Source organism: Falco punctatus, assembly GCF_963210335.1.
Source record: "Falco punctatus genome assembly, chromosome: 5".
NCBI classification, from domain to species: domain Eukaryota; kingdom Metazoa; phylum Chordata; class Aves; order Falconiformes; family Falconidae; genus Falco; species Falco punctatus.
The window spans coordinates 64,571,984-64,832,249 of NC_137584.1; the positions used below are offsets into that span (position 1 = coordinate 64,571,984).

The window sequence follows — 260,266 nt, forward strand, 5'->3', positions numbered from 1 at the left end:
TATGCCAGCCTGAGAAATGGCATTGCATCACAGACTATTTAAAAATTACTGCATGAGCATTATCTATCTGTCAATCTACCTTTTCGTTCCCTTGGGGATTTCTTATTCATTTATGGACCGTAAAACCCTGCACAATGGATGGAAATACAGACTCTCAAGTCCAAGCCTACAAAACATCTCAGAAGATGCCATTGGTTCCTGGAGTACTGTAGCCACATCAACGCAGCTCTGCTCTGAATCAATTTTCTCCACACAAAACCAGAGCTTGTTAACTAAGGCACAGTGGCAGGCAGAAACAACTATTTTGTATTTTGGATTGAGGCAACATTTCTCTGTATTGCACTGGATGGCAGTACACATGGCTTATGTTATGCGTGTATTTTGCTTTATTGTAATATGTAGATTTTTCCTTTGAAAGCCAGGGTTTCCTTAGGAGAAAAAAAAAAAAATAACAAAAAAAAACAAAAAAACCAAAACCAACAACAACAAACGAGGACTTCAGGCCAAGCACTGCCATATTTAAAGTCCTGCATCTCTACATACACATTCTTCACTAGGAATACAGTTATAAAAATAATGAAATTGTGAAGAAGGGAACAGAGTAACTTTTGTAGCTCCATAGCAAACACTTTCTAGCTTTAGTCATCTTACTGTGCTTAAACATGTGCTTTAATTTTTAACAAATTATGCAAAACTAAATGCAAATTCACAGCAGGAAAACCAGATTAATGTTGCTACAGGAGGGCAGGGAGGCAAAGGAGAGGTCAGGAAAGCAATGCATGATGGCAGACTGAGACACCATGAAGTCACTGCTGTGTTAGCTAGCTGCCGAACGTTGTAGGGGAAAAACAAGGGGGGGAGGCTGCTTCTCACCCATCGAGCCCCCAGGAAAGAACACACTTGTGTAACACGAGTGCAAAAAAAGTCTGATATAATAGGCAAGTTGCTAAATGGTTATTAACTATTATGGCAACTGTTGGGTCCACCTAGTCTGAAAAGGAGAATGAAAGCTCTGTTTTGTCTCCTGTGAAGATAATTACTGACAACTACAGAATTAATTGCTCCCCTTTTTCAGCCCCATCCCAAGCAGCACTGGATACGTTGCTGTGACTGAGCAGATGCAAGGTCAGTAAAGAATAAATACAGTCAGTGGGTGTAGTCTTTGAATAATCGGCACTTCAGGAGTTGACATTTGGATTTGGAGCCTGTGTTTATATGTAACAGTCTTGTGACAGTAGTGTCTATAGTTTAACTCAAAGGACTCAGCCCAGATCTCCCAGATCTCTGCAAGCATCTAAACCCTCCTATTATGCAACTTCCAGTTTCTGCCCTCTAGCTACAAACCAAACATCATCCTACATGGACCTCTTATTACAGGAGAGCAGAGACTAACACTCCCTTTGCATAACATTCATGGAACAGTTCGTGAGAGCACAAGATTTGAGAAATACTAGAGAAAAGCTTCATGTAGTCATTTGGCTCACAGAGTAAATCTATCTGGCTTCTGGACTCCCTGTTTCACAAACTTCTCAGGCTGTCTCCTAGATGTGAAAACACAGCCCTTGACTTTATAAGCTCCTACTGGTACTTGCACAAATGTTGGAGTAGCTTTTCAAAATGTTGAGCATCATATAGCCAAAAGAACAGTTTCTAAATGACCTTGTCTGCTTTCACTAAATCTGCTTCACTAGAATAAACATGGTTATTTCATGGATGGTACCTACTTACTGATCTACTGAAGCAGGTCTTCCTGTCTGAGACTGAAGTAGAAGGTAGTACATCTGTACACATGTTGCACTTTCATTAGCTGAAGATTGCCACATAAATGGCAGCATAAAAAATGTGCATAAGTTATGAATATTAGTAATTAATAAAAATAATGGTAAGATATAGAAAAATAATAGTAAGTCATGATATCAGGACATATTTGAACCTTACAGAGCTACCTTAGCCCTTGGTACACGAATTTTAAATCCATAATGAGATCCCACAGAACATCCTACATGGTGTTGGTGCGTGAAGACCTAACAGATGTTAAGTTAAGCTATTAAACAGTTGATATGATTAGTTACATGGCACAAAACTCATAATTATTGCTTGTTCTGCCAGTGAAGTACAAGGGAGAGAAAATGACAAATTCAAATTAAAAAATCAGCAGACGTGCATTATGCATGTCTGGGAAGGAGACAGAGTGAATTCCCCTTCAGGCAGTGCTAATGCTGCTCAGGTTCCGTTATTCAGATTGTGTTGTCTCTTAATGTTAGCAGCACAATCCTTCTGTGTCAGATTACAATATTTTTAACTTCTTTTGACTCTTTACCCTCCTATTCACCTTCACTTCCATCTGTTGTTAAACAGGCACATCTGAGTTAGAATTGCCCTGGAGATGTTAGAGTGAGGAACACAGCAGACTGGAGAGATGCTTCCCTGGTGGGAGCAGAGCTGTGCTAGCCATGAGGCTGTCGTGCACAGCTCTGGCACTGGCTCTGGCTGGCAGGCCTGACATGCCCACGGCTGCATAGGCATTACACAGACACCGTTTTGGTGTCCAATATTACAGGCTAAAATAAAGTAAAAAACATTGAACCACCAATATTCCAAGTGCGAAGAAGATTTGCTCCTGGTGTGTTGTGAAATGTTGAGAGAATTGAAATTCCAGTAGACAGAGTAGAATCATAAATGAAGTAAAAAATGACGGTGATGAAGTCATTCATCGCACCAAGAATATGCATGAAACATCTCACGTTATTTTACAGGGAGAAAGAGGATTAAGCTCAGCTGGCTTTGAGCGAACGCTTTGCATTTTTCAGTGCATTTCTGTTTTACATTAGTTAAAAGGTTCAAGGAGTTATTCATTAAGCTAGCTTCAAACTTACTTTTGTTCATCTACCCTGGACTTCACCAGGATGCAAGAGCTTTGATTTCCTGGTTGTTTCTAAAGCCTACAAGGTGCTGAAATGGGAGAACTGAAATCAAATCACAGCAAAAAGGCAAAGGTGTGTGTACCACGTTGGCAAATACAGGGGATAGCCCTGCTGCCCTTAGCCAGTCCAAGGAAAATCAAAGTTCACGGTCTGTGAAAACTGAAATAACCAAGGTGGCAAAGGAGGCAGGAATGATTCCCTTACATTGCAACACTGTCCTTCTAGTGACCAAAACCCCCAAATTCAGATACACAAGTTGTTCAACTATCTAAAGCCCACGTGAACAATTAGAGGTCTAAATAACTTTAAAGGTTAATTTTTTATCTTCTCTAACTTTTATTGGCCTTTGTGCATTTTGATTGAGGATAGCATATATGTAGTTACTAGTCTTTCTACAGAGCTTTCCAGCGCAAAAGACTATGTGTGTATCCATATCTCTAGGAAATGCTACTACACTACTGCTCCCTGTGACTGTTTTCTTAGAAGTTAGTTTAGCTGTGGATTCTTCACTGTCTTCAAGTTTCCTCAGTCATTAATTTGCAATACTTACAAAAATACACAAAAAGGTTTCTTGCATGAACTATAGCAATCTTATGCCTTCTGAAAAACCAAAGATAATTTTGCATGGTAGGTTTGCAGATAAATTTTCTCCTTTCTGAACTCATGCTTATGTCCTTCATGCTATTTTGATCATCATTTAAATATGATAAATTTCCCTTTGTTGTCGTTATATGATCGGAGTGGAAAAATGCCCTTGAAATAGGTATAATTCCTGAAGCATTTAAACTGCACTCCTAAGCAGCTAGGAATGCATGTACACACATCCTGTTATTATAAACTAGAAATGATACATGAGTTATTTTTTACCAAAAATACAACCTAAATTCAAGAAGAAATGCATTAACTTTATGTCTAAAAATACACCATATTTATATCCACAACATCTGGAAAAATGTATGTTCCCTCCCTGGATATCAGTGCTACAGAAGTAATGAAGGATTCTTACATGGACTGCAGAGTGCAGAACCTGAGTAAATCTTACTTTTTTCCTACAAGGAATACATCTAGAATTGGCTATGAACAGGTGTCTTTCACAGCTGCTCTGAAAAAAAGTCCACACAGTGCAAAATTAACAATTCATTTCTTAGCTAGAATTGCAGTGACATTTTTAGAAACTCACAGAAGGTCAGCTTGGGCCTTTCTTCAGAGTTCAGCAGCCTCTAGGTTTTCTACCAAGCCCATACCAGAACCCAGAACACTTTTTACTTCATCTTTGTCACCACATCTTAGGAGGAGCTGTGAATCTTGGCTCCCAGACACCTTTCTTTGAACTTTCTGGTGAAAGCATGCAGGACTACACAGTTTGGGGTAGAATTATTCTATTGTTCCTGTTGTAGAATATAGATAGTTATAGAATATAGAATATAGTTATCCTGTGAAGCCATCATGTCTTTTCAAATGTACCTTACTTCTGTTCTTCAGGGTGTAGAAAGTTCTCAGCTGCCTTAAGGTGGACAAGAGGTGCAACCGGGTATTTCTAGAGGGTATTTGTGAAGGCACTTTAGAGTAAGCAGCAAGACAAGGAAGAGTTCAGAGGGGTTGCAGGGGATTTCTGTGGGCACTAGCAACATGCAAGTAGGCATGACTCTATTTTGCATGCAGTAGTTCCTCCTCACTTTGTTACGAATTTCAAACTGCAATATCGTGAAGAAGAGGATTGCACTAGAGAAGGCGGAGCTGGTAAACCTCTTGACTGAAAGAAACTCCCTTTAAACAGCCCTGGACCTGCACAATTGTGAGTTGGATGGTGGTGCTTGTTCATGTTTACTTTCTTTGACGTCACACTGTAAATTACAAAGAGCTGATGGGCAGCTCAGTCAAGAAGAAATGAAACACCATCAAAAATGATAATAAATTTGCAAGCAATGAGCACAGACCTTTCCAAGTCTGTATGTTAGTCGTATTTCTCAGGTTCATATTATACAGAATATATTGTACAAACCTATGTAAATTACCTTTTCATAGTGGTAATAGGAGAAAGATTGAATGAGTTTTGAATTAATGTCTCTGAGTACTAATTGCCAAATGTGTCAGGCTTCTAGCTTTTCCTAGCTATAAAATGTTTTATGGTTCAGAGAGTACAGACTGATTATTTTTCTTTTTGTTGTTTAACTGACTAAAACAGAGTGGGAACGTGGCATTTTTTTTTCTTTTAATTTTTATAAAATTATAAAGAAACAGTGATGCTTCTTTTGGCACATTCGTTTATTTTAAATGATTTAAATTCTATTCAGAGATAAATTCTGTGACCTCATATTGTGTTTGAAGTACCTTCCCTCTGCTAATTGATACAGCTCATGATGAAAGAAAAGCCCATTACTAGTCATATCTATTGTTATCAAGGAAAAAAGAGGGCGAACAATGACAAGTTAAATATCAGATGTTATCAGTCAGAGACTTTATTTTCCATCGATAGAGCTGAATGCATCGGTCTACATGATCCTATGAGTTTCTCCCCCACCATTCTTTATTGCCATTGCTGGAAAACAGGGATTCACAACCCAAATCACAGATCCTGATTCAACAAAGCAAGTAAACATGTTAGCAAACTGGAGTAAGTCTTTCTTAAAGATCGTCCTTTGCCAGAAGGTATGGGCTTAAGTCATATGGTTAGCAGCAGGGCTGCATTCTCAAAATCAGGTATTTGTAATAAAGTACAACCAAACTGATAAAAAGATTAGTGCCCTTATTATTTTTTCCCAGGTGTCTGTGGCACATGAAATTCAGTGTCCTAAATTACAGGGAAAGAGTAAGGGTCACCTCACAACCGAACAGTTGCTCTGATCCACTTACAAAATATGTTTAAATGTTGGTGCCATTTTTCAAACACAACTTGTATTCATGTTCTCCAATGAATGTAACATGGAAATAATTTAGGAGAGAGCTAAGATGTTACCTAACACATTTCTCTTTCTTCCACTCCCAGAATATTTGCTATGAAAAACAAACAGCAGGAGAGAAAAAGAAACTACTACTCTTCTGAAAACATTCAGTCTCAACAACTTTCGCAGGCACAGGTACAAGTGTTGTTACAAGATGTTTTGTCCTCTGAAGTCCTATTCCTGAACTTGCTTTTCAAACTTAAAGATGTCACACGTCTTATAAAATGTTAGGGTGGTTGGAAGGCATTACCAAGGGGAATGGGGCTTATAAATATTGCACTGCTTTTGTATTATAAAAGTATTGTCATATGTGTTTCGACCTGCTAGATGAATCACTCCAGGTCATAGATGTGCTAAATATTATTGATATACTAAAAGAGCATGTGTGATTTTTATTTTAGGATATATAAATTGGAAATGGGATACATATGTTAGGCTAAAATTGCAAAGCTTCAAAATATTAATAAAAGCAAGTGTGATACCAACACTGGGAGAAATTAAAAGCCACTGGACTGAGATTCTTCCCAGCTCATGAATCATTCACAGATTATTTCTAACTGCAGCACGTGGAGCCATGCACTAGGAAGTTACCTATTCACCGAGTAGCTTGGGTGGGTGTTTGTCAGCCAGCAGCACAGCAGGGATGGTGGTGCTTATTTGGTCATGGGACATGCTCTCTCTTCTTCCACTGGAAAACTGATGCTGTAATGGGAGTGAGGATTGGCAAAGAAAAAGGAAGCACTCATAAATTTTGCCATCATGCTTCAGTGGATCAAATAGGGACCCCTTATAGGGTTCAGTGCTGGGCCCTGCTCATTTTTGACCTTTCCAGTCTCACCTCCCTCGAGCATCTGTCATTCAGCCTGTTCTGATCTCATCAAATTATCCAAGGTAGGAAAATTAGCACAGGGAGAAAAATAATTTCTCATACTGGATTCCACGAGAGTAACACACTGCAGATGAAAAACAGGCATATCTCACTCTCATCCTAGGAAAACTTCTTTGTCAGTAAAGTTGTTGGAACATTTTAACTAATGATGTAGTTATGGCACAGGCACTCAGTAGCTTTAGGGAAAGGTCAGATACGCACAATGAACCAAGTACCACAGAGTCCTCCCCTCCTCTATGCAAGGGGCTGGATCCAAGTAGTGCCTTCATCCTTTCATTCTCATCATCTGTGATTTATCATTACAAAGACTTCCTCCCAGAAAGCTGAGAGAACAGAAGTCCAGTTTTGTATGCAGGGGGAGCTGCAGGGACCAAGCTGTTATTGTTCTGTTATTGTCTAAGAAGCCTCTGTGTGCCAGTAGATATTTGTAATCTGGTATGTTTTAGAATAAGTGTGTTATCTCCCAGAAAACAGCATGTTTGATATAATGCTAGTGGGATATATGAAACACAAGTTTCAAGCGAATGGCGGAGCTGCCAGGGGAGGTACGTGACAAGCAATGTTTGCTACTCTCATTCTGCTCAGGAACACACTAGAGAAAATAACTAAACTGCCCCCTTGATTGGATCTTTCCCTGCTAACAAACTAAACAAACAAAAATGAGAACATTAAATAAAGCTTTCTGGATGCCATGAACTGTGAGAGCACTAATGTGCGTGCACATGCACATGAGTGTTTGCAGTAGCAAAATCAAAGCGATTTAGTCAGAGCAGTGCCAGTTGCCCTATAGAAATTTAATTTGGTCAGGATCGCATAACACATTGAGCTACCAAGAGGGCATAAAAAGATCCCTTTGAGGTCATTTTCCTACAACACAAGATTTGCTTTGGCTTTGTACACCCAATGCCACAATCTCACTAGATGTAAAATGTCACACAATACACAGGAGAAAATTATCAGACTGTTTACAACACAATCCAAGGAACTATAAACCTTGTGAAAAGGGAATCTTTCTCTTTTTCTTTCTCACTCCTTCCCCCAAATCCCTTGCTTTTTTGTGCCATAATATATATGTAAAGCTTCTGCTGTGAAAGCCATATTTATATTTCCTCCAATAAACAAATGTGAGATCATGCTGTGCTGCTGGAAACATGTTAATTAGCTTTGCTGCAATATGAGAGCCTGAGGTGATGTAGTGATAGATTAGGGCACACTCACCACCTCTCTGAGCATTTTTCAGCAATCAGATGAGGAAATTATGAGATTTACGACTGGATCAGCTACAGAAATAAAATACCTCTTCATAGCTCTCTCATTACAACTAAAGCTCTATGTGTTTTACTGTACAGTGATGCTACATTTCCTTGTTTCTGCTGCTGAAAGGAGTAGCTCATTGATGCTGCATTTGGAGATTCTTGAAATGTTCTGTTTCAGTTAAAAGCACATAAGCATTTTCAGATAAAGAGGGCTAGACACAGCAGTGAGCAACAGCCAAATGTTCATTGGATATTTGAGGTGGATGTCGAAGAAACAGATCTAAATCAGTATCAGCTTTCTTGCAGGTCAACAAAAGAGCCAAAGACAAAGACAGCACTGAATTGAAACATATAGTTCAGACCAGCTGGAAGCTCAGAAAAATGAAACACAGAAATCAATGGGCCATTTCTCCATTTAGCTTTGGTAGTGAAACAAAGTATATTCTCTACCATAGTTCATTAGCTTCTGCAGAGCTAGTTTAGTAAAGCACACGACAATGAAGAGGTATGGGGTGGCATTTTCTCTTCTTTAAAGTTCTTGTTAGAGCCCTATTAAGATATAACTGAACATTATATCCACCAGGGACCCTCCAAGCCTTTTCAAAGAGAAGGTGGATGTGGGTCAAATTGTGACTAACAAAACCAATGACATTGTACTATAGTCCAGAGGTTGGGGCAGTAAATTGCATAGGTCCATGTCCTGGTTTCAGCTGGGATAGAGTTTATTTTCTTCTTAGTATCTGGGGCAGTGCTGTGCTTTGGATTTGGTGTGTGAACAATCTTGACAGCACACTGATGGGTTTGGTTGTTGCTGGGTGATGTTTATACTAAGTCAAGGACCTTTCAGTTCCTTGGGCCCTGCCAGCGAGAGGGCTGGAGGGGCACAAGAATTCGGGAGGGGACACAGCCAGGAGAGCTGACCTGAACTAGCCAAAGGGATATTCCATATCATAGAACATCATGCTGAGTATATAAACTGGGGGAAGAAGAAGGAAGCAGTGGGATATTCAACATTACAGCATTTGTCTTCCCAAGCAACCATGATGTGTAATGGAGCCCTGCGCTCCTGGGGATGGCTCAGCACCTGCCTGCCGATGGGAAGTAGCAAATTAATTTCTTCCTTTGCTTTGCTTGTGTGCATGGGTTTTGCTTTACCTATTAAACTGTCTATATCTCAAGCCACGGGTCTTCTTATTTTTACTTTTACTTTTTCAACTCTCTCTCCCACCCCACTGGGAGGAGGGGTGGGGGGGTGGGTGTTGTAGCTAGCAGCTGCGTGGTGCTTCGTCAACAGAAAGGGTTAATCCACAACAATCTGAGATGATAATTTCATTACCAAATATCAGTATTTCCTAGTAACCCTAGAAGAACATGCACAAAATCGCCTTCAGTGAATACTGAGCCTCATGATACTTTCTCATCAGGTACTCAGGTAACAGCAGACATAACAGTGTGAAACTTTGAAGGAGATATAGAAATCATTGGCTAATACAAGAGAGTTAAGGATTTCAGAGCACATTCACAGGACATATAATTCAACTTCTAAGAACAAGTCTTGACCCTTCACTGAAGCAGTGCTTGCACAGTAACACTTCAGTAAAATATAAACTGACTCAGATAAAACCAGAGGTATAGTCACCATTACTCACTGGCTTCTTAAAATGAAACAGCGTACCAGATGGCCCTCATGCCTTCTGTGGAAGTGTTTCCTTATTCAAGAGAAGAAAATTCAAGGAAGTCAAGAATGACTAACTGCATTTTTCTGTGTGCTTCATGGAGCTCTCATGGATTGAGTCTAGTCAATTTTGAAAACCAACTAAGCTTTGTCATTTTATTGGATGGGGAGTAGATGTGCTTTGACATCAGTGGTGGGCTTCCAAGTGCTGCCCTTGTGCCCTTCAGAATGGTTAGATTATAGGTCCATGAAAAACAATTTAAAAAACATAAGCCAGTTTTGAATGTAATCTATTTGGTCAGCGTCTCCAGTGAAAATATTTTTTAATATTTTTAAATATTTGTAAATCAAAGATAGAAAAAGAACACGCAACACATATGCCTGAAATAAAATATATCTTGGAAGTGTGCAGGGAAGAAACTTGTTTTTAACTTGTTGCAAGAAACAACTTCTTTTCACCAGACTTCAGGTATCTCTGATCACGTCTCGCAGGTGTATCCTTTCCAGCACGTACATATTGTTTGTCCAGTATGTATCCAGTATAATTTCAGAATATTTGTTGATCCCAGTGAATACATAGATGAGATTCAGCTGTCTTTCTGCATTATATTTTCTCTTATACTTACTTCTCAATGCTTTCAGGATTTTTGAGAGTTAAGATGAGGGCAGAGAAAAAGGTGGAAATTTATACCTTGGTTTAAAATTATCTTGTGAAATCTTGTTTCTTGAAGTTTTTATATCCTTTAAAATTTTATCATCCTGAACATGAGGGTGTGAAATAAATGCAGACCTACCCCAAGGCAACATTCATGTGGGAGTTCCACCCACCATCAAGTCTCTCTCTCCCACTTAGTCTCTCTTTGTGTTGGTCTGTCCTAGAACTGAGCACCCTTTGCAACAAAAGTTTTTAAGATAATAGGCTGCTGCAGATGATCCAGTTTGCATATAGTGATATTCCTCAGCAAGAATAAATTAAATAAATAAATGTTGCAAACTTTTTGAGCATGCCTACATCTCTTGATCTTCTCTGCTGACAAAATATTGCCATGCCATTGTGGGTAAGAAGTTAGTTTCTTTCTTAGAGAAAGCTGCAAAAATGCAGTTTCACTTGTACATGCAGAAATTTTTCTGGAGATGATAGCTTTAATTTCTTCTTTTAGCCCAGGAGTTGTATTCACACCACCATTAATGCGTGATGTGGCAGGTGCACACTGAGGTAACCCTCCCATGCTCACCTCTGCCTGTGTAAGCTGAAGGATTTTTGCATAACCAAAAGCCTTGGATTTTTCTGCAAAAATTAGTTTCTGAAATTATTTAATATCTTCTGGTATGGGCTTTCCTGTATTTTCTGGGTTGAATGACAGCCCAGTGCAGGCCAATAGGACTCCCATGGTGAGTACTTTAAAACTATTTCCCTTTATTACTATTCAGATCTGTTTCCCTGAATCTTTCAAGCTGACAGGGAGCGATATGGTTGCAGCCCATCTGTCAGGAGCGCTACATGTCCCTACAACAGAAGTCATTAATTTTGACTCAGATCTTTGCAAACCTGAATACTTCTTTCTAGCACTGTCATACAGCCCTGCAAGTGGTTTGATCCCAAAAAGTTTGTTCAGACATCTCCACTTGCTAGTGATCCCAAATGTGGCTAGAAAAAAAAAATTCTTCGTGCAGCAGCGCTTGCCAAGATCCATCTTCAGTATAGGATACTACTTTTGCCAAATCAAATGACCACAAACATTGGGCAAGAAGCTTTCTTCAGTCTTTGCTTAAGTTGCTTGGGACCATGCAAATGAATAGTTACTTTCTCATGCTCTTCCCTCGTGTGCTCAGAGACACCATTCTGTATTGTGTTGGTTTCTTCTCCTTTGTTGTTTTGCATTTGGTTTTGCAGTGCTGATGTTGGGGTGTCTGTGCTCTCATTATCACCAATGGTTTATCTCTTAAGACTGCTCTCCTGCTCTGCATTTAGATATGAACTTTCAATTTGCTTTATCCAGCAACTTTTAACAGAGTTAGCATGGGATGTCTAAGTATTTCTCATTCCAACACCTGCATTTCACATTCCATTTACTAACCTATCATGAATCAGTTTCAAAATGTGTTAACTGCATGATTCAGGTCACCAAAACATGGATCCATTGTTTCTCTAGTTCTTTATTAGACTCACTAAACAGACACCTCTCTGACTGCAAGCTGAAAATACTTTTAGCACTTCATATATACCACCCACCCTTATCTGCTCCACACTTGGCCAAACTGTTGAAATGGGGAACATATTGAACTGAGAAAGAATCTGTCTGGGGTCTTTTTAATTTCTTTTTTCCCCTTTTGTTTCCCCCTTTTTTTCTTCTTTTTTTGCTCCACACCACCACCACCACCACCACCACCACCATACTTTGTTTTAGTTTACTAACCACATGACAGTAGCATCATTTTCCCAGAGTTACCTAAAGGAAGGCCAACCCACAGGCAATTTCAGCTCTGCCTCCTTATATTCCCTTAGGAGATGTGGGCATCAGGATCTGCCTAACCAACCACCCAACAGGAGTCTCCTCTCTCCAGTGGGGTAGCTTCTGCCACCGCTGTGGCCTGGGGGAGGAGAGAGGTGCCAGTGAGCAGCCAGGCAGAGCCTTCTTCTCTGGGATGGGGAGACACAGGAGGACAGAAGGGCAAGGACAGCTGTGAAGCAAACTGCAACCTCTACTACCTCTGCACATAGTGGTGGAAATGGGCAAGAAATACACCTCCTCTGTACCCAGCCACCACCACAAAGAGTGACAGGGACACTGGCATCCAGCTCCCATTGCTGCTGACTTCTCCCTACCGTGAGCTAGAGTGCATCCACTCACTGAATGCATCATCGCCATCTGCTCAGGGACAGGAATGTGACATGTTGTTCAAACAATCTGCTTTGATGAGGTGATTTTTGTTTTCCTGATTGTTTTGTTCTTAAATAGGCTTTTTGGTGGGGAGGGTTGGAGGAGATTGGAGATACTTATCATTTATGATTTCACAAACATGCAGGACCCAACTGACGTCTGATCCCAGTTGGTGTTTGAGACATAGAGCAAGAAGGCACCAAGACAACACAATGTCCCAAGACAACATCTTCATAGCCCTTTCTCCATGTGTAATATTCTTTCCCATCAAACCCTGCCCATTGCTTTCCCAGTCAAAGGCCCCAGGGAAAGCTTTCTGTGCCAGTCACCTGGAAGGTGGGTTTGAAAGCATTCTTCTTTCCTGCAGAGAAAGCACGGTGGGCATGGGATTGGAGGGGGGAAATGGAGTTGTCAGACCAAGGATCCAGGCCTGGGCTGTGTGGAAGAAGGATAGCCATATCCCCCAGAGGACACTCAGAGAAAAGACTGGGAGCTGTACATCTGCTCCGTACAGGCTATAAACATTGCTAATGCAGTTAGTGCTTAACTGCCAAGCTCTGCATCACATGTAGCATATGGCCGAAAGAACTGCCTATATACACAAAAAGTGTTCCTCAACTTCAGTCATAAAAGGTAAAAATACTTACGTGCAGCATATGTAAAAAAAGCAACAAAAATACAGCATCAGTAAAATTCTGGCAAATGCCTGGGAACTCCGGGCACAAGCAGCCAGCCAGAAGGAAGCTGCTAAAGCACTGGTATAGGAAATAGGTGACAATGGCTTGGATTGAAGCTCGGTCACTGTCACCTTCCTCGGCCTGCAGCTTCAGCTGAACTGTATTTGGCCTGGGTCTCTGAAGAGCTGAGAAAATAAGGGCAATGTTTATAAGTTCCTAAACATGAAAAAATAAGAGGTTGCTAGGGCATATATTTTTTGAGGTTTTCTAATCCATTTGGAAAGTGTATTTTTCCTCTTTAATAAAGGGAATATTATTCGATTCCTATTAAATACAGTATATATACCTTATTTAAAATAAGTCATGCAAAGTTGGACAGAAGCAATTCTATTACAGAAAATAAACATAACCCAAAAGAGAACTTTTGTCCTCCTTTTCTATTTCAGCTTTCTGGCAAAAACATTCCATTGCATTCCTTATTTTACACTCCTAAAAGCTAAGGAGGGGTGACAAAGCTAGAGTCTGGAAGACACAAGGACAAGCACAGCCCACTCCACAGAGGTTTACCCAGCCTGGCTGCTCCTGGCTTCAGTCCTGTCTCAGCTGTGCAGGGCAGCCAAAGCATCAGTTGTGCCCTGGCAATCATGCTGCCACATCCCAGTCCCCCATACCAAGGGACTGGCCCCTCGTCCCTACTTTGACTGAAGGCACACAACTCCTCTTTCATTTCTTCCTCCTATTATAATTACTCCAGGACAGGACAGGTATCCATCCCAACCACCAGCGCACCGAGGAGACCTATTACCAGAAGGAGAAAAACCAAGAAGTGTGTTTTCCCATCTCCATCAGGAGCCCATCTCCTGGCCCATGTCTCTTCCCCAACCCTTCCTCATCCACACATTTGCACCTAGTTCCTTCCCGTTCCATCCCCAACTGGAAAAATGCTGATCTCTCTTTCTCAAAGTGGATCGTATAAATCCCTCTGGCAATGGCACCAACTGAGTGTGAAGGAAAGTAATATTAGGAAAATATTAACGGAGGGAGTTTAACTTCTTCTAGTGTAATTTAGAACTGGAAAAAATGAGGCAACCCTGAAGGAAACTCACTTCCAGCTCCCTGTGAACCAGTGGCCAGCACTCCCAGGAGCCCTGTTCAGGAATTGGTGTCCCAAGGACAGGAGGGAGACAGAGAGGGCTTTGGAAAAGATTACAGCATGCACAGGAACTGACTTTCCAGCCTGAGAGCAGCCTTAACTGGTGCCAAAGGAAGAAGTAACGAAAGGGATTTGTACCAACACAAAAGGAAGGAGCCGACAAAACGACATTCTGAGTCTAACCCTGAGGAAAAAGTTTAATGAAAAGAACAAAAATATGCACTGAGGGGCCAAAAGGCCAGGGAGGCAAACTGGGAATGCTGAATGCATCTATCATGTTCAAATCCCCAGCACTCCCAGAAACTTCAGTAATGTTACTTACAGAAGCAGGAGACATTAGTAACTCACATAAGATCTCTATGAACATAAATGACATGCGTTTGGCTCTATACATTGATGAGTATACAGCTGGAATTCAGCTTCATAAAACATGTCAGGTCAGAAATACCTTTATAAATACCACCACAGTTAGCACTTAGAAGGAGGTACATAAGGAAAGAGGGACAGTGCCCAGGATTTGGTACCAAATAGGACAGAATACCCATCAATGATAATGAAAAAGCTAAGTGAGTCTGGACTTGGTCATGGAAATACCCTCAGGTGAAGCAAGACAGGCATGAGGACTTGACATTGAAAAGGGTGCTATTTTTAAGTGCCTTTTCTTCAAGGTGTCAGAAAAGAATGAGGAGAATGTGTTGATCCACAGGAAAAAATACTTCGGAAAATCCTTTTTTTTTCAGTTTCTGTTGCCATCAGAAGTTACGGCCATGTTTCCTCAGAAGATCTTTAGGAAAAGACTTCTCTGTACTGTCAGTGTATGCCTGTGATCAGCAACTAAAAGCACCTGTAAAATCACGTCATTTCCTCCTACAATATTTTAATATCAGCTGGCTAGTGAGAGGTCATAGCTATAAATGCAGCATCACTTGTAATTGCCATAGCCCTGACAAAAGTGATGGATCATCTATACCAGACAATCCTTTTCTTTTGCAAGATGTTGCAAAGGTAAAGTGTGGAGTTATTTCCCATGAAACATCACTGCTTTCTGCGATAGATCATCTACATTTCATAGCCAAGACTTGCACTTCCAACACTGACTTGAAACATTAGAAGTAAAAGTTTGGAAAAATAGTTGAAATACATTTGAGGTTGGACTTAATGATCTTAAAGGTCTTTTCCAACCTAAATGATCCTATGATTCTACTATTTTTGCTGGTTTTTTGCTTTTTTTCCTTTTTTTTTTTTTCTTTTTTCTGAGCGGGAGAGGAGCTGGAGATGTTTTCTACCCCTAAACATGTAACCGAGATACACAAAAAAGCTAACCCCTGAGCTCTTACTGATACAAATGAAGTTATATTTATTGTGGCAAATTTTGAATGGGAAAAGCTGAGACAGGGCTACAAGTTAATCAATATTTGTGGGTTTTGTCTTTTCAAAGTTGGACAAAAAGATGGGTTTTCCCCTCTACTCAGGCTTCTTTCACAGTACATTTAAATTCAGTAGAAAACAGTTGGTCATCTCCAGTGCAAACAGCCAGACCATGCACTCTCACTACCCCAAAAACAGACTCACCCTTTTAGGTATCTCCAGCATCCTCCCCTCAGCCCCGCTCCCATACATGCACTTCCTCACCAAGTGGTTATTGGAGGCCACGCTGCTGCAGGAGGCATGGCACGCAGTGACAAGAATGTGAGCATCGCAAGGTATTTCTTGGTAGAAAATCCTGCTTCCTTTGCCTTCCTTGCCACTGCCTGCAGACAGCTGTCCCAAGGCCTGTCCACTAAAAGGAGAGGAGGGGGATGATTACAGAAGAAACCTGTGTGGTTTATTGACAAAGTTTTTGTTCAACATTCATCTTTTTTTTTTTTTTTTTTTTTTTTTTTTAAGGATTCCAGTCTTTTGCTCACATTTTTCTGTAAATGCACTGATAAGTGATATTAACCCTGATGACCTTTTTGGGCAGGGAATTCAGCAATAGGTATATGCCGATACAGCTCAGGAGCCACCCCAAGAGGCTGCAGATATTTTTCCTTTTCCAATACCTTTTCAAAATCAAATAAAATCACTTAACACCTCTTTGTCATTATTTCAAGCCTAATGCAACTCAGTTCCACAAATTCCTTGCAGTAGGAACAACAATTTTTTTACATTCATGAATATAATTGCGAACATACACTGAACATCCATTTATCATACTGAAGTAGTACAAATGTATGACTGGAAGCAGGATGAGCTGTAATAACTTCTGAATATGTCCCATATTTTCACACTCCGTGTAGTCCGTGTTTGTCAATTTATATTTGCTATGCTGGAACTGGAATTTATTAAGGTAAATCAGGAGCAAGATTCATATTTCAGATTTTCATGCCATTCTCCCACATGAAATCAGAATATAAGTGTATGATTGAGGCTGATTATTCCCACCACTGCTTTCTGCAGTTTCACTGATTTCCCATACAGCTGAGAAAATATTTTGCTGTGAAACATCTGGCTAAGGAATGCTGGGAGATCTGAAATGGCTGGTGCATCCTCTGAAGTAGACAGCTTTGAAGCAAAGTAGCATAGTTTTAAACCATTCCAGTAGACTGAAAACAAAATATTTAACAAAAACCCACCAAAGACTATCCAAGATCCTGTAGCTGTTGTCATAGTCTTCTCTGAGTATGTTGCCCTGGCACATGCAGTTGTAACTGAGACTGCAAAGATATTATGGGCATAAAAGTACAACCCCAGCAGAAAAGCTGTGAGGGGATGCACACTGGAGCAAAGAAGGAACTGTAAAAATAGAGGGATGTGGAAAATCATAAGCCAAGAAAATCTGTTTTGTCCAGCTTGCAGTTTTTCTCTCATGAATGTTTCTCAGAGGTGAGAGCTACTCAGCTCTACTGCAATTATGCCAAAAATAAAATTGCCAGAGAAGCCGAAAATAGTGACCTTTTTACCACTTTTGTGCTCAAGTAAAAAATAAATAACTGAAAACAGAAGATAAGTTATTGAAGGTAGAATAAATTCAGTATTTATTTCATTCATAATAGTCTTGGGCCAAAGGTTAGGGCAGAATTCAGTCCAGTGCTTGACCACACATGTGATTGCAACACCATCAAGCAGGGGTGCCTGCTAAACTTCAGGCACCTAAGCAGCCCCTTCCAACACTGTGCATAGTCAGTCAGGCCTGGCTGAAAGAGAGCATTCATACTTTCTTGAACTCAAGATTGTTATTCTGACTGTTATTCAGAAAAAAAATAAGTTCTTCTACCATTGTTCTAACCAGCTCCCATTAATAGGAAGGACCAATCGCTGTAGCAGCTGATCACATAGAAGCACTTGTGGTGCAGTGGAATGATCATAGACAAACTCCAAAGTCAACAAAGAAAGTCATAAAACTGTCACATTACGTCTCGTGAAAGAACAGGTTATGAAAGAAATGAAAAGCAGGGGGGAATCCTGGAAAAAAAGGCATATTTCATTTTATTTCCTCTAGTTCTTATGTTGGAAAAGATAAAATAAATGTTTTTACCTTTTCTACTGTACTTTTGATATGACAGACCTCTACTGCATGCCCACTCAGCTACTTTTACCCTATCGGAAGTTTTCTAATGGGATTAGTTGATTTTCATACGGAAGCTACTTTTGATGTCCTCTCAGACTTCTCCAGTTGTGATGTATCTTCATTTTGATGGGAGATTAAATCTTCTCTTGGTGCATAGAAATACTATCAGAATATGTGCTGTTCTGAAAAGGATTTTTGCCATTGTTAATCAGAAACTGAGCATGAGTCAAAAAGGCCCTGCTACTGCAGAAAAAGCAAACCCATACCAGTATGTATAAACAGAGATGTAGCCTGCAAATCATGTGAGTGTCTATCCATTCTGCTCTGTGCTGGTCAGGATACAGCTGCAATACTCCACACAGCACTAGTCAATGATAACAGTGATGGAGAAAAACAGGAAGAAAACATCAACCGATTGAACAAGATCGAGAAGAACTCAGTAAGAATAATCAGGGTCTACACAAGTAAGCTGAGAAGAGCGACTAGAGAAGTGGACTTGTTTATACCACTAAACATAATCCAGAAGGTAGGCTGGACAAAAAGTCTTCAAATACATGAGAAAGCAAGGAACGATTCTTGTGTTCATTTCTGTGGCAGGCAGGACAAGAGGTAACCCCCTTGCCTCCTGGGTTACTTGCAGGGATACTCCAGGAAAAGCCGGTGAGCTGTGAGGAGAATGAAGCACTGGTGCCTGTGGGGGGCTGTGGGACTCCATGAAGGCAGACCATAAAGATGAGGTTAGGCAGATATCTGGGAATAAGAACACCTGATCTTGCCCTGGGACAACCGGATGGAGAAGGCAACCTCTCCAAATTCTTCCCATCTCTGGAGTTTTCTGAAGCCCTGAAAAGTAGGGAATTAAGAGAACAGCTAATGCTTGAAAGTCCTTTTCTTTAAAGCATTGCTAAATTACCTCGATATAAAATTTGTCTGTCTTATTTAACTTATGTCTTGAGGGTTTGTGTATATCACAGCAAAGATCACTGAAGAACTCATTGACCTAACTAGACACTTCCCATATTCTGGACAGCAAAGCCAAATATAACCTTTTAAGATAAGTAGTATCACTCCACTTACCATTTTCTCTCTTTGCAGTCATTATTCTGGGTTAGATTGTGTACCTTGTTCAGCACTATTTATGGGACTTCGTGTGACTCGTGGTTTCTGCATATAATGATTGGGAGTGATCCCACATTGATATGATCACGGCTAGCAAAGCCATTGAGTTTTGGGGAGAAGGGTCAAAAGCTCATTCTTATATTTTCAGCTCCTATCTGTCTCTATTAATGCAAATTTTGTTGTTGTTGTTGTTTAGCCACCAAAGAGATAAAACTATTTAGAGATGTTTAGTAAAAGTGTTCATATTTTTATTTCTAGCTTCCTCTCCTGAATCTAGTTTTCCCTAAGGAAATCTGGTACAGGATATGCTTATGATTTCTTTTAATTTTTCAGACTGCTCAGCAAATGAATGTTCTTTTCTCTTCTACAGGATTTCCCACCCAGCGTATAACTCATTAATAAAACTTTTCAAGCAACAGGAAAAAATCAACAACTCATCACACTTAAATCCAGCAGTTTCTACAGAGCAAGGGTTAATAACACAGCCTGGCTTAACATCTCCTTTTTGCCATTTGCAAGTCCTTGACTGGAGAATATTACAGCTCCATCCAGCAAATAAACATCTTTTGTGATTATATAATATTTTAAATATTCCAGTGCTATTCGTGGAATTCATGGAGCGGTATTAAAAGGAAGCACTAGCTGAGGGCACAAAGGGGTTAATGGCTTTTCTTGGGGGAAGTGTTGCTTTGGACTTTTCCCACAGCATTTGCCAGCAGTGACAAACCTGGAGGAAAGAGCCTTCCCCCAGGATGAAGTTGGGGGTAGAGCAGGGAAAAGACCAGGAGGCAGAAGTGTTGGAAAGGAGTCAAGAGATTTTTGTGATTTAAGCAGCTCCACAAAAAACAGCGGGAGCATAAGCAAACCTGCTGGTGTGCCCACATAGCCCTATCTCTGGCGGACAATAACAGTGACACTGTGCCCCATCACACCTGCCAGGTTAACTGACAGATAGGAAATCTCTGGGTTTTACATCCCTTATCTGGTTCAGCCTTTACTTCTAAGGATTTGGAAAACTAGTCACAGTCCCTCTGGGCATATTTTCCTCTTCTGAAAAAGCAGCAGTGGGGAGACATTTAACCTCCTCCTTGGGTTTATCATCCTGACAGGCACATGTCGGTAAGGCCCTTGAGTCTGCACCAGCCTACGTAGTGCTTGTAGCTGCTGCTGCTCTGGCTGAGATCCTCAAAATGGCTCACTGTGCTTTCCTCCTCAGGGCCCTTGTGCAGCATGGAACTCGAGGTCAGCAGAGATAAACACTGTCTACTCCTTTTTCTTTTTTTTTTTCTTTTTTTTTTTTTTTTTCATGTAGGAAGGAAAGCATCTGCCCTTTTCTCAGCAGCTGATTTGCCCATACTGATACATACCCCTACACCTGCCACTAGCTGCAGGTAGGGCCAAATTTAACGCTTGTGCAGATTTTCCAAAGACCTTTTCATGACATGCCTGTTGTGCTTTGTGAAACAGGCTTAACAAGGTCCACGCCTCAGGTGAGGTCTTGAGGAGGTATGTGTCTACAGCTTTCACCCAGGAGTGAGGAAGCTAAATGAGGAATTACCTGCCCATTATTCAATTATACCGCATTATTGTTAAACTCATCCATTACACAGGATCCATTCAAAGTATCTTAAATTTTCATCAGATATGTACTGAACTTCATAAATGTTTAGCAATCAAACAGTCCTTAATGGGAGGTGGGGGAGCCTGTAAAAATAATACCCGGACTTTAAAAACAGCTTGCTATAGAGTGTTTTTGCAAGTACTAAAGGAAATTAGAGTCTTTCTGTACTAGGAGATTATATTTCTGCTTTTCATGGTTAAATTTGAAATGACTGGCTCCAAGTAAACATCTGAACTTCATCTGGGTTTGTACTGAAAAAAATAAGGTTGAGATATGGATTCATTTAGGCAATAAAGCACAAGTAAATTGTGCTCTTGCTAAAGGTTACAGGTTTGGATTAATGTCTGAATTTGAAATGATCAGCTTTCACACTGCAAATAATCTCTTTTGAAAAATTAGGGGTATTTTTCTTTTGATTCTTTCAAGTCAATTTAGTTCTGGTGAAAGCTGCTTGATTGACAGCCCTGGAAACCAGCACTGTGCTCATAAGCAGTCTGGGCAGAGGAATGTAACATGCATAGCAGCAGCACAAATTTTCACAAATTGCTTGTACATCTCAAAATAGATTCAGGCATCCAGCTCCATGGGACGCAGCCAAACTGTCCAGGCAGATGTTGGCTTTTCAGGCCTGAAAACAATGGTGTGCATCAAGCAACTTCCATTTTGAAGGATTTCTGTGAGAAGTCAGTTGGAAATACTGCTGAGAGATTTGTCCTTCCAGGGATCAGAGAAGAAAAAGAAGCAAAACCAACTCTGAACTTTTTCACAAGCTCTCCAAATTCCACCTTATGCAAGCTATGACAACTTTCAATTCTGTCCACCCACCAGTAATTCCTGTTTTGCAGAAGAGTGGAGGGACGGGTAAGAGAGGCAAGGTTTATTTACCATTTGCATCCCTAGTGAAAAACTATTCCTGCAGCTTTTATTATTATCATCCTTGCATGTTGTACAACTCAAAGGCAGATTCACTTCTTTCAAACAAATTTAATTTACGAAGCTGTACTATGTCAACACACAAATAGAAGTAGGAGTGGGTGGTCAACAGCTCCCACTCTAAAGTATTATGTGTAGTTACCAGACCTTCTTGAAGTCATTTCCCTGCGGCAGTGTCCCAGAGCAGTGTTGTGCTGACCAAAGCAGTACAGGGAGGAGATTCTTTACATGTCCAAACACCTATTACTGTCCCAAAGGTGGAATCACCTGCACCAGGGTTACTGCCAGTGGATTAGTCTATGGCAACCATGAGCTGGTCCTTATGACCATGCAGAGCCTTGCAAATAATGCCAGACATGACTGTAGGCAAGGTCATGTGAGGGAAGCAAAAGATCTGAAAGTGACCCTCTCCTACCATGAGGGCAGTTGTAACATACTCACCCTATCAAACATCCACTGGTCACAATCAGGATGGGTTGTTACAGTGCAGTCCAAACTTTTTAAATGTTTCATGCTTGAAACATTGCTCAGAGAGCAGGCAAACCCATTCTGCACAACACAGCTTGTAAGGCGAGAGCAAAAGCTAGGGCAGAGGCACACTGTATTCTCCCTTATCTCCTGCAGACATCCAGGTGTGCTCTCTCCATAAGTGATGTTATGATGTGAGCAACTCTTGTAATGCCCTGAGCCCTATGGCTCAAGCCTGTGAGCATGTGATTATAATAATAATAATGAAAATAAGTATTTATCTTCCAATATTCTCTCTGCGTGTATACATAAATACCTATATATGTTGTGGCATTGCAGCCAAATTCTCTGTACTTCTCAGCTCAGCTTGCTACTCTTGATGAAGCAATCAAATCACTGCACTGTGAATCAGGCTGTTGTTACTGGGTGTTAAAATTAGAACAGTGTCTCCCACTCTCCAGTTTGTTACACCTGCTCATATGCTTTTGTACACCACAAAATTCTATTATGTCTCTCTTCCTGCAACCCACCAGTGATGTTCTGAAATGTATGAAAAAAATAACTCTTTTCAGTGCGGTAGGCCACCTAGCAAAATAGAAAAGATAATCATTTCAATGCAAATGAGATGTTTTGTTGCCCATAGAGCTACATATACCATTATGTTCTCATATTATTTCACATTTAAAAACAATAAACAGGAGGAAATTTTCAAAACAGGATTACTGTTTCAAATTTTTTTTCTTTGAAACATTTTGAAACCAATCCTTTCAATCACCTTTTTTCTTCCAAATTAATCACCAAGTTCAAGCCAAATGGACAGATATTTTGAGAAATCTTCTGAGTTCCATTGCCAGTTTTTTCCCATTCTTATGAGTACTATCTTACATATTTTCTACGTTACCCTTGATAGACAAAGCACATTCTTCAAAAAGATCTGACTGGCCCCATCAATATCCACTTTTATAGTTATGCTTTTAAGAAACTGCCAGTCAGAAATAACAAGATTCTCTGGTAAGCAAAGCGGAGACTGCTGAAATTCTGTCCTAATCAAGTCAGTGCCAATGCTTTCATTAACTTCAACAGACTTAGAATTTCACCCATGACATTCATTTCTGATGCATCAGTATATGCTTTTATCATTGGCTCCCTTCTCATATGTTTTGTTTTTTAGTCATTCACTGCACTTATTTTTCTGCTTTTTGCTTAGAAATGGGTTGTGTGCCAGTAGTGTCTTTAGAGCCCTGTTTGAACCCAAAAGACATCAGGAGGGATGCATTTGCAGGATGAGTCTTTGGCTTGAAAGCAATTCAGAATGGGAAACTCTTTTTGTCTGTTCCTGTGTAGCACTCAGCATTAAGGTTGCCAGACATCATCAGGACATGATTACCACACAAGAAATCATTTATAGTAACTACTCTGAAAAGAGTAGTGCTACACAGAATGCATAGCACATAGAACCTCAGTAAGCCGTCCAACGGGTAGCAGTGATCGGCGGTGTATACAAAAAGCAAGAACTTAAAGCAAGTCTCTGCCCCACACTTGGTGGGAATTCTTCATTCATGGGGAATAATTGCAAACTCCAATCTCCATCACAAATGAATGTGATGTGTAATGCATGACACATAGTGTTCCATTTTATCCAAATAACCTACAAATTAAGACTCCTTGGAGTATAGTATCTAACTTGTTGCCACAAATGGCCTGAATGCTTTTCAATGATGTCTGTTGTCACTAGAATTTTCCTCGTTAAAACTGTTCTATGATGCAATTAACCACTTTGTCAGATCAAACAAGCAAGAGGAAAGCAGAGTTCTAGATCATCTAATGCTTACACATCTTGTTATTACTTTACTTGCTTCTCCTTGCAATACTTTGTAACTGTCAGCTCTCATTTTTCACTAGGAACCTATTTAATAGATTTTTCCTCTGCAATATTGAGCTTCAGTGTAAAATATCTTCCTATTCGCTTCTGCTCCCCACCTGACACCTCAGCCCTGGCTGCCAGCAAGGCTCGGGTGCCAGCCTTGGCACCAGTATATATTCCCCTGGAGGCAGATGTGAGCGCAAGGGATCATCACGTCTGATTTCAGAAATTATCCTCTGTTGCTTTTAAAGCAAACTAAATCAATAGGTTCAGCCATCATTGCCCATCTGAGACTTGAGCGGCTCTCCATGGAACAGGGTGTATTTACTATTCCGCAAGAAGACAGTTTCACGTCTGCCGAACTCTGCTGAGGTTCAGTAGAGAGAATTTTAATTAGTAGCAGTAGCAGATCACTTTAATTTGATTGAGATCAAATCTTACAGAAATTCTTCACCAGTTTCAGTGGGATAACTTGCTCCAATGAGGTGAAAAGGATTTGGCCCTGGAATTGTAAAATAGACTTAGATTGACAGCCACTTCTGTATTTGCTTTCTGCCTTAATGAAAGCTAAATGACAGTGTAATGAGATCACAACGGGGCAGGTCCAGGGGGACTGGCATGTAGACAGCACAGTTTATTCACAAGGTTACTTGCCTTCACATATCTAAGTATCCACCTTATGTTATGCAAACAGCAGTGAGTCTTGGCTCCACATGCCTTTCCCTAAAAGATACTCCCAGTTTTCAAAATCCAGGAGGGAAAACACATATCTTCCACCAGCAACTATCCATCCTATGCCCACCTTGTTCTAAAAGGACTACTGTAATAACTTAATCTGAGATGCTTATTTTCTGGGGCCAAAACATAATGCAACAGGCAAACCTAAGCTGTTGCATAGGAAGAAGGTCAGGCCATTTTCAGTGAAACCTGAAACAAGCAGAGACGTGCCCAAGGTCAGGGAAGACTGTGAAAACTTGAAGTGGTGCACGGAAACTAAAATGCAGCTGGATTCTGCACTGATCATGCACCGACACAGGGCAATTTGCTAAAGATCTCTTCTGGAGCATCTCCTAACAGGTAACATGCCTGGAAATCAGACAGTGCCAGAAACAAGGCATTTGGAAGCCATCTGTCTCAGCATAGTTATGATGCAGCATCAAAAGCTGTGCTACTGCAAATTAAGCTGCTTCTTACTGAACTTGTCACTGGTATGTGCTGTTCTTCAGTTCCTGCCGTGGAAAAGCGGATTTGCTATCTCAGCATCGCACCTTCTCTGACAAGATGATACCAGCCTGAAATGTGTCAGGAAGGCGAATCCCACCTGTATTCCACCTCTGCCCTGAACCGTATGCTTCCAGGGTTCATTTTCTCACTCTTGCAAGTGAATTGACAAGATAGGTCCTGTGAATCAGCAGGAAAAAAAAGGTATAAAAAATCAATAACTAACTAGATTTGAAGCCAAGGGTTGGCACAGCATATTAGTTTGGGGTTAACCGATGCCTCTTTCCACTATAGTCCCTTTCTCCTCTATGAAGTCATGCCAGTGCAAGTTCTCACAAGTTCTCTCTATCTCAAATGGCAAATATTTCTTAGAGTCACCCACCTTGGGATACGGAAACCTCTTCAGTTCTGTCTGGCATCTATCAATGAGTATTAATTTCCTCTGCCTTTGTATTGGAATATTTTCTTTAGAACTTCCATTCCACATCAAACACAATGCTCAGATCCTCCTGAAAACACCACTTTTTCCAGTCCTTTAAAAATATCGAGTTCACCACAGTTGGTTACTTTCAATACCTCACAAAGAAAGCCCTTTCTTCTGCCTACTCATTTTCCCATTAGCTGCTTCTTCCTTTCCACTATGCTGCTGGCTTCAAACCTGTAATTGCCTCCATGCATTTCTTATTGGTTGGTGCTTTCCGACACAAATGTGTCAGCTACAATAATACTTATTTCTCTTCCTACTGAATCTTTTTCAGCCCTTCCAGTCTAAAAGAGAAATTGCTTTCTCACTTTAGCAGATTTTTTTCATTGGTCAAAGAAGAATTTTGAAGTGAAAAATGTCCATTTAAAAACTGTTGCAGGTCAGTAGAAAAATCTAGCTCACATTATTTTATGTTTTAAAAAAATAATAAAAAAGAGAGATAAAGTGAAGGGAAAAAAGGGGGGGTTCCTCTTTTTTTCTTTTTTTTTCTTTTTTTTTTTTTTGTGATGGAAAAAGACTTTTTAAATTAGTGTATCTCAGTAAAAAAGAAGTAACATTTCTGAAACTACCTTGGATGTTCCAAGAAATTAAACTTCTCATTTTGTGGAGTTTCAGGCTTGATAATAGTCCATACCTTTTAATATAAGCAAAAAGCATCTGAGATTGCCAAGATGCAGCCATCCCACCACTCCACTTAGATTTTCTGTGGTAGTCACCATACTTGTGCATTCAAGTGCTGTTCAGCTCCTCACAGCCATCAGTGGGAGATGCCACATGATTGCACAGACCTTTCTACTCACCTGTATATTTTGCTTTTCCATCCTGAAGCACCAAAGCTCTTTGCAGCAGAGGTTGTGCTTTTTCTGTGCATTTGAACAGTGTTTAATACACCAATAAAACACAGTTTGTTACATTTTAGCAGATGATACGTTGACATGACATTTTTTGCTCTAGAAATTTCAGTCTCAAGATCCCAACAAACACTTCTGTCATTGCAAAGATTGCTTTCATCCAAATCCCATGCCACTTGAAGTAAGCACAGACAAATGGTGAAGATTTGCTCACATTTCACTCCCTTTCCTATTCATATCACATTGAAATACTAATGCAATTTTCCCTGCTGGGTAGCCTCTCAAATTTGTACCTTTCTTACAAATAGAGGGCAAAAGTTCACAAAACAACCCTCCCAAGCTTTACAGAGATCAGAAATTATACTGATTGGGCTCAGGAAATGTTTCACTGTCTGGCAATGAGTAGAGTTACCTGTGGACCACTGCATACACCAGCTTTGAATTTACATCTCCATTTCAGCACAGAGCTCATCAACCACATTGCTGAAACTGCAACTTGCTGAAAAGATGGGTTTAGGAAGTTTGGCTGCTGTATCTGTGAACCTTACAGTCCCTTTGTCCCACTACCCAAACCTCAGTTGAATTTTCCCATCTTCCTCTGGGAAAACAATGGCACCAAAAAAAAAAAAAAAAAAAAAAAAAAAAAAAAAGAAGGCTACTAATCAATTCAGAAAATCTGAATCCAACCTGAGCTCCAGCAATAAGATTTATGGGCTGTTCTGTCTTAACATTATGCTGTGCACTAACCAACTCTCAAGTAAGCACATGAAGCTACAGTACCTTTGGCTAATTTGCAAGGTAGAGCCTGCTTTGTATAAATCTATAATATTCAATTTTTGGCTCTTTTCATTTGAGCATGAATTGTTCTTCTTTCAGATCCAGGGTCAGCTTTGAGGAGAGGAAAAAGAAGCATCATTGGTCACATCAAAGGGTATTTGCCCACAACGGGATTATAGATACTGTTCTCGTGGCTTTTAAGCAGGGAGCCTGAGTTCTTTGTCATCTCTCTCTTAGCTTGAACTTGTTGTTTCACATGCTTCTGCCCAACTTCTATCTGGCTTTGGACTAAAATGAGACCAAGACCATGCATTTCTGGGTAGGGCCCTGGAACAGTCTCTTTGGTAAACCACACCCCAAAACAGTGAGGTTTTCTTTTTCTCTTCCATTATAACCCACAGAGTTATCCACTTCCCAAGCCAAACATCAATGTCAGTCTCCTTGTAGTCTGAGGTATTTCCCTCTTCGTGGCAATGAATAAGCACTAAAGCATGCGCCCACCCCCTCTCTCTTCCAAAACCCTGGAGACACATTTTGTCCCCCAAGATAATACAGAGTGATCCCAGGCAGAATATTCCACCAAGAACCACTCATTCCAGCTCTTGCATATTGGAGGTCTGTGGCCACAGGGTCTGGTGGGACACAGGCAACTTGAATGTATACACCTCCCAGAACTGGCAGAATTCACATTAACCTACCCCTAAATCTGTTCACAAACCTACACAGCTAAAACTATACCTGATATAACCTCTTTGGGTTTTTTACTCCCTAAAAAGCCTGGGAGCTCCAGGTCTGTGGTATGACTACAGTATCTTTCTACACACTTTCCAGCAGATGTCTTGGTTTTGCCTACATAACCAAACAAAACTATTGAGGGGAACAGTGACTCCTTCCGTTACTTCTAGATGAGATTCATAGAAAATGTCTGCTAATAGAATCCAAGCTCTTAAACTAGTTCAAAAAGCAGGTCCTCTCATGAGCCTTGCCTCATTCAGTGTCATGTGCTGCTCGTGACCCAGGTGTCTTCCCATGAAGCGGCAGAAATTAGCATCTCAGAAGATGAAGAGCAGGCTCCTGTGTCATCCCTCACTTGTTTCACATCTCCCAGCACTGGTCTCTGGTGCTCCATTACTCATTTCAGTACATCCTGTGTATTTCCTGCCAGGGCAGAAGCAGCACAGTCCTATACATACGCATGTGGCACTCCCAGCCAGCTCTGAGCAGAATATACAGATTCATTCTTCTCCATATGTCTCATCGTCATATTTGTTTTCACTGTGAAAGCAAGTAATAACGAACTGTAAGTCAAAGTGTCGACCAAAACATGGAGGTTCCTGCCATTCCTCTAAAAACACCATATTGTTCCAACGCTACTTCCAGCTGAAAAGAGACGCTTGAGTGTGTACTGTATCCTAGAGGTGGTAGGACACAAAAATGGAGGAAGAAAAAGTAACAAGATTTCCATGGAGTATTTAAGCATATTCCTTCTGAAACAGGAGAAAAATACAGCCGCAATGAGTTTCTATCAGTAGATGGGGCCAGAACTAGACAACGTACCTCTAATTGACCACAGCTCTCAACCAAAAAACTAATTCAGGAGAAACTTTATCTTTCCAAGTCTGTAGCGCTATTTTCACATAAACAAGCTTTTAATAAGCTGAGTTAGCATTTGAGATTTATGCGTGCTGAATAGCAGGAACATTTGTATGATCACAGCCAGATACAGCTGCAGTGTGGTCAGAGATGGGCCATGGTTAGTCATCCTGTGCCCACTGCACATCGCTTTGTACAAAGTGAAAATATCTGGGGTTTGCTTATGCACTCACTGTTGACAGAGATACTGCCAAATGACCAACCTGCATATATTTAAGATACTGTGTTGTGACCATTATTAATAAACTAAACAACCTCATGCTCTTTATAACCCACAACTGCACAAAATATTGATGTGCAGGTTACAAAGTCTGGCTGGTTCAAAAATATCAAACCCTTTTTGCCGCCTTCTTTCTGTCTGTACTTTATTTTGATTGCGTTTGCTCTGACATACTCCAGCTAATCATGCTTGCACCTGAATGAAATATAAAGTTACAAATACCATTAGAGGATTTTTACAAATATCACATGACACACACTGTATTTTTGGTTTTAGCAACTATTTCAGAGAATTCTGCATCTACCTAATACATTACTAGTGATATCACTCCAAAATCAACTTAAAAAAAATTAAAAAATGAAAGCACTCTAAAATTGCATACAAATTACAGCCACAATTGACAAAACATATATTTCAGAGACAGACTGCATCTCTGTTTAAAATATACTCATAACTGTCATGGTGATGTTAGTAAATCCAGTTCACAAATGTGTGTGCTAAGATTTGAAACGCTTCCATGAGTAAATCTATATTCTGCCTGTCTCCAGTTTAGCTGCCTCTAAAAAAAATACTTCAGTGAGCTGAATCTATGTCCTTAGGACCAATTTGCTGAGGGGGTAAAGGCCTTGGTCACTGCCTTGCAGCCACTGAAACAAGCCAGTACATCCCACACATTCATGAGCAGTGAATGGGTGCAGGGAGGTGCCTACTGAAAACAAGCACTTGGGAACTTTTCTTTACATGTGATGCCATTGTGACCCAGTCCCATCTAGACAGCACAGGAGGTCTGGGAGACAAGAGCTGATGGAAATGTCAAGATGCAGGTTGCTGCTTTGTTGCCTTGTAAAGTTACTCGCAGTCAAGTGTTTAGCTTGGTAGACAAACTTTCGCTAAGGTCAGAAGTTTCTTCATGACAGATTTTGAGTTTGACAAACGTAAGCTTTTTGTCTTAAGCTTTACTTAATTCTCACTAGTAACATACAGATATGAGTGCCTTGGAAATCATATACGATAAGTGCCTGCTGGCATGTTGAGAAAAATGATGGCTAATGGACTGACACTTCAACTGGATCACAAGCGTAGATTTCCCAATAAAGGTGCGATTTTGCTAAAATCAAAGCAGGAAGGGAGTTGATCTAGTCCTACAAGCAGAGAAAATGCTTCTCTAGGGGCTGGGCCAAGTCTGGGCATGTAGCAGACTGATAGGGGCAGCGAAACAGTGGCTGCTTATCTCTGCCATGGCCCTGGGGAGCCAGGCTGACTGTGTCCGTCCCTGCCCTGCCCTGCTCCACAAGGAATAAGGCAGTGTGGAGCAAGCGGGACAGACAAGAAATCTGTAGCAGTTCTCTATGGCAGGCATCCAGCCTCCATCTCAGGAAAAGTCAGTTGTCTTTGAGGTTTCATACCCCATCAGGCACAAAGGTTTCATCTCTGATCAGACACACTTAATAGCAGCAGGGTGACAACAATCAGAATAGCTCAGTTAATTAAACAGATTTGGAGAAGGACTATCCAGCAGTTGACTCTTAACAGAGCTGCGGTATTTCTTCAAGGGTGAAAGAGATTATTTTGAGTACGGTTCTGTAAATAGATAGAGTACTGCCCTGTTTGCAGGTAAACAGACTCAGTGTACTCTTAAGCAGTGGTGAAAGATTTAGGAATTGGTTTTGTGCTGTCTTATGTTAGTAACACTTCATGATTCAGGTACTCTGAGGGCCAGATAGAGTCCTGGCTGCCACGGTTTCTGGGGATGTACTTACACAGGGGTGCTCGCTGCATATGCATTCGGTGTGGCCTTAAACACAAAGCTGTGTAATCTCAGTTTTCAGGCGTGAATACACAAGAGGTGCTTGAGTTATTTGAAGAGTCTCTCCCTGTGTACTGTCTCCAGTGAAAGCCTACCGAGTCATAGTCGTCTGGGGAAATGGCGTCTCCTGGACCTCTGATGGATCCTTGAGCAAAAGCCCAAGGAACGAGGGCATGTGTAAACAGCTGGCTTAGACAAATGAGCATTAAGGAAAACCTCTTAATGAGGCATCATCATTCACTTTAAATTCTGTAATGGTAAGGCATTTAGAAACTCAGCACCACGGCTCAGAGAGGTTCACAGTGAATCATGTTTGAGAAATTTTATTTCTCTTTTCACATAACTTCTCCACACAGATCCCCATTTTCTCCAGTATATTTCTTGAAAGGTTTATTTTATGCCTTATACCTGATCCTATAGAGAAGAATTCTCTGCTTCATTGTCTTTCTATGATTTTCTCTGCTCTCTAGTTCAAAGAAAAACACATTTATTCTTAGGTTTTGGGAAACACTGCATTTAATAAGTAAGCTCATTTTCCTTAAGTCACATAAGTCACATTTTCTCTATGATCCCTTGCTTTCTATGATCATTCATGCTCAAAATATGGCGTCAGAAAATTCTTGAAAGCAGCAAATACTAAATGCATGGAGACAAAGTCCCTACAAACTCTTTCTTTACTATCAAACAAATATTGGCAGAAATGCTTTGTGCTACAACTTCCATCATAGTATGAATATAAATTACTAGAATTGAACATATTTTAATTGAATTTTCTTTTGACCATGACTGTGTCTTGTTTATTATGTTTCCCTGAATCTGCAAAATGAGAGTTTGTGTGAGCACGTACAGGCCCTGTGAGTACAAACTTCTCCTCTGTGTGTTGCAAAAACTGAACAAAAACATTAACATATGTGGAAACAAACATAAGTAAAAAATTCCAGGTCTTGTTTTTACTGCTCTTTTTGACTACTGAATCCCCATAGAGATACCAAGATGTTATGCTGTAATCAAACTGTCACTCATTAACTTGGAAAACTTTGGGCTCCAGAACCTTCTTTTGGGAGTTGAAACAATATGATATTTGACTGTGAGATAAACTGCTAATTCTTAAATATATATGTCAGAAATTCACTGCTGTTCCGCACTTGTTAATTCAGTTCCTACTGAGAAAACAAGAAATCTGCCTTTCCAGCAAATCACTGCAAGGAAAAATCAAATACTTGGCTTATAAAACAGTACCACTTATTGATTCCTCTCTGACTTGGCTTGATCTTGTTTACTGTTCTGTATTCCAGTCTAACAGCCTTCACACATTAAATAAACTTATGAAAAAGGAAGGCTACAAATTTGTCTTATCATTTGAGGAAGGCTACAAATTTGTCTTATCATTTGATTGCATTAACTGCACATTAATAGATAAAGAGCAAAATATCCCCCACCCTGTGTGCATGTGAGGCCAAACCGATTGTGAGCTGCCTCTGGCTCAGTGACCTAGAAACTAGGAATAAGGCTCATAAAAATCAGATGCTGAAGAACAGCATCAGGGACAGCATCAGAAAGGGGATGATAAATCATTTGACAAGGCCATAAGATGTAAGTGCTTCTGAAATAAAATAAAAAAGATAACTCTTTAAAAATATTTTCCAGCTTTATTTTTTTTCTGTCATTTTTGGCTCTTTGAACATTCTCAGAGACCCCATCCTGTGCACAACAGCACACTGAATGTCACATTTTTCATTACAGAATTAGGCATTTTATACCACTTCTCCCAACTCATCTTCTTTCATTCAAACTACCAGGAATGGCAGTTGTTAATGCACAAAATCCATGAGAGAACCAAGGCTGCGGAAGTACACAAGAAGAAAGGCACTTAGCTGTTTTGATTCAAGACACCATAAGTGGTTCACAAGGCAGTTTTCAATCAGTAAGAGTTTCAAGTATGGAAAGAGGCATACTCCTATCAAAACCCCTGGAAAACAGAGAAAGAAAGTCACTTGAATATGAGCAACTGGATTTAAGCTTTCACATAAAATCCTGCTGCTCTTAACAAGTTCCATGCTCTGAGCTGGGTCAATTAGCAACACAGTGTCCATAGCATGTGATGTATAGCAGCCAAACAGTCATGAACCTCAACTAAACTGAAACAGGAAAATTATATCATTTTTGTTCATAATTCAGGAAGAGGCATTTCTGCAAACACAAGAAACCTGAGGAGATTGATTTGGGTTTGTGGCATGGTTAAAACTCTGACAAAGCCTTATTTCTAGGCTGGTTTGGCATTTTTGCAGGCGGGAGGTGTTTTTGTGATTCCAAAATTTTACACAATTTTAGATGACAGGCCAAGAAAGAATGATGTAGAGCATTACATCAATACATTGTGTGGGTACTTGCTACTAATGGATTATCTCTTTACTGTAAATTGCTTAGACCTATTATGCACGGATCACTGTTAGTACTGTTGAAATCTAAGAAATCATAGCTAACGACCGGGATACAGAAATGATGGTAATGACAACAGTATTACTTCCCAAAGAAAAAAAGCTAAGCAACCATTCTTCATAATGTTTTAGATGTTTCACACACGGTGGTAGTGATGGTGCTCGTTACCAGAAACCCCAGGCACAACTCAGGACCCACTGCACTGAGTGCTGCACAAGCACAGAATAATAAAAAAAAAAATCAGTCATTCTCACACAGGAGGTGAAATATAGCAAAACTAGGTTTAGATCAGATTTTAGCTGTGCACATGTGTCTTTTTCAAGCCTGTGTATGAAAAAAATACAGGCAAGAGATATCCAAGGATTTGGTGCTTTCAGTTTTAACAGCTTAATAAGCCAATTAGGCAGGAGCAAACCTCGGGCTTCTGGCACTTTCTCAGTGTGATTCGCATTTCTCACCAGCATGTGCTGCACTTAGCCTGAAAGAGTCAAGTACATTAGGCCATCTTTTAAATGCCTTCTTTCATGTTTTTGTTTTTTTTTTTTTTTTCCTGTGTGCTTTGTTTCTGTCCTACCCAGAACAACCTTCACACCCCAGGAGGTAAGTAGATAAAGGGTACGGCAATGCACTGGATAAAGGCTCCAGCTGTCCCGGGAGATTTGTTTTCCTCCTCCCACACCACCTTCATCTGGGAAGGTCTCAACAATAGAAACACAACCAGCACTTGCCACCATCCCCTGCCATCTTTGTGATTCACACTTTCATTTGCTTAATAGTTAAATATACATTTTCTTGAATTTTTTAACGTAGACACTACTGTCTGTGAATAGGATGGAGTGGCAAGACATTCCACAAGCTGCACGTAAATCGTCTTGTCTTGGCTACCTCAAATTTAAAATAAAATTGCAAACACGAGGAAACAGGTGACAAGTGTAACTACACTCTCTTGTTTACAGTAATTATTTTAGTAACTGTTCTGTGACCGAGCCTATCTGCCATCAGGTCCGTGCCAGTGGGTGAGAAGGATACTGAAAAAGTTCAGGTCTGGCTTTCCCACCCAGTGCAGACAAGAAGCAGGTCTTTGGAAAGAAACCCAGCATTTCTCAGCTGACATATTGGCTTTGTAACCGGTAAGGACATAGGTGAAAGAAGGAAAGCAAGAGGGAGAACTGGAATGGAGGGCCCCTTCGCTTCCTTCGGCATCTCCTGGCTTCTGTAACATCACATACAGAAGCGTTTGCATTCCATGGTTGGGTTCGCCATGTGTTACTTCTGTCTTGATCAATATCAGCAAGTGTTCCATTTTCAGGACCAGATTGTTTCAGATATTTCAGCTTGTTTTGCAGACAAAAGAATCAAAACCATTTGAAAAGAGGTCAATAGGATTTAAGTATATAAACCATTTAGGATTTAGTAAATCCTACACAGACCTTTTTGCATATCTAGGCACCTAACTACCTCTCTAAACTGAACCCTGTAGAAATTTCTGAAGTTTGGATGTTGAAGAGAATCAAACCACTGACTCATCCAAGTTTGTTTCATCACTCCTGCCACTGCAGAAAACATCCCACCAGACCGGGGTGTTTGGTGGGGTGTGCAGAAAAGTCAGGGAGACAGAAAGAGTGCAGAGACTAGGCTGTCTTTATTGAAGAAGCTGAAGTGCCTGTTTCATTCTACACATGTAGGCTATACCAGAGTATCATAATGTAAATGAAAGAAGGATTTTGTAAGACATGCTTGAAGTGGTTGAGTCACCAGCCCTGGAGGCATTTAAAAGACAAATATATGTGGCACTTAGGGACACAGTTTAGTGGTAGACTTAGCAATGCTGGTTAACAGTCAGACTCAATCTTAAAGGTCTTTTCCAACCTAAATGATTTTATGTTGCCATCAGTTTTACTGATCTCAGTGACTTCAGATCTTTTATAAGACATTGGACATGGTCAATATATTTGAAGAAAATAAACATCTGGTCAAAACAATAGCAGTTTTCTACATAAGAATTATGAAGGCACACTGCTGACAGCTGTTAAATACAGATGGCACTATCGTAATAGCTATGACAGCATGACAGTAAGTTATGACAGTAGCTTAGTAGTTATGACAGCACAACTAGGCAAGCATTTAATCACATTAAAGGACATACAGGGTGACAAAAGTAGTGATTCCAGGCCAAAATGAAAACATTTCCACATGTTTTCTAAAAATTAAAGACAGTTGTACCAAGAAGTTAGTTAGCACAGATTATTCTAGTTGTGAAACAGCAGCGCTTCCCAAGAGCTCTGATGAAATCACACCCCCTAAACTGATGTGCAGGCTACTGCAGAGGGCTGCTGGGATCTGCTCTTTAAGCAGTCAACATTTCTTTCATTTGGGTCAAAGATTAGCATCAAGGCCTTCATTCTGGGTACCCTTAGCCCAGATTTCAAGGAGTAAAAGGTGCCCATTTTTTCATAGCTCAGGTGAATAGATGGGTTTAGAGCAAGCCCTTTCTCTTCTCTTAGGGCCATATCCATGCAGATACTGAGCAGCCCCAAGCTGCTCCAAAACAAGAGGAGCCCTTCCAGTAAATTAGAGGTGCAGCAGAGGAGGAAAAGAGCTGTAGTTACTCCTGGCCTTCCAATCCTCCCACTGGCCGAGCACCCTATCTTTAAGCTTGACAAATACCTACAGACCTCCCACAAAGGCCCATGTTTTATCACAATATAGTGAAAACCTCTGTAAAGTTTTTTTAGGACAGAAGCTGAGCAGAGCCACAGGTCCAAGGCTTGGGCTGGTGAGACACTGCAGCCTGGTGAAGGCACACCAGTTCAAGACTGTAGCCTGACTGCAGTCCTTGTCTCTGAGGAGTAACATACAAGCAAAATGAGTCATCTGGTACCTTCAGCTGCAGGTTACAAAATTATAGTCTGTGGCGTTTTTTTTCTCGGGTGAGATTAAAATGCGTAAATTCTGCTGGTTCTCACACACGCACAGAATGGAATGTCAATCAGAAGATGAAAATATAGTTAAAAATGGGTATTTCCACTGTACACTGAAATTACCTTGAATGGTGATTTATATTTTATTTCATCCTTCTCCCCGCCCCCCAAAAATAATATCAAGTTTCTGTTATTTAAAACTACTTTTAATGTTGTGTATTTAATGTATGCATAAAAAGTTTGCTCTGTTTGTTGCTTGGACACTGATAAAGACATATAATTCAACATACAGTTGACATTTTTGAATGATGAAAGACAACCCAGACAGCTGAAATGGGTCAGAGAGGAATCACAATTATTTTGAGCAGCCCTCCAAGGTGTCTGACTGAATGAGCATGGCTACCTTTAACAATATATCTTGCTTTGCAGTACTCTGCCCAGAAAAGCAATCTCAGCTTTTAGCTGGTCCCATAATGTTCTGTAATTGACCTGAGCAGTGCTTGGGTCAAAGAGCAAAGATTAGGGCAAATGTAATATGAACAAAAGCCTGTAATGGGATTGGTTCATTTTTTCTTTTTGTGTGCTAACACTGAATAGAACCCTGTAGCCTGTCAGACTTCCCTTGTTTTCTAGGGATCTGCTGTCATCTATTCTTAATTATTGCTCTGAAGTGAGAACAGGAGCCACAGTGGGAGCATGTATAAATGACCACTACATGCCAAGGAAAACATCTCAAATGTCTTGGAAATGCCAGGGGCTCCAGGCTTTGCTATGAGCTTCATTAATTGCCAGTTAAGAGAACAGGATTTTGTCTTTGATAACAATTCTGTTGGGTTTGTGTGGCAAGGTTTTGGTAGCGGGGGGCCACAGGGGTGGCTTCTGTGAGAAGGTGCCGGAAGCTTCACCTATGTTCAATAGAGCCAATGCCAGCCGGCTCTGAGATGGACCCGCTGCTGGCCAAGGCCAAGCGCATCAATGACAGTGGTAGCACCTCCGGGATAACATATTTAAGAAGGGGGGAAAAAACCCTGCTGCCCAACAGCAGCTGGGAGAGAGGAGTGAGAATATGTGAGAGCAACACCTCTGCAGACACCAAGGTCAGTGCAGAAGGAGGACGAGGAGATGCTCCAGGCCCCAGAGCAGAGATTACCCTGCAGCCCATGGATGACCCCATGCCAGATCAGGCGGAGGTACCCAAGGAGGCTGTGACCCTGTGGAGAGAGGAGCCCAGGCTGGAGCAGGTTTGCTGGCAGGATCTGTGATCCCACAGGGGACCCACACTGGAGCAGCCTGTGCCTGAAGGACTGTGCCCCACAGAAGAGACCCACGCTGGAGAAGTTCATGAAGTTCATGCAGCCTGTGGGAAGGACTCACATTGGAGAAGTTCGTGGAGAACTGACTCCCGCGGGAGGGACCCCATGCTGGAGCAGGGGCAGAGTGTGAGGAGCCCTGTCCCTGAGGGGGCAGGAGCAGCAGAGACAGTGTGTGATGGACTGACCACAGCCCCCATTCCCTGTCCCCTGTGCCACTGGTGGAGAGGAGGCAGAGAACTTGGTAGTAAAGTTGAGCCTGGGAAGTATGGAGGAGTGGCAGGAAGGTGTTTTAAGATTTAGGTTTTATTTCTCATGATCCTACTCTGATATGATTGGTAAATTAATTAATGACCCTAAGTCAAGTCTGTTTTGCCCATGACGGTAATTGGTGAGTGATCTCCCCCTGCCCCTTATCTCGACCCAGGAGCCTTTTGTTGTATTTTCTCTCCCCTGCCCAGCTGAGGAGGGGAGGGATGGAGCAGCTTTGGTGGGCACGTGGCATCCAGCCAGGGTCAACCAACCACAACAATCAACTCCTAATTTAGCCCCAACTTTTTCTGCTTCTCAGACCTTCTCAGAGGCTTGTGGTGAGCTGCTGATAACCAGGTCCAGTGGCCTAGAGATCCAAATTTCTACAGCGTCAATGTAGCAATTTGACTTCAGCATGCAGCTGATTTGGTCTTGGTTGACTATCAGCAAAACAGCATCTGCTTATGCTTCGGAATTGACATCCCTTGAAAAAAACACTATAAATGGGTAAAGGAGATATGCACCCCAATGCTGGTGACATTTCTTTTTTCCCATGTATATTGTATTTACAGCCTAATCAAAAAGACTACTTTCAGGCCATGCTTGGTGAATACCCACTCCTTCAGAAATAAGGCCACCACAATAATAGTTACAGCTCACATGCAACCCAGGGAGAGGTCCCAGTAAAGCGGAAGGATTTTATCTTCAACAAAGGAAATAGAGACACAAACATTTCTCTTGCTGCCAGCAACTAATCAGATAATGTTTCTAGTAACAAGTTTTGAAAGGAAAGACTCTAATTTGTCAGAAAGCACGGGCAAGCAGAGCAGCTAAATTAACTATTCACCTGCATCTTTGCACAAAATTTCTGCTGAATTTGCACATTATTAGCCATTCATGTCATGGTTAGCTTCCACATGGTATGTTTGGTTTTTTTCCTACCAATATATGCATAAAATTCTCTAATTAATGCTTATATAAATGTTTAATATGGGGAGAGACTGTTTACACTGTATTTCTAATTCAGCTAAACCTAATCCCAGACATCTTCAAAAATAATAAAAAAACCCCAAACATTTTAGTCCCCAGAACTTTAGAAATGCTTTGAGTAAACACATTGTGTGACCTTGAGCATTACAGTTACAGGGCTACCTGAAAGTTGTTTGACATCTTTGCAAAACTTTATCCTTTTGACATAGAAATCAACAAATAAATTTGGTCAATATTACAAACACTTGCCAATGTTAAACCAATTATATTAAGGTTGAAATAGTATGAACAGGAGGGAACCTTTCTAGGACCTTGAAGAGTTCTATATATTCTTCTTCTTTGAAAATAATAGTAAAAGCATATTCTATGTACTTAGATCCCTAATACTGAAAAATATCTTGGTTTTATATAGTATTAAAGTTTTTAAAACAGTTATGTGGCATAGGAACCCATACTCAGATTGCAAAAGTGAAATGGAGAATTTCTGTCTTTTTACAATTTTTATCTGAAATTCTAATTTATAAGTAAGCTACTTTGACTTGAAAATATATAAAGATATTATTACATACTAACTGCTAGCTGTTTTCCTTCTGCATCCTGCCAACAGAGTGCTTCCCCTATAAGTGACTCTGTGTAGCTCACACTGTGACATGAATTCAAAAGGCAATGTTGCTGTCTGTAATGAAAAATTTATTAAAGTTTTAATAAAAGTTAGAAGTAATACTTTATAAAATCTCTTAAGAAACATTTGTATCATATCTGAAAGAAATAAATTCGTTGCTGGTTTAATGGAAAGGAAAATATCTCATTTTAATTTATTCACTAAGAAGGTATTCAACAAGCTTAAATTATAAAAATATTAATTTTAAACTAAATATTAAGTTAATGTCCCCAGCATCTGGAACATATTTCAAGGCTGCAGTAAGGCTAACCAAGTGAGCAATCAAATTCTTTCTGATAGATTCAATTTGATTATGGGTTTTAGAGGCAAGAAATACATAGTTCATATTATCTCCATAAAACCATTCTTTTCAGCTAAAGAAGAAAGCAATAAAGTTCAGAGTTATTCAGTTTAACACTATGGAATAAACATTTATGCCCCTACAAGGGGACAGATGATAAGGAAAAAAAAGGAAATATTCCTTTCATTATTCCCTAAAATGGACATGATGAGCACTTTAAAACATGTCTAGTTTTACCTGATATACATCTATTGGCTGGGAGAGCACATATATTAGTTGCAAACATCATTAGATCTATTCACTGTTTTCAGAGAGCCTATTAGATTAAGTTATTCTGTTTTTCCTCTATCATGACAGAAAAAATACGGGGTTTTTTTCCCCCATGTATTTCTAGAGGAGTCTTTTTAGATAAAGGTTGTTAAGGTAATGGTATAGAGTGCTATGCATTAACACACCTCACACATTTCTAGGCAACATTTGGAGACAGTTTAATATAAGCTTTAAACCTGCCCTTGTGTCTTATCCCACTTTGTCATCCAACGGCAAATACTGCAGGAACAACACCAAATCCAAAACCACAGTAGGGAAGATGGTGTGGAGCGGACTGGGTGAGCCTGCACCCCAGGGTGGCTGCAGCTGGATGTAGGGTCCCCTCTGTGTGCCAGAGCAGAGCCAGAGCTGGAGCCCTTGCCCAGCTCTGCTCTGAAACTGTCACAGCACTCAGCTGCAGCATCACATCAGTTTAATTACTTTTCCATAACTTTGGTGCTTTCATATATAGGTATGGTCTTATAGGTATATGGCCCAAATGCACAATTTGGGTGCTCTCTGTCACCAAAAGCAAAAGATAAGGGCATGATGGAGCAAATCAGAGCTATGATGTCAAACAGCTGCTTTAAGCCGGATGAGCAACATTCTCAAGCATCCTGACCCTGTACAGGGTGCAGAGCCTTGTTTTAGACTGCTGAAGCCACCAGCAGCATTTGATGGGGCTGTTCCTCACTCTCGCCCAGCTGCCAGCTCCTGCCTAAAAGGGCCAGTGGGGTAACCATCTCATGTACAGGTCAATATTGTTAACCTAATTCTACATAAAGCAGCATATATCTGCTCCTCTTACTTGCTGTCTGGCAGGTTTATTTGCTGCTCTCCAAATGAGTGTGACTGAAAGGAGATAAGGCAATGTCTTGGTATTTTATGATTTTGAAATGGATCACTACACCACTGGTAAAAATAGTAACATACTGTCACTTCTAGTCATGTCAGCCCTGTTAGTTCACCATGTGTGGCCATCCCACAGTTCTCTCATCTAACCAAAGCTTCTTGCTCTGCCAAAACCAGGCTGCTGGGCCAGAGAATCTGCTGTGGAGTCCCTCCTATTCTACTGATTTCTCAGGAGTTGTTAACCAGCTCCCATCCTGCCTGCGGACTTCAAAATACCTAGGTGCAGACAGATGAATATTAAAATACAGACCAATAAATGGGGTTCTGTAAGTAAGCACTTCTGCACTACATGTTAACCAGTATATATCCAAGAAAACTGTTTACAGCCCAGCCAACTATAGAATCATAGAATGGGTTGGGTTGGAAGGGACCTTCAAAGCTCATTTAGTTCCTGCCACAGGCAGAGACACCTCCCACTAGACCAGGTTGCTCACAGCCCCATCCAGCCTGGCCTGGAACACTTCCAGGGATGGGGCATCCACAGCTTCTTTGGGCAACCTGTTCCAGTGCCTCACCACCCTCACAGTGAAGGATTTCTTCCTAATATCTAACCTAAATCTGCCATCTCTCAGTTTAAAACCATTCCCCCTTATCCTATCACTACATGCCCCTTGTAAAAAGTCCCTCTCTGCCTTTCTTTTAGGCCCTCTTTAGATACTGGAAGGCTACTATGAGGTCTCCCTGGAGCCTTCTCCAGGCTGAACAACTCCAACTCTCTCAACTTGTCTTCATAAAGGAGTTGCTCCAACCCTCTGATCGTCTTTGTGGCCTCCTCTGGCCTCAGTCCGATGGGTCCATATTTTTCCTATGCTGGCACCCCTAGTTGTCCCTCCAACAGATATCAGGGTGGTTGAACCCCTGTGATGACCAGGACTTGTGAACATGAGGTTGTTCCTACCTCTCTAAAGAGGGCCTCATCCACTCATTCTTCCTGGCCAGGCAGCCTGTAGCAGACCCCCACCCTAATGTCACCTGTCCCTGACCTCCCTTTAACCTTGACCCATAAGTTCTTGGTTGGCTTCTCCTTCATCCCCAGGCAGAGCTCCATGCACTCCAGCTGGTCATTGACATAGTGGGTGACACCCCGTCTTCGTCTCTTCTGCCTGTCCTTTCTAAAGAGCCTGTATCCTTCCATTCCAGCCATAGAATCCATCCCAGCATGTTTCCATGATGCCAATAACCTATGGTTCTGCACTCCTCTTTCTTATTCCCCATGCTACATTGCATTTGCATAGAGATGTATCTAGAAAAACATCCTCTGATGCTGTAACAACACCTGCAGACTGAAGAGTGGATCCAGACTGAGGTGCACGCCCCAGCCACATGCTGACCATATGCATGGGAATGACTCAGGCAGAAAGCAGTCCTCTTGCCTCTTGTGCTATCCCCACTAAATCGCTTCCATAGCAGGAACTTGGACACCTGGATCAGAAAGGAGCTATGGCATACCCCAGCCATACCCCCAGTTCAGAGCAGCAGGACAGCAGGGTGAGCTGAAGCATGCTATTGCCGCACTGTCTAGATGCCATCTCCTGGGCCACCTCTGGAGTACCAAAAGAAGACTATTTATCTCTCAGATGTGCCAGATAAATGAGCCATCACTCCTGTCCGCAAAATGAAAGTCAGTAAGGCAGTAGCTTGCACACTGGGAACACTAACAGTAAAACCAAACTTTGAAATACCTTGAAGAGAATGTGATAAATTTTTCAGCCCTTCAACTCCTTAACTCGGGAACATGTGTCCTCCTGAAGGGGCAGCTCTTGTCCTCGTTTCACAACCTTCTTCCTAGGTAACATTTTGAGGGGAAATCTATGAGCCACACACTGCAAAAAGTCAGGTCCTACATTTATAAACAAATACATGGTTCTCAGCGTTAATATTCATCCTGAGGAGAGAGTGCAGATTTTAAAAGATAAAATAACATTTTAAAGGTGTTGGGTTTTTTTAACTGCTGTTTCCTTTCCTTTTCACTTCCTTAGGTATCCCAGAGAGCTACATATGGTTCAAGCAGATGACACATTTCATCAGGAGAGGTGACAGAAATGAAAAACACACCTAGACACTTCAGAGCTGAAAAAAAAAAGAAATCAACCTCATTCCATAAATTTCCCTTCTAGAAGACACCTCTATTAAAATGTAGAAGTGAACCTGTGAAATATTGAGGAAAAGGCAATGAAATGTGGAAGTTATCATAAATTGAGAGACATAAAAGTCTTGGAAATACATAGTAAGAACAAAGTTCAAGCCTTTTTAATGCTTCTATTAGGGTTTACTGTACATTACTAAGTCTGATTTGCAACATGTACAACTCCAAAGCTAATTCCGTGAAGGTCTTGAAAACTGTCCTGGTAAATAAGATTCTCAGCTATTATGCAAAATGGCTTGCATAGTAACAAATAAAATCTTGCAAGTATTTAGTCAAACCCTGGTTTAGTTGTAAAGATTCTAACAGTCACGTAACCATTTCTTTGGCTGGATATATGGAAGTAAACAAGTATTTGAATGGAACTACTATTCTTTTGATTAATGCAAAATAATTCTTCCTTTTTAATACTTCAGCAAATGATAACTATGTAACTGATGAGAGAAGTCAATGCTTCAGAAAACACAGGTACTGATGGAAACGCTTGTTATTTTCTCTAGATTCTTAGATATTACCACAAAAGGCAAAACCCAAACAGACTGTATTTTTACAGCTTGTGTTCAGGCCATTCCCTCATCACAATTACCTCTCTCCAGGTTGCCACAAAGGCTGGTTGCATGGGAACCATCCCTGCAAGACTCATCTTTGCATGACAGTAAAGCACAGGGAAACTTCAGGGGCTAAAATAGCCAGTGGGGGCCCCACCGCTTTTGTTGTCAGGTCTGTGTGCTCCCCCACTGATGTTCTCATGTAGCAATTAAACAGATTGATACCAGGCACTATCACCAGTATGGCAGGTAACCTGTCCTTTAATAATGACCTTCCATTTGCTTTTTGCATTACATCTTCCCTTACATGATCTTACATTATTTGCCTGATAAAAACATAACAAGTCATTGTTCTGAATTAGCCATTGTGCTATAAATCACAGATTGTATCATTTATGATATTTTGACTACTGAGCCCTCCCTAAAAAACATCTAAGACTTCTCATCTCCTGGTAACACATGCCTCTGAAATGTCAGCGTTTTCAGCATTTGATTACGTTGTGAGAGGGGTTGTCTTGATAAACATTGGAACTCATCAGTCACCGAAGGTGTCAGCTAATGTCTCTCAGCATCATTTTTTCTATTTCATCTGAAATTCCATGGTAACAAGTCTTTAAACACTGGCAGCAGGGAGGTGGAATAATGTAATTTTTAATTTTAAAACCATGTCAAATGGGACAAGTTGTAGAATATTTGAGGGGATATTCTCATCTCAGTGCACCGGGCTAAAGCAAGTCTTTTGTTAGTGCAGGGGAACGCAGAATGCATGGGGCTGAAAATGCAGTATTTGCATAATGCAGCCATTCTCAGCTGAAAGCCGAAGGGCACCAGCAAGAATTGAAAGCAGATGACAAGGCATCCTCACTGGTGGCACTACTTCATGTTATGGTGGTGCCAGCATGTCCTGCCACACAGAGACCCCAAAGAGCAAGTGCTGGTGGCTGGTGGGCTGGGCTCTCCGTTTGCTCACCTCCAAGCTTATCCCATTGCACTCCGCCTCTGGAGGTGTTAAGTGAGGGTAAACTGCAAATTTGAAGCAATTTTAGGTACATCCCACTGGCCAGCTTCAACAATAGTAAAACCTGAGCCCAGCACAAACCCACTGTTTCTAAACTGTGAAAGTATTTGCTGTCTGATTTCATGTTCAACAGCTTGCCAGCTGAGATGGTCAAAATATTCATCATTCATTTGACACCAAATTAGTGAGGGGAGAAATGTAATAAGAAAAAAGTTGTGTTCTTGATAAAAATGTCAAAACTGAAAAATGGTAGTTAATTAATATTAGACATTTCCATGACAAAGCCACAGTTTCCAGCTCCAGCTGGTAGTGATTGTATGCAGGCAGCCTAAGTTGTTGAATCGTCTTCAATTAAAATAAACAAATAAATAAAAAAAGTTCTAATTAGCCTTAAATGTATTCCACAGATGTCCATTTAGGAATAATCGTAGTGATGAGGTTATTAAACAATCTCTCATGAAATCCTTGATTCAAGATATATTAAATACATTGGCAAAACATCTTTGTAAACTGAAATGCACTTTTCTGCAGTGCCATTTTGTCTGTTTGTTGTGAATATTAGAGGAAAAAATACATGTGAAATCTTCACCTAAGACTATGCAGCTAAGGAAATATTTAATTATGTGATGTTTTAGTTTGGACTTGCCTTATTGTATCATTGTTTAAAGCACCATACAACTTACTATTCATTAACATTCACGCATCGTTATCTCTTAAGGCTTATGAATATTTCAGCAATACTCTCTGAATGCCTGTTATGAACAAAGGTGATTGTGGGGGAAACATCTGTTCAGTTTTGGATACCCTTGCTCAAGAAAGATATAGTGAAGATTTAAAAACTCCAGAGACACACAACTAAAACAGTAATTTAAGTTGCAATTATGTAGCCCAAAGGAAAAAAAAAAAAAAGACAAATCTGGTCTATGAATGGGTGAATAGCTGACACCCCTCTCCTCTGACCGGACCCTCAAAACTCAACAAAACCAAAGGCAAAAGCGGGGTAAAAGCATGAAATAAAAAAAGGTAGAGTGTTTGAATATAGGTCAGTGTAAGAAGGAATTGTACAGAATAGTGAGCCAAACCTACCAATTCAGTCCATTTGGTGCAAAATTACCCCCTCCCTTACTTTTATTAAACCTATTCATGTGCTAGGCAGTAGGACCAGGCAAGACTTTCTTGAAGAGGTAACATACACGGGCCAGCAGAACTACTCTTCTGGCTTTAGAGTAAATCAATAGAGATAGGAGCTTCACTTTTTCCTTCTTCTTTTGCTCATCACCAGAGTGATTATTTGTCATCATAATTAATCAGTGCCCACAGTCCAGAAGCAAAGCGTTAGTAGAAAAATAGCAACTAGTAACAGCATGTTGCACAAAAACCTGGGGAATTTCTCATGTTCCTTGGCTCATTTGGAAGGAAAATCACAGCTTTCTGTGAAGGCTGCAGTGGAAAACCAGGACTCTGAAGGAACTTATCTGGCTTGAAGGTCAGAAAGCAGCAAACTCAGATCCGACTGAATTGGAAGAAAAGAGAGGCAGGGCCGGAAAGAAAAAACAGCAGCTCAGCTAAGTGGGAGAAAATTTTGGTTTTCCTACTGTTCCTCAGCTGCACTGCAAGGTTTCACGCTTGCAGGAGTTCAATTTCTCTCACCCTAAGATACCCTGTTTCATAGAACTATCAGTCCAGGTCTTTTCTTCTGGTTACCCTCTTTCCAAATGACCTTAAGGAAGCAACCTCTCTCAACAGCAAAGGAATCACAACCCATTTCAAAGCTTGCAGAAGTGATGTCAGGGGCACTAAACTGTGTCAGCCAAAGTCAGGCCTTGTTAAAAGTTAAAAACCTTGTGTGGGACACTTCTGTGGCTTTGCAGAGATTTCTCACTGATATTGTTTTGTTTCTTAAGCGTGAGAACTCATGATTTTCTGTTCTGGAAATTCACACAGGTGGTGACTATTAGTGATATGAGGACTGCTGAAAGTTAGCTGTGTTGTTTAATAGCTGCTCTTCTTCCAAACCAAGCAGTAGAAAGATTACAGTCAAAAATTGTTCCTACTTTCTTAAAAAAGATAAGGGTCCCTGAAGTGTTAATGTTATACATTATAAAATCCTAAGCTAACCCTATAAAGAGAATTTGAAATAGGCATTAGCTGCAGTATTCTTGTTTCCCAAATCAACTACTACTCTGATGAGCTTCTTCACCAGTTGACAGATGTGCAAACGTCCCCAAGGTGCTTTTGACATTTCCAACCATTCAAACCTCTTCTGGACAAATGGCATTCAAGGAAAAAGAAAGATGTAGTCTTTTTACTTGTTAATCTTTTGACCTTTCCAAGGTGAAAGTCAAAGCCACTTTCTAAGTGTATGGTCATGAGATGGACATCTGTCCCCCAAGAACATTGTCTCAACAACACCTTGAGGAGCACAGGGTAAGCTTTTGCTGCATGCACCACTTCCTGGAGGAATTCCTGACTTACTTCCCAACCAGCACTCCCTGCAGAGATATGTCTGAAAACCGGCTTTTCCTCCTATTTAGTTATTCCTGACAGAGAGCATACACTTTAAGAAGCAGATCCTAAATGAATCTTCTTGTCCTTTAATAGAAAGATCCTAAAGCAACCTTCTGTCTTGTAATAGAAAGAATCAAAATCTTTTTCTAGACCTTCTGGTCCAATATGATCCAAGCTGGAGGGTAAACAGTCCATGCTGAATAAGACCACTGACAAAAATAATTGCTTTTACTACATGGTTACACACACACAAGTTCCTACATGTCAGTTATATTTTTGCTTAAAAAAAAAAACCAAAACAAAACAAAAAAAAAAAAGCTACTCTTTCAAGAGGTTTAATAAGACACTTTCAGACTATTTTCATTTTCATTAAAAGATTCTGTCAGTATCTCAGTTTATGGCAAACAATTGCTATTTTCTTTCCAGATTGTTATTCTGAGTAACGCTTTTTGTAGTTAGATTTTTCCCCATATTTTAGGATTTGCCGGTTTTGGCAGTTAGAATATTCGTCATATTAAGAGAAAGAAATATCTGTGTCTTTTGTTTGAAGAGAAAGAAAATCCAATCAAAACAAAGAGAACAAGATCTTTCCTTCATTTGATTCCAGGTGATGTGAGCGTGATGTTACTTGACTGCTACTTGCCCAAGTGCAAAATTGGTAATAAACAGAAGAAACAAGCTCCTGTACTACCCTAGTGGTTCTGTCACTTCATGATCCATTTGAAAAATGTAATTTTGAAAAAAATAACACTTGACATATTTGCTGTAGGTCTTTTGGAAAGTAATACTAGGGTAGCAGTTCAGGAAATCCTCTGGAATTGGAATACTGAGCCCATGTTGGACATGGGCTAACACTAGTTTTGCAAGTGTAACTTCAGATATTGATTTTATCTAATAATGCTCCAAACAATTTTCAATGACTAATCTATCGTTGGAAGGCATCATGATATAACTGTACAGCTACCCACTCCAGAGCTGGCACCCCTTTGGGTTCACAAAATCACAGAATGGTTGAGGTTGGAAGGGACCTCTGCAGGCCATCTGGTCCAACTCCCCTGCTCAAACAGGGACACCTAGAAGCAGTAGCCCAGGACTGTGTCCACATGGCTTTTGACGATCTGCAGGGATGAAGGCCTTACAAATCACCCTCACAGCAAAAAAAAAAAAACCAGTGTTTCCAGATGTTCAGAGGGAAGCTCCTGTGTTTCATTCATGCCCGTTGCTTGGCCCCATTGCCTCTAGGCGCCACTAAAAAGAGCTCCAACTTCCTTACACCCTCCCTGTAGGTATTTATATACATTGATAATATCCCCCTTAGTCTTCTCTTCTGTAGGCTAAACACTCCCAGCTCTCAGCCTCTTCTCATAGAAGAGATAATCCAGCCCCTTCATCATCTGAGGGGCACTCCACTGGGCTCTCCCTGGTAGCTCCGTAATTAAATGTTTCAGTTAAAAACAAAGCTTTCCACTTAAAAAACTCTAATTTGGAGGCTTTCGTCCTTGTTTTACCAGTCTTTGTTATCAAAGCAGTCAGAGAAGTCCTGTTTCCTCCCTTTTCCCTCCATCCTCCTTTTTCTCCTGTTTCAGAGGGTCCCTTGCATGAAATCAAATTGATGTAACACATCATGAAACTTTTGTTTAACATCATTATTTCCATACCAGATATTAGTTCAAATGTCACAAAGCACCAAGAATGAGCACACTCAACATTTACCCAAAAACAGAGCTATGAGGATAAATGGGAAAAAATTAATTTGACATGCATATTGCCTAGATTTTTAAGCAGCAAAGCTATTAAGAACAAGAATCAAGGTGTGGAAGACAAAAACATGGGTGAAAACAAAAATACCCTGGGACTAGCTTCTGCTGAAAACTGCAGTCTGTCAGGAGGTGGGAGGCCTTCAAAGTCTCCTACCTGTGATTAAGCTGCTAAAATCAGGGGCAGTTTCCTTTGCTGATTTAGCAGTCTTGATCCACTGAGCAAAAGTGATGCTTCAGAGTACGTGGCTTCACAGAAGCCTTCTCCTTTTCTCCTCATGGAGCCAGGGAGCAGGGGGTGCCCTCCCGTGTAACCTCACAGGCTCTGGACAATTACTGCTGGGAATAGGAGTGTGCAGCAGAGGTAATTTATGTTATGCACTGCCATCTACTGCGTCTCTACTCAAACTACGACATGAAACTCAAGCCTAGAAAATACAAACAAAATTATCACTGCACACCACTCTCATTGTGCTTCGAGAGGAGATTGCATAATGGTGTGGAGAACAAATCCAAACTAATGCACAAGTAAGTACAAATGGCATATATGGCCACTAAAGGTCCCAAGTTTTGCACAGTGTTAACCCCCAAGAGTGAGCCTCAGAAAACCCGTCAAACACATTTGCTTATACTCCAGCTCAGAATGTCCCCAGGGTAGCTATACCCTATTTATAGATAACCAGTCAGCTGATAATCTGAGGGAGCAGCTGGTCTTTTGAAGTGCTAAGAGCAGACCACAAAGTGTTACATGGCCATCACAGAGTGAGAAAATATAAAGACTCACCACAGTGCAGAACTTTGTGAGGGAAACATGAGATTTCTCCAAGAAACCTTAGGGATATTGGCAGCCCTGCCACACTCCTGCAGCTTCAGTAGGACAGGTCATGGCATTACTTTTTTCTCTCTATCAAACAGATATAATCCAGTGGTACCTTGGTGCATTACATCGGAGATCTCCTTTGGAAAAAGCTATACAATCTGTTCACTTGAAAGACAGGTCTGTTTTCCACAGAGGTGCTCGCTCTATCCTTTCCATGCATACTGTCATGGCTCTATTCCATAACGTAGTTTGTAGCCCCACCTGTTTTGGTTTTGGTTGTTGGGTTTTTTTTCTTCGTGGTTTTTTTCTCTACTTGAACATTGTAATGTTACACAAAGAGGAACAATTCTTACTGGAAAACCAGTTTCCTTACCTACACTACCCACTCTGCCTGATTCTATCAATCCTCAGTCTTATTTTTGCTTCAGGGTAGCAAAGGTGAGGTGATGAAAGTTGTTTCAGCACCTGTATAAGTTAGAGATTAATAATCACACATTGAATAACGGATGAAATCAGAATGAATTACAATTTTAACACTATTTTATTTTCATGATTCTTTCTAATATTTCTTCATTATGCCTTGGTACCTCACTGCCGGAAGTCTTCAACAGCCTAAAATTATTTGTCATTCTTACCAGGGTATGACTTAGTAGAGGTAGTGGTTTTTTCTTCAGTGCAATTCCTCTTACCATGTGTGTCAATAACAGCTCCTATGATGCTGGTATAGTTTTTTCAGATTGTGGCACACGCATTCTCCCACTTAACCTGGAGAAATATGAACTACGTGACACTGCTATAAAGTGGGCTGGCGAACCACACCAGAGGAGCTATATGCAGCTACTATCAGGATGGAGCTATGTACCATACACAGTCCCTTAAGGTATACCTAGAGTCTGCTGCAACACAATATTGTCAAGATTGCTCTGGGTGATGAAACATGGGTTTACCGCATGTGCAGGCATGGAAATACATTGAAAGATAGATATAGAATTCAATATGATCATGACAAATCAGAGACACAGTCCAACAGAGATATAATATTATTCAAAGATGTGCACAATTTACTGTAGTTAGGTAAGGACAGTCAGATGCACAGATGCTGGATGACAGACATCTAATCAGCAACTCTGAAAAAAGGAGCTGGCAGTTACTATGGATCACAAGCTGAACATGAGTCAACAACATCATGCTACTGCAAAAAAAAGAGAAGCAGCATACTGAGGTGAATAAATAGAAACGCAGTCTGCAGCACTGGCAGGATCATCTCTCCATCCTACACAGCACTGGTCAAACTTCAACTGGAGTACTGCACTGGCTGTTGCTCTTAAAGAAATTTTAAACTTGTTGGTAAGAGTCCTAAGGAGACTGATGATTGAATGAGGTCTGGAAAACAAACTGGAAGGAAAGAAGGTATTTGACCTCTTCAGCCTGTAGCAGAAAACACTGAGAAGAAACATGAGAACAGTTTGCACACATAAAATACTGTTGTTTAGAAGAGACAAATTTGTTCTTTGTACCCATGTTGGAGGAAACAGGAGGTAAGGGGGTAAAATTTCAATGAGAAAGGTTCATATTGCACACCAGAAAACTATTTCTGACAATAAAAAATAATGAAGTGTTAGATAATTCTGGAGTCTCCATCTTCAGAGATCTTCAAAAACACATTAGGCAAACTTCAGTTTGAAAGATTGCAGTGGTATAGTGGATGCTGTTTTATTAGGTCAGCAGGATGGATGACACGACACCCTGAAGCTCCTTTGAGCCCTTCATTGAAGTGGTAGCTCAAGCGAAAAGGTAATTTCAAGAAGAAGGTTGAGAAGTAGATGCAGGTAACACTGTCTTTCTGACTATCCATTAGCAGAAAAGAGATAATGAGAAAAAGTAAATAATCGCTCCCATCAGAGCCCCATCCTTTCACACGTAATGGAGAACCAAACATTACTGACCTTAGAAAACCTTGCCTTTAAGGAACAGTGAGAAAATTGTGGTGGGGTTTTGGCTGAGGTTTTTTTGTTTTGTTAGGGTTGTTTTCTGGGGTTTATTGTGTGTTTGATTTGGGTGTTTTTTTTAATTCAGGAAGAGGAAAACTGTCTCTGATGGCTCAGATGACTGGAGTAGATGATGTACAAGGAGTGGCTGAGGAAGTGAGTTTGCTTAAGCCTAGACAGAAGGGAGCTGTTAGGTGATCTAACTGCAACCAAAATGCAGCTTAAATGGGGTTATAGAGAAGACAGAGCCAGATGGTTTAGAGGTGCCCAGCAAAAGGAACAAGCACAGGCTGCAACAAGGGAAAGGTTTCACAGTGACAGTGGTTAAGCACTGCAACAGGCCTTCAGGGAAACTATGAAATCTCCATACTTGAAGAATTTTAACACTTACCAAATGAGGCTGTGAGTCAGCAGGCAGTCAAAGCAACTTTAAAATCCTGCAGGATGCTAGGAGGAATGGCTTCTTTGAGGTTTGGGTTGGGCGTGCTTGGTTTTGTTTGGTTTTGCAAGACAGGGTTATTTGGGTTTTGATTGCTAAAAAGAGCTCCGGTGGCAAGAACAACTCCTTTGTAATACAGCGGTGTTTGCAATAGAGATTTGTACCATTACACAGTGAAATCTATGCAAACACTAGCTGCAGCCACATCCCAGCCAGGGGGTTTATTGAAAGTACTGACTGCAATGCATATGAAATACTGCCTTATTTCTACCTCAGGTAGTAACCAAATTGAGCAGTAACAGCAACTCTGCCTCGATCCATAGGACTTGACACGAGAAAGAACCCACCAGACTGGAATTTTCATTCCTTTCAAGTTTGGGTTTGTTGGGGTTTTTTTCCTTGGGAAAAGCTCTATGGTTTCTTATTTACTGCTGATCACAACCTTTATCTTTAAAGAAATATGTTTCTTGTAACCAGGATATTTAATTCCATCACGTGTGTGCTGCATTCCTTGTTGTTAAAGGTTTCTTCTAAGAACCCAACAGCTGGCATTGATTTTTATTTTTTTTTAAAGAGCATTGCAAAAACATTTCTTTGGAGGCTGAGGAAAGAACATATGTGAAGAATTATATGAACCGTAGAAAAATATCCAAAAGCAGTGGTCATCCAGTGCTGGCATCATGCCAGCCTTGACACTATCTCTAACTCATTGGCAGGCTGTTTGCAGGGATATTTCTGATATCATTTCCTTACATCCATTGCAAAATCCCTTTTTTTATAAGGTGTAAGGTTCTATACTACAGATCTGGGGGTTATATTAAAGCATCTTGCTATAGGACAGAAACAGCAAGATAGCTAGAAGGCTGGAGTGGAAGCTAAACATTTACAGGGAATCCAAAGGGATTCCACAGAGATTGTATTTCAGTGTTTTAATGTATTTTGTATGCTTTAAAAAAAAATCTGGTAAAGAATTCTAACAAGCATATCAAATACTATACCATAAGTCAGCTAAGGAAAAAAAAAAAAAAGGAGTAATGAAAAAGGCAAATTTCTCCATATAAACTTCACTCATAGCTGCTACAAGTCAACTTTTGTCAAATACCATCCTTGCACTCACTTTTTTGTGCCCAGGTTCCTCTCTCTTACCTGAGAGACCTATAGTCTCCATAGTCACCACAGACTTGCTTTATAGGAATGGAAAGAGAAAGGCAACCTCATAGAGTGATTACTTTGAGTGGGATGAAGATGAGCATTTTTCTAGATCAAGAAAGATCTAAGAGAGACACAAAGCTGCTGCTCTAACCGTTGAGTTAGATGCCTACAGGTGATAAGAATAAATGCAGCCAACAGGCCTATCTACGATATACGGAACTTTACATCTCAGTAGACACAGCCTCCTGCATAAGCCAAGCTCTCAACCAGCTTTTAACTGAACCTGAAGGAAACAGGTTAAGTCTTCAAGGCAGTGTAAATTAGTGACAGAGAAAATAAGACTCATGTTTTGGTTACAAAAGAAAAATAACCCCTTCCCCAAACCCACAAAGAAACCAGCCAGGCATTGGTATACATTCAAAACAAAGTGCAAAGCAAAACTGTTTCCCTTTGGACCATCAGCATCCTTCTTCAGCTGCCCAGTTGTTATATATCTGAGGATTCTATATTTATTTATGTAGTCACACTGACAACAGGACTTTCTAGAAAAACTCTCCTCCTATTACCTCTGCAACTCACTTTGGTCTGCTTAAGCCCATTAGTGAGGAATGATAGCCCACAGGGTCCAGCTGCTCTCCTGCATCCTTACCATGCCAGGGAACGCTACTGCATGGGGATGTGGTTCTGGACTGTGACAACATGCAAGAACTACAGGTCACAGTTTTGTTACTGGCCTCATTTCAAACATCCTCAACAGGGGCACAGTAGCCTGGCTTTTTACCTCCCTGAGGTAGAAAACTTGCTATGACTCATGTAATACTCATTTGGTTATATTAAACTAACAAAACAAACTCTGAATAGCCTACTCTTTAGCACTTTTCATGTCTCTTTACACTGTAATTACTGTGATGTATACCACAGAACGTCTGAAATTATGGAGATATCATCAGAGAAAATGGAAGGAAAATATCAAAGTAGGCATTACAAAAACCACCATTTGACATGTTTGCAAAGACTTTCAAAACTGTAACATCACTGATATTATGGTTGTTGATTATTATTAGCCAGCATGTGTTTATCATGAGCAATACGATCAGAGAAAAATAAGGCAGTTTCTAGAAGGGAAAATAAAACGTGACTACAAAATACATCAGAACATAGCGATCCTGTTTTCAGACAAAATTTTCAAAGAGGAAGGGCACTAACTTGCAATTGATTTTCCTCGTACATGCTCCTAACTGGTGGGAAACAGTTATGTGGTGTAGCTTGCTCTGCAATGCAAGAAAACAAAGTTGAGCCACAGACAAAGCACACAGCTGGGCAGACATCACTCATGCTCAAGTCAAGGCATCAAACCTATGGGTCTGGGTCTACAAGGTACAAGGCCAGGTGCAGACACAGCCATAATGCAGTTCAGGCAAGGACCAGATTAAACACAGCTCCCAAGGCAAGGCAGGGGAAGCTGCCAACAAGACTTGTCTTGGATGAAGCTGGACCCCATCTCCTGCAACTGCTAGGCAGGATGCACACTGATGCAGCACAAGCCTGCTGAAACCTCCGCTATCATGGTACACAGAGGCAGATCGTTAAGGATGAGAACAGCATGTATTAGGGGTTGATGAAGCACCTGAGCTACAGCATAAAGATTTCCCAGTGGCCAGATCAGCACAAAGATATTTTGGATACACTTGAGCTAGCATTACTCCTTTTCCTTAGTTTCTTGTGCTTCAGCAAGAAATCCAAGTATTCTAAGATACTGCAAGGAAGACAGCTCCAATGCTTTGATGGCTATGAAATATATCACACTCTTTTCACAAATGGCTTGTCATGGCCTCTAGGCAGATTTCCCAACTAAATTTTGGAAACTCATGGGTCTTTGATAATAAGAGATTATATCTAAGGAGCAGACAAGCCCTTTGATATCAGCCAGTTTATTACCTGATACAGGATTTATTGAGTGTTTCCACAAGGGTTCTCCACCCCTCCTTCTTACTCTCAATGCATTTACATATCTTGTAATATATAAAAGCTGGGGCACACTGCATAGGAAGTATTTGGCTGCTCCAACTTAAAGAAAAAAATGCATTGTTCCAGGAGTCCCTCTGCCAACCCTTAGCTCCATCAAAAGCCCACAGACTTTCATAATGTATGCTGCCCACCAGGAATTAAGTAGTTGCCTCCTTTCACATGTAAACAACAGTCAACTTCAATCAGCCTTCATCTGTCAGCAGCCCTCCTATAAGAAAACTATCCATTTTATACTTCACTAACCATGATTTCAGCAGAACAGACCAGGATCTGCTAGTTCTGTGAGCAGAAAGGGGTTTTGTTGGGCAGGGCGGGTTAAGGCCAAACAGAGGGAAAAGCGTAAGTGTGTGTGTGTACATGTGAGTGTGCAAATGAGTTCCACTGGAGTTAGCCAGCTGGAGGAGAGGCATTAATTTGCGTTGCATTACATCATTAAACAGATATCAGAAAGTACCACTGCCATTTTTTCTTAATCTTTTATTACTTTTTTTGAGGCTGCATGGAACTTTAGACTTTCAGAAATCCTCGAGTCCCAGGAGCAGAGCAAGAAATATAGAAAAGCTTTCAAAAACAAGTTTGAAAAGACAGGAATCTTGCCTATTTTATGTCTGTTTGGTTCATGCATCTACTTGGCCTTGCAGAGCCTCATCAGTCTAGAAAAAAAGCCCCCACAAGCAATCTTAGTAGCTTCAAAAGACAGGTGTATAGTATTAGATAAGTTGAAACTTAATTAAATGATTAGGCACAATTTTTCAGCTGGCCTCTGATCCATCTCAATTTTTGTGCATCTAGACCTAAAAAAAAGCCTGATCTAATTGAACACACTTACTGTAATCAGTGCAAAGCTCCCATGATTGCCACAGGTATGTATAATGACAAAATAGAAGCACTAGAAAGTGACCCAGAAGATCAATTATAAAAAGTAAAACTTACAAATTTTCAGCAAAGTCGAACAGATTCAGTGCATCTCTTCTGCCCTTTGACATTCCACAGCTTCCATGAGGACAAAATGGAGACTTACTTGTAAGTACTGCTTTCGGTGACTTTTGAATTTTGGAAATACATTAAGTGCTCCCCATGTTTTTAGCTTGGTTTTGTCAGAGTCACTCCTGAGCCTTTACTGAAACGTCACTTTTATTTTGCTCTTGAAGCAAGCACTACACAACCTGGTAGTTTTGCTTTGTGGTTGTCTACATAATGCACTAGCAGACTGGGTCAACTGCAACAACCCCCATGTTACTCTAAGCTACTGATAGGTACCACGTTGACGCCTGTGCATGATAAGCTGTAGACTTGGGACCAACAGAGAACAAAAATCTCATAGAATGGTGATGTATTTCACCAGCAAATTTGATACAGTTACAGCAGCAAGATGCAGACAGACTCAGCAGGTCATTTCCACAGCTGTGGCTGGTGGGAGTCAGCTCCCCTAGCCCTGAACACACAGAACACCAACATCAACATCCCAGATGGTCATTAAGACTCATACGCTGAAAAACAGCTAGGTACCTCCAGAGAGGAGCTCATCTGCACCAATTTATATGCTGGCCTTATGATGAGATGAGTTGCTGCAGTTCAGTAAGATCAGACCCACTCTGTACACCTGAAAACTTACACTCTTTCTCTTGCTGTAGCCTGTGAGCTGGTAGAGTATCCCAGCAACCCCTGAATCACCCCAGCCTTCCATGTGCACGTCTTGCACATCATCTTGCATGTCACTGACACTTTCCCCTGGTTTTCTCACTGCCAGACTCAAGCTAAGCTTGATGAGGTAATGCTAGGAGTGGAATCATCTCTAGCTATACCACTCCTGGCTGTCAAAGGCACCCACCTCCCCTCTCCCTGGCAGTCAAGCCCTCCAAAACAAAAGCCAACTCACAGCAAACTCAATAGGCAGTCCATCAAGTAGCAGGACTCATCAAAATCTTGTATTTCCAGAGCTCGTCTCTCCATGCTAGGTCCCTGCAGAGTCCGGTTCAAAGACCCACTCTGGTGTCACCCCTGCAGGCAGCTTTGACAGCCCATCTAAGTGCAGCATCCCTGACAGCCCCTGAAGCTGGCAGCCCTCAGGGAGATGAGGGATGGCAGCACCAACGGGCAGACTGCACCTGAGGAGCTCACTTCCAGACACGCATGGCCTCATGCCTCAATGCCCTGGCAGCAGGACTCTTATCCCCATTGTCAGAAGTCCCCTGTGATTCTTCTCTAAATGCTCACACCCTCACCCCCAAGAATAAGGAGCCACTAGGCTAGGGAATCAGTACGTAAAGTCACAGACTGTTCCGTTAGCTGACAGCTAATGCTATTCCCAGCAAAACCCCTTCCCTTCCCCAGACCTCCTGCCTTGTCTCCAGCTCAGCAGACACCACCTTCACCTTCTCCTCCCCTAGAAAGGCAGGATCAGACCTCAAGGCTCTACGGCCCCAGCCCTCCAGCCTGAGCTCGGCTGCTGGCAGCACTGCTCGGGCAGCACAGCCCCAGCCTCCTCCCTTGTGCAGATGGGGCGATGACACCGCAGAGGCACAGCCCATACACCTGCTAGTACCAACGTCTATCCATATACCTTGCTAGTGGTCCACATGACTGTCTATCCCAATAGTATCTGCTAGTGCTTGCCATTCATTTTCAGGCATTATTTCACATTAACTACTGCTCTCTTATTTCATTACCAGCAGTAAAACACTTTGATAAAGTCACTTCACACAGTGTCTCTGTTGGCAAATTCCTGAAGAAGTAGAAGTCTTTAAAGATTCACAAGCATTAGCAAGTCATGTCAGGGGAAAATAATATTTCCTCACCTCCCAGTGACTGCCTTTCCCTTTCTGCTGGTGTCTATTGCTGTTATAGCAGACCAGCGTGGCACTACCCCTCAAGGCAAAGCTGTTCTGAGACCAGCCTATCTCCAGCTGTAGTAAAAGCTAATAACCTAGCCTGCAAACTGCACAAGTAGAGCAGCTGGCATGTAGCAGAATAGCTGCCTATCCTACTATGGAGGCAGTAGCTTCCAGCAGAGAGGCTGGGAAACAGTTGGGGACCATAGCATTTTTAATCATCACAGCCAGATTTAGCACAGCTGCCCTGGAAGCCAACAATGTAGAAAACAACAATGTAATTTTAGAAGATACTCAGGAACGACACATGTTATTGCAACTGACTTTAGTCCTCCTGGAAAAAATAAACTTATTCAAAACTCACCTCTAGCAGCCTAATTAAAGAAGTGTTTTAATACTTTGCAGGATCTAGGTCTCAGTTCATGTGAGGCACCATCTAAGTTCACTGGTGATACTTCTGTGAAGATAAGCAGGCCACACAACTCAGGGTTCATGGCAATGGGTCAGCTGAGAGCTATAGACAGTCATGTATAATTCTGCATTACAGGAAGGGGTGAAAAAACTCTGACATTTGCTACTACTATATCTAAGAAAAAATGTCAACTGATCGAAAGCCAAAGGAAACACAGATGGCTTCTGTTTAATGTGATCCCATATTGCAATTTAAAAAGGTCTTGTGCTGTGCTGTGTGACATGCTTCACTTGGAAATGAAAACTTCTGGATTCCTCTAGTTTCCTCTCCCCTAAGCTAATGGCAGCAAACATTTGAAAGAAATTGCTCCCACTAAGCTTCACTCATTATTAAATGAAAGACAATTTACAATGCAGGTCAGAGTCCTGAAGGTTGTTTCCGTGTAGATGTTAGATCTGGCACCCTGCTGAAGCTAATGAATCAACAAAATCTTGTAAAATTATTTTTTATCAATTTATTTATCCTTATTTTATCTGGGAGAAAAGAAGTTAAATCCCTGCAGACCCTTTTCAAGGGGAACTAAATCTTTATTAAAGGCATTCTGAGCTCTGGGGAAAAGAACAGAATAAAAAACTTTCTAACAGGCATTTCAGAACTGGTAGAGAGCATTTGCCATGTTTGGAGATCTATGCTCCTGTGCTCTCTGCAAAGGAGGCACATAATTCATTCTGATCTTAGGCAGGATCCACAAGCCAGATTAAAATCCTAATGATGTTTTAGCTGTCCATATCCAAGAATTCATAGCTACACTTAGCTATTGCCTAACCATCAAGATAATTGAAACTGCCTTCCTAATACATTCCCAACTCAACACCTTCCTTTAAGTTTTGTTCATGGAGGATATATCCTTGACTGGAGCTGTTGCTGGTGTGTTTTGTACCTGATCCTCAGAACAGTTTTCAGTGTTCATGACCCCTCTTCTGTTTCCCAGTGTTCAATCCACAAGGCATTTCCAGAGTATGACCAGCCATTTGAGACATGCCCACAACACACAGCAGGTGCGGTAGACCATTCTTTCCACTAAACAATCCTGTTGATGAAGTACTGACACAAGTCACATAAAACTCTGATGCCTCTTTTGCAGTAAGGATTTTAATAAAAAAATCTTTCCTTATGTTATTCTTCCCAAACTAGCAGTTGTTCATACTGCTTCTCTACTGCATAGCTACTAGTTGTTCATACTGCTTCTCAGTCCTGTTTTTTAAATATCCACTGGGCCACAAGCATGGAAATCTACAGCTCATGTAAGTCTTGCCTTATATTTGATTCATCAATGAACATTTTGTAAAGATGGAGCAGCCTCAGCTAAAGACAGTGCAGTAGGTCACCTTGGGATATGCAGCCAAACCCTGCTTAAGAAAGGTCTCATGTAAAGTAATAAATCCTGTTCCCTATCAGGCAGAGAAGGAGCTTGAAATCATACGGTGTCATAGATGGGTTCTTTAAAAAGGTAAAACAGGAATATTTTCTTAAAAGATCAAACAGTTCTGTAGGAGACTATGATAACATACCAAAGAGACCTGCAAACCTGCTCTCCATTAGTTTAAAGAATAAAATCCATGTGACATATTCTTTGAAACCAGGAGAAAAATCATGTAGTGATGCAATTGGGGATGATTTTAATAGTTATATTGGAAGTTTTGTTGTTGAGGTTTGGAAGGTTTGTACTTGTAACACTAGTCATGATTCTGGAGCATGACATTCAGGGTTTCAGAGCTGAGAATTGAGATCTAGAGCTGATCTGATATCAGCCACACATTGAATCAGGGGAGATGAGTCAGACCTTTTTAAAAATAATTCACAGGAAGCTGATCTCAGTTTATCCCATTCTTCCTGTTTTGTAAGATTCCAAACAAGTTAGCTTGGGCTAGGATAGCTCAGAGGTTTACCCCAGCTCTCATTGCTAAGTTAGTGACTTGCCTGCTAGGTTAACACTGACACTGACTGTCCAGAACTGCCGATAGCCGCAGCATTGATATATGTGCTGAGTCAGCAAAGCTGCCTTTAAATGAGAGGTCACTTTCTAACAAATTTTATTAAGACTCTGAAATCTCTCTGAAGGGCAACAACTACATTTGTGAATTTGTGTAAGATTTGCAGGAAAAATGAGATGCTGGTATATGGAGACATTTATAAAAGGTCATTAAGAAGTTCAATTAGTGAGGAAGTAATTTGATTGTAGAAGTTTGAGGGTATTTCATCAGAAGCAAATAAAGAAGGAAGATTCAATATTGGATTCAAATCAAATGAGACCATTTTGCACCGCAAGAGTGACAGTTCACTACACTCCTGAAGCACTGCTGCGGGAAGTTCACCTGAGAGAAAGGGCCATGAATCATAATTCACTGAAAAAACTCTAAACTGCAAAAATAAAAGAATGAGTTTTCACCTAGGACTGGGAATCATTTGGGAGGCTCCTCACAATGAGGAAAAGGTGGCCCAACACAGAAGGAATATTATAAAAACAACACACTTGGAAAACATTTGCTGATTTGAGGCAGAGAAAGGAAGGGTTACAGTGGATTAAATATGATAAATCAGAACAAATTGGATGGCCTGGTCCTCCACTAAATGAAAGAGAAAGTGGTAGCAGATGGCTTTGGGAAGGGCAATTCATTTAGGGTTTTTTTTTTTCTTCAGTCTTTCTGCTTCCATCTTCATTAAGAAAGTAAACTGGGCTCAGATGGCTGAGACAATTAACATCAGTGATAAAGTGGTAATGGCTCAGGCTAGAACAAAGACAAGTCAGAGATCACTTACCTATGTTACACAAACACGTGGTCCCACTCCCACCATCTCTAGAATACTTAGGCACCTGAATGAACTAATCTTTACATGTTTCAAAGTTTGTGGAGAAAAAAAGAGAAGTACGAGAACTTTGGGCCCAGGGCAAAAGGCCCATTATAGTACCCATCTTCAAGAATGGGAGAAGGACACCCAAAAAAAAAAAAAAAAAAAAAAAAAGCAGACTTAAAAATGTTATGCAAGAATAAATACTGGAAAATACAAATAATCTTTTTGAGGCAATAGGGGGATAACTATCAAACTGCTACAGATTTTTCAAGACCAAACTGTGAAAAGCAACAGAACATGAATTCCCAGTATGAAACAAGCAAGAAGGATGGATGTGATTCTTGTGATCCCTTTGCATAAAGAGGCCAGTGAATAATATAGTAAGTGATTTTATGTTTGCACACAGCATGTACAGAAATATTGTACATAATGCTGGTACCCATATTTTACAAAGGATGGAGAAGAAGGGAGAGGGCTAAAAATGAAAAACTAATAGAAAAATCTGAGAACTAAAATATTATTTCTAGTAAGAAATCTAAGATATTGAATCTATGGAGCTAACAGAATTGCCCCAGAAGACTGAGCTGGCTTGGTCACAGCAAGCACTTTCATGATGACAAATAGCATATTGATGAGCCCTATGAAACAACAGAAAGAAAGGAATATCGAGAATTAATAAGTGGAAGTTAGATGATAAAACTTACACTTAGATACCGTCCTGGGTTTGGCTGGGGTAGAGGTAAATTTCTTCTTAGTAGCTGGTGCAGTGCTGTAATTTGGATTTGGTGTGAGAACAATGTTGACAGCACACTGACAGTTTTAGTTGTTGCTAAGTGATGTTTACACTAAGTTAAGGACTTTTTAGTTTCTCAGGCCCTGCCAGCAGGAGGGCTGGAGGGGCACGGGACATTGGGAGGGGACACAGCCAGGACAGCTGACCCGAACTAGCCACAGAGATATTCCATACCATGTGAAGGCATGCTCAGTATATAAACTGAGGGAGTTGGCCAGGACCTGCTGGTCATTGTTTGGAGACTGGCTGAGCATCGGTCAGCAGGTGGTGAGCAATTGTATTGTGCATCATTTGTTTCCTTTTCTCTCTTCCCTTCGGAATGCATTCCTCTCCCCCTCTGCCCCATTTTCATTATAATTGTTATTATTTCTCTTTCATTTTTATTTTATTTCAATTATTAAATTGTTCTTACCTCAACCCTCGAGGTTACCTTCCTTTCCAATTCTCCTCCCCATCCCTCTGGGTAAGAGGGGAGTGAGCGAGCACCTGTGTGGTACTTAATTACTAGCCGGGGTTAAGCAGCAACAGATACAAAATGATTTTAGGAAACACTTTCCATCCTTTCATACCTTCAAATCAAGACTGGCTACCCTCCAGAACTGTCACAGCTTGAAAAACCATAAAGATATTCTGAGGCTCAGTAACTGGTACAGGGAAAAGTATATTCACTGTGTAATTTTCTCTTCCTTTTGACAATCTCCAAATAATCTAGAACTATTTAGATAGGAGCTTCATTCATATATGCAAACAAAAGCTTAATTAATTTAGCAAGCACTTAAGGTAACATTTACTTGGAGATAGAAAATTCAACAATTAGGAAATTAAACAATAGCATGCAGTTACCAAGGCATAAGCCAAAGCATCATTTGCTTGTAAAATAATGCCTCCATACAGCTTTCTCCCGTTCTTCAAATGTTACACCAGATAGTTTTTTATGCCCCAAAATCAAGAAGTGTCATACAAACTTCATGAAAGATTATAGGCATAAACTTACATAGTTATCCAGTTGATTCAGATAATGCTGTACTTGATTTGTAATACACTGGTACCAGCCGAAGGTTTGGTGAATTATGGTATTGCACAGAGTCAGAGCCAATTGTAATTCCACTACTGCTTATGTGTACATGAATACGCACTGAAAGATAAAACCATAATATCAACTAATCAGTGCACTTAAAATGATGATGCAGAGCTGATGGTTTTTACATCAGGATGGCATGGCAACGTTTGGTTTCCTCTGGCAAAAGACAATAGAGGTGTTGTACCATTCGGCTGTGCATGGACCACACTTAAGCACACATCAGCAAGGTTGACCCTCCCCGTGACAATAAACTTCTGAGCCCAGCAGCACCAGAGATACAGAAGCGTGCACCATGCCAGGGTGCCCATGTCAGCAGAGAAGAGGCTCTCCTCCCACCTGCAAACCCACACCATACTAGTGCTCCCAACTTTTAAAGCACTAGACGGTGATGTGAAACAAAAAGTATAGCAGGGATCTTGACAGAAACGGTGGTATTAATGTTTATCTTTTGTCCACAGGATAAACACAGAAAGGGGAATGGCCCTTTAACTGCTCAGCCTCCCTACCTTAGCAGAAAATGAGGAACCACCAAAGTCGGTGGCAAATGTAATCCAGCCCACACAGTCACAAGCATAAATCCCTCTGCAAGTCATATACAGACTGTTCAGCCATTGTCAGCCTGAGTTGGCTTTAGATTGATAAACTGAACGTACAAGGCCTCATAGCTCATTACCAGTCTCCTAAGTGTTCATTGCCCCTGAGAGTGATGCATGGTCTGAGGGTTGTGAAGACACCAAACACAACTGTATGGAGCACGTAGGTTTAGGAGGTCCATGTTTTATTCCTAGTTCAGACTTCAGTGTGTGCTGACAAGAAGAAAAACATAGAGTAGCAAATTCTGAATCATATTAGCGATTTTCACAGTTTTAATTAGTGCTAATGAGTTAATTAATCATATTACAATGAAACTATGCCTTTTGCTTTACAAATTATGTAATACATAGTTTATTTTTAAAGTCCGAAAAGTTCTATGACTGATGTACAATACAAAGACTGGTAACCAATCGAAAGGTTTCCGTGTAGAAGAGCAGTTGTTTGCCCTGTTGATACTGGTCAGCTCTAGTAGCTACATGACCATTTACTCTGGCATGCTAACATTTCAGCATGGTGAAACAGATTCCTTTCCTAAATTAAAATTTCAGTTAGAAACAGTGAGTGGGTTTATTCCCTTTCCCTCCCTTTTCACAAAAGTCTCATTTCTTGGTCCTTTGTACAGCTGGGACATGTCTGTGTAGTCAGCAGGGGGAGTTCAGCCTCATAAATAACCCTCTCCATGTCCACCACCATTCCAAAAGCAGACTGGCACATCTGATAATAAGCATGGGCAGTCAGGAAAAAGGCTGAAAAAGAAGTGTTTCATTGCACCATATAAAACAAATGGAAGGTGTTGTTAATTCATAGTATCTACTTACAGGTATTTTACTGAGCAAGTATATTTGTAGACTGCAGTGTCCTTCCTTCGGAGTTTGTGAAGAGGTAAAGAACCTTATCCAGCTCGCGGGGCAACGCAGACAGAGCCTTTTCTCTGAGCTGGAGCAGGAGAGGGTTATGCACTGTGGGAGTGCCTCATGGAAGCACATGCCTGACCTCCACAGAGGTTACCACATGTCCAGATTTCCTTCAGCAAGGTCAGAGGAGATGGCATACCTGGGCCTGGGATTTCTTAACAACCTGCAGCTCCAGGCATACACAGCTTAGACTGGGCAGCTGGTCATCCAGAAATATCAGGTAGCTTAGGGTATGTGTACAGCAGGCATGAAATACTGAATTTTCTGGATGGTGCCACACAGTTGCTCCCACGAAACAGGTTGATGTGCTTCTGTTGCACAGCCTGTAACTCTTACACTCTCTCAAAGTGTCACGTGGACTTACATATGCCACACCACACAACCTTCTGTCTAGGAACACCCAGACAAAGGTAACTGTAGTCATGCCTCTCTCCTCCCAGTAAAGCTGTGCTTTGGTGTGAGTTACACTGCAGATGGTAAATCATGCACATGCTGAAAACTCTCTTTCACTCTTGCCCAGAAAGGATATTTCCAGGGAGCCGAGCATCTCTCAGTTTCGTGGAGGTAGTGTCCAGCTGCAGTCTCTGGCTGGGTCTTTCACAAAGATACACACTGGCTTATTTTCAGCAGGTCTTCCAGCCTGCACAGACTAACAGCTGCTTTAATGGCTTTTTCCAGCACATTGCTGGACCTATTGCTTTATTACATTACAAGCCTATTTAGGATATGACTCTAAATTTAGAGTCATATCCATTCCTAGCAAAGGGTTTCCACTGACTCCCCCAAGCAAAGTGTTCTCTCTATATATTAACACTTCCAGTGATCTAGCCAAAAGAGAAGGATATGTGACAGACCCTATATGTAAGGTGGTGTGCAGATCCATAACCTTGAATCAAGAAGAGATGGTGACAGTGAGACCCAGCTGAGCATCACTCTATTTTGATTCTCTCTCCCCTCACTCATCCCTTTTGTGAAACAAGTAACATGCTTTAGCATATTTTTCACACAGCTGAGGGCATGCTGTGAAAGCATTGCTAATGCTATGGTTTGCCTGAAAGTGCCTACACAGATCATATATCATTTGGGTTAGTCTCAGATGAACTAATATAGAAGTTAATGGGATGACCCATTAAACTGCAGTGAGAGAGGAATGAATTAACTCTTTGACACACTCCAGCAAACCTTCCTCAGCAAGACCTGCTTAAAAAATAAGGAAGCAGGTGGGAGGGCAGGAGGTGGAGATTAAATGTGATACAAGCAAAACCTCTGGAGGGTTTATTCTGACCTGTGTGGTCCAGTACAAAGTGTGGGAAAGAAATACTGAAATCCAGTTGTGTTAAGGAGAGCATCATTAGGTAGCAAAGGGCATAAACTCAGTGTTATTAAAAAATATTAAGAATAGGCATGCTACAAAAATCTCACATGACAGAGGAGGAGAAACAAAACTGTATTTATAACCTAACCACGATCACTTGCATGTTACCCCTGCCCAAAGCTGCCCGTTTGCTCTTTCAATAAGAGTGTAAGGTACAGAGCCAGTAGCACAGGTAGAAAGATCAGCTTAGCAGGAGAGAAATGGCAATCCATTCTTCATTTTGTTGGGTTACTCGCCAGATCAGAAAAAGACAGAGAAAATTAAAAGAGAGAAAAAAAAATCCTTAACAGAAATGAAACAAACCAAAATATTTGCATAAATATTTTGCAGTTGTCAAGTGAAAGTCTTCACACTTACAGATGTAGTTTAGGGAGATTAAAGAAGCTACAATGCAAAGAAATCCTTGACAGGTCTATATCTGGGAACTCTTAAATGAAAATTCGACCCTCAATAGCACAGAAATTAAAACATGCCAGATGTTACAGGGATTTGACATAGTTCAACAAAGGTAAAGTTTCAAGTTTATTAACTACACCAGCTGGTATTGGAGGATTTACGATTTTTTATGTGACATATAATTGGTGCATGTAAGCACACAAGGGGCATGAAAAACTGTTGTGAAAGACCAACAAAATGAGAACTCATAAAAAGGGAAATTACAGGAATGTAGTGTAAGGTGGTGTAATAAATTAAATGAACAGCAGAGGTCCTTGTTAAACTCCCTGCAGCCAGGCAAAGACGAGGAAATGCAATAAAGGATCATTCATTTAGTTTGCTAGCAAAGTTCTTTAAAAGCTTTCCTGAATTACAAAATCTTTTCAAATTACATCACTTGTAATTAAATCCATCTCCTTTGAACTGAACAGAATGTGGGCACTGTAAAGCTCTCCCCGGCCCACAGCGGAGGTTAGCAGTGGTCTGAGCTGAGCTTGTGAGGTGTGTGGGGAAGGATGGCTCTTCAGCCATGTGCTGGGGCCCATCCGTAAACTTATTAAGAAAACATTGACATGGATGCCTAACTCATATTTAAGCAATTTTATTAATTAACAGGGGTGCATGTAAGGAATTTGCAGCTTTAAAGAATTCACAACTATGTTTATCTAAAATAACACAAAAACGCCTTATGACAACTATTAGTTTCTTTTTTTCCCCTGGGCACTTGAAAAAAATGGGGTAAGTAAAATGGGTTTGCTTCAGAATAGGCAGAGTTTTTCAGTTAATAGCTCTTAAGGACAGTGGACTTTGCTGAGGTATATTGCTGTGCAGATGGTGGCATTCAAAAAGTACTTTAAGTTAAATGTAAAGGGGAAAAAAGAGCATATCTTTGTTGGTACTACATAGACTAGATTATATTCCATCTGTCTGCATTGCATGTGTATGCAGATGGATCACTTTTTCATGGGAAGTTATATATAGGTAAATACATTCCTGGCATGAAAACACATAAGCGTAGCAAAGTACAGCAAATACAAGAAAATAACTTAGTAGAAGTGTGTAGTGAAATTACGCCAGCAGGCTAGAAGCCCAGCCTGCTGCTAGCCTACAGCTCTTCACATTCTGCAGTCTGCATTTCACTTTACAGCTTTGCCAACCATCACTAATTGAGATTCAGATTTTACATGCTCTGCAGTGTGGCTTTCGGATTTATCCCTTTCAGTCCTTACTGGGCCAAGGAGAGAAACAAGTAACACTTGGTCCTGGTAAATGTTGGCAATGTTTTCTTCAAAATTCTGAAATTTAGAGAACACGCTTCATAGCTGACACTACCAGCACAGCTTGTCTGTCCATAATTGTTTTTCCTACCTAGTGAAACTGAACAAATTCTGCCAAGTTACAGACCTTTCAAAAGTATAGTTCATGCATGTTCAATAGAAACCGTGTTGACTTCTGCAGCTAAAACATCTGAAGATTTTGCACCATAATACAAAAAACCGCACTTTTGAGCTGCTCTAGGTTTGGTCCAGGCACCTTATCTGAGAGCCATATTTCTATATGTTTTCATTAGTTGCCTTGCTGGGTTTGAGTAGAGCAGAAGAAAATGTTTAACTCCGTGACCCAAAGGAATCCCGAGGAAAATGTTTGCTGTGGAAGGATCTGAGAGTAAATCCTACCAGCCAGGACAATGGAAAATCAAGCAGGGAGATTGGTAGTACACATCTCTGACTGGCCACTCAAAATCACAAACATTTCCATCTCAGCCTCTGTAGCTGTTTCCCATTCATAGACGACCTGCTTCATCTAGCCAGCTTGTTGTAAAAATAGTCATTAAGTCTGAAAAACCCAGCTTCTTGTGTGAAGAGTACTACAGAGAGCCCTGGAGAAATCAAATGTTTAATAAATGTACAGCATGTGTTTCAAATTCATGGTTTTACATGTAGTGATTTCTGTTACGGTGGTGCTCTGAAGGGCTAACCAGGAGCAGAGCCGCATTGTGCTGAGCGCGGTGCGTGGGATCCAATGGCCCCAGGTCCAACCAGTAGAGAGGCTGAGAACATATTGCCGGGAGGCATGCTTACACATGAGAACGTACGGCCAGGAGGCATACTTACACAGAGCACATCTGTGCATGTGTGCGTGGCTGGACACAGATCAGGCAGACACGAGAGCACTCATATGAACACAGATAAAACCGATGGCCTCATCCTGCTCCCCTCTCTGGCTGAGTAGGATGGAGGTCTGCAAGTGAGAATATATAGATATAGATACACACACAGATGCACACACACATGCACACAGATGGAGAGTCTCTCGCACAGGAAAAGGTTAGAAAGGAATTTAGCAAGCAGGCTGGACAGGCTGTGCTGATTCGGTGCAGGGCATGGCCAGACAAGCATACCAACTAGCGAAGTGTTTACACGGACCAGTCCTGTTTATCCTCTTATCCTTGTTTTCCCGCATCTGTTCCTCCCCAAATCACCTAGATCCCTCTTTGTTCCTCCCATAAATATCCCCTAATATGTTCTGTGTGATCCTGAAATGCTCTTCCATGGCATCACCCAGTGTGTTCCATGCCACAAGGCAGTAACACACACCCCACCCCAGTTCTGAAAGTGCCCTGGCATTGACCCATCGTGATGGGTGTCACACCTGGATGTGGGGGCTGAGGCTCTCTGGGGAGGATGGACAGGGTGTCCCCTGCTCTGAGCATGCAGCTGGGGTTCCCACCTGCCTTTGCCCCTGTGCTCCTCTGGGCACATGAAGACAGGCTGGTGCTATCAGGGCTGAAGGCTCCTGTCATGGGTCCTCGAGGAGCCAGGGCAGGATGCTACTTGGGTTCCCCCTCCTGCCATGGCCTCTCTGTGCCTCTTTGTGGGTGTGCAGACAATTTTTATTTAGTAGTTTTCACCTTTGTTCCTACGCCCCTTTTCCCCATGTCTTCACTGTTCTCTACAGCACCACCCTGACAGGTGTAAATTCATAAGGATGTTATTCACTCCTTTCCAGGCCAGGAAATTTAGAAGTGAGGAGCTAATCCTGACATCACACAACTAGATAGCTTTTTCTATTTAACAAATTGTTCTTTTTATAACCTTTCTATTACCCGCTAGCCAGATTGTGATCCACATGCTGGTGTTCATACCACAGCTGGTTTGAACTGACTTTGAAATATTATCTAATACTTACTATAATCCAATTACTTTTCATCTCTTTCATTCACTTTATCTATTGATTTGGTCATGCTATCATTAAACAGTACTGAGATTACATGATAAAATGTATATTTATAATTTCTTACCACTTGAAGGCTGTGATCTGTCATATTTAGTGAAGCATCTCATATGAAAGCATATGCTTATGTTTTCTTTTTTTCCCCTTGTAATATCAGAAGTTAGAAATATATCATGTTTGCATTTCTCCTATCTTATATCCCAGTCCTATAATCATTTCAAGGTGTAGCATGTCATTTACAAATCGATCATCAGCTGATTCCCTAAAAAAATGCTGCCCCCGCCCATTCAGACACATTTATGCCTACCTTAGCAAAGAGCACAGACCCAGTCCTGAAAAGTACAGTTTCACACATGAAATCAAGCACCTGTGTTTTCAGGCAAAGGGTCTATGATGAGGTGCTTCCGAATCACAGGCAACGATTACACCAACCTTTGCAGCAGCTTTTGATGGAGACAAACAAGCTGAGGAGACCTGCCTTTAGCAAGGTTGATCTTGTGTACTTGAACATGAAATAGTTATAAATCACTTTGACTTTCTTTTCTGTTTCATATCACTGAAGAGAGGAGAAACATGTGAAGAGTCAGAGTGATGTTGCACACTTTTTAGATTTCTCAAGACTCGTATTTTTCATGCTTAAGTCTGGAGAATGGTTTATACTCATCCATGCTGTGTGCTTTCCAGCATAGAAGTTATGATGAACTGTCTTTCTGAAGCATCAGCCTCATTGGTTACTGAATCAAATGAGGTATGATTTAGCATCTCTAGTAAGCAAAAATATATAACAAAAGGGTGGTGATACCCCATCTTTCCTCTTTGTTTGCATATCCTAAGGGCTGCCATTTTTTTCAGGCACTGATGTTTTCGGTTTCCAAAAATTCTGCCAGTTTGCTTTTATATTGAAACCTCACTTAGAAGATTTCTCAAGTTTCAGAGTCCTCCCCTGACAATATGCAAATACAATATTACCACATGAAAACACTGCCAGTGAGTTTAGCCAGGAACGCTTCAAAATCAAACAGGATGCAGAGCAAATACGTGAAAACAATTTCCCATCCATCAATGCTTTATGTAACCAAACAGTCAACTGATTTTCAAGAGAGAAACTAAAGACCAGTGAGTGCACTGATGATCTTTGTTCTAAATGCTGTGCATTTAGAACTGATTTATCACCCCTATACCAATACATGTTCTGCTAACTAGTCACATAGTGATTTCTGGTTGTTACACTTAAATGTCAGAAACTTACCACATATTGTACGCAACCTAGAAATTTACAAAGAGCTTTCCATAGAGATTTGTAGCTATTCTTCCAAATAGATTGGGATTCTTGAGCTTGAGGAAAGCTGAAAATCCCCTATTTGTCCCACACACTAAGATTTTGCAGAATGATTTCTTTTCTTTTGGGTTTTAGTTTCATCTTTCAGAGGTAGACTCATTTATACACGTGATATCATTTTACATACCCTCATTTACCCCTAACCATTGAACATCACTTTAGCACACCCCTCATTTAATGTAAGCAAGGATGCATGGTGTCACTTTTCCTGTTTCCAGGATGACTGCTGCAATCTTACTCCAGCTGGACCAACAGGAGGTGATGAATCCAGCCCTTCTGGGAATTGAAACCCATCCACTGAAACACTCGCTGGTCTTTGGCCCATATGTATGGTATCGTACAGCCAGGGCTCGCTCCTGTAACTATATATCTGTCTAGTAAATCAAGACAAGGGTCTTCATACAAAAGACTGCATCTGTTGCCAGGAAGAATCACTCACAAAGGCAGAAAATTTAATTTGGCTTGGGGTTGTTTTGGGGGGATGTTTTATGGTTTTATATTTTTTTCATCCAGTTTGCACTGCCATCATCAAGATCAACAGCAAGAGTTGGATCTGAATTTCTCCTTATTGTGTAATCTGTTCACCCTTGGGAAAAAAATCATCTAATATCTTGATTTCAAAGAAAACAGATTTTTTTATGCCAAATTCCAGAGAAATGATGGGAGACTATAACATTAACTAGATAGCAGATAATTAAGGGGGAAAATTTTATTTTAGCAAATGGCATCTCTCTCTTTCAAGCAGCTACACATCTATTGATATGGCTGCTTCTTCTGAACTTAATTAAATCAACAAGTCCCCATATAAGCTTGCACAGCTGTATTGCCTTCCTGCAGTTTCAAATATTTTTATAATCTTGGGTGGAGCGTGGGATACCAGGTGCTTCAGTAACTAACTCTGGAAACAGCTGAATATTTTTTTTATGTTATACTCCCAAAGTAGAAATAAACATCTCTGCATTCCCATGACTAAAGAATTCTCTTTTATTCTTTACCAAGCAGCAATCAGAATACAGGCTATTAACAAAATAAAACAAAACACACTGCAGGGTAGGGTAGGGAATTTTTAATGTTTCCTGGAAATAAAAAAGCTAACATTTCTTCCTTTCTTTTCCCTATGTGAATAAAAAGAATGCTGAATTTAAGATTTTTATCATACAACAGCCCCTCCCTTGATGTTAAAAAGTGACCTGGGCATTTTAAAGCAAGTAAATATGCTTTCATTTAAAATTAGATCACTCTTCGAAGTGCTTAGTATTTTGGGAATGGAGAGGGGGAGAAACAAGTGAAAGATGGGGAATTGTTAAATGATTTTCAAGCTGTTTAAATCTAAATGTTAATCACATATACCCAGATGGGTTGCAATACCAAATAATACACTAGTAAAGCACCTCTAGAACTTGTTTTTCATTTCCTGATATTTTCTCAGGGATCTCACATTTAATATAAATGAGTAACCAAAAATGAATGAAAAAAAATCTTCTAGATACCATATAGCCTTTTGCATAGCACGTGATGGACAGGATTACTGTAATGATGGAAGAGCAGATGAAACCTTTAATATCTACAACAAATTGAAGAATTTGAGAAGCCCTGCAACTGTTGGGAGTCAGCTGCCTGTTTGCTACAGGTTTGATTCCCCCCTCATTAAGGTCTGTGACCACACTACCAGTGACTCCTACAATCCACCATGTAGACCTCATGCCCACGAATGGTCCCTCCTGAGCAATTTTTAACAATTCAAATATGCCCAAAACTCAGCTGCCAAAGGCTGTTCCTGCAGCATCATGCACAGTCGCTGGGAGAGTGACGGAGTTACCCACAATTTCTTTGTGGATAACTTACCACCCACCTTTGATATTTCCTGTCTCAATGCCGAGCAAGATTTCTCATTACAAGCACACACACCCTGCCCAAGTTACCATTTTGCTCTGAAGCAGGTTGCAGGTGAGGAAGGAGGCATTGCCTGCCTGTGTGGTAGCAGGCAAATGCACCATCCCTGCCGGGTGACCCTGCTGGTCGGCAGCCAGTGCTGGCTCCACAGCTTCACTCTCACACCTTCACTGCAGAAAGCCAGATAGTGGTGCAAAGTATGGCTGTGCAGCCCCAGGCTAGCCCAGTAGGCGATTTATAGCCTCATTTGGAGAAGCTGTCAGGCACTGGTGATTCAGAAGTTCTGCAGTTGCCACTAGACCTCAGCTTTCCTCAACCTCCAGATACCCACATTAAAATTAGTACTAACCCACTGCCAAAACGAGAGCCTCACGGACTGCTGCCATCAAAGCCAGGCAGTGGAATCTGCTGAGGAAGGCAATGTTTTACACGCTTCAGTGCCAAAATTTGGGTGCCTAATATCTGGGATTGGGAACATAGTCTCCAGTTTCTGCCACCTCACAGAATTAGGCATCTCAGAAGGGCAACCCCAAAAATCTATGCACCCCTGCCTGGAGAGGATGCCCACTCAAGGGCTGTACATGTGGTTTGCATTCAACTGCCTCAGGGTAAATGAGCAGAGGCGAGGGGAAGCAGAGGCTACAGACCACAAGGTGACCACATAGCAGACTCCTTTTCCCACCAGGTCCCCAAAGTCATACACTGTCAGCAACTTCTCCTTTTGGCGTCATGCATTCTCCCTTGCCTTCTGGACAATCATACAACGCATTTAGATGTACAGCACAGACCTGCAATGCTGTGCATTGGTAATGCCACAGCACTGATATATGACCTTACTGCTTGCGCTGCACCTTGCTTCTGTCTCCCTCAGCATGTGCAGATTACACCTCCTGCAAGAAGTTATGGAGAAATGACTATTTGTGTTAACAGCTATAAAAACAAAGCTGTGAGACTTTGCTTTGGCTCACATCAGGTTTTCCTCAATGTGTTCCCTTGTTGCAAAGAAGGTCAGCTTCTGTCACCAAGAAATTAACTATACCACATCTTCATCTCCAGGTTGTGGCCTAAGAGTAACCACTGTAAATACTTTGGCTGTGACACAAATTTAATGTCAAAAAGCCACCTCCATCCTAATGTCTCCTATTCTTTAGTTCTGCCATTCTAGACATATGGCTGACATCTTTCTGTGCCTGTGCTGGGAAGTATGACTGCTTTACATCCAGAAAACTTGAAACAATTTAATTTTTCATAGTTTATATTTACTTAGGTTTGCTTTACTCATTTACTTTTTATCTTTATATTCTCTCGGGTTTTTTTTAAATTGAAACTCAAAAGTGTTTATTTCCTGCCTTATTTCAGTGTGGTCACACCAGACCATGGTGGAATACCGGCCCATTTAGTTGCCACAAGGTATGTATTATAGAACATAAAACTATTGAATTTTCATCTGTCTATGCATTTAGCTTCCACTTTCACTAGTACTAACTTCCACTGCTTCTCTTTTGCCAGGTCCCATGGACCACTGACAGCTGTGGAACAGCAATACCTCTCTTTAACTTGCCAGAAGGCAAGATCTGCGAAGGAAAAAGGCAATCTTTGAAACATCACCAGGAAGCTTATGTCAGCTTTAACCCAGAGGTAAAACAGCTGACAGAACAAGGAGAGTTTACTTTAGAAATCCACTTAGACCTCTTCTGGATCTATTCACTCCTGGCTCTTTGCTAAGACAGCTGGACAGCTAGCATCAGTATTTGAGCCTTTCCTCAATAGTTACTAAAATATTTCTTTATTATAAATGTCACAGAATACTGCTTTCAGAGGTGTTTATAAATCCATCCCTTTTGTATTTACGCCTGGGATGTCTTGCAAGCACCTTTCCCTATACAAAACACAATTTAGCTGTATGTGGGAATTGCTAGCTATGAACAACTCAGTGTGACTGGAAAGCAGCTGGTTTTCATTACCAACATAAGCCTGATAAACGCTCCAGTTAACCCTAGCACGTATGATCTATACAGGTCACAGTAGTTATCAGAGGTCTTTTTCATTTGCAGAAATAATATTTACACTGGCCTACCCATAATGGAATAGGTAGGAATTGAAATTAAAATTGTCAGAAAAATGGACTCAGCTGTTCTCAAAACTGAATCTCTTGTGTGTTTTAGAACTTAAAAAATACAATATCTATTTTTAATAAGCAGCTGTCTCACTCTAAGTGAAATTTTTTATCTCTGACATGGGACAGGCACAAGCACAAGCTACACTGAAACAACTTTTTAAGCCTGGAAAGTCAAAAGTGAGTCACCTGAATTCAGCACATTTCTGCATATCTATTAGGACACCGTTTCTAATTACAGGAGTGGATAACAAGCTTGTCTATGCTTGTCCAGTACACTAGAGGATGGTGTTCACTTAATGAGCATCCCACTGATAATTTGTTTTCTCCTTATTATTCGCTATCTAAGCCTCAGTTTCATGTACAGCATGCTGTTCAGCTGTTCATCTTCCCAATGGGTTTTTCCATGGGCTTGGCACAGCATCTGAGTGATTCATAAGCGGCATCCTTACATGTTGTGAGAACGTGGTTGTATTTTGCAAAGAGGAAGCTGAAACAGAAACATAACCACAGGAAAAGTACCCACTGGTTTCACAACACTTGTGATTGGAAGGTAGTTGCATAAGTAATTTTTAATTAAGAAATCCCCAGAGAATCAGGAGGCATCAGATGTCACTGGTTGGTGGCTGCAGTCTTTTGGCACAGGGCACTGTGGAAGCAAAAAATTAAGACGAGTTCAAAATTTGCCCAGAAAGACTCAAGGAAGAAAAATCCATTGAGGACCATTTGAAATACAGATGACAACGCTGGCCCAGATGAGTGCTGAACACTAATTTTTGAAGACTGCGAAAATACCACAGAGCAGTATTATTACGTGACAGTCTTGTTCCTATATGCTTTCCAACATGCAGCCTGCTCTTGGCCACTGTGAGAGACAGGATGCGGGGGGAGATGGATTATAGGTCCTGGTCTGGCACAACTGTTCCTATCTCTGCTCTTAAATAAAACCTGGTTTAACAACAGTTCTGAGTTTGGCCAAAGACTCCATGTGGCTCTGCAGAGCAGTGTTAACCTTTAGGAGGTTTTTAGCATAGCCGGTAGCAATACGTTTGGCAGAAGGTGGACAGTATATTTCAAGATGTCAATGGAATTCAAAGAGGCAGCCAAATACTACTTGTTGTTAAGGTCTTGGTCTAAACGATGTAGGTGATTAACAGACTTTCAAAGTTACTCAGTTTCCTCAGTGACACCTCTGCTTTTGAAAATATTAGCCTTTGAATTCCTACAAAATACCTTAAAAAAGCAGTAAACTTCAATCACATAACTGGCAAGTAAAACCAAAAAGGTATACAAGAAGGTGAGAGCAACTCTTCACACTACCTGACACATCTTTTCAGTACTCTTAAGAAAATAAAATTAATGCATCTAACATATGTAGCTTCTTTTAGGTAGTTCATCCTTATCTCTGTTTTTTTCCTGTCACAAGTTACTGGTTGTTTTTTATTGTTATTATTTTTTATTTCTTCGTTTGTATGCAACAAACATTTGACATCTAGCTATCAGCATGAATGACACAAGTAACTGTGAATCCATCATCATATACTGACAGAGTGATCCATTGCCATGCTACTTAAATGTCAGTATGTTACCTTGTGTTTAGGGGGAGATGATTTTGATGCTAAATCTCTTAGTCCACTTTAAAGCATATATATTTAGGAAAAGTATCTGTACATTTCTTTGTCATATATCCTTAGCACCTCTGAAAAACAAGGACATCAGGAACATTTTCCAAAAATAGCTCTATACTTTATACAGATTTATGAGTACAGTGCAATAAAAGTCTGACTTGAAGTGATTTTCAAATGACTCGACACCGTATCTGTCATTGTTGGGAAAAGTAACTGTCAAAAGCATGTTGATGGGAGGATTTGCTGGCTTTGAAAAAAAGCGAGTCAGAAAAGTTTTCTAAGATTCACAATGGGATATTGGTTGTGAGAAGTCTCCATACCTGAATAACACTCTCCTGGGAGTGAGGAAAGGACAGTAAAGAGACAGTAAAGACAGTAAGGAGCAAGAATAGGTAAAGTCCCATATCCTGGTGTATCAGGTTTCCATGGCAAGGTTTTGGTAGATGGGGGGCTACAGGGGTTGCTTCTGTAAGAAGGTGCCGGAAGCTTCCCCTATGTCCAATGCCAATGCCAGCCAGCTCCGAAACAGATCCACCACTGGCCAAAGCTGAGCCCATCAGTGATGGTGGTAGTGCCTCTGGGATAACATATTTAAGAAGGGGGAAAAAACCTTCACAATAAATTGCAGGCAGAGAAAGGATTGAGAACATGAGACAGCAACACCTCTGCAGACACCCAGGTCAGTGCAGAAGGAGGCGGGAGGTGCTCCAGGCATCAGAGCACCTGCAGCCCCTGGTGAAGCCCATGGTGAGGCAGGCTGTGCCCCTGCAGCCCACGGGGTGTAACGGTGGAGCAGGTACCCACCTGCAGCCTGTGGAGGACCCCACGCCAGAGCAGGTGGATGCCCCAAAGAGGCTGTGACCCCGTGGGAAGCCCACACTAGAATAGGCTCCTGGCAGGACCTGTGACCCTGTGGAGGAGCCCAGGCTGGAGCAGGTTTGCTGGCAGGACTTGTGACCCCACAGGGGACCCACACTGGAGCAGTCTGTGCCTGAAGGACTGTGCCCCACAGAAGAGACCCACGCTGGAGAAGTTCATGAAGAACTGCAGCCTGTGGGAAGGACTCACATTGGAGAAGTTCATGGAGAACTGACTCCCGCGGGAGGGACCCCATGCTGGAGCAGGGGCAGAGTGTGAGGAGCCCTGTCCCTGAGGGGGCAGGAGCAGCAGAGACAGTGTGTGATGGACTGACCACAGCCCCCATTCCCTGTCCCCTGTGCCACTGGTGGAGAGGAGGCAGAGAACTTGGTAGTAAAGTTGAGCCTGGGAAGTATGGAGGAGTGGCAGGAAGGTGTTTTAAGATTTAGGTTTTATTTCTCATGATCCTACTCTGATATGATTGCTAATAAATTAAATTAATGACTCTGAGTTAAGTCTGTTTTGCCTGTGATGGTAACTGGTGAGTGGTCTCCCCCTGCCCTTATCCCAACCTCTTCCCTGCCCAGCTGAGGAGGGGAGGGATGGAGCAGCTTGGCAGACATCTGGTATTCAGCCAGGGCCAGACTGCCACAGCTGGGTAAGACCTCGGATGTGATTACTGCCTATGGACCCTTGTCACCTTACAGCAGCTCCCTACTATAGAAACCACTAAATAAGCATGGGGTTAAGGAGGCAGACAGACTTTACAGCTTGCTGGTTCCAACTTGGAGGACCCGTAGTAATTCCCACTTCCTGATCACAAAGTGGAAAGCTAGAACAAGGGCCTAAACCTGGCATTTAGGTGTCCCAGATGAGTGCTCTGACCTGCAACTTGTCACTTGCTTATGTTGTTCTGAGTAAGGAAGAGAGGTTTTGTGGAAAGGGGTTTGTAAGGAGCCTCTGAACTGTTTCTGTTTCATTTTTCCTCTGAACATCAAATGTTCAGAAACCACAAGGAATCCTACAAGAGGTGAGAAGGATCCCCACTTCTGCCAGCTCCCTTCCGCCAGATTTCCCCTTCCCTTCTGGAGTCCAGCAGGACATGGCAGCTCCATTCATGTTTATATATACAGAAACCTCCTTTTCTTGCCTGGAGATCTGATGCATGGGTACACACACTCATTTTCGGTCACATTTTGAAATAAATTATAGCTCAGCCTAGTATCTTTCACATAATTGCCATCTGAAAGGACTGATCAACACATGCCTTTCTCCACCAGCTGGAAGAGTCTCACCTTCTCATGTTATAGCCAGCAACTGTTGCATGTAAGCAGTTTGGGGACAAAGGCAAGAAACCAGGTCTCCTCAGCTGGGCACATTAATCCCCAAGGACTCATCTGTACCAGTAAAGCAAACAGGGCATGATCGTTCATTCTCATAAATTATTATAACGGTTCCATTATGACCAGACACTGTCAGACAATCGTTTAACTTTCAGCCCACATTAAAGACTGGAGTGGATTGCTAAAATAGAGTATGTTACAACTCTGCTCATGAGCCTTAAGGTCATTCATTCTTCCTCAGCTTATCCTGACACTTGAATATAGTATGAATATCCCAATACTTCTGAAAGACATTCATAAACTCTGAAGAGGCAAACCATGGGCATAATTCCCCCATGTGCTATGCTCTCAGACACATGTTGGAGAATAGCTGTCTTTGTGTTGGCACAATAATCCATGTAACAATTACCAGAAGCACTGCAGGCTTGTCTAATTGAAGACATAATATCAGTGGAATAGCTTCCTGCTATAAGATATTGTAAACAGAATTGTGTAGAGAAAATAGTCATTCTGACATTTTTTTAGTGACAGCATTTTATGCTAGTAACTCTGCCACTATTGCATTGAAGTATCAGCATAAAGAAACAAAGAGTAGATGATGCTGATTTGTTATACAACTTGACAATTTACTGAAATGCTGAATGTCTAATTAAAAAAACAAAACAAAACAAAACAAATTATTGTGTCAGTGGTACCCCTATCTCAAATAAATTTCATCTGGAGCAATAAGAAAAGTCAGCAGAATAAGATTTTGATCTTGCAGAGGTTAAATATATGTCCTTATATTACTTTTTCATTATCAATAGTGCTATTGAAATCAATAGTAATCAAGTTAAGCCCAGGCAAAAGCCTTTGGAAGAGCAAATGTACAATTTAAGGTAGCTAGCAATTATCAGTCTGACTCTGAAAGAACAGATGTCATCTGCTTTTATGAAGCATTGGCAAATTAACTCCCTTTTGGTTTTTTATGTTATTTTGACAAGCTGACAATCTTCTCCTTAATTTCTGAGTTATGTCAAGCTTGTGGAAACACACTGTAATACCATCACTTTATGAAATTTTGTCTTCCTGAAAGTCTCATGTAATCCCATTTTTACAAGATGTTACCTGCTGCATTTCAAAAGTAAACCAAGCTAGTTCTGCACCACAGAGCTGTAGATGTAAGCATCTGAGAAAGCTTGACCTTGGTAATAATGCAAAAACACGCTTATTTTATTTTTCACTGATTGTCCTCTTGCCATCTGCTTTCCCATCTATACATTACTCTTTCCTTATCAAGCACCTCAATTGCAGGTTCTCTGGAGTGAGTAGCTAATGATACTGGCCTCACAGGAAAACCACCATTTAATGATACACAAGCTTAAATTTAAAATCTGATCTCTGTGGCTTTGTCCCTTTTCTTAGCATTGTAACCCATCAGTGACATAGACTTCTGTTTATTGTGAAATATATGCATGTAACATAGCAGTTAAGATATAAGAACCCATTCATTATCTCTGAGTGATGTTCTGAATGAAGAGGGCCTTGCTGTTCAGAAGAGGACTAGGTCTTTTGCAGCTATGTCTCTTCAAGAGAAACAGTGGAAGGAAATGTTTACTTAAGTGTCTGTAACTCTTTCTTGTTGTTTTGCACCCATTACAGTCATTTGGTCACTACCCTGCTGGGACTTACAGACGTGTTACTATATAAATTTCCTAAAATAAAGACCAGGTCCTGAATCTTATCACTGCAAGGACCCTCCCCATACCCTTTTTCTGTGTATGTGTGTGCATGCTCGGTGCATACTTTCATGACAGTACTGTAGAATCACATAATTACAGAATAATTAGGTCTTGAAGGGACCTCTGGAGGCCATCTGGCCTCTGCTCAGCGCTGGGTTTCCTACAACGTTAGATCAGACAGCTAAGAACCACTCCCAGGTGAGTTTGTATTATTTCCAAGGATGGAGATTTTGCAACCTATCCTGGCAACACCACCCAGTGCTCAAACACCCTCATGCTGAAAAGCATTTTCCTTATGTATAATGGAATTTCCCTTGCTGCAGCCCGTGCCCACCACTTCTAAGTCCCAGTACTATGCACCTTTAGGAAGCACCAGGCTCTGCCATCTCCATAACCTCCTTTTGGCAGCTGGACACAGCAGCTTGCTTTCCCTAGCAGAACAAAACTGGCTCCCTCAGTCTCTCTTTAATCTACGTACTCCTCCTAAACATCTTCTTTGGCTAGACTCACTTCAGTTTGACAGTATCTTCCTTGTACTGGGAGCCCAAAACTGGACACAGTATTCCACATGCAGTCCCTTGAATGTCAAGCAGCGGAGAAGAGGTAGTATTCATTCCACTTAATCTACAGCCTGTGGTAATGTAGCCCAAAATGCAGACTGCCTTCATTGCCACAAAGGCTGACTCACGTTCAACTTCTTGTCCGTCAGGACCCCAAGGTCTTTTGCTGCAAAGCTGCTTCCCAGCCAGTAAGCTGCAGTCCCATCTTGCAGCTCCATGAAGTGCTAAGTGTTGCTTGATGTCACTGGAGAGGTTTGAGTGAGAGACCTGGGGAACAGGGCCAAGCTGTAAGAAGTGTTCCCATTCTCCCTGCACCATAAGCAATATCACAGGAGAAGCCAGGAAAAAAGTACCCTGTAGAAGATCACAGTGCTTTACGGAGGAAGTTGGGAGACCACGTGAAGACCTGATAAAAAGATTTCTTAGCACTGAGCTAGGAGGTCCTCAGATCCATGCAGGAGGGATCTGCTTTCAAGAATCCAGAGGTCTTGGGGATGGAAGCTGACCAAATCCATATGAAGAAGATGACACTTCTCAGCACTGATGTCTCCAACACTTTTTAGGTGCTGAGGATGTCAATAGACTATTTTGTAGCAGATAAGTGCATGTGTGACTGTGCCTTTCTGTGTGTACACATATTTGTAATGTAATGCAGATTTAAGAGAACAATATCAAACAAAACAGGAACAGCAAAAGTTATTATCAATATACTACTAGCAAGATGAGCATATTTAATTGTGATTGGAAAAGAGAGAAAAGGTCATCACCTTGCAGAGGACTTACACCTTACTCTAATACTCCCTTTTTGTGCTCGCCTCAAGTTGCCACGTGCCCATCTGTGCAAGCTTGGGAACAGCCAGGAAAATCCCCACATTGTAGTATTCCATTTCCAGTGTGTGGTGTTGGTGAACTTGCTGCTAGCATGTGCACTAGCCATGATAAACACAAGAGGGAAATTAGACTGAGAAAGATTTTACTCAGAGGTGTAAGTTCTGCCAGGGAAGGACCCTACTACCCCCAAGGTAATAGCCGTATAGGTTTCCTGGCCTAAGGCAAAAATAAGTTTCAATCTGCTTATACTTGCAATAATCAAAGAAATGCTATTGCACTAAAAAGGGCAGAAGACACAGCATAAATAACTCATCTGAAGGCGCACAAGGTCAGAAAGAACAAAGAACCGAACCAGTGCAAGCCCATGCACTAACCAATGCACTATCCTTCCTTCCAAATCCTTTTGCTTCCCTTCTACCAAGTTTCCTTTCTGTGTTTCATGACTTCTTTTCTTCCTCAAGAGAAACAGTTGCGTATGCTGATAGAAAGGTCAAGGGGATGAGGTTTTTTTCTTATTGACATTATAATGTCATATAACAAAACTAAAAATCTTCTCTCATCCCTGCCTCCAAACCCAGAGAAGGTGAACAGAAACTGGAGTTTGTAATGCTCATAGCTTAATGCAGATGCTATTTCCATTTCTCTTTTCCTGTCTCAAATCAAACTCTTTTTATAGTTTCTGACTTCTGTGCAACTTGAATTATCAGCTCTAACCAATCACTGGAAAATTTTGACTTGAAATGCACAAACGAGATGCTTCACAATACTCATTTCACTGCAGCTTTGATGTTGTCTGGTCCATTGAACACTCACTTTACTCAACAGAATGGGAATATAGTAAGTCCTATGAATCCCCTTTCCAGACTTTCTAACAAACTAAATAAAGAAGGGCAAAAGTATGAAGAACAAATAAGGTAGCTATAGAATCTCTTAGAGCTTTTCTCTCCAAGACTTGAATTCTACTTGCCGACCAGTAGATGAGGAATATTGACCAGTTATGACAATGTCACCACTTCAGAGTCAGCCCCATTGCTTCAGGATGTTTCATATACAGCCTAAGATCTATTCCTGAATTTGAAAAACTCATTTGTTCATTAGGACCAAGAGGCAAGAGCAGAATGAAGAAAGCAGTGTCATGCTACTTTCCAGAGGTGTATGGTTTGTACTTCTCGGTGAATTTCTGAAATGCTATATAAATTAATAAAATTCAAGTACTAAGTTAGTTTCAAGTACTAAATACAGAGAGCTTCTGAGGTATTCAAGAACTGAATCCATCCGGTTCCGCAGCTGCACCTACACCATTTGGTGTCAGAGATCAGGGTGTCTAACAGCTGCGGGGGGGGGTGGGGGGGTGTGTGTGCAGTTTGCATGTAGCCAGGGCATGGGCTGCCACACAGCCAGGACTGAGCCACCAGTGCTGTGGCTGAAGGCTTCTCAGGCTGTCTGCTGAGGTGGTGGCATCAGCTTGTCTGCACACATCAAGCAGTAATGTAGGGGAGGTATGCTGGTGATCGTTCACAGAGGTACATTTGTCACAGGGCACATAGCTGGGCATTTCGGATGCAGCAGCTACACAGCTAGCGGTGCGGTGGTGCGAAGCGAGCAGCAGCACCCTTGGTCAGGCAGTTACTGTGGCTGTTGCACTAGCAAATGGACTTTGCAGCACAAACACATCACATGGGCATAAGCGCCTTGGGGACTTCCTAGCAGACACCTGCAAGCACTGCTGTGAAGCCAGTGCAATCCCTTCATACTATTATATATTTTCTGGTAGTCTAAACATAAAAGAAACCACAAAGTGGCAGCTTTCAGTTTGTCAGGAAGCGTCTGCCCTTTGACTAGGAACACATCACATCCACAAAAGGAATGTACCCTTTGCCTGTTTGGGTCTGACCTGTGCCCACCCCTTCACGGCTCTTCCCCAGGCCCTGCAGCTGCAGGCATCCCTTCCTGCAGGCATCTCGGTGCTGAAGTCTCCTTTTTGTGTGAAGCTAATGGAGTCTTCGTGCACATAATCCCTGGGATCTGAGCATCTAACTGAGTAAGGAGCTCTCTACCAACATAGGAAAGAGAAGTGAAGAGCCAACTCAAAGCCTGCTAACCTAGAAAAGAGACATAAATCTAGTGTGTGAATACCTTTGTTACTGCCTTTGGGTGCACAAGGGAAAGTGCAGATTCTCAGAGTTCATCCACATGCAGTTCTCCAATTGGGAAAGCGTTACAGAGACGGTAGTGTGCTGGTTAAGAGGGTGATTCACCCTCCCAATATTTCATAGCCAGGCAGGTAAGAATTTAGCCAAACAAAATGAAGGGAGTGCACTTTATACAGAGTTCATTTGTGCTAGCAGAGTTTTTTCAAAAGGTCATGTTGTGTTTCTTTTGTCTCCAAATAAAAGTGTTCTCTTGTTTTATGCAGCCCATTTTTGTGTTTTACACAGACTCAGTGCACAAAATCAGGGAAATGTGCCTGTTAAAGATAATCAGTACCCTTGGGCCATTCTGGGTAAAGTCTAAAATGGATGGGTTTTTTTAATTTTAGGAGCAAATATATCTAAACCAAACTCCTAATGCTGCCAGTACTTTCTACTGTCAGTTAGACAAAGCAATGACAAAGCAATGAGATCTGCATTACACAGTGAGTACATGTTATCTTTGTGTGTGAGCTTCTTTCCTTCTCTGCCTGTCTACTTCAGTAGAAATACAGTATTTTAGCAAACAATTCGTCAAAGACATCTACAGTCAGTATATTTGAGTCCAAAGATTCCAAAGTTGGCTTCTTACATGGCAAAAAAAGAACTATTGTATCCTTTAGCAGGCTATATAAACCAATGTATTAGAGTACACCCTATAAATTTATGTTGGTTTTCCTCTCCCTCACAATGCAAAGTAAATAATAAAGGAAATACTTGTCAACACATTCCTTACTTTGTTCTTCCTACTATAGACCATTTGAAATGGGGATCTTGTAAAGGATATTAAGAGACCTTTGCCAAGCAGAGACAAGAAAAAGCAAAACTACACTTAGCATCTAAAAGCCAGTCTGTAATTGCACCATCTTAGAACTCAAAAAATATTTATACTATCTACAATACAATCACTTCCAGATTATTGTAGTATGCTGGTAGTCTCTATGAATGGGTCAACATGTTCCCCTTCCACATCTCCACTCAACAGTGGGGAAAGAATTCAGAAATATGCAGGAGGATGGTGCCTTGGGAGGAATAACCTCTGTATTTCCCATGGCCTAGGGAGTGTGATGGAATGACATTTGCCTGAGAGATGTAAAAAAGATGTTTCCAGCCAGTTACTAGTGGTTACTGATATAAAGGACTGCAGCTCCACTGACTGCAGTGAAGCCCATCATCCCATATCCCAGCATGCCACGTACATTTAATGATGGCCATTGCAGAGGAGACATTCATTAAAAGGTGGTCAATTCCAGTTTCTTGACAGATCTACTTTCTCTGAATTCATTAGGGACCAGAGAGGAGCAGGAGACAAGGTCCTATCAATGAAGCTATTACTGCACTTGAAAATGCATCCAAATTCCAAGCCATGAGATTTTCCCCTACTAAAGAACTTCAGAGAATGTTTCAAAGGTCATCATATGGGGATAGTTTTGGCTTTGAAAGAGCTATTGTGCTTCCAGACATGGGAAGTCTCTTTCTAATCCAAATTAAATCCATAGCAATTTTACATATTGACTTGTTCCTCTTCTTCCTCCTCCTATCTTCACTCCCCCCCCCCCCTTTTGTGGGGGAATTAAGTCGCAATACTGTTGAAAGGAAGTGAAAGCATTTGGTGGAGGGAGGGGGCAGGGGGGGCAGATGTAATCCCAGATCTCCATGGTTCTGTACATGGAGCCTACTGTACAAGAAAAACAGTTGCCAAATATGAAACCTTTTAAAACTGCAGTGTGGTGTATTGGCACAGTCTCTGGAGTGAATTAATACAGGGTGGAGACCAACAATACACTCTGCTAAGTACAACCAGTGTTAAACACCATCTTTCTCTTTTCTTTCTGTTGTTTTTTTTTTTTTTTTTGGGGGGGGAGGCGGGGTAGTACAATCATGTATGTTGAGGCTTAGTTGTGCTCTGGCTTTCAATCTTGACTGCCAAACATCTCCTAGCTCTGAATCTTCCTCTTATTTCTGGTTGTAGCTTTGACCTTCAAGAGCTTTTCCCAGATCAAGTATTGAGAAATATTACTCATATTTAAATTGACATAGTTATGCTGAAAATACTGTTTTGCCTCTGCCCAAACAATCAATGCTATGTCAGAATAATAGCCTGACCTTGACAATGTCCTGTCGGAGAAAGGGATCAGCCACAGTATCTGTGCATGTGTCTTGCAATCTCCTTACACATCCTTGATTTTTTCAGAGATTTTTATGAATGAATAATTGCAAGAATACAGGAATGCAACTTCTGGACCATCTCACCTGTATTGTATGGTATCCCAGCAAATCACCTGGTAAAGCCTCTCACTGAAACAGATAATTGATTTAGCAGGTAAAAAGCAGCATTGGATGTTACTGGAAGGTGTCACAACTGCAGATATCTTACTGCAGCATATGGTATCAAGGCACTACACAGAAAAATTAAGATTTATTAAATTAAATTTATTAAGATTTATTAAGATTAATTAAAAGCTTGCTAAAGCATTTCTTTCCTCCTAAACACCAATTGTTTACTTGGACTTATACATTGCAATGATAAATCTGTATATGGACAGTTCAATATTTTTTTATTTCATTCCAGAGGTTTATCCTTTTTCTAATTTAAATCCACATGTCATTTCTGCACCTATGCTCCCTTTTACACAAACAAATATATTTACATATTCAAATACATGTCCACTGTAGATTCAGAAAGAGTAAATTCTGATTTTCTGCTTTCTGTTGTAACAGAAAAATCTTCACAGTCAAATCTTGGTTCAAGTAAATAAAAAAAACTCCTACGGATTCCAGAGTAGTCAAGACTGTGCCTTATCTGCTCCTTTGGCAGAACTATGAAACGACACAAATAACCTGGTTAACAAATAGCAATCTTGTTGTATTTCAAAATATTCTACTTATATTTTCTTACTGGCATGTGGATAACTCCCAGATCCATTAAGTCAGTTCAGTTATTTGGTTTACATTTTATTTCATCAAGGTGTGTCCTAATAAGCCACAACAAACTCTGCATTTAGGAAAAGCTATCCTTGTAAGAAAGTTGATGAATATGGATTTATATTAACAAACTCTATTCAGAATCCAGGGATCAGGTAGGATTTAGGATGCGCAGCTCCTGAAGCGTAGCTTTTTTCCTAGAATATTCATTAAACTTGTGCTAGCACTGGTGTTTGCTGATCTCTTAGCAATCAAGTTCAGGGAGCCAAACTGACTGAAAACAATTAACTTTGTTTTGTAAGGTTAGTTTTCTTCCTTTTCAGCCCCCTGAACTGGCTCACCACAGGATCAGAAAAATGCCATTGCTCGCACATGGTCTCTGATCACCATAAATTGTCAGGGAGATGGAAAATAAGGCTTAAATACAGTTAGGTAGAAAAGTGAGAGCAGCACAGTGAGAATTTGACTAAATTCACATTTGATGACTACATTAAATGTTTCCTACATACCACATTCATCGTTTTGGACAACACAGTTGGAGGAAAACAGCATGAAATTGTCCATAGGCCTACGTAAACAGGTAGTATGTTTGTCCAGAAATTACTCATTAAAAGACCTGCCAGAGAAATTTCCCTTTCTTTTTAGCAGTTTTGGGGATTTTACTATCCTGTATAAATCTATAAATGAGTTACAGTGCTATACATCATTCTTCAAGAGGTTCTAAAGAAGCCTATGGAAAGATTCTTTTCTTCTTTTATGACACCATTTTCTATTCCTGATGGCACCATTAAAACTACACGGCAAACCTGCAATGAAACTTTTAAAACTTGTTGGTTTGAGTTTGCTTGCTTTTTTTCTGCTGCCTAGAGCAGTAACTTCAGGCTCCCACAACCAAACTCAGGACAGTCTAAATTCACTATCAACCAACAGGTGGGCCAAGCTTTTAGTGCTAACCCGCAAGTCCAAAAAATGTGAACTCTAGCCTAAATCATCTAACCTAAAAATCTAGGTTGAATAAAAATGGACAGTTCATACCAGGTAATGACAGTCTCAACTCCATGAGCTTAAAATCCTAAAACATTTACATTTTCTGGTTTTGTTGCACCAAATAAAGAGAGTTAAGGAAGCATCTTAGCACAGAATAAGTCCTCAGATCAAAGCAGTCACATGCTAATATGTGAGGAGGTGAGAGGGCAGGTACTACTGGCATCACAAGAAGGCAAAAGAATCAGAAAGGAAAGGATATATTGGACAATGAGCAACGTTAAAATCATCTGTTCTGAGAGTGGAGTCAGGCTGGAGTGTGTCAGCCCTGGAATCTGGCAAACAAAAGATTTTTAGATACCTTTATTTGATCCACAGGAAAAATCTTCTCCGGCCCAGCAAGCACCAAGGACTCACAGGATGAGGCCCGCAGCAATTATTTTTGTCTTTCTGCAAATGCAACTGAAAAGGCAAATTTCCTTTGTTTAATCTGATGGTCTGTACGAACAATTGAGCCTTTTATGCAAATCCACTGTTCATCAAGGACTGTTTCTGAAGCAGTCAAGTGTGATGTTGGCTGCTATGGATACAATAAGTGCAGTCACTGCAGCAGCCATAAATTCTCCCATCACACAAAATTTAAGAGACCTCTGTGTTGTCTGTTGCAAGCATTTGCCAACCTTGATAAGGTCATGAGCTAGGGAAAGAACATCATAAAAGATTGTCACAACAGAAAGCGATCTAAACCTCTACCTGTGCTCATCAATTAAGGAAAACAGAACAGAAAACAGCAGCTTAAAGACAGCTTTTGCAGCTTCAAGTCAGAATAAAACCTAAATGGTAAGTGAATAAAATTTTCTGGCAGCTAGCAGTAATTTCTCAGCTATGGAAACTAGTGATAGTCACTAAAGAAAGAGGTTGGTTTTCTTGGAAACCACAATGGGCATGGTGTCAAAGTGTTAGTGGGTTTACTGTTGTCCTCATACCAGGAATTTTGATAGGGCATATTTTTTACCATTAGATTAGTGGTAAGCAAGAATATATAAAGTGCTTTGTATCCTGCAGCTTTGGCAGGAGTTACCAGAATGATACTGGCTACACAAGCCTCACTTGCACCTCCCATCAATTACCAGGGTAATGGGTGATGTTATGGAGACACAGTATGTGTGCTGGAATGATATAGCAGACTCTGAGTCAGGGGAACTGGGATGCATCCACTGGCATTGCTTTAAAATAAATATAGATCCTGAGAAGTCTGAGCATACCTCACTGTGCAGAATTAAATGACTGGTGAAGTGAGTGGTTTGTTATTTCCTTGCCTCTGTATGAGGGAGTCAACTGGTCCTGACTGCTTCTACGCTGCAGATGATAGCTTGACTGGATTGCTCCATTCAAACAGCACACAGCAACGAGCTCTGTGGTAACAGAAGGCGAGTACTGAAGCTGGAGTCCATGTGGCATACATCCACTCTCATCATAGGTTATAAGGCTGTTATCCCAGCTGGCCAGGTAGCCAACAGTTACAGACCCACATTGTTGACCCAGTTATTAGGGTTGCTAAATACTTACAGCTCAGAAATCAAGTGTTCTTATGTCCTTCACCTTGATTATGAAGATTAGTTTCTCAGAAAGGTATTCTCAGCTTAGCCAGAATCATCATCTGAGCTTAGTGCAAACCTTAGAGAAATCCAAGGAAACATTACCAAAGGTATCTAAATAGTCCGCTCTTTCTCCAAATGTCAGGTATCTAGCAGTGAGATCTTCCCAGGAAGCCTGAACTTTCAACACATAATTGAGGGACGTCACATGGACAGCTTTCCCCCAAAGCAACAGCTTGTACCATCAATACAACCTTCAGAAACATACTGCAGATATGCCTTTAAAACTCACCACACCGCGTTCGTGATCATCCCAGTTGAAGTTAATAACTTTCTACCACTTAGAAAAAGCCACCAAGTAAAGCTTCTGATTCTTATTAAAGGCAGATGGCTTTTCCTCCTTCAGATACAGTCTGCCTAAGACACCAGAGAAGAAACAGCTGCCTCTGGTCATCCACACAGCACATGTACCTAAGGGCAGTTGCCTCGTCGCTCTGGTCTGTTTGGAGTTTTACACAATGCTTGTCCACATGCGTACACATTCAGATCTCTGATAGCTTAATAAAAGTGGACAAAGCAACGTGAACTTCCTCAGAGCTATGAAAGCAAGCGTCTAAAATTGAAGGGACTGGCTTAATCTGGAGCTGCCTGACTGCATAGCTAACAGCTTGGCAATTAGGGAGCTACCAGGATTCATTTGTATGTGTGGGTAGGCAACTAAATCAGCCAATTTTCAACATGCATGCACACTGCTCTGTCTGTTGGCTCCGTCGTGACTGGCTGCTGTCGTAGCAAAACACTGTGCCAGCCGAAAGATGCTGGTGTCTCCTAAATTCTTTTTAATTCTGCTTTACCTGAAAATACAGCATGGTTGATGTGTGTTATCACACTAGGGAAAATCACTGAAGACAGAGCATGACCCATACATTTATAATGAAACTTTCAGTGGTGCAGGGTGTCTCTCAAAACAGCTGACGTCCCAAAGCTGCTGTTCTCTTTCCTCAGATCTGGACAGATCTGGGTAGCACTTATGCAATTCATTAGCCATCAAGACTCGCTATGGAGCCGGTTAGCAGCTGAAATGGTGTAGCTGTTGCCGTCAGCATTTCCTGGCAGTGGGACAGGGGCCAGCTGCTCAGCCAGCCCTGTTGCTAACAGACAAGCTGGGTTAGCTGGTATTGTGCCTCCTGTCAAAGGGAATTGCTTTGTTATTCTATTGAATCCATCAGTTGGCCAGGGTGAAGATCACAAAAAAAAAAAAAAAAAATCTGAAAACCAGTGTTTACTGTATGTGAAAGTGGCTTTCAAACACCCCTTGCTGTTAAGACAGGACATGACAATCCTGCAAAACCATGTGAGAATTTTTTTTTCACCTTATTACAGGTCTTAGTTTCATACAAGTACTTTCAGCTTATTATGCAAATTAAAACTCTTTTTGATTGAAGTGAAATCAACAGTACAGTTATGTTCATTTGTGGCTGAGACTTAAATGTCAAGGACAAATGAGAAGTATAATAAAAACAGCAAATTTAAAAAGAAAAATAATTAACTGTCTTAGTTCACTGCCTTTCTCATTTAGAGAGCTTCTATTATTCTGATGCCTTTGATTAAGCTCTTTTGGAAATACCCAGAGAGCTCCAGCTGTCCATCATAATCGATGAGCTCAGCTAATTGCATCATACTAGTCAGTGCCCTTCATCAGATAATCAAGACTTTCATGAGCTTTCTTTTAGTGCCTGCAGACTTGACATTATCAAATTAAGCTGTCAGGAATACAGGTGGCATAGTGCAATCAAAATTTATTCCTCCTTCTTGCTTACTGGGCCATTCAGGAGAAGTAATTTTAGCATCCAAAACCACTAAGTTAAGACAGAGCATGTTCACAGTTCCCTCCACTCAAACGTAAATCAGTACTAGAGAAACCAAGGATTTGAAAAATTCCCCATCAGTTCATACAGCAATAGGTGTGGCACAAAAATCTAGACTTATAAATGTTCTGAATCTGCCTTGCTGAACTGTTTATGTTACAGGGCAACATTTCTCTTTCCCATTGCAAGTAGAAAATTTTTTTTACTGCATTTTAGGCTTGCTCTGCAAGCCAGCTAAGACTGTTTTCAAGCTCTGCTGGCACAGAGCAATTTTTAAACTTGTGTAATGCTTAAAAAGGGAATGACAGAGCAGACAGAGCTGGCTGGTGTTGGGATGCCCTCCTATGGGACATGCAGGGCTGGAAAAGATTGTTCTTGCAAACCCAAACTGCTATCTTTCTGTTACATCTAGCATGACAGGACATGTCAAGATAAGTTCAGAGATCAGTGGAGGCTATAAAACCCACATAACTTGCCAGAAAACCAGTTGCACTAAAAGCTTTGTTGCCCTGGTTAGACTGCTAGTGTTCTCAGTATTACTTCGGTTAGCTCTGTTTGATTACATCTTTGCTGTCAACTGTCGGTGACATACTCCTTTCTGGCCACCAGCACCACCTTTGGAGTGCATAGGATAAACCTGAAGGGATCTCAGACAATTTCTTCTTTGTGCTGATCATGCAGGATCCATGGAAGCATTCCAGCAGTGAGACGGAATATCTACTTCTGTGTGACTTCACATCCAAGGCTATGTTAAGCACTGCTGGATGTGTGACAGTTGTTAGCCAGTTTTCCAGGGTCTGGGTTTTGGGTGGGGATTTTTCTTTTTCAGTTTTGGAAAGCTGTTTTATGGGGACTGCAGAGGTTGTAAAGTTCAGTGTGAATTTTTATGCAACTTGGTTTTTTCAGCCAGCGTTCCATTATTATGATCAAATGAGTACTGAGGAAGGGTGGGGAAGCTTCCCTGGAGGGAGGATGGAGAATTAAAAAAAAAAAAAATATGCAACTTGAATTAGACAAGCAAGTTGGGAGAGAAAGGGAAGTGTCTGAAGACCCCAGACAGAGAGGAAAACAGCCAGTGCAAGTCAAAGCATAGTGCAACGGGAAATGCAACAGGAAATGCTGCACTGTATAGGAATGCAATAACTATGTTAGTTTATCAGGGTGTGAGTACCAAGAACAGGTTGAGGATGACTGATTAGAAATAAAGCAATCAGGATTATTTTTTTTCTGCTTTAATCTTCTTTGTTGTTATTGTTAGAGTAAACTCTTCCTTACTTGACTAGGAAGAGCAGCTAGACCTAGTGCCCAGCATTCAGGGGAGGACCCAAGCTAAAATCAAGGAGAGGAAAAATTAGACTGAGAGGGAAGCCTCACAAAGGAACCTCTGTAGCTTTCAGGGCTCTTCAATAAAGAAATTTTCAGAGGCAGTAAGGATACAAGTGAAATCATGAAGGATTAACAAATTAAGAAGAATCTCTCTGGTGATTTGGAGAAGAAATGCAGGGAGAAGAGCAAAAGGAAAAAAACCTACAAAGAATTTTGAACTTGGGACAGGCCTTCACTTTAAGAGAAGGATTTATCTGAACTGGATCATTATTCCCTTATTAGTCTAAATGTGGTTAAAATGTACAAAATATTTCTCTCTCCCTATGTAATCTTTTTTCAGAAGTAAGTGAGTACACAATTAACAGCAGAAAAGTATTCACCATACACACCCTAGATTTTCTGCATTATGCTGGAGTGCCCACTGGTAATTTCTGTCCTCACTAGTACACAGTGTGACTTCATTAATTATAATAAGACATCAGTTTCCCTATCTGCTTCTACATAAGGTCAAAACATGTGTCTGTCTAACAGTTAATCTCTGACTTTGAAGCTTTCCTATTGATTTCAAAAGAATCTATTGACACTTTTTTGGTCAGGGCCATCCACTCTCTTCTGTGATGTGTTGCTGTTATCAGTAAGATCTACCAATAACCCAAATAAACACAATCTTGCTATGCTAAAGTGCCACAACTTTCTTTATCAGTGTCTACTGATATTAAACATCATCATCATCTATGAGCAAGATACAATTGTCCTATTCCCTCCTAATCAAATTCCCTCTATAGATTCACACAAACCCACAAGTATATTTGATAAAATCAAGGCCATTTCTGTTGTAGAAATAATATCTCTTTTTTATTTATTTCTCACTTAAAATTTTATTTTGTTCTAGCAGAAGGTATCACTTTCCTGGCTATAGCAGACTGAGTTGATTTGTCTTGGCTTATTTTATCTTAAAAGATTAGCAGACATGCCCAGAATTTAGATGGGAAACCATCTGGAAATACTAGGTGCTGGATGCGCAAGCCAAGGCATCAGAGCCAAACACTGGGTCACAAGAAACTGAATGATTGGAATATTACATTGGTCGTCTTGCCACAGCCGAGACGGCAAGAGAATTGTTAACAGAAAATTAAAAAAATTAACTGTTTGTCCACAGAACACAGGAAGAACAGTCCCCATCCCTGAAATGCCCCTTCGCCCACATCCCTCCAGCCTGTCTCCTCTAGTTCACTCTAGATCACTTTTCAAGATCACAAAGCCTTTGCTATTTATGCAACACTACATATGATGGTGTTTTCTTTTCTCATGCATCCTTCTACAGTGGAGACTGGGCTAGCACCTCTTACCCCCCCTCAGTAATTTGTATAGAAAGTCTACCTCAGAAGCAGACAGAACCTTAGGATCCATAAGGAATTAAGTAGATAATATCATTAATGGTAGTATAGAACCTCTATAGTTCAGGCCATTCAACAGGAATAATGACATAACAAGAGTACCAGGGGGTTCAGATGCAGATGACAAAAATTACTGTAAGTACTGAAGGACTTTAAAAGAGTACATTAAAAAACTATGAAAACACCGTAGCTTATTGGCTACCAGTGGGAAGAGGATACTGGACTGGGAAAATCAATGTTCTAAATCTGATGACTTTTAGTGACTAGTATAAGTTGAATTTTTCAAGTTATTTTTCCAGTATTATGTGATTCTGTGGTGCATTTCTAGCCTTACAAGGTCCACACAGTTCCCAAGGTCAATGCTTTTAGCAAGAAAGACAGGCAGCTGTTTCCCTGTTGCACTCCAGAGGTGGAAACCTTGAGAAATCTTTCTCAGTAAACATCCTTGCCTTTAATACTGTAGTTCTAAGGAATAATGGCATTTTTATCAGACCTGAAAGATTTTGGTATGCTTAATTGAATTTAAAGAGTTTTACAGCGGAAAAAAATGGTCAGAAGTATCAAGGCAGAAAAGAAACACGACAAGGTTCGTTGAAAGCTTGGATTCAGTCATATTGCAGTGTTGCCAGTAACTAATAACACGAAGGATGACAGTTGTTGGCTTTACAGTGTTGTCATATGGGAAATCCATTAGATGGTGCCCTTAACTAGTATGGCAAAGAAGCAAAGAACATGTTTGTGCTTCCTTGCAGCAGATCTGCAACTTGAAGATATGCCATCTTTGAACCCTACAGCGTAAATTCTATCTTCAATCACCACACTCATACTTCTCCTAGTATGACATGATCCAAACACATGAAAAAAGTTTTAAAAAGTGTCATTTTGCTTGCATAGCTGAGATTTTATTAGCATCTATCTCTGGCATGAACTGTGACAGAAAAATTATTGCTTGTTGCTCCTCAATTGACATAGGTTTCTACTGCAGATTGTAGATTGATAATTCATTTGATGATACATAGCTATGTTGCCAACAACTTCTAACCTTTATGAAGGTACTTTGAAAACTGATTCCAAAACATTTTGGATTGCAAACAGCAGTCATCTGTCAACATTTCCATTGGACCACCATGCAACATTAACAAATGTTTAACTGGTAACACTCAGCAATAGAGCTTGACAGACTGCTTGCAGATCTCCCACTGGGACCTGACAAACCACCAGTGGCCCACACACAACAGCTTGAGATTGGTTAATTTTGAATATGTTATTTGTAATTAGCCTTCCACTGGATTCTTCCTTTTGTCTTGCACTAATCCTGCTGTCTATCACAGTGAATCAAAACCAAATGTTAAAGATGGAGAAAGAACTAGTAAAAAGAACAGAAGATGATACTGTGAAAACAGAAGGAGAAACTCCTGTTTCTGTACCCTGCCATATTGAAGAAGTCCCATTCCAAATCCGAGGCTGCTCACATAACACACCCACATCATCTCTGCCAAGGATAAAGAAACTGGAAGTCCATCACAGCATAAATTTACATTCAGAATCTTGTGGGTTTATGAGTAACCTATGCACTTTTTTAGTTTTTCTGAATTTCTACACAAATCTGCAGTTTTTGAAAAGGAAAACAATATTTTAAAACATTTAAAATTAAATGCAGGAAACAGTTTTTGTAAGCAGTCGTTGTTTAGCAAGATGTTCCACTCTATAGCAACATGTAGTGAAATTAGTCGATATATATTATTTTCTGCTCAAAAGATTTTAGCTATAATTTTTCTGGTGTGGGACTAATATTTAGATCTTGTAAGCTGTAATCAAAGATGTCTTTCTTGATGTCTTGTATTTCATAAGAATAAATTATTTATTATTTAATAATTCTGCCATTTGAATTTATCTGTATTTCCTTCCTTATATACATTCAGAACATGAGATTTTTCCAGATTTTTAATGCCTTGGGCCAGTCTAAGATTTTTAAAAGGCTCTAATTTTCCAAAGACATTAAGCAGACATATTCCTTTTTTTAAGACTTTGATCTTGAGAATAATTACAATTTTACCTCTCTAAGTGCTGTAAATTAGGATTGTGAATTCTTTTATAGAGATATGAACTTCTTTGTTCCCATTTTACCTAAAGAGATGTGATGGGTAACAATGTTGTTTTCACTTGGTAACTTTTGCCCATTTCAAGGAAGGTACTTTCTCTTTTCTGTAAATGTGTTTCAGAGTTTTTCCATTATTAATAAGCTACTAGTTGGGGCACCTTCATCATACACTAAGGTTCATTATATTATCTGCTACGTATGTGCAATAAAAGTCAGGTTTTACTTGAAAAACTTGTAATCTAAGCATCCTTGCTCTGCTAAAGCAGATACACACTTGAAGAAAGGCCCTCAGTGGAATTCCGAGGGCGCAGATGGGCATTTTGCCGCACTGAGCAAGGCTCCTGAAGCTCACAGTTGCTCTGGTTGAATATATCTCATTCAGCACCTCATTCACAAGACTTCCATATTCACTACTGTCACAGGCAAAACAGTCTCAACTCAGGGCATTTCACATAATTTAGTTTATTGGAAATAAACACACAGAAATGTTTAATCACTTGTTTTGGTATTGAGAAAAGAGCAAGAAAACAAATTATTAAACAAACACACAGAGAAATACTTGCATTCCCTCTCCCCAGGTCACTTTCTGTCCAACACCTTCCTAGCCCCTTCCTAATCAACACCTTCAGCGGTGTCCCTGACCTGCATGGATCACACACAGGCTGCACTCCCTCAGGGTTTCCTTGCCCTGGTGTGGGTCACCCTCAGCTGGGCACCCTATGAAGCAACAAGTGCATCCTTCCAAGGCTGCATCACCAGCCATCTCCCCAGCAATGACCCCTACCACATCTCCTCCATTTCATTTATCAAAATGCATCTCTTTGCAATTCTCCACAAGTCCCCTTTTTGCATCCTCATATCTTTCCTCTTGTGTGTCCTCAGTGCACCCTCACGTCTCTTCTCCAGTATCTCCTGCCCGAGCAGCTATTGCCCTTTTTAACAGCTGTTTGAGCAGAAGAGCCATGTTTGGGGGCACTGTGGGCTGTTTCCATCTGTTGTCGAGCCAGCTGGACCAGTCCAGCGCACCTTGTAGCTGCTGCCCCACAAATGCTGCTGTTGGTTCGCAATACAACTACTTAGTTAATACGAGTTGTGCAAACATGTAAGCCCTGAACTCTTCAAAGTCATTATGTGACTCATATACACGACTGCAGGATCTTGACCTAAATTAAATATACATGAATACACTGTTCAGCTTCCTTTCACCATCCCTACAATAAGACTTTTTAAAAACCCAATTAAATTATCGAGGTTTAATAATTCAATTAATTTTAATTCCTTGAATTAATTGTCAAAACCATGAATCACTCAGCATAATGACTACCTACCTACCACTGGTCTCCAGGACCTCTTACATACTGATACTTCTGACATACTCCCAGTCCCAAACCGTACCCAAACCACATCACTAGGCAGATGAGAAGACACAAAGAAACCTTACATGCTCTGCAAATTACCTTTTTGAAATAAGCTTTTTTAAAGAGTCTTCTATTCTGAAATTTTATTTACTGGAATTCTCCCAAAATCTTCTGGAAGGAATCCTTTTCTTCATTGTTGCAATGCAATCCAGAAAAAAAGTATTTGAAGGCACAATCAATTGTAGAAAAACAGTGCAACACCTTATTTTTGTTCCACTGTAATTAGAAACCTTGTTTTCCAGAGCCAAAACCATAACAGCTAATGACTTTCTAGGGAAAACTAGAGCCCACAGAGCTAGGAAAACCCTCAAGAAGCCATTTAATACAGTCTTCCACCTTAAACAATTTCCCTTCTCAGATTTATCCTTTGATAACTTTTTCTCTTTGATGGATATTGAATTGAGGATCTGCCACATATTCCTCTCACACCTATTGTCTTTAAAATTACATCTCATTTTCTGCCTTTGCCTTCCAGCTTTCAGCTCAATATGAAAGCTGGATACCTCAAGTGCTGTAATCTTGATAAGTACTTCCCGTGCTCACATGCAGTCTCAGTTTTCACTTCCCACAGGTTCCTTTATTGAGCTTCAGGTTTAGAAAGAGCTCACAGTTTGGCCAAATCTTTTTGTCTTTCCTGCCTTTCTGGTTCATGTTATTTCTTTACAGACCACTTACTTCCTTCAATTCCTTCTTCTACTGGGCAATAGAACTTTCCTCCCAAGTCTCTGAATTTGTTGAAGACTGACTGCCAGAAATACATAGATTTAATTTTCCTGTTCTTCCCATCCAAAGGTTTATAAACCTTAAGTAACTGTTCCCCAAGTTATCTTTCTCTGTCATTTTGTCAGCAGTTCCTCCCTAATGACCAGGAGCAGATGTAAAAGATTGCTTTATAAGCACTTAATTTTTAACTACTTAAAGGTGGTTGCTTTTTAAAAAAATAAGTATTAAAAAAACTGTCTTACACATACTCTAGTAATTTGCTGCACAATTCACCAGGTAGTTAAAAATCTCAATTGCCACCACAGGGGTGGTGATTTTGTAACTTACTGTCAAGATGGTTCATTCTCTTTTTTTGTCCTTGCTTTAATGTTATCTTTACACCTCAAACTTGTTCCTATAGCAGGAGGCCTAATGGGAACCTCATGGAGGCCTGGGGCCTGCTTGGCCATCTGCTCCCTGAGCCTTCCGACCTGCTCCAGGCCGTTCCCAGGACTGCCATTAGCAGAAACGGGTAGAAAAGTCCTGGCAGCCCTCAGTGATGTCTCGCCCTCAGGCTCCCAGGAGGCAGCATGCTTGCCACCATATCAGGTCCAGGTAACAGAGAGATGTTTCCGTTGCTGTCAGGACAGAATGACCTGCAACCACCATTGCCATCTTTTATTTCCTCCTACAAACCTTGGTCCTGAACCTCATAGCCTTTGGTTACACAGACTTTTCTTCTCTGCTGGTGTGATGCTTTGTCCCACAAGCTCGAGGGGCCTTACCTGCTCAGCTACACCTTTTCTGCCTCAGGCAGTTTCTTGGTGGTTAAGTTCTTTCCAGTCCCTCTGCTCAGCATTTATGGCCTCAAAGTCGTGCTTACAGGTGTGCCGGAGTTAACAGATCACCTAAATACTTTATTTTACCCTTAATTCTCTACTGACTGTTCCCTTGGTTCAGAATATCTTCAGTCAGAGGAAAGAGGGGAGGGAGGGAGGAAGAAGGAATACACTTGCAGAATGAAGCCTGATAAGCCAATTACTGTTAAGATTCAAGAACGAAGCCTGACAGGCCGGTGGTGCTACAAACCCCTGCACGCAGGACAGCTGAGGGATGGGGTGCTGAGCCCTGGGCTGGAGTGGTGCACACTAGTATAATTATCCCTGACTTCGTCCCAAAACCTAGCAGGGGTTACTGCGTTGTCTTTTTGAGATTGTAGTCATAAAATTAAGTCAGTTGTGGGCAATATATTCCGCTCACTTTCATACACACACTGCAATCCTTGTTACCAGGGCCTCACAAAGCATCTCTTGAAAAAGGAATACAAGATGCTCTTTGTAAATAAAAGTTCATGAGCCTGAGGAATGAAGTAATTTTCCAAAATTGCAATGAACGATATTCTTTTTCACGATCTGATGAGAAGCTGAGAGTTGGGCTGGAGGGAAAGGGTCTGAATGAAGCATGTTAGAGAAACCACTTAGCCCTATTAGCCCATGGCACAGCCAGGCTGTCTCCCTCCTCCTCCTCCTCCTCCTCCTCCTCCGCCTCCTCCTCTTCCCACTCACAGCCTCCTTCCCCCCCTGCCAAAAGAAAAGGTTGGTCTAGCAGGGTTTTTTTAATAAAATCGGCACCTTTCTGCCTTCCACTGAATAAACTGGAGATGTTAAAAAATAAACAGTTTTGAGAGTCAATGTTTCCTGTGGAGCGGCTGGATGGAGTTGGGAGGGGTGGCATAGAGGGGAGGAAGGGGTGACCTCACTTTCTGAACAGCAAAGTTTGAGTGGGAGGGTCTCAGCACAAAAGGTAAAAAAGGGAATGATGTGAACATGTGAAGGAAGCCAGAGCACCAAGCCGAGCGTCAGTCTGTATCCTGACATGGGGAGATAAGGTGACTGGGGAGCCAGCGGTGCTTTCCTGGAATACAATCTCTGTTTGACACTCTCTGCTTAAGCACTGCCCATCTGTATGTTATTCTGCTGGAGCCTCTGGGGAAAAAGAGGAGCCACAGGCACAGAGAGTGAACGAGGGAGGCAGCAAAAGCTCTTTTCTTCCTTTCTTTTCCTTTTTTTATTTTTTTTTCTTCTCTTTTAAATCAGGATCTGGTTAGACTGCCTTGAAGTGCCACATCTGGAAACTGAATGCTGAAAGAAAGTTAAAATAACTGAGGCACCACTAAGCCAAGGGGGGCTGATTGCAGAAGAGGGTAAACAATTACTGAGACGCTAGAAGACCACTGCTGGATGTAAGGGGAGGAAATGGCTTTGATCTCCGCCTGGCCCCTCGTTTCTCCTATATTATTCTTTTTGAGATGCTTCTCCTCCAGCACAGCCTCGAGTGAGGGAGGCGTTTTTCAGTTTGACATTGAAGGTAGCTCAGCGGTCAGCGTGCAAGAAGCCACTGTTATCAGAGGGCAGCAGCAGGCAGTAGCTACTGGAAGTTGGGTGCCTTTTGCTGAGGTACAGTAACTCCCTTCTCTCTCTGGTGTCTGCGCTTTTCTGCTTTCATATGTCTGTGTTGAAGCTCCCATCTGGTTAATGTTAGCTTAATCATTTGATCCTTAAAGCGATACCGGAGGATTTTATGCAGGGGGTCTGAGACGTTGCATTTCGGGACTGGAGAGATACAGTTCAGCCTTCAAAATGTACACATGCCCTGCCTGCTGTGAGCAGACAGCTGCTGTACTCTGCAGTGAGGTTGGCTTAGCATGTCTCTGACTTTCCTGCCAACATAACTAAACAGGCCTGTCCAAACAGAGCCATTTTACAAGGGTTAATTGTCACAACATTTTTTTGCTTGCCTTGTTGTAGTGTTTCAATTGTAATTCGCTTAAACTTCTAGAAATAGAGTCTGGTTTTTGATGGCAAACACTGTCCTGCAGAAGTTTATGCTTTTGTCTCTGAATGCCATCCACCTTCAAAATCTGAAGTTCCTTTTCGCAGTGAGAGTGGGGATAATAAATCAAATGAGTGTAGAAAACTGCCTGCAAAGAAAACACCTGCAGAGATTTTAAGAATTCCAAAAACTACAAGGTTGGGATTAGTGACAAATGAAATTAGAGAGATCTGAGAAGAAATTTGATGATGAAAAGTTTTCCTGCAACCCTGGTGTTTGGGGATTGGTTGGTACTCCTCATTCTAGCAAGGCTGTGTCAGGAATTAACTACTTAAAAATACAGCTTAAGAAAACAATAAATTACTCCAGCATACACTGGGATGTGGGGACAGTAATGTCTCATGCGTGGGAGATACAAAGTAGGAGGCAAATCAAGTTACATAAGGTCATGGGAAGGGAAAGAGTAGTTCTTCTAGCATAACATCCAAAAATGAGGTGAGATTAGCGCAGCCATGTCACCGTGACAATATCAAGATCACAATCTCCGATATCACACAGCTAATTTTCCCCCTGCAGCCCAGTTGCCAGAACTAACAGCCATGGAAATAAGTGCAGAAGCCCTTCAGACAGCCAGGGTTTTGGCAGGGCTGGGCAAAGCTCACCCCCACTGCTGCAGTGGCTCCAAGCAGCTGGGCAGCCTCAGGAAACGCCTGCCCACCCTGCCAGGGACTCGGCACGAAACATGACCCGTGTGAGAAAACTGGAGGCTAAACCCTGCTCTGCTCGGCACAGGGGCTCTCGGGAGCCATCCCAGGCTTGGATGGACTCCATGACATGGGATGTACAGCTTCTCTCCTCTGGCCTGGGATCAGCCCCAGGAAGCTGCATTGCCACCTGTTGCTTACAGCATGGAAAATCCCTCAATGAAATGCCTGATTTAAGAGCTGGATGGGTTTTGTAGCTGCTTTTCACAGGATAATGGGCACAAATTATTATTAACCTTTCTCAATATGATTGTGTAGTATGGTTTTCCCAGATACTCAGTTCACATTGCTCTAATATATTAGGCTTCATATACTTGGGAAATTATTGTGAGATATATTGGACACTGTGGGGAAATGGCACATCAGTCTCCTTCACACATCTCAATCCTCCCTAATGTTTTACTTGTACAGTCCAATCAAATAGACTCACTAACTGGTGTTTGCTCTGGCAGTTTACTTCAGTCCCTGCAATGGCACCATTTAGAGGCTGGATCCTATGATACAAATAAATGATGCTGCCTGCCATTGTCACACCAAAGTCCTTGGCTGCAGAGTGGTATAGTTTCATGAGGAAGGAGCCAGGATTTCAGGCCCCATTGCTAGCTGCAGATTCACCTTTCTATGGCATTTCAGGACCCAGCTCCATGGACATTTCCAAGGATGCCCAATAGGATTTTCTTTTAGGATAGAGCTGGTGGCTCTGTAACAGTAAGAACCCGCTTACCCATTGATCCATACACATAGTTGGTGAGCAAGAGCTGGGCAACTGGCTGTAAGCCTGGAGGTAGACGTATGGGCCAGAGAGTGATGGTCTGGTAGTCTCTCACCTGAGGAAGGAAGATTTCCTTTACTCCTCAGAGAGTTTCCCCCTCCCACAGCCCACCTCCCCTCCCTCAGCCCTGGGAACAGGGTTTATCCCATCAGGTTTGAATTAGCCTCTTTCAAAGCCCGAGTTCTTAACCCACAGCTCACAGTGAACCACAGAGTAAACTCCCTTACACAGTGTGGTTTGATTCAGCTCCTTTGTCTAAATATTGACTCAGGCCTACAGCTCTCCTGAGCAGACAGAGGCTGTTAGTCACATTGAATAGTGCCAAATTATACAAAGGGGGCAGATTTGTAAGGCAGTTATGGAGCCAAAGATGGGGCTTCGTTGTGGACTGTGGTGCCAGTCAACCGCGATGTGAAACGCCACTGTGAAGCCGGAGAGCAAGGCAGGGCAGACAGAGACCATGGTGTTTCAGCGTGCTGAACAGCATTTGCCCCACACATGATTCTGCTCTACACATCAGAAATCTGCAAGGTCTGAGACAGTGCTGGTGGGAGTTTCCAAGCTATAACTGCTGTGATGCTCTCAAATCCTGGTATGAGTTTGATATTATGAACCTATAGAAGAACAGGAGGTCCTAGTTGCTATAAATCCATATTAGTGAATATTTCTCATTTTCTCACTCCTCTCTCTTTCCTGTGTTTGGCAACTCTAAACTCAGAGGAACTGGGAGAAGTGGTCTAAAAAAATCAAAATTAACATTAATGTGGAGCTTTTCTGTGCCTTGGAAACGAATGAAAGCCTCTTAACAGCAGAGAGAAGAGGACTAAGCACATTTTCTATATGCTATAGTAATACATTGTACCCACTCATAGAGTGGACCATGGGTTTGAGTTGGATGAGTTGGACTTCAGTCAATATCTAATAGTTTGGTGCCCTGGTTGCTAATCCATATGCAATGCAGTACACCTAAATTAGGCATAGAAACTGTTCTTAAACTTTTTCAATCAGAATCAGACACTGTCTTCAAATATAAACTCAAATTCCCCATGCAGTAATGGAGGCACTAGGTTTTTAAAGCCTCTAATTCCTAGCAGTCTTCCCTGGAGGGTCTCAGAGGAGCCTCTGCCTCTGGAAGGACTATGCTGGATACTTGCTTCAGGACAGTTTATTAATCAGCTGAAGTCTGGCACACAAAATGTAGATGTTTAAATTAACTGGACTATATTCCACCTTAAATGCCACGTTACTTATATAATGAGCACAGGTAGTGACCATCACGGAATAAAGTATCTACCTCTCTGCATTTGTTTCAATAAGAATGTTTATAGATTGATGGAAAATATTCAGAAATGTATCATGAGAAGGATTACAGTGTTAGGAATTGGAAGATAGCTGAGAGACTTTCCAATCCAATCTGCTTAGCTCAGAGGAAGGTTAAGAAAAAACTTTGAACTAACTGTGTAAGCACATACACAGGCAAAAAAAAAAAAAAAAAATTAGTAACAGGCTTGCTAGTCTAACAAATGAAGGTCTCATCATATGCAGCAACTGGAAACTGAAGGTGACCAGTTCAGACTACATGTTAATTACAAATTTTAATTTCAAAGGAAATTAAGCACTGGAGACTTTATTCAGCTGTGTTGGATTGTCTATCAAGAAGCAGAACAATATCAAAAGCGCTCTTTTGTGTGATCTTTAATTTAGCATGATTAAGTTCCTTGGCTCACAAAGACAATAAGGGAGATGTTACAGTGCCGAGTCCTGATGTGTATGGGGAGACAGTGAGAATGAGCACAGAGCACTAGATCCAGCTCATCAGTATAACCCAACTGCAGCTAGCAGCATTAAGTCAGAGACTGATTTTTCCAAATAAGGATAGATTAAAATATTTTACAAGGATGATTCATAAGTGGTGGAAGCAAAGGATTTAAAACTGACACACAGATATCAAATGAAAGCAAACAAGCAAGTGGCAAATGTCAGAAAACATTGTTCTGGGGTTCCACTCATTAGCTTGGACACAGCAGAAGGAAAGGGGGTGGTAAGACACTTCCAGTTTTGGTGAGGCACAGAATTAAAACTGAAAACCAGGAATCACTTCTAAGAACAGTTAAATCTCACTATCAAATATACACCTTTAAAATAAGAAGTAGGTCATACATGACCATTTGGATCCAAAGCCCACCACTGTCAACATTCGTGGTTGTAATTCCACTGACATGGTGGATTTAAGTATATAGGTGTAGATTTTGTTTCCCAGTAGAAAGAAAGTTCCTTAGAGAGTCTAAGGTGGGAATGAACAATGGTATAAGACTTCAAATACTAGACAATATGGCAAATGATTCCCTGTGATTTACATCATGCAATCACTTACTTTAATGTAAAATGAATGTGATGTGATGTCCAGAAAATGTATTCCATTCTGATGTAAATGATTACACGAGACCCAGAAAATATCAGAGAGTCCAGAAGATGAGTGTGGAAAGGATTGGTGGAAAAAAAGGTAAGACAGAAATCTTGTGGAGACACTTGCCAAGCAAGTCAAGATAATTTCAAATGTCTTCTATGGAAAGAAGAAGTGAAGCAAACAGTGGGAAAGAAGCAAACTAAAGCAGGAAGAAGACAAAGGGAGAGGGAAAACTCAGAGCAAAAAAGAGATAATCATGAGCCTCAAGAGTAAAGAAAAAAATAGTTGGGACAGGGCAGGAAACCAATTCCCAGAGTGAAGGAAGGCATGATATTGTTGGACAGATGGAAGAGGAAAACTGTTTCGAGCATCAGTGGTTTTGGCTTAAAGGAAAGGCAGAGAGGCAAAAGAAGTCCTTTAAAGGAAGAAATTGTCATAGCCAAGTCAAAATTAGCCACTTACTACCAGGAAAAGTAAGAAGCAGAAGTTACCTGATGGAGATTGCATGTTAAAATGACATGTTTGGCAATCATTTTTGCCCATGTGACTTAGCTGTTGATCTAAATTTTCAAAAGCAAGAAACAGTATTTGAGGTGCTTGCTTTCTGGTTCTCTAAAGTGATAAGCAATAATTAGCACAGGACCAGTGACAAACTCATCTCTCTAAAATGGCTCACATTAAACATATTAAAAAAGAGCAATCCTAAGTCCCAGCCACTTGTTAACAAAGACCTAAACTATCACAAAGTTGTCTTCTCCCCTTCCCTCATAAAGGTTGGAAAAAAAAGTCTTGCAGACTGTTTAGAGAAACCGCAATTTGATCCTTACTTTTGGCATTAATCTGTTTAAAACAAACAGCACTAAAAGAAGCAGCAGAAAACCTTATCCTGAGGTGTGAGCCAAAAAGGGGTTTAGCTTGACAGAAACTTTTTATATTCTTTCAAGCTAATGGGAACTGCATCTACCTTTAAAAAATCAGATCTTTAAATTAATTCATTTCACACCCTTGAGGTTATGTTAGGTTAACTCCCATAGTGGGCAATTTGGATTTCTAGTTGCTGTTTTTCTCTGGTACAACAAGGTTACGTTCTGAGAAACATTAGTGGGGAGGAAGTTTTACTGCAGATGTTTGTGATTCCAGCTTAAGTTTCTCATCAAAGCTTTAATGAAAATCAGCTGCTTGGAGTAGATCCGCCAGACCCCAAACCTTTTAAATCATAGGAAGCCAAAGCAAATGGAAGCACAGGACAGAGCAGATGGATAGTGGGAAATGTTGTCCATTTCAAGAAGGTGCATAAACCACCCACCAGAACAATGCAATTTAAACTCCACGGCCGTGAGTTCCCACAAAGTTTTGGGCAAGTACCAGCAAAGAGCCTCAAAGCTTATTCAGGGCTGTGAAAACCAATAAAAGGCATTTCATGCACACTCTTATTCAAGACATGGGAAGCAAGGAAGGAATTAAAAGTCCAGTTTTTCCAGGGGGCATGAGAAGCAATAAAAGAATTGGTTTGTGAAGGAGAACTTGTCCTGATTTAAACTGATAACAATTGGAGCTCCTAGTGTTCAAGAGCTGTGAAAAATGGGTCTAGTTTCTAAGTAATATGTAACCAGTCACTGATAATTTACAGTTTGCTTCTGGACTTAAACTTCAAACACCAAACACAGACACCCCTGGGTTTTATATTTTAATTGGTTCTTTTGAATATTTGGATCTGATCCCAGCTCATTTTCAGACACCACTGTGACTTGGGGATGTTTGGGTTATGCATCCTAATGCAAAATTCAACAATTGCTGAATAGTACTGTATACAAAGCTGTTTGAGCTCCACAGTTTTTGAAATCTAATTTTTTGTCATTAAATGATCTCAGAGATTTTCCTAACTATCAGTCATGATACATACAGTGTGTATTTGACAATGCAAACAGAGATTGACTAAAATGCAGTAAATACGATCTGGCTTTGTTGTTCCTGTTTAGTTGTATTGTGCAATTCTTTAGATGGTTATTTTCTTAAAAAGAATACTTCAGAAATACTAGAAGTCCTTTTTTTCTTTTAAGAAAAACCAGCAGGAAACAGTGCTAAAACCCCAGCATTCAAGAGCCAAAGAATAATAGAGGGTTGTGAAAAATATGTTAGAAATTACTATTCCAAGTTTACAAGACTGCAAGAACTCAAACATTATTTTTTAATTCATGACATATGGAATCCAGGGAGCATAGGAAGAACTGGAACACTGAATTTTAATTTTAAACATAATTTAATAATTACTGAATATAAAGACTCTGCCTGCATGACCAGTTTCCAATATGATCTGTAAAAATAGCCATTTTAGCTAAAACTATAAGGCTCTGAATCATTGTTTGACTCTATCTTCCCAACAAAAATGAATAAAAATGAATTCATTCAGCCTTTCACCATTGGCATCAGGTAGAACAAAAAGTTACACAGAACCAGCACTTCAACTGGATCATTTCTGGGCTGTGTGGTACCCTGTTACCACCCTGCAACGTATCCTGTTACTGTTGCATGAAAGGCCTTTTGAGTGGCAAGAGATTCTGCCAAGGCTAATGCAAGGCAAGTATCTCCTAGGGTTTCCCACTGTGGTTTTCTACTTCTGAGCCTGATGGTAGCCCACGGAGAGACACAGAGAGCCTGCCATTAATGACTCCCTTATGCTGTGGTCCCCACTCCTCGCTCCAGGGACCCTTCCTCAAAGGCACTCTGTGGAAGCAAGCATTTGCCCAGACAAAAGCTGCTCCAGTATCCAAAAAATAAAAAAAATAAAAAATAAAAAAAATAAGAGGTGGCAGGGCAAAACACAGCACAGACCTCCGTACCCCAGCTATTAAAACACTACATGCCCCGAAAAAGCTAACACAGCCTGGCCTGTTGAGGGTTGGCAAGGTCTCCAGAGCACCGGTATCTGGCACAGATCCATTCAGGGGGAGGTGGACAGGTGTTGGAGGTCTAGACATGGTGTAAGGTCAGAGGGGGTTTGTGTGTCCTACTTGGCTTTTTGCAGGTTTGTGGGTTTCTGTGGTTCCCCCCTTCCCATCAATGGCAAGGATTGTCTACAGAAGCTCAAGAGAGTTTCTAAGGCACCAGCTAACTACTTTTAGGTCAGCTGGAAGCGGGATTGTTTTTTTGTGAGGGATGAGGAAATAAATTGTTGGTTTTTTCTCTTGACACATCTATTCTTTCCACTCTTTGAGCCAACAAGAAACTAATTTCTTCATTATTAGACTATGTCTATGATGAAACAAGCCAGGAGCCAAGAGGCAGTGAGAGATCGGGGCAAGTTATGCCTTCTCCTGGGCCCTGGCTTTTTCGCTCTCCATTCAGAGCACAGCCTCTCCACACCTCCAGGCTGGATGTAAGGCATGTAGTACAAAGTTAACCATGTTGAGCTGTCTCACTTCCTTCCTGCACAATTCCAAAGCACTAGGACCATCAAGGGAGAAGTCCTATTTCTGAGAACAGCCCAGGAACGCGGCACCTTCCCATCAGCCATCCCCAGCAGCTGCCTGTTTTGCCCACAGCTGGGTCACCCTTAGGAGGGAGGTGGATGAAACCTCTTTCTCTTGTTCTTTCAAGATTTTCACATTGACTTGCGTTTCATGCTAACAGGTTTTTAAGTTAATACCATAGCTAAAGGTCAAGTATGATGCTGTGGCTAGTGGTCATTGTATGTCTCTACTGTGATTCCAGCATTTCAAACAGCTGCAAAATTGAACCAGGAAACACTAGAAATCTGGGCTAGGGGAAATTGCTACAAAAGGGAAATCAAAGGAAGCTTCAGATTTACCCTCTCAGCTTTAACAGTGTCCCATGAGTGCAGCTGTATGTGCTTTAAAGGCCACTTTTCTTTTTTATCCCTTGCAAATTTTTCTCTCTATCTGGAAATCTCTCAGGGAATGCTGTAGTTTGTCAACTCATTATGTCTCACTTATCTGGGGGACTCAAGAGGAGAAAGTATGACTCAGAACACAACATTTCACATAAGAATTTTGTGGGGACTGGGTGAAGGGTGGTTAATGAGGAAATGATGTAGAATTATTTATCCCTTTTCCTGTAAATTGTTCTCCTTGAATAAACTTGGCATTTTGTTTGAAAGAGGAAAATCAACCTTTCCCACTGCAGATCTACTTCCAACAGTGAGCGTCTGTAAAAGTAAGTTTTTTATTTAGTGGCTGTAGGAATGAGTACATAAGAGCAGAGGCTGGTATTAAACTCTAATCCTTAGACATTTTTCAGACAGCTAAAACATTTTAGCCCTCCCCCTTTTTGAAGAATGCCTTTTAAGCAGAGGCTTTGTCTTTCCCACTGTATATGGAAAAAATGACTGTGCACTTCTATGGAGAATGCCTAGCTGAGAAATGTTTATGTTGGATCCAACCCCATCTCTGTTGCTGAATGGCATTTTGTTTTCCACTTGGACTGGGGAAGGGGTAACAGTCTGGAAACATTTTCAACACAGGAAATTTTTTTAAAATTAAATACAATTACTTAGTCAGGGTAATAGGTAATGGTCTTGCTCTGCATAAAGCCATCTGGCTTTCAGCTATTGCTTGCTTTTGCCAGAGTCACCGTCAGTCTGTCACTACTATAATGGAGGCACACACAAGCCCACTCGAGGAACAAGAATATAGTGGCAATGAACTAGAGAGGGGCTTCCTCGCCATTTTTCCCTGTTGCCCATGCTCTGCTTTGCATATTAGTTTGGGAACTACCTATGTGCAATTAGCCATATGCACTCTCTCTCCAGCTGCTAGCTCTACTATGCAACAGAGAAAAATAGCGGTAACTTTTGTTCTGTATCATCTCCCCCCGCCCCCAGCAGGATTTTTACCTAGAACTGGAGCAACTAGTTTCTGTCTTGCTAGTTTTAGTTTTAGAAATCTGAGCTCTCTGTCCAAAACTTTTGGAAGATGGTTTCCATCAGCATCATAATCTGTTCTTTATTATTGTCAAAAATAAACTTCTGTTTTGGAAGCTGATGAGTTGATAACTCCTCGGGTGATAGACAAATATTCCCATTTGTCAGAGATGAGTAAGCAATGAAGTTTTCAAATGAGGTTGTTATTAAACTCGGACCTTGTCCTGTCTCCCTTAAGGCAATTGCAATTTTTTCAATAAATTCTGAGGAGAGCTAAACCTTTCTTATAAATATATAAGTGATGGAGATCTTACAATGTTAAGCTGTTGCTTAACACAGCAACAGTTGAAAAAGCAGACTAAATTCAGTCATCAGATACATTCTTTAGTAGCTGCAGACTGGTCAGACACAGCATGCATGGCTCCAGACCACCCATAGCCCTGTGCACTCAGGTGGCAGCATCGCTGGGGATGCAAGCAAGGAGGGTCAATATTGACATCCACACACAGGGGATGGCACAAAGGACACTAGTAACAGCTTCATTTGTTTCATCACTCATTGAACAGCTCATTTACTGGAAAAGATTATGGATTTAAAACCAGTGTCACTGATTTGTTGGGGGGTTTTATTATTTTTTGAAGATTCAAATTACTGAGCTTCACAAAAAGACACCACTGCAGCTTTAATGAGCATTTCATCTTGCTTACCTAGAAAACCTCATTATTATATTAATTTGCCAAGCTCTATGTCAAATGAATTCAGTGAGGCTTTAATTTTCATTGAACTTACCTCATCTTAGAATTTAATTTAAAAAATAAGAATATGAAACAATAATGGGGGTTTTACACTGAATTACTATCTGAGCAACAAAGAATTTGCTTTCACATTTGCAAGCTAAAGAACAAAACAGAAAGCTTGTTATTGTGTAATTCACATAATTGCTTTAGTTTTTAATCTCATCAAATGCAATTAGAACTGAGATACCTGTCAAGATAAGTGGATAAAAAAAGATTAGCAGCATCGCATCCAAAACTCTTCACCAACTTCTAGTTAATATCTAATTTACAACATCAGTGGAGCACTGGAAGTAATAAATATTTCACAGTTAACCATGTCAGAAAATTAAAAGGACAATACATTAATTTAATTACTACACCAGTGTGCTTATTATAAAGCTATAATGAATATTGATTTGGAGACTAAGCTAAAAAATGTGTTCCTCTCAGAAATGTTTGCAATTTTAAACATAAATTTGAAATTGCAAATGGCTAATTTGCATGAGGATTCTGCCCTTGAAATGGTAAAGACTATAGAGTGGCTTTTTGCATGCAGACAGTTCTCTATAGCTGTAGTGTCCTATTAAATCGGGTAATTAACTGTCTACCTATGATGTCACACATTCAATTCATTTTTTCAGTAATAATAGTTAGAATGTGACCTTTCTAGTTCAGAAGAATTTGATACTGTAGAAAAGGGGTAATGAAGGTTTATAGAAATTATAAACAGAGTTTGGAAGCCTAAGGGGAAGCTGGTGAGCAAGCTTGTTTGTTTTTAAATCTCTAGGTTTGTGAAGCTTCAAAGCTCATATAAATTTGGCAAAAATCAACAGAGAAGAAATAAAATTGCAGAGCAGATGTCTGCATTTGTCTGCATGTTGTGGAGTATCTCACAGTGTAGAGCAGGGCTTCTGTCTGCCCCTTTTTATGGTGACTTTGATGGTAGAGCACGTCTGGCCAACAGGACAGTTATTAATTCTGCAAGCCTCGTTCTCCAGAGAAAGAAAAAGTTTCCTCTGAAACGTCACTTCATAGCTTCAAGTACGAAGACAGTCTTGCGTGTGCTATTACTAAAGCTCTGAGATTTTGAAACCCATTTCTTTCTTTAGATTGTAACTTAAGCTATAGTGAGGTATGACAGGTCTTAGAAAGGGCATCAAGAGGACATTTTATTTTTTAAATTAGTTATATTTCACCTCAGTGGCTGGAAGAACTCACAGAAACCTCTGTAGCCAAGACCTGATTGAAGAAAAGATATTTTCCTTAAGTATCTTAAAAGCTCTCCTACAAGATCAGTTTTAAATTTTCATGAGAAATTTTAGCACTGAAATGGAATTCTTTCTCCCTACCCACTTTTATTAATCTTTTTCACATATCTGGTATGCTTTGGCAGTAAATCCTCTCACATCACTCCTAAAAGTTGCCCTTTGAGTGTAGTCTATCCCATAGAAAGGATGGGGGGGGGAAATGGCAAAGACACCACAGTGCCAAGCAGTGCTGTGTAAATGGCTTTAAAGCATGGCTGTTTAGCTGGAAGCCAAATAAGTTCTTTTAGCACTGAATTAAAAAGACTGGATGTCTTGGGTCCAGCAACAGCTTTATATTCACTGCAGGCATCCAAAACAAAAAATCATGACTACCAGAAATGTCTGTCCATGCGGGGACGTTCATTATTCCTGCTAGTTCTGACTAGTTCTTTTAAAAGACATTAAGTTGTTGACTTGTGTCACTGCTGTGGATTACATTGGGTACATCTGAGACATTGTAATCTGCAATTACATTGGGTATACCACTGTGGATTACATTGGGTACTCCTGGACAAAGTCCCAGGCAACCATCTCCGGGTGACCCTGCTTTAGCAGGGGGCTGGACCAGATGACCTCCAGAGGTCCCTTCCAACCTCAACCATTATATGATTCTGTGTGACTATGGTCATTATTCCTTTTTACAGATCAAGAAGCTGAGGGAAAGAGTAATGTACATGCTCACACAAGCGATGAACAGAAGAATGTGTTTTCTTGAGTCCCAATATCCTTGTGAGTGTAGTTAGGGACAGAGGAGCTCATGCACAGAAACAAGGTGATGAAGATCTCATCTGTTCAGTGAGAAGGAATACTTTCCCTTATGTTAATTTTAAACAACATAATGAAACTATTGCTGTGAAGATATTAGTAGATTAGAGGTGAAGGGTATGACATGAAGTGGGTGAGTGACTGGAACCAGGTGCAGGGAAAGGAACAGTGGAGGAGTAGGAGGACAAATGGAAAGCATGACAGGGAGGACACAAGCACGAGTAGAGAACAAGGCAACAGCAGAAGGGCTGTGGGAGCCAGTGAGGGCAGGTGGAGATCCACAACCCATCAGTATAATATTCAGATGCTCCATTAATAGAAACAGCCCAAGAGAACCACAGAGGCCTCCCCCAAGAACGGCCAATGAACGACCATCTCATCTGGTTGGCATTTTACTGTAAGACTCTTTAAATTACACTCAAGCCTCGTTGCCAACAAGAGAGACATATAATATAGACAAGCCTAAAAGGTAACCTATAAATAAAAACTAGAGTGAATGTGTGCTATAAATATAAACTGAGGAGCCATGGATTTAATCAATGTCTCACTATATATAAATGGACCTACTGGAACATGCTGTCTGCAGCAAACCCCTCACTGTTGCAAGTACTCACTATTCTTTTGAGGAAATCGTTCTTTCTCCTATGGAAAATGCAAATCCATCCAGATTTTGGGGACATGAGAGACAGAAGAAATTGATAAACAAATTATTTACAATTACACAGTTATTATTGTAATAATAATACTATAGAGATTTGAATGACAGTTAGGACAATACCAGAACTGTCAGTCAAATACTTGTCTATAAAGAGCCCGAGGATACCTCCTAGAAATATTTTCTCTCTCCTGCCTTGAAAAATCAGAACAAACCAAAGCAGAGTGAACTTAATGAGAAAAATTTTACCCCAAGTCATATACTTCACGTAGGATTCATCAGATCCTTTGTCTACATGGCCTACTGTAGTTAGGTCAAACGTAGCTGTAGAGATGGATCCTTTTGGCAGGTTAAGGAAGTAACAAAAACCAAAGTGTTTAAATACAGCCACCTGTTACCTCAACCATTTCAGCTGTTGAGAGACAGAGACCACCCTCTCAAGCTTTTCCCGTAGTAGGTATTATGGGAAAAAATGCAGAGCTTTGCTCTGCATTCCTTGATTACATATTGCTGCCGATCTTGTGAAGTCTAGTGTTCATGTGTGGAACAGATGAGGATAAAAGCTGTGAAGGAGCAACTCCAAATAATATTCAAAGCAGCAAGTAATATTACAAGCTCTGTTTTCATGCAATTGTCACTGATGGCCCTACCCTTTTGGAAAACAGGAATCAGGAGTCTGATCATAGAGATGCCTGGCAGTGTCTGATGCTGGTTTCAGTGACATGTTTCCTAGTTATTAAGTGTGGCAACACTGCCTTTCACGGTTAGCTAGGCCAAATAGGAAAGGCAGATAACCTGCTGATGCCCAGGCATCTCGCATGTACCTGTAAAATGTGCTCTGTCACTTGGGGACAAAAAAAACCAGTTCTAACCTTTCTGAGTTAAATTCATTCTAAAACTTACCCAACAGTGTTTCTCGGCTGTAGTCAATACTACGCACAAAAGTGGTTTCAGCAAGAGCTGGTGAGTAGCATCAGTAAATTCCTTGCCCACAAAAGTGGAAAAGCCTAGGTGTGAAGTACACTGGAGCATCACACACTGCCTGGATGAGCAGAACAGTGGCTGGATAAGACATGAGGTGGGGATAAAAGCTTTTGGCAGTTCAGAAATGCCAGAAATAGGGCTTCATCTCCATAACTGATCAAACTAGATCATTAATTAATAAACACCCTATCAGTCTGGTAAATCAATTTCTGATGGGTCCAGTGCAGCTGCCTGTGCATTCAGAAAAGGGGGAAATGCACCCAGGTTTTCCTATCTGCTGACTAAACAGCAAGTGCAATTCATAGGTTTTCTAGTGATCATGTGAGTCCATCCAGTCCTCTGGGACCAAGGCAGCAGCCAGCATGGCTGAGTCAGCATCAGGGTCCTGCAGAGCAAATATAGCTTTCCCTCCCCCACTTAACCCTTGTCCATCTGCATGTACATAAACACTTTTGAGACACCCTACAGTCACAACATACTCCTAAATACTACACATGGTGAACGCTCGAGCCACTCCAAAATTTAAACTCTCCAGGAGAGAGGTTTCTCCTGCAGGTTACAAAAGGGAGGAAGGTCAGGACAGTGGGATGCAGTGTTATCAGAGATCTTTTTGTTTGCATAAAGTTTCCCAGCAAACTGAAGAACTAAATCTTTGTGTCTATGCTTATGAATAATTTGTCTTTGACCTAAGGAATTTGAAATGTCCATTACTTTGTTCCCAGCAAGTAAGAAATGGTCAAATGTCCATCAGCCTACAACTGGCAGTCTGGATTTTAAAAGTCTGCTTTCAAACACACTCAAATTCAATTATGTCCTGAGCTGAAAAGCAGACGTAAAAGTCACGTTGGTGCCCTCAGTACTTTCTTGCTGAATGAAACACCAGAAGTAGACTTGTCTATCTGTCCAAGGTAAAGAAGATTGTTTTGTAATGACTTCCAAGCATGATAAGCCATACAACCTGTACCTGCCCAGAGTGGTTTTAAGCTAAGATGTCCATGGAGTCAAACACTTTGTTTGTTTACATCCCAGTTTGGCAAAGCAGTTTTTTTACCATGTCAAAAAGTGTGTCTTTTGGAAGGAAACAAGGTGTCCTTTGAATGGGGTCATGCTCCTTTCTGTGCTAGAGCTTTACTGCATAGTTATTTGGGGAGTTTTCCTCCAGCTCTGGAGATTGTCAAAGTCTCTCACAGCATCACAGCTCTTCTTCCCAGCTGTACCTACAGGGCTTAACCCCAAGTTGAGCCAGGAATGAACATGGCAGCACTAACATGATGGTAGGGATCAGTTTTGCTCTCTGTAAAACGGGATAATCTTATATCTCACAGGCATGTATTAGAACTAAAGTCACTGCAGTGAGCACCAAGTATTTTGCCTGACTATATATTGTCTTAATAATAATTTCTTACAGATTGCTTTCCTAAATATGTTCGATGTTATCCAAAGCCATCAAGTCAAAGCAGGACTGAGCTACTTGCAGCAATGAAATCAATTTCCAGATAGTAAATTCCAATGGTATTTTAAAACTCTTCCTAAGAACTATAGTTTTACTAAAGGTGCTAGCATATATACATGCTTTCTGACTCCCAGAGGAAAAAAAAAAAACATATCTCAGAGACAGGCTGAAAACATTCTGTTTGCAGATTTTTGAATAGCCAAGTATTCAGTGGGGAAGGTGGCACCCCTGCAGAGTGATATAATACAACCCCCTTGGAGAGCTACCTGTAAATATCAGAGGAGACACTATTCAGACAAAGGGAAACATCCCATGATCATGCCCTGGCTAGAATCAACTGAACTCAAGTGTAGAAAGATAATCACTTGTCCCTGTCAGACACCAAGGTTTCCTTTAGATACATCCACTTTCTCTACCTGAAGATACTGACGGGTGGAACAGACTGTCAGGAGCCTTTGAACTTCAAAGGTACAGGGTGTCCAGCAGTTTGGCCACATCCGTGGCATAGCAGTTGTAGCCAGGACACTTCTACACAGTATAGCACATCTGACACATGCAATAGGTCTCAGGTCCCCAGACCCTGTATGCAGTACAGGCACCTACACGTGAACTAGCCCTCCAGGTCCCCCTTCACAGTCAGTAGAGAGCAGCAGGCACAGCTGATCTACTTTAGATGCATTTTAGTATAAAAGAAATTAAACCATACAAAGGGTGTCTAGCTGGCTGTTTTTCCCTGTGGATGTCTCCACGTTGATGACTCCCAGCCTGCTGTGGTTTGGGCTGCCTACACATGCAGTCCCACTGCCCAGCTGCGGGGGCTGCTGGCCAGGTTGCCCCCACACTAGCCCGGCCACAGCTGTGTTAGCACAGCCCTGCACCTGGGGCATGAGATCCTCTGTGGCTCAGCCTGGGACTGTCTTCATGGCTGAGTGTCACGTGCCAGGTGAGACCTGCTGAATGCTGAAAATTTGGCATGCTTTCAGCGAGCATTTGGCTGGGGATTGAGTATTTCTGGAAGTGAAGTACTGCACCTTGTTGTAGGTGATAAAGACCAGGAACCTCTTCAGATAAGAGTCCTACCTATGCTAAGGAAACCAGGGAAACTGAAATAACATCAAACATTCAGCAGAGGACTGCTTTCTCAGGCTTGTTTCCCTAATGTTTTTATTTCTAATAAATAATTACATAAATTAAAGTACTGGGAGATATTCAAACAGGAAAACGTCTTTATTTTTAGGAAAGGCAGCAGGCTATTTATCTCAAGTCGGCCGCAAACTTCAAAAAGGCCTCAGAACAGCCGCTGCCAATTCCAAATACTGCTCATTAAAAAAAAATAAGCATGTTTGGGTTGGGTTTGGGAATGTCCTCAAGGAGCAGAGGGCTGTGTTTCCATGGCAATGCCATGCACTTCCAGCAGACTGGTCCCTTTTGGACACAGATTTTTAAATGGGTGGAGGATGTTCAGAGCATTCATTCACCCCTGTACAGCAAAAGATGGAGAGTTTCAGGGGTTTAGTATTATGCTGAGTCCAAAACTTATGTTTGGGTAAACCGTTCCTTCCAGAAAAACATTACATCTTGATGTGAAGCTGTCAAGAAAGAACATTGGTCCACTCAGTGTGGCTGATTGTTTTCATTAATGCATTAAAAACTTTATTTATTTATTCATGTGTCATACTTTTACAGGTACCTATGACTGATATGATGCCTGCTATATCAGAGGAGCAACATTTTTCTATTTTCTTTTCCCTGGGCTCTGAGGCAAAGCTTGATAATGTTCAAGTAGAGTTTGTTCTCTTTTCTTCTTTTCTTTAACTCCATAAGAGACAGTGGGGACTTCTGAGGGTCCCACAGTTCTGAAACTGTTGATCATTCAATATCAACTGATAAATATTATTATGCAAATAATTCACATGTGTCACAGTTCTCCTTAGGTGTTTCTATTGAGAGATAGCCTGCCACACCAGACTTCACAGCTCTCAGAGTAAGATTCTTATATGTCTTCTGACAATATTTTTACCACCTTTACAGAAGAGGTCACACTGCAGAAAAATGGAAATGTGAATACACAGAAATCTTTTCAAAATGAAATTATATGTCCAATGAACTTGGTACACCACCACAATAAAGCAGGTGAACAAGCTGTGTATGTCAGCTTAGCCAGCAGTAACTGTCTATGTATGTTCTTGACCATCACCAGATGACAAGTAATGAGAATTAATTTAATTCTCTTCCACCAAAGGCTAAAAGACCATGATCAGGAACAGTTACTATGACTTGGGTAGCACGTCATAAATTATGCTACAGCCATTTATCTAGCCTCTTGGCATATGAAGAAGTAAGATGTAGGGGCTGCCAGAAACTATAAAAATGTGCATTTATGCCTCTTGGCATCAAAAATCACCCTTCTACAGAAAATACAGGTATTTATGACACAGGATAGAACTTCTTTGCGTTTTTGCAGGTTGATTTGGGATACTAGGCTAAGTTAATTTTCATTTCATCACAAGCCCATGAGTTTATAGGATTCAGCTGTGCCCATGCTGCACTCACTTTTACTATCCTGAACAGACTTCGAAGTGAGAATCTAGTAAGTAATACCATGTTTGATCTTTGCCCTCATGTCTGAACATCCATGCAGCCTGCTCAGGATCTTTCTCAGACCTGCAAGGAAGCGCATCCTTTTGTGACTCTGCGTCTAGCAACAAAGAGCATAACGCGGCTGGCCAGCTACAACCAAGTCTCAGCTGGCACTAAACTTAACAGTGACTTGACAGCTGATGTGCCAGGACTGCTTCTTGTTTTGAATCAAATATAATGAGACTTCTGTTCTAAGACTGGTAGGCATAACTATAATAAATATAACAAAGGGTAAAATGTCTTCGTATAGAACATTTAACCCTGAATCCACATCCCTTCATGTACCCAACACTCAAGAGAAAACTCTTGAAGTAACAAACACTGGTGTGGATCCAAGGGAGCTTTTTATTGTGGAAGAAAGAGACCCTTTGTGAGTTTGTGTATTCACGGGGAAGTCACAAGTTCCAGTACTAACTAAAGAAACCTGCCATGTTTTCTTACCATCAGACGAGAGAGTCAATGACTACATCTGAATTAAGCAACGTGGGGACCTCCTAGTCAAGTAGCATAATGCAGCCCATGTCCACGTGCTGAAGCTCTCTCCATGTTTGCACAGAGAAGAGCAGACCCATACAGACTGCCTTGTAGGAACACAGCCTAACAGATGCTGTGCTCTGAGCTATGCCTGAACATTGTTAGGAAACCCATAATCTGCCAAAGAGCAAAATCAAGGCAGAAAATGAACAATCGGTCAGTATGGATGATCATAAGCCAGTCCCTGAAACCATGCCTTGCCCTTCTTCAGTTGGCTGATGCAGATGTAACCCCAGAGAACACTCTGTGCATGTTATCAGTGCAGCACTCTTGGGGAAGGCAAGCCAGAAGAGGCAGGGTCACAGCAGACATACCTACCCCAGCACTGCTGCACCGCTACTTCTACCTGGCAGCAGGGAAGGAACAGGGACCTAATTCTGCCCTCAGTGGTGCAGGCATAGATCAGGACCAGCTGTAATGAAATCAGTGGAACTCCCTGAATATAATATGGGAGTAAACTCATACCCTGTGTACGTGGATTGTCCTCCATCTTCTGTCCCATCTTGCATCCACACCAGCAGAAAGGTCTGAAGAAACAGAATATGGCTACAGGCTCCACAGCACTTTCAGCACCGCAGCTGGTTCTTGTTTTTAAGAAATGTAATAATTAAATCCAGATGCAAGACTGGGGGGAGGGGGGGGGGAAACATGCACGATGGGTGTAAAAGATTTTCAAGAGCTCAGCAAGATCCACACTATATCAGACTATTCAGCTTGAACTGGAACAAACATTGTCCCTCAGGCAAAAAAAAAAAAAATCTAATTGTGAAGACATAATTGCTAATGCAGAGCTAGCATTTTCACCTACTAATTGTCTTCACCATGCAGAAACAGACAGTGGACGGAAATGTTCCTCACTCAATTGCCTACATAATGATTTTCAGGGAGGGTATTTCCATTTCGTCCCAGACCTGTTTGTGCTTTGTGTGCAATTATTTTTTGCTCCCAGAACATTCGGCTATTTGAATCCCTCAATTAGTTCAGCACTCTGACACTTCTTTTTATAAATATGATGTTGGCTCACGCCCTGGAACAACTAACCAATCACTCCATTATCACCAGTAGGGCAAGGAGCAACAAAAAATATCAGAATAATCGAGAATGCCTGAAGAAAACTTCTGAACCCAAAGGAAACAATCTGGATCACATTTTCCCCTCATTTCCACTTCCCTCAGACCATTGATTGTCAATACCTCATTTCTAGTGTAAATTGATGCAACCCATGGTTTAAAATACTGTATTAAAATAGTGAGTATCAGCACCTTCCAAGTTTTTGTGATTAATTGAATAATGCAGGGGGAAAATGTTGCCAAAAAAATACCCAGAAGGCTTAGGACCCTGCATTTAATTTTCAAAAGGGGCACTGACAGCAAGAATAACAGAGGCACCCAAAACTGAGGCAGATGTCTTGAGGAACCGAGAAGTGTGTCTGCTCAGAACAGGGCATAAACTGGTTCCCAGTGGACTTCAGCAAAGACTGTACAGCCCTGCCAGCACAGCTGGAATCAGTGACATTGCATTGAACTCATACCTGCTGGGTGGCTGGACTAGATGAGAGGTCACTCATGGCTACAATGCAGGCACATCCTTAGATGAACTGTAAAGGAGACGATCTTCATGGCTGACTGCAGGATTTGCATAGATACCTTCATACACACTCATACATCTCTATTGTCCATGTTCACCGTTGTAAGTAAAAAATGATTCTGCTTAGGCCTACAAAACCAAGAAAGCTTTTGGGCTGATGCTAATGGACCAGTTAGGACCACCCACCAGTTAAGGGGCATCAGAGAATATAACATGCCTTAGATCTGTATGGGTGGAGAGAAAGATTGCCAAGACAGACACTGGGATAAGAATCTGTTTTCAGTTTAGAAACTGTCTCCCTTCCTCAGTGTGTGGCATAATCATTCAGCTGAAATCCTTAGCCTGGTGGGAGCCAGTCCTACAGCTCTGTTTTAAGACTAAATGACGGAAAGAAATAAGCGGTACAAATAGATAGTATTTCTGCTGTCCCAGAGGGGTTGTGGTACGAAGACTTATCCTTCTAGGAGCTATTATCTAAGAAAGTGTTTCCAAAGCAAACCAGATAAAATATTGTGTGTAAGGATGGTAAAGGCAACTGAGTTTTCCATTTATGTTCATCTCAGCTTCTCAGAGCTCTCTGGGATAAGTTTGGATTAATGATTCATTTGTAAACCTCATTTTTAAAGCTTGTTGTTAGTCATCTCATAAGATACATTATTTTCTAAACAAGCAGCTTATCTAGCTGTGTAGAAGGGTCTACCCACCCTTGAGAATAAAAGCTAATGTGCAGGTGAATCTTGGGATTGTTGACTTGCTACCCAGTGCTCCACAGCTATAACTACAGCACCATGCAGATGTACAAGTTCAGGTCCCATAAGCAATACAGCCATAGCGCTGTGCCAGGGTTAATTAGCCATAGCCATCAGCAGGGTATTTAGCAATACTGCTCACAGGCTATTTTTTGCAGCTGGTGGTGATATCACTGCATGGGGCTGCATTTGATGTTGTAGACCTGCTGTTCATGTCATAGATTACAGTGGGCACGAGAAGCAATGATTAGTTCAGTGCAAAGAAGAAATCACCCTTTATTTCAGGTCAACCCAGGAAAACAAGGAAGAAGGAGATACAAAGAAAATTTAATCCTAATTAGATCAGTACAATAAGAAGCCTCACAGCTCATACAAATGCAAGAAGGATCATACCCTACTGATTGACTTAACTTGCCACTTTTCCCACTTTTTGCAAGGGTAAGTGACTTCACGAGCCAAAGTGCTGTACAGACAGATGCAAAAAATATTCCAGGAGATCCTGACACATCTCAGGCTCTGACAGCCACCTCAGGGATAGTGTTTGTAAATGCTAGCAGAAACAGGGTAGGGTAAATAATTTCTGGAGATCTAAAAGACATGCTAGGACCTTCCCATCAGCTCTGCAACAACCTTGCAAGAGTTAGGCAAGGTAAGAGATTTAGGATCCAAAAATTCATGAGTCTGCATGGATCTAACATAATACATGTGACACAGGGAGACTACACAGGGTGAGCAAGTGCTGCCTGAGTAACAGAGGTTTCTCCTGAGGTCAAACTTGTGCGTGTCTCACCAGCTTTGCGTAATGAGGTAGAAGTTCCTCAATGGACAACAAAAATTTGCACATAACTTATCAAATAAAAGCTATCCTTTCCTTTTTATTATCCAGTCTTAAAGGGGCACCTTAATAGCTTTGTTTATGTTTCTGAGTCCTTACATTATTGCTTTCATTACTATTTAAAAGCAGATGATTTAGATATTACAGTCTTCTGTTTAATCTTGCTAAGCTTTGGTAAATTATCAAAAGTAATAAAGTATATACACTAGGCACAGCCACACATTCAAGAAATAACAAGAAAGTTTTACCTTTCATGCAGTCTCCCCCCATTTATTTGTTATATCACATGAAGAATGAATGCAGAACTGTTGTATCTCCCAGGGACTGGCTACTTCCTGGAATGACAACAGGTTATCGCTGGCACATCTCACCAGCCTCACAGCCAGCCAGCCCTGCTTTGGTAGCCTCTCACAGCAGCCAGCCAGCTTTCCTTCTGAAGGGGATTAAACTTTGTAGGTATGTTTCTGCCCCCTTTAGGCTCAGGCTCTCCATCCCAAGCTCATCAAAGTTTTGATGTAGAGTAAACTTTCTAAAAGCTTTTATTTTTTCAGGAAAAGCTACTCCTTTCCTATAAATACACTTCCTTTACTGAATAAGGAACATAATTTCTAGTTAACTCGTTCTCTGGTACAAAGTGCAGTAAGAATCTGCCAGCTCTGCACCTGCAGGCAAGCACCCACTGCTGGCCAGGGGCAGGACACAGGCAGGAATGTTGACAGCTTAAATACTGTAAGGCAAAAAAGCGAGCACCAGGGCAGAGAGTGAAAGAACAGGCTCGAGTTCAGCAGCGTGTGTGTGGTCTGCTATCACAGGGTTATGCAGTATGCTCTGGTGAGGCCTGACGGTTGTAATTCTTGCTTTCCCCTACCTCTCAGCCAAACCTAATTCTCCGAATATGTATGCATAGGATGTACTTTATTTTTATTTTTTCATTGCAGGCATGCCAAGAAGGATTTTACCGTACCAGCTCAGGAAAATGCTCTCCTTGCAACTGTAACGGTAATGCAAACAGATGCCTTGATGGATCTGGAATCTGTGTGGTAAGGAATTCCGGTCTTCTCTGCTGGTCCCTCACTGAATAACAGTATCTTTTTTGTTTTTAATGGTAACATGAACCCTTTCACCTTCTTTCACTCTTACATGAGGCTTCACCTGAAGGAAATGTTTTCCAGGCAAACCCGAGAAACCATGGTCTGACTCTGCTATTAACAATGCTTAATTTCAATACACAGCAAAAGCAGTGTCTGTACCACAGGAGCATTTTGCGGAAGAGTAATCATAAGTAGGGCCAAGATCAATACATTAATAAGAATATCCTGGCCAAATTTCATTCTCACGTAAAATAATCGCTGCAAATTCAAAACAATTCCTGCCTGCAGTATTTGTGAGAGTTAGTATGCTGAGGAAGATATTTATTCCATCAAAAAAATGGAAAGAATTTTGTATACCTCCAGAGAAAAAATGTATAAATTCAAACATATTTCATTCTCCCCTTTATGAATACAGTGCTGTATATCATACAAACAATTTTCAATGGTGAGTGACCCCTGTGAGTGCATATACATGTGTTTTCCATAGTAATTCTGCTGCATGGCAGCCTCCTGCTGTGAAGGAACAACATGAGGAGGTTGAAATAATACACCAAAGGAAGAGCATGTTGAAGTCCAAGGCAGTATTACAATTTCCTGTATGTTCAGTCTCACTCAGTATCAGCTCATACAGAAAGCTGTGAGTTAGCATTAGTAGCTGATCACTTGTAGCTCCAGAGAAAAATCAGTCCAGTAAAACTAATCCAAATTACTAGTGGGCAATCAGAGCTGTAATACACTAAAGAAAGAACAGAAGTTAATAATGTAAAGCATCTAAACCACATAGTAAGAGTTTAGTCTTTACAGGCTTGTAAAGGAGAAGTAGAGCTCAGAGTTCCTTGCTCTGCCATGTGTTACTTTTGACAAGTCATAAACCTTTGCCCTCAGTTTGTCTTTTCATAAAATGACTTGATAATATTTACATGCTTTGCATTGTTTCAGGCTCTATCAAGTTTTTAGTTATATAAATATAAAGAGCCATGCTCCATGGCATATTTCCTACCATTTCTATTTCTATGGGAGAAAGACAGTGCAGCTGTTCAGCCCAGGAACAATCATTATGGCTTGGCCACTGTAGTGTGCTTAAGATTAGCTGGTTTCTGTAGAATGCATATTGACATCATGTTTTATTACATTTTTAAAAGTGGTTTTACACTGCCAGGCATTCCCAGCTATTCTCTTTCACATGCACAAGGCTTTTGCTCATGGGATGATTGTCCCCTTGGTGTCAAGTGACAATGGTGCCAAAAGGAAACTTCTGATGGAAGACTTGGGAACAAGAGAGGGAGCCTGACAAGTGTCTGACTCTCATGACTCTGGTGACGAGAGTTTCTGGAGTAGAATATATGAAATAGGGAAGTGATTATATCCTCAGTTTAAAAATACAATAGAAGACTATTTTCCTATCTTCTACAAAAATAAGGCTAATGTCAAGGGTTTGGGCCAAAACCAAAGTTACTGTATCAGCAGGAAATTACCTGAAAGCATATATGCATTCCTGACTGGTGTTTCTCTGGGATACTAAACTCTTGGAGCTAGCCAGGTAGTAAAGAACAAACCTAAGAACTAAACCCTGGTTTACTACTTGAGTTCAAATAAGCCATTTGATGGCTTCTCTGAATGATCTAAGAAGCCATTAAGCTCAGGTAATTTACTTCTGAATAAAGAGGAACAGTGAAAAGGCTTAAGTGAAATAAGAGGGAAAGGGAGAGGGAAAGAGCAGAATGAAAAGGGGGTTTGAAGGTTTGATAGCATAAAACAGAACCCTAGATGCCCATGGGGACTGCAGTAACAGGGCTTTATGAGGAAAAACTTCTTTACTTTGATGACAGAGCCCTCAAACAGGCTACCCAGAGAGGCTGTGGAGTCTCCTTCTCTGGAGATACTCAAAATCCACCTGGACATGTTCCTGTGCAACCTGCTTGAGGTGAATCTGCTTTAGCAGTGGGTTGGACTAGATATCTCCAGCGGTCCCTTCCAACCCCAAACATTCTGTAATTCTGCGATTTTCCTGAGGATCTGGAAATTTCCAAGGAAGACTGGAAGACCAATGAAACTGGTAAACTGCAAAATGTGACTGAGAAATCCTGGAGAAGAAAAGCTTAGCAAAAGAAAGATGTAACTTGAATTACAGCAAGAAGAAATGTTACATGAATGAATGCAAGTAATTTGGGAGAAGGAGACTTGATGGCTGATAATGTGATTTGTATTAGAATCCATGGAGTAAGATCCTTCCATAAGGGCCATTCTGGAGAAGCACAGGAACAGATCTGGCTAAAGCCTGCTGGGGCTGGGGCTGGGGCTGAAGCTGGGGCAGAAATGAGTAGGTGCTTATATGGCTGGGAGATTCTGTGAAGAGATAGGACTACACGGTATGGAGAGCTCATGATTTTCTCAGATTTTTAGACAAATTACTCCAGTAATTCTTGCAGTAGTAACCACCAGACCTGATAGTAACACATCAAACTTTCTGTATTCAGTTACTTTTTAATAGGCTTTTTAAAAAAAAAGAGGTTCTGTATTTATCCCATGGTATTATTGTTGCCATCCTCTGTTTCTATCCCTATAAACCCGCTATATCCCTGCTTATGAGACACAGCAGTCTTCTAGTTTTATCATTTATGGATTCTCCACTGGCATCACATGTTACCTTAACCATAAGTCATAGATGTTACAGGATGTCTTTAGCAGATGTTAAAAGTCTATATCTGCATGTTTATTCACACAATGGAATGGTTTAAACAGGGGGGGAGGGAAATCATTTTTTAAAGTTAACTCTGTTAACAATGATGGAAGATAACAGGAAAGTAATAACACTGTGTTCAGTTGGTATTTATTTTTTACAGGTTAAGTAATAACATAAGCTATAAGATCTGAAGAAATGAACAAGGCAGTATGAAAATGAAAAAGTACTCTACTTCAAAAGCAATGAAATATAAGGGTCTGACTCTATACAAAGCTCCAAGACCATCATATTATGCAAATCCCCCAAATCAATTTGGCAAATGTAGTTCCCACTGCATGCAAATTAAGGAAATTTTTGTTGGCCTCTGCCCTGAATTTGAAATCAAATAAAATTAAACCCCTATTAACAATGTCTTAGGGTAAAGTACTCACATTTTTAATTTCTGCTGACATAAGTATCTGTCTTAGGGTCCTGTTTCAAAACTACTCTCAGCTTATTCAGAGTTGTAAATCAAATCCATGAGTCTTTAAAAGCTTATTGAATGACACAATCAGTGAATCAAAAATCTCATTAGGTAACCAGACAGAAGAAATTATTGGAGACAGAGCCTTTCTTGCATAGATGTTGACATAAAACTCATGCAGGAATCAGTCATATGGTCCTGTGATTAAAACTGAAAAGCTACTCAGTCCATTTCGTTAGTATAGAAAATTACCCAAGTGTTAGAAAAGCAGCTAGCACAGTGTAAGTAAGCTCCATTTATGATATAATACAAGAGAGATGTCAAAGAATGCTTCATTTCAAAGACACAATCTGGTGATGCATGTAAAACTAGCAGGGGAAGAAACATCAATTCTTTGTACTGACTTTAGACTTTAACATAACTCTCTCAATCCTAGCTATGAGTCACCTGTAGAACCCTGTAGCTTTTGATTTTGGAAACATGCATACATGTGATGTTAACTGGGTGAAACTATAACAGCTGCAAGCAACAGTCTGCAGTGATGTGCATTTCTCCTGCATAAAGCCCATTGGGTTTTGCTGCTAAAAAGATATGAAGGAAATGTTTTGCCTTCTTCACCATCCCCTAAATCCTACCCTACCAGCAACCTACAGCTGAGTTATTTCTTTACAGCACCTCCATTGAGGGTTTAACATTTGAAAATTCAGACATGGGGTGAGCCTCAAATGACTTAGCAATTGAGTAGAACATTAGAGTGGGCATGATGGTCTCAACAAGTGGTATATGGAGGTGAAACAGCTTTTCTGAAGCAATGAGTTCTTGTATCATATGCAAGTAGTATAATGGGCAGGGCTTTACCATACTAAAAAGTTGGAATATACAAGGGAAGTCACTTGAGATGACTGCAATGTACTGTGGCAATGACTCCAGACAAACACACTAAAATGGATTGGAAGGTTGGGAGGAATTAAAAAATACAAAGCTGAGTATCCAGACAAAATATTTGTTGGACTGAGTGACCAGTGTCCTTTCTGAGGTTTCTACTGTTAATGGATGTTAGATCTTCATAAATGTATGAAAACACATAGACCAGAAATAAGTCTGGAGAGAGCACTATAGCAGAAGGTAAAGGGTAAATTTGTTGGTGTCTACTGAAAAATCTCTAAGTGCTTTGTTATCATCTCAGGCCCGTATATTTGATCAGTATGTAAATAAGGTATCCAAAGATTATTCATAAATAAATAAGTCTGACCTTTTTGGAAGAAGAAAGACCAAAGGATTATAACAGTGGAGAGGATAAATTCGCTGGTATCCTTTCCAGCCTTTTACGGACTTTTTTACAATAGAATGTACTGTCGTGTAAGTGATCTGTGTTTAAGTGTTTGAGTTTACAGCTGAGTGGAAAGGCTGGAATGGATTCAGCAGTTCTGCCCAAGAGGGTAATATGTTCCACATGATTGCCAATGCAGGTCTGGAGAATCGCCAGTGGATCTACAACCATCCACCAAACATGAGCAAAAAGCAGCAGGGAGCTAGCAAAACTCTCCAGCTTATTAGGTACTTCTGGCTTCATGAAGAGCCTTGCAGCTTCCAGCTCACTGTTTCTTTCTATAAAGATGAACTGCCTCTATCTATAGTGACCCTGATGATACATGTTTGGAAAGGTAACCAGAACTACAACAGTCTGGTGCTGAAATGCAGCCCTTTTCCGGAGTGTTTTAGTATGCAGTAGCTGTCAAAAGCATTACTGTTAATAGACTCATTTTCTCAGATATAGGTTATTTCCCTCCCTCTTAGCTATTATTAAACTTAGTATTTGTTCTTCTAACTGGTTTACTATTGAAAACTTGCAGCAGTGACCACCAACACGTGACCACTTTGTTCCCCGTCCCCACACAGCCTGTATAAAAGGCACATAGGAAGTCACACCAAGACTGTGAGGAATGGCTGCTGTTGCTCTCACACCCTCAGCTGCATTTTCAACAGTTAGCTAAGACAAGTGATGGATTGAGAAAGTAGAGGGACAGGTGGTTTTGGCAAGACATCAGCTCCCACTTCACTCATTAATACAGGACAAGTTCAACCAACCGGAACTCTGACATAGAGGGAGTACATTGACCCAAACTGGCTCAGGAACTGAGTTTTGTTGCTGTTCTCATTATTTTAGGTTGACAGGCATCTTTACTCAAAGTTGTACAATATGTAGTGCTTCCTTTTAGTGCCTCATCTCCTTCTTCCATAAGAAATTCTGACAAGTAACACTTCATCTTATCCACAGTGGCTGGAGAAAGACAGATTGAAATCATAAACCTCTAAAAAGATGAAAAGATAAAACATGTACATGTCCTGGCTTTCAAGTCATTTTGCTGAAGTACTCTTTTTACTATTATTATCTTATGACTGAAATGAGTTCTGACGTGCTGACATGAGCAATGTTATGCAGTTCTGTAACATCAGATATGAAGGCATCTCCTAGATTTGGGGAAGGGTACATCTACATCCAGATATTATACCTCAGGTCAGCCTCCACTGCCCCAGTAATAAATGCAGACTGCACAGCAGTGTAAACCACTTGCATCTCTTTACCTATATAATTTCTTTCTCCTTGTGAATCTTTCTGCATCAACAACTTCTATAAGACTATCTCTTTGAAGAACAATAAATAAAGGGGGGAGGGGGGGGACACACCAAAAAAACCTCAAACCAAAGTTTCTCCTATATTGTAGCAAGGACTGTTCTCAGCTGCAAAGTAATATTTGGAATTCCCAGCCAGGGTTTGAGGACACTTCCAGATTCCACAGATAATATTTAAGACTCTAGTATCTTGGGGGGTTTGGTGTTGTACTAACTTCACTGTAAGTAGGGCTCAGTATTAATTTTTGTTTGTCCCTGGAGAGCCTTCACAGCATCCAGCATTAGGTGCCTAACACACACCACTCTGTGGCAGGTCCTGTATTTCTTTAACTTTAGAGGGTACACAGAAAACCAGTCTATCTGTTTCCTATGGAGGAGGTCCAGCCTGCCTAAACTGCACTGTGTTAGCCATTCAGTGAAATAATTTCCCTAAGATTGCCTGAACGGCATATTCAATGAAGCTGGTGCCTTTGAAGATCATTAGAAAGAGCTCTTCTTTCTTAAATTCAAGCTTCTAAATCAAGGTAGAGCCAACTCCCACCTCTCAAATTTCCAATTACATTTGTTTACAGAAAAGCATGTTTGTCTTGTTCTGGAAAACTTGTCCTAGTACCCTTGCCTGAAGAGAATCAACAAACTTTTCATTATTGTTTGCGTACATGTGCATTTATTGAGCAGAAATGCATCACATGAAGTGCTCTATGGCCTCAGAACAGCAGTTCTAGCTTTACTTTCCAAGGAAATGAGTCTAGGAGCTCGGTGTTGACAATCATTCCCAAGAAACAACCCCACAGCATCTTTTCAGGTGCTTTTCATGTGTAAAGTATAGATAGTTACAGTAAGGACCAGGCAGAAATGCTCACCTTGCTAGCTGGCACTCACTGAGGGCAGAGTAGTAGGACTAGCTAAGGCATTTTCTAACATAAGAATATACACTCCAGCCACTCTGTCATCTAAGAAGTTGCTGTTGGTGTACTGATGTATGGACGATTATATGCTGTAGCCTCATACGGAAGCTTGTAGAAGCCAAGCTGCTATTATGTATTGGATTACTTCCTCTGAAGCTGAAGTGTCCATGAGGAAGGGACAACTCTGCCTTCACTTTTGCCTTATGAAAATAAAGGTTGCGTTAACATGGGCATATGGAAAGAATTGAGCTCAGAATTTTCACTCACTGTAATTTGAAACAGCTTACAAAAAGCAGAGTAATATAAAGCCTAGTTGCAATACTCCTAACTACATGGTTCTACCTGTTTTCATGCCCTTGGCCATGTCTCACTCTGTTCTGTACAAAGACAGGCAGCAATTTTCTGCTAAACTTCAGTGTCTGATGACCTAAGATACATATCACTGCATATTTTCTGGAGATTTTTACTTCAGTCTTCCTTGTTTTTCAAGGGAAACCAGAATAAAAAATATATCCTGAGTTTCTTTATTTGAAAAAGCAGACACCAATATCGGTAAACAAACTTCTACAATTTTTTGAGTACATTTGAATGAACCACAGAGACAGGGAAGGCCGTGAGCAATTCCATCCATAGCCCAATTTATAACATCAACCATAAATGATGCCTTTCATTCTAAAGCATGTAAGAATACTGGATCAAGAGTAGCCCTTGCAACTCTTACCACAAAGCACATATTTAAAATGCAATTTCACAAAAACTACCATAAGTGGAATTCCATTTTTTTCCCCATCATTATTTCTCCATCAAAAGTGACCTGTTTAGAAGCAAAACACTTTTCTCAACCTACCAAGCCACTGCCACCCGGCAGAGAATCACCCGTAAGCTGCAGCAAGGGTATTCTCCTTGCCTTCAGGGATGTCTCTCAGGCTTATTGCAGTTAGCAGTTTTTTTGGAGATGCAAGCTAATGGAACATAAAATATAAGGACACTTTTTTATCACTATAAAAATATTATTCTAAATACCCACAGGAGTTCTGAGTTGTTAAATAAGATAAAGGCGCTTTTACATAATCACTAACCAGAGAAAAGCTACAAAAGTGCCTCAAACACTCATCTAACAGGGTCTTTGGGGTACAAGGGCCTTTTAACACTTCCCTTAAGCTTAGAAGAAGAAAAACACTGCAGATTCAAGAAGCAACATTTGCTGCCCTGCTGTGGTTATCACAATAGTATCTGAGCTTTGGAAACCAGTAACAGATTTATTCTGATAATACCTATGTGTTGTTTGGAGAGCCGAGGACAAGAGAGGTGAAGTGCATTGCTCAGAGCACAAACGAAGAGCGTGATGAAGGCTAGAGCTGAACGCAGCCCACAGCTGAACGCAGCCCACCCAAGGCCTCTGCCAGTGCTTCAGCTACAGGATTGCTCTTTCTCTTCAAGTGCTCAGTGCTCACATTCTCATCTCTCCCTTGTGGTACATTAACATCACTTTTTCATGGAATAATGACAAATGCAAACTATTTTTAAAACTGTATTGGCCTTCCAGTGCCTTCTGGCTCACACCATGCACCTTTGTGGTTAGGGCACTCTCGCCAGAGAGGAGTGCGAGATCTGGACATGCCCCCACTCTGCCCTCATTTGCTCTCAGTTTCTCTGCTCTCACCAAGTTTCTTTCCTCCTCCTCCTCTTTCTCATAGTCAAACTTTCTGTATTCTCTCATTTTAGAGCCTTTTAGATAAAATAACCTTCTGGTTTTCTGTATACTAAATACTCTTTTCTTTACAGCAGTGTTACTATGAAAAACTACCTTCAGCTCTACAGCTGCTGGTGTCTAATCTATTTAAAGATCCAAGAAAAAAGGAATTTACTTTTTTCCTTTCTGTATCATAGTCCACTGGCTGTAGAGTTCTCTGTCCAAATCAGAGCCTTATAAAAATAAATAATTGCTGTGCAATGAGTCCTGTATGACTATAAAACGTGCAACAAGACAACAAGCAAGAATCTAAAATCAAAAAGGGCCTGAGCTAAACTAGTGAGTCCTAACCAGATGTGCTTTCACAGGGGTGAATATGTGGTAAAATGACACTTTTTCAATGCAGACTGATGATATCTGGACACATACTTTAAGAAAAAATAAAACATCAGCATTGCCAGGGCAAAATTCTGCCACTAAATCAAAGTTACAATGCACAGATACCAAACTCATTTAGTAATGCCTCTGCAAGTGAAACTTGACTATTCGTTTTCATTAAATGTCCTCCTTAATCGTATTCCTCTCTGCTAATTCTCTTTTCTTCAAAGAAGTCACCATGTTTGGAGTAGAAGTGAGTTTCAAATCTGTAGGGGCTGGCTCAGATGAAAAATGCTCGGTTGAGCTCACCCGCCTGGCTCTGCAGAAGAAGTTGCAGCCTCGGAGAGGCCGAGGTGCCCTTGCCCCGTGCTGGGGAGCTCCCTCCCACCGCCGGTGCTCCCGACATCCCACAGCCAGTTTACCCGTTATTCCAGGGAATGCCAGCTGCAGACTGTATACCATAGACTTGTATCATGGGATTGAATGACTGCTGGAGAATGAGCTGGGGAGCCATGGTCACCCCCTGGCATCTGTGCCAACTCTGAGCACCAGAGGTCCCCTGCAGGGCCTGACCGAAGGTCTCTGCAGCCCATATTGGGGCTCTGGTGGTGGCAACAGGAGATGCTGCTTGGGGAGGGCTCCTAGCCTGACCTTTTTCTGAAGTCTCTGTTTTGTACTCCACCGTCATCCACAATTGCTGTATTAGGGCATGTTAGAGGGTACAAACCTCCTGAGTCCTTTTAGTATCCATTTATGTACCTGTTGCCCATAAGTCATTCTAGGAAACCCCTTTTTGTCCCTGTAAATACTGTCACCTCCTGGCAACAAGCTGCACAAGTTTTTTACCTTCTGTGTAAAGTCTGTGCCCCTTGTATTGCAGGATTTGGGTGAAGTATTGTCCTGCATTCCACTCATTTACCAACTTTGCAATTTTACATAACCTGAACACACAGCCCTGTCAGCCCCTCTCTCCCAGCTGAGTGAGCAACCCTAGCATTTTTGGTCTCTAAGAGACTGGTGAATACCAAACAAATACCAGAAAAGCTTGCCAAGCTGCTCATCATTTATCAGCAGTCCTGGCACACTGGAGAGGTCCCAGCAGGCTGGAGGTCAGCCAATGTGACACCCATCTACAAGAAGGGCTGGAAGGAGGATCTGGGGAACTACAGGCCTGTCAGCCTGGCCTCGGTGCCAGGGAAGGTGATGGAGCAGGTTATCCTGAGTGCCATCACGTGGCACGTGCGGGACAACTGGGGGGTCAGGCCCAGCCAGCCTGGGTGTAGGAAAGGCAGGTCCTGTCTGACAAACCTGATCATCTACAAAAAGATGACCTGCCGAGTGGATGAGGGGAAGGCTGTGCATGTTTTCTACCTGAACCTTAGTAAAGCCTTTGACACCATCTCCCACAGCGTTCTCCTGGAGACACTGGCTGCTCATGCTTGGACGGGTATACTCTACACTGGGTAAAAAAGCTGGCTGGATGGCTGAGCCCAAAGTGTAGTAGGAAGGCTCTGCAGAGGGATCAGAGGGACAGGCTGGATCAATGAGCCAAGGCCAATTGGACCAAGTTCAGCAATGAGAAGCTGAGGGCTTTATGATTTTAAAGATCTTTTCCAAACTAAATGGTTCTATGATTCTACTATTCTATGATTCTAAAACTGGTCTCAGCGCCAAGGCCTAGATAATCAGAATAGTGACTTTTCCCCACTCTGAACAGTGACTTACATCCTACCCTTCGCTTCCTAGCCTTTATCAGCTTTCAGTTCATAAAAGAAACTTGATCTTCAAGTCCCCTGACAACTTAGGTGGCTTTTCTGAAATTCCAGTTATATTATGTCCTCTGGTTCCCCTTCATACACTTGCACATTTGCACCATTACACAGCAGATTAGCAAAGCAGGTGTTCCTGAATCAGAAGATGCTTAGTCATGTACTCAGAGATCTTCTTTATTGTAGACACTGTCATCTTACCAGGGATGAAAATCTTATCCATCAGTTTGCAGTTTCCATGATCCACTGTTTGTAGGTCAGAAGAGGAAAGAATCAAGCACACTAACACAAAACCACAGCAAATATGGACTGACAGAGTAGTTCGCCACATATTTCTGCCATGGAGCTGCCTCGTTGCTGTCTCAAGCCTTGCACAGCTCTTTGCATCTCCACTGTATCAGTACAAGGTGTAACTGGAGAGTTCTTATCTAGGGACACTGCAAAACTTCTTGCAAAGCTGCAAAAAGTAAAGCACTTCCACACCCTGCCTGCTCTTTTAAAACAATTTGGTGAGACAGCTAGAATTTGGAGGGTTGTGGGGTTTTTATGACAACTTCTGAGTATTTTGCTAAAGTGGAAAGGGGGACAGGAGTCTGCAGGAGTCCTGCAGCGTGCAGCACTGTTCATGCACTCTGCACCAGTGACCCACCACCTCGCCGTGTGCCTAGGGGAAAACCCACATAGTCTGTGCCATCCGTTTCCATTTGTAAACCTGTTGACGCAGAAGGCTCGGACACCACTTACACGACCAATGTGACCAAGTTAGTGCCACTTTATTAAAAGACAGCAATTCATACTCTCAGCAAAAGATACAGATGCTACGCAGGCTTTGTTATGTAAAAAGTGAGAGGTTAAAACTACTCGTTCACACGCTTCCACCTCCCTTATGATTGGTCCTGGTGTGGTGCCCACACGCTGCTCCCCCCTTGTGCAGGCATCCTGGTTTTTCTCATCTTTCTGTCCAATTCTCTTACCTCTCTGTGAATACACAGTTTCTTTATCTCCCTTGGCCTTGCATATGTCCTTCACAACACCTGCAGCTTGTTAGGGCTGCGGCCTCTTATTACAACCAAGTTATTTGGTCTGGATTGCTCATAATATGCCCGTTTTCTTCCAGCCACTCCACATAAACCAAAGGATACAACAATGCTTACTTAAGCTTGCAGGACTTACAAATTCTATTTAGAACTGTTAACAGCAAACCTTGACTTTTTTTTTTGTTGTTGTTCTTGAAAATATTACGAGGCCCAGTTTTTTACCTAGCATCATGAAATATTTTGGAACAAATATTCTGTATGAATTACTACAGCTTGATTTACTTTCAAAGCCCCAACAATATCAGCCAGTGGCCAATTTGCCTCTGCATGAGGAAGCCTATTTCCTCACAAACATTAAACTGTTAGACGTGAAACTTGCTTATGAAGTGAGTGACATTTTGCATAGTTGTTCTGTATCTTACAGAAAGGCTACTTATAGAAGACTCCTGCTTCTTCCCTCCATTAAGTGAATGTCAGCCTTAGCCTGTTTTGTCCTGTATCACACCTTGCCAACACTTGCTGGCTGGCTGGTCAATGTAATCATTTATAGCATTTTTATTTGCAGCAGTGCTAGCTGGTTTGGCTGCATCTGTCAATGCCTTGAAGGGTCGGGGTCTGGCATCAGCCCCTATTCTGCTTGGCTGGGTTTTTTTCTGAATTGGGCAGCACTTCTGCTTAACTTTCACCACTCTCTCTCTTTCCACTGAAGGACTGCCAGAGAAACACAACCGGACAGCACTGCGAGCAATGTCCAGATGGCTTCATTGGTGACGTTGTCAGAGGAGTGCCCACGTTCTGCCAGCCCTGCCCCTGCCCCCTGCCAGCACTTGCCAAGTATGTAAAGAGTCTTTGTTTCTCTTTGATTTGGGCTGGCTTTGGCGCTTTCTGAGCTGGGGTCAGCATCCCTTCCTGGATGCAGGAGACAAAGGCCACTGCCCTTGCTGACCAGTGGGAAATAAAAGGACTACCAGCTGCTCACATTTATAGTCACAGGAAACAGCATTTCATTTAGAAGGTGTAAAATACCCGTAAGTGCTCATATCAATTCTTACCAAGAGGGACAGGAAAATATCTGAGGAAATTCAAGGTCACACTCTGTTATGTAGGAGAGATTATTCAGCTGTCTGGTTACTGTTAAGAATCTCTTACAGACTAATAATTCCCAAGGAAGGTGGCATCAGGAATGTATGCGGTTGAGATAGACAGAAAGATCAATTAATGACCTCTGGTGGGTAAAACTAACCACAAAAAAGCATAGCCTGGCAGTCTCCTGAGTCAACAGCAGCTGGATCAGGTTAGTACAATAACAGTTAAAAGGAAAGGGCTGGAGGACCCTGTGACAGGTATGGTGCCTCTTCAGCTGATGCCCAGCTATCTTTGTGTAAGAAACTCTGAAGCTGGACAGAAAACCAAGACTAAGCCAAAGAGCTCCAGCTATTACGTTATCCGGTTTGTGCCTTCAGAAGAAACAAATAACTACAAACCTTGACCAGCTGTTAGAAACTGTTAGTAGCATGTCAGTAATGCAGCTGAAAGAAATTATCATCTTCTTCTTGCTTGAGGGCCATGTTTTGGGCGAGAGGCATCTATGCAAATCCCACTATAGTGCACAGAGATGATAGTAAATACTTGTCAACGGTTGAAGCTATTTTTTAGCAAGCTACATATCCCCCTGTGTTGTTTCCCATTCTGCTTTAAGCAGGGCTTCTCAGCAAAGGGGAATTTCCTCACTGTATTTGTTTGCCGTTGCTATAGGATTCCTCATACGGCCTTAAGGTGGGATGAGTTGCATTTTGCTCAGCTGCTCAGTGGCACAGGCTCAAAATGGCAATAGAGCAAAATCACTCTGGCCAAACTCCCACAGATCACGTCTTGGCTTTTGCAGTGAGCTGCAGACATGCAAAGAGGACCGTGGGGTGGAGAACAGCTATTGCTGAAAAACTCCAGCTTTGCCTGGATTAAAGAGAAAATCCTCAAGAGACAGGGGAAGATCCTGGCTTTGCTCACATGTACAAAGGCTTAGGAGTAAGCAAACTCACAGGCAAAGCAAATCTCTTCCTTCAATTTCAGTAGCGGTTGTAAGGCCAGAAATAGTGGAAATACAACAGTCAGAAGCAGTGCTTTTTCCTTAGCAAAGTGATTTTTTTTTTAACCTGTTGGGCACAGAGCAGCCACTTTGGTGTAAGGAGCTGTCCTCTCAACCACAACCTGGGCTACACATGCCTGAGGCACTACCGCACAAGACCCAGTCTCTACTAAGCATGGTCAACCAAGATCTAGTCTGTCCTCCCTACAGTGCGATTTTACAGCACATGGCTGGGTCTGCCTTCACCCAGCCCCCTTCCCTTCCCTGCAGCCCACGAGGCTCTGCAGCAGTGCCCTCCGACAGCAGGGAGCTGGCCAGCCTGCCAGCCCAGCACGGCTCAGTGTGGTGACACCAGCAGGACCCAAGCTACAGGCCATTATCTCTGCCACTGCTATGGGACATGGGCACAGAGGCCAAGAAGTGTTCCTTGCCCCAAGATACTCCTTAGCCTTTCTGCCAGGGACATAACGCCTCTCCTACTCCAGACCATTAGAGATAAGGAAGCCCTGAACCCAAAAGGACAGCAGCGTGGGAGTGGGAAGGGAGAGCAAAAGCTGCAAGAAGACTGAATGCAGATGCTTCAACATTAGCAGCAATAGAGGAGTTGGACTGGATGATCCTTGTAGGCCCCTTCCACTTCAGGATATTCTTTGTTCTGTGACATGTCACCCCTTAAAACCCCCTCAGTAAAAAGCCGCTTCAATTTTTCAGGGTTTTCCCTCAGAAAAGTCCTGAACGCAATAGTTAAAGGAATATCTGATCCCAATTTGCCTCATACACCTATTTAAATAACGTGCTGAAATTGCCTGTTCAGCTTCCTGCATGAGAGAGACCTGACCACAGCAATAGCCTTCAGCCGGGGCTGGAAAAGGCAAATAATAATGATTGAGCAACATTCAGCCTTGCTTAACTGAACTCGAAGAACAACTATTCTTTCTTATTTTTTTAATTTTTTTTCCATTAATCCTACTCCATTTATATTAAGGTAAAACAGTAACTCTACCAAAAAGCAGATAAGCATTAAAAACCTTAGATAAAGAACATCCAATCAATGTTATTTTGTACTCTGTTTTACTTTGGAAATAGTTAATTCGTAACAGTTAGACAAAGTGACCAAATCTGTAAACTGACAAAACTCATCAAGTACATTTTTTTTCTTAATATTCATCTGTGTGTCTCTAGATTTCCTGACCAGACTATCTTTGTATCTGCTATCCTGGGAACTTCTGAAATAATTTTTGGACATTACAAATGAAGTAGAATGTCATCTCTTTGGAACATAAAAAGGAGGATGGAGATTGCTTCACAGTTCGGCAGATGTTACTTCTTTTCAAACCTGAGGGAATTTATATGAACTCTTTTCTCCCTAAAAAATCACAAAAAAGCAAAAAACTTCAGGAAAGCTTCAGTCTTGTTTCATAGCTTAAACCTACAATGTGTTTTTTTCTACTATGTGAAGGAATTAGCCTCTGTAAAAGAAAAGTAAGGCTGCCAAACTCTTATGATTTTCTCAATATGTTCTCATAACAGCTTCACAGAAGCTAATTTGTGAATTCTGTGAGAACAATCCCATTTTATGTTCTCTCTGGTTATATGAAATGTTTTGAGACAGCCGAGATCCAGACAGATTTGTTTGACCCCGATTGTCCAACCAGCTCAGAAATGCTGGTGGGAACTGAAATTATGCAGGAATTATTGTCGCCTTTCAATGCTGTTCATTCCTGGAACAAGCATTGTGAGGATCACGCTCTTTCCCATCACTACAAATCTTTTATCTTATGTGGAAGGGATGCAACCTGGCCACAGTTGTCCAGCACTGTAGGACTCAGGACCTGCGTTTTTAACAACCATGGGCCTGCAGCTGGCAACTGCTGCCACTCTGGTCGCATTCCAGTACTGGCAGGAATTTACTTACACATATTGCAAACTAATTGGAAACATCTTTAGGACTATCTTTTTTCTGCAAATGTATTTAATACATGTCCATCACTGTTTGCAGCGTATACAACTTTCCACATCTGGCTGCTGCTGTTCCTTGGGTCTCATATTTAGTTAAACACTTGTTAAATCCTGAAAACGTCAGAAAGCAAAGGAATCCGTGATTTAGAATCACAGCAGTGAAAATTACAGCCCAAGTCATTACTGCAATCAGTATCACTACCTGGCATGTTGGTCTCAGAAGAGGCCTCAGACTCTTTCCAGCTTACTCAGAGAGATGGTAGAGCAGCCTTGGTTACTGTAAATGAGGATGGCATCACTGAAGTAGTTTTCACCGCTCGTTACTTCCAGATTGGATTTGAGGAAAACTGTAGGATTTGTATAGGAAACTGCTGCACCCATTCCAGAATCTCAGTTACTGAAGTGTTCCACTGCACTTAATAAGCAATATTTTACCCCTTAGAATATGAGACAGGAAGCAATTAGGTTCACATGACACACATTTATCCTAGGTCCCTTATCTCAAATGTGTGTATCAAAACTTGCAGGCATGTCTGATCTACGCTACAAGACAAGAACTTATATATATCTGTATTTACGTAGCTCCATAGTGCTATATACTAATTAGTGTTTTCTAAACTAATTAAAAAGACTGAACAAGGGGTATAATGTGAATAATATAGAGAGCTTAAGCATACCTATTCAGCGATCAGTAACCAAAAGCCAGAGCTCACACTGACAGCAAACGTCCATAATGTAATAAAGAAATACTCCCAAGCATTTGCCATTGCCTGCTATTCTAACTATTCATTCTAATGACATTACAGCTTTGCAGTCTCCTGTTACAGAAAAAGTGGAAGCGTGCGCTGTGTCTGTAAGGAAAACTATGCAGGACCCAACTGTGAAAGGTAAGAAACTAGTAAGATGACTTAGTGGTCAACAATACTGAAGTCCAGAAGTCTTTCAGGGAATCTTCCCATATGGGGGAGAAATCTTGTGCATGTGTTTTCATCAGGTTGAATCATGTCTGTTGAAGGATCCCATTCAGTTCCTATTCAAAACCATAAGAACTTGCTAAAACAGACATTTACATCTGATGTATTTTGATCAGCTCTTGCACTTTGTGTACCTTCATGTGGTGATCTTCCTAAAAGGAACACAATTTACAAAACAAAATACAAAATACAAATCAGAAACAAGAGCTGAAGTGAAAAATAACCACCACATAGACGCCTCTTGCAATTCATCACTCTAAAATATATGGCAGGCTTCTACCAAATATATTTTTTCAAAAGCAAAGAAAATCCATTATCTAATCAAATCCTTAATAAGCAGACACAGCTTTTTTAGTTAAATGTCAAATGTACTTCACAGACATAATTCAATAAAGTCAAGCAAACAACCATAGGTCAATGTAGCTTTTCAACTTTTCCTTAAGCCCATAATAAATTTCCAGTAAATATCCTCTAAATAACTATGTACATGAATAAATGGAGCTATACTGCAGAAATACAACTTGCTCTCCTGTCTTAGTTGCTATAAACACAGATGGATGATGTTTCAGTGAATGTCAGAGGCCTGATGATCATTCAGAAATTCTCCTTGAGCAGCCAGTAAACTAAAACAGCTCCTACACAAAGACTGAGGTGTATAGGATGGCTCAGACACTAACTTCCTGAACACCTCATTTTCTTTTTCCTTAAAGCCCCTGAAGTATTTAAGACTTCAGTCCACTGCCATTAATGGGCAAGTCTTGAATTCAAATGATACTTACGGTAACCATCAGAGAAGGGAGACAGGGGATGCTTAAGATACAAAGAGAAATCAATATGACAAAGGTGAGATGAAAAAAAAGTGTGAAGGCTTTTGCCCTTACAGATGATGCAAAAAAATCAGCATATTACCTCTGCATCACTAACATGGTGACAGCAATATGAAAGCCCTTTAGACAGATGGCACAAAAATTAAAAAAAAAACCACCCTCGTTTCCAGGCCTATGGCTGTATTCTTTTGTTCTTCCAAAATGTCAGATTAATAGACAAAGTATAATGCAGACAATTAAAAGGTCAGTGAGGTTTCTTAATGATTATTAAAATGTCAACCTAGACTACAAGCAATTCAAATCCTACGAAATGAGCAGCAGATGCATAGTAACAGCAGAAAATAGCATCAGCTTTGTCCTCTAATAGCCACTACCCAGCCTGACACGCTGCATCTATCTCAAGGAAGGCGAAGCTGTGTAGATGGGTTAGAAAAAGTTACAGAAAGAAATCAGCCTGTCATGGTCACTGTGTTAAGTCCTTGACTAACTGCTGGGTAAGTGGCAAGCAGTGACAAATGGGAATTTCCTTCTGGTGGGCTCCTGGTCCTACTCCCATTTGTGTCAGAAATGACGAAAAGCATTTCAAAGACTAATAAGAAATGCATTGCTTGTCCCTGTCCACTTGCTAAAAAGCACTTCCCTGCCTCACATACACTGCTGCTGGGCACTGCCACCACTCCCTGCTCCCACTGGCAGCTACCATGCCATCAACATGCTGGCAGGAGAACTGGGGGATGCTAGTAAACTAGTAAAACTGAGTCAGATTGTCCCTGCCTCCCCCTGCAGCCCAAATAGCAGCTCATGTCCCCAGGGAGAGGAGGGCGGCATCCCGCTCACTGCTTTCCCTCCCAGCTCTCTGCAGTGGCTGGTGATGGGTGACACAGGGCAGCAGGCTGCAGGACACCACAGGCAGCACACGGGATCTCCAGAGCAGTGGACCGGGAAGCAATCTGCTCCATTTCCTCTGGCATTTGTGTAGGAGGCTTGCTTGTGCTGCTCCAGGGGCTTGGCACGAACCTCTCCAGTTTATGTTTGCCAGCAAATGGTGTTGTGAAATCATGGAGGCCTTTGCTAGGAACTGAGAAAAAAAGCTTCCCGGTTCAAAATTTAGGAACGAATCATTTTGCTCCTGGACTTCAGCAATAAGGCATTAAGATGGTAGCGGATGAAATCCAGGTTTTGTTAATGCCCAAATGTTAAAAAAGATAACTGAACAAATGATACTTCAGTGTCCAAACTGAACTGATGAAAAAGGTTCTTTTGGCATTGCCAGGGAAGAGGAAGTTAACTTCTAACTCACCAATAATTACAGGAAGCAAACATGGCTGCAAAATGAAACAAAGATAACTCGGCAGCTTTATTACGGGAGAGGAAATATTCTTTGTTAGCAACAAAGAGCTATTTAGTGATAAAACAGAGGAAAAGACATTTACTGCAGGCCTCCACTTTTTCAGGCCATAAAGTGCAGAGATGGAGCAGTATGTTTCTGTTCAGCAGCCTCTGTTCTTCTCAGGTGCTACCAACTATTCAAAAGAGGCCAAGTGCAGTTCAGCCCTAAGAGACACATTGAGTGGCAAAGGGAAAGTGAAGGTGACACATTTATTTTCAGCTCTAAAAGTTTCTATTTGTTTTAGACAGCTACTCTAGATGAGGAAATAATCTAGTGAAACTGAGTCAGATGGTTATAAAAAGCAGCACTTACAAAATATATCTGTGAGAATGTGAGGAACGGTCCACCACATTTCTGGCAAATGAACTGCATGGTGTATATCAGAAAAAAAAAAAAAATTACCTTGTCCTGACGAGAGGGCAGATGTTGCAGGCCTGATGGGATAGCACGTAGCCTTTCATAGAAGCTGTCTGAAAGCCAGAGCTGGGTAGCAGTAAGCAAAATGCTGGTCTGGCCTCAGCACTGCTCAGTGGCTTCTGTGACTTGGTGGCCAAATTAGACAGATGACCATTTGGAAAATACCTAACTACAGAAAATTGAAAAGCAACTCTACAAGATTTTGAGAGTTCACAGTAAATCAAATGGTTCTACAGATAATTATTTACTTTTAGAAAACACAAAGGGTGGTTTTTTTTCTTGCTCAAACTTCATAAACATATTGAAATTCTGAAATTTGGGAAAGTACTGCAATCTCACATTGGCTGAAATATTACAAAATTATCGCATGACTTTTGGCATGACTGAATAGTAACATTACCCATCACTGTGTGCTCTAAATCCCACAGGAATGCGGAGCAACTCCACCAAAGTCAGTTAAATGACACTCCGTGCTAATGCCACATTCACAGTTCTTCTAGGGGTGCACAGAACTCCCAGTCACGCTTTTATTCTTCACATCTGGGTCACTCAAAAGATAAGATCTGCATCAAAGATTCTGGCAATGCTGCAAAGAAACAGTCTTTGTCACTGGCAAAAGCAGTATTCGAGGCAGCCAAGTGGTTTAAATTAAGATGCTAAAAAAATTATTTTTTTTACTGTGGGGGTTCAGGACTAGAACATGAACAAAGCAGCACTGAGGAAATTACTTTATTTAAAAAAAAAAAAAAAAAAAAAACAACAACAACAAAAAAAACCCAGTAAAAGTAGGAACAGACCAAAACTGGAAGCTCTTATCAGATCTCCCACATTTTCATTGTTCAGACATAACAGAACCTGGATTTTACTGTGTTCAGAATTTGGGAGACACAGACCTTGGCTCAGGTCCCCAGCCAGAATCTGGGAAAATTTAACTAAACTGCTTGAGAGCTCATCCTCCCTGCCTACAAACAGCAGAACAAACAGCATCTTTAAACAGGAATTTATGGATGGCAGAAAAGACAAGGACAACAGGGTGATAAAAAGGATGAAATAACACTACTCCTTACCTAAATCTCTGCAACAACTATTTATCCTCTGACTTCTTCACTCAGCAATTGCTACAACAGATAGTTATTTCCCTTTCTGCAGTAATTTTACCCACTTTGGGGGTATGAGTCCCTGATTTCTGTGGCTGGATCTTGGACCCTCCTGCCACCTTGCAGTGACACCATGAATGGTATGGGTTGCCCTTGTCCTGCCAGATGACCCCTCCAGTCCACCAGCCACCGCTCCACGCCGCTCCAACCACACTGCTCCAGCCACCAGCTCCTCCAGTGAAGCTCTTTCCTGAGGATTTACTCAGCTGCTGTGAGCTGCTCCATGCCCACATCAGTGCTGACTCTGTTCACATCACTGTTTTTTTGCAGAAATTTCTCTAGCTTGTAGGATTAAGCACACACCCTACTACCAGCTGAAACTCCTTTAACTGAGACCCTCTCCTTTTCTTTCCAAATGATGACACCAAATCTATTACTTGTACACCCAGGAATTTTATGTATCGCTGGTTTGTCTACACTTTCAAAAAAACACTACAGTTTCAACATCTCTTCCATTTTAAGATAGAGCAAGTTTTCAACTGAAATGCTTCCCAAACATGACAAGACAGGAAAACAATTTGGACCCATTTCAGGCATTCCCTGTGGGGCTTGTTACCCACCCCTTTCTCTCTCTCTGCAAACCAACAGAGCAATCCTCCCCTCCCAGGTTGGTGGCCACTCTCAGCCTGTTGCCCTCAGCCAGCAGGTTAACATTGAATTAATCCAAAAAAATTAAGGCTGGTTCAGTGCCTGTTCTGTTTTGTAAAAAAAACCAGAAACCATCCCAGTGTCTCACTACAGAAGTATTTTTACAGACCTTTTCTGGTCAGTGCATTATTATACGCATTATAATGGAAATAAGGTCTAAACTTCCTCTGAATTTCAGCATCATGAAATGCAGTTCTTGCCACAGTTTCCTATAGAACACAATATAGTTGGTAAGATCCAAAGCTGAAAGAGATGAAAATAAACACTAGAGCTGCGTCTCTGCCAAGGTCATTCTGTCACAGATTTTAAAACAATGGAGAACAGATCATTTTACTGCTAAAGACACACTGGGGGAAAAAATAATGTAGACTGGTGTGATAGAGATACCAGAAGTGTTCAAGAAGGGAAAAACATATAACTGTACAGATTGAGATCAGAGCATGAAACACCCTCTGCAGGAATACAGCTTCTAATTTGCCTTCTGTCCTCTAGTAGCTGCAAACCGTCATCGATTCCTGGTGACATAAATAAGGTCAGAGAGAAAACGGTACCGCAGATGGGAATGTCATTGCCCATCATCACTGGGCTTGCTCTTCCTTTCAGGTGTGCCCCTGGTTACTATGGGAACCCGTTGCTAATTGGAAACACTTGTAAAAAATGCGACTGCAGTGGCAACTCAGACCCAAACCTGATTTTTGAAGACTGTGATGAAGTGACTGGCCAGTGCCGCAACTGCCTGCGCAACACCACTGGGTTCAAGTGCGAACGATGCGCTCCAGGTTACTACGGGGATGCCAGATTCGCTAAAAACTGTACAGGTATTGTCTATCGTTTAGTAATGCAGCACAGCATGGTCTGTGGATGACCTCCCAGAGATCAGAGATGTCTGAATCAGGCACCCGACACCTACAGCCCTGGGAGGCAGGGGCTGCTCCCAGCTGCCTACCTGGTGGATAATTTGGATGCCTGTTCAGTTGAATCATCCCAGGCACCAGCATTCTTTCCATTGCCCATGAGGAATTCTCAGACCCCAGACTCCAACATCTCAAATGCCTGTGCAGGGTGAATGTAGGCACTGCATCTCATTTTAAACAAGAGTCTCCAAGCTTTCTTTGGGCAGAAACTTCACCTTAGTTCACACCACATGCTGCCCAACATTAGCACTCAGACTGATGGCACTTAAAGACCTGAAAGTATTTTTTATGGGAACAGGATCATCCTTCCTGTCCTGACCCAATCCCAGCTGAGTTTCTGCTAGTTTTCACACTGGTAATGTATTCTGCATTTCCCGTGTGCCTGTGTAATCTTGCTGGTTAGTGTATTTCCACACCAGAGATAACTGTACTTCCAGGATCTGGTCACGTGCTAGCCAGAGGATCTTACCAAAACATGCCTACACAGAGGGGTCACAGAGGTCTACATCCTCTAACATAATTATTCTTCTAATTTACATGGAGTTCAAACCAAATAGGACTTTGGCCTCATGCACTTTGTCCTTGCTTTGGCTCTGGGAGTCAGGATTACATCCTCTTTCAAAGCACTGAGGAACACGTACTGCTAAAGGCAAAATGCAAGTTCTCAGAGCAAGGACCTTGAGGCTCCTTCACAACCTCTTTGCCTGGGTCCTTCCCTCAAGGACCAGAACACAAATGGGGGAGGTGGATCACTCCTAGCTTTCAGGCTGACTCGAAGGCAAGACACAGCCAAAGCACGCACCCAACTCAGACTTCTGAAGTGCTCTGGGATCTCAAGGCACAAAGCTTACAGGCCTCGGGGCCTTAGCAATGTCTTGATCATAGAATCATAGAATCATAGAATCATAGATCCATTTAGGTTGGAAAAAAACTTTAAAATTATCAAGCCAACCACTAACCCAGGACTGCCAATTCCATCACTAAACCATGTTCCTAAGCACCACAACTGCACATTTTTTAAACACTCCTAGGGATGGTGATTCCATCACTTCCCTGAGCAGCCTGTTCCAATGCCTGACCACCCTTTCAAAGGTGAAGACATTTTTCCTAATATCCAACCTAAACCTCCTCTGGTGCAATTGTGGCTGTTTCCTCTTGTCCTATCACTTGTTTTCTGGGAGAAAAGACCTACCCCCACCTGCCTACAACATCCTTTCAGGTAGCTGTAGAGAGCAATAAGATCCCCTGCAAGTCTCCTCCAGACTAAAAAAACACAGTTTCTTCAGCCGCTCCTCATAATACTTGTGCTCTAGACCCTTCACCACATTCTTTGGACATGCTCCAGCACCTCAATTTCTTTCCTAAGTGAGAGGCCAAAAACTGAACACAACATTCAAGGTGTGGTCTCACCAGTGCCAAGTACTGGGAAACAATCACTTCCCTAGTCCCACTGGTCACACTGTATCTAATACCAGCCAGGATGATGTTGGCCTCCTTGGCCACCTGGGCACACCGCTGGTTCATGTTCATCCAGCTGTCAACCAGCACGCCAGGTCCTTTTCCACTGGGCAGCTTGCCATTCACTGCACACTTGGACTTCGCTTTTTACTAGCTTACTATAAAGTGCTAAAGTGTGTTCTGGGACCTGCAGAATGGAGGTTGTGAGGATGCTCTGCACTCAAGTGCCCTTTGTGCTGCTGTCTTCATTTGTACGGGACCACATATGATGCCCCAAGTAGTCCCTTCTGGGTTTATGTTCTGGTAACAGCTAGAAATCGAGTGTCCATCTCCAGATTGTAATTCACATCACTAAGTCAAGTGTTTAAATTTCATTGACATTGAACACGGAGAGATGGTGCTCACACACAGTAATCACAAAAACCAATCCCAGGTATCCAAACCAACCAAAAAGACATCATCTGTAGGGAACAGCATGCCCCAAAACTCACCTGCTGCCTGCATTTAGGCACCCAAGATATGCCTGAAATTCAACATCTCTGTGATTCTGAGGTTGCAAAAGCAAACCTTGTTTATGCATTTCACTGCCTAACCCAGTTCACCAGAGATGATCTAAGGATAATTCTCACATAAGGAATGTCAGGATCTAGTTTGTGGCTCCTGCATGCCACGAGGCAGAAGAAACGTACCCAGCACTTCAACTCAGCAAACCGCAGCAATTGTGCCCCAGGTGTGAGCAAAAGCAGAGCTTCAAATTGCTAAGAGTAGCTTTGCCAAAAGTTTGAAGATCACAGAGCACTCCAAGTGTCTAAGATTATGCAAGACCTAATTTTGGAAGACATCTCTGAACACAGAGTTTCTAAACTGAAGTTAAGTCAAACTTTCATCACCTCAGTATACTTTTGGTTAGCACCCTTAAGAAGTTGTAGGAAGTAGAGTGCCAGAATGCCTCGGTATTATTTACATTTCTGAGGTACAGTTTAAGTGGGATTTCATGGTGCACAGGACTTCTCTATACAGGTTTTTCATGCAGACTATAAATCAACTTGGTCAATTCTCATAATTAGCAAATTTCCTTGTAGTGCTTGATCTTTGCTAAAAATAAAAGTGCCTGTGCACTTGAATATGTTGTGAGAGGCACAGCTTTCCCTATTGAGGAATGAATTTGATCTTGTAGTTGACTCTAGCAAATCCTGATTTTCAAGTATTATGCTTCAGAGAATTAATTACACACTTCTTTTTTCATCTTTGTTTTTGCTGAACACCACAATACACTGTACGTGACAGTACTGCATAGATTGCATGCACTACTCAATACATCCATGTTATCCAAAATAAACAGGTAGTTTACAAGGCAAGCTTATACTTTGGCATTTTGGAGCAATTAGAAACTCTTATTTAGAAAAATATTGATTCAGAAATAAGACAGATACCTTCTTTAAAATACAAAAATACAGAAAAGAAACCAGAGAGTCTGCATATATGGATTCCACAGAACACCTCAAAGGGTATATAGAACAAAAAAATACAAGTGAACTAAATGAGCAAACAGCCCTATCCAGCTAAGATCACCTTCTTTACCTTTCGATCAAAAGACAAAATCTGTGTAGCTGTGGACAGTAGTTTTCAAGTCCTTTTAAATAATTTTTTTAACCAGATGTCCTTTAGCCACACTTCAAAGCTTTCCACAGATGTCCCTCAGAAATAAAGGTAAATTTAGAAGCTTACTCCACCAAAGCCACAGTAGCACTGCAAGTCTTAATTCCTCTACTAAAGATGTGGTATCTCCCAAACAAGTAGATGCAAAATTGTCAGGACTGCTTTTAAAATTAATCTACTGTAAGATTTGTGTAGCAAATTAAGAATTATCCATTTAAATAAGACACAATTTTATTTTCTTGAGAGCTGATCTCATCTAAATTTTAATCTTGTAACTGTAATCTTGCCACCTGGGGTTAGCCTATGTCCTGTGATGTAGGTAAAGAGAAATTTCTGCTTTCAACAAAGACTTTTCATTTCTAAACAAAAGAAATAACAAATTTTAAAAAAAAACTGTAGATCCAAAAGCTGGGAGGCACCCAGTTCATACAGATTATGGTGAGGTCAAAATTTTGATTGCCCCACAAAATTCATAAGAAAAATCTGTTCTTACATTACAAAAATTGAGTAGTTCTGCTAACACTGGTTCACATACACAGAATTATTCCAAAGTTAGTGCATCATGTTGACTTTGAAGCTGTATAAAACATTTCCTCTGATAATTCCTCAAATGTGCAGTGTGGAATGTAAATACAAGGGTAAATCAGAGAACAATGAACGGGCTGCAATTAAATGGCAGTAAACAGTTTTGTTACATGAGATTCTGCTGAAACCATGAATCACAAGAGCAAAACAAATTCCAGATAAGTCACTGCTGTTTTTATGTTCTGCTTGAGTTTTTGTTATTCTATCAAAGGGTTCCAAGAATATTTTAACCTTAAAAATAATATATTTTAAAAGGTCAATTAAACCTTGAAAGAGACACTTTAGATTAAAAATCATACTTTTTAAAAAGCCACTTGTGCTGGCAATAAAAATGCAGCTTAGTCAAGTTTAAAACAATGTAAAACCTCCTTTACTCTTCATTGTAAGTGGCAGGAGATAGTTACTTTTTTATATGCTGAAGCTGATGATGGAATTGGAGTCCACTATCAATCCCTGATAGCTGGAAAGCTTATTTCGTGGCAGCCTGACACAGCATTGATAAATTCCACAGGGCTATGGAGAGTTTTGTAACTAATTACTAATATTAGTTGTACTGCCTTTTTTAGCCAATCTCCTGAACATCACCCTCTCTAGACAGTAAAGCACAATGGCCCAGCTGGGCAACTCTGGCCTCACTGCCTCTGCTTACGACCAGCTGGGAAGCTCTAAACAAGTTGTTTCAGCAGAGGCTTTCTGGTTCTGTTTCCAGCCTTGCATTTTATCTGGTCCAATTCGAGCGCAGTGCAAAAAACACCTTTTTCTACGTACTGAAGGAAAAATCTGTCGAAGAAGCCCTTGATTTTGATTTGACTCTCTACGCACAATCCTATGTACAATCATCTCACCAGTCTTGGGAGGGGAAAGGCAAGTTGTACGTTTTGAAGATTCTTCTTTCAAAAGTCCTTTCTTTTTCCCCCAGAATGTAACTGTGGAGGGAGAATGTGTGACAGCCAGACTGGAGAATGCCTCGCAGACAGTCCTGAAGTTTCTACTGGCACAGACTGCCCAACCATCAGTAAGAAGACTATCATGAGAACACCAAAAATTAGTATCACTCTTGTATTTGGATGGTTACTAACTTAAGAGCTCAGTTCTCCAGTGGGCTCAGCACTTTGACCTTGGTCCCACAGGGCACATAAACATGTGAATACGCACAATGCCCCACTGACTATTTAAACATGTTCTCATTTGCATGACTAAGTACATGCATATGTCCAACTCTGTGGTACAGACTGAATGTTTAGGTACAAACTACGGAGTAGTAAGGAAGTATCACCAAAGCCACTTCTATAGATTGAGACACAACAGCTGCAAAATAATATTCTGGCCATAAAAACTGCCATCACAACTTTATCTGTGCCATCTTGCAAATAATTTCTGGTTTTCTGGATGTACGTCTAATATAAATTGTTGCTGCTGACAATTTGACATATATCCATCAGTCAGTTCTTTTCCACTATCATCTCCTCTATTCTAATGATAGGAAGCCTAGGGACTTTCCAGAAGTGCTATGTTGTAACTGTTGGTAACCATTGATTTTTTTTTTCAATGTTATTGAATGTATTCAATGTATATACCTGTGGTATGACGCAGACTGTGTAGCACACATGGGCTCCTAAACCAGCTCCCAAGAAAAGGGGTCGTGTGCCTGGAAGTGCAACCAGAAGGAAAACATTTGGGAGCTACTTCCATCAAGAATACAATAGACTGTACAATACCATGCAAAAGTTTCTGTCGGAATCCATGCTTCAGGTTCGCCTAAGTCTCTTGCTTTTAGTGGTGGCACTAATGTCACTAAAACCAAGGTAGTATTGCAAGCATTCACCAGGGACAAGGATATAATTCTGCACAAGTGCATTCCAAACATGTTACAACTGTGTTTTAGAAGTTGTCCTCCAAATCAAATAGGCAGCCAAGAGCCCATCTGCTGAACATCCTTACTTCTCATACCACCAAATTTTAAATACAGTTTTGTGTTCTGACAAAACTAAGTTCTTTTTTTGACCCTCATCTGTTGTTCTTCAGGCCACAAACATGTAGAGTCTCTAGGGAATAGCCAGGAAATACCTCCTGTCTCTCCCCTACTGATTACAGCATTGCTGTGGCAGCCTCTCGGAGCAGTCCCATCTGGTGCTGCTCAGCTGGAAGTGTCATGACTATAACTGTGGGAACTTGGAAGTGGGTGAATGAAAGTAAAAGAAAAATGGGTATCCATCAGGATCTATCAATGGCAAAGAGAGGGAACACCATGGGGCAAGAGCACTATGATGTGAATTTAAGGTATTTGTTGTTAACTGACACAAACAATAAAAATAAATTACACACTCTCATCTTCTTATCAGGCTGCGATAAATGTATTTGGGATTTGACAGATGACATCCGATTAGCAGTTCTGTCTATCGATGAAAGCAAATCAACTTTGCTGAGCATTTCTACAGGTGTTGCAGCTCAAAAGCACTTGAATGACCTAAACCTCACTACCACCCATCTCCAGGTATAAACGTTGATGACATTTTATTTTTAATGTAATTTTAATCTATTAATTTCCACTCCATTCCTGTAAATTTCAATCCCTGCCCTCAACAGAGAAATAATTTGTTTTCAGATGGACTGACTTTCTTTTCCCCACACACAGGCAGTAATGTCCACAAAAAAGAACCATACTGTGCTTCGGACCATCCAAGTTGATGATGCTGCAGATGACATGAATGATCTCCTGAGAGAGGCAGCAACACTTGATGAACAGGTTTGTTTATAGTCCACTGCCAGACCTCTGAGGTTTGCAGTTGGTGGTATTTCCATGCTGGCATAAGATGTTAGTACAGAATAGTTCCAGTTGGAAGGGACCTACAACATCTAGTCCAACCGCCTGACCACTTCAGGGATGACCAAAAGCCAAAGCATGTTATTAACAGCATTGTCCAAATGCCTCTTAAATACTGACAAGCTTGGGGCATCAACCACCTCTTTGTGAAGCCTGTCCAGTATTTGACCACCCTCTCAGTAAAGAAATGTTTCCTAACATTTCTAAGAGGTTCTAGTCTGAACCTCTAGGTTCACCAGATAAGAGTGGGAGTGTCCTGAAACATACTTGGGAGAACTTTCTATTTCTATTTTCTATTTCTAAACTTTCTACTTTACTTTATCTTTAAATTAAAAGCTTAAGTGACCCACCACATTTTCTTCCCAGAAAAGGAAGGATGTAGGGCCGAAGTCTGTTGAATGTGCTGAGGTTTCTTACCAATCACAAAAAGCCTCCCCTCAGGATCTGAGTTCCCACCTACCCCCCCCTACACAACTAATCTACGATAGTTTGATCTAAGTTTGACCTAAGATAGACACACTGACTTTCTATTTCACATTTTGATTTCTAATTAAGTGAAGTAGCCAACACTAAACTAGTTCAGACTGACTTTGGGAGTACTTGTACTATATCTATTTTACACGTATGCTCTCATAAAATTAAAGTAGCCCTGATTAGACACTACAAAACTGCCAGTTTAAATTTTTTTTCATGTGCACATTGACATGGGAACTTGATCAGCATTCAAAATATGTTTAACACAATTGTTATCATAAACGTTGCATCCACGTTCAATTGCCAGGCTATAAAATTAAGGTTATCTGCTCTTCACTCACATAACACTTTCATCGCACCCTAGAAGAATACTGATATAAGAGAAGAAATGGGGTTCAAAATTGCTTCTCCTTTATTTTAAAGAGGTATTATTAAACATTTTTCTGTTGCTAAGATATATAGAGTGAGATACATCACTATGTTATTTTCAGAGATAACCACAGCTGCAGTAGGACTAGAGTATATTTCATGTTTATTGAAAAATGTCAGACTTTATACTCACTTACCAATTCCTTCACAAGACAAATTAAAATTATACCTTAGCCTAAAACTCAAATACAGGAGCAAGTCAGAGAAAAAAGCACAAAGGAAGAGGAGGAAGGACTGTATAGAGATGTAGAAGGTAAAATTTGGGTTTGAGTGTTTTTAATCAGCACTTACATAGCAGAAAGAGCACCGCAGAATATGCCTGTGCTACAAGAGAGGTTTGATTAAATCAGCTCACAGACACACCTCTGTATCTGTGAAATCTGGCAGAGCTCATGAACCTCAGTGTCCTTCTATGTAGCTGGTAGGCAGGATGATTAAGGCATTAAGTTTTCTAGGAATATTTAGTGAATTTGGATGATAACATTTTTGTCATCTTCAGTACTACCTGGAGATTTCTTAGCTCATTCCTCATTTCGACTGTCCCTGAACCAATAAATTCAGTGTTTCCTCTAGTCTTTTTTCCTCCCTGGTTATTTCTAATGCTTGTTCCACATGAATACCTGTGATTGCCTGTAAAGGCAGAGAAATTATGGCCACAGGCTCCCACAGTGGAAGGAAGACAACAGTAATAATTCCGAATATATTGAACTTTTTGCTCTTTCAAGGCACTTTTATGGAAAACGGGTGCTAGGGCCTTGAGTGGGCTTTGCAGAGATGTGCTGCATCTTCCATTCAGAGCATTTCATGTGCACATCCCCATGTCTGAGGTGTTGCTGCAGATTCTGATCTAAACCCCAAGGGCAGGGTGAATGCACCAACTGTAAGCAAATCCTACTGCTAAAAGAGAAGAGCAAAATTGACCTGTAACTTCCTGAGTCTGCCTGGGATAAGCTTAAAGTAGAACAGTGTGCAGCTTGATCCTGAATATTTGGCAGAGACTAGGGGAGCCAACTGCCTTTCCTTCCTGGGCCCTTAGCAAATTTCAGAATAAGCCTCTGCACTTAAAAGAGAATAAGGACTCAGCAGGAATTTGAGTCCCTAAGAGCGCCCCTCACTCATGCTGCTGTTTCCCATTAATCTCATGACAATCAGCAAACCTTTCTCACCAATTCCTTGTGTATTGAATAGCTAAAGAAAAATCTGGCAAAGGTGCACTAGGAGGAGCATGGCCAGCGGGTCGAGGGAGGTGATCCTCCTCCTCTGCTCTGTCCTGGTGAGGCCACATCTGGAGAACTGTGTCCAGTTCTGGGCTCCCCAGGTCAAGAGAGGCAGGGAACTGCTGGAGAGGGTCCAGCAAAGGGCTACGAAGGTAATGAGGGAACTGGAGCATCTCCCTGATGAGGAAAGGCTGAGAGAGCTGGGGCTGTTTAGCCTGGAGAAGAGAAGACTCAGAGGGGATCTTACCAATGTCTACAAATATCTGAAGGGCGAGTGTCAAGAGGACGGACCCAGGCTCTTTTCAGTGGTGCCCAGTGACAGGGCAAGGGGCAACGGGCACACACAGCAACACAGAAAGTTCCATCTGAATATGCAGAAAAATGTCTTGACCCTGAGGGTGACAGAGCCCTGGGACAGGCTGCCCAGAGAGGCTGTGGAGTCTCCTTCTCTGGAGACATTCAAAACCGGCCTGGCCATGATCCTGTGCAACCTCCTCCGGGAGAACCTGCTTTAGCAGGGGGTTGGACGAGATGATCTCCAGAGGTCCCTTCCAGCCCTGATCACTCTGTGACTCTTGCGAGCCTGATGTAGAGGCAACTGTGTGTAGAACTGTAACAAATTGCTTAAAATAAGCACGAAGTAGTGATGCTGAGCAACAGAATAAAACCCTTAGTGCTTGCCCTACCAACACCAGAACACCGAGGAACTAGGACGACACACACACACACGTCCCCCACGACCCCCCGCCACGGGCCCCCGGCACTGGCTCCCCTGCCGCCCGGCGCCACCTGCTGGCCGTCACCCGTCACCTGCCGCAGCGCCAGCGCCCCGCCGGCTGCCCGCCTTGAGCGCGTAGGAAGCAAACGCACCGACAGCCACGTATCTTCTGGTTTATCAGGTGTCCGGGCACCTCAAACCCAGACACTAATTTTCCAGGGGCAATTTTTGCTGATGCAGCCCCAACGGGTACCGTGCATCACCACCTTACCACGGGTAAGCGTGCAGTGCAGGCTCACTCACACACGCACAGGGTCCAGGAAACATCACTGGCACACCAGTCTTATTTTTCCTCTTTCCTGGCAAATATCAGTGAAAAATAAACCTAAGGACTCCCACAGTCAGCGACCTTCTCAGAAAGATAGTAGCTATGACATGGTAACTCTTTGTTTCCCTTCCATGTAAGGGAACACAATGCAGAGCACAGCCTCCAATATAACACAGTATCCTTCAGAGTATGTTGAATCCTCATGCCTTTTCTTAATTTTAGCAAGTTGGAGAGCTGGGGACCTCACTTGAGGGAGACACTGATCTAAAAATGGCTGTGAGCTTGCCACCCTATTCTTCAGCCTATATGCTTACTCAGGAAACGCCACAGCCAGCAAAACGAGCCAGCCCCCCTGCATGCCTGGAAGTTTCATCAGATGGGAGTTTTACAACTGTACATAATTTATGGCAATTTGATTGCAGCAAATGATGGATAAATATGGAACAGATTTTCATCTCTCACTCTGCAATTCTGAAAATACCGACAAGACAGCCCTTCACATCAAACACCTCTGTAAATGCCTCTTTATATGATAAATGGACTTCCGTATGCTCATCAGGAGAAAGCAAAATGTGTGTTTACACTGCTCATCCTCACATATGGATATGGATCTGTAAAGAAATCTAATGTCTGGCTCACATGGTTTATTCATAGGGAAATGAAGCATCCCGCAAAGGCCTACTAGTACAGAAGGAAACCATGGAGACCAACAACCGTGCTACTCAGCTTGTGCAGCAGCTCAGTAATATGAGGGACAACATTCAAGGTAAATAGATGTCTTTCTGGTTCAGCTCAGTGTCAAGCACTTATAGATGAAACCCCCAGCAAAAAAATGGTACAGCACCTGGGCTTTCTCCCAAAGCAACACACACATAAAGCTTTTGCAGCCTGCAAAGTCATGACAAAACCTCGTCTCTCTTAAAAGACAGCTGAAACCACCAGCTGACTTGGGCTGACACCCAGAACAAGAGCTTCTCTTTCTCTTTTTTCTCTTTGACAGAACAAAATGATAGTAATTAGGTTTACATTAAATACTTCAAGCTAATTCAGCTTGTAGCCTTTGTGTGAATACCTGCTCAAGGTATTTATCTACACCTGTGGTTTAAAAAATAGAGTCAATATTGGACTGGGGCCAGGTGGAGACACAAACACAAGCACAGGATGGGCAATTAGAGTGCTCTGTGTCTTACTTGTCAGCAGATGTATGCAAGTGCACTTCTCCCATCCTGCTGATAAGTAACGGAAGCCATATGAATAGCTAGACAGATTATTTTAAAATGTTGCTTTCCCTTTTGAACCCATGGCAGTCAGGTCTGACTAACTCTGGTGATTGCATGAGTGAGTGTTACTTTAAACCTAGTTTTTGCCTTTTAGCAAACTATTTCTGAGTAGGGTTGTGCTGGTTCATACAACATCATGCAGATGCTTCCAAAAAGAAAATGACAATGAATAGCAAATAATTTGGTGAACTTACCACTTCCTCAAGCTCAGTGTGGGAGGTGGTGGCAATTTTTCTTATTAAGCTGCTTATTGCTTCATCTGACCAGAATTTCCAATTGAGTTTGGGTCCAGACACATCTACAAAGCCTTACAGACTAGCTGTTGTCCTCTTGTTCTTTTTTTTTTCCTGAAATACAGCAGCAGAATTTAAAAACTGCATTCTCATTGCCTTCTTTTTGCACAAAGAAAGTACTCTAGTAAAAGTGAAAGGCAGAACTATAAACTGTGTAGCTAGTGCAAACCATCAGAAATGGTTATAGTGGTGCTGTTTCACAGTAGGAGAGGTGAACAGATATCCCAAAATTAGGGAAACAGTGAAACCAAGAGCTTTCTCATTTTAAAATCTTGGGACAAACTGTCACCTACTGTTCCAGTGTCCTGCTCATCTGTGCATATGATGTAAGAGGATGCAGACAGAACTTAGGAAGTCCATCCTTATGCCACATGCTAGAACACTAAAAGCATCTCTAGAATTAGCATAAATTTCAAAACATAAATTCTCTTCTGACTGTAAATGTTTATCTTTTACACCTTCCCAGATTATTTTTCTTTTTATTTAGAGACTGTGAAACCTCTTGCATCTTCAAGAATTTTTACTGTCAAAGTATAAATGACAACAGCGAACATCTTCCCAAGCACAACTGCACCTAAAAAGTTTCCTAGTTAGAGATCATCATCATCATCATCTGGAATATCCATAACATATCATTAGCATGCTGATATATAACACTGAGAATAAATCAATTGCAGCCTCTTCTTTGGTACATACAGAAAGCAATAAAAGCCCAAACGAAAGTACTTAGCAGCATCCCTGTCCCCTGTACACCTGCATCATGAAAGCCTGCATCCTGCCACAGAGCACACCAATTTCCCCCAGTCTTTGGCAAAGCCAACAGTATACAAAAGTTGTATACAGCACCAGAATAGAAAGGCTTACTGGCAGCTGAGGTTAAACAGCCCATTTTCAATAGAAATACTTCATTAACAGACCTGAGTAGTTCTGTTGTAAAGAATTACTGCAAGCTATGTGGCAACTTGTGTAAGGAGGAGCAGCTACATATCAGCTGTTATCCTTGCTTTTCCTTATCTCCACGGGTTCTTCAACCATTACTTTAACTCAACATAGTTAACACATCCCATCACACAAAAGAGGCAGACTGAGACCAGGCTCATAGGATTACATTTGTACCACTTTCTCACACTTGTCATGCTAGAACACCTTTGACTGTCTGGCCATCCGTCACATTTTCTTTCTACAATTATTGAGCAAAAGGGTCAGCACAAGCTTCGTTGTAGGTCACTAACAATCACTGGTTGACCTCTGCATCGTCCTTTTGTATAATTAATTGTTTTGAAGCAGGACAGGAACCACAGAAGGAAAGATGTGTATCTAGTTTGGCACACAAATAGCACAATCAAGTTGAGCTGTTATAGAAGAAGCAACACTCATGGCGGTGAATAAGAAGAGAGTGCTTGTTCACCCAGAAAGCAGTTGGAGATGAGCAGGTGAAAATTATTTCTGCCACGCTCAAAACTGTTTCTCTACATGGGCATCACCTGTATAAGGCATGATACTCCTTACTGAAGGGAAGTTGTATGTGTGCACACACGCATATGCATGTGCCAGCATGAGAAGGAAAACAAAACCCATGGAGCTATTGCTCATGATTGGTTACTGCTCAGTATGAGCCTTCAAAGCTTCACTAATGAGCTCAGGAGCCAGGAAGAAACTGCATACAAAGACACTCTGCCAAAGAATCGGTTGTGCCACATTTACACATCTATCTTTTATAAAAATCTTACAGATGCACAGCGTTGGCTTTGCCAGCTCTGGTTATCCACAAAAGTAGTGAGGAATGCAAGCCAAAGCTACTCACATCATAGGGCATAGAAAAGGAGGTGATTGGTATTCAAGGCCAGGGAGTGAGAAGTGGGTAAACTTTTTAATGCCTACAACTGGGGATGGATAAACTCAATTTCAGCTGCAGGAATCCAGCAGTGTTTTTTGAACTGAGACCAAAACCCAGAAATATCCAAACCAGCTAGGCAGTATCAGGCTAGAAGCCATATGTTACCTCTTTAGGGTGCCTCAAACTTCTTCAGATAGAAAAAGAGGTTACTTCAGTCTCGTGGCCATTGCTCTTATTTAATAAACATTTTTGCAGCAGCACTTAAAACCCACGATCCTGGACGAAAGCCCCAGCCTGCTAAATGCCACAGAACTCAGAATAAAATGATGAACCCAGTCTCTAAGAACTGCCAAATCAAACAATGCACACAGCCCATGCCTGCCTAATCTCGTCCTCTTCTGATGAGACCCCCACATATGCCAGAAAGTGTGATTTATTTACAGGTTTAATTTTAAGACTGGATTAAGTATAACAATTATCTACTGTAGAGTTGTAAGATAATTAAAACTTTCTTTTGCCATCAGCATGATCTGGATTCACAAAAGTAAAAGTACTCCACAGTCTTTACTTCTCTGTAGCCATGCTGGATTGACCATCTGTTGTTCCTTTTTCCCACAGAAATCAGCAGCAAGATGAAATACTATGCAATTCAACAAGAGTTAAGCCCTGAAGAAATTGCCCAGAAGCTGAGTGTGGCTGAGGAGATGCTGAAGGAAATCAAACACCGTAAGCCTTTCACTAATCAGAGGCAGCGTGCAGATGAGGAGGAAAACATGGCAAAGAAGTGTGAGTTTTAAGTTTGTTTTCCATTCACCCACATGCTGATGCGCAGCTGGCATGGGCCAGGCAGCTCTGGATGTAACTGCTGAGCTCCTGGGGAGGACCGGCAGGTGCTTGGCAAGCTCCCACTGGTGTGATGAAGATGCTGCTGCCTCTTCCAAATGCCTGCCCCAAGTCGCTGCTGGTGCTTGCTGCCCCCGTGGCAGAATGGGCAAAAAAATATGTGTGTGTCTGTGTGTGCCTGCGCACTGCAACACCTCAGCAATAGCTGCTTAGGAAGGTTCGTGCCAGGTGGCACTGCTCATGTCAAAATCTTTCTTACCCCCTGCCAGCTGTGCCATGGGGACAGCAAATTCCAGCAGAGAGAGAGAAACTGCAAGTATGGGAAAGAGTGGCAGCCTGATCCTCACAGCTTGGTGAACATGAGTCACAGTCTCAGGACAGTAAGGACTGTCTTCTCCAGAATAGCCTCGTTAGCTGTGACAATAAAAAACAAATGAAGAGCGATGAAAGCCAAATCTAGTTTCTTTTACAAAGAACTACTTGAGAGGTGAAATTAATGGCATTAAAATTTCAAAAGAGGAGGGAAAATTAAAGTCAAGGTATATGATCTCTCAAGTGAACTTTTAACAAATGTGTTTTACTGTCCCCTCAGTAACGACAACAGAAATGGTTGCATAGGTTAAGTGTTGTCAGAAATCCAAGCTTTGGATTAATCAGCTGCCTCTGATTTTTCTCCCAGTGCTACAGCAAGTTGAAGAGTTTCATGAGAGGTACAATGACACAAGATCTCTAGTATCTGATGTGCTGGAGCAGCTCAGCGAACAGGATGTGAAGCTGTCAGACCTGGAGGAGGCATTAGACCAGGCACTTGACTATATTATACAAACTGAGGATATAAATAAGGAAAACACAGCCAGTCTTCAAAGGCATGAGGTACTACGCAGTACATTTACCACAACTGTTGTCTGTGAACACTCCATCTCTGCCGGTGCTTAAAATAGATTGCAAACATTTTAGAGTCAGGAATCAACACACAAAAAATTAATTTCTAAGTCTCCAGTTCTAAGAAACAAGTTGTGGAAGTGCAAGGTACTATTGTCTATTCATGGAGTGACAATAAATGACAAGTTTTAGCATGGCATGTCTCAGCAGGCCAAGGAAAAGATAGATACTAATTGCCTAAACTAGGAAGATGCAAAACCCAAGAAACTTAAAATTCCATATAGCATGGCTGCTATAAATATTGTGGTGGGATTTTTTCACCTGTTATGTACTGATTTATAACCTTGAAGAACTTCATGACTACAGAAGTAATTATATTCTATTAAAACAATATAAAGGCTCTGCAATGCATTTGTGCCCTGGGCTGAGTGCATTCATACTGTCTCGTCCAACCTTTCTCTCTGGTCCTCTTTAAAAAAAATGCATCCCCAGTTTTTCAGCAAGAACAGAAAATTGTCCTTGCATCTTCAAGCACAAATTCATTCTCTAATTGCTCCACAACAGATACCTTGAAACTGGGTTTCCTACTTGCTGGGTGAAGAGCCTAGCTATAAGGCTACAGCAGTTTTCCCTTACGCTCTGTTCAAATGAATAGTTTCAGTATTTTGAACAAAGTAATCAATCCAGAGGAGAGCTCAGAGGAGACCTGTCCCCTACAGCACAGAAGGGAGGCATGTTTGCCTGTAAGTGGTGGTATTAGGTTCAAATCCCATCTGATTGGATGAGGAAATTGAATTTTCAGGTCTCTTATCCCAGAAAAGTACCCAATCCATCAGCCATACAAAAAGACTATTTTTTCTCCTCCCAGCAGCTTTGTGACTCTCTGTTTTTGGGGCGTTTTTTTAGTTTCCTTTAAGGGATGCAAAACCAAAATGTCCCGATATTTTACTCTTCATTTATTTTTTCAGCAAGGAAGAAAATGATAAAGCAAACCATTTCGGACCATTTGAAGTGAAATGTTTCCATTTCAATGGCTGAAATTGTTTGGATTCTAGAGGAGCAGGGTTTAAGGAGCAATTCTGTGATTTGAAGAACAATCTTGCAAATTCAGGCCAACCTCTGGGTTTCATAGCATCAGTGGCTGAGTTTTGAGCTCTTGAAATTTGCAGCACTAGAAGTTCATGTTGATGTGGAAGGTCTAATAATTCAATAGATAAATCAGGCATGCTGTTCTGATTTCTTCCACAAGCAGCTTGGGATCCTTATGTGCAAAGCCTCTTCTGTTGTTTCATTGTTTCATAATTACAGTGCCAAGCTGCAGCTCATCTCACATTTATGAAGCAAAGCCTGAAGTGTGTAGTCACAATTGTTCACTGTTTTTGACCAGTTGGATCTTCATTATTCTTCACAATGAAAGCAGATGCTGTACAAAAAAGATTATTCACATTAGCTCCACTATTGACAAGGGAAAAAAAACCTCTATACTGTAGATCAGAAAAAAACTAGTCTCCAGACTACTATGAAAAATCCATGTTTAATTTGTCTCTGCTGGCAGTACATTGAATAATGCTTCATTCCAATAATTTCTCATGCTGTAATATAAAATGAAATTGATAAATAAAAAAAAACCTCAACATTTCTTTCACAAAGACAAGAAAATACAAAGAGTCACATTATAATATGGAGCTATTAGAGATATCTGGAAAAAACTTAGATTTCAAATTTGTCTACAATCTATCTAGTTCATCACTTCATCTTTTGAATTAACTTTAATGAATTTAATAGAAATGGTAACACTATTTTAGAATGCACAGACGATTTTGGATGTGATTTTATTTTATTTTATTTTTTGTAGAAACAACATGAGAAAATATTAAAGCAAACAGATGAAGTGAACGGCACTCTGCTAAGTGCCGCAACTATTTTGGCAGGACCAGAAAAGGTCAACTCTGAGTTAAGTGAGGTAATAAAGGTAGGTGCTTCAGTGACTTCTTTAAATGATATGTCCTAATTTTTTGAACTTCTGTCATGTGTTTAAACCACTAAATAAAAACCTCTCCTTTTTTATACTGTTTCAATGAAATACTGATGAATATCCCCCCAAAAAAAAGTAAAAATCTTTCTGGATTAAAAGCACTGTAATTACATTTTACTGCCTCAGAAAAATAACTGTATTATAGGGACACTTTACTGTAGGCAGAGCTGAATGAAGGATTTTGTTGTGGAGTTCCCAATCATTTCACTACAAGCAGCTGCTAAAAGATGCTCTGGTAAAAGACTGCACTATATGCTAAATTCCTTTTCTCCTGCCTGTAAGTGAGCATAGGAGGAGGCAAAAGATCCCAGATATCAGTGTCTAGACCAGCCAGTTTCAGAGTGTAAAACATATATAAACAGATTGCCTTATAGAAAATCCTCTTCTGGAACTGTAGACTAGTATCCAACGTTTCATATGAGACAGGGTGCTACAGAAAATTTTTAGAAATTTCAGGGGTTTGAACTTCCTATGAAAGAATGAATAAAATAAAACTGGGATTTTTCTAACTAAAATATTTACCAAAGCTGCTTTTTTTCATGTTTTATTTTAAAATTTTGAGATAATTGAATTATCTCATAAAATGATCATTAATTAATAATTTGTCACAATTAATAAATGAAAATTCTCCACAAACATTCATTCTGGTCATAGTTGCCCACTTCTTTTTTAACACAAAAGTAAATATCAGAAGTCATTATTTCTTCCTTGAAAAAGTTATTTGAGAAAACAGAAAGAAGACAGCTTGCTTTATAACCATCCCAGGGTGACGAAGCAATACATATTTTTTTTTCTCCTATGTTTTGTACAAAGCAAATTGCTGCAGTTTATCATCTTGGATGTCACACTCCTGTGGATAAGTTTATCCACAGGGGATGTTCACACTGCAGGGAAGTAGTATGCGAACACCATACATCTTCCATCCTCACCAGCAATAACTATTTTCACACTTCACTCATTCATCCTTTTTCTCTCCCTCCATTTTGTCCTTTCTTTGTGTATTTTGAGGCCAAATTTATAATCCTCAAACATATCAGCAAGCTTGTGTATTGGAGAGAAGCTGAATGCAGGGCCCATTTGGTCTTCCCCACAAGTATTTCATGTGAGGAAGAAGTATGGCTAAGGCAAAAGTGACACTACTTCTCCTTGCATATACATAGATAAAGGTAGTATTTAGGTGGACTGATTCACAAACCAGACTAACCCAAGGTGTCTTAGCACAAGAGATGTCTCCGTGCAAGGAGACAGAAAGGAGCCAGGGCCCATTTCCATGATGTGGCACAGCTCACAGCTGTACACCTCAAATATCTGCACCTCTCCAGCCATTGCCAAATTGTCCCCAGGGCACAGGCACTGCCCATGCTGTTCCCCAAGGAGGCAGGTTGGGGACAGCGGCAGACGGCCAGGGCCAAAACAGTGCCAGGGCCCATGCAGTAATGTGATGATGCATAAGCCCAACCACCACAGCACTATTTAGTTCACTTGTATAGATATCATTTAGAAGTCCCAAAAACTAACTTCTGGCCTGTAGTCTTCACAGAGAAGAGGTAAAAACAAAACAAACAAAAAAATTATGGGTTCAACCTCCCAGTTTCAGAAGAACCGCAATAAGGGGATTTTTGCAAAGATCTGGTTTAATTACTTCACCTGTTAGCACTTCAGTCTGAAAGACTACTCATTGGAAGCATTCTGGACCAAACATAAAAGATAGTAAGACATTTCTCAGTGCCTTTCTTTTGTATTTTACACTATCTCCTCTAATACATTTTTAAGCGATTCTTGGAATTTTGGTTTTTGTCTTCCTGCATTTGTCTTGCTATACTGACATTCATGGGACAGACTCTTAGATCTTTCTTCTTTTTGATCTGTTAAAATTATAACAGAAAGCAAGAACATTATAATAATATAGATTAAAATAAAACCTAATAATCAAAATATGGATTGAACTTTTACAGTTTTTATCTTCTTTTCTTCCTTCCATATTTTGTTCAGAATGTGTCAGGGTTCTACGCAGAAATAGATGGAGCGAAAAAGGAACTGCAAGAAAAACTAGCCAATCTGTCTCTGTTTGATGATGATTTGGTAGAAAAGGCTATGCATCATGCACACAACCTAAGAAGACTTGCTGATGAGCTGGACCGGTAAAATTTAACTTCAGCAGCAGAATCCGTTCATAGAAGTGCTACTCACTCATTGAACAGCTGAATGAACAAATGACAAGCAGAAACACAGTGATATTAAATATGCTGTCTGCAAATATGCACTAAACAAATCACTGTTGAGTCATGTATGGAAGGACTTCTCATGGTCCGGAGGGAACAGCTGAATCCTTTCAGAGAATAGACATATATCTTGCATGACATTCTCCCTTTTCTAATTTGGCATGTTCTTCTCTTCCCATAGTAAGAGAATAGAAAGGTAGATTACTGAAAAGTAAAACAATACAGGCAGATAAAATGGGATTTGCAGAAACAGCTCATGTCAGTAAATCCATTCACATTTAAAAATGTTTAGCATTATGGGCCACAAAATAGACTTTGGGATAATTTTTGTTCGAGAACTGGTTTACAGATGGAGTAGTTCTGATTGTCAATAGGTTGTGTCCCAGTGAAACTGGCCCACTGCAACACCAAAAAATTACTGTACATCTTCCTATTTTGCTGGAAGATACTAAATTCATCAACTTTCTCCCACTTTACTAAAAAATTCTCTTCTAGACGGATTTGAAATATGACTTTTATTTGCAACTGGGACTGGCCATGGAACAGCCACTGCTGCAAATGAATTCTTAAATAAAATATTTCACCAAATTCTACCTTAAGTAATATCATGGACGTATGCTTTTTGAAAATAAACTTAAAACTACTCTTCAGGTATACTATCTAAACACCAGTTGTTTCTTAATATTAGTCTGCCCTAGATAAGAGATTAAAATAAAAAAAAAAAATAACAGATGGTTTTCTTTTATACAATTGTATAAAGCTGACATCTGTAACTCTGTTCTAGAATGCCACACAAACTACAGACAGCCTAAAAAATAAATATGTTCAGTCTGAGATCAGCTAACTGGGGGCAGCAGAATCACTTGAAAGAAAATACCCCATATGGCTAGCCTTCATCCCTTACCAAAATAATTTTAAAATGACTACCAAGTCCAACACATTAGGAATTTAGCAGAAAGCAAACAGAGATAATTACAAAATATCCAGATGGAAATGTGCTGACTTTTTTTATTTGTTGAGAAGATTGTCCTGCAGTGAAACTGTAATCCCTTAAAACATTTAGCCTGTCTTCAAATCATTTTGGTTTTACGGGTTGGCTTTATAAGCTTGTTAGGCTTTTATTTGGCAGAGTTTCTTCTTTTGTCTTAGGGGAATTTTATATTAGGGAAATTTTATATTAGGGGAATATAGCAGGAAATTCTGGCAACAACACTGAATCTGGAAATTTAATAATCCCTCAGTGTGCAAACACCTTCAAGTGAATATACACATATAAATATATATTTAGAGAACATATCTAACACATATTCTAAAATCTATTTACCACAATAATATTAAAAATAATAAATGGCTAACAGCTGAAGGTTAAGCCTTGAACCAAATACTGTTTGGAATCTCCCCTGAAGACCGGTTATCACCTAATATGCAAACCAAGCTCTACCAAGCCAGCAAAAATATGTTGTGTTTTTTAAATCTAACATTTTGCAAAGTTTCATGACGATGGGCAGTTCTTCATCTGACTTCCCTATTTTCCCACCTACTTTTGGAAAATATAAACATCCCAGGGATACAGCTGTCCTGATCACTGGCACACACAGGTCTTTCCATTCATGGCCAGAGTTATTCCTAAAGGACAACTGATAGATCTGTTATTCTTTTAATTTATGGAATATCTAATCTAGGGTGTGGGGTTTTTTTTTTAAAAAAAAAAAGCCCAGTAGTCACTTGTTGCTGCTTATATAGATGTTAAGGGTAAAATTCCCCAAGTTAAACCACTAGAAAGGACTTTCTATCCACATAGTTTTCATCTGCTTCAGATTGACATAAATGGTCATACACAATAAACAGAATACTACTCTACTACTCAGGCCAGGTATATTTATGTGTCTGATTATGTAGTCAGAATTGACAGAATGTTAAGTAAATTATTCAATTTGAAACCACTTAGATTTAGTTTGATTTCTTCCTCCTTTTACTCTCTTTTTAACAGGAATTTGTATGGTGTTGATACAAATGGTTTGGTACAAAGGGCAATAAACGCTTCAAATGTGTATGAAAACATTGCCAGTTACATTGAGGAAGCTAACAAAGCTGCATTGCTGGCACTGAACACAACAAACCGGGTCAATGACGTAAGTAATTTTCATCATATCAGCTTTTAGTTTGCTTCAGGGACTTCAAACACCTAAATATAAAGAAAAAACAAGATTTAGCTTAACTGTCAGCACTATACTTCTCACTGCTCATCTTGCTTCACCTATTTCTGAATTAAATCCTAGGTGGTTAGTTATTCTGCCAGCCTAAAGTCCCCTGGTACTCAAAAAGATGCAACTTGTTCTTCTGTCCCTAAATAGAGGGTGATGCTGCTCTGTGTTGTTACTCAAATTGAGGCATTTCTGTAAAAGTACAGACAACTCCGTGGCCCTGTAGGAACCTGATGTGGCATGTAGTGCTCAAGTCCTCCCGTTCCACGCAGCACCAGGTGGCAGGAAAGGTCGTCAAGACATCTAACAGAAGCATCACCATTTCTCATAGAAAGTAAAGTTAAAATGGAGCAAATATCCCACTTGTACACTCAGTGCAAGGATAAGGATGCTAATTTTGTCTCTGTCCTTGCTATTCTATAACACTTCATATGTATTTTTGTATGTATATAGCTTCCAACCTGTATACATGCTGTTTATCAGCAGTTTATTAGTGAGATAGCAAGAGGATTTGGTTAGATTACAAGGGCCTGAACCCCAGGGAGCTGTGGGATTTTAAATCCAGCCCTCTGCTTTCAGCACACTCCTGAGGACTGCAAGGCGGCTCCCCACGCAGTTGCAAGCATCCCATTACCCACCCGAGGTGACAGCAGAAATGAACAGTCACAGTGCCTAACCAACACGTAGCGTGAGCATCACATTGACCATACTGGAGCTGATCAATTGATAAGACTTCTGTGCTCTCTGCATCTTTGTTATTCAGTGTTTTTTTCTGGAAAAGCATACATTTCTCTAAACTTTAATTGCAATTTACAGAAAATTTTGCTTTTCAGACTTTTTTCCAATCCATCTGCCAATCTTAAGAGTAACAAAAAAAATGAAAACCGCAGTGACTTTGCAGTTGCACTTCTATGAAGGAATAAAGAGGAACATTCAATAAGCATTATTCTGACTTTCTTTTTTGAAACATACTTATAGGCTGCAGTTGGAATTGATACTCAGATCATTTACCATAAAGGCAAAAGCGAAGAACTTCTCAACCAAGCCATGGAGCTACAACATACAGCAGATTACAGTAAATATATATTCTTCCTATTTTCCCAGTCAGTTTAGAAGCATGCATGTTAAAATAAATTTCAAAAGCACATCACTAAGGCAGAACTACTGCTGTTAGTGTATTGATCGAAGTTACTACACAAAGTACTTGAAACGGCCATGGGCACAGTTTGAGTAGTTCACGTGTTGTCATCCTGCCAAATGCTGAAAGTTTTTTTCATTCACAGAAGGACCATTTCAGATCGAATCACTGTCTAAATAGGAGATCCTGCAAACAGCTGTTCAATTTAAATCAATTCACAATAGTTTAAGTGCTCAGAAGGCTAGATTTCACCAGTGAATATTAATAATAAATGTTAAAGGATTTTGGAAAAAAGCTCTAAAATTACAGAAATTACTTCTTCAGGCTTTTTTCAGGCTATTTTGAGTTCCTTAAAACTTTTCCTGTACACTTGTTGCAACTATTCTCGGCAGTTCTGGTAGAGCGAAGGGAGAGAGAGTACTGACTGAGATACAGGTCTCCAGATTTTTCCAAGTGACCTTCTGACAAGTAAATAATGGCTGGGAGCTGCAAAACTGCATTTTCCTTTAGGTTATGTGAAGTCAAAGAGTGCTAGTATGCCTTATACTAAAAAAAGCTATAGTATACTGCCTATGGTGTATTAAATGTTTAGTAATGTACCTCTACAGGATAAAATTTACCTTTTTAAATGCTACTTTGATGCCACTCAACTCTACCTCCTGTTTTCTCCCCACAGGTAATGATTTAACCATTGCAGACACTAGCCGGCATGTTAACAGCACTCTTGCTAGAATGAATGATCTGCGAAGGCAACTGATGACAGCCATCACAAAAATGCAATCAGCAGAGCCAGGTTGTAAAAGCAAATTCATCTTTACGATGCTTTATCTTCATACATTTAAGAGCATATTTTACCTTTGCATATGGCCTATGAAGTTGATATTAAGATTTCAGTCCCAGGGAGGCCTAAAGGTATTTGACAGAAACAAGACCTAAAAAGCAAACATCCAGCTTTAACACACTCATAATAAAATCGTATGTTTTGCCACCTGAAATTATTAACATTCTTCTTGATCCTCCTTACTACAGTTGTCTCCTATGTTATTCTTGATGTTTTCAGTACTGGAGACTCTACAGGTCTGTGGATTTATTGTATTGACAGTCAAAATCTAATTCACATATACATCACACCTGGCAAGCAGAGAATTTGGGAGGTAATTACTAGCAGTCTTCATTGACAAAATCACCTTAGTTTTTCAGAAAAGAGACAACACAGAGTATCCAGCAAGTATATCTGAAGGTGTTCAAAGCTGACATCATTAAGATTTTTTCATTAACTTCAACTAAAAATGGCTGGGTTTTACTGCCAAGACATTACCATATGCAAAATGTCACAGGTTTTACAAATACAGTAGATGGTAAATCCCCCAAAAAACAAAAACCTCAAAATGCCAGGTATGAAAAAACAAAAACATTTGAAGTGTCTTGGGTTTCTCTTCTTCAAAAATATCTTTCACAAAAAATATTCAACAAATACACACATTTTCTTTTTAAAACCTGATGAAAATCAATGTATTTTTTCATCTCTGTTCCAACTTCTTTGGCTATATAACACTCATCAAAATCCAAGAACACTGAAAATTTCTAACTATCTAGAATGAAAATAGGAGTCTGATAAATTTTGAGAATTAATATAACTGTAGACCAATCACAGGAAGTTTTGAACATTCCTTGTGGAAATAAAGAGCAAATCAAGCAAGCAAGGTTGGGGCCCCATTCTGCAGAAGGTAAAATTCCCTTAACCTCACCACCTTCTAAGTAAGTACTGGTTATAGCTCACTTGAATCTATGAAAAAGTTCATTTCTTCTCATCCCCTATTTATTTTGTAGTGGAAGCCAGAGAACGTTTGGAGCAAGCTAAACTGAAGACTGCAGAGGCTGTAAGTGCTACCATGACAGTGACGCAGGCTACGACCCCCATCGATGAGAACGTGAGGTTGTGGTCTCAAAACCTGCAAGACTTGCAGCACAATTCAGCAGCATACGACAGTGCTGTGCATTCAGCTGGGGATGCAGGTATGGTGACCTGAATTTTACCATTCCTTAGCATTAAAAGGCCAGGGAATCACCGCAACATCTTGTTGTATGGATTGTTCACATTGCATATAAACTTCTAGCATTTTACATCCTTGAAAACATTTCAAAAAATAGCAGTTATCTAGAGACTTGACTATACTTTAAAACTGTTCCATACTGGGGCATTTCCAAAAATGACCTAAACAGTTAAGGGTTGAAATCTTACTGGCTTCTAAGTTTTTTTTTTATCAGGATACCAAGGTCACACGGAATGGTAGACAGCTTAAATACTTTTATTATTATGATTGATGGTTCAGTTGTTTGGTTTTTTGAACACTCGGAGGCATTTGAAAACAGGGCCCTTTTGTTCTCAGTGGACAAGACACGGTCCCTGACTTGATTAGATTGTAGCCTAAACAAAGAGGGTAAAGAGGATTAAGGAGGAAATATAATATTTAAGCAGAATGATTGCTGGGAAAGCTTGTAAGCACCACATTAATTCCACTTTTATCATCGGGGGGGTGGGGGGAAGGATACTAGAGTAAAAATTGGAAGATTTGTTATGAAACACTTAAGGTAGCTAAAAAGACAAAAGAAAAAAATAAGGCAGGCTACAACACTGAAATAAAGATGATAGGAAAGATCGTAAAAAGAGGCAGGGAGAGTGAAGCTGAAATGAAGTTATTTGTGAAAGAAGGAAAAGAACAATTAGGAAAGAAAAGAATCAATCTAGAAGTGAAAACATTCAAAATAAAAAATTGCTGACAAGCACCACCGTTTATTGCTCAGTGTATTCCTGGCTCTGCCTAGGAGGCTTACTAATCCCCAAGTTATTCATGGCTGGGGAAGCTGAAAATCCAGAACAAGAAATTTCCTGCATACGTTTCACAAGTACCATCACCTGCAGCATTGTTCAGCAATGTCTTTCCTCCTGAAAGTACCTCAGAGAAGGTCCATAACTCCATTGAGTCTGTCTCCAGAAAGTCTGAATCTCAGATCTACTGCCCCAAATCCTTCTGTCAGGAGCTTTGCAACTTGAGTGCCTTTTTACTGCAAATGGTGTTGAGTACCAAACCCAACACTGTTTCTAGCATCCCAAAGCCACACTCTGCCCTCTTAACTGGGGAAACCCAAGGGTCATGTTACTTCCAGTATTCAGTGGTGGACAAGACCCTTGAAGTAGGATTTTTGGTTGAGTGCTCCCAAGAACTGGTATAAAAGTGGTTCCCTACACAAGAAGAAATTCAGTACTGTACAATATCCCACTTTCTGGCTCTAGAACTGGAGACAACTCACATTTCTCTAAGCTTTTCTTCCAAAGGAAACACTAAACCACTCCCTCTGGGAATGAGTAAGTATAGAGGAATGAAGCTGGGTTAATTAACATTGATAATATACAACTGTGGGTTGGCCGATGTAGATAAGGTGCAGCTGTGGATGGTTCTGTTAAGTGGTTGGGCAGCCAATGAAGAGGGAGCAGCCAAAGAAGAAGCAGAGAGAGGAAGAAGCAAGAGGAGAGAGAACACATGCCCTGGATGAGGAGAAGGCAGTAGAGGGGTTGACACGAAGAGTATGCTGGTATGATATGGTAAAAGACCTTGTTGCAGCTTGATAGTTTGGAGAGTGCTGCAACAAGTAAGCTTGCTGCTAGTCATCGTGCAGAGCTCCTTAAGTAGTCGCATTGCATTGCGTTGCTGTAGAATGTTTTTGATCACCACAGAGCACGGTTCAGGCTGTGAGCTATGGGCTTCAACTCCCGTTTAAGATAATGTAAATGAGGATATGATTGGCATCCAGGGAGGGGTTGGTATGAGGAAAAACATCCAAGATAAACAGTCTGCTATAGCTTATATATGAAGGTTTTGGGGTTTGCTCACCTTTACAGAGCAGCAACGTGAACTGCATTTGGCTCTTCATGCTCAAAATGTCAGCAGACGTTCAGGATTCCAAAAATCTGCTCATATTAGCTTGTTTTACTGGAAGAAATATTGAGAGGCTCCATAAAAGTGGATAGACCCAAGATATCCCAGCTGTCCTAGTTGGTCATGTTTCCAAAAAGTCATGTGTGGTACATGCACCATGAGTTGTAAAGAACAGCTCAGCTCCTATGTGATGTGCCTGGCAAAAATGTCTTCTCTGTGCTGGTGGGTTTGCAGGTAGGGACTCGCCTTGAAAGTATTGTGATCGTATCAGTGCCCGGAGGGCCTGCTTACTAACGGTTTGAGAGATGCTAATATGCAAGCTACAGTAATGTGTGACCTACTACATTTATGGAGCCAGCTTTTTCCATGGCATTTTTTTGTCTGAAGGCATTTTTAGCTGAGGAGACAGATCAGTGCTACAAAAGAGGCTATAGCATGATGTGACTGATTCACAGCCTGCAAACATGCCAGGGCATGGTTCTCGCATCAGCTGTGTACGTTGCCAGGAGAGGTTGATCTGGCAGGAGAAATGCCTATCAAAGTTGAAAGGAAAGCCACAAAAGATGTTCAGACAGGTGCCCGAAACACCAAAACACCTGATCATCATGCCGATAACACTGCCATGGCAGCTGAAGCCTCTAAGCTGACATGTCTGGACTGCCTTTGAATAAAGCTTGCATTTGATTTTTGGAGGGGTGAGAGCGTGTCTTGGCTGTGTGGTTTGTCTGAGAATACTCCCTGTGTTGTGTCACCATTGTGCAGGCAACTGGTAGGCTTTAGCAAAGCAGATGAAGGACAGGTTGGGAAGGAAAACACAAAAGGAGAAAGTGTCTGGAAGGTTATAGTCAAGGTATTTCCTCCTTGACAGTTTCCCTTGTATTCTTTTTTGTATTTTATCACTGGGTGAGACTAATTTCCTTTTTCACTCTCACCTTCATCCCAAAGACTAAAACAAAAAATCAGTATTCTTCTGTGTTGAAAAATGACATTATAAAGGACAAGAGGATGAGATTTATGGTGAGATTGTATAACAGCTAGCAGTAATAGATGTTAGTTTTGTGTTTTCATTTTACAGTTGTGTTCCCAGTTTGATACTTCAAATTTCAAACAGATGAAAAGCCAGTTTTTCAATATATCAGAACAGGAACAATTCCAATTAATTTGCTGATTAATAAAAAAAATAGGTGTTTGAAATTTGCTAAATTACTTTCTGATCTTGCAATATTTTTTTTTAATTTAAGAATGTGAGCTTTTTCCCAATGCAATGGAACATTCACTTCAAAAGGCAGAGAAAACTTTCTCTGAGTTGATTATTATACTAGTTGTGTTTTATCTTTTAAGTAGAAATTTAATGTGTTCTGGAATTAATGTGTTATCCAGAATTCACTGTAGTTCTTTGAGGATTTGCTAAAATAATGGCATTTTAATGCACAGTAAGCCTTCTATAGAATATCTGATTACCAACTCCCAGCACATAAGGCCTTTCAGGACTTAATGGGCAGCGCTGGAGAGTTTAAAGCTCTGTATGGCCCACTCCTACACTGGAAAGTAAAATACAGTGAAAAGACCCAAGCAGAGAGAGAGCAGGACTGTGGCAAATACAGTTTTCCACTCTACTCAAAGAGAAGCAGGACTTGCAGGACTCCACGGGATCTTCTCATACTCTGGGTCATTAAGAATGAGGCTGAGATGCTACAGTCTTTAGTCAATACAGAACTGGAAGCACATAGAGAAGTGATTGGAGGCTGTTCTTCCTTCTTTCCCTTCTATACAGTCTCAGTACAACTGAGGATTAGCTCCTCTACCTGTGTCTCTGCTATCTTTGCAGACGAGAGTGAAAATATGAGGGGGAGAAACACAAGAGGAGGCAGACACAAGGTGACAACCCCTAAAATATAACTGCAAACCCTACAAATCTGATCTTAACCTTTATAGTGAATCCATGTCATTAAAAATTAACTACGAATACTGGATCTTTCTTATATGCATGTAGCTTGTGGCTAAAATCACATTTCATTACACTTAGCTAGCTGTACCTACATCTAATTAAAAATGAAAAATGATGTGATGTGTAAATATCCTTCAAAGGGCAGCAAGTCATTGGAATCTGATGTGATGAAACTGGATTATAAGTATGGGTAGCTATTTTTCTTTCTCTGTAATTTTTCTGCTTATCTTTCTGGGAAAGGACTTCTCTCCCTTTGAACACAACAAAACACCTGCATTTCCCTTTGATGCCAATCCTACTTGCACACGTACCAGAAGACACAGCAGTGAGAGACTGAAAGTCCTGGACTCTGATTCATGACCCCTGGCAGATATAGGCGGGAAAGCTGAAGAGGTTGCCACTTGCGAGGGCTGGGGCAAGTAGTAAGCACAGTTTAGGTGCATATGCATCATCAGCTAAGGCTTTCTACCGTTGTACAGTACAGGCCTGTTGTCCCAGTCTGAAAGCAGCAGTGTTTCTGTTAGCAGAGTGGGCTGTGAACCACATGCAGACACATCACCTGTACAGCTGTTGCGGCTATCTGCGTGACAACCTTTGTAAGAGACGCACAGCTGAGAGCCGAGGGAAACAACCTATTCATCTCCTCTAAAATGAACTTGAAGAGCTCATGAACCCATAGCTCCTAGGTGCAGTTCCCAGGTCAACCACAGATATCCAGTGAGCTGCTGAACAAATAATCCTTCTGCTCCAGTTGCCATATCTGTAAAATCTGGTTTAACATTTATTTGCCTTGAAGGAAGATTAAAAGGTTATAATGATTAACATTTGCAAAGCTTCTTGAGCACAGTATTACAGAGGTACAACAACATGGTAGTACCTAGGATCCCATGAAAAAGTAGTCTCCTTCGTGCAAACTTCTTTGCAAAAACTTTTGCAATATTAGATTCTGATAAATTACTACCCTTTCTGAAATTCCTGCCCCTCACACAGCACAGTGAGAACTTGTTCCTAATGCAGAAGGAGATAGGTGAGTTAACCTAAGAGGCTAAGGAGAAATTTTTCTGAGTTAAAAACCAAACTGTCACTTCTTTTCTAACTGCAGTGAAGAAACTTACAGAAGTCTTCCCTCAGCTCCTGGACAAACTGCGCACAGTAGAACAGAAGGCACCAGCAAACAATATTTCTTCCAGCATTCAGCGGATCAGAGAGTTAATTGCTCAAACCAGGAGTGTAGCTAGCAAGGTAAAACCTTTGGATGGGACTTCCGTTTACTAATGCTAATAACCAAATGCATCTTACTAGGAGCTCTATTTTCTTGGGTGATGTTAGAAGCCCAAACTTTGACATTGTTACCTCCCAACAACTGGATAAACAAAACACCATGGAAGTCATCAAAATCTTTACAGTTGCTACTTGCAAGCAAATAACATTACCATGGTATTTGTGGTAGACTACTGCTACTGCAGTAGCAACTTTAATTAAGTAATTGGCACAGTATTAAACATGGCTACAATAACAAAACCATTTAAAGCTAAAACTAATAGGTCATTACTCAGCTGGCAACATTAGTCATACACAGTAGTAATTATGGCAATTTAATGCAAACTTTTCTGAGATTACAGTATTTCTTTTTTTTCTTTTGCATTAATTTTCTGCAGGATAAGATAATCTTTGGTTCACATGTTTAATAGAGAGAAACACTTTTATTATCATACATAAATTATGAGAGATTTTCTGTAACAAGAACACAAAGGTCAAAACTGTATATTTTAATTCACTCAGAGAAATAAAAAATGCAGCGTATTATTGTTATGTTCACAATGCTGGCATATGCTGTCCACATGCATTACTTCAAAAAAGAAAAGGAAAAATCACTTAGCATATGTGCAGTGCTTGACTGTTCTTTAAATCTATTTTGTCATTCAAGCATATTGTGCTTAGACTTGAAAACATTTCAGTTATGTTGAAGGCATTTTGAACTAAAATGAACATGTTTTAAAATTTTACTAGCATCTCATATATATCACTGTAACTTCAGTAATACAATAGGATTGCTCATGAACAGGAAGTTGGTCACACTACTCCCAAAGCAAAGAAATAAATTTATAGCTATATAAGAATTTCACTGGGCCACAAGTTATGATGTAGCCCTGATTCAACTAAACGTACACATACTGAAATGTAATTTACTTTATTTAATATGCTTAAGCACAGCTAATTAGGAGCTTTAAATAATTTTAAAATTAATTCCCTTCACCTTCTTTACAGAGTCTTCCAGAAGGGATTGTTACAAACATACAATTTTGCATGGCCAACTTTTAAGTGCCAACACTGCTTTTGCAGTAAGCAAGGTTGCTGGCTAAGTATTCCTGTATATCACCTTAACTAATCTCCCCAGGCAGCAATAATGTGTCTCACTTTGCACACTTGCAACTGCAGGTCCAAGTTTCTATGATGTTTGGAGGCCAATCAGCTGTTGAAGTCAATCCAAAGATCAACGTGGAGGAACTGAAATCTTTCACTTCCATGAGCTTGTACATAAAGTTTCAGAAAGACAGCCCACAACTGGCAGCATCTCCAGACAGATTTATTTTGTACCTCGGAAACAAAAATGTAAGAGAATAACCCAGTTATTTTTATATATATATATAAAAGAAAAAAAGAAAATGGAAATAGGCTTGAAGTTTATTTGCCCTTGGTTTTTCCTCTCACTATTTCTCCGTTTCAATATAAGAGGTATCTACTATGAAACTGTCATTGATTTTGTGACAAGCAATGAGCAAGGGTTGCCAGGACCCTTGTCCTTGAAAGTTCTCACCCCAAACAATGAAGGATTCTCTCCAAGAAGCAAATTAGACAGCCTGCACAGCTTGCTGCTGTGATTGTCACTGCTGCAAGCCACACTTGGTGTCTCCACTGAAGTGCTCCGAAGCAGTTAATGTCACTCTGCTTGACTTTTGTGGGCCACGTTTTAATCAGGTTTATGCTGCTGACAGAGTCAATTCCAAATCTCCAAAGTCACAGAGCCACGTGATAAGCAGGTTTCTTTGTATGTGGCTTGTGCTGCTGTCGTACGCTGAACGTGGCTACTTCAAAACATCTAGGAAGGGCATATAGTCACACCCCCGGTAAGTGTTGTGAAATAATTATTCTTTAAAATGTGGTTCCTAGAAGGAAAAAAAATCATGCCTCACAAGCCAGGTAAAATCCTGGTAAGCTTTTTCTTTGGAAGGGTAAAGAGGCAGGCTTTTCTTTTTAAGCTTTTCTAAAAAGAAAGCTAAATATAAATCAAGTGAAACCCCTCTTGGCAAAATATTTAACTGCAGCATAATACCTGGGCTTTAGACAAATATTTCTTCCTATTTCCTGCATATGACACTGCACGCTAAATACTCATGAACAGCTTCCCGTTGAACATGACCAATTTACGGTCAAAAGGCATCTCATGACCTTGTATTTACCTCAGTCAAAATGGATATGAAGTAAAATATCAGAGACTTTTTCTGTACAGTTTTATCTGGTAAAGAAAGCAATTAGAAAATGAAGCTTTTCTTTATTAGTTATATTTAAAGGTGTCATTTAGTCTATCAAAGCCTACTCTTTACTAATGTTCTACATTAAATCTCTTTGGATGTTGTAGCTCTGACATTCTTCTCCATTGGTGTTTTAGGCAAAAAATTACATCGGTCTTGCAATTAAAAATGACAACCTTGTGTACATTTATAATCTGGGGGGCCAAGATGTGGAGATACCTCTGGATGCCAAGCCAGTCAGCACCTGGCCTTCTTACTTCAGCATCATCAAAATTGAGAGGTAAAGTGATAATCTGTATTTCCCCAAAATCAAACAGTTAATAGGAAAAAAAAAAAAATCGAACAGGCTGGGTCAGAACTGCTCATCAGGAGGCTTCAGTGCCTGGTTCTAATCCTGCTGAAATAAATGGAAATTCTCTGCCTTTAGACAGCCAGGACCCAAGGGGCCACAGCAGGGAAGAGAAAGTGTCTGTGGTTTCTCTCTTTCTTTTCCCCCCAGTGCCTGCTAGTAAGGAAACACAAACTCTTCCTGAGTTGGAGGCTTGCCTGTTCTTTTTTAAGTCTAGCCAACACAAAACTCTCATCTCTTACAATTCCCTTCTACAGGATTGGAAGACACGGCAAAATGTTTTTAACTGTGCCCAGTCTTAGCAGCACAGCTGAAGAAAAGTTCATCAAAAAGGGAGAGGTTCTTGGTCCTGGCTCTCTCCTTAATTTGGAACCTGAAAATGCTGTTTTCTATGTTGGCGGAGTACCTCCTGACTTCAAGGTTGGTCAGAAAAATACTTTAAATTCAAAAGTAAATAATGCAAACTTATCTTGCTGGGCTTCCCTTTAAACAGAGAAATGGTTAATAAATAAAATGTCCTTATCTAGTAATTTATCATCCTAGGACTCTGTCTTCTAGCCATGGCAAAACCTACCATTTTCTCTAGCACATCATGTCATACAGTAAGTCAATCAGATTCCTGTCAGCTGTCATTCAACTTTTCTGAAACGTAATAAGAAACAAGCGTGCTAGCTGTTAAGTAGCATGCATAAGTTAAGGCCTATTAGCTCAGCTTAACAAAGTTTGCAGGCTACGAGTTTTTTTCAATGCTAATGAGTTCTTGGTGTTTACAATTTTTTCTTTTACAGCTGTCACAAAAATGAAAAGTAATATATTGTTAATATTAGGACACTGTGGGAAACTAGCAATATACTGATTTGTTTGAATTTAAATTATCATTGATTTAAATCCAGCCTTACAACAGCATGAAGACTTGCCTGTGCAAAACATGTCTGAAGACCTGTGTGAGGCAGTTGCTTCAGTCTAGTTCCTAAGTCAGCATGAATTAGTACCTAACTTATCTGCTTCTGCAAACATCCCAGGTCCTCCTTTTGGATTTAGAAAATGTTATGAACGATCTCGGCTATGAAAATTGCATGGCTGAATGAAAACCTACTTAGAAAGACTTTAAGAGACTGTTAAATGCTTTAAGGTAACTGTAGTAGGTGCTAAAAACATCCAACTACTGTTCCACAAGCAGCTCTCCTAACAATATATAAACGAACATTATCTCAATACACTTTCATATTCCCGAGCTTTTGCACTGTTGAGACTACCAGATATATGCCACAGTCTGAATTCTAGATTGCTGAATCCTGGGTGCAAATTGCCTGGGAATAGGACTGATGACTGAATAATAGTTGCGAGCGCATGCACACACACACAGATACACACACACACAGATGCAGAGGCAATGGTAAGAAAAGGATTCATGGAATTATTCGATGAGCATATGTGTCTCTTCTCCCTTGGGAACGGACACCTCACGTTTTCATTTATTAACATACAGTCTTATTTGCTAAAAGCTTTTGTCTTTGCTTGCCTGTTACATACTTTCTAAATATGGAATGTACCACTTAACCATTAGAAGTGTCATACTTAATTTAACAGAATAGTAGAAGAAACAAAGGAAATACATTTGATAAATTATATCTGTGCTGCAGATACAAATTGCATTTTCTCTTACAGCTACACTTATTCTGCATTGCTGTATTACCATTATTATTGTATCGTAAGTAAAATGGAAATAACGAGAAGCCAAAGAAAAGTTACTGGCAGTGATCAGACTCTGAAGTACAAGAGGTGTTAGTTATACCACTCCTGTTCCATGGGGCAGAGTATTTTAATACTAAAAGAATTATTTGCTAGCTCTGTCAGCTTTATTCTTTTGTATTTTTCTCCTTACCAATGTGGCTTTTTAAATTCCATTTGCAGTGACCTTTGTTAAAAGAAGGAATTTCTATATCCTGCTCACAATAATACATATTGAGGATTAGCCACTGGTACAGACTTTGAATCCAAGTCTCCTGGGTTTAAAAATCTCTCTCATTTCTCTCTCTCTTGTCATGGTATGAAATTATTTTTCTGGCAGTGAAGGATGTCTATAAGTCAGATATGAAATATCTACTGAGACATTCAAATACATTGAGAAAGATCTATGATTAGTCAAATCTTAACCCTTTTTCAGGTGTGCTCCCTTCAAAACTACAAACTAAGTTTTGGGTTGCAGTTGCCTTACCTGGGCTATTGTTCTCACTGTGACACCATTTCTGTGCTCCATTTTAACTGGGAGCACAACAGCAGTATCACGACGCGGACTGTGAAGACTATGCCAAGGCAGTGGCATCCCATTTGTTTCAAAATATGAAGAGCACCGAGACAAAACTGACCCCAGGCACAAATGCTTGCGTGATACACAAATAAAAAGTGTGACCTTTCTCCTTTTACTTCTCCTTGCCCCCTGCGCAGCTCCCCCCTAGCTTAAACCTGCCTGGCTTCATCGGCTGCCTGGAGCTGGCCACCCTGAACGACGGCGTCATCAGCCTGTACAACTTCAAGCACGTCTATAACATCGACACCGCCACATCGCCACCTTGTGCCAGGTAGGGACAGTCCTGCCCTCACTGCTGCTCTGGTTCGTTGCAAGTGGGTTAGATGGTGGTTCGTTCCTGGGTTAGATGACAAATATGAAGGTGATACTGAGTTACCCGGAAGGAGCTTGGCCCCTTTTAACTCCTAGTTGCACCAAAAATGTATAGATAGATAGATAGATAGATACGGGAGTTGGACTCAACGATCCTTGGGGGTCTCTTTCAAGTCAAGATATTCTATGATTTGTTGCTGTCGCCATTAACTATCTCACAACCTTGCTCATGCCTTCAAAAGGGAAACTGCTGTGTTAGCTGGGGCATGGTCCAGGCTTCCTCCTTACCCCCACCGCTTGCCTGGGACAGAACTGCTCCTAACTCAAATCCTGTCACTGCAAGGGATACAGCCACAGCCAGTTAGCTCCAGTAAGCCTGGTATACTGCAGCACAGTCCCACACCCAGCGACCAAAGCCCAGACTGATGTTATCTGTCTGCCATACACTCCTACTGTATGTGCACCGCCACAACAGAAAAAAACTCAGATAAGCCGTTCACAAACTGGGAGATGCAGCCCCTGAAGCAGAAGTGAACACCAACCTTGGTGTTCGCTTAGCACAAACATAGACAGCATTTTGTTCATACAATGGGCAGCAACAAAATGCATTCTCTATACATTTGTACTCTCTATACAATGAAAGGAGGAAAACTTGCAGCTCTCACTGGGAAGAAATGCAGGAGGTGTTGGGACAGAGCCGATAGATGATTGCTTCCCATGCCATTCCCATGGGAAGTGCAAGCTGCTGCTCTCTAGGACAGTGCATGCAGGCCACCCCTGGGCTCCCCAGCAGAGCCCATGCTCAGCTAAAGGCCCCAGAAAATTCAGATTAGCTTCTGCACAAACTGGGCAAGCTCTTGATAGAAATACATGTGTACCCTTATGATGAGGAGGTGTCGTGGGCCTGCCACTTTACAAGGATGAGCAAAGAATTTTCCTGTCCTCTACATACAACATAGGATAAAAGCAGGATGTAATGGAGTTAGATACAACTTCAAAGCTACACACTATTTTTCAGAAAAAAATCCCAGAAAGAATACGAAAGTCATCAGTCTCTGTCAGAAAGAAGCAGTGGGTCAGAAAAATTATTTCAATAAACTATTTTCATTGTAAAGGCCTTTAAATTTCCCCAAATTCAAATGGGAATATGCCAAATATTACTTCCTTGCTTGTTTTTTCATAGAAATAAGTTGGCTTTCACTCAGAGCCGGGCTGTGAGCTATTTCTTTGATGGCTCTGGCTATGCCTTAGCAAGAAACATCGAGAGAAGGGGAAGATTCAGCCAGGTGACTCGGTTTGACATAGAAGTTCGAACTCCTACAGACAACGGATTGATCCTGCTGATGATTAATGGGGTGAGTACCAAATCCTGCCGGTACCCTTTACCCATGAACACCATGAGTATCCTCAGTACTTAAAATATCATGGAAAATCCAAAATGCTTATGCCCTTACATCTAACTTCTGGAAAAAGGAAATACTTTGTGTTCATCTGGTGGATGTATACATTGGGAGGAACTGGAACTTGCACTTAAAAGGCCCCAGGAAGCTGAGGCCCTGAGTTGGACTCTGCTCTCATCCACAGACAGTCAGGACTTCAGACCGGTCATACCCTCATGATGACACTTTGAAAGAGACTCCAGTTAAGCCCAGTAGCTGCACCTTTATTTCGATGTGATTGCACAATGAAAACTATAGGAAATTACTGTGAAGCAACTCCCATGAAGCAGCCACTTTGTGGTAGCTGCCACTTTATAACTGTCTCAGGGTGTACTAGAGTTAAAAATTTAAGTTACTGAAAATAGAAAGTAGTCCAAATAAAAAGGCTTGATCCAAATATCACCAGCTTTTCGGAGGTTTGAGTGTGATGCAAACTCTATAAGGGTTTGAAGAAAGTAGACTCAACATGCAAATATCCTCTGAAGACAGACTCACATTTTTTTGTCTTTGGGTATCCCTACATCAAGATCCCTAATCCTGTGTGGATTTATGTATTTATTTTACTATGAAGACGGAGTCCACAGACATACACTTGTCTAGACCCCTACATGTACACCACCACACTGAGCATTTAGAAGAGAAAAAAATCCACTCTCACAACGCTCTAGTGTCTGCCTTTAGGGTAACTTGCAGAGCAGAGTTGTAGGGGGCAATTTGCAGCATAGCATGCTACCTTCACTCTTAAGAGGTTAGGAGGTTTTGGACTAATCAACTGATGTTAAAAGTTTAAGAGTCTCTATTGCAGATCAGTCATTTTTCTTCCAAACAAAACCACCCAGAGGTTTGTCAGAAATGTATGCATTTTGTGCGTTATGGTGGAAACTGGTATCAACTGGGATGTTAGCTGTGGAAGACCGTGCCTGCTCACAGGCACTTTCAGAAAGACTGCATAAACCAGTCCATTATTCAGTTCTGCAAAGACAGCTCACAAATATTCTGAATGTAATCCCTGTCTCATTTTCAAGTTTAAGCTGTTCAAAACAAACCCAAGCTGCAGCTTCATTTAAAAGTGATGGATTAAAACCTACTTTTGCTACTTTAAGTAATAACTTCCAAAGGTGGGCTCATTTGTGTCAGAGACAGCAGTTCTTGGCCTGCAGTAGCTTTTTCAGAATGATTGTTCCCATGTTTTCATTAGGCATGGGAACAGTAGCATGAACGGCAGCATGAATACTAGGAGAGAAAGCAAACATTAGAATTAACCCAGATGCACATTGCTGTAAACTGTCCTTTCTGCTTCATGTTGTCTTGGAACAAGGCTTATCCTATGGTACAGATCTTAATTTCAAGCACTCCCTGAAGATTTTCTAAAGTAAAGCTCCTGTTTATAAAGTTTAGGTCACCCAGCCATAGAACAGAAGCCAAACCACGAAGCAGGAAGAGTCAGGAAATCCAGAAACCAAATACACAGTAAATATACTCAAGCTGTTGTTCAGCCTTCAGTAAATACAGCAGTGCTGATCAAAGCTGTGAAAAGATACAATCTTAAGCTATCACAGGCATTGTGACAGAAGCTGCTAATGCAGATACAACCATTCTAGCACAACATTGCTTTTACCAGTATAACATCTTTCATTTGGGCACATGGTATTATTTTGACAATAAATTGATGTGTTTGCATTAGGGAAACTTTACTGGTAAAAAATATTGACGTTACTGTGCTATCATATACTATTCCTAACGTAAACAGTTCACCAAATCTTCAGATAAGTGCATGTGTACATATACATGTATATTATATATATAAAAATAATCCAGAAACTTTTTATAGTTTTTCAAATAAAAATACCTTTTCCCAGAATGTTTTTTACAATGCCAGACACTCTCATAACACTTATTTTTTTTTAATTACTGCCACAATCATAGTGCTTTTCTGATTGTTGTTTTGTTTTATACAGAGTATGTTCTTCAGTCTAGAGATGCACAATGGTTTCTTGTACCTTCGCTATGACTTTGGCTTCAGCACTGGCCCTGTGCTGCTAGAGGACTCCATGAAGAAGGCTCAGATTAACGACGCTAAATTTCATGAGGTAGAGATGCAGTTACAATCACAGACACAACCAACTATCCCAGCAGCACTGGGACTTTGGCAGATCTAAAATATCTACTTGCACTTGGCTTAAGAGAATTTGCTTTAAGCCAGTGTAGTAGTGACAGTAGCAAATCCCCCTTAGCAGGTTAATTCTCTTGCCATTTACTTGATGTAAATTCAAAGTCTGATTCCAGATCCACAACTAAAATTACAGTATCATTCAACATTTTTACGCAGAGCACAACTAAGCCTTTTATGCTTTGACAATGAAATAAGTTTTTTAAGAAGTATGCCCTAACTTCTTGGATAAATCAAGAAAGCACTCTGAAGTTCATAGAGTTTGTGTGTTTGCTGCAGTGTAGAATTTGACATCGGCTATTTTCATGTGGATTTATTCATAAGTGAAATAGCCTGGGGTTTCAGTCATCAAAGAAATTGTGACATCAAAATATGCTCCCTACTAGTACTCATTGTCACCTTCTTCTGATTTACAAACAACTTTTTTGATAAATGGGGGGAAGTTCCAAACAAAAAGATAAAAAGATGTAATCAATTTTTGCAAAATCACCATGACAACTTATAAAAGATATCATAGTGGACACTTCTAAGCACACATTTTTCTTTTCAGATTTCTATTATATATCACAATTCTAAGAAGATGATCTTGGTAGTAGACAGGCGGCATATAAAAAGTGTAGACAATGAAAGAACAGCAATGCCATTCACGGACATTTACATTGGAGGAGCACCTGCTGAGATCTTGCACTCCAGGTTGGTTTACAACCGGGATTCAAGCGTTATCTTCAAGTAATCACCACATATAAGTTATGTTGCATGGACCTATGCTGAAGGGCTTACAATAAAACATTTTTCGCAGCCTCAACACCTTACATAAAACACTCAGACACTCCTCTAAGTCTCTCAGAGCTCTGAAGTACCAAGGATTAGGCTTGATCCAGCACAGGTACAATTCTGCTGAAACTGGTCTAGTTTTAGTAGGGGTGACAGAAACTGTTGTCTTCTTAAAACAGAAGGGCATTTTCAAAGAACACTTAATTATATATATAAAACGTACAGAATTGCTATTCCTCCTTGCTCTGCAAAATATGATCTTTGTAAAATAGCAATGCATGAGCTGAAGGATCAAGACCCTTTAAAAAAACCTGCATTTTGAAATTTAAACATTTTTTTTCCTAATATGCTCTTCAGTTCTGATCCATCTCAGGTTCTTTCTAGACCCAAGTCAGCTGGCTCTGCACAGGCGTGGGAAGAAAAGAAAAAGTCTCATTTTCCCATCGTACCATTTGACAGAAGCCAAATTTAATCTCAGTAGACTGTGTAACACTCATTTCCTGCAGTGGGAATCTGCCGGACCAGGGTCATGCTCTGGGAGAGCAGACTGGCTGCTTGAAGAAGGGTACACCCTTCTGACACGCAATATTCATTCCCCAGGCCAGACAGCAAAGCCAGCGTTTTCAGAAGGGCTCCAGCTGCTGTTTCAAGTGTAACAACTGCTAATAGAAATACCACCTCTCTTTAAAATACCCTCTATGTAAAAAAAAAAAAGGGGAGGGGGGGGAAGACGGCAAATGTTGTGCAATAGTTTCTAGGAATTAGTGGTAAATCTTCTGAAACCTTATTTTGTTGTCAGCACAGACTCTTGAATTGATAAATAATGTCTGAGTTAAAAAATACTTACAGATTAAGCTTTTAAGATAGGGACAAACTTCATGTAAAGAAAACTCATGCCTTTCAAATCCCATGTAATTATCTGAACATGCAAACAAAATGGGTGGCAAGGGAGAAACAGAGTATATAATTTATCTGGCCTTTCAAATAGTTCTTTACAAATGTCTATCATAAGGGGCTATTAAGGAAACTAGTGAGGTGGAGAGGGGAAAAGCTGCAGTGGATTAGAAAGTATCTGGGAAAGAGAAAATAGGACATAGTAGTAACTCTTCAATTTTCACAGCATCAAAAGTCTACAGTACATGCCCAAGGGATCTCTCTTAGGGCTGGTATTAAATACATCAGATCTAGAAACAAAGTACGACAGGATGGGGAAAATTACTTTGGTTAATCAAGCCTAGAGAACACGGAAAAAGCCCAGAAGGACCTAGAAATCTAGGCAACTGAGCAGCTCAATGGCAGATGAGACTTGTTCACAAGTGTAAGACACGAGATGAATCACATCAATGATGTCCAGAGTTGTGGTTATTCTGCTAAACACCTGGAAGGTACTGTCAAAGCAGAAAAATAACATCTCAATAAACAAGTTGTATCAGAAAAAATCCATAGACATTGTAAAAATATGATCAATTATAATATTGAAAAATGCATACAGAAATTATCTAAGCAAAACTACACCTTTGTCTTTGATACTGTACTCAGCTTCAGTTCTCATGACAAGGACAGACAGCAAAAAGTACAGTCCAAATGTGAAATCATTCCATTGTCATCAGGACCGCAAGTCAGTATTAGAATTGTATCATCTACTGATGATCTAGTACTATCTCTCTATTACTACTACCTACTACTGATATTTATGCTTCCTTTTGCTAGACAGACTTACAGTTAACTGACGTTGGAGGGCAGCAGCAGGGAGGGAAACTAGCTCTAGTCTTAGAGAAGGAATTTAATATTCTTTCAAAGCAGCGTATTTTCATTCACTTCAACAGCACTTTCCTCTGTCAATTGCCTTTTTTCCCTAAAAAGTGAATCTAGAAGTACCACTTCTTTTAGTGGTCTAGATGTTCTTTCTCTCCCACCTCTGCATAAAGCAGAAAGCTAAGGAGAGCTAGGAGGACTGGGTGCTGGTAACAGTTAAGAAAAAAACTCAGATGCCTTTCCTTAGGTTAAAGCCTATCTTCTATAGGTCCCGTTGCTCCTTGAAAATGTGAAGTTAATGGTATTTACCAGACAGGCATATTTGTGGCATCCAGCCAGTCACATGGTCAATCAGGATAGAGTTTAAACTGGTTGACTGATACCCCACACTTCGTTCTAAATCCCAGTGAGAATGGCTGGAGCCTTCCTGTCAGTTTTGCCTTTCTGCTGATATCACTGAGGAACAGATTAAGGCCTCTCACCTTATTTCAGACATGTAAATGCACATCTGCACTACTTCGCCTGATGGTCCATTTTAGCCAATGTAGAAAAGTAAGTATTTCCAGAGCCTGATTCACCCATCATGTTTCCAATGTCTACCATACAATAATTCATAAACAGCTAGTGCAGAAGCAGATGTCAACACTGTCAGTATCATCTCATGTGAGGTGAGAAGAATCCCACTACTAAAGCACATCCTGCCGAAAGAACAAAGACCATTTATAGGTAGCCAGGTCAAAATTCTGGATTTCACGTTGACTCCTTCAGTGTATTTGTTCCCTAGTTATCTCCTGGACTGGTACCCAGTCATTTCCTTGCACTGTCACAGACACTCTGTGACTTTAGGCAAATTACTACTTCTTCATGTACCTTGAGTATTGTGAGGATAAATTCAAATTATATTTGCCCTGTGCCATAATGTGGTGGTATCTTGGTAAAGGGTGGAGTTGAAAAACTTGAGAGCAGTGAGTAGGAGCTGCTGGGATATGCTGCTGTGCTATATCTACCTCAAATCTGACATTAAAAGGATCTTGGAAGCCCACCTACTGCTCTCATTTACAATTATGTAAATCCACTCTTCAGTAATCAGAATACTTCCCTGACCTGTGTCACAACTGTTTGTTAAGAAATAGAGACCCATTTGCTTGCAAAGGCAAGAATGGAACTTGCTAGTAAAAGGAAGACAGGGAAACTAAAACAGAACTTTTCTAAAATCATACAAAATGGAGATAGAAATCCATTGATTTTCACTATAAGTGGGTAGAAATACATTTTAAAATAAGTCTTTTCATTTCAGCAGCTATTTTTAGCTTTTTAAAGTTACTGTATATGGATCTCCCCTCTGAACTCTCATTATTTCTCCTCATAACATTTATTACAACTGGTGTATCTTCACTTTTCAAAACATATGATGTGGTTAATTAGTTGTTTTACATAAAGGTGCAGGAATTGGGCACTAGTGAGGCAAATGATTGAGGCTTTTCCAAGTTTTTTAGAACATCTTGGCAAAAAAAAGTCTGTTCAGAAAGGCAAGAGCTATCTAACTGCAGCTTGTTTGGCAATGTTTCCCAACAGCATTAGCTCACATCTGGCAGGAACTATTGGCTTTAAAGGCTGCATGAAGGGCTTCCAGTTCCAAAAGAAGGATTTCAACTTGTTAGAAGAACCAGGAACCCTGGGAATCAGCTATGGGTGCCCAGAGGATTCACTGGTAAGCATAACATCATTTGTGAGATAACAACAATATTTTGGCATTGGATACAGCTGTGAGCTTAAGTTTTACTCCAAACAATGGAAATAAAATCTTCAACCAAGGGAATGATGATGCACTCACTGACTGGCAGGGGTGCTGTATGTGTGTGTTAGCTCTGCTGACCCAATTTCCACCCTGAATTAAGCACAAGTTGTTTTACTTGATATTATAATATGTGAGACTGCAACATGAAAGCTGGCTCTGAAATAAATTGTGTGTTGTATTCTGAAAGGAACTATTCTAATGTGATTTGCTTTTTCTTAAAGAAACAACAATTGTCCTCATATGCATCCTAATACAGACATATGAAATAAAAAAGACAGGAAGATATTCACCCTTCAAATTACTTCTCCCCTTAAGACAGGGCAGCTCTTCTCCTGTAATACACAAACCAATTCCCCCAGCATTAACACAGAAAATTGCCATTTTGTTTGTGACCCCTTGCATCATTCATCATTTGTCCATTACAATGCAAGGCTGGTAAATCTAACCAGTGTTTGTGGTCTTCCTCCTATGATCATGTCTATCCAAAGCCATGCTGTGGATAAAACAAAAACAAAACCTGTGAAAATGGAGTCCACCACCTGTGGAACTCATTACACAATCTCATCCTGTCAACAACGAAGCTAACTGCAATTTGTTCTACCTCAGCACCAGCTTTACTCCTGAGACTCAGAGGGTTATTTACCACCATGTCCAACACTCCACCGCCCCACCCCAGCACTCAGTGCAGCACACAAGCTACTATATCACATGGTGGGATGGTGACTCAGCGCCATACAGCTCAGACAGGGGCTTGAGCCTCCTCTGCTTCCAGTCTTCATGCTCGCTAACATCAGCAGACTTAGGATGAGGCCAAGAATCCCAGGACAGTGATAACAACTTGATTTACACTGCCTAAAATAGCTATACTTTCTTAAGATTTTCACAGCATGCGAGGCAAAGCCTATATAAATTAAGCCTACATAAATTAAGCATGCAGGAAAGACCAAAGGTTTTATAGAAATGAACTGGTTGCATAGTTTAAACAAAAAGAAATAGCCTCATTCTTTTTATGATTTGAATGTTTTCTGAGCTTTACTTGCAATTTTGTTTTATTTAATACACAGATGTCCCGCAAAGCATATTTCAATGGAGAGAGCTTCATTGCATCAAGCCACAAAGTGTCCCTCTTTAGTGAATTTGAAGGAGGCTTTAATTTCCGGACATTGCAGCCCAATGGGCTGCTGTTTTACTATTCTGAAGGAGTGAGTATATCTTTATTTACAGTTTGTTTTATTTTATCCTTGCACTGTTTCCCAGGAGAGTACTAGGGGGGAAATGCAATTTCTCGCTTCACGATTTCTTAATAGAGAAACCAGTCTGCAATATAGAAGCATTCATTGATGACCTCATTGTCAGAGTTTGCATTTGATTTACAGATGAAAACCAGCAATGCTTAGATGTTATTTTGATATAAGAAGATAATTTGGTCATATGCCTAGAATTAACATGCATCCATTTGTGCTCAGTAAAATCCTTAAGACAAAATGTGCTGTGCTCAACAGCACTGCAATCCCTATTCGGACCTGTAGGTGCTACCAAAGTACAAATAATATCGAGGACCTGACATTTTCCATCCAGAAACAATCCTCCAGAAGCAAAGACAAAGTTTGTTTGAATTTGTGGGAGAGTATTTTGAGCATTGCTGAGTTGACAGGAATCAGTCAGAAAGCTGCCTATATTCCCAGATGGTGCTCAGACTTCCATGTGTGACTGGGAAAAGTTGCAGTTGAGAACAGCTCCTTGCAGCTATGGGAAGCCAGGCTGCTCTAAATGCCCCCTCAGAGGTGTGACATGGGCAGAAATATGGACTTGCACTCCCAAAATGTGTGAGCCAGAGCAATTCTGAGATCCTGCAGGCTCAGACTGACATCTGCAGCAAACATGAGCTCAGATGACAGAACATTTGCAACCACCTCCAAATGTCTGTTCTGCCATACTTGCAGAAGATCATCAGCAGTGCAGCAGGGAAGGCTGTATGACACTGATAACCAGTCCTGAACTTTTACATTTTACAGTGTGGAGTATTACCTTAAATTGAAATCAGTAACCATGTCAGTTACCCACATCGTTTGCATAAATGAGGCCTTACACACACCACTTCTGGTTTTAACTCAAAAGCTCTAATCCTAGGAGATGCCAAGTGCCCTACTAAACAAACGGAGGTTCAACTATTTAGCACTTGACAGAATGTGACAGGATAATTCCTACGAGTGCACAGTGGCCGTGCTTGCTCTAATGGAACAGACAATATTCCTGCTATGTGGCACAGTGATCCTGTATGCCTGACCCAGATAGCAGATCTTACCTCTGAGATAATTTTGAGTGATTGAAGAGGTCTGATCAGAGGGAATTAGGAAAAGAAAAAAATCTATTGGTCTTCTGACAGCAGGAATCTTGCAGTAACAGCTGCTCTATACAGTACCAGGGGTATCAGAAACACATATGAAATGTAAACATCATACATCCATGCTAGATGGAAGGAGCTCATGTGACAGATACATGAGACACAATAAGCAGCAGAATTCCCAAAATTCAGGCTTAAAAAACAACAAGAATGTCAGTTCTAATGAGATCATCTCCTGTTTTGCTTCCCACTATATCTTACTGCAAATAAGGCACAAAATGGGGAAAACAGCAGAAAGGAAAATAAATAGAACAGGGAAATGCACAGAAGTGTTAATTTTTCTGTATTACACTTGCTCATGAAGATGTTTTTGTCTGTATTTCAGTCAGATGTGTTATCGATCTCTATGGACAGAGGCGCTGTGGTTTTAAATGCAAGTGGAACCAAAATTCAAACACCAGACAGAAATTACAATGATGGAAAAAACCATTTCATCATTACTTCTGTCACCCCAGAAAGGTAAAGCTGTCTAGCAACTTTTACCCCCTAGCTTTGGAACATAAACTTTTCTTGTAAAGCACATTATCATTTAATATCCACTTTCAAATTATGTTTTAAGTGGGGGGGGTTAAGTTGTTTTTTTAACTGATCAATTCAGTTTAAAAAATACAAAGACAAAAATCTGTATGATTGAAAACTGGCCAGATTGCCCTGAGCATGAGATGCTGGGAATTTTTAGTAAAGCTAAAATAATAGTTTTTCTAAAAGCTTGTTCCTTTTTTGTCCTCAGCTATGAACACAGTTTAATATAATTTAAGACTAGCATGAGATCCATTTTTCAGTAGGATTGATTGTGCTGATTTGTTAAAGCAATCCCAAATCGACAAACCCTGAAGTAATTGAGGCTTCTTAACAAAAAGCATTCATTTGGGATATATACAGTGGATCACGTTCAAAATATTTTTAGCTCTGACAGACCCAAATGTAAGACTAAATACCGCAGTAGGGAGTAAGTCTCTCTATTTCCTTCTTAAAAAAGTGAAAGCATTGTTTCATTGATATGTTTTACCGTTGGTTTTGATGTTTAAAAATTTCTTAGAAGGTCAAATAATCAAAGCATCTTTCTTCAAGAATCTTGCCTATGCAGATACAACCAGGTCATTCTGCTTTCTAATGGAAATGGAGATTTGTACCTATGACTTCTGACATCCAAGAAATACAGTTTGAAAAGCTGAAGGTGTGAAAAGGTGCCTTGGAATAGGCTTGGGGACTGTCATGTTTCCCTGAGTGTGCTGAATTCTGAACTTGCCAAACAAAATCAGTGTGTAATGTTTTAGTTATACTCCGTTTCTCATTAAAGCAATAGGATCTTTCCTGACTTCTGAAGCAATTAATGTCTTGCATGGTATGATCAGGTCAAAAACATTGTAGAAGCTCACGCATCAATGTACTGTAATGAAAAAGGAAAAAGGGACAGGGGCATAAAGAAGATTAGCATGTGCTTAGATCTCATTTTCCCCAAATGGTGGCTCTATCCATTTAGTAGCAATCCCTTAGTTTATCTATCTTCACTGAGTGGCCTGTATTTTTTTGGACTTCACAATTAACCCCAGGATATTATGAAATCCATGGGCCTCTCGACTCAACTTTGCCAGTGGGTTATTGCACAGATACTTGTTGCATAGCTGAAAGCGAGAAGGTCTTCTCATGACTTTGGGCACTACCATTCAGTGATGCATACTAAGCAGGGTATTTTGGGTGCATGTAATATGCTCTCTAACCACTGGCATTGACATTTCTGAAACTAGCTTAGAAAATGCATGCTTTGCCTTTGCAGGTATGAGCTGACTATTGATGACAAGAAACAAAGCAAGAAGAACCCAGCAAAGGACAGAGCAGGGAAAAGCCCGGACAGCATCAGGAAGTTTTATTTTGGTGGCTCTCCCCTCAGAACACAGCAAGCCAACTTCACTGGCTGCATAAGCAATGCTTACTTTACTAGGTGCGTAGCATCCTCCCAAACACATTACCAGACAGTCACTGCCTGACAGCTCAAATAGTAGCTCAAAAGAACTGATTTATTGTCACAATAAAAATCTCTGTCTCATTTGTGAAGCTAGACAGTATGTGTGAATAAGTTTCTTGCTTTATTTGCCATGGAATCTGTTGGCACAGACTTGCTAGGTTAAGATATCGTTAAAGTGGGAATAACTTGATGTAAATCAGCTTTCAGTACTGCATTGCTAATGCTGCTGGTGCAATGTATAATTTGCATAGCTGTCATTTACATTTATACTATGTAGCTTTCAGCTCTGCCTTTGAAACAAAATTATATTAAGGAATCTCACAGAAGCTGGGGAAGTTAGGAGTTTGGCCATGTGAAAATGGTCGGAATTCACTGATCTTAATTGCTCTATGAAATGTTCTTATATAGAAGATTTCAAAGTGAATTTGATGCTGCAGATTGATCCTCTCTGTTTATGCAGGCATGGATATAACAGGCAGAGGTAGCATAGGCTGCTGGCATTTGCCAGACATTGACTGATAAATCAGTACTTTTTTCCACAATCCTAGAATGAAAAATCCCATCCAAATATAATTTAAACCATAAATGTAAAATTCTTTGATTTTTATTAAGACAATTCCAACTCTTGGAAAAAAGCTGTTCTTGTTATTCCCTCTTTGAAACACAGGTTGGATCGAGAGGTTGAAGTAGAAGATTTCCAGCAGTACTCTGAGAAAGTTCAGACCTCTTTGTATGGATGCCCTGTTGAATCTCCTCCACTTGCTCTTCTCCATAAGAAAGGAAAAAACTCCTCAAAAGCCAAAGGAAACCGTAACAAAAAGGTTTGCTACAACTGCCCCGCTATCATCCTTTTTCCAAAGCTGATACATACTGTGCCATGGTTCACAATTCTCCAAATCACGGAACTAAGATGTACCACACGAAGACTATTTCAGATATATGAAGCAAAGGATCCTGTTCCTTTACATATTCTACTGCTGCAAATGACTGCCCTGCCCCAACCTATCTGGCATACACTTGCATCATTCCCTCTTAATAGAACTGTAAAACAAAATTTATGACACCTTCAAAAATGTACTGCACAAACAAGCCTTCTTTATTTCTTCTACATCCTAAAGGAAATAAGCTGTTCTCAGCTACCTCTGTGTGACTCTCTCTACTGGGCACAATTAGCATGCATTAATAGAAATGTGAAAAAAAACTTCTTTCAGCATGCAGAACTCGTAGTCCAAGCATGTCCTCTTACACCTATAGTATAACCAATATCATCAAAAGCAGGGAGGAAAAGATTTGATTAGGAAAACTGCAAAAGAATTTAATTGTAATTATGTTAGCTTCACAAGTATTCTGTTTATCCCTCCTTCTGCCCTAAATTAGCATCTATAGTAGATCTGTTCAAGGAAAATTTGAGTTGGAACCACTCCTGGTATTTTTGTAAGGAAAAAATATAATACTAGCTTATATATAAGTTATACTGTTATTTTATTATGTCCAATCTTAGTTAAAATTTCTGGTTAATGGTTCTCTTTCTATGAAGGTGGGAAGAGATAAAGACAAGATTTCACAGCCTTCAACTGGCCTCAAAAAACTGTACGAAGAAGTGAATATGCAAAAAGACCCTCAGTGCCACTTGCCCATGAATCCCAAGGCAACCAAACATGCTTATCAGTTTGGAGGAACAGCAAACAGCCGTCAGGAATTTCATCACATACCAATGGATTTCAGTCAAAGGTAAGGGGACCTTAGAAATAAAATTTATATATACTGGGGAGGAGAAAGATGAATTTCAAATTAAAAAAGGGACACATTTCTGCTGTTACCATGGCTTTTTCCTCTATATCTTAGGGCATTTTTTGTATAAAGCATGTTGTTAAGATATCTTAAAAGGTGTTTCAATTGAGTAAGAGCAATAAATAGAAAGTGTTTTCAGTTATATCTCTCTTGTGGAGTCTTCATCTGCTCTATATATTAATAAAATGTGTCTCCTTGCCTATTTGTATGAAGACTACGAGGATGTTAGTTCCATGCAAGCAATACACCATCAGTCTCTTTACACAAGAAGCAATGGCATTAGAGCAGAGCTGGGAAAGAACATGACAGTTCACCAAGAAATGAAGCAGTTATGTGTTGAGTGGACCTTGTCAGCTGTTTAATGGTTAGGAATCTACACAGTGCAGTAGGACATAAAGCTATGAAAAACATGTCCAATCCAAATTCCATTATTTCCAATAATGGAAATTCAAGTAATTAATAATGAGTCCTGATATTGTAGACATTTAATTTTCAGGCTCCCACAGAATATGCCATATGGTGTGTTATGACCAACAAGGAATTTTGGTTTAATATTTTCCATGAAAGACTGTAAATTCAACAACACAGTACTTCCTGGAAGCATACCAGACCAGTAACTCAGAAAAAAAAAGTGCTATTTCCTGACTTAAATAAAAAAAGCATTATGTTCATTTTAATTCAGTAGTGTTTTATTTAGGGCAGTCCTGACGGTGCTTATATGAAGAAGGAAAACCAAAGCTCTAGTATGTCTCTTCATCCCTAAAAGACATATTTGTTTTACAACAGTTATTACAGCTTCATCATTGTAATGCGCACCTTAAAAAACCAATGATTTGTGATGGTTTAAAAAAACTGATATTGGCAAGGGCCTAAGTGTGTGTGGAATGTACTCACACATGCAATGGGGAACATACAGATCCTTCAGGCATATGAAGCATGGAAGCTAGGCTAGTCACCTGACATGAGAAGCAGAAGTAATCAGTTCTGGCACTATCCTACACCAGTACAGCTTTGCCATTTTTTTATACCCAAAGTAATAATACCAATCACTCAAGAAATCTGCATTGTTGATGGTGTCAAACCAAGTCAGTATAAGTTGTCACACTGTCTTGGATTTCACAAGGAACTACAAGGAAGGAGAAGCTTAGCAGTGAGTCTGGAATAACAGTAAAGATTTGTGAACTGTCAGGCCTCCATGCCATCAGAGTTAAAAAGTCCCCCAACACTGTTGTCCAACAGGGATAGAAATGTAGTGTATATAGTGTCAGTTATTGGTGGTCTGTATTGATTTTATCCACTACATAGTTTTTAATTTTTGAAAACAAGCTCATTGCAAGGCAGCTTCTTCTCCAACTTTGACTTCTACTCAAAAAAAACAGTAAAGAATTGTTCTCAGAAACACCACTTCTACAAAGAAGACATGTAATCCTTTGGATAAAAGGAAAATCTGTGTCTTCCTCTGCCTGCAGTTTGATTTAAGTCAATTATATCTGCTCTAACTTTAATATTGTGTTTTTATGTGCCAGAGCTGAGTTCTCTATCAGTCTGAAAACTCACTCATCTCATGGAATGATTTTCTACGTCTCGGATGAAAAGGAGACCAATTTCATGGCCCTTTTCGTGGCTCATGGCCGACTCATTTTTATGTTTAATGCTGGTCACCAGAAGATAAGGATTAAGAGCCAAGAGAAATACAATGATGGCCTTTGGCACAATGTAAGTAAAAGAAAGCAATCATTATGATGGCACGTGCTACGAAGGCTGTAGTAAAGACACTGCTGACATGACAGCTCAGGAAGTTTTCATTCATGTGTTCATAATTGCATATGTATGTTGAGAAACTTCTGCTGCTATTTTTAAATTTTCCACGTGGCGTTTTATCAAGTCATTAACTAGGGATAGGAAAGTGAGTCAGTTATAAAAATCCAGAAATTCTCAATAGTAACAGCTGAGCAGAAGTGATGGTATCTAGTAGAACAGTGAGGCAATTAAGTTATCTAGGAAAGGAAGGACTAGGACAGTTTTGTTCAGGAAATTTCTTTGAAGTGCCTAAGCAAGAAGCACAGCTCTCTTAGGCTCCCTCTGTGGTCTATGAAAATGAAAAGACAATTTGGGGGGTCAAGATGAATTTCTCTCTGTAGGTACCTCTCTGAACACTGACTACAGAAGAAGTCTACAGTTACTAAGCTCCTAACTTGGGCACTTCAAGTGTTTAAAGCAGGCTGGAGGAATCCAGACCATGAAACTGGTGAAGACCATGAAAATGCTAACTGATAGCACTGTAGCAACGAATCATATACACAAATATAAGATGGGCAGATCTCAGTAAACCTTGTGACACCTTGATCACCTCTGTCTTGTACACCGAAATGTAAGAAAGACGGCAGTTTCACTATCTAGTCTTTACATGAATGTGAAAAGAGGGTTGTCCAGCAAAGAATATTGGCAGTTAATAAAACAGGCTTATAGAGTATCACTCTCAAGCTTTTCTTCTCAAACTTTCTATCTTCTTCCACTGCACAGGAGAGTTCCCTCAACAGATAAAATTAATCTTCCAATTTTTTTTCCTCCTTTTCTAGGTGATATTTATTAGAGGCAAAAATATCGGTCGCTTGATAATTGATGGTCTCCGAGTACTGGAAGAATCTTTTGGCGGTAATGCTAATACCTGGCAAGCCACCGAACCACTCTATATTGGGGGTGTAGCTCCCGGAAAAGCTGTAAAAAATATACAGGTAAAGCAGACATCTGTTAAATTATCCATACCTCTATGTACAGCTAATGCAAAAGCTGGCTGTAGGGATGAGTTCAGGCAAAAGCGTATTATGATCTGAATCCTCAGCACACCGAGGAGCTCAGTTCAAGTACATAGCAAAGCTCCTGCAGGACTGGGCTGGCAGTAGCTGGGCTGGACTCCCATAGCCTTTTAGCAGCAACTGTAAAGCCAGTGGTCCTAAGAAAGAGAGAAATCCTAGTGACATCCAGGCTTAGATGAGACAGGTAAAATAGGTGAGATCAGTTGCGCCCTAAGGTCTGAGATATAGATGAGTTTCAGAGAGATTTTAGTGTTGTCTTAGTACCTCTGTTTTAAGACAGTACCTAGAAGTCAGGATTCTGCTCTACATCTTGGTACTGAGGTATATAGAAAGCAGTGTTAAAGCAAAAATGAACAAAACTGAAGTAATCTTTAATGTTATGTGCCTAACAAGATAGATGCGCTACTCAGAAAAACCAGACCCCTGTCTTGCCCCGAGGATAAGAGGTATGTATACTCTAGTTGCTCTTTGTTTCTCATGGTTGAGGATTGTTTGAGAAACAACACAAGCCGGAGTTACCTTGAAATCATCAGACAGACATGAGAGGCTATGAGAAGCATCTGTCCTGCATCTCTTGGAAACTGTTCTTTAATTCAGAACTGATGCACCATACAATCACAGCCTTACAGCTCATAAACAAGTACAAATAAGGACAGAAGAGTTTACTTCCTGCCATAAGCAGTTTATCTATTAATCATGCTTTTTTCCCCCCTCAGATTAACTCTGTCTACAGCTTTAGTGGTTGTCTCAGCAATTTACAACTCAATGGAAGATCAATTGCTTCAGCTTCGCAGACATTTAGTGTAACGCCTTGCTTTGAAGGGCCATCAGAAGCAGGAACATACTTCTCATCAGAAGGAGGATATGTTGTCCTTGGTAATACACTACTAAACAAATGTATCCCTTAATACTATAGTATTCACTGTGCTTCAGAATGGCATATTTCACTAAATGGTGTGGTAATTTCTGAGGCTGTGAGCTGTAAGGATTGTTAGATACAGATCATTATTGTGGTAAGCAGCTGAACTTGACAGGTCACAATGTCACCATGAAACTTAACAAGTCGTTATATAAATATGTCTGTGTAGGTATTTCAAATAATTAAAACAATTTCACAAGAGAACAGGTTATAATATGGTAAACGTTATCATAGACATACAGAAGTCAATGTGGTCAAGACCAAGTACACCAGCAAATGGTCATCCTTTAGTTTTTTAATTAATAAAACAACATGAAATTAAAAAATTCTAAGGAAAGGCTTTCTGCATGTGTTGATAATGAACAGCATGACAGAACACATCTTCTCTATCATTTAGGCCTGCTGTGTTCCAGGAAGCGTTTTATGAGGATCTTCTTATGACATAGGCTCTGATCTGAACAGGAAGGGAAACTGCACAACCCTACTCATTGGCAACACAATGAAGAATTAAGATGGTGTTTCTAATTTGCTCCCTGGCCTGTCCCCAGATTGAAAAAGGGAGTTTATTCTAAATCATCAAAGCTCAAGTGAACTCGTACTCACTGTAGAAAGACTGCTGAATGTCTAGCAAATTTCACAAAAAGAAGCTGCCAAAAAATACAGATAATTTACTTTCTGCTGTCAATTTCGTTGCTAAGAAATATTTTTAAACAAAATACTTTTTTAAAAATAATTAAAGAAATACAGAAACCTTTATTAGTACTCCAAAAAAACATAAACAAAACAAAAGTTGAAATGGGTCATTGACAGCACACCGTGCTATCTCTTCAAGTATGTGTACTGGCACATTTCAATAGTTTTAAAGACATGACAAGTAAGTTCCACTCTAGGCTTTGAACTTCTATTTTGACTTTGAATAAATGTCCAATTTCATCACTAAGTACAAAAAGAATGTTATTCTTTTTACCTCACAGATGAATCCTTCAGTTTAGGCCTGAAATTTGAAGTTGTTTTTGAAATACGTCCCCGAAGCAGCTCAGGAATTCTACTGCATGGTCACAGCGTGAATGGAGAGTACTTGAATATGCACATGAGAAATGGACAGGTATAATGAAGGTCACATCTCCTCCACTGCTTTTGACCAGTTCCTCTACTACCTACTTGGGCTCTGCTATATGCAGCTTTTTTCCTTACAAATTTGCCATTAATTGATTATTGTTTCTCTCCTAAAATATATTAAATGCTTATATTAGGCAATCCTGGTATTTATTTTAAAATACAAAAAATAACACCCAAGAAAAAAATCAGATCACTTTACTGATACCAACTATAAATATTTAGTGAGCAGTTGAAAAGTGGAGCACCAACTCTTTGGTGCTGCTCTTTCACCCACACATTAAAAATGTATAACAGTTACAAGTAAGGTAACTGTTGATGAATTTTTATTTCTTATTTGTTAAAAGAGAAGTCTGAGTTGTGCTTAGTCCCTTCTTCCTTTAACATATATATGTGTGATAGTGAGAGCAAGGGAAAGGGAAAGTTCATCTGGTTTTTAAAGCCTCTGGATTTTTGTAAGGCTGTCAATTGAAAGAGAGAGGTTTGAAATGAATTTACCAGATAGTTGTTGCTGTTGCTGTTTTTTTTATTATGTTCATCGCTAAAATCTGGATCTCTTTGTGCTCTGTGTTGCATACATACATACAGTAACAAGTTGCAGTCTAAGTGGACAAAGCAAGCAAAGGTTTAAAGCAGGGGATTTTTTTTTTTCTTTTTGCAAAAAAGAAACTCAGGGCATAGTCCAGAGGCTAAACAGTGTAGGTATTCTTTATGCACTGCCTAGTATCAAACTGTCAACCAAAGTGGAAGGGTATTTAAGTGAGGCTGGCTGTACCTCAATTAGAAATGCAACACCTGAGGAAACATGCTGTCACCTCTCTTATAAGAACAGGAACCTACAGGAGAGTGACCAAATGGACAGTTTTAACCTGGTGATTCATCCTATCCTAAAGCAGGTGTATAATGTAGATGACTAAATGAGCTGTCATTCAGAGAATATATTTTTCTATATCGACTATACAGAGACCAACAGGTGCTTCAGTTAGGCACCTAACTTTGACAACTGATTTGGTAAGATAAAGCCCATTCTTACAGCTGTAGCTAGTCCTTGGTGAATTAACAAAGAACTTCTTAAAGCACATTGCATTGCTGTGTATGATGCTGCCTTAAAAGCTGCATCTACATACACCTAGTCTAGCACTTCTTATATAGTGATCTGATGGAAGGTTTGCATGCCCAGAAATTTGTCTGGTTTTCCAACTGTATCAGTTGGTCTAACAGAAGATATTGCCCCACCTACTGCTTCAAACCTCACTTCCTATATAATATATATGCAATTCACAAACAAAATTCACCCTGAAAAAGCAGCTCTTCCCTACTTGTCATTTCTTAGCAAGCATCTGTCCTTCTTACTATTAACTATCTGCTCTCTTTGAATGTATTACCAAAGACCAGTTTGTGAAAACACTTCTGCTGAACAAATAAGAACAATCAGCACCTTTATTTTTTTTTAAATGTATGCATCTCTATTAGTACAGCTTGTCTAAGTAATTTATTAAGAAGCCACTTTCTCTCACAATTCTGAATTTGTTTTAATTGCTTCTATGTATTTTGTCCAAGGGTGGCTAAAAGAGAAAGTGAGGATCATTTCATTTTTGTTTGCTGGTGCTCTTGTGGAAAAAAAATTTAGAAGTCTCTTAGATACAACTATCTTGAAACAGAGATCCTCTACAACTAAATATAAGTTGTTTTCTTGCAACATTTTCAGTCAACAAGGTGTAAGTATTATCAGGGACAGCTTAGCCATTTGAAAAGCCTGAATGGTTGGACTCAGTACTTGGAGTTCTCTGGCAACCACCATTGGGAATCTTGTGCCCTGCAACAGGGACACAACACCACTCTGCTGCTGCTGTAGTATTTCCATGCAGAAAAATACTAACCCATGTACCTAAAGCAGAGGTGCAAAATTTAAAATTAGACTCACTTTCTAGGTCTGCTAGAGATTTGCTGGTAAGCTTGAACAAGTAATTTAAAATTCATTCTTAAGTTCCCTATCTATTCTTTCCTCAGAAACTGCCTGTTTGTTTATACTTGGGAGTTTCGTGGCTGTTTTCCTTATTAAGTGGCTAGTAAGATGCCAAAACATCATCTGATTTACTAATTTAAACACTAATTTACCACACAGGAAATTATATAGTAGCAGTACTAGAAAATCTGAGTGAAATTAGCTGCTCTTTTTTAATTTTTGAACTCTTCCTTGAGTTCAAATCAGAAATGTTGCGGAACTGTTGAATCTAAAAATAAATAAATAAATAATAAAAAACCCCAAACCCCTAAATCTATGAATTAGAAAGGTGCTTTATTTTAAAGAATTTAATGAAATTATGTTTTTCATTCATTTACGTACTAGATATGTTTTGAGTGGGGAATACAGCATTATTACAACAGAAGGAAAAAAGAGAACAGGAGGAGGTTTTCAGTGATGACTACATTATTTCCCCCAGGTTACTGTGAAACTGAATAATGGAATCAGGGATTTTTCAACTTCAGTGACACTGAAACAGAGTCTCTGTGACGGCAGATGGCACCGAATTGCAGGTCAGTAAAACAAGATCATCCCCTAAGTAAGGTGACAGAACCCATTTCTCCCTCCCCAGATATCCATCTCCATAGGCTAGTGCACTGGGAATGGGGTCATACTTTCAGTCCTTCCTTTTCATCTGTCAAGACACAAGTTTGTGTGAAAGACACAGTTATACTCTTCTCTCAGATGTAGGAACTGTAGAGCCTCCAGGAAGGACAAGCACAAATTTCTACAAAGAACAAGCAAATATGGAAGTCCCTTGTTCAAGGAACACAAGACAGCCTAGCTGAAATGCTGGCAACATTTCCTAAGCTGTATACCAGATTATATTCTTCTTTTCCCAATTAGGTTGGTAGAATGTAGTAAGTACAAGTATATGCTGCCCTTAAAGGTCAAATAAGAACATCTGGTGAGCCCCTGCCTTGCACAGAGAGATATCTGTGCAAGTCAGGATTTTGCTTCTGTGCCAGACATCGATCATTCTTTCCTGGATTTGAAAGTCAAAAAGTACTTCTAAACCTCGGGTTCTTTGAACTCCCTTACCTTCCTGTCTATATGCTGACTTGGAATACCTCCCATGTCACATCCAAAAGAGATCTGAGTATGCACCCTTTCCCTACACATTCTGGTTTCCTCCTGAAAGGAACACAGGCACATAAGCAAGGAGGAAACGGAAACCTCACTGCATTCTAGCACATCCCTTACTGGGAATGATCTGGCAGTTTTTCCAAGACACATGCCATTGTATGCTCATACCCTGCAGCCTCGACACAGCTGCCAGCAATCAAGAGCCCCACTCCAGAGCACCCTTGCTCCCACAGTGTATCTTCCATTGGCCCTGCTCTGTACCAGGATCTGCCCACAGGCTGCCACTGATGGCTTACACCCAGTCTAGCAAACACTAAATCAAACAACACAGCTCAAACAGATAACTCCCGTCACAGAAAACTCATGTGCTACTTCTTACAATCTTCTTAATCCCTGTTCCTTCTCCTTTTAGTTATTAGAGATGCTAATGTGGTGCAGCTGGATGTAGACTCTGAAGTCAACCATGTGGTAGGGCCACTAAATCCAAAGGCAATTGACCACAGGGAGCCAGTGTTTATCGGAGGTGTACCAGGTAAGTTTTTGGCAGCTTTGTGGTACATTGTTCTCAAATTTTAACATGGTTTCCAGAGGAAGCATAGAGACTGAGTTTTCGTTGCAAAAAAGAACAAAATGTACCTCGTGTGAGTAACGTGATAAAACTCAAAGGCTCAAGAGCTGATCAGAAATGTTCTGACTCAAGTTATCAAAGAAAAAAAATGCTGCTTCGCTGACATTAAAACACTTACAGTGGCTGGAGGGTCAGGTATGGACTCAACAGATAAGTCAGCCCACTAGGTAAAAAAAAAAAAAAAAGCTTGTTTTTCCATTTTATTTTCCAGTATGGGCTTTCTGGGTTTTAAGAAGTAAGTTTATTTACTTATTTATTTATTTATTCATGGGATTGGAAACTCACTGTAACTGAAGTCTCAAGGTTCTGTTGCTGGTAGGCTTCTTTCCTCTTCTTCAAGAAATGGCATCTTTGAACCTAAGACAAAACGTGAAGATTCTTTTTCTGTCTAGTGATTTCTATTGCACAGATGTCTGCTAATGTGAATTTGTGACTCACAGACCATCTGTGTAGCGTGGGCCTAGATTACTACGTTTATTTCCCTTATTCAGCAGACAAGAGTTACTCTGTTGGGGTTCATATACAAACTGTAATCAACACTACGTGATTCAATTTTTAAGTCATCTCCTGTACATTTCTCACTGAAAACATGCAGCATTATTTCTCTGTGCCTTGCATGTCAATCATGAACAGCTCTAACTACAACATCTATTATACTGCTTATCTTGGATTAGTGGCTTGAGTGCATGATGTTCTCATGCATCCCCCACTACCAGGAGGAAAAATGAGCCCAAAGGGAATAATAAAATCTATGTGCAGATGCCTGTTCACTCTTTAAATCCAAACTGGAATTTTATTAGGGCAGATCTCTTCCCAGAGAGGTAATATGAAGTGGTAATTGCAAATGCTGTTCTGCTTCATAATAAAGCCTTCTATTTCTGCATTAATTATAGAATGCTAAAGCAATGCCATACATTGGCTTTATAATGCTTTTATCACCCTGGCACATAGAAAAATTTTACAAAGAACTTCATGACAACAAACAAGATACAATACTAACTAATACCATGTAAATATAGTAAACTAAATGCAAACTAACAAATCAGACATAGATGACAATACATGTAATGTTAACAGAAATTAGAAACACACACCTTGGGATTCATCTGCTCTATTACTTAAAAGAAAATGCAGTTGTCAAAAAATGCAAGACTGGGCCTCTATTGACTATGTAGAATCAAGAGTTTTAGATAAATGTAGGTAACTCCCCAGCTTACTCTAATGGCCTCTAGGACACTGGCAGTAGGCCAGATATTTTAGAAGACCCACAGAAGATTCAGCAGAGCTGCAGTTAGTAGCAAATTGAAAAGATTCTGCCACTACACTTATTAATTAGGTCATCATGAGCTCTAATTTATTTTTTTTTTAATCTGCTTCTTCCAGAATCTCTGTTAACATCCAGCCTGACTACACGCAACTCCTTCACTGGCTGCATTCGTAACTTCATGATTGATGAAAAACCAGTGAGTTTTAGTAAAGCAGCTTTGGTTAGCGGTGCTGTAAGCATCAATACCTGTCCAGCAGCCTGATAGTGCACTGCATCAACACTGTAAAGTTCCTTAGACCACAGAAAGAAAAACAGAACAAAATAAACGATGTTCATTGAGAGAATAATGAAAATATCAAGGATCCATCTACAGAAAGCAGTATGTTTAAGGGTCACTTCTAATGTTTATATGCACACAAAAATCACTGAAGAATAAAGGGCTGTTGCTTTCTGCACTTCTCTTACTATACCACAAGAGTGAGCTTTACCATTTCTTATAGTGTATGTGTGGCCAGTCTGTTACATGAAAATGTGGGATTATAAAAGAAATGAAAATGATATTAAATACATTACTTTCAAGATAGATCCTCACCTTAGGTCACCCTTTGTTTCACAGGAAAAGATCTGCTAATGCACATTAAAGAATAAAACTAGATAGTAGACTTACATCAAAAATAACTGTGTTCAAAGATTTTTTTTCTTTAATTTTCCATTCAACTCATTTATACATTCCCCAATCAAAATGGGGGACAGAGAGCATAATAATTAGGTAAGCTTACGGACAATTAAAACCTAAAATTTCTATTCCACTTCTAGACTTCATGGACATGTTCTAGCACAAAGTGAAGAGAGGATGTATATCTTTTAAGACAAGACACTTTATATAACTGATCATTTACCTAAGCTAGGTAATTTTAGACCAATACTTGCCTTACGTAAGAAGGGAGAGGTGAGACAAAATTCAAAATTTCAAGTTTTTTTCTTTTTAAATGCACTTCCATACAAACAGCACTAAATACACAATCCCATTGTGATCTCCTTTGCGCTAATATAACAGAAGTAAACACAAAGCACAGAAAGCAGAATCAACAGTTTCAGGCAAATCCCTTATCACACAAAATCATCACCTCCTTGTGAGAATGCTGCAGGACTTCAGTTTACTGCATTATTCCTCAAACTAGGAATATACTCCTGTGGAATATATGCTGGAAGATATGCTGCTGCAGAGGAACTGGGTGTGAAACGTGAAGATGCAAACAAAAGGCAAAGGGCTGCAAATCTGAACTATGTTAAAACTATAGAAGGCAGATGGAAGTTAATACTAGGCTTTAGCTCACAGCAGGCTTGAGCATCAGACACGAGTCACTTGCAAGAGTCTCTTTAGTGATAACCTACCAGGCATCAAAGCCATTTAGGTTTCTTCTTTAAATAATAAACTACTGTTAACAGAAAATTCCATGATTGCTGGGCAAATTATTGCTGGAACCAACTCAAAACACGACCAGCTGCAAAGCAGTAAAGTATGAAAAGCAAAACACCCTACAGATTAAAAATTAATAGGAGCTCATCTGGAAAACACACAAGTGACAACTGGATTCCAAAGTTCTTCAATCTATTGTCAGCTGGAGGAATCACCAGAATAAAATACAGGTGTAAGCACTAATCAGTAGCTTCCCTATTACCCTCCCAGTAGGAGAAAAGTTCTGACAGACTGAAGTGGTCTTGGCTTACTCTGGATAAAGAACTACAAGTTCTGGACACACTGGCACAGGAACTCCGGCAGCTGGGACCCCATTACTGCCTCTCTACTTGTCTCTAGAGCCCAGTGTTGGGTGGTAAGTGGACAAGAGAAGACTGAGTGCCTCCTGCAGCCATTGCCTCTCCTTCCATGAGTCTTGTCAGCTCTACTCATGCTTTCAGCCCCATGCCTGTTGTAACTGCCTTCTCCTAGGAACACCTCCCATTCTGTTCCCTGCAACTCTCAGGCAATATGCTTCCAGGACTGATTCCCTTCCCAGCCACACAGGGAGGCCCCCTACTCCTGGGAATGCTATATATCCCCCTCTTTTTGTTACTCCATAGCCCACTGTTTATACTTCAGAAACAAGCAGTAAGACTACCTGCACTCTCTCTGAATCAAGCACATCTTGGGTCCCCAAATCCAGTTGCCTGCAAATGCCATCTTTGTCTCAGATACCAAAACGACTATGGCTGCTCAACTCTTTCCCACTCCCAGCTACTGCCCAGACTCTGAACAGAAAACATTTAGGGCTTTTGGTTTGTGATTTTTATATTATTGGGGTTAAGGGGGAAAGTCCTCAGATCAGTAAGCTCAGTTCCTAGTGGGTACCAGAGGCCATGCATGGTGTCAGGGCTGTGCAGCTGGAAGCGGGGGTAAAAAAGTCAGTCTCTGTTCTTCCAGCAGCAGCAAGTTGTTAGATTGGCTCAATCAATCTCATGACACCACAGCCTGAGCTAAGCTTCCTCAGGCCCTAGTCTCTAGGACCCTATTGCTGGAGAGAAAAGAACAGCAGATTTCCTGCTTAGATAGGTTCCTTACAAGGATTACTGAAATTCCTTTCGAGGTTGTCTGCAGCTGCTAAGCAGAGATAGCCAGGAATAGCATATGTTTGTGCTCCCTAAGAGCATCACAGTTTAGTGAATGCTGGTATTAAGTGGAGCATTGTATGTTAACTGGTACACACATACTCAGAACATTTTTCCATCTTACACCTACTTAAAACTAAAGCGTATTTTCTCATACCCATATCCAAGCTCTATGAATAAACAGTATTTTTCTTAGCCATATTTGCTGCAATAAGATTTGGTCTTGTTCGGTGGATTTACATTTAAGAATGACTTTTCTGATTTATCAGTCCTTTGCATACTTCATATATGGAAAACTAAAATACATTAAAGTAGTATGTGAATAAAAAACCACATTAAAATTCATAAATTGCTACCATTCAATTTAATTCTCTTTACTACATCACCAGCTAATCAAACACAGCAGTATTTGTGGAGGATATCTTCCTCGGTTTTCCTTTCTAGCCCTTAGAGATGCAGGTTTTCCCCCTGCAGAGCAGGGTTTCCAAAGAAAAATACTACAGAACAGAGGATACTTGCATAATGCAAATTTCCCTGCCCCCAACATCCACACAGACCTTGACATTACCATTCCATACGCACCAAATAAAGTCTGCATGTGATGCATTACATTACACACACCTCCACATTCATTTCAAAGCTCCTGTCGTTTAAGGGAAGGCAACTGCCTAAGAAGAAATCTTCCCAGAACTCAATTTGTCTTCTGTATCTATCTTTAAAATTATAGCTCCAAAGCACAAAACCCTTCATCTACAAAGATTTAGGGAAAACCTGCAAGTTCTGAGGTACATTGTCAGATTGTCCATTTGCATTTTCAATATGAATGTAACTACCTCAATTCTGCAGAAAGCCTACCAAAAAAAAAAAAAAAGAAAACAAAGCAAGCACTGACCCTACTGACCCTAAGGAGATAAAACTTTTCTCTGCCACTTTGAAGGTTTTAATAACTGTTGTTATAGCCAATATCTAAATCAGGACTACAACTACACTGTTATTGTACCATGGAATATTCTGAAATTTGACATTTTCATGGTTATATAAGGAAGAATCTAATTTCAAGTTGAACTTGCTTCAAAATAGAGTATTTAATTAGGATCTCCGGCCTCTCTCTCTCTTATTTCTGAAGATCTTTAGAGATCTTCCATAGTTAAAGGTTCTTATCAACCTTTCCTTCTCCTCGAGGATCAAGAGTATGGACAACAGCCTGAAAAGGAAAAGGCAAGATGAAGGGTTACGGGTCTGACAGTAATTCCCCAAAAGACAACTATTCTAAGTAAAAAAACAACGAACCAAACAAAAAACCAAAATGCAACAAACCTTCATAAGTGAACTAAGCCCTGATATAAATCAAGGAATAACATCAGTTCAAATTCCAGTGTATTCTCCCTACAGCAGCATGTGGCCTAAATAATTAAATGACTGTCATTAAAAAGATGCTGAAAGCATAGCACATATATTTAACTTGTGATGTACATTTGGCTTTTGTTGTGGTTGGGATTTAGGGGTTATATTCACAGATTCACAGTGGTCCATGTCAACTCATTTTCTCTCAATAACATGGTAACTTATTCCTACAATTCAATTATTCAGTTTATGTTCCAAAGCTGTGGAACACAATCGCTGTATAGCTTCAACAACAAGAAGTTACTGAGAAAATAAAGGTAAGAAACACACATTAGCATAAGACTGTTGATTAAATTATTAACATAGACAAAAAGTCTCTAGAGGGACCTGGCTAGATTAATGCATTTATACTACGGTAGATGAAGTAAAGTAAAGCTTCATCTACAATGAAACGGAAAGTCAGTGTGTGGTTATTTATTTCACACAGTTGAGCTGCCTCTTTCATTAAACCTCTGAGCACATGCATCAAGCCAAACTGGTTATTATGCATCCACTTCCTGCCCTTGGATCCTCTTTGGAAGCTGAAAAATACTCCCACATGAATATGAATCTAAATTGCATCTCTGATTCACAGTGTCTCCAAGCTCAGTGAGAATAATCACTTTACATTTGCCATCACAGACCTCTTAACAGTGTATTTGAAGCCAAAGCACAGAGTTTCTTCTGGAATCTCATGTTCAGTGGAGCAAATCCCATTAAGCTGAATCTTGATAGGGCATAGAACACAAAACCTACAGCTAACTGAAAGAACAAGCAGAAAGTGTAGCTAACTACACAAGAAGAAAGCAAGCCAGGTAGTCACATCAAGAGACCTCCATAGACTTCAAGCTTTAGAATGCTTATAAGCTATGTTGTACTGCTTTTAGCCTAAGTAAGGTGAAAAAGACATGTGAAGGGAAGACTTTGAGGACATGATGGTAGGCAAGAAGTACAGAACCAGTTTGCATCTGGTAGCTACAACAGACCACAGCCTACAGGTTCGGACAGGTAACCACAGAGAACATAATTAAGCTATAGGTTACATCTAGTCTGTCCAGAGAGAGATGAGAACTTACTACTTGCTTTCCTGATCAATATTCATGTAGTTTTAAATTGGTGATTAGTTCATAAAACAAGTGTTTGAGCAGTATTACTCTAATCATGCTAAACTTTCCACCTGCCTGTAACACTGAAGCCACTGGTCCTCTGCAACTTCAAATGTGAAGCCTGAGTAAGCTTGGGCCACTCATTACTTTTTCTTAAGAGGAATACAAATTTCCAGTAGATGGATTCTCCTCTTGGAATTAAGTTTTAAAAAACTAGTCTTGAAACATATTTCTTACATATAATGCATTATTATATTGTATTGTACGATATTGTATTTGCCGCAAAACATAATCTTTCCGGGAAAGTTTTTTAAAGTAGTCATTTGGTATAACTTTATTTTCCTGGGGACTTATAATTGCTCTCTACATGATCCCAAGTCATGTCCAGGAGTCCACACCATGGTTTCTCCTGAGAAAAAAGTATTCATATAAACTGAACATCAGAATTCTATTCAAATTTCATTTAGCAAATTTTGATTGCACACCAGCACTAGAAATATTTTTGGAAAAAGCATATTTTGTTGGGTAGTTTTAGCCATAGAACCTAATGAACTGGGTTGCATGGAAGTACTTTTATCCTCCCACAGGAAACAGAAATGCCATCAGTGTCACAAGAAAGTTTTCTACAGACAACAGCTTTGCATATCACACATGCTTTATTGGTTTAGTGATGGACTTGGCAGTGCTGGGTTAACAGTTGTCCTCAATGATCTTAAAGGTCTTTTCCAACCTAAACGGTTCTGTGATCCCATGATTTTGCAGAGTAGCTATCCTGCGGACCAGTCTTACCACGCTGAGACAACAGCATCGCTACCATTTCTCATCTCTCATTTTTAGTCCTAAAGTTGCTATGTTCAACACATAGGCAAAAACACCTCCTGTAATTGCACTCTTAATTGGACAATTACATGAAACCAAGCTTAAAGAAAAACATAATTTTCAAGCCTGATGGGAGGGCTCATCATTACAGCATTTCAACATGGCCACCTTTTCATTTAATTTTTAATTTATATTTTCCTATCATTCAGGACATTTCCCACCATCACTCTGAATAATGTATTCGGGGAAAATAAAACATATCTTACCACACATTTTTAGCCATAAATGGTAACGGACAGTACTACACCAAAACGTTTCTATTCTCCCATAGAAAGACTTAATTTCAGGTCTTCGCCATGCCTCCCGTAGTTGGGCTTTAGCAGAGGCCCTGCAGCCCCCGGCAGGTGCACGCACCCTCAGGCGACACTGGATTTCTGAGCACCTCACCACGGTCACCGTTCCCGCGCTGCCGAACGGGCACGGGCACTTTACTACTCCCTCGGCTCCTCTCAGTGCACACTTACTCTCCCACCAAGCCCCGAATCTTACAGGCGCAATCGCAGCCATCAGGACCGACACCCAAACGCTGCTCTCTGGGACTGGCGGTCGCCTCAGGCGAGCCCACACGCGAGGGACTGCCCCACACATACACCCCCGCCTTCTAATGGAACGTTCCACTCGCGACGAGTAGGCGGCGAGCGCCCGCAGCTAAGCCGACGGATGGGACGTTCCACCGCAGGAGAAAGGTGGGGGAGAGGAGGCCGCGCCGTTGGAAGAGCCCTCCCGCCGCAACGCCCCCCTCCGCCGCGACGGGTGACAGAGCGCGGCTTCCGGGCGCCGCGTTCGAAAGAGACGCCAGCCGCCGCGCTATGGCCCAGTCAGTGGTGGTGCAGGGTAAGGGGCCGCGGCGCCCAGAGTCCCCCCCGCCTCCCCCTCTCCCCGCCTGACCCGTGTCTCTCCCCTTTGTAGTGGGCCAGTGCGGGAACCAGGTGGGCTGCCGCTTCTGGGACCTGGCGCTGCGGGAGCACGCCGCCGTCAACAAGGTAACGGCGCCGCCTGCCCCTCACCCGGCCGGTGCGGGCCGCTGGGGGCGGCCGCGGTGGCCCTCGCAGCCTTCCGGGTTCCTTGCAGTGATTGCAAAGCGCTGCATTTATTTGATTAAACTAAATCCACTTCCCCGTGGACAAAACTATCCCCAGGATTTTATGCTGCTTTAACTCTTCCGTCTCTGATTCACATCAGCTTTCTCTAGCCCAGGGTCCTCAAACTACAGCCGGCAGGCTGGATACGGCCCCCCAGGGTCCTCAGTCCGCCCCCTGGTATTTACAGACACCCCCGGCGGGGGTTGGGGGGAAACCAAGCAGCCGCAGATGACTGCCTGCCACTGCATCTGCGCCGGCCCCCTGGTTAAAAAGCTTGGCGACCCCTGGGCTGGCCTTTCCACCTTGAAAAGCCCCGGGTGTCTCCCTATGGGCAGGTGTTACCAGGTTTAAGGCCGTTAGTGAAAAATAGAGGGTTGCTCAGGGCAGGTTCCTTGCAGCTGGTGGTAAAGCAGAAGAGCAGCCCGCTGAAGCCCACCTTTTTAGTGCATGTCCTGCAGGGACTTTCTGTCCAGTTGTGCTGACTACCCTGAACAAAAACGCACTCTTCTTGCCATGACTGTAAAAATGCTATTTCCTAGTGAATGCTGTATATTAACATATAATGATGAGCAGCCCTTGGCACCTTCTGTTGAAGCAGCTGTAAGAAGGCAATGGATGAAGTTCATATGTGTATGGGGAGTCTCTTGGGTTTAGTTTTGCAGAGAACAGTGACTTTCAAATTCTCTTTCATCAGGTCTTTAGGAGTATGGTAAGCAGTCTGTAAAGTAATAATGTTTAAGTATTTAAACTTGCCAGGTCTCTTTAGCTTTATGGTGGGGGTGGGGTGGGGTGTAAGTAATTTCCATGCCACCCCTCAGCAGGGAGTTTAGGAATCACTGATACAATGTGATGTGCTTTCCTTTCCACAGAACTTCATAGACATTAGTATCATGGGCATGGAGCCCATGATGAACTGGGTGTTGTATCAGTGATAAGCTGAGTCAGCAAAACAGCAGCTATTCAATTTAATAATTTCATTGGGATCTTCAATAAAATCCTAAATCTTTGGAAATTAAGGAAGAATACTTGTTTAATCTTGTGCTGAAAAATTAATCTCCTAGTTACATCCTCCTATCAGTTTTTAATATTAAGCCAGTGCTTCAATGAAATGTTCTTTTTACAGCTGACTAGAGCTAGTTGGATTCAACATAGACATTCATTCTGTTTTGGGTGGGGAGGTTTGACAGGTAACCTTCAGAGGTCCCTTCCAATTTAAATTATTCTGTGAAAGAGCACTGAGAATTTCTGGTGTTACACATCATCTTATGTCGTGTTGTTTCCTTTTAGAAAGGAATTTATGATGAAGCATTAAGCAGTTTTTTTAGGAACATAGATACAAGGTAAGTCTTCTTATCAAGCAGCTCATGAGTTTAATGTAGTAGATCAACAATTCTAGTATCTTAACCTAAGTTACAGGGTTGGGTTTTTTGGTTGTTTTTTTTTGTTGTTGTTTCAGGTCATATTTAGTTTGTGGTAGAGAAAGATTTTGCTTTTTTGTTTTTGCAAAACACTATCTTTACCTTTCCATTTTAACTATACTTAGTTCAGTAGTTACAGGTGTTGAAAGTGTTTAGATTTGTTTTCCTTTCCTTCTGTCCCAAAAACAGACAGTCAGGATCTGATAGCTTTTGCTGTTATGAACAATGGCCTGACTGCAAGCCCTCTGAATATCAATTTAGCAGCATTTCTTAAAGAGTTGTGAGAGGAATTGCGTATAAGGTAGTGCGGAAAGGTCATGTCAGTTTTTAAATCCCTTTTATCTGACTGGTTTGTTACACAAAGAGTGATAGCTGTGATTTTTCTGTTTTGAAGTTAACCAATTCATACTTTTAAAAGCATTTGGTCATCTCTTATCTACCCAATTACAAAAATCCTTCCAGTTTGCAAGAATGAAACAGTTGTGCACTTGGATATTGCTGTTGCATTTTAATTAATTAAAAAAACATTTAACTGGCCTCTGTTTCCTTTCATCATATGGCAAGGCTGCAGTACAGCATGCGATTTTAAATAAAATGACATTGAAATACTGTTTTGTCTTAAACTCCCACACACTTACATGTTATTTCAAAGAGGTAATCATTGCTATTCCTTGTGGCATTTCCTAGAATATCTTTTTTTTTTTTTTTTTTTACCTAAGAAAATTTGGTTGTAAACAGTGTCTATGTTTCTGTATATGCCAGATGAAACCCTCAAATTTGTAATTGACAGGTTGGCTGCAATAGAAACGTCTGTTTTCTCTCTGTAAAGAGGAAGGACCTCTACAGTACAGAGTGAGAGAAGTTTTGAGGAAGCTTCCCCTACCTGTGAAACAGAAGAATGATTATTCAAATCTTGTCTTTTCCAGGAGTTGTTAATTTTTCTGTTGAAATAGTTCACACTTTTAACTGTAGCCTTGAACCATAGGGATGAGTTGTTTCAAACTGTTACTTGGGCTGTGAGGTTTTGTCCTTTCGTTATTATTATGGGCTTTCTTTTAGTTTTATCAGAAAAAAATAGTTCACACCCCAGGTTGTTGCAAACATAAACCCCTATGTCATAAAAATAACAAACTTCAGTCTTCTATGCTATGCCGTATCACTGTTCAAACTAATTAATCCAGATGGGTTATTCTGTCAGAAATAGCTATGAGCAACACCCTGGCAGAACCACACAGATTTTTCTTCTCTTATGGTAAAGATTAAGCTATGTAATATTGAAAACATGCATATGTATGGTTTTATGTGCAGACATGCATGCCTTAAGCCTAGAGGATTCTAGGAAACGTGAGGATTTTTTACAGCAGTTGAGTCAAAGTGATTGGAAGTATGGGCTGGCATGAAAGACCACAAAGACAATAGTAAGAGCAAAAAGTGTTGGTTTTGGGAGTTTCTTCCTCTTTGAGTTTTGTTAGACCTTGAAGAGAAATGGAACTTCTATAGCTGGATTTACTTACTGGTGCTGTAGTGGAGTCATATAGGGAGTTGTGTAGGCTAGAGGAATCGCATGATTACTGGAGATTGCTCTGAGCTGCTCAGCTAATGAGAGGTGTCTGGAGAGCTGCTTTGAGTGAGGGGGTGGAGGATCCTGGAGGAATCCAGTGCAGCCCTGTACTCACTTCCCCTTGTGTTCCTGATGGGATTAAGCATGATCAGAATCTTTGGTGCTGTAGTGAATTTCAGCTGATGTTTTTTGGAATACTGTTGTGGCTGAATGTAGAATAGTCTGAGATACTTTAAATTTAGGCTTGACCAGCCCCCAAATTAGGTAAACTGAGAGGAAAATTAGATCTGTTTTCCAATATCCTTGCCTTTTTCCCCATGTTGAATATAGTTTGGCCAGATCGGAGTATCTCATCCTTTGATTGCAGAAGCACCAGCGTTCATTGTGGAAAAAATGTGATTGTACACAGTGCGTAGTCCCCTAGCTTGATCAGTACAACCAGTTCCGGAAAAAAAAAAAAAGAAAATTAAAGCTATTAACACAGCCCAGCTTGATTTCTGAGCTGGTAAATCTTAATAGCGAAGTAAGTCAAGCACAGTGCTATGCTAGTGCAGTTACACAGCTTTCATACCTTGAGCAGCAGCACAGTACTGTACTACCCCTGCTGGAAAGGTAGTGGTGCTACTTGGTGCGCTGTGTTCCGTTATGTGATGCAGATACACATACCATGCGCTAGATAAAACATTGTTTCAAGTTTTGGCAATGCTTGTAGAATTACCACAGAGCAGAGGCTGTTTCTGAGAGTAAACTTCCGTTACTTATCTTTTCAGCTTTCTGAAGTACCGCTTAGGTACTGATCTGCATGATCTGTTTGAGATCGTGTCCTGTAACTGAATTACTTTTAGGGAATTACAAAGTCTTTCTTAGCAGCAGATTCACTGTGTTTCTGTTTGTTTATATTGTAACAGGCCTCTGAACACGAAGGATTAAGGAAGGAATTTTATTCTAATATATATTGCCTTATTTTCAGTTATGATTCTGAGCTTGGATTATTTTTTTTTCCCCAGAAGTGGTGGTGATGGTCCTGATATTTACAAAGGAAAAATCTGCTCTTTAAAAGCAAGAGTAAGGCAATCTATAAAGGTCACTCTTTTTACACTGCATATTTATGTCCAACTGTATGGGAATTTTCATAAGGTCCTTATAATTGCATATGTTTTTAAATACTACTTTGAATATTTTGATTTCTAATAGTAACTTCTATGGTTCAATGGAGTAATGCAGTTTGCCAGTCTTGTTGGGTAATTCAAATTATAACTTTAATAAAATGATTGCAGATATTTCCAACTAAGTTTTTGTTTATATCTTCTAAAGACTGGGTTTTGTTGATTTTATATTTATTAAAATTTATAATTTAAAATTATTCTTTATCCCTAAGTATTGGGGCAAAATACTATAAAATTTTAACAAAATTGCATTGTCTGAAATGCTGTCCTGTTGACTTCTAGCAAATCAGACAAGGTGAATCTAGTTGGTCTCCTAGTTAATTAAAACTTTTTTTTTCTCTGGACCACAGTAAAATCAACATCGCTTTTATATTGTAAATAATTTTATATTTCTTTGCGGTGATTACTTTGAAGGGTAGTTTGTTTACTGACTGAAAATTAATTCTTTCCTTTCTCAAAGGCACTGTTGATTGACATGGAGGAGGGTGTGGTAAATGAAATTCTGCAGGGACCATTGAGGGATGTGTTTGATAGCAAGCAGCTTATCACAGATGTTTCTGGTTCAGGAAACAACTGGTGAGAACCTCTTCAGAAACCATTTCATAGCAACTAATTAGATGGCATTTGAAAAGGGAAATGGTAACAGTAGCTTTCTTGTTCGTTCTGCACCTGGGGAGCTGCAGCATATTACCAGTAAACTTTAGAGTCACTGTTGCTTGGAGAAGGGCTTTGAAAAGCCTTTTACAGAAGGATAATTCTGCTGATATATCATTTTGTTTGTTTTCTTCTTCCTATTATTATTTGGTGGGTTTAGTTTTGGGTTTTTTTTGTGTTCAGCTGCTTCCATTGCTCAGTTGAAGCCATAATCTAGTTTGCAACTGTACAACTAGTGTGGAGATGAGATATATGAACAAATGCAGTTCTGATTTCTAAGCACTGCAGAGTCAGGCTTTGTGCATATAAACTACATTACCAAAAAAAGAAATTCAGAGAAAGATCGATTAATGTCACAAGTTCCAAATTTTCACTGAGATCTTATTGCAACTCTAATAATGCTCAGTTCACTACAGACTGGAAAGCAAATCATCGGCAAATGTACCAAAAGTGTGCAATGTGGGGAATAAAGTATCCTGTAACTTCACCATCAAGCAGGCATGTATGTTGAAAATGAGCTTTTTGGGGTTTGGGTTTTTTTATTACTGGTAGCAACTGACTCATGTATCCAAAGGAAGGTCAGTACATGTATTACATAGGCAGTTTGTTATTGTTAAGGAGTGTATAACTTTCATTTCATAATTACAATTTGATTATCCAATGTGGAAGTTTATTTCCTTATCAGTACAAAATAACAGTGCACATGCCAAAGCTGTGAACTTAATGTTCAGCCTCAAAATTAACATCCTCAAAATTAAAACTATGTCCTGACTCCCATGTTCACATGATGTAGTCACAGCTTAGCAACTCTCACAAATTAGGTGTTGCATGCAGCTCTGGACTCTGAGCTTTAAAATGTTAAATAGGGGGTCTAAAAAAAATAATGAAGGATTGATTGTTGGATTTCTTTTAAAAGTACTTTTCATATCCTCAGGGCTGTAGGTCATAAGGTATATGGCTGTCAATACCGGGATGACATTGTGGAAAAGCTAAGGAAAAACGCAGAACATTGTGACTGTCTACAGTGTTTTTTTATAATTCATTCTATGGGAGGTGGTAAGTAATTTTTTCATGGTTAGTATGATTGCAGCAGCCACATGTGGAAAAAAAAAAAACAAAACCCAACACAACCGTGGATCTTGAAAAGATCAGTGTAATAATCTACATTGTTCAGAAAAAAAAATTAACACAGTCCAATGAAGTGGACCTGTAATTACTTATTGTTTTGTTAGAGCGCTGAGGAGCCCTAATCGTAAGTGCTACCCAGAACAAAAATGCAGCTATGCAGCTAAAATTTTAAATATGAGGCAATGGGTGGATCAAGACAGGTACCAAAGACAAGAAGATACTGAGGTATTATCAGAAGAAGGGACAGTGACCTCAGAATACTGACATTGTTGTTGTAATCAGGTTGTTTTTAATCATGGGGAAAGTTTTCTGAAAGGCTTTGAAGGAGACCTAATGTTTCTTAACTTCAGAAAAACTTTTTCTGTTTTCCTTCCACAAAATTCTCTTGAATCCAGTCTAGCTGCTTTGTTAATAAGTCAGAAGGGAGAATCCCTTGCAGTGACAATTCTGTCATTTTTGTATTTCTACTAAGCCTTCCTTCCCCAGAAATGTGGGGGGAGTATGTATTATAACTGGTTGTGATGTGGAAAAAAGACACAGAAAATAGTTCTAAATATGAAGCAAGAGTTTTACCAAGGGCCTTTTTTGTGGCCATTTGCATAATTTGAGAGACCCTGCAGAACTGTTTCTGTTATTGCAGAAAATTGCTGTCTTGTTCATAGATGAAATTTGCTGCTGAGAATGTTAGGTTCCAACACAGAAAAAACACAGTTCAGCTCTCTGATTTGAGCTCAGTGCTATGTGCTTAGTGCTAATGAGGAAAAAAAGCATGTGCGCTGGAGGAAAGGGGTTGCTCTGTTTTGACTGTTGAATGAGAAAACTTCATAAAGAAACCCCAAAAGGAAAGTAAATAATTGTTAGGGGCAGTTCAGTGTTTTTAAACAAATATTTCAAAACTCATATTAAAGATTTTAAAATCAGAAATAAGAATACTAGGTCAGAAAAATGTTGGTTACATAATAGGGCTTTTTGGTTTGCTGAAATTTGAGATTTACTTCATCCTGTTTGGCATACTATGGGAAATATTTTTATCACTTAAATTATTTTCCTGTCTGGGAAAAACCTTCCTGCCTGAATTTACATCTGAGTGGCCTCCACAGTCAGCCAAATGCTTCAGAAAATATTTATTAATATGCGTAATTGAAAAGTTGTATGTCCAACATATGAGACTTAAGGCTCAAGATAACGTGAGGGACCTTTTATCTTCTCATTCTGTCTTCATTCATAATTAGGGACAGGATCTGGTCTTGGAACTTTTGTACTAAATTTGCTTGAGGATGAATTCCCAGAAGTATATAGATTTGTTACTTCAGTTTATCCCTCTGGCGAAGATGATGTTATTACTTCTCCATATAACAGTGTTCTGGCTATGAAGGAGCTTAATGAACATGCAGACTGTGTGCTACCAATAGAGAATGAAGTAAGAAATAATACTCTATTTCTGTCAACTTCTTTTTTATCAGATTGCACGTAGGAAATGTTTTTTCTTTCTGTGTATTGATTTGAGTGCCAAGTCTTTAAAAGCATAATTTCAGTTCTTAAAGTAGTAATTGAACTCCTAAGTCACTTGAAGACTGTTGAAATTAATATAGGTATCGCTATAAAGGTGTTCTGCACCTTCAAAGTAGTCTGGAGCAATTTTTTTTTTTTCATGTGCATTTCAAGGTAAACAGTTTAAAGTTCCTGTTTACTGAGGCTGAGTGTCTTACACTCTCAGCAATCAATTTGTGCATAGTATGAGTACAGTCCTGCAAGGGAAATGACTAACTACGCTAAATTTCAGCAGACTTGACTTTACCAATTAGTGATATGAGCATCATAGGCGTACCTGACCATGCAGACTACTAGATTCATTTGAATCTAACTTTGATGGCTCTCTTGCTGTTTACATATGGAAAAAGCAAGAGGAAGCGAAATATATTTGGAGAACGTTTTTGTTTCACAGGGATCATGAAAATTTAAAATTAATTTTAGAAAATGAGCATTTTTAAAAGTTGAATAAAAATCAAAACAACTAAGTTGAGCTGTGTACATGTTTGTGATGCAAGGAACAGACTTTTAGAAACACTTAAGTCAGTCCGAACTGGTCAAATGTTGGACTTACATGTATATCAAAGGTATAGTCTTTGAACTGGCAATGCCATGTCTTAGCCTTTTCTTTAAGATCAATCGAAATAAAAAATTGAGGTACTGAATTCGAAAGCTCTGTGTTCAAGACTTATATGCTTTTTTTTTTTTTCCTCCTCTCATAGTCTCTGTTTGATATAGTTAATAAAATTCATCAGATGATCAATTCTGGGAAGCTAGGGTCAACTGTGAAGCAGAACAGCTTGGTAACATCAAGTGCAGGCAGTGCAAAATCTGTACAAGAGAAGCCATTTGATGCAATGAATAATATCGTAGCCAACTTGCTGCTGAACCTGACAAGGTAAAGTTAACAGTTTATTCCTCTGTAGAAGTAGTATTGCTGGAGGCAATATGTTCTGCAGATATGCAGGCCTGCATCAATTCAAAGAATATGAATTGTTTACCATTTGATACAAGTCTCCTTGTTTTAAGAATTAGTTACTAAATGTTAAAGTATTTGGAAGTATTCAGATTGCATTGGTGTTGCTCTAGCCATGAAATAGTCTTGGATATGAAGTAAGAAAGGGTTATAGGCAGGAGGATATTGTCTTCCGTTAATGATTAGTGGAGCCTGGGGAGAATTGTCTTTCTAGGCCAGCTGTATTATTTTATAAGTATGGTCAGACCATTATTGCTCCTAAGCTGTCTATTACTGCAAGAAATTCCTGGTGAAATACACTTCTGGAGTATTGGCCTGCTTTTCTTTTAAGCAGCTTGTCAGGTATGCCAAGGCACATGTGTTCTATTACAGCCTATTTATTAAAACTGGTATTCAGCAGCTATGCCCACATACTGAAAAACAGTGCTAAAGACAGCAATTGGGAAACAAGGTCTTGTTCTTGGTGATTTATTGTTCTATAATGAGAAGTATAAGTAAATAAGCACTGTTGGTGCCAAATATGGAAGTTTAGTAATTATACATGAACAGTTTTTGAACACTGTGGTGGTTTACTGTTTTATTGTACAGAACCATTGAAAAATAGATTTAATGAATGTTTACATTATGGAAGTAATTTTATAAGTTTATAACAGTTCGTTAATTTTTCAGCTCTGCTAGGTTTGAAGGTTCCCTTAACATGGATCTTAATGAAATCAGCATGAATTTAGTTCCATTTCCTCGACTTCATTACTTGGTTTCGAGCTTGACTCCTCTGTATACATTGGCAGATGTTAATGTACCTTCTAGAAGGTAAGAGAAAAAAAAAAAAACATTGTGGAAGCTTTAAATTTGAACTTAATTTCTGATTCTTCATAGCTTTCACTAAAAAAAAATATCCACTCTCTAGCAAACCTAAGGGTAGAAGTCCTAAAAGTCTTAAGTCTGCCACATTTTCCTGCCACATCATCCTGCTAATTTCAGGAACATCCTTTGTCCTTTTTCTCTGTAATAGCTGAGCTAGTAAACTTGAAATCTATTTTTGTTATCTCTGCTGGGAAATGTTTCTGTTGGAAAAATGTGTTATGTAGATATAACCCGCACCACAAGTTTTTGAGTAACAGTTTGCACTTGACTCATAAAATACTCTAAAGACAAACTAGGAATTAAACTAACCTCCTTGTTAGTTTAATTAGTACTCCTTGGGAAGTAATGGCATCTTCAGTCTGGAGATGCAGTGTGCCTATTCAACAGCTTATTGTAACAATAAGCTGAAACTTGTCAAATTTTGTGAGATTATTATTTATCTCACTGACGTGGCAGAAAAATAACCAGTTAAAATAAATTTTACTGGGTTTAGCAAATTAAGTTCCATCAGCAAAAGGTCCAGATAGTGATAGAGGCAGCTATGGGTAAGGGGTAGAAGTATGAAAAGTGGCAAAGAACCACTGCTTTTCTGTGATAGCAAGTTGTGACAGTCAGTTGGATCTCTTGAAACCATACCCTGAGGAAACAATACAGTGCTGGAGGGCAGGTAGCAGACTATGGGGAGAGTCAATCATGTTTCAGAATGAAGTGGAACCAACAATATTTTTTGTCTCCTTTGTTTTTTTAATAGGCAGATTGTGGTAAGGGTGATTTTTTTTCTAAAAAAAAATAGAGTTGATAGATGCAGAGAGTTTGAAACGCATAGGAAGAATAGCTTGGATGTTATGGGTCCATAGAAACCTCCTCAAGACGCTATCTTTGATATCCCACGGGACAGTGGAACTTGCTTAAGGAGGTGAAGAAAGAAAGAACATGATCTGCAGTGTCATCTTTTAAAGCAGTCGTACTTGATGAAATTAGAATAAGTAGACAAATATGTATAGTCTGTCTTTTCCTAAATCATTTATCAAAACTAATAAAGTTCCATGATACATTGATCCTTTTAAATAATGAAGCATAACAGGCAGATAATCAGTTCTGTAAGGGTCAGCCGCACTTAAATATTCCTTATCAAGTCCTTCATAAGCAGTGAGATTGTCCACTCAAAAATTGTCATATAACCAGAATCTCAAGTAGTTAAAACCTTTTACATAAGTTTACTAGTTTTTAACCATTGACCTAAAATGGCCATTACGAAGGTCTCTTAGCCTGTCCACTTCTCTGACTCTAGACTCAAAAATGGCTTGTAACAGGAGGGAGAAGAGAGGGGGGAAAAATGGATCAGGTGTGTTTTTTAAAAACTTCTAATGCCAAGATATGTACATGTAAAGGTTTTAATCTTTTTCATGTCATTCATGGTCCCAGGTAAAATGTACCTTTACCTCCAGAATTTTATTAACTTTTAAACAGTAAAGATGAGCAGTCTGAAGAACTTTTGTTAGCTTGCTTTAGTAAGAGTAGATCACTCTTTCCTTTTCACCTAGGTTGGATCAGATGTTTTCAGATGCTTTTAGCAGAGATCATCAGCTAATTCAAGCAGATCCAAAGCATAGCCTCTACCTTGCCTGTGCACTTCTTGTTCGAGGAAATGTGCAGGTTTCAGACCTTCGCAGAAATATTGAAAGGTTTGTAAACCACACAAAGTAGTCATGTGATTTGTTATTGAAACTGTTGTCAGTTGTCCAGGGCACTCTCACTTTTAGTTTCAAGAATTTCAATACCAAATCAGTTTACTCAGAAATACTTTTCTTAATTTCAGAGAAGAAAATGTAATTAATTTACATAATGAGTTAGTCACAGCATTCTTGGATTTCCAAATAAAGAGAGTTGGCTATATGTCTCTGTGCTGCTCCTGTCGTTCTCAAAAATGCAAAAGAAAGTAAAGCCTGATCTTCCAGAGGTCTCCTGCCAGTAAAGGATGTTGGACAAATACGTTCTGTAGTAGAAGTTTGGTTTTACTGAACAGAAGGCCCCTCACTTCCATGGTTACTTTCATGTAGATAGGGAATCATTCCTATTTTAACAACTCTGTATTGTTAGCGCCCTGTTTCTACCTTGTACGCTATTGACCTACATAGTTATAACAGGAAAGGCAGGCAAGCTTTGCATACAGAATGCAGTTTACAGCTAGACAGGGATGTGTAGGGAAAATTTCTGAGTCTGTAAAGCATTTTACTTATTTCTAAACTACAGGTAGATTGATTGTCCCACACACAGCATTAATCTGCCCCTCTCCTAAACCTCAGAGCGCTCGCATCCCCTTTATAGAAATAGATGCTTGTAACTTGACTTTTCAAACACTGATTCTGATTCATTAACTGAACAAAATTGGTGTTTGCAATTCAAATTTAAAATAGTGATTTAGTCTGAAGTCTAAAATGGCTTGGTTCTGAAAGCCTAAATGTTAACCTTCTCAGACTGTTAGCAAAGAAAACTTAAGCTTTGTGTTCTTTACATTCCTTAGATAAGCAAATTTTTGTATCACAGGTTGAAGCCTTCCCTGCATTTTGTGTCCTGGAATCAAGAGGGCTGGAAAACCGGTTTGTGTTCAGTACCTCCTGTGGGCCATTCCCATTCCCTCCTGGCTTTAGCAAACAATACTTGTGTAAAACCAACTTTCATTGAACTCAAAGACAGATTTATGAAGCTCTACAAGAAAAAGGTACAACTCTGATCATTGTAACATCTGTAGCCACTTATCATTAGCATCTTGCATTATAGGGAAGCAAATCTTGGTATAACGAACAGACTGTTTAAAATTAACATCCCAAGATTATTTGTGTTACCAATCAAGGAATCATTCCAACAGCCACCACTTTAAAAGCATAAACCCCTTTACGTACCTACCAAGTACATAAACCCGTCTGTACCTACTAAGCAATATACTACTTTATTCAGCAATGAGGCAGTATCTAACAGATACTGGTTTGTGGTGGGTTGACTTTGGCTGGCTGCCTGGTGCCCACCAATCTGTTCTCTCACTTCCCTTTCTCAGCAGGACAGGGGGAGAAAGTATGATGAAAAGCTCATGGGTCAAGATAAGAACAGGAAGATCACTCACCACTTACTGTCATGGGCAAAACAGACCTGGGGAGTATTAACTTACTTTATTGCCAATTAATAGCAGAGTAGGATAGCAAGAAATAAAACCAAAACTGACAATACCTTCACCCCACCTCACAGCCTGCCTCCCAGGCCTGATTTTGCTCCTGCTCCTTCTTCGCTGATCTTGGTGTCTGCAGAGCTGTTTCTCTCAACTGTTGTGCAGCATTTCTTACAACTCCTTAAATATGTTGTCACAGATGCACTACCCGCATCTTTGGCCAACAGCAGGTCCATATTGGAGCCAGCTCAAACTGGCTCTGTCTGATATGGGGGTAGCTCTTGGTATCTTCTCATAAAAACCACCCCTGCAGCCCTCTGCTCTCCCCTGCTACTAAAACCTTGCCACATAGACCCAGTACACAGTTTGGTCCGGTGTACCCCAGAAGACAGAATATGAAAAGATGCATGTGTAAGAAATCGGTAATATTGACTGTGATTCTACAGGGATTTGTCATAAAGTTACCAAGTATTTAAACAAGGGATGTCATGATGTAAGTCTTTAAATCTACTTTCTAAGGTGCTTGCACTCCCCTTTTCAGTGCAGACTAAATGTACTTACTGAGCCAAAGGAATTAGGTGCCAAGAAAAAGGATAACACTGAAATTTTTTTATTGCCATAGGCTCACCTTCATCATTACCTGCATGTAGATGGGATGGAGCAAAGCTGTTTTTCTGAAGCCATGTCGTCTTTGTCTGACCTAATAGAAGAATACAATGAACTGGATGCCACGAAAGGTGGGCCTAGAACAGATCCATCAAGACTGAAGATAGCTGTTTGAAGAAGGAAGAACTATATTTATTTTTTTTATTTCCCCCAAGCATCCAATGACTTTAGCTAACCAGAATGAATTGCAGCTATTGTAATTCCAAAGTGAGACTGGGACAACATCTCTGAGAGGTGTCACGTTAAATGACAGGCCCAGCCTGTAAGAAAGATTTGAAGGCACCTAATTATGGTGGGTATCAGTAAGAGCAATCTTCCTAACTGTAGAATACATTGACATACCATATGCTGTAAACAGAAGAAAAAGAGGTTGTAGCAGCCAAAAATGTAGCTCTTCTCTCAGACTTCCAGCTCACAGTAAACTAAAGGCAGACTTTTCTTCCAAGAAGGATCATCATTGCTAGATTTGTTTTTAACAAGCAGCTATGAAGAGAAAAGCCTACATACTCTTTTTCAAAGATGAAAGCAAGTCTAATGAAACTAATTTCTTAAACTTTGCAGGTTAGTAGTAATTTCAAAATGCTTTAAGCAGTGTTCATAGTTTTAATATTTTTGCTTCCATGTTGTACTTAGCTATATTAGAGTTTTCTGAGCTGGTATGAAAATAGGCAGTATCAGAAAATTCAGCAAAATAAATTGTTTCAAGTATTAGAGTATTAACTAACATATTAATGATTCATATTTATGAATGCTGACTTGCACAAGATAATAAGATAACACAATATACCTCTGAGCCAAACACGCACTTATAATGAAGTTATAATGACTGTTCAGAGAAAAAAAGTTTACATGCTTACAAGAATGCAAGTTAAATAAGTGTTTTAATATTATAATTACCAGGGTAAGTATATTTTTATATTACAGTAAGAACTTTTACAAAATAGAATACAGCTGTTTCCAGTATCTTGCCAGCCCTGGTTGTCTTCAAACTGCAAGACATATTGAACTGTTAAAATCAGAATGAATCAATACAATGATTTCTTAAAGCTTGAAGTCCTTCTAGCAGGGTTGGGGTGGGTATATAAGTAAGCACAGTTTTCAATGTTGAAGTCCAGAAGTATTCAATAAAACATTGTGATAACATTTGTTGAGAGCAGGTGGTTTTTTGGTGGTTGGTTGTTGGGGCTTTTTTTAAGAAAACATTCTAAAAATACTCATTTCCTTGAAATTTTGCATCTGTTATCTGCAGGTGCCCACTCATTTATACCTTAGCAAGTGTGTTTATATTCACAACTCTGGAGAAAGATTGCTGCAAAAAGCAATCTGGGCTTAAAATTTACTTCTGTTTGAAACAGCATTGATGTGCTCTGCTATTGCAGATGCATAGTAGAAAATGTTAATTTCAGAATCAAGAACGATAAAGTATTACGGGGTAATTTTGTTTTTATCTAATAGGTAGAGCATCTATGAATTTACATTGTCTTTGTGGGCAACAACTTGTTACAGTGGGGCTCGAAGCTATATTACTGCACCTTTTTAATCACAAAAAGTTCTTGTTTTGACATACTAGTGTTATATACGTCCTTCTCAAGAATGTATTTCCACATATAAAACCAATTATGTTTAAAAAGATGTGCTCTTACTTGCATTTTCCAGGTGCTATTTTAAAAAATACTATTCGCATATGCAGTTTCACTATAAACATTGCTGTGGCAGGGGGTTACACTAACTCTTGAGTGTGTGAACTTGCTGTTGCACTCTTAGTGTGTTACAGTCCATGGTGTCAAACTTGTCATAAAACTTTGAGTTCAGAAAATATGTCTCCTGGAGCACTGCAAATCTTCTGACATACGCATGATGTTATCCACATCATCTTCCACTTAAAGAAGCCTTCATTGGGACACTCAAACTGCACAGTGATCATTCTGGACTTATTAGGTATGCAGCACCTCTTGTCCAAGCACATCCCACAGAAGGTTAGTTTATAGCTTTCAGTAGTTGAGCATCCGGAAAAAACTAGTTTCTCTGCTGTAGGAAGCTGGAATGTTGGTTGACAAGTTTTTCCTTTTGGAATCTTGAATATAAAAACAAAGAAAACCCTGAGTTTTTACACATTAAAAACATAACACATAAGAAAAACTGCAACATGGAAATGTCTTGCAAATTACTCCTTCTGAAAGCTGTCTTGTTTTTCTTTAGTAGTCAACAAATAGAAAATATTTTTCTGAGTAGCTGAGCACCGGGACAGCACTAGCAGCACTTATATTTCAGGACATTATATTGTTTTGTTTGAAATTACACACCAGTCATTAACTATTGAAACCTGAAGACTGAAGGTAGAAAACAGAGAAGAGTTATTTTAAAACCCTTTTAAAAAGCAAGAAGTAATTTTAAATGAGTAGTTGCTAACACATCCATTTTTCCATTACTTCCAATATTTTGATTTTCTTTTAGGAAGTCATTTTACATTAGACAATACCTTTATTTTCTTCAGTATATTGGTCAGGCAAGGCTGGATGAAGCATAACCTCTTTTCTTTTTTCATTTCACATTTTCTGTTTTCATTGGTCACTCTGCTGGATATGCCTATGCCACATGTCCTGGAACAGGCTGTCCAGGGAGTTGCCTGTACTAGGCACTTTTTCTTCAAAACTAGTGGTAAGCTTCTGTAAGCTGAGAGAACAATATATGATTGATGCAGTGGAACAGCCCCAAAAGGATTAATTGAAAATAAAAGGATAAGCATTTGATTTCTGTTCATGAAGGTGCTTTTCTAGGTAAATCTAAAAATGAGGCGTAAATGAAGTCACACAAAAGCTGGCTGAGCTGCCGTTAAATTTTACTGACACTGGGTACTTGGGTCATAGCAAGGACTATGAAATTTCATGTGTTGTATGAACCTCCAGTTTAATGTGATGGAAATGTTACATGGAGAGAGTTATTTGTGGAATTTTTATGAAATCTTCAGAATGGAAGAGACATTGAAAATTATTGAAGGCCAAGCGTAGCTTGAAAAGGGGTTCTGAAAACACTAATGTTGCTTTCTTTGTAGATACTGTGAAGTCTTCAGGTTTTGTACAGGGGCATAGAATTCTCCAGTCGCTTTTAGATACCACTGAAAAGCCTGTTCGCTCATGGGTTAAGCTGGATTAGGTGGAGTACACTTAAAGAAAGAAACTAAATTGCAGTGGAAAAGTTCATGGTGAAACTCTGCAAGAAAAACTGACTATATAGAATCTGTGCATTTAGGTAAGAGCATGGGCAGAATTGCAAGGATACCTGGAAAGTAGACAGCAATTTAAAGACCTCATTGCAGCAAGCAGATTAAAAGCTTGTCACAGATCTGCAACAAATAAAGGGAAGTTAAATGGTTGTTGATACTTGGTACATTTTTTTTTTAAAAGTATGACCTAGGTGCATACATCCCTATGTATCTGGATTGGGTAAATCAAATTGACAAGGAAAGCCAGAAAACAAAGCAATAGCAGTAAAATGAAACTTAGCACTTCTTATCCACACTAACAGAAAAAACTTTTCAAAATAGATGTTGGCCCGTTGAGCCATTCATGGAATTCATGCACATGTTGACGTGATATTCCTGCTACACTGGTAAAGGGAAGGGGGAAGACTTTACTTCAAAACAAAAATTTTAAGGTGCTTGAGAGGGTTTGTGTCACCTGAAGAATAGCATCCTTCAGCATACACAGCCACCACAGGGACAGGCTGTTGGATCCCTGAACCAAGTCAAATAGTCAAGTGTGCAGCTTTTCTCAAGGTTATGCTGTGCAGTTGATTTAAATTCCTGAATAAACTCTGTGAAGTGCAGTGCTGCAGTCAGAAAAGGAGTTACAGAAGGCTGGGTTTCAGCTTTTGGACCTGCTGAAGTGCTACAAAGGAAGTGGCTTAATGCCATTCTCCAGATAGCTGAAATACAGCTCCCCACCAGCTCAGTTCATGTGTGTAATGGGGTCTAATGGCTTGTTTGCCATTGTTTTCAATGCATTATGTTCTCTCTTTGATCAGATTAGCAATGCTTTCTAGAAATGAAGTCTTTCTTCATTTGAAGTCTTGCCTTACCGAGTGTATGTTTATACACAGTATTAAGCATATTTCTGTAAAAGGGCTTTGATACTAGTTATAGGTATTGTACCATAATTTTGAAGTAAAGACAAGCTGCTTTTCTTGGTTTTGCTAACTTGCATGACTACTGCCAATGTCTTAGAAGCTGTCTGAAATGAGCTTCAGATTTTGTAAGCGGGTCTGTCTGTAGATTGACTTATGTGGGTCTATCTGCAGATTGATTTAAGTGCATCTACCTATTTACTCAGCAGCCTTTTATAAAGATTTTCTGATAAGCTTTTTGATCTTTTTAGGGTTTTTTTATTGATCCATTATGATGATTAAGGCCATAATTTTCCCTGCAGTTCAATCTGCCACTAAATAAATGGCTTAGCTTTCTGGTACCCACATGAATTGTAAGGAAGATGAGTTTCATCATGGAAACTTGTGCACACACACAGGGAAGGAGACAGCACAAGTGCAGGCAGCTCTGGCCAGGGAAGGGTCAGGATAGCTGCTTCTGCCAGTGGTGCTTCCTTAAAGTGAAAAAGAGAATTGCAGTGTTAGCAGCACACAGCAAGAGTGAGGTTAAAGGGAATATCAACTGACCCTGGTAGAACTGCATGGGTAAGCTCGCATATGCTTTTGATCAGACTGAATAGAGGAGAAACTGGGGGAAATGTTATCCTTGAAGTGACTTGAAATGTTGTAATAAGAAAAGCCACTAAGGCAATTTTTATCATTTTCTTCTTTCTATTGAAAGAAGAGGCCTGCAACATGTTAATATATGTATGTGAAAACCAAGACTCCCCACCACCACAAAGCAGGAGAAAGTGAGACAGCTCCCGGGCTGTGAAATGGCTGTCCATGAACAGGCCTAATAGGTCTGATCTGATGAGCAGTAAACTCTTCCAAAAGACGGGCTGAAGGTAGCTTTGGCCAATTCCCTGGTCACAGGAGCCAAAAAGCTTTTGGCTTTTCATACTCATTAGGTTTAGAGAAAAGAGTCTGTGACCTAAGAGTAAGAGGAGTAATTGGGACAGACCAGTCACCCTGGCAATGGCCTTCAGGAAGAACTGAGAAATTGCCAGTGTGGTGCCTGCCTGGCTGCCGGAGCCAGGGACACTAAATGCAGCAAGGCTCATGTACAGAAAAGTTTACCAGTGTAGCCAGGCACACCTGACATCAGTCTGTAGTTTGTTGATTGAAGCTGCTTGTGCTGTCCTGAGCCACAGATGGATTGTCCGGGCTTCTTTCTGCCCGTGGCCCTGGTGCAGGGACTTGCTGCTAATCTTGGTGTGAATACAGGTGTACATCCAATTGCACCACTGATACACAGGCACTTATAAAGCGGGTTAGGTTGGAAGGTCTGCCCATTAAGATAATAAACTCCATTGAGCTCACATCCTACAGCTACCAGATCTGCAAATGGTAAACAACAGTTACTAACACAGGAGGAGCACGTGGTTCCTGCTTACAGAGTGCTAAAATGTGACCAGCCTTTACTGCACCCACAGCTTCAAGTTCTTCCCAAGCACAGTTTGGTTTTTGTTTTTTATTTATGCCCAGTGATAACTACAGCTGCCTAACTTTAAGTCAGTCATCAACACATCTGCAAATAACAGGCTTGTGCGCAATGAACTGGTTTCACTAATGCATACACAGGTAAGTTTAAAAGACAGTCCCGGCCCTACTGGGGTTCTGTAACTGATCAGTCAGAGGACTGGGTTAGGGTACATTGCCTAGCACAGAGCTGTGCAGCACCAGCAAGCAGTTTGCCTCTGAAACCCTTCACCTCTGTGCTCCCACCCTCCTGGATTTCAAGAAAAGAACATGAAAGACCAACTTACATGCACACACGCCTGTTTCGTACCTAGGCTCATCTTCTGAGTAGTCACAGTAGAGGCCTTTGTGGGGATCACAGATGTCTGCTTCATTGCAGGTCTCTCCTGACTGCCTGGCACAGACCTTACAGCAGCCACAACCATCCTTCACCAAGCTTATCCCGGGGCTGCAGGTTGGCACAGGTGGGCATCTGCATGGCCAATGACAAACCTCCTTGCGCTGGTGGACTTCACTGGTTTCTGAAGGTTTTTCTCCAGGCTTGACTGATGGGCTGTGGAAAAACTTACACACAGTGGGATATTTTGAGAACTGAATGCATTATGCATAGGTGGGACAGCATAAAATTAAGTTGGGATGGAAAAAACCATGAAATTCCATGAAGACACTTAACATTTCTCATCTCACAGGATCCAAAAGCGAGAGGCTGTGAGGTTTAGGTAGGAGACAGTGGACCAATTTCATCAGTCACTGTCATGCACTGAAATGTTCCACCAGCGAGCCTGGCCTACTGCTTTTGTGAAACAGAATTCATTGGTCTTTCCTTTGCCTTCAATAGAGCAAACCCTGTAGCAGAGCTGAAGTAGGGAAAAAGTGTTTTGAAGTAGATGGTGGATTTGGTTTAAATATTCCTTCCCACAAACCTCCTATCAGGTTAATTAACTTTTGATTCCTCCCACTGATAGCCAACCATTTCCATGGGTGCTACTTCTGATGGCAAAAGCCTTTTAAAATAGTAAACCTCTGAGTGTTATTTTTACTCCAAAATTTGAGTAGCTGTTTGGGAAAGAGCGTTATAGTATTCACAAATTCTCTTGTGCTAGATGCAAAAATTGCATCCTAATAAGGAAGGCTAGTAGTTGCACCAAGTTTAATAGGTCATTTTCTAAGAGTGTATCTATTTGCATGAGTTCATTGAATCCAGGGCTTACAGGGCATATAAAAGAGATTTGTATCAGCAGTAGGAAGTCAAGACCTAGCCAGTGTTTACCATTTTCCACATTCTGTGTCAGAATTCATGTCTTTTTTTTTTCCCTCTCTTCCATTCCCCGCCCCCCCCCCCCCCTTTTTTTTTTTTTGTTTGTTTTTTTTCTTAAGACAAGGAAGTCCTAAGTAATGCTTGATGGGTTTATTTTTGGGAGGCGTGGGGGAAGATTAAGTCAGCAGAGTATGAAAGGATCTATTTGAGATAGCTATATTCTATCTGCTTTTTTGAAGAATTACATCTAAAACATAGCAGTTTAGATCTTAGCATTAAATCTTTTTCTGTTGCTGATTCGACAGAAACGCAGATGGTGAAACATTTATTCATCACGGATGACTGGATCCATAGTTAAATGGGGGCACACACAGCACTTGGCCACTAGTACAATGTGGGTCTTGGGAGCGGCTCTCATCAAGCAGCTCAGATTGTCTGCAGAGCAAGAGGGAAAGGCAAGATCCAGCCCCTCATCAGGTACCAGTGTCACCGTCGAGCTTGCAGAAAAAAAATAATGTATGTAGCCTGTTTTTTTTCTGGGAATATGAGGTCCTGCCTATCAGTTTCTTTGTTCCGACAAACTGCAGGACTCTACTGATGTCGACACCACCTCCAGCAGGGATGTCAAGGGAAAGCTGAGGAAGGCGCCGTCTGGCTGCGTTTCCTTTCAGTTCAACTTTCAAACTGGAAGTATCTGCAGAATTCAGCATTTCATATGTCATATCCCATGAAAGCTCTCACAGCATAATTGAGCTGGCCTAATTGCATGCAGCAGTAAATGACCTTTTAAAAGGCTTTTTTCTACCACTAATTTCCATTTTCCATGGTAATTTACAACTATATTTATGATATCTTAATCCGCAGCTACTAATGAAGCTCCAAAGTAGTAGCTTTCAAGTTCCTTTGGCTGAATGATTTTTAAGATAGATATTAATTCACAGAGGCAATTCATATAATAAATGAATATTAAACAATGTCATGCAGTATTCCAGGCAGCGTGCAGAAGATATTTTCATAAATACGTTATTTTTTTAACCATTTGCTGATAAAGGATTTTGTCTAATCCTTTTTACCTAAATGCAGCAATAGTATAGAAATAACTAACTTCAGTATATTTCTTTCAGGCAGCTAAGCCGTTACTATAAACAATAACATTAATTTGATGAACATGTGCACTGAAGTGTAAAGCTCCTTAAAGGCTTGCTCTGGAAGCAAGACACACAGGTGTTCAAGCCGTGTTCAAGACTGTATGGTTGCTTTAGGAAACACTTTCTTGCTGCTTTATTTCTTTTTAAGCAGAGAATTATTATTAGGAACTTGGCCACGTGCCGGATGTATGAGTTTATGTGGTTTAAATCAGGAATCACGTTTCAAAATGGGTATGTGTAGCAGGAAATAATCTGTGTGCTTCAACCAGTATGTTTAATTTGTATTGCAAATTAAAACATGCCTTAAACCTATAGAATTCTACCTAAGCAAGTGATTTTTCTCTCTTGTTTTTTTGGGGGAAAGATGTCGTGTCAACTGAAAAGTATGAGATGCAAAGTTTCCAGCAAGAAAAACAACATCAGGCAAGTATCTGGCAGTTTTAACTGGAATTACTGAAAACCTCAGTCTACCTGAAAATCTTCAAAAATCTCCTAATTTCTAATGAAAATTTAAAGTGTGCTTGTAAAGTTTACAGGCCAAATATTTTTCTAATTCTTGCTTCCCAAAGCTTCCATACCAAAGCCGTCAGCATTACTCAAGCCCACTGCATACTTTTCCTGATCCTATGGGCAGATCAGAAAATGAGACCATTGTGTAGGAACCCTTCATGTGTTGTTTGTTTTCTTATGTTTTAAAGATTGAACAAGGTCTCTATGGCATAAATAAGCAAATAGCAAAAGCAGGCAATGTATTCTTGCTAATGTTCAGTCATCTTAGTCTGGCTTTAAATATGCAGAAAGTTAGCAGAGGGAGACAATCATTTGAAAATTCTCCATTTGACATTCATTTTGATTGTAAAGGGAAAATACACTGTGTACACGTAAAGTGGATTTTCAAAGCTAAGTAAATAAATAATGAAATTGGCCTTTGACACAAATACCTTCAGCAAAAGCTATCACTCGAAATTTTCTTTTAAGCGACAAAGCGTAACACAGCCCAGACGCCTTTCTCATTTGTAAAACTAGCCTTAAGTCAGACCACTGTGCATATAAATATATATACACATATATGGAATATGACCATGGAGAAGATGTTTACTTTCTTACCGCATCAGATAATAATTTGTGCTTATATTAAAAAAAAAAAAAAAGAAAAAGAAAAAACAAAAAAAAAGAAGCAAGGTCACTGACAATTTCAGGCTCCCTAACACTTTTTTAACCACGGAATCATATTCATGTACAGCTTAGAGAGAAAAACCCACCAGAATCAGGGCTTATGCAGTAAATAAGTTGCAAATGAAATTTACTCAGGAGTAGGGAATGGCTCCTTATTCTTGATGAGGAATTTGCTTCTCTGAAATTTATTTTGTCATTAAGCAAATAAAAACTTAAACCAGGACAGAGTGAGGAAGGGAGAAATCTTTTTTCTTCTTTTTAATGAACTTACCTGTTGCGTACAAGGGATGATGAAGATGGTGGAAAAAAGGAGCCACCGCATGTTCCTGCACATTCAGAAGTGAAACTGGGAGATAGGGAACAGGCTGAGCTGTGTCAGAGGAAGCACTGAACACAAAGCTCCCCTCTGTCTCCCTTGCCAACCCTACGTTCCCCAGCACATGCACAAACACATACACGCATTCACACTTGAAATTCTCCACTTCATACAGAACCAGCTTCACACTGAAATTTCCAAATGATCTTTTCTCTGCCCAGTGCTAGAATACAGATTTTCACACCCAGCTTGATCCCATCCAGCTGCTTCAGCAAATTCTGCCTGACTTAATTGAGGTCGGGTAGGGTGACATCTGATTCTTAAGATCTTGCTGCTGGAAATGTAGTGTTATTTTTAACTTGTCTTTAAGTCCCTGTTACAGGAATTTCTGCAATCCGGAGGGCAGAGCCCCAAATACATGTATTTTTTGAGACAGAGAAAGCAGAGTTGCTCAAAATTTCTAATGTATTGCACCTAGCAGAATTATACCCTAAAAATTAACACCATCAGTACACGCTCTCTAGATAGGGAAAGAGATGCTATAGTGTGTTATAACACTAGTACATATTCTGCACTGCTTCTTTCCATGGAATGCTAATGGGGAAACTCAAACTAGAATGTACTTTTGCCTGAAGTATGCACCTTGTCTTACTGCCATGCCACCCCGTTAAACACAAGAGCATTCAAATCTCCACATTTCCTCCTCCCTTGTACTATCAAGGTGACGCTCCTGATTTTTAGGCTAACAAGTGAGAGTCTCCAGGATAAGATAAAAGCTGCACCCCTGCCAACAGTGGTGTTGGTGGTGCCCTGGTGAATGTTCCTCCTTTGTGTTTGTCCGTGCTGAGTCACCTCCTGTGAAGTCCAAGAGTTACTAGGGAAGGCTGCCAAAGACCAGACTCAACAGCAGCTGTGTGTGGACAGAGGCAGCGATGGGAGTATGGAATCAAATCCAGTCTATGTAATTCTGGTTTGCTCTGTGACTCAGAGGACCACATGCCCTCTACAGTTACAAACAAATCCTGAACTGCCCCTCCAAACTCTTGAGCAGTCAGCTGTAAATCACTGAAGAGCTGCTTTTCTTTAGCACAACCCCTTTGTCACATAATTCAACGTAAAGTCCAAACAGTACCTAGGTACCAAGTGGATACTGCAGATCAGTTCATTTCAGTGATGTTACTCTGAGTAGGTGACAGTGCAGACTAGGTCTGGCTCAGGCCTAGCGTTTCCCACTAAAAGCTTATGAACATAGCACCTAGGTTTCCCAAAAATCTCTTCTGTATACTTCCAAAACACATTGTTTCATAGGAACAGAGGACAGTTGAGGTTGGAAGAGACCCAGGAGGTCTCCAGTGCAATCCCTACTCAAGCAGGGTCAGCTCTGAGATCGGAGTAGGTTACTCAGGGCTCTGTCTATTTGGGTCTGGAAAACCTCCAAGGGTGGAAACTGCCAAACCTCTCCTGGCAGCCTTTCGGAGTGGTAATAATGAGCAATGCAGATCTCCTCTCAGCTATAGTTTTCTCCTGCGCACCCAAAGACACCCCTTTTGCTCTAGCCCAGAAGAAGTGAGGAAGGTCAGAGGACTAGCACATCCATTCTGCTCCTCCTAGGGCTGCAGGGGAGCACACAGCATTCATCTGAAATGTGTTGCTCCTTTTTGCATGACAGAAATAAAGCATGTGGCTAGAGTGGGGCTGGGGATGCTCTGTGTGAGCTAGCAAAGACTCATCTGCTGTGGATAATGGTCCCCAGTCTTGGGACACAGGAGAGAGATATACGTGTAGGATTATCCATTTGTTTTATATGGTGCATTTTGCTGGAATCTCCTGGAGAGCGTGTTATCATCAGGATTGGAGAGTGAGACTTTGAAACTGGGGTTTGAGTATCATGAAGCCGGCATAGAAAACGTGCGGTTTGGGAAGGGTGGGAGGAAGACATTCTGGTGGTACAACACATTAGAATGTGATTTTACATGGCTGGATGGTTGCTCACATGTGTGCAAAGCAACCAGTGTGCTGCTTCAGCCTGGGAAGGGCCTGCTGCTAGGACCAGCACTCCTAGAACAACCCAGCTCTCCAAAGCAATAACGTGCCTTCATTGCATCTCCCTAACAAATGCATTAACTGAGGCTGTCTGGCACTTGCAGTAACCTGCAGTACTGAACCCTGAGTGTATTTAGTAAGGAGCCACAAGACCATGAACCCTAACCTCTTTGCATAAATAATGTGCCAATGCTTTGACTTAGTATTAGAGTCTGTGTCTCTGCTAGTATTTGCTCTGATTTGAATAAATGGAGGCTGTGTGCCCCTTTCCTCTCCTGCAGATCTCTAGTGATCCCTCACAACTTAAAAATTAATGGTCTTAATGTTATGTCCAGACACAGCAATAGTTTGTCTGTATGCATCCTTCTTGCCACATGTCCCTTGCAAATCTGATTACATAAAGCCTCATTCATTTCCTGAACTAAACCTGCTCTGTTATCTGGTGCCATTCTAATATTACCCTGAATGGAAATTAATTTGGTTGTATATTCAGCAATCTTTACACAACTGCACAAGTTTCTTCAGTGCCAAAAAATCATCTTCCTGTCTGTGAAACATGCCATGTAAATCCACTGTCTTAAGAGATGGAAAAGTAAGGGATATAAACCCATAAATTAATATAACCATGCATTCTAACAGGCTACCCTGTCTTAGACAAAATGCCAGAGGTATTCATTATTGATATCTGTTATGGGCCAGGATTTTCAATGCTCTTTACTGAGCTTGGTGGAGTAGTTGTGACAAAACTGAGCAAAGCCAGGGTTGAGTTCAGTCATTCCTAATAACTGGGCGTCAGTCCCAGACACACACCGGAGCTGGGGGCTTACCTTCTGGCAGGAAGGTTTTAATGTGTTGTCCTGTTTTGTCACTCTTTGTGCATGGAAGTTACAAAAAGACTTCTATTTCAGTCAGTCAAACCTACTGTCCTTGTCTCTTTGCTTAAAAAAATAAACAAGAGTAAAAAGAAATAGACACATTATATGACAACATTTTGCCCTTGGCTCACCCTGTCTCACATGCTGTTTGCTCACTCAGGCTTTGCAAAGAAACTGCTTGCTTCAAAACAACCATGCTCCAAAACCGCCGATGGACTTCACTAAGAGCTATGCTTGCTATCAACAGCAGCTTGGCCACACTGAGGCACAGACATTTTCCTGCTGGGAGTAGCAGGGTTTGCTCCCAGGCGGCATGGCATACTCCAGGTCCCAGGTTTAGCCATGCTCAGCGTCTGGTGCTGTTCCCAGCTGGGTCACTGAGGCCAGTCACTGTGATAGTCCTTGCAGAGGAGCCACTTCTTGTGATGTGCCGCCCTGCTTGACTGGTTTGCTGCTCAACTTCTGTAAATTTGCGCCACTTTTGCTTCTCTTCAAATTGAGTATCAGAAATAAGTTGCACTCAGAAAGGCTCCGTACCTCTCCTCCTGGACCACCACAAGTAATAGTACGTTCCTTAATGCATCTGAGGAAGGAACTTCTCCCGAGATGACAAAGATATTGCTAATGGGACAGAAATCCATCTGAATAATACACACCCACTTCAGCAAGGCTATATGCAACACCAAGATCACTGTTGGAGGGGTAGAAATGCTTTGTACAAGGGCAGCTATAATACATTCCCCACAGTATTCAGCTGTTTCTATTTCAGCTTCTGTCTACTTCCAAACTAATTTATAAAGCTTCTCAGAGCCATAACGCACTACCTGATTTATGAAGGTATTTACACGCTGATTTAAGATGTCTAGGTCCCATTATCAAAACTGACTTATGCAGGCAGCTGTCTATATCCTATTTTCTTCTAACAGCCCTTAAACGCAGAAAAGATGCTGTAAAATAGCTGTATTCCCAAGGATGCATCTCTAAAATGTTTTATCTTTCCATGACCATCAACTATGTGAAACAAGAAACTCTCAAAATCATTTAAGCTGGATATTTGTCAGCAAAGAGAGGCTGAGCTTTCATTTTTCTTGTTAGCAGGTCTTTTAAAAATCTGTACATGCTGAACAGGATCAGCCTGTGCTCTGCCCAGCTCTGCGAGGCAGACTGTGTAATCCATCGAGAGAGGCACAGGCTATAAAATACAGGCCAGGAACTGCGAAGGCAGAGACAGGAGTAAAAATGAAGACAAATTACAGACCCACCAAGCAAGGCAAAGAAGTGTAACACTGGAATTGGCCAATTCTGCATAAAATGCTGCAGCTCTGCTTTCTCTTTCTACTTCGAGGCTGAATTCACTGTGGCAGAACAGACTTGCATCAGCCTAAATCATATTTGCAAAGCAGCTTTTCTCCTCATAGCCTGGCTCTGTTGGCACCCTGACACCAGCAGCTCCAGCCTCCCCTACCTTTGTCCCCCCATGGCTGGCCAGAGCTTTGCAGAGCAGGCAGCCAGCTGCTCCTCAAGGAGAAATGCCATCAGGATAAATATTTGAGCACAGCAGTTAATTCTGCATGTCAGGAGACATGCAAACTTCCACTGAGGCTCATACAGTTCTCAAAGGGTTTCCATTGTTAGCTATAGGAGGAAATGGTAAAGCAGCTCCCAAACTCCTGGGCTATTTACACATGTAATTTGTGTGCCAGCTAAAAAATATTCCCAACGGAAGCGAAAATAAGGTCCTAGCCAACATCCTACCCAAACCTTCCTTGAGGGGAAGGCACAGGACAGAAAAAAAACCAACCTACACTGTATTTTTTCCCAAAACACCAGTTGGGATTTTTATTTTTATTCCCAGTACATACTTTATTAACCTTTTAAAAATTCCCACCTAAATATCAGTGTATTCCCAATTGGTATGTCCAGATTTATTTTGGCACAAAGTCATCAAAAACACAAACTCAGCTCTTTCGTCTACAGGGAAAGTGTGTGATGCTCTCTACAGACCCAGAGACACCCATAAATTGTAGAGCAGTGGCTGGATCTCATGCCCATTTTGCATGGCAAGTGTCCCAGAGAGTGAGAAACACTCAGCAAGGGGAAAAGAGGCTGAGCCCGCTGGTGTAGTCACCTCCACTTCTTTCCCTTCATGAACAAAGAAAGTCACCTCCACCTCTCTCCTCCAATGTATGAGGAAGCTGCTCTGAGTTTCAGGACTGAAAGAATTTTCCCCTTCATTGGATGGGTCCATTAAAAATAGCAGAAGCTGGGGAACTAGTGGTGGAGAGTCCAAAAAGCAAACGCTGGGTGGGCACATCAGATCTGGGCAAGGTTCAGGGTTTGCAAAGGTGGTGACAGACTGTTTTCAGGCTCTTGTGAATGAAGATTTCAGAAGGGGCATAAAAGTTCTTGCCCTAGCCTTCAGGCTGTGTCTTTCAGGCTCTAAAAGGTAATGAGGTATCCAAGAGAGAAAAATCTATACTTTATTGTAAGGGTATGGAGAATAGTAAAATTTCTTATTTTTCTACTTAAGAATCTCACCTTAGCTTATATGTATGAAAGAGTGCAAAACCTATGGGAAACTCAGTTTAAACACTCACATTTGATTTCTTGCAGTTTCCTCAATAGAAAAAGCATCAAAACCTGCAAAACATTCAAGCAAAACCCCACACCGACTCAAACTCTCCAGAGACCTTGCAAGATTGCCTAGCTTGCAAGAAAATGTTGCCAAACTGTTGGGTTGACCACCCCAGCAATTCAGTTGCATGTTACACTTCCTTTTTCATGCCTACAGTAGAATTCCCTGTAAATCATAAGGGGGAAAGAAAACAGCCACCTCCATTGCACAACTGTGTCCATTTACTTCATTCCAATGCTTCAGTCCAAATAACTTGTCCATTGTCACCAGGCTGAGGTAAGGAGACAAGATAGTAGGCAGGGGTCAGCTGGTGGGTTCCCAAACCTCACTTGCCATGTGGGTAGAAGGTGGTGGAAGAAAAAAAAAACAAAAAAACAGGAAGGGGTTAAGGCAGAAGTTGCCTAGTGAATGATTGCACCTGGCTCAGAGTTATCTCCAATCTGGAAAAGCCCACAGGAGACCTCAAACATGAACAAGTGAAAATGTGTCTGAGGTGCAAGGCTTTCAGTACCATTTTGCAGAAAGGATTGTTTCTTTTACGTTTTCTATACAAGTCATGGTCTCTTGATAGCTACAAAAGTCTCTATATTGCTTCTGCAAAAGTTGGACCTCAGAGATGTTGCCTTAGTTTTATTTTGCTGCTTTAAAATTCTGGCTCCCCGTGCGGTGGGAGCCATGTTGCTGGCTGCTGGTGGGGTGATGCAGTGGCAGAAAGCAAACCCAGGGTAATTTAAATGGGAAAGGGAAGAGAATCAGGAGGTTTAGCACTGCTGGAGCCAGGCCATTCACAGGGCCAGTTTTAGAGCTGGTACCCCCTCATCGCTGCTCTAGTCTCCTGCCCAAAGTAGGGCTGAGGGTGCAGGCACTGCACCTACCACCTTGCCTTGCATCTCCTGCTGACCAGTTGCCAGAGGAAGGATACCCTGCAGGTACCAGGGCAGATACCCAGGAGGCCTCTGGATAAACCAGCACTGCAGTGTGGGGCCGTGCCTAAGAAGAAATGAGAAAAAAGCTTTTCCAATCTAATTAAACGCAAGAAAGGTATTATTGTTTTCTTTTATGTACCCTCAATAATGCATGGATCCCTCAATCCTTGTCTTTCACGATCTCTTACAGACTACCTTAAACTCACCGAAGAAGTGCTCGGTCTTGCATTAGGTACAGCCCTGCCATCTGTTGGATTTTTTTTAAATTTAAACACTTGTTTAATACCAGAAGAAAAAAATTACAGCAGTTGCTTGTTTTTTTCTCAGTCAAATATGTGTTTGCTTTCCTAAAGGAGTTCAGAAACTAGCAATGACATCAACATTTCCTGGGGAGTCCAGTTCATCTGGGACCCCATCCAGAGCCTGTGCCCGAGGCTCCTGCCTCAGAGTCTGTCCCACCAAAGGTGTAAACCGGCTTCAGTGATGGCAGCATCCCACTTCTGTGGGCATCTTGCCACACGAAAAGGAAAAGGTTCCTTTTAAGGGAAAAACATTGTTTTCTTAACATGAGACTAACAGATCATCTGTCATGTATGTTTTTCCAGGCTCCAGAGAGACTACCAGGGAAGAAGATCAGGGTACTAAAAGGCCTTTTAACCTAACAAAGACAGGGATAGGAAGACCCAGCAACGAGCATCTCAAGGCAGACATTCTTATTAGACACAAATATTTAACAGAGGATGAACTATAACACAATATATAGAGGGAAGTGACAGGTCTCTGTCTTTCTGTGGTGAGACTCCCCTAGATGTCCTCCAAGGTGGACAGCTACATGTCACCTAGGGACCCTTTCTGTCTCAGGAGAACAACAGGCACCTCCATGGTGCAGTTCATTTCTTCAAATGAGCACTTCGTCCTCAGGAGATGAATCTCATCCTTGAAGTGCCTCTGTACCTTTTACTCCGTGGTGACCATGCAGGGAGGTTGGGATGACATCTGGTCAGAGAAGCATGCCTTTTGTGTCTAGGCATCTGTCTGGCCAAGCCACTTGAATGAAAAACAAATGCCCAAAGCTTGGGTGACCAGATGCAGTGTATAACTTGATGCTTAGACATCCTCAGGTGCTTTCCCAGTCCCTTCTGGCCTTGCTGTCTGTGTTTCTGGGGGTGGCACCACAGCAGAGCCATAGGCACAGTGCAGCCTACCATGGGGTTGGAATAGGCAACCAGGGCCAGCCCATGATCTGGATGATCTTGAAAAGTGCTTTTGGTTCATCGCTCTGTGGGAGGGGCAATGGGAGAGGGTGCCCCTATGGCAGTGCTCTGTCAAGTCGCGGGAGAGATCAGCCACAGCTACCCAGCAAGCGCTCACTCTGCAGCTGTGTCCAGCACAACACCCACCACCAGCTCCTTTTCAAGAAGAGGAGAGCTTCAATTAAAAAAAAATAAAAAATGTAAAGAGACTTACCAGAGAGCCTCTGAGCATGGAGGATATGTTCATTGCCATTGTTCTAATGCCACTGTTCAAGCCTCCGATGATTTTGAATATGCTCACATTACTCTTTCGTTCTGAACAGAAGAAACAAGTACTCTGGATTCTGTTTTCATATGTTTAAGCTACATTCAGCAGAAAAGAAGCCCCAAGTGTTTTATGTTGAGGGAGCCAGGTAAAGTTAGTTACACTGGCAACTAGATATTTCTTCTTATGAAAATATGAAAGGCAGGGCTTAGAAACTGCTTATTCAAGCTGCTGTTGCAACTGCAGACAATGGCAGGAGATGCTCCCTGATGTACACTCTTGGAAGTGGGGTTTTTTGAACAATAGGCATATTCACAGCAGGGAGCTTGCATGCTTCTTCCAATAATTTTGTCCAGTTTCACACCACAACTCACTGCTGTGTCAAAACACAGGCAAATTTCTTCTGAGAGCCAGCAGAAACCACTGCAGATAACGCCATGGGTTTTCTATACTATAACAGAAACAGAAAAACACTCATATCTAGTCTGCACTTGAGAGGTTTTCCCATCCTCCAGAAGTTCTTCTCCACAACAGACTCATTCAAAACCTCTTGGGGAATTTGGTCCTGCTCTGACTGCAGCTGAAGCCTGACAAAAGTAATGGAGAACTGAATCAACAATGCCTCCTGAGTCATGTGTCTAATTCAAGGCAAGGTCACAGTGTGCTGGGAGACAGCCTGGGGTGAACACACATGGATGAGCAATGTTGTCTGATGCCCAGCGAGGAGGTTACATTAAGTGAACCTTTGCCGTGGGCAAATACACTCTCACAGACATAGCCCAGAGGATGCAACCACACTGGTATGGAGGGTAAAGCTTAACTGTCAATTAAAATCTCAGCAAAGTCTCCCAACATACACATGCATGGGCAGCCTGAACTTTGCCCAGCCATAGAGGAGGCTGGAAGGGAGGACAAAAAGACACACCAGTTCGGGCAGGGTAGCCACACCATCTAAATTTAACAGGTCATGTACGGATCATAACACGTCAGCTCCATACATGACCCACACAGTATTCAGGCATCTTCAAAGCATTGGACCAACCTAGACCTTCCCTCAGTGATGCTGGACCTCCAGTCGCTCACGCTCTGCCAGACAGTTCATGGTCAGCACAGGTCAGGAGCCCTTTGGAGCAGTTCGGGTGGAGACACTTAGCCACTTTTGGGGGTGAGTGAATTCAGTAGTGCAAATATGAGCTGTGCTGTGCCTGCTGGCCTCAGGGCCAGGTAACTGTCTCCGGTCTGTTTTATTGTAGTGGAGAAACAGCCTCTGGGTCTAAAACATACCTAATAGTTTTTCTATGTACCTTCTGCTAACAGGACCTAGAGTACAGTCTCCTGCTGTGCGTTAAGTTGGGGAATTACTATCATTAAAAATCACTTTATTCATTCAGTTTTATAGTTGTCTAGCAGTTACTAACTTTTGTCTTCAAGCGCACACCAAAAGTGTGTCTACGTGACCGTCAGCCCTCTGCAGGTCTCATGGAAATGCCAAGTACACCTTTCAAATGTCTAGCTGGGGTCCCACAAACAGAGTTACCATGGCAGCATGGAAATCTGGCCTGGCAGGACATCTCTGCTTGCCTTTCCAAAGGTGACAAACCATTCAGAGCATCTGATGGCTACTTCTTTAAAACAAACCAAGCTTGAAGAAAACCTGGCTTGCCCCACTATCTTAAAGCATCAACCTGAGACCTAAAAAATCACAATTCATGTGAGACAAGGGGTAAGCCCATGGTGCGAGAGGCCCATTGAGATCCCAGATCCTGACAGGAAATCAGAGTGAGCCCCAGCGGTAGGGACACAGCTGCATCACTGCCAGTGGCTGGAGCAGCTCTTGGCACAGCAGTGCTGCCATTCTCTTCTTGCCTTCTGCAGATGGCTGTCGCACTGGTAATTACTGCTATTGAAACTACCCAGCTTTATGCTCCTCCATTACTTTCCTTTTGACATGAGAAATTACTGCACTTGGGAAGTAAACAGCTTTTGTTGCAGTTCTCCTGAATATCAGTGCTGCTATAAAACATTTAGAAAAAATGCACACAATGCAGGAAAATAAACAATGCTGGACAGCAGTTGTTAGTATTTTCATCATGCCGTAGGACTGCCTAATGTTTGACTGGAATTACAAAGACAGCTGAGAGCACCTTTCCCCCAGGACCTCTGGCCTCAGTTCTTCAAAGACTTAAGGATGTCCTTTCATTTGCCCAGAGCAGTTGTGCAGAGGGGCTGTTTGATGTGCATAAAGGTTTGTGCCTAAGTATTTGCAGGGCTGGAGCCTGACCTGACGAGCACAGAAAATTGGAGAAAACTAGTAAAAGTAGCAGACTAATTCAATCTTGATTGGACAAAATTGAAGCTGAGGCACTGAGCAGCATCAAAAGCCATTTATGACCGGTAACAACTATCCCTAGGAGAGAGGCATTCAGGGGCTGTTCTTAAGTGTTCAGTCTAATTGAGCCCCATCAAGACCTGATGATCCAGAGGGATGCAAACATCCCTAGCTCCATCAGGTTTTTCACACTAAATGTGTCCAGCTGTGCAATGGTGAACACAGGGAAGGAACAATGGAATCCTGATTTATGCCCTGAATCTTGACACATAATTTAAATTCTGAGCCTCCTACATCTTTATGTTCAACCTCACCTAGAGCTTTATTTTGAGCCAGATAGATCCAGAGCTGAGCACAGAAGCCTCCTGTGGACTTACAGCCTTTCTGCCTGCAGAGTATCCAGCCTAGTTTTAAGGAATCCTGTGCAGTTACAATTCAAGATGGAGAACAAATATTGTAATACACCCATGTCAAGTAGTTGTCAACAGCTCACCTTCCACAGTGTTTGTTATGGGTCATAGGGTCTCCTGCTTGTCTCAGCTACCTTGGGCACCAGCTGCTGCAGTCAGAGTCCAACTCAGCCTCACACGGGGCACCAACTGTTGCAGCACAAACAAACTAGTAGGCTGCAACAAGGCTTCACCCTCAGTCAGATTCTACTGCCCATGCTGCTTCTCCTCCCTCCAGAGGTCAGACCACCTCTCCCACCATCCTCAGGGCTATTTAACCACTTAGTAGGAACAAGCTACAGCTGCACATCGTCCATGTCAATCAACCCACTGCCTCTGAGGCAAGGCCACAGCTGCATGTTATCAGTGCCCATCAACCCACTGCCTTCAGTCCTCTACACTCTTCCCCTGTGTAAACAAGTCCAACATGTACCCTGGATCTGAAGTTCAACCACTTGACTATCTTGCTCCTTCTCAGTATTGACTCCTTTCTGAATGTATCCCAGGTATCTATTTATAGGCCATAAGGAACTCTCCCATTCATCTTCTTTTGCATAGGCTACAAGACTTGTTGCACCTTCTATATTTGCCTTATCATTCTCTCACGCTGAGTGTCAGCCTTTTTATCTTCTCTTTGTGCTTCACCTCATACCTGATCTCTGATGGAGTGATCTCTTGCTGGTGTAAGTACCAGGGAACAGGCCTGCACTGGGCGAGGAGCTCGCTCTGGCCCAGGCTCCCTCAGACACCAACTTCTGCTGAGTGACTTCTTGTTCCCAGCCAGGACCACGCATTTCAGCTGCACAATAAAACAGGAGGCCACCTGAGCTGCAGGTTTTTTCCGAATGCTGTGTTCTCCTTTTACTTGAGACACATCAGTAATTTTGAAGCCCTCAGTAAATGGTCTTGTTAACACCCCATGTGCTTGCATCAGGGAAACTCGCTGCCAATAATTCAAACAACCACCACTTAAGAGGTCAAAGCAACACAGCATTTACTGGAAAAACAATAACATAACAAAAAGCTCCTACAAGTTTTCTACAGATTCAACCGCTGCCCCCAGCCAAGGCTAGCTGCCTCTGTCCTTGCTGTCACCCCAGCAAGCCTTGACACAGGCTGGCCACAGCCAGAGGCAGCACTCGAAACAGAGCTGGTCACTGCATCCTAGATCAGGATTTTTCAGTATTATTGTTTATTAGGTAAAGCAGTTTTCCCTGAAACTGGGGGGGGGGGAAGTGAAAGTCAGGATTTTTCCCTTCTCTCTGGTGTTTGGGGCTTTTTTCATGGGCTAGGAAATGACTGAAATACAGGGCTAGTAAAAGAAAAGGAGCAGCAATGAACCAGCCCAACATGGGTGCTTGCACGCCCCACACTAGCAAGGGAAGCTGTGCAGTGGAGGGTGTCCAGTGGCCATGGCCATTTGGAGATCAGGGCTTTGATTTGACTGTCATTACCATGGTCTCCTGTTTTTTTCCAGGCTCTTGTAGGCAGCTGCCTTGGGGAGACTGGCAGGAGATCTTAAAAGCCCATGTTCCTGAGGCTGCCTATTTTGTCCAGCTCAAGGGTAGGTGACAACACTGTAAACCATTGCTCTCCTTCACAGGGGAGCAGGAGGGGACTTTGGGCTGAATTTAGTGCTGGGGGAAGAGGGCATGTTTCACAGTCCCCGTTGTGTCCTGCCAAGATCTTACAAGTTACAGGAATTGTTATTTCTGCAGAAGGTGGGATATCTGGTAGGAAAGAGGAGAGAGTCATTGCCCCACAACCATCAGCAAGTCTAGCAGCTCCAACATTTCTCACTGCATGGGTTATTAATGCCATTTTGGGAATGCCAAACAAAGCACTGTGGAGGAGTCTAAATTCTGATAACTGGCGGGAAAAACCGCAGCAAACATGAAAGTGGCTTTGTTGTGATATTCTTGGATGGCTACAGCTGAGAGGCAACCAGTGAAGATTTCTTTTTATAGCAGCAACGGCTCCAGTGTCCCCTAATGCAGTCCGAGAATTTGGGTCATGATAAGGGGGAGCTCTTGCAAAGAGACTTTTCCAGACGTGACTCTGCTCTGTGCAGTGCCACACATACTGATGTCATTGAGCATCAGCAGGTAGTTTAGGAAAAGGCAGCACTGGTGCACCCAGGTAAACACTGCCCTTCCCACCCTGAAGCATCACTAGTCAGCAGTCAAAACTCCCCGAGTGACATTTTTCCCATCTCACCGTGAGGCCTGAGAGTGCACCACACGGGCAGCATTAGCATGGCTTGGCCAGGAAAGTTTGCAGTAGGGTTTGCAGGCAGACCACTGCTTGCCTTGTCTCATGAAGAAGGATGAGACAGCTGACACGGCTGGTGCAATCCTGCGCTCCCTGTGGCAGAGGAAACCTTTTTTTGAACACTTTGTTCCTAGGGAAAAACTATTCAGCTACTGCCTGAGCAGCTGTCAGTTCACACTGTCAAGCATGGAGGACGAAAATGTGCTTTTCACAAGGGTAATGGGTGGGAGCATGCCAGCTCAGACTGCTACCGCCGGGTGACGCGTTGCCCTTTCTCTGCCTGTCTCCAGCCAGGCTATAGCTGTGCTTTATGTGCCTCATGTTAGGAAAAGGCATAGAGCCGCAGCGCCGGAGGAGAGCCGAGGCAGGTCTGGGATGGGCAGGAGGCGACGGGGTGGCAATACGGAGGGTGCCCGTGACACAAGCCAGGGCTTCCCCAGCAGGAAGCAGGCAACGGGGGCAATTCATGGAAGAGGAGTACACGATGCCCTTGATTTAGCAGCTTACTTTGTACTGTCAGAGGAAAGCAAGGAATTATTATGCTATTTGCCCCAGAGACATTTTCAGAAGCTGAGTAAGTAAAGGAGGTGTAAGCACCAGATTTGTTGGGGGATAAGAAATATTAATGATGAATGGGTGCTTTTCGGAGTGGAAATAGGTTAGTAAAACAGTCTGCTCATCTGACTAGATGCAATCTGGGAAAAGATGTAGACAGTGGTATGTTAATTTGGCTAAGAATAGAAATACATACAATGTAAATGCAGCTGTAATGTGCCACTAAAGCTGCAGAGGTGTCTCTGCTGTGACCATCACTGTGGTTTCAAAATAAAAAAGTTCTGAGTTTTAGGAGATATTTTGTGGTATATATGTAACTCCTATCCATGTTCTCTGCCTTTTCTCCCTCAGCCCTTACTCTTATATCAGGTCCTATAAATACTGAAGAGCCCCATAAATACAACTTCTTGTATCTAGTATATGCTCAAACTCGGTGGTACAGCTAAAGACCATGCTCTGGCTTTATGAGATCTGTACAGCTGGCGGTGTTACCCCCTCCTGTGCCAGGCAGAGCAAATGGGGCTGTCTGCTGCACATGCCACCCGGGGAAGTACCCAGCATAGTCCCCGGAAAACCTAGACCCCCAGATTTCTCTCAGACCTGAGGTGGCCTCAGTGTTCATTGTTGGTTATGCCTGCAGGTGTTTTGGAGAGGGCCCTCTGTCATCCCTGTCCCCGAGGGCCAGACAGGAAAGGTGTCTGCATGTCAAGAATCAAACAGCAAAATGTTGCAGGAAAATACACAGTAAAAAAGCCAAGTTTCTTTCATTTGAAAAACTGGCCAAAATTCACCTGTGACAGCCTTGAGCCAAGGGGTGATGTGTTCAAAATGAAGGGGCATCAGCTGGGTTAGATGCTCCAACCCACCTTTTTATCCAGGGTAGCAGGGCACCAGCTCTCTGCCATGAAAGGACAACAAAACCACATCTGCCTGGAAAAGCTACAGGTTTGGGCCATACAGCTGTGGCTCCTTGGAGCGTCACCTGAGTGCCCATAATTCATCCCCAGCAGAAGGAGCAGTCCCACGTTGGCATGCAGGGGAGGAAGAATGGCGTCTTCCCAAATGTGGATCAATACTGCCAAATTAACATGCTCAACAATCACGCCACAAACCTCAAAACTCATAAAGCTGTTTTGAAAAGCACATAAGTGAAAAAAAATGAACATTTTTCACTATTTTTCTGTTTACTCAGTCTCTAGACTGCTGGTCCCTGAGGTCAGCTCTGCAGCCAAAGGTCTACAGACATTTTCCAAAATGGAAAGCCAAGCTTGTCAAGGAATTGTTTAGTCACACAAATTGAAACTTTAAGAAAAAAGCAACAAAGATCACAAGACTCCTGATAATTTTCTGGACTTGGCATCACACATGATTTGTCATATAAGCCTGTGGGGAAAGATGGTTTCAAAATCCTCAGAAATGGTCTCTGGTTTTATGAAAACTTCTGAAGAACTGAGTACTGGATTTCCTTTTTAACTTCTTCTTTTCCTTTTTTTTTTTTTAATTTTTTATTTTTATTATGTAAATGTGGTGCCTGAAGTGCTTCGAGTATATGTATACTCTATAGCATTTCTGAATCTATATCAGGGAGCCTTCACAAAGAGGCAGTTTTCTGTCTATCCAGCTGGATTCAGCTGGGAAATGTTGACTTCTGTCTTCAGTATATTCCGTAGTTCAGATTCTCAACATGAGAGTGGAGTAAATACTAAATCGGTTTCTTTTATTGTGCAACCGGACAGTCAGAAAATGGAAATAAACACATAGTATAGGAAAAATGAGTTTGAGAAATAGGTAAAAAGAGTTTTGTCAAATTTTATCATTTGGGATCCCACAGAGTCCTGTTAACCTGGTTAAAGAAAAAATAAAATTATAGTTTATGGCCAGTGGGTTAACAGTGGCCTTAATAAGAAATGGGAAGCAGCAAAAGATTTTATTACGTTGAATTATGTCTGTTTGCACTGTCAGTAAGATAGCAGAGCGGACTAGCTAGAAATCAGAACTCAATACCCTCTTCTCCAAAGTCTGAGCAGGTATGAATATATGGTACCAAGCATTAGAAGTGGCCCAACACAGGCATTTTTAAAGCTGTGGAGTTTCTATGTCTGCCGCCATGAGGCCTTTCATGCTGGCGAGCGCTGGGAAGGAGGCAAAAGGCACAACCATCGCAACGCCCTTATGTGCCCTGACATCTCCATCTGCAGCTGGTGCCGTTTCTCTGTAACTCCAATAAAGTCATGACCACACCAGGTCTCTCCTCTCCTGCTTCCCCCCAGTTTAATAAATAAACTTCTTGTGACATTCGCTAAGCTACAGACAAATACGCTTTTCAGAAACACAGCTGTGAAAGCTGCAGTTCCTCTTCCACTCACCAGTACATGTGTAAGGACACTCGATTAATGTGCCTAGCCTTAGCAATAAAATGAAATTCTGATTTTATCATAATACTCTCGCTTGCCAATCTCTTTCACTAAAAGAAATGAAAAGCTCCACAATACCTGTCTTCCCACCAGCATGTGTCACTTCCTCAAGGTTAAATAGCTCACGTTGCACTGTTGTCTCCGATACTGGCATGTAATTATATTTTCTGTGTAAGTCTGTGTGTTCCTCATCTCACAGCAATTCATAGGGACATACTCTGGTGGCATACTCTTGTGCCAGTCTTTGGAAATTGTCTGTTTTCTGTGAGATTAAGTTCTTCCCTCCTAATTAAAAGAATTGCTCAAATTTGGCAAAATTAATTGAATATACTATTAGCTAATTTATTTTTAGTTAGACCTAAGGGAAAATCCAATTTTAGACAATGAAGTTCTATAGCACATCTCCATCTTCTCCCTTCCCCTCAAGAAACTATTTCTGATGACCGAATCCTCCCAACATTTCCTATTTCCAGTACACCACTACCACTGCAGGCTGACTGGAAAGCTGCGTACAACCAGTGTACAAACCAAGCTGACCCTGAGAATCTCAAGTCTGGCTGGTGGTAACTCTGGGCGACTGCAGCTCTCTCCACCAGCTTGCATTTTGTAGAAAACTAGGCAGTACCCCACCCCCTTACAGTAGCTGCAGTGTCTGCCCCCACTGGTGCCCATATGTGAATTGGAAAGAAATCCCTGATGGTTTAATCAAATATTTGCTTAGGAAGAGTGTCTTTGATGGTAAACATTCCCTTGGAGACTGGAGGATATTACATTTCTCCGTCCACATGCTTGGTAGCTATCCACCTTAATGGCTTTTATTGTGCAACTGGACAGACAGAAAATGGAAAATGGAAAAGTTGAAAAGTTCTCAGTTGAAGCTCTCCCAATGGTTCACTGACAGTTTCCCTGAGTCAGAGCTTTTTGTCTTCATAGAAAATGAGCAGTACTGCAGCACCGTATCTGCAAGGCTGTGCTGCACAGATAAGGAGCACTATGCATGGACTGCATGTGCATGTATTGAAATTGCCCCAGAAATGAACCGGGCTAAAAGGTTAAAGATGAAAACAGCTCCATTTTACCAGCTGGCAGCTGACAAACAAGGACATGATTCTCCCCCCCTAAAGAAGATGAAGGCAAAATAAATAAAGAGTGCTGCAATAGCACTCACCTGAGAGGCATCTGGCGTTCAGGCCACAGCAGTACGTGCACACTCGCTTTACGTGCACCCTGGCAGTGGCACGCTCCTTCCCAAACACAGGGTATTTTATACAGCAGCAGCCAAAAAAGCAATGCTTCCCTCCTGAACACAAGTGATTTCAGACATTCAGGCATTATGGAAACCTGAGTCGCAGGGATGTGGAGATAAGGAATACACTTCAACTTGAGAGGATCCTTCTCCCGCCTGAATTTACCTTGGATTATCAGCAATGCGGCTGCTTCTGCTGTTTGTCCTCTTGTCAGATTCAGTGCATGCAGAAGGAAGGAAGGAGGTTTCACTGTCACAGTTTTCATGCACAGCTAAAAACTAGTAATTAACAGTAAAAGATTCATTTCAAAAGGAGGATAACTGTAGCAGAAACAGAAGATTGTTGTGTGTATACATATACACATTACTACTATGGATGTGTTGTACAGTATAGCTAACCTGTAGCTATTTTTCAGGTGAACAAAGAACAAAGAGGAGGAAAAAAATGAAAAGAAGAAATGAGGATGCTATCACAAATGTACACAATAATTACACCAGCTGCTTGCCGCGTCCCTCTCTGCAGTCTCAAGGACAAATTCATTGCCTGCCCAGAGGCATGAAGTACCAATGACTATCAGAAGAGACTCTTTTGCCATGTGAAGTTTCTTTGTCCAGACTAAAAATCTTGCGTTCAGTAGCCTGTGTGAAAACTGGATGATGCTGCTCTTATCTGGCCATCCTCGGCACCTGGATTTCAGATGACGTTTGCATTTCCCCTCACGGGGTAAACCAGACCCTCCTGCCACCCTCAGCATAAAAGCAAGTGAATTCAGGGCTGTCCAACACCCTGACAGGGCTGGTGAGAGCAAGCCAGGTCCCCCGAGGCTGGCACCAAGCAGCCACCTCCACCTGCAGACAGTCCCTCTGCACACTGAGGCTGTGCAGAGTGAAGCCAGAGAATTGCCCCAGGGATGTCACCACCTGCCCTTGACTTCCTACAAGGAGACTGCTTAGAGAAGCTCTTGAAAATGTTCCCTCAAAAGGCTAGGCTCCTCTCAGAGAGGCAGCAGCAGTGCCGGGTACCTATCACCTGGGCACAGGTACCTGTGGCGGCAGCAGCCAAGTCACTTGTGCCAGGCAGAAAGAGGGCTCACGGGCTGTGCTTTAGTGGAAATGGCCCCCTGAAGCACCACAGGGTGACGTCTGCCGAATTTCAGAAGATCACCTGCCGACCGGGAGCAGCATGGGCTGTTGCAGGCACAGCCTTTGCCAGCCGGCTCTTTGCCACAGCCGGCTCCCTGGCATGCAGCTGAGTGCAGCCAGCCACCACCCCGAGGCCTGAGAATAACATCTCTCAAAGACTTAGTGATGTTCTCAGCAACCCTGCACAGCTGATGAGTGTCTGGTCATCTGGGAGAGACGGTTTGCAGCTAAATATTCTGCTGGTGTCTGCGGGACAGTGGTGACCCACAGGAGCTGCTGCTGAGCCATTTCCTCAGTCCTCGCCGTGGGGATTTTGCTGCATGTACTGCAGTGACCACCAGCTCCTGCCTGCTGGGGCTTGGCTCCTCCACTGGAAAGGCTCAGCTGTAATTTGTCAGACCAGGCGCAGCTGTCTTTAGGTCTTTTTTTTCTTTTTTTCCAAGTCTTCATTTGCAAACGAGGCAGATGTCTACTTCAAATGCACTTCTAGGATACCAACCCTCCCTTTGTCCTCAGTGGAAAATAAGTACTTTTTGGGTGCAGTTCATCTCAGAAAGCAAGGGTCTAAGCAGGTCAAATGACTTACATGAAAGAAGCATCTACTTCTGTCCCTCAGCTGGGAGGGAGCGTGTGGTGCCCAGGGCAGCAGCAGGCGCCAGCGGTGTGCGGTCCCATGTAAGCATACCCCTCATGGCTCCCAGGGACCCCCACCCTGGAATTGCACAGAGATCTGCCTTCAACATGCTGCAGCTTTCCCCGCTGTGAGCGCCCTCATGAAGGCCAGGTCAGAACAGCCATTTGAAATGTCGTGGGTTTGAGTGTGCAAATTCTACATCGTCCCCTAGCTTTTCCCCAAATGCTGGGATATTTGGGCTGTGGTCCTCATGGAGCGTTAGAAGTTGAACATACCAAAGCAGTAATACTTCATCCAAAGACAAAGCCTAACAATAGGATAATTTATTTCCTTGATTTTTTGATAATTTATTTCCTTGATTTTTTATCTCCTTAGTCATAGATTTGCTTTTTGCTGCTGTTTCTCATCCTGTTGCAGTATGTTAGTCTAACAGTGACCACCAAGATCTTAGATTGCAATGGGCCAAACTAAGTTAATAAGTAAACTAGTCAACTGGCCACTTGTGACTGCATAAAACTTGCTGGTAACACGTTACAGAGAATTATAAATTTTCCTAGAGGACTGAGATCATATACTGAGAGGGTGATATCCAAATCTTCACCTGTTTTATAGCATAAGAAAAAGGCAGAAGAAATTTTAGTTGCTGTATTAGAGACCAGCAAATCTTGTCTATCAGCTTCTCACTGATTTCTACTAAGTACAAATCTCTGTCAAACTGCCCACCAAATGCAGCTATCCCCCCTTTTATTTCGGGACAACCACTTATTTTAAATCTTACTGAAAAACGGCTGATTAGATATATTAGCATAAAGATTTTTTTTCTCAACCCATACACAAAAGTCTTTCATTTCAGTCAAGTCTATAAGCTTCTTAAATTATACTTTTCGAGAAAGACTACGGAATGGAAAGCAGAAGCTCTGCACAGATGCTGCTACTTATGCGACTTACATTTCATTAAATAGAAAGTGTTCAAATGCATTTGTTTAGATTACTTAACCAAAGGTCAGCAACAGGAACAGGGAAATATGTAGCTAAACATGACCAAGACTTGGTCTAAAGATGAGCCTGACAGTCTGGAGTCCTTCCTCTTTAGCTGTTTGTAGGACAGGCTCTCTCCACATCAGGGAGGATGAATGAGTGAGGCATTTCAAGAGAAAATTTAGCTTGCTAATGGTGAAGCAAAGGGCCAGTAGGCATCGTGGCATCATTGATCTCTGTGTTTGTTTTCTAGCTGCCATGGTACAAGTTTCCCGCAACTCCTGCCCAACTCATCTCCCAGGCCCCTAATGCTCAACAGTAAGCAGGCTTTCTATTCTACTATATTTTTCAGGGTAAACAACTCCATCTAAAAAAAACAAGCACAGAGAAACCTGGTTGTAGAAATACAAATGTATATTTTTGTGATAAACTCAGTGGATATAGCAATTACATGCATCACCTCTTTATGCATATCTCTTTCCTGGCAGTTCTTCATCAAATGCAATGTCTGCCTGGGTGAGACGCTGTCTCTTTTCTACTGTGAAGGGATGCATCTCTTACCATCTGAGTTCTCGTTTTCCCTGCATGCCCAGAAGATCTTGCATGGTATGGAGAACAGCCAGACACATGTGCTATATGCAGGATGGCAAGGGCCCTATTGTCTCCCTTAAGAACAATAAGGCTTTCTCTGGATGTACTCAGAAAGAAGAAAGCTCTTGCTCTGCCATCAGATGTTCTCCCTTATGGAAAATGCAAACCCCAGGAAACAGTTATGGCTCTAAATCATTTCGGACAGGGCCTGGCCACAGCCAGATTTTCAAAGCCCTGTTAAAAATAGGTCTTCACTCCCCAATTTCATTTTCTATCCAATTTTCTTCCAGTAACGCACCACACCCACACTATTTGTCCTTAAACTGAGATGCTTCCCACCACTGCTTCCTTTCACTGCCCCTCACAGGGCTTGTAATTTACTGTACATCTGCATTTTGCAAGCCACAGCCAGCAACCAGAAGGACTGAGCACTTCATGTTTTTCTTAGCACCAGAGGGGAAAAAGCAACAAGTTAAAAAGGAGGCGCCAGCAGCTGACAAGCCACCTCAAAAAGAAGGGATGTGGGAATACTCCAGTGGCTCTCTAGTACCTGAGCACTGAAGACACTGGGGCAGTCTGACACTTGAAGGCTATTTAAGGCTAAGAGCCTTTCTTGAGGTAAAAGTTCCTCTGCAATCAGCAGAAAAGACACGTTTCATAGCCAGGTCAGTATTGCAATGAGTGAAGGTGATGAGATGGACCCTGATGAATCCTAGAAAAGCCTCAAGTTCATCCCTGCTTGACACTTTCCTAAGGTATGAAAGCATCATGTGAAAATGCATTATAATAGAGTTTGTGGATGATATTAAATAGAGTGATTTGGAGGAGACACTTCAAACATAGTGCGAGCTAGATAAATTGCAGAAATAGAGCACAACCAAACTGAGATTTAAAAAGACAGATGTGAAATGCTTCCTGTCTAAGGGAAACATCAGATGCATAAACGCAGAAAGTAGAGATGTTGCTTTTTCACAGCTCAGCACAGCCTAGAAGGAAAGCGGATCCTGGGCCGTACAGGAGACACTGGCACAAAGGCAAGTGCATCACAAGCAGGAACATTGCTCAAGTGCAAAATAACTGGGAGCTTTTCCTGAGCTAGACTGCCACAGGTAGGTCTTGATGTGAACACAGCACTCATCTGGGGGCATTCTGTCAGAACTGACAAGAAAAATGGAGGACATTCAAAGAGAGAAATGAAAAAAAAAGGTTTTAAAAAATCTGGTGATCGAAGAAGGTGAAACTGAGAATATTCAAGACAGGTTGAAAGATATCCAAAGAAGTCAGTGAGGTGTAGAAGAGTATTTCTACAATTGCACAGTCTACCATCCCACTGATGTATTGAGGACAAAATAACAAGCAGGGGACAAGAAGAAAAAAAGCAAGAATAAAATTATAGGTATTTATAAGAAAATGTGCAGAATTGCCGTAATTGGTGGAAATAGGTGGGACGTTCTGTGTAGTCCAGGCAGGTCTGTGCCCTCAGCTGAAGTTAGCGCGGGCAGACCGCGGCCGTGCCGGTTATGTGCAGCAGTGCAGCCCCGCTGGCTGCTGCAGCCGCAGGGTGCCAGTGCCCTGGCTGGTGGCAGCCAAGCACTCAAAGGCCCCTTTCCCTTCTACCCACTGGAGCTTTGCCCCACCGCCCCTCTGATAACATTTCCCACACATAATTCACTGTAATTATTTTAAGTAGGATTTTCAACTCAGCTTTCCTCAAGTGGGATCTACTTATAACTATAGGCACTTTTAAATGTTACTCATCTTGCTCACAGAGGCTTTAATTTTTCGTTGGTTTATATCACAGGTATTATGCTGAAAATAACGGGAATTGCTTTTGAGTGGAGATCAAGGACAACACATCAGACAGCACAGAAAGGGGCAGAGGGACCTTCCTACAGCCTGACACCTTCAGTGGGCCCCTCTACCCCATGTTGGAGCTGAACATTGTCTCTTGCAGAAGTGGTGAGTTGCTGTTTTAAACGCTGAAAAGAAATATGTAACCCTTCTCCTAACTCCATGACTTAAGTATTTTCCCAAATGTTGTAACGTGGATTTTCTGAAAGGTTTTGGGTTTTTTTTTAATTATTCAGGGGGGTGGTTATACTGTGCAGCAGTCTCCTCCCACAGCTCCGTTCTGCAGAGGCTGGGGAGCAGGAAGCCCCTTGGAGCCCCCCAATGCTCTGTAGATCCCTGAAGCCACTGGGCTTGCGTGACAGAAGCAGACGGGTTCATTCATTGGAAAGCAAGAGGTCTGCGGGGAAACATCTTACAGGCTCAGTGAGCAAGGACACAGAGGGACTAGACTGTATATGGCTTTGGCTGCCAAATTTTATGTCTGGTTCTGTGTAGTGAGGATCATGCTGCTCTTGTCTTTCTTCTTTCATCAGGCCCTTTGCTGTTTAGTTTTTATATGTAGACAGCACCTTCCATATTAGAAACCACATGTGCGTGTGTGCATGTGTAGGTTATCTCACTTGGAGGCAGAGGACACTGCAGCAAGGCATGACAGGCACCCGTCAGATTCTGAATGTCTGGCTATATCAATGCACAAAAGACCCTTCCTCTGTACGGCAATAACAAGAGGGCTGCATGTGTGGCAGGAGGAATCCCAGAATCCCAATAAATTCACTACGACATCTGCACAACAATAATTTTTCTTTTCCTTTTTAACAAATCTTGTTCGATTTGAAAAGAAGAACACAAGGAAAACCACAGGGCACAGTAAACTGCGCAGAAGGGCAATGATGTGAACTTGTAGAAATCATTGCAGCGCTGTGTGAGGATGCTGGGAATTCAAAATGTTCAACAATAAAAAGAGAACTCGCATTCAAAGGTGACATTCAAAGTAATTCAAATGGCATAATAAAGCAGTATGTAATTAGGTACACAGTTCTTATCAAAGGTCCTCTTATTAAAGAGCTGCTGAACGTGCTATGCAAAAGGATTTAAAATAGACATTTCTGGTAAAACAAGGTCTCAGTTCTAACATATCTTCCTTTTTGACTTGTTCCTGCAGCCAGGGAGGTCATATCATAAGGCTAAATTTATGACGACATAACTGTTTCCATGGTAGCAAACTATTGTCATAAACACTGAGCTTTATGATTTCACAGCTGGATTAAGAAAAAAAGAGAATCAAGCTGGAGAGGGAGGAAGTTTTTTATTCCAATGAGAGTTAGGGGAATACAGAAGATTGCAGGCAAAGAAAATTGGCTTTTCTGTAAATGTTCTTTTTTAAGTTTACCCCAGTGTGAAAGTCCCTTTTAAGGGATGTAATTTGGGTAACGATCCCTCTCCTATTTAAATGCTCATAAGGCTAATGAGCAAGCTTGTCTATTTTTGGAACACTTCAGCAGTAAGGCTGGATGTTTTGCAGCAGGAAGCTAACTGTATTGAAATGTGTTTTCTTCACTTTCCTGCAAGCTCCTGACCCCTTCCTCCATGGATTTCTGTAACTTCACCAACTAGAAAGCAATTTACATGTGAGGTTAGCTTGTTTATAACAGTGCATAGATCCTACCAGCCACCATTCACCTCCTCATCACTTGGATTATGGTTTCTTTTCATCAGTTATGTTGAAACATCTGTGACGACTGAATGGAAGTACTTCTTAGGATGGACAGATTGAAATACAATCCTGTTTTTAGGAAGAGTTGTTTTCCTGACATAGTTGCTTATGTCCTTAAACTAAATTAGTATTGTTAATTATCAACAGCCCTTGAATATGAAAATGTAATCAGGGAAATTTGTTGTGAGAGGTCAAAGGTGCCCTGTGCTGCCATGTCACCAGAAGATGTGATATACCATCGCGCCTTAGACGATGGGACTCACTCTGTCACAGGCAAATCCTAGGCTGGCTTTATGGGCATGAAAGCCCCATGTCTGCATGCCCATTCCTTCAGCCCCAGCACTGTATCTCAGCCCCTCTATGGCTAAGAGTTAGGCCTGGAGAAATCCCTGGTGCCCATCACTTGACACTGGCAAGCTCCTCTCCAAGCATCATCCAGTTCTGCTTGCAGAAGACATAAGGATGGGGTGTCTGTATGTCTCCTGGGTGATCCAGGGAGAAGGGTAAAGATTCTCTGGGAGGATTCTCTCCCAGTTCTCTGGGAGCCCTCAGTGGTCCATGGAGGGAGACCTCAGGGCCACCTCTGTGATCACCCCCCCTGCACTGGCAGGTAACTAGCCAGTCTGAGAGGCCTCCCCTCAGGCAGATACAGCAGGACAGAACAACCTCTGTCCTCACTGCCTGGGAAGGTGGTGTCAAGAAGCGTCACACAATGAAACGCACAATATTCCTACAGGAGTACAAGTGGTGAAACGTCCTCTGTTGGCCTCCATCAAACACAGAGCTCAGAGCTACAGAAGGATTATTACTGTGTCTCCTAGTGATTCCCCTGGAATTTCTGCAGAAGAAACAAATTAAATGTAATTCATCTTACAAGTAATTAGCACATTTCATTTCAAGAAATCCCAGCTGACTTTACCTACTAGGCACTAGATTAGTATGTCCTGCACTAAGATGCGCCTGAGATATACCTTTCTAACAAAGATTTATTCATGCACAGGTAATCTACCTTGTCAAAATATAAAACAGTGCATGCAGTGCTACCGGCTGCAGAATTTCTCCCTGAGCCACACCAAAACGAACATGCTTTGGAGTACGAGGGCTGGGCAGCCACAGGTCCAACACGCTGCTGTTGCTCTCCAATCAAATATCAGTGTCTCAAAGGAGTATCTTATTTTCTTTGAAAGGAATCCAAACTAAACAGAAAGGTCACTTTGTAAGGTTACTTCCTTCCCATGAGATGGAGAATGGTCTTGCTCTGCAATCTGGAAATGCCAGGTCTGGATATTGAGAGCTGTACACTAGAGGTCACTGCTATAATAAAGGAAAGAGTGAGCTAGCAGGTAAGGCAGGGTTTGTTCTCCACCTTATTATAAGGGGACTCATAATGAAAAGGAACAACTCACTGAATTATACTGTACTTCATCGAATGTAAAGAATCACTGAATAAGGACTGTTCAGCTATAGGTGAAAACTGGGAGATCTTAAAGACATTTGGAGAAAAGGATAAAGATGGAGGTGTGATACCCTTTATTTTGAAAGACCAGTTCACTTTCATCAGTTTCAATTGGTTTAACCGGAAAAGGAAAATTATGTCAGCTTATGGGATTTCTGTCACACTAGTACTCTCGGGTTTTGTTTGGGTTTTTTTGTTTGGTGGGTTTTGGGTTTGTTTTTTTGTTTGTTTGTTTTGTTGTTTTTTTTCTTGGGTGTGGGGGGAGCTTTTTTGTCTCTGCAGAGGGTACTACTGGTTTGGCTCATCTTGACCAAAAGCCCTGTGCTACCTTCATCTCCCACATCTGAGTTCTGCTAAACACTAATTTATTTATTTATTACCGGTAATAAATGGACACAGGCCACCTTAATACAAA

General features: G+C 40.9%; 3 protein-coding genes and 1 long non-coding RNA gene across 9 annotated transcripts; 2 read left to right on the top strand and 2 right to left on the bottom strand.

Moving 5' to 3' along the window:
* The first annotated feature begins 100,526 nt into the window (after positions 1 to 100,526).
* LAMA4 (laminin subunit alpha 4) lies at positions 100,527 to 207,482 on the top strand. Of its 3 annotated transcripts, XM_080389064.1 has the most exons (39): positions 100,527 to 100,669; positions 100,878 to 101,237; positions 123,659 to 123,760; positions 136,086 to 136,210; positions 140,228 to 140,308; positions 145,438 to 145,652; positions 150,370 to 150,465; positions 151,793 to 151,944; positions 152,086 to 152,196; positions 156,095 to 156,206; positions 159,469 to 159,636; positions 160,373 to 160,566; positions 162,431 to 162,547; positions 164,603 to 164,751; positions 166,823 to 166,964; positions 168,015 to 168,111; positions 168,851 to 168,967; positions 170,005 to 170,190; positions 175,163 to 175,302; positions 176,500 to 176,673; positions 177,731 to 177,873; positions 178,200 to 178,362; positions 180,391 to 180,524; positions 181,749 to 181,920; positions 183,963 to 184,094; positions 184,725 to 184,867; positions 188,279 to 188,414; positions 189,566 to 189,703; positions 191,231 to 191,364; positions 192,683 to 192,847; positions 193,539 to 193,692; positions 194,409 to 194,602; positions 196,189 to 196,378; positions 197,242 to 197,397; positions 198,195 to 198,354; positions 199,372 to 199,502; positions 201,958 to 202,051; positions 203,038 to 203,157; positions 204,637 to 207,482. In XM_080389064.1, the coding sequence occupies exons 2-39, from the start codon at positions 101,037 to 101,039 to the stop codon at positions 204,780 to 204,782; spliced, it is 5,484 nt and encodes a 1,827-aa protein (XP_080245190.1). In that variant the 5' UTR covers positions 100,527 to 100,669; positions 100,878 to 101,036; the 3' UTR covers positions 204,783 to 207,482. The 3 variants fall into 3 exon arrangements, with proteins under 3 accessions (XP_080245190.1, XP_080245189.1, XP_080245191.1); XM_080389063.1 differs by lacking the exon at positions 100,527 to 100,669 and having other exon boundaries at positions 100,676 to 101,237; XM_080389065.1 differs by lacking the exons at positions 100,527 to 100,669; positions 145,438 to 145,652 and having other exon boundaries at positions 101,104 to 101,237.
* LOC308064502 lies at positions 202,058 to 211,143 on the bottom strand. 3 transcript variants are annotated; one of them, XR_013928408.1, is made up of 4 exons: positions 210,702 to 210,953; positions 208,293 to 210,025; positions 203,539 to 203,610; positions 202,058 to 202,266 (listed from the first exon to the last, which is right to left on the bottom strand). It is a non-coding gene; the product is annotated as an uncharacterized lncRNA (long non-coding RNA). The 3 variants fall into 3 exon arrangements; XR_013928407.1 differs by lacking the exons at positions 208,293 to 210,025; positions 210,702 to 210,953 and adding an exon at positions 210,985 to 211,143; XR_013928409.1 differs by lacking the exon at positions 210,702 to 210,953 and having other exon boundaries at positions 208,293 to 210,691.
* A 44-nt stretch (positions 211,144 to 211,187) lies between these two features.
* On the top strand, positions 211,188 to 225,846 carry TUBE1 (tubulin epsilon 1). 2 transcript variants are annotated; one of them, XM_080389066.1, is made up of 12 exons: positions 211,188 to 211,329; positions 211,405 to 211,478; positions 212,865 to 212,917; positions 215,564 to 215,621; positions 216,183 to 216,298; positions 217,311 to 217,432; positions 218,737 to 218,924; positions 219,757 to 219,932; positions 220,680 to 220,820; positions 222,419 to 222,559; positions 223,422 to 223,596; positions 224,660 to 225,846. In XM_080389066.1, exons 1-12 carry the CDS (start codon positions 211,305 to 211,307, stop codon positions 224,816 to 224,818), a joined length of 1,428 nt encoding a protein of 475 aa, XP_080245192.1. In that variant the 5' UTR covers positions 211,188 to 211,304; the 3' UTR covers positions 224,819 to 225,846. The 2 variants fall into 2 exon arrangements, with proteins under 2 accessions (XP_080245192.1, XP_080245193.1); XM_080389067.1 differs by lacking the exon at positions 211,188 to 211,329 and adding an exon at positions 212,117 to 212,286 and having other exon boundaries at positions 211,409 to 211,478.
* On the bottom strand, positions 224,835 to 242,208 carry CCN6 (cellular communication network factor 6; the record flags this gene model as incomplete). The annotated part of the gene is made up of 7 exons (XM_080389206.1): positions 224,835 to 226,777; positions 227,183 to 227,376; positions 229,942 to 230,184; positions 230,613 to 230,878; positions 234,179 to 234,253; positions 241,908 to 241,981; positions 242,170 to 242,208. 7 exons carry the CDS (start codon positions 242,206 to 242,208, stop codon positions 226,496 to 226,498), a joined length of 1,173 nt encoding a protein of 390 aa, XP_080245332.1. The 3' UTR covers positions 224,835 to 226,495.
* Positions 242,209 to 260,266: the final 18,058 nt, after the last annotated feature.

What these genes read in the sequence shown, in the direction of transcription:
- LAMA4 (XM_080389064.1), top strand. Translation starts at nt 101,037, where the DNA reads ATGGCTTTGATCTCCGCCTGGCCCCTCGTTTCTCCTATATTATTCTTT. An exon ending in ATGGATCTGGAATCTGTGTG is followed by an intron (nt 123,761 to 136,085) that starts GTAAGGAATTCC and finishes TTTCCACTGAAG; the next exon opens with GACTGCCAGAGAAACACAAC. An exon ending in GAGTACCTCCTGACTTCAAG is followed by an intron (nt 178,363 to 180,390) that starts GTTGGTCAGAAA and finishes CCCCCTGCGCAG; the next exon opens with CTCCCCCCTAGCTTAAACCT.
- TUBE1 (XM_080389066.1), top strand. Translation starts at nt 211,305, where the DNA reads ATGGCCCAGTCAGTGGTGGTGCAGG. An exon ending in AGCACGCCGCCGTCAACAAG is followed by an intron (nt 211,479 to 212,864) that starts GTAACGGCGCCG and finishes GTTTCCTTTTAG; the next exon opens with AAAGGAATTTATGATGAAGC. An exon ending in CTTCGCAGAAATATTGAAAG is followed by an intron (nt 222,560 to 223,421) that starts GTTTGTAAACCA and finishes TTTGTATCACAG; the next exon opens with GTTGAAGCCTTCCCTGCATT.